This window comes from Ambystoma mexicanum, chromosome 12, assembly GCF_040938575.1.
Source record: "Ambystoma mexicanum isolate Mex_15411 chromosome 12, UKY_AmexF1_1, whole genome shotgun sequence".
In the NCBI taxonomy this organism is placed as follows: domain Eukaryota; kingdom Metazoa; phylum Chordata; class Amphibia; order Caudata; family Ambystomatidae; genus Ambystoma; species Ambystoma mexicanum.
In genome coordinates this window covers 1,133,006,489-1,133,294,846 of record NC_090936.1, presented here as the reverse complement: position 1 = coordinate 1,133,294,846, position 288,358 = coordinate 1,133,006,489, and the positions used below count along the sequence as shown (strand labels likewise).

The following is a 288,358-nucleotide window of genomic DNA, read 5'->3' as shown; positions in this document are numbered from 1 at the left end:
AGAGGTAAGGTCTACAGTCCTGATTAATTTACAGAGAGATAGAGTGGAATCGAGGTAAAAGCCTAGAGTTTTTACCTCAGTAGCCACCTTGATTGTGTTACCATCTATGTTGAAGTTGCGATAGTTGGGACTCAGTTTTTTTAGGTTGGAGTCGGAACCCAAGATCAATATCTCAGTTTTTTCGTCATTTAGGCAGAGGCCGTGGGAGGCCATCCATGCCTGAATGAGGAGGTAAATTGTGTTTACTAAAGCTGTGTCTTTGACAAAGTTGCCTGATAGTGGTATGAGAATCTGCGTATCGTCCGCATAATTCGTATAGGTTACCCCTAATTTGTCAAGTTTGTCAAAGAGAGGCTTAGTAAAGATATTATACATTGTCGGGGAGACACATGAGCCTTGTGGGACACCGCTACAGGGGAGAACACTCTCATCGTACGGTTAGCTAGGAAGGATTGTACCCATGCTATAGCTTCACTTGAGAAGTGAGCGGCAGACGCTAAGTGGTTGCATAATACTGCATGATCCACCAGGTCAAAGGCCGCTGATAAGTCAAGGAGGAGGAGCATAGCTGTAGTACCTTTATCCTTCAACTTGTCGATTTGTGTCTTGAGGTCAATGAGGGCCGTTTCAGTACCGTGCAATGGTCTGAAGCCAGATTGCCGAGAACCTAATAGTTGGTGTATGCCAGTATAAACACCATTTTCATGCTTGCTGTGCCTATAAATGTTCATGCAGACCGCACCAATATCTGTGAGTATTGCCATATAAGACCACAGTCCTGTTGACTTTGCCAGTAAAATGTGACATGCAACGGTAAGAAACATGCCCAGATTGATTACATCAAGTATGCCAGTCTCAAAACACAATAACACTCATCATGCTGGCTTTACCTTGAACCCAGTCAAAAACGTCATGCCACACTAAGAAAATATATCCAGACTGGCTGCGCCAATATAGGCCATACTAGCCTTGAATAATTCCTTGTCATGTTGGCCCTACCCTTAACACCTTAAGTGCTAAGGACAAGTATGCTTGTACTTTTTGCATAGACTTGATTAAAGCTCAGCAGTTTGGCCAGTAAAAAAGAAACCGTGTCCTGGCTGCTGCTGCACAAATGACCCCTCTCCCCCCACCACACACATAACTAAGAATAATCATCAAGCTCCAAAACATAGTGGGCTACTCATGGGGTACTCATTAACATATGCCATGGCAAGTGACGCCATAGGAAGTGAACATATGCTGAACTGAAATATGCAAATTAAATTGTATTCTCAATGGAAGAAAGTGCACAAGACAAATAGGCATTTGCCTCTCTGATTATCCATCATACACACCCAAAAATAATACCCCAAGGAGCATTTATTGTAATGTTTCTGGCAAAGAATTGGTAGGCCGCCACGTGCACGGCAATGACATAATAAACCCAGGTGCTTCTTCCCTTTGTCACCGGCTGGAAAATGTCTATCCCATTCCTACACACAAGCCAAAACCTTTGGTTTTGCCAATGTATGTTTTATTGCCCATGACCTCAAAACTACCATACATTGTTTTGTTCAAGTACTGCTACTGTTGAAGGTCCTGCCCGATGATTCAGTGCACTAACACATTAAATATCTGCTATTGGACTTGTTTTGAAACAACAGACTAATTGATATTTCTGAAAAGGTTTTAAAAATAGTACTGGTTTTTAGTAACATGATTCGATTGCAGTGAACCGACGTAATCTGTAGGCAGATCACCTGCTGGGGAGACCAGAACATTAAAGAAAAATCGTATGTTGCAATTTCTTAAAATGTGAGGCATGAGAGGTTTCTTTAAGGTTTGTCAGGTGGTATAGAACTCTATTCATGTTTTGTGGAGTTGCTGCCATTCTTTCTTTCTACCTTAAGCCATGCCAATAGTTTCACTAGACAAGAATGATGAATTGCTTTTCATTTTATAAATCATGTTGCACTAATAGCATGTTATTTCAGAGACTGATAAGTATGCTTATTATTCTTTGTACAAAGCTCCAGGACAGAACAGGACCCATACAAAGGAAAGCAGAGATCCAGGCTGCAGGCTGACCCCAAGGTTTACTTATAATGAGCACTTTGGCTGATGTAAACTGCAGATAAGGGTGGCTGTGTGGGAACATGTCTGTCTTCCACTGTACATATTTGGAGGGAGTCAGGATGGTACTAAACAAGTTAGCCCTTTCTCCCTGATCTGTCATTGCTCCCATCTCTGTTCCCCAGCATTTTTCGATTTCATAATTCTTTTGCTCACTTTTGCAACCTTTTGATGGTCTACCCCTTGTATTTCTTCACTTGTCTCTCATGTACCTGCGGACCCTATAACCTTCTCTCTTGCTCAACTCCCCTATCTCTTCTGAGAGGCTCTTTTTTCGTCTATTTCTTTCTCACACCTTGCTTCCAAAATCAACTATCTAATTCCCCTCTCTTCGCTGTCCCCCGTGGCTGAGCTCTATATTCCACTCAGACTGCAATGGCCTTAAACATCATAGGCGTTCATGTGCGCAGGCAAAATGCTACTGTGAGCATGCATCTGAAAGGATGTGAAAGGCTGAGTGTGCACATGTGCATTTGTGGTGTGCATGCATGTGAAAGGCTACAGTTTGTGTGCCTGAAAAGCTATGCTGCATATGAAAGACTAGGTGTGCACATGTAAGGCTGAGCCCTGTGTGCATGCAGAAGTCTGCATTGCTCATGCAAAGCTGTGGTGCCATGGTATTTGTTGCTGTGGTCATTGTACATGTTACCAGATTTGGACAACATCTTAATTCAATGACTGCACCAAAAGCTAAGATTATGGTTAACCCATCTATTACCAGGTTTGACAGTCCAAACCAAGAATGCAAAGTGTGTGCAAGTCTTTTTGAATTAATGCACATGCATTGTGATGGGAACTTGATATGTGTGCTGGCATTCGACTTTCATGACAAATGTGAACTTAGCTTTCCATTGAAACTTGCCAGGTTTATAATTTGCATTGTTCTGCAAGACATGAAGCCTCCCCTAATTTGCATATGTATTGACAACAATGGAAGCGATACCACAGAAAATAAGCTCATAAGTAGCCTTAGATACTCAATGGGATGATGGTAAGATACATTCAAAAATGTATTTTTTAATTAAGGCAAGAGACAAATAACTTTGCTTAGCAGATTAACAAGTGGCATTATCATTATTATATATGAAGCAGTACCTTCAATGAGCTTTTTTTGTGTAGCTACACATGTCAACTGAATGGCTTGTGGGCACTTCTAATTCTGGCAGATAACACAGAATGAGATCAAATGATTTACCAAGGATCACACACTTGAGTTAATTGTGAAGCTGGGATTTGAGACCAGTCTGCAACATAAGGCCCTTAACCAAATATATTTCCAGCTTTAGTTGGTAGAAATAGAACTTTGGTTTTAAAGAACACTCTATTTTGTAGAAATGTTTTGAAACTTACAAAAACTGCTCATCCAAGCTGAGAACGATATAACTCCATGTTGAGAACAAACACTATGGTGATAGCTTTATTTACTAATTCTTGAATGGAAAACTACAAGAACACAAAGTAATGTGAAGCTAAGAAACATCGTATGAGCTTGGGAAATGTAAGTTTAAGACACACATAAAAGGTATTGTATGATAAGTTCACCTTCTTGTAGTCATTGTTTGAAAGAATCATGCTTGCTACCACATATCATGTGAAGGGAAAGTGAGCACTTGTCAGAAACAATGGTTCTACAATGAACCACCACTAATAAGGAGCTTGCCATTTAAATGTTCTGCCAATAGAAAACCATGTGGTGACTATTTGCAAGGCACTAGTGGGAAGCCCTGTTGCATTTGCAGGGGTAGCAGTGTCAGGTCACAAAAGGTATACTCATTATAGCATCACTGGCAAAACAATCCCGCAAGGTCCCTAGGTCCTCTGCTGCCACACAGGGGACACATGTCTTGCATTGGCCCTGATTGCATTGGCCCTGATTGAAAGTAAGAATATACCAATTTGCTAATCATATACGTTGAATTGCTCATCAAAATATTTTTATTTGGCAGTCTCGACTGATCAATTTTACAAGACTAATTTATGCCTTGCAAGTGGTTCTAGGAACTTTACCTTCAAGCCCTAACACTCAGCATTTCTCTTTTCAGCCGGGGACTCAGTTGGATCTAGGAACTCTGCCTGAAAGGGGTACTGTCATCATGTTGTGTTTTTCATTTGAAACCATTGCAGGGATTACCAGCAGTATATTTGAAAATATTAACAGACTTGAAAAAAAAGTTAAATCATTGCACAGTTGAGTCTCGGGGGCTGCCATCTTTTCGACTGCCTCATATGGTGCCTGGTATCTGTTTCAAAATATCAATAATAGACTCAACTAATCACTTCAGATCGTTCCTTTAAAACTGACAGTCAGTGTCTGCTGTTACTATGTAGTTAGCTTGACTAAGAAATTGACTTGACTATCGAAACATTTCTCAACTCTGCAGTGCAATGCTAAGATTCTCAAATTGACTAATACACAGGTAGGATGTAAATAATGGTATTTTGCAGTGAAATACTGACCCTTTTGACACCTGTCTTTACTTCTTTCTATCCTCCTTCATATTTCTTCTCTTTCCTCTTTTTCTTTTTTTTCCTTCTTTCTTCATCAGGATTCTGTTCACTGTTCTTCTTTTCATATCTTTTCTGGGTTTCTTCTTTCTTGCCTTATTTATTTTCCATCTATCTGCCTAAGCTTCCTTTCTTTGTTTTTTCTTTCAATCTCTTTTTTCTCTCATTCCTTTTTCTTCCTTTTCACTTTTTCATTCATTCTTTCTTTCTTTAATGTCTTTTTTCCCTTTCTTTCATTCCTTTTTGTCTATTTCTTTCTTTTCACACCAATCTACTTTTCCCAGGCTACATCGCATTCAAAACGGATTTAGCAGCAGAACAATATTTAAATTAAATCTATCCTGTCTACAATAGAGTGTTATATCTCAAATTCAGATTGAACGTGTTTCCAACCGCTGATTTTAATCACAATTGGCCACCAATAGGTGACAAGCAGTGCCCGTTCTGCAACAGAATTGATGAAACAACTACTAATTTCTTACTTGAATACCCAAAATATTCTACCTGAGATGTAGGTGGCTCTTTCCTATAATACACAAATAGGTGACTTCACTTCATGATGCCCTTACTATATGCAAACTGACCACTCGTGATGAAGTTGTGCTTGCAGTATCTAATTCTTTAGCTAAAGCTAGGCGGATAAGATCAAGTTTAACCATGCACCAACTGCTTTATATCTGAACTTTTAGCCTGTTTTAACATCTGCTTTTTATGTGCCTTATCAATTTTTAACTAATGCTTTTTCTGATATAGTGTGATGAAATGTTTCATATACCTTTTATTGTACACCTTTTTGGGCATGCCCCCAAAAATAACAGTTGATGATGACATCTTTCCTTTCTCATTTCTGTCTGTTTCATTTAAATCTTCTTTACTGCTTTCAATCCTTGATTTGGGATTTCTTTCTTTACTTCATTCCATCTGTTCTTCTGTCTTTCGTTCTTCATTTCATTCCTTTGTTCATTCCATCTATCCATTTCTTTCTTAAACTTTTTTCCATCTGTATCCATCATTCTTGCCTGCATTCCACATTTCCATTGTTACTTCTTTCTTTCATTCAACATTTCCTTTTTTTATTGAATGTTTTAGTTTATTACAAATTTTTCCACTCACATTGTTATACTAATAAATGGATAAAAGCAGATTGATTTGTTTAATTTACCAATTAACATTTCCATTTCCATATTTCATAATTTTGGCATAAATTCCAAATTCCTTGATTATTGAGTTCCAAAATAGAATGACTCTAAAAGTTAACAGTTTTTATTTCCCCTCAGTATTGGTTTGATTCATGTTGGATTCTTGGGTGGGGAAATATTTCACTGAACACGTTTCTTTTATCATCTAAGGCAGTACATTGCATGATGATATTATATAAAGTCTCTACCTGATTAAGAGATTCGTGCAACTGTTTTGTATTTGTCAAGATCTCTCTGGTCGGAAGTATGTTAAGACGCAGTCTCAGAAAAGTGTCCCTTATAGCTCGTTCTGGGAATTGCTGCAAATACAGTGGAAGTTGGTTCAGCGCTCGAACCTCAATTTCATGTGTTATTGAAAGTTTATATTGGGCGTTCTGTTGGATCATTCGAATCCAGTCATTTCTAAGCAATTTTATTTTAATTTTCTCTTTCTGTGGCCAATTTAGTAACATGTCCAAGGAGATGTCCTCACGTTCCAGTATTTTAGCACAAGCATCCTTCCATAGGTTCAGAACCGCTGGTTTTCTTGTTATTACCTTCTCACATAATATATCGATCGATCGCATATGATCTTTTTAGAGAGTCTTTCTGTATAGGGTTAAGGATTTCCAGGTTTTCTCTGCTTCCAAAGATTGCAATGCCAATTCACGACATATGCATGGTGCAGGGTATGTTGGTGGCAAGAACAAGATTTTCCTCCATATTATCCCCTCTAGGCTCATCTACATGTCCTGTGGTGCATTCAGCATGTTTTCTGAGCCATATGTTGGGATGGCCATGATTTTCTGCCTGTAGAATGTTATTGACGGCATTAAAGAGTAGACTCCATATTTACGATGCAATATCGTTCCTTGCCGAGCCAGAGATAAGGCCATTCTTTCAAGTTATCAACCCATTGTTTTTCAATTTCTGACTGGTTTATCGTTACACCTAAGTATTTCATTAAGGTTACTGTTTCCAGTTTTTTTCCTTCAAGGAATATTATTAGACTTTTTGCTTCAAATTCAGGTTATGAACCAGAGTCATGACTCAGGATTATTTTGCATTTATTTTTTGTTCTTTTGCATCGATGTATGAAGCTAATTAGTTGATTCTCTTTTGGAGTCCCACTTGCGTTTTATCAGCGTATTATATGTGTGTTATTTGGGTATTGTTGAGTTTGGGAGGGTTGGCATTGATGTTCTTTTGGTTGCCCATGATGTCTGATATGTAGAGACTGAAGAGAGTTGCTACAAGGGGGCAACCCTGCTTCAAACCATTTGATGTTAAAATTTCTGTAGACAAGTGTTCGACTTGTGATAATCTTATCTTAACTGACATGTTGGTGTAAAGGGCTTTTATAGGTTGTAATATATTGTTAGGGCACTTCCAGTTTTCCAGTTTCTCCCATAGTTTATTTCTACTGATGGCATCAAATGCGAGCTCAAGATCGATGTAGGCTGCGTGGGTCAAAGATCTGTCTTTGAGTGCTTCCAGATTCAGGAGATTTAAGAGGAGCAGATTCATATTTGTTCCCACATTTCTGACAAAATCTGTTTGTCTCGGGTCAAATCTTCCAGCGGATTTTGCCCACGTTACCAGTTTCTGTAAAAGTAGAGAAGCAAAACCCTTGCCCAAAGGGTCCAACAGCGCTGTTGGGCTGTAATTCCTGGGATTCCCCCTATCTCCTTGTATGAAAATTGGTATAAGGACAGCTGTTTTCCAGGTTAGGGGGATGGTGTTGGTGATGTTAATTACTCTGAACATTTCAATACATATATCTTCCCATGCTTTGGGGCTTTTCTTAATTTGTTCATTACTCAGTCTGTCAGGGCCAGGGTCGATGCATTAAATTTTTGGATGTGTTTCAGAATATTTGTCAGATCCCAGGATATGCTCCATTTAGTACTTTTAGTAACTTGTTCAGTTCGCTTTTTGTATATTGTTGAAAAGTGGTCAATCCATGATATCTCTGGGACGTTCTGGATCAGTTTTTCGTGCCGACTTGTATTTTCGTTGAGCAAAGTCCACAGGTTTCTAGTATTTTGGTTCCGCAGTGCTTTTAGCATTGCTTCTGTGTCATTTTGCATTGTGTTTGCATTAAAGCATTTAAGCCAATTGTGATATTGCTGCTTTCGTTTTTTAACAGTTGTTAAGGAGTGTAGCCCATCAGTTTTTTGGGATTGCCTTAATTTCTTACGTAAATCACTTTTCTTTAAGGCAATTAGGGTGTTATATGCATGTTTATGATCTTTCCATGTTTTCTTATTCTTTTTGATAGGGTGTATAAACAGTTTTAGCATCCATTCATGTTCTAGTTTGTCTTTTTCATGTCATAGTGACGTTTTGAATATTTCTGGTAGACTGGCTATTTGTTTTGCGCAGATTCTAAGGCGGGACATGCCTTTATTAAAGTCCAAATTTGGTAGTTGAATTTTCTGTGGATGGGCTATTGTCGGCCGCCATTCAATTGATATTTTATTATGGTCGCTGTGTACTCTGTAGGAGTTTGTGAATTTTACAATGATCTCTGCAATGCCCTCAGATGTATAGATATAGTCCAATATTGCGGAAGAGGATCGTCCTCTCCATCTTGATTTCATTTCGGAGGTTGGTGTCCCGTAAAGTCTTCATTGATCAGCATGAGTTGTCTTTTAGCCATCTCTATGGACCAGATTCGAGCCCGGGAAGTTTTTTTTGTCGTCTTAAGTTCCCCGTCATCCTGTGCATACAGTTGGATATTCAAATCTCTGCAAATGATTATTTCTATTTTGTTGTATTTGAATTGCATATCATCTACAGTGGACAATACAATGTCGGTAAAGGTGGTGGAACATATTGCTATGGGATTCCAGTAGAGGTTAAATATTCTTAACTTTCGCGATCCCATCATCTCTGCTTGACTGTGTGTTTTGTATTGGAGAATGGTAAGTTGAGTCCAGTGGTTAGGGTTTATTGATTGAATGATTTCGAAGGTGCCATCTAATTTGATCAGAGTCAACAGTCCTGAAGTGGGGTGATCTTTTGATTGTGTTATTGCAGGGTTCATGTATACTTCATACCCTTCACAGATTGGGGCAATGGAAAGCCACGTTTCTTGTAAACAGATAATTTGGTGCTCCTGTAGATCATGATGTTCACTGTGTAGCATGTGTCCTGATCCCCTGGTGTTCCAACTGCAAAGGGATATATTTGAGTTTCCCTTATTGTTTAGTTGTTATTCTGAGTTTTCGTAACTAGAGGATTCATGGTTTGGCAAATCATCTATATTCACATCTGATTAGGTGGTAAGTAGGACTTAGATTCCTTCATCTGTTTGGTGACCTGTTTTCATTATTAGGTCTTCGGCCATGCACACCCTCATATGACGAGCTCTCTTCTGTTGTTTTTACAGGCGCTTTAATTTCTCTTTTATTGACAATGGTACATCTAAAGCCCAACTTCGCCAGTCGGTCTGTGTTATTCATCACCTTTGTTAGAAGTTGAGGTGTCATAAGATATATTAGGGATTGGTCAGTTTTTTCAGCATGTGAGAATTCAACCAGATTAATATCCGGTGAGTGTATCAGGATTGCTTGAAATAGTCTTATCATATTAGTTCTATTCAACACAAGTCCATCTTCCTTTGGTGTTATCCGTTCTATGGAAATCACGTTCTTTTGTAGACTAGTTCTGGGATCTAGAAAATTCGGTAATTGAATCCAAGTATCCGTGGATCTTTGTGAGTCGTTTACTGAACTTCAAGGTTTCCATTCTTTGTTTCATGCATTGATTCATTTGAGAAAGATTCATCTGTGATGTTACTGTAATCTTGGTCGTGTATACTCATTTTTATCTTCTGAACTGGTTTTGCACAAGAGATTTTGGGTTTGATTGAATTGACTACCAGTTTCTTCGTATTCTTCAATAATAATTAAGGACATGACCTCTTCGATTTCGTCGCTCTTTGTTGTGGATTATGGTATATCGTCTATATAGACATGTCTGTCTAGCATTTGATCACCATTTCCTCTAGAGGCTGGTATATCTTCTAAATAGAAAGACATATCCAGCATTCGATCACGATCAGCACATGCTTCTGCTGTTAAGATGGTCATCTGGTCTTTTATATTTGAGGTGATTCATTGATATCTGTAAGGATACATATATGGGGATTTTACTGCAAGTATGCAATATGCAGTATGAAAATGTAGCCAGGCCCAGATTTTCAAACTGCAGGCATTATTTATAAAAGCAATTAGTGTATGGGCAGTCAATATGTAAATGCAGCCATTTCAAAATAGATGCACAATAGGTGCACAGCAGTTTTCAGTAACAGCCAGCAGGCAATATTTTCAGAGCATTAAAAAAAATACGTTTTAGCACAGTGTGGTGTCATTTTAAAATGAAGAGGTGCACATTTTTATAAATTGGATGTCTTCATAGGTGTTAGAAATACATAACTAATTAACCTTGTATTAACTGCCTTACAAATATATTAATTTCGATTCCCTACATTAATGCAGCTTTTGTGCACAATGAAATGCATTCTATGTTTTTACATGCACAGTCTGAAATTCACTTGATTTTCCATGAAGAAATACAGACTCAGTTCATGTGAGTGTTTTTTCTTTTTTGGAGAGCAGAAATATGCACCAGCAGGAAAGGAAAATGAACCAGCTATTTTGCGGGGCTGAAATCTTCATTGTTTTAAACAGGCAAAGAAATAATGCAGCACATTCTTTTATTCTGATTGGTAGGGTTTGTAGGTGGATGATGCACGTCAATAGTGGGCTGACCTAGGGGTGATTGGCAGGAGGATTTATCTTAAGGAATAACCAGGGGCAAGAGTTCAGATCATGCTGGGACAGAGAGACAGACAGTGCTACATAATAAAGGCTGCTGGATTCCATGTGGGTTTGAGCGCTAGCTGGCAGCTCCCACACATGCGAAGGAGTTCTTGGCACAGGGTCTGCAAAACGGCAATGTCGTACGGAGAAAATCCTGATAACGAGAGTTTTGGACTTCACTGGCCTGGGTGAGTTAGTGCCAAGTGAGGAAAAAGAATGAATGGGATGACATAATTTATTGGTAATGCAGGGAGCTAAGAAAAAAAAAGAATACTGCATGTTCATATTCCTCTATATTTAAAATGATGAACACCAAATTTGTTTATTTGCAATGTCCCTGTTTGTTTCTGTTCTTTTTTTATATTTGGTAGGTGATGCTGTGATATCATGTGGTAAGATGTATTTATGTTTATAATTGTTATAATAATACAGAGTGTAAAAAAAAAAAACGAAGGCTAGGATTTTGGTATCATTCATGCGTCTGTAAATCATTTCTTTACAGGGGAATCACAAGGGTTTCATGTTTATACCAGAGCGGTAAAGCATTTGCTAATTTACCACTGTAGCTAAAATAGCATGCAAGGAAAAGTGGATAAATACCTGTAAGGTAGGAAGGTGTGTGTAAGTGTTGTGAGTGATTCCTTCTTTGCATGCTGAAAAGAAGGCAGTGTCAGATGAGACACATAGATTACTGGATGTACATAAGCCAGTAATACCAGCCACAAACCATAGGTGGCGTTCTGAATAAACTCATTGGGTTCTCTGAAGTGTGATAGGTTTGGGGGTTCTCTACAGGCGACCAAAAGACATTCTAATAGAGAGGAAAGGTTTGTTTTTATGATGGGGTAGTAGTATAAAAAACCATGCTCACCACTATACCACAAAATAAGGTAATTCTGAACATACCACAAAATAAGATACAACTAAAATTACCACCAACACAAGCTAATATTATATTATCACCAAAATAGAGTAATACTAAACTATCTCTAAATGTAAGGCCAGTTTACCACCAAAATATCACGGTAAGAAAATACTGCCAAATCCCGAATTTACCCCAATAAGACAAAACCTCCTACAATTCCCCTCGAGCTTTATGTACTGAATGGATGTTGAATGGAATTTGGTTTGCCTGGCATTGTTAGATTTCTTAAGCAGGCTTGTAAGCCACTTTTCCCATTTCTTTTCTTTTTCCCTTGAGGAGGTGCCTTTTTTGGTTTACTGTCAGTGGGTGCCGGTTTTGATTTTTGATCATTTTTCTGCCGTTCAAATATTGAGAATGTTTATTTCTGTTTCAAAGTATTCTCTTTAGGCATTGAGTCTTCTTGGACTCCAAGCCCCCCTGGGTGTGCTGGATTCCCTACTGGGCCCTGCATGTTATCTCTGTCAGTATTGATGGATGGCATAATAAGTGCATCCGAGTTCCCTTGTGCACTCTGGATTGTGTCACCAGTCTCACTGATTGCTATGGCTGTAGTTCCATTATTCTTATTGTAATGAGCACCTTTAGATTGCTGTCGTGAGGTTTGCATATGAGTTGCCGTGTCCCTCTCGCGAGTTGATGCATTTTTCCTCTGTTTGTCTGCTAGAATTTCCAACATTGTTGCCGTGATTTGGGCCTTATCCGCTCTATCGCTTCTAATGATATCAGACAGCATCATCTGCCATTGGCTGGAGGTTGCTGCCTCTGTATCGAGTCTTGTTTAGATTTTGGTTATGAGACCTTCAACTGGGATTAGTTTAGTATGCATCTTCACCAAGAGCGTCGTTTGGTCTCTAATGGTATCTGCCAATGTTATAGTTTTAAGAATGGAATCAGGGCGTGAGTTGATGTGGCTGTCATTATATTTTGAAATTCAACCATTGAGGTTGGGATCGTTTCAAGAGGCTGATCGCTGAAGTGTTGGCAATTACATTTCGCATTTGAGGAAGGTCGATGGTTGATCCTTTTTTCTTGTTTCTGTTTTTGTTGAGTTTCTGGTTGTGATCGCTCCTCATCCTTACATTCATTGTGTACCACTGGTGTCCTTTTTGCTGGGTTTTTAAGCACTCTAGAGAATTCTAATTCATTAGAGTCAGGTGTCTGTAGTAGAGTGCATTGTTCCGTGTTTATAAGGACTTTTGTTACGTCAGGTTGAATTCCCAAAAGTTCAGGTTGTTTCACATTTCCATGCCATGAGAGGACAAACCCTTGAAGACATTAATCTCTTTGTTTTCTTAGTAGTTGTAGAAATGACTTTGGGTCCTCTTTCCTTGCTCTTATTTGCTATAGGGTTTTTGTGCCAAAACCCTCTTTTCCTCCTCTGCACCTCATAAAAGTATCGACACCACTCCTTGTGGTTTTCAAAATAATATTTTCAAACATTTCCTCTATTTGGGTGTGCACTCACTTCTCCACTATACCTTGTTGTAGAAATGATAACCATTATTAATGATAATTGTTTATGTCGCCCATGTGAAATTCTTTGTTATTCCAGGGGGTTCATGGGACAAGTCCAAATATTTTCAACCTAACATCCAACTACTCTTTGTAATGCAGGATTACGCAGATTGGTTTGTTGAGTTCATTTTTTGTTCTGGAAGTGGTGTCAGGTCTATCCGTGATATCCATGGAATCTCACTTCTTACAACCGATATGTCAGTGCAGTCTTAGGTCTGGGTCTATTTGACCTAAAACATTTGACCTAATCACATTTGATGACATTTATTTGACCTTTTTTCGGTCTAAAATGTGGGGGGAGATCCCTCGCAAATCCCCCCCACTTCCCCTCAACCTAATCTATACCCTTACCCACCCTATATATATATATTCAATTAAATTTGACTGAAAAAAAGGTCAAACAAATTCGATCAATTGTTTTAGGTCAAATGTCAATTATGCTAATACCCAGTCTTATTAACACACGCACATGGTTTGCCCCAAAGAGTTAGGTCAGGGCGGTCTTTGATGCACTGGTTCCCGGTGTCAGCCTTCCTCAGGGCGATCAAAGAAGCAGCTTCCTGGGTTGGGTCCAACATAGTTGTTGTGGAGATAACAAGACCAGATGAGAACACCAACCCTGTCATGACTGAGTCACCTCCCAGAGATGATATTAATAAGACATTCAAATGGTGTTGCTGTATAATTGTGTGAGGCCAGCTGCCATCATACCATAAGCAGACATGGCTTATATTTACATTTTAACGTGTCCACAGGCTGACAAGGGTACACAGTTATTATATTTTGAACCCGAGGTGCAGACAATTAAAAAGTCACTTCTGCATGTTTGAACTTTGTGTTCCTGCAGTAATCAGAAATGCTCATATGACCTTTGACCCTACCCTCCTGCCACTATAGGGCAGTTGCTGCAGATGCTAGGGGACGGTCACCGCAAAGGCTCATGAGTGCGCTATTTATTTTATTTATTTGGTTATTTATAACACGCTTAATACCCAGAGGTTTCTATACGCGGATCATGAATTTGGATTAGATCATGAGATTTTGATTTACAGTCTGCTTTTTGTCAGAAACAAAATAATAAAGGTGGTGATGTCTCTTTAAAGAACTCAATTGTGGCCCAGTGCCTCATGTACAAACGATTTATTCCAAAGGCACCCACATGCCACCCCCACCATGGAGGATCATTACATACCCACTCTCATATATCAGAATAGGAGAGCCACCTGAAAGTACAGCTCATGCGAAGAATAGAAAGAGGCAATAGAGATCATGGGGAAACACTGAGAAAAGCGTTGATGCACACCATTGGAGGATCCTTCTCTTGTGGCCCAAACATAGGAGAGTGAGTTGGTCTGTCAAACATGTTGCTCTGATGCACTCCAGACTCACAGTGCATGCATGCAAATCAAGTCCAAGATGGTTGTGGGAGTTTTCAACAGCTTGCATAACAGAGCCATGCAAAGTGTGTGGGGGGGGCTGAGCACAGAGAATTCCACAGAGAAACACACCCAAAGCACTTTAGACGTGGGGAGGTGGGGTCAGGTTCATATGGATTGGGAAGGGTATGAAAAATAAAATGTGGGTGTTAGGAGAAACAATTGAACTCCCTGAAGGCTGGAGGACAGAGCAGATGGTGTGAGAATGTGATACCAGAAGTTGGCTAGAGTAACCTGAGGGGAAGAGGGGGTATAACACTCCAGACTCACAGTGCATGCATGCAAATCAAGTCCAAGATGGTTGTGGGAGTTTTCAACAGCTTGCATAACAGAGCCATGCAAAGTGTGTGGGGGGGGCTGAGCACAGAGAATTCCACAGAGAAACACACCCAAAGCACTTTAGACGTGGGGAGGTGGGGTCAGATTCATATGGACAGAGCAGATGGTGTGAGAATGTGATACCAGAAGTTGGCTAGAGTAACCTGAGGGGAAGAGGGGGTATAACAGTAGTTGGTAACAGGAAGAGGAGGGTGACATGAGGAGAGGAGGATTAGCAGGAGCTACAGATAGGAGGAGAGTAAGAGGAAAGGTCCGGAGTAAGAATATCAACGGAGGAGAGGAGCAATACCAGGAGAGCAGAGGAAGAGAATAACATTGGAGATCAGGAGTAGAGGAGGAACAACAGGAGGAGAGTAATAGCTGTGGAAATCAGGGGAGAGACATCATGGGAGAAAGGAGGAGAGTGAAAACAGAGGAGAGGAAGAAAGGATGAACACCAAGAGATGGGAGGGGGAGAAGAAATCTGTCTGTGGAGGGAGGAGATTGACAGGAATGGCAGAGAAGAGAGGAGAAAGGCTATCAGTGAGAGAGAGAGAGAGAGAGAGAGAGAGAGGGAGAGAGGTACAATCACATGGTGAGATGTCAAGTAAGAGAGTGAGAGTTGGTTATTTTAAAGTGGAAAGTTGGGCTGGGATCCTGTGAGATGGAAGTGGTGAGAGGGCTATAGATAATTCAGTTGAAACAAAAACTAGACTGTCTATGTACTTGAGAATATGGGCCCTTGAGAACGTCAGGCTCAATCCTAACAACCTAGTAATTACCACTGTGGAACTGAAATCATGTGGGAATGTCTCCTTGTTGCATTCAAGTGGCAAAATAACATGCTAGAAAGCAGGAAGTCCAAGTGACTGCGAGTGACTTGTTTTGTTCTGCTGTGCTAAGCATCCAGAAGAGGCAATGACTTGTGCTTGAGGAGAATTGGAAGACTTATTATTCAAATATATTATTTTGCAAGATATATTTACATAGTCAGCCATCTAGGAGAGGAACCTGGGAGAGTGAGCCTAATTTACTGAAGAAGTATTATAAAGGACCCTTAGTTTACTTTCCTTTGATCCCCAAGTGATTAGTTTGACGCTCCACCCCCCTACTTACTGTTAATCCCCACTTACATTTGTGTTCGAAAAGATCTTAGTGCCTAGCATATGGTTGATCCAGGTCCTCTTTGTGAAATAAGGAGTCAGCCTAGGATCTATTGGCATGGATACAGTGGATCAGGCCATTTAAGTTCAGTTTGAGGACCAAGGAGAGAACAAGACAAGAACTCACTCCATACCTTCTACTTAGTAGCATCCGTACTTTTACAGTTAATTTACACCCCAGTATTCTTTCATCCTATTTGAAGACTGAGTCCACTGTCTTTCCATAGAGACAAAAGGGGAACTTGAGCCGGTGACATATTTGAAGACCTGAGGAAAAGAAGAGTCATCCATTTGTGGAATCCCTTGTATGCCACATGATCCCAATCCCAGACTGGAAATTGGAGATTCCGGGGATGCAGAGGCAACTCCTTGTAATAGCTTCATAGCCAAGATCCAGCCAATCCAAGAACCTCAAATAATTTGGAGATCTCAAGAGGTTACCTCTCAGAGAGTCCTCAAACTCAGATGGATTCTGAAAATCACAAGAATAGTTTGTTCCAAGTGTAGTAGATGGAACAGGTAACGTAACCAATAATGGAACAAGCTATAACTCCAAGCCTTCACCAGAAAGCTCCTGCCACTTCGGAGAGTTTCCTCTAACATTCGTTTACTGGCAATTTGCTGTGCTAGTCTAAGTAATTCAGCCTACTGATGTGCTGTTTGCCAGTCTGTTTGCTTCTGAATTTTGTGCCTGGAAAGGACTCTGAAGTGTTCATCCTGAACTTTGAGCAAATCGCCTAGGTTGCCAAATGGGGCAAGACATCCCCCCCTCATTACATTGCTCCACAGCTTACTAGCGACCACAAGCCACCCATCAAAACCAACAACAAGTGGCATACCGGATCTGGTTTATCCTGGGGAAATGGCAAGGTAATCTAACACTGGAGGAAATAAAAGACCATAATGGAGCAATTCTGGAACTGCCTTCTGCCCCTCTTAAAGTGGTCTATTAGACAACTCTGCGAGTAATCCCCTGAAACAGAAATTCGGACAGTAACTTGCTTCCAGCAAGCCCAGAAATGGAAATGGATCATGACTGAGGCTAGTCCTCTGAAGCTTATGCAAGCTTATGCCAGCCCAACCAAAGCGGGAACCATCTGGAAACATGTTGACTCCAACACTGACCTTTGACGCCCTACAATAGGAGGAAGCCATCCCACCCCACTACTCCTAGGCTCAGTAGTCCCTGAGGCTAAGTACCAAGGCCCCTGTTAACTGAGAACCTGCTCATTAGGTTTTGCCCCGGATACCAATTTTTGTGCCCAAAGAGAAACAAACCCAGGACAGATGATCCGTGTTTGGTAATAGAATATCAGGAAAAGACAGACAGGAAGTGTGAAACTAAATATACTATACTGAGGAAAACAGAAAAAAGAAGATCACGGCAGACACAGAGTTTGGATATTTAAAATAGAAAGCATCTTTATTTATGCGTGGCAATACATTAAAAGCAATCAGCACTCCCTAGCAATGAGTGCTTTAGCAAAACCCCAACCCTCCCAGCTACTCTCTAGCAATGCTCTACTGAACACCATAGCACTGAGCACTCTCAGTACTCAGCACTGCCCCAGCACTGAGCCAGCTCTACTCTACTCTCAGCCAGCGCTCTAGCTCTGAGCCTCTCAGCCAGCTCTGAGACTGAACTGCAAACCACTTTTATAGTTATACATAATAGCGTTTGATGTACATTTTGCAATTGCATGCATAGAAAGCATTCTATGGCAACCAGCATTCTATGGCTCAAAATAACTGTGTACTAGTTCACAATGACATGTTCTTCTATATTCTATTCTAAGAAAAGCAAAGCATATCGTGCAACATTCCTGTCTCTTCGCATCGAGACAGTCTAACTGCAGGAACGAAAACATTCATGCTATCTCTGCCACCCAACCAAGGTTGTTTCTCTGTGCTGGGAATAGCTGACAGTCAGCCAAGAGTGTCTGCCAAAAGACACTCTCTTCTAAATAACATCTTTTCGCTCTGTTCAGCTGCGTGAACATTTTCGCATTGGCACACAAACATTTGTAGCACTTTGAAACTGGAATGTGCTATACAAAATAACAAGTGTACATAATTCTTCATGGCTCTCAGCAAATGTCGATCTATGAGAGCTCAAAACAAACTATAATGCTAAACATAGCTTATACTAAATGGATGCATGAATGAATGGATAAATGGATGAATGAATGGATTAGCCCACGCTAATTTAACCATAGAAAAATGCGGATTAACAGGAAGAGAGGGAGAAGCTCACCCAAGAGTGAACAGGACATAGCTATTTTATTGCCACTAAGCTTGAAGTTCAACTGGTGATTGCTTTAATTGACTGCAAGAGCCAGCAGACAGCAGTTGGTTTCACACCTGGTATACCTCGACAAACTAATACTGAACCAGTTGGTGTGGATAAAATGTGTACATGGGCACCCATAAATTTACCCCAAAGCAGACCTACACTTCTTCACTGACAGACAGCCATTTCAGGCAGAAGTACCAGTTCTGCAAGGACTCCCAGAAGAGGTAATTATTGGAACAGATCTGGAAAACTTTTGCACCTAGTTTCAATGAAACCAAGAGAAGACTTCATATGGTCAGGTGGAAATGTGCACACAGCAAAGAAGATACAGAGAAGTAGGAGGTAGTTGGCACAGGAGACCACATGGAGGATTTGAAGGATCTCCCATTGAAACTCTGAGAAGCACCCAAGAATGAATGGGGGGCATATGCAATGAAGTCAACTACCTGTCCACTGGGGTAATGGTTGGGGTGGTTCAAGGTACCTGAGTGCTGCTGCATGGATTGTAATGCTGGGACCATAGGTGGAGTGGGGCAAATGCCCCAGCCAACCTCACTATGGCCAGAATATGAAGCAGGGGCTCACCACAGCAGACCACAAGGTGTGCTGTTGCTTTAATAGATTTATTTATAGCAAGTCCCTCATGTATGCATTATCTCACTCAGAGGCATCCACATGCCAACCACACCAGAGAGGACTTTTACATAATGACTCCTATCCATCACAAAAGGGGAGCAACATAGACTATAAAGATGCAATACAGACCAGGCAGGCGACACTGACAAAACTGTGAATACTTGTGCTTGGATGTTCACCCAGAGAGAGTGAGGGGTCGACAAACACCATTGCTCTAATGTATTTCCCACTCACAGTAGATGCACGCAAACCAAAACCAAGAGGCCACTGCAGGGCTTTATCAGCAACCGCAACTGAACCATATGAAGTGGGGGTGGAGCTCACGGAGACAAAGGTAGGTTGCACAGCCAACGAATTACAATGCAAGCTTCATGGAGAAACATACCTGAAGCCAATAAGATTAGGGGCGGTCAGATCAGACTGATATGTTCAAGGGGAAGTATTATGCAAGAGAGTGTTGGTTTTTGGTGAAGGAGTGAATCTAGAGGAGTCTGGAGAAGATCGTGGATGGAGTAAGAACAGCATACCAAGAGATGGGAGGAGGAAAGGAAGAATACCTGCAGTTGGAAAGGGGAACATTATTGTGAGAGGAGAGGAAAGGAGGGAGGAGGAGGAGGATGAAAGCAGAAGACAGGAGGAACGCCAGGAGGATGGCAGAAGAAAGTGAAAGTGAAGGAGAGGAGGAACTTCAAGGGAAGAGAGGAGGAAAGTGAATGCAGAGGAGAAGAGCACCAGGAGAAGGAACATGTGAAGAGGGGAGGAGAAGAGCTGAGACATGTAATTGGCGAAGGGGGATAGTGGGCAGAACCGTAGAGAGGAGACATGAATGGCTCTCAGGGACACAGAGGAGGTGGTTGTTAAAAAGAGCATATCATGCCAAGAGAGAATCAAGGTGTTAGTGTGGAAAAGAGGGTAGCCTCCCACTATGAAGGATGAGCCTGGAACGGGTGGAGGAACAAACACATGGCCAAGTGTTGATCTGGTTCAAGTGAAGCATGAGGACAGAGACAAGGTGAAAGAAGGAATTAGGAATGATCTCTTAAATAGAAACATGTGGTGAGACTTTGAGGGGGAGAGGGAAAGTGTGACTCGTGGGAAGCAGAGCCAGTGCCCTTAGGGAAAGAGGTGGCGAGAGGCCTACAGAAAAGGCAGTAGAACCCTGAAAGGGACCATACTGTTTGTTTGAGTTCAGGGCACTTGTGAAAGGCGGTCTCAAGTCTAACACCCTACACAGCCCAGGAGGTAATTAGCACTCCAGTATTTACATTATGCGGGAAAGTCGCCCCACTGTACTGAAGTAACACATGAAACACCCTAGAAAACAGGAAGATCCAAAAAAATGCTTTACCCAGAGATTGTTCTGTTGTACTGAGCAGCAGGGAGGTGCCGTGGCCTCTTTTGCAGAACGCATTGATGTGGTCAGCAACACAGGAGAGTAGCCTGGGTGGGATAGACAACCTGACTTGGAGCTATCCTGAGCAATCTTAATTTTCTATTCCTTTGGCATCCACACCCTTAGTTTTCCCTTTCCTGTGTTCATCTTCAAATAAGTGTATTGGAGAGTATCTGTCCTTTGACTGGTCCATATCCGCTTCATTACGGGAGACACCAGAGTTCTTTCTTTACCCCTATGTTTTGACTTTGGGTTCAAGGTTTCTATGGGCTCCTTGCCTCTGCATCAAGTGGAATCAGGAACTTTGGCTTCAAATTCCAGTATGCAGCCTTTCAGTTTGCAATGTTCAATTAGTTTTGAATTTGTATCGGGGCACTCTGAATATTTGTATTCCATGTTTGCATAATTTCTCTTTTCAATCTGCTTTAAAAGTGTCTTGAGCAACTTTGCCTTCCAGTTGAGTTGCAGTCTTTCTCTGTTGGCTTATGGTCTTCAGGTAATGGCATGCAGTATTTTCCTTCTCAGTCAGTTTTTTAAGCTGCTCTATGAATTCTCCCTCCTGGTTCCAGCCAACAGTCTTCCTCCTTTCAATCCAGCACTTCACCTCTTTCCTCATATGGCTCTAGGAACATGGCCTTCAATCACCAGCTTGCAGTGTATCTCCTTAAGTACGTTTCTTTATGAGCTCTAATTACATTCCCTCCTGGTTACAGAAGGTAGCCTCTCACCTTATGTTCACATTCCCTCACGTCTTTGCACGCTTTTGCCTCTAACATCCTCTCTCAGTTTTCCCTCAGAGTAATGATGGGTGCACATGAATCTTTATCAACCATGGGCTCCTCTTGCCTCTGTCTCACCATCTCTTGGGGGAGTAGTGATTACTTACGTAGACTTCCCAAGTGGGATGTTCTCCAGTGGTTTCATGTTGACATAGTGTATTGGGTTCCATCTGTATCTCTGACTCTCAATCCATCTCATACTCACTGCTTCTGATCTGCTGCGCATCGACCATCCACATAATATCTGCTTTTGAGTGTGCCTCACGGCGCTCTACACAGCCTTCCACACTTCTGCTTCACAGCTCCATAAGGACATCTTTTTTGCTGCGGCCTACTCCCCTTCTCACTAGATACTCTAGACTTTTCAGACCTGTGGTTCCCCAGGCTGCACAGTATGACTATGGACAGTGAGGAAAGACCTACAGGTTCTTACTCTTAATGTCAAGTATCCAATTACACAGGTGGCACAGCTTCCTCCAGTAGGCCTGTCAATGAGGTTCCTATTTGCCTTTTTGGAAACTCTTCACTGGGATCAGCATACCCAGGATGTCATGAAGTACAGGGCAAGACAAGGTGCACCAGTGAGAGCTTGGTGTACCTCATATGGGCTTCATTACATCACGGCAGTATTCTCTCATCATTGATGAATGCCTTCCCTTCCTTACCAGAATTCCAAGCATTCCAGGGTATGTCCATCCACGTCCTCGTGTTTTCTGCAGGCCTCACCTGGGGTGCTATATATTATATCAAACATGGAAGCGCTGGAAGTGGTCCTGGCCAAAAAAGCCTTTCTTCTTGCAGGAACTTGCCTTGATTGTTGCTCCCTGAATTTGTGCTTATGTACCTGATCGTCCCCTGCCTACCAGACTGCCTTTCCTTGCATCGCTGTATTTTGGCTGGTCACTTGTTTGACCTTGGTCTGCATTTTTTAATTCCATTGTTGTGCCACTTTGAGATTTATGTGACTGTTTAGAACTTCTTCTGTCCCTGGACAGCACATGTACCCCACCAGATAATGGGTTATACTTTTGTGTTCTAACAACTAATGCATATTCTCAAAATGTAGGTGTGAACCCAAAGACAGGCGGCAAATAATGTAAATTAAGAAGTTTTGGTCAATGGTCAACTGGAAAGAAGCTTCTTGCTTTATTTTCCATCGATATAAACATATTGAAAACATTGTATAAAACACCGAATTCCATCATCAGTGTCTTAAAGTGCCTTCCTGCGTTAACTACAGTGAAAAATGCCTTTCATGAATGCAACAGACAGACCAATACAATGCTGTGCCCTACAACTTACTAGACCAAACAACTAACTACTACTCTCATAAATGAACACCATCTGCCTTTGCAGCTGCTCATAGCTGACTCATAATTGGTCGACATCATCATGTTTCACCCCTCTCATTCTTGTAAGGGCATTCCTCAGGGGCTGTGTGTACATTCTATAAAAGAAGAGAGGGGAGAGCAAATCTTTGCATACTATTCCCTACAGAAGCTGCAACCCACCTTATTTGATGTAGGAAAATACACATAACTCACTAATATCTTCCCCCTACCACCAAACCCATAGTACAGCAATGCAGTGATGCGACGGTAACAGAATGACTGCCACTGTATAACCGTGGTGTTTGCCTGCACCGCCCTGCTTGTAAGGATACCCACTTAATTTACAGGCACCATTAGAACACCTTTGCTTTCCCATTTTAGAACCGTGGTTGTTTCTACTCGGATTGCAGTCATTGCAGTGTTTTCCTTATCCGATCGCTTTGCTGGACCCAAGGAGGTCTGCCAATCTCGTGTTGGAATAGCAGGAGAATCGCAGCCATTCTTATGCTCTTCATAATCCATCTTAGGCGCAATACTCCAGCAAGGGTGAGAAAGGGGACTGCAAGCCTACTTTCAGACCATGACCTGTAGCAGTGCCCACAGCTTGTTCGTGACGTTGCTGCCTGGCCACGTGCTGATCTCGGCGCCCGCTGTGGTCGCTGCTGATGGGAAGCCGGTTCAGGCGGGCACTTACCGGCTGTTTATTTGTTCCCTTTAGCATTTACACAGAGCTTTCGGTTTAGAACATCCCATTAAAAGAAACCAACCCTACACGCGTTTTAAGAGACTCTATCCTGGGCAAAGGACCCGCACATGAAACGACTGCAAAAACATAGGCCAAAACAATCAGTGGGCTGATGGCGAGGGGACCTGGTGACAATCTCGGGAGGAAAGCTCAGGGGCAACACGCTCGTCTTGGAAGCAAGATGATCCACAGCAACACAGGTTCGATCCCCGGGTCTGCGCTTAGAAACCTCTGGGTGCTAAGTGCATTATAAATAACCCATTACAATTACAGTTAGGAGGTCATGAGTATTGTCGTATCCTCCTTGTATGCATCAGTACACATCAAAAAACCACTTTATATTATATGGAATATTGTTTGGTTGTTCTTTGTATCTATTGCCAAAATTGTGGTTTTATTGGTATTTCGTTATACAGCAAAAGGACCATTTTTTCTTTTGTTTATACCTGAAATATCATGTAAAAGCTTTAGAACGTCTAGCAGAAATTGCTCAACTAATAAAGATTTGATTGATTGAACATTATCCGTGTGCTTGAAGAATTAGGTAGCCCTAATCTGGCCCATCTGCTCTCCTCCAGTGGCAGTCCTTCATCCAACCATCTCCACCCCAGTCAACTCTCACACCCTTAATTAACCTCACAAGTGTCTGCCCCAAGAGCCAAACCTGTTACTGATAGCAGGGGCCTGGGCGGTGCAGGCTCTGTGCGCTTAGATAGCACCTGCACCTCTGGCCTGGTATCAGATCTGTCCTTCCAAACGCTGCTTCAGAAACAAGTCTTGAGCCCGGGTTTGAATCTGAGACATCAGTCCCCCTGCAGACATCTGCCTTCAGCCGTGCTCCAGTCTCTGCCATCAGTCCCATTTCAGATCTCATCCATCAGTCGTGCTTCAGATCTCATCCTTCAGTCAGGCTTGCCATTCCTGCCCTCAGTCTTGCTTCTGTACATCTTTGATTGGTTATGCACATCTTTGTTTTTTATTTCCTTTCAAACAAACTTTCTTCTTCAAATAACCATATCCCTTTTGTCTCTCTTTGTTTTTTATTTCCTTTCAAACAAACTTTCTTCTTCAAATAACCATATCCCTTTTGTCTCTCAACATGTGTTTCTCCACGTTTAACGCACGTGGTTCATCAGGAGAGTTTTCTAATATAAAACAAGAAAAAACATTTTTTTGTTTAGCTATATCAAATCAAATACATTCTTGGTTTGTCCTTTAGTAGTTCAGTTCTAGGTACTTTTTCAGCTTTGTAGATAGCTTTGTCCACATCTTGATTTTTGTAACCTCTCTGGATAAATTTTTCTTTGAGCAATTTAACATGATTTTCGTATTTTTCATTTGAACTGTAGAACCAAGAATGGTGAAGAAAAGTGAAGAAAAGGTAGACTTCATAACGACTTTCAATAGTGAAGCTCACCTTTTGAAAAAATTCCTGACAAAACATTGGAACATTTTGCAAAGCGATGAAATGCTGAAACAGTATATAGAAGCTAAACCCAGGATAATTTATAGAAGGGCACCAACTTTAAAGCAAAAAATTAGCCCCAGCCATATGAAAGAAGAAAAAACCGAAGTGCTAAGTCAATTTTTACAAGTACCAGCACCAACAGGAACCCACAAGTGTGGGAGTTGTGGAATCTGTGACCAAATGGAAAATGGTGTAAAAGAGATAAGGTTACCAAATGGAAAAATTCACAAACTAAAGCAATTCATTAATTGTAACACTAAGTATGTGATTTATACAATTACATGTGTATGTAATAAGAAATACGTGGGAAGTACTATCAGAGTACTGAAAATCAGATTACAAGAACATATTAGAGCCATTAAAAATAAGGACACAAGATACCCTATGGCAATTCATTTTGATCAAGAACATAAAGCAACGGATATTAAGGGTATCAAGTTTCTGGGTATAGAAAAAATTGAAAGCATGGAGAGAGGAGGCAACAGAGAGCTACAATTAAGGAGAAGAGAAGCGAAATGGATCTGTATTTTGGATACTTGCAATACAGGGCTAAATTCAAACAATGAAATGAGTTATTGGTTGTAATGATTTGTTTTTTGAAATTCTGTTTGAAATTTAAAAATTGTTTGGGGGTTGTGAAAATGTTTAACTAAATTTAAAAGAATTGCTGATATAGTGAAAAGTAAAATCGGAGCTTACTTTTGGTAAAGTGCCATGATCTTGAATTAGTGTCTTTGAAATAAAGTAAAAAACATAGTTTATTCAAACACTAAGATGGTCGCCGACCGTGTAGGAAAAACGCGTGACATCATTACGCAACGTAACGCATGACGTCATTGCGTTGCGCGGTGTGATGAAGTCACACGTAGCGGGCACGCAAGTATAAATAAGAGGATTCAAAACACTTTCACAGTAGCATGGACTGAGAAGGATTGAAGGCAATCGTACCGGGATAAATAAGGTGAGGAGAGCCGACTAAGGGATACTGTATGTTACCAAAACCATAGGGATTATTTAAACTTAACCTAAGCTTAAAAACTTGGTTTATTTTACTTCTGGTTTTCACAGAAATCCCACATAATTTTTCTGGAAGATAAGAAAGGATAAATGTTTGCTATAAATGGGAAAAAAATAACTTTAACAAAAGGATTTAAAAATTGAGAATATTATCGAATTTGAAAAAATTGGTGAGTATGTTAAATGAATATTTAAATTGGTGGTTTGCCTCTACCACCTAATTTGTTGTATATAAACAATGTATTTGAGTTGATATAGCTAAGCAAAAAAATGTTTTTTCTTGTTTTATATTAGAAAACTCTCCTGATGAACCACGTGCGTTAAACGTGGAGAAACACGTGTTGAGAGACAAAAGGGATATGGTTATTTGAAGAAGAAAGTTTGTTTGATAGGAAATAAAAAACAAAGAGAGACAAAAGGGATATGGTTATTTGAAGAAGAAAGTTTGTTTGAAAGGAAATAAAAAACAAAGATGTGCATAACCAATCAAAGATGTATCTTTGTATGATTTAAAGTTCAGAAAAGGAATACCGGAAGCGCACTCCAAGGAAGTGTACAGTTAAAAAGAATTATATGTAATGGACATTCTCTCATGGTTACATGGTGTGCCGACTGACACACTTCCACCTGTGTAGAAGAGACTGTGGAGTCTCAGAGCCCCCCTGGTGACTCCAAAACAGGAGTTAAATTGTGGCGAGGAGGCCCGCTGGGTGCAACACTGCACATCCCTGTCACTAGCAGAGCTGAGAGGGGTCTTGTCCTGACACTACATGCGCTAAAAAACTGAAGAGCTGAGAGGGGGTCTAGGGCGGAGCAAGAGATGGAGGAGCTGTGTCATGAGGCTCTAGAGAAGACATACCGCTCGCACTGCACATTTGTGTCTACCTCTTGGAGAAACAGCCCACAGATATTGGCTGGGCCGCTCTTCTAAGGGAAATGCAATTTTGCAGCTTGCCTGCTTTCTGGAAATGCACGGTTTGGAGACCCTTCGCAATCAACCTTTCCAGCCCAATCCGTTGCTGTTCAGTCACCGTGCAGACCGCCTCATATCGAGGCCGGTCACTTAAATATATATAATATATATATAGCCGGTCACAGCGCGTAGAGCGCTCGCATTAACATCTGTGAAGAGCCTGCTGACGCAGGTTCGAATCCCAGCAGGGCCAAACTCTGTCTTTCATCCTTCTGAGATTGATAAATGAGCACCACACACCGTGGGTAACAAGCAGCGCTCAGATACCCGAGGGTTCGCAGCTATATAAATGCTAAATTATTAAATTATTAAAATAGCCTTCCTGTGAATGGGGCGGTGATGCAAGCCCCTTTCTAGCAGGCCTCTCACTCTTCCTCACTGGCGGCATATTTTGTAAAGGGCTTCACCATCTGCTGTACTGTCTTTTTGCCGCTGAAAAGTCACTGCGGAATTTATTACTGAACGTTTTTTTGACTGAATTGTTGCCACAAACTGCAGGGGGAGGTTTGGGAGAGGCAACATGGGATGCATAGCAGTTGGGTGTGGGTGGGAGTAGGTTGTGGTGGGTCTACCCTTGCATGGAGCTCTTGTCCTCACCGACACAAGCAGGCTTTATTTCTACTTAGAACAGACGGCTCCTTCATAAAAATGTCCTTCTCACATCCGCCAGTGAAAGACCCCTTAACCGCACCACCACCGTGGCAGTGCCAAGCAACCTGCCATCCGGTGGTCCTCACTTCACTTTCTGTCTCTTGTCGAGGAGCTCTCGGCACAGCACACCTCCCCCTTGCTCTGATGTGTGCTCTCTGGTGAACAGGGCACGTGCTCACTTGAGACCTCAAAAGAAACAGATTAAAATGATGTTGGATACATTCATATTTGATGGATAAATTAATATTTGTTGGAAAATCCAAACTTGTGGCTGGTTGTCATCCTACCCTTCTTCTCGGAAAATCATCAAAAACATTTTCATAAAGCGCTTTATGCTAAATTCCTCCTACTTCTAAGTGCTGCAAAAATATCTTATCATTTATTATCCAATTTAATGGCATTTAGTTTATCAGTTTAGTTGCACTTTAGTTTAGTTGCACTTATCAGACCTACCCTGTCTGCTGCCTTAAACCCAGCACTTGCCTCTTGCTGGCTGCACTACCACTGTTTGTTACCTTTATTATTTATTTGTTTATTATTATTTGTCTGTTTCTCATTTGTTCCGCACTTTCCACTTCTCCCTCTTCCATGCACTTTTCCCCTCCCCCTCTCCCATGCACTTGCACGTTCTCAATGTCACTGGGCCGAGTAAGATCGCTGTTTTGTTCTCCCCAGTTCTCCTCCCTTGCCTTGTCGCGCTCTGAAACACTTGTGTACGAGCGCGATAGAAATAAAATATCAAGATCAATATCAATATGAGAAAGTTTAAATGCTGAATCAGCTCTCTGTGGATTGGAACCTATGACCGCAGGTCGCACACAGATCTCCTAGGCAAGCTCTTGATTTTTTTAATCTTTCTTATGTTTTTACACTCTCCATAGTGTGTAGGATGTGTTTCTTTGGGAACAGAGCCCTGCTGTAAATTGGGACTTGAATGCAGAAGAAAGCTATCCTCACTGATGCCTCAGGAGGATAGCTCAGGGCCAATGCGCTCGCCTTGGAACACAGGTTTGATCCCCGGTTACACGCTTGGAACCCTCTGGGTATTAAGTGCTTATAAATAAGCAATTATAATGTAATATAATAAATAATACGCAGACAAAGGTACTCAATGGTGCAATTAGGAAGGTCTGACCGTGGGCCTCTCACATCAATAGAGCTTCACCTAGAACACAGCAGTGGCTCCACCAACAAATGACTCAATACAATTTCCCCGCACTAGCCTGTATCCACTGCCTCTAACCTTCTGTATCCCCTCTCGCAATGTACTTCCAAATGAACCACTGAGTTTGTCCTGCTAACTCTAGCCCTATGACTCTGATATGTAATGCAAACCGATGTTATATACTGCTCTTGTGATGTGTTTTTTTGGAATTAATATATGTGGCTCCGTGAGAAAACGGTGTGTGGTTAGTGGGATAGCGGCAGATGCGAAACCTGTGGTGTTGATGGGTGAAGGTTGGAAAGATCTGAGACCTGATTGCCGTTCTGCTTCCATGAGATTCGCAGAGATGTTTAGGATTCGCTTATCTGAAGCGGAAAGCAGATCTGATCGACTACAGAGCTTTGGGTCAAGCTGATGAAGGTGGCGGGAGTGTGCTAGAGCTACAGAGGAGAGCTTAGTTGTAGCTTGGTTAGTTTTGATGTGCTAACAGTACAGCCTGTTGATCTGGGCGTTTTCTATGAAGTGTAAGGTGGTAGTTAATTTTATGGTGAATTGGTTAGTCAGAGATAATGGGCAAACAAGGGGTACATATGTTGGGGGAAAGAAGCGTTGGGTGACATCCAGTAGTTATGAAATAGGTGGCATCTGGGAGAATAGTTGGCACGGGCTATTAGAAGTTTGTAGTGGAATTCATTCACTTCTATATCAGCTTTTTGGATTTGGTCCAGGTGAATTTGCTATACAATGGTCTTTTTCATCAGATTGTGTGTGGGTCCCTGGTATTTAGTTTGGTCAATTTAGGGGACTAGCACTGCTGTCTAAAGCTTGATCATGTACTGTGAAATATGTGTGATTTATGAGGATAGCTCTGTTGTTTAAAGCCTGACTATGCAAGGTACAGTATATGCATTGTATTCCCTTGTTGCACAGCATTCCATTGCTTTGCAGCTTTGCCCTATATAAAGGCCAGGACATACATATAAAAACATACTGGGATTGTGATTCCCTGCCGGTCCGGAAAGAACGGTGGCGGTAAAAACGCTGCCACTGTTCTTTATGGAGTGGCTGATTCAGAGTCCTGCAGGCGGGAGGTGTCACTCCCGCCAGGTCTGACCTGGCGGAAGTAACGCCACCCGCCTGCATGCACAAATGGAAACACTGGCTCCGTCATAGACAGAACCGGTGTTTCCATTGTCCCCATCCCCATGGAGATTGGACTCCATGGGAATGGGGACTTATAGAATTCACCCTCTGGAATTCCCGGGTCACCGGGTTCGTAATGCCCCGGTGATTCAGGGAATCACGGAGGCGGAATGGTAATACGGGTCCGGCGGTAGCCTGCTGGTTTTTCCGGCACGGTTACCGCCAGACTCGTAATGAGGCCCTATGTCCATTCTGATTTTTTTGTAGTTGGCACATGCACTAAACCTTTCATACATTAAGGGACCAATTCATGAAAAAGTGCATATAAATCCTGCAAAGCCTGCACGCCAAGAACGACTCTGCGTGAGTCTGCATGCTTATGTTTTTCTGCGCGCTCCACGTAATAATGAATTTTTTCCTGCAAAGTAACCCTATACGCAAGTCGCGACCGGAACGCCCGACATGCCCCCACACAAAGCAAATGCAGCCACGTACTCCTACCTTTGCGGGCTACCCAGGTGCGAAATCATGCATCCTGATAACACTGCGTGTGCTATTCAGCAACCAAGCCAGCACCTTAGCAACACTGCGTGGGGTCCCCCGCAACTGTTACTGGCACCCTGACAACATGCGTACCTTTTTCCATAACTCAGGTAAAATCCTCCCTGCACCCCGCTACACTGCGTATGCACTCCCCTAAGTTAAATCGGGACCCCGTCTGCGTGCACGCTCTGCTAAATCCAACATGCAATCCCACCTCTGCGCAGATATTCCTATGAGCAAGTGTCTGTATGCCTGCCTTCGGGTGGCAGATAGATGGATAGCTTTGCATGGGTATTTCCCTGACGAGATGTTGCGTGGTCAGATCCATGAATGCACTTGGATGTGCGCATGCAATTTACTGCCTGCAGGCCGTCCCTTGGAACTCCCACATGTTCCCTTGTTCTTCCTTATTTTGCGTGTTCCGCCCCCTACTCTGGTCTCTGGGCAGGCCATGCCCTTGCTCTGCATGGTGTCTCGCGCAAGGCACTCAGCCACTCGCAGAGACGTGTCAAGCCTGCATAAAGTCCCCGCAAAGTACGAAAAAGTCCCATGCAGTCGATTCCATGAATCAACAGAGGGGGTTTTGCGTACGGTTTGGCCCACAAAGTCCCCATTTACCAGGCAGAAAATTCCATGTATTGGGCCCCAAGCCTGTATATACTGGCGATCTTGAAGTAGGAGCACTGGGGTGTGAGAGTGGAGACATGGCATATACTGGAAGGGCTAACGTACTGTTGTTTAAAAGATGTAAACAGGAGAAAGCTTTAACACAATGGGCCTCATTCCGAGGTTGGAGGTAGTCATGACGCTATTAGCGCCATGACTACCTCCAATACCGGTACCGCGTCCGCCCTCGTTCAAAGGGGACTTACCGGTGTAGTCCGACCTTTGCGGTACTGGTAAATCCCCATTGAAAAATCCATTCCCATTTCAGCCCCCAGAGGGCTCAATTGGAAGAGGGAAGGCGCTAATAACGGTATGCAAATTGCGGTACCGTTATTAGCTCTGAAGTCCCTTAACGGGCCCCGTCCATAACGCCTGGTAAAACCAGGCGTTAGGAAGGGACCCGCTAAGGGATCTCGGAATATCGCGCAAAGGGATTACTGGCACCGATGTCCTTAAAGGTGCCCGGTATCCCTTTGCGCCCGCCTCGTAATGAGGCCCAATGTATCATTGTCCAAGTGTTATGTTCGGTTACTTGCAATGTGGTGTCACAACCTGTTAGTGAATGGGAGTATGTTCCTCCAGGCCAAGAGGACAGTGGACTGCGTAAAATGATGTAGGCCTGATAAGATAGCACAGCGAGTAAAGTGCTAGCCTCTTCTTAGTATCTGTAAATGTTCTCGCCTCAGACTTCCTGCTCCTTTCATTCTCTCCCTTGTTATACTTCCCTCCTCCCCAATTCCCTTTTCACCTCCACAGTATAAATAACTATTAAATGACATTGCATCTGAATTCTAACTTGCAGTCACAGGTTCAAAACGGGTGATAATATAATGATAATGCATTTGTCCAAAGCGCTTTACAGAGCACATATTACATGCAATATCACCCAACCAAAATTGGTACTCATTTATCGACCTCGGAAGGATGAAAGGCTGAGTGGCCTTGGTGGGATTCAAACCTGCGACCTGCAGATCACGCTCAGATCGCAGCAGCGAGCGCTCAACGCGCTGAGCTATCTTACCTATTTTCACATTGTATTGAAGGCTGGAGGCATGTAACATGAAACAATGTAGAAAGAAACTATATACGATTATTATGCACTGTAGGCTTCCAATAGTGCTATTACAAAGCTAATGTACATCACTGCAGTTGTAGTCCAAGGCATTGTGCAAGTGGTGCATGTTGGACAACAGTATTGCAATTACGCATGGGTTGCACGTCTGCCGCAAACTACAGTCTCTGCAACCTGCCATTCTCCAGATGTTTTGGACTACAACTCCCATGAGCCTTCACCGTTAACTGGAATGCTTAGGGCGGTGGTCAAAATACCGTCAGAGACAAAACTTGCAGATCACTTCCTTAGTTTCCACAAGAGCCACATATGTGTGCAAACTTTGCATTTGTTCTAAAATTGAATCAGTGGTCATTCAAATAATTCACTGCTTCATAAAAATATGAGTCATGGAAACATACTTGCCATATGATATCATAGGCGAATAATGTGAATGCGTGAATCAGAATTTCACCCTAATCAATTCACATTAAGGGGCACTTACTATACCTCCTTCACAGGGAGTGAGCGAGCCCAATGTATTCAGGGAGCATTACATCACCCTGTGAGCGTGGGCTCCATGTTAGCAGAAGGCATTCTATTTCAAGCGGGCAGGAGGTATGCAAACAGGCCTGATGTAATGAACGGCCATGATGTAGCAAGCTAGATTGATCGGGCGGATAGCTCAGGCGCAATGTGCTCGCCTTGGAAAATGGGGTTCGATCGCTGGGTCCGCGCTTAGAAACCTCTGGGTATTAAGCGTGTTATAAATAACCTATCATCTCATAACAAGGTAGTAGGGCACCACAAATGAGCTTGGCGTACAAAACCAGCTGGCTATAACAGTCGGGAAACGTAGCTTGCGCTAAACTACGTCATAATTGGGGTGCTAAAAGCAAAATACATAAATAAGTACTTTCCTGGAAATTCCAGCAAGTCAGCTGCAAACGATTTATACTGAATTCAGTTGCGAGAAATGTTTTTTTTTCTCATTGGACTGTATATGTCCTGCGAAAAAAAATAATCACATTAAATGTCTTATATTAAAATGAAAACTGAAACCAATAGGCACTGTTGGGGGATTATGGGTAAACTGGTGTTTTTACAAATAATGGGTTGTATTTGCAATATCTCCTGTTTTTACCGAACATACTGATTATGAGCACTGGCAATATTTACTTTGTGACTTACTTTTTAAATACTGCATGCAGAAAATACCACATGATTATGGGGTGGCATACCTTGTGAAAATCTGTAGTATAACTTTACCTTCGCCTTAAAGGTGGGGGTAAAAACATTTTAGGCGCTTTCTGTACAAAAGTTTAGTCCCGTGGGTGCTGGGATGCATTTCACAGTAATGTGCCACCAACGGGAAGTGTAAACAAAACAAAGAAAACCATTCCTATCCCTGTTTGAGGGACAGAAATGCAAAAGGGACAGCCGCAGTTCATGCTACAGCTGTTCCACTTATAAAAAATGCATGGCAGGGTCATGACTACCCCTCTTTTGCAATGCGCATCTCCCCAAGCCTGCTCCAAGCAGGCTGGTCATGCCCTTGTTGCATATTTTAAAGTGCATCCCAATTTGCGGATAGGGGGTGCACTTTGAAATTTGCAGAAAACCTCCTATTTGCTCAAACATTTCCAAAGGGGGAAAGAAGGCCTTGAATGTGCGCATAGGGTGAAACTTTTATTTGCGCAATTCAGGGGACACGCGCGCACATCTCATCACTTCCGTCAATACAACTTTTGAAAATCTGCCCCTAGTTGTAAGTTGATAACTGGTGTTTCGTTTATTTCAATTAAACTGAAAATGGCGGCTCTCGCTGCCCCTCGGTCTATTCAAGATGCATGACTCAGTTAGAGCAGGCCTGTTGAACTTGCACCGGGTGTTTGAGTTGCTGGCTGCATCAAAGGTGCACAGCTGAGGGTATTTAAGCGATGCACACGTCAGCGTTGCTGTGCAGATGAGATCACCGCAGAACCTCCGGCAGATAAAAGAGAGTGACCCACACGTATCCGATTCAAGTGGAAACTAGAGCACGTGGCTCCAGCCTTTTTCTCGTAAACACGTTTAGGCTTACAGTCTCCTGTTTCGCGTTGCATGATGGCCATTTCTGTTCTTTTTCTCGCACGCACGCACGCACACTTACTTTCCCCATAACTGCAAGGTGATGTTCATGTGATTTTAACGTGTTCAAGACTGGTAATGAAAAATCAAAAGCACGTGTTTACAGAGTAAACTTTTTCTCAATTTAAATGCAGGAGCATGCTTTCAGAATCATTGTAGGGCCTTATCTTGTTGGTTTTGTTTCTGTCTGTATCATACTTGTCAGACATATTGAACTGGAGACTTGCAGCCCTTTAAGACGAAGTAGCAATACCCTTGATATGAATGGGGATGCAGAAGTTACTCAAACATCAATAAATCGAATCGACACAGGTAGTTGGCAAAAGGATAACTGTTTAAATATCAATTATCTAAAATAGGGAGTACAACGGACATCAACGGACGTCTCAGCGTAAGATCTCTAAATGCATCTTAAAAAAACATTCTTTTATAGCAGAAAATCGTCATTGATGACGTTAACCTATGTATTACTAACGTCATCTGACGTGGCAAACTACAAAAACCTAGTGGCAATTGTGATAGGTCCTTAAGGAACCTCTAAGTATACGATCCTTACTAGTATAAGAGAGTGAAGAAAAGTGATAGGTTTCTTAAACCTATCACTACTAAGCCCTCCCCTTAATCAGGTCACTATGAACGTCACTAAATACACAACGTACCATTGGCTACACAAACTAAAGGACCCTTAATCACGCAGCCCCCTACCATTGGTTGGCACTCTAACCTCTGTCAGTACTTTTCCACCTACGCTAGCAGCACACAGGCTGAACTTCCAGGTGCTGGTGAGCTAGTCTCCAACCATAGCTTCCCACCAATTAGCATATTCATCTATCATCACCTCAGGGGTCTTCTGTCAATTAAGACTTTGAACTTGTCCTTGGGAGTGTTCTTAGGCTCTGGAGAATTCAGGGGAGTGTAGGCATGCTCTGCCCCCATGCGTAGGTGTGACCATCGTGTTCATCCAACTTCATCCTTCCACGTGACTGGAGACCACAAAATCGAGCTCTAGTATATTTAAAATACTATTTCCTAATAGACCTTTGACGTCTTCCTTGTTTTTGTCCAAGCCTCCTGAACACTAGTTTCGTTCTTTCAAACGATTTGTATCCAGTGTCTGCTCACCCCAGCCTGATACAGGCTTTGCTTCTTGGTTCATCCAGTCTCCCCTTTCTGAGATTTATTTTGTAATTCACTTGTTTTTTAACTGCGACACACTGGAAAAGAGGCCTTCTTTCCCTGGTCTAGCTCTGTTATAATACAAAGTGGAAACATCCATTCTTTACTCACTTTAATATATGTATATGTTGGTGGATGCCATTTTCATTCAAATGGCCATAACACTGTCTGGCATGCAGGTATGGTTTCCTATATGGGAACCTTGCTTCCAGGATTCTGTTTGGTATCGGTATTTTCACTGGTACTGTACGTGTCGCACACTCTGATTCCCAATATATAGGTAATATGGGCGAAGTGGTTGAGGTGGGGGTACTTGGCTCTTTCTCTACACTATGATAATGATTGGTTATTTATAACGTGCATAGTACACTGAGGTTTCTAAGTGCGGAACCGGGGTCTAACCTGTGTTGCTCGTATCGTCTTGCTTCCAAGGTAGAGCGTGTTGCCCTGAGCTATCCTCCCGAAGTTTAGTCTGCGGGGCAATATGCAGGGCCTTCGAATAGGATATGCCACATGTTAACCCTCATGCTCGTCCGACATTGCTTTTTAGTATTGGATGAAAGTTGGGAAAGTTACTTTGGCCTTAATATTACTACTGTCTAGCGTGGGCTTTCAGATACGTGCAACGGTACACAGTACTGATCTGTAGTGCATGACAGCACCAGGCAGACCTTGATTGCATGAACACTCCAGTCGTAGCACTGCCTGGTTCCTCGTCCCTTTCAAAACAATACTTGAAGTAAAATGCATGTTTCTAATAAGTAATCACTGTTAATACAATTATAACCAGAGATGAGTCTACTACATATGCTTGTTTTTGAAGCTGTAACTTTTGTAAAGAGAACATTGGCCCTGAAGGAGCTCTTTTTGAGTGAAACATGGGTTGCCCATCCTTTATGTATTATTTGTTGACTCAAAATGTTAGTTTAGATTGATGATCAAAAAGTACATTACATTTATCGATTAGTCATTCATTTTCCAAACATAAATCTTATCAGTTGAGCCAATGTAAAAACAGAATATTTAATTTCCAAATAAGATAGCTGTAAAGACCGGAGGGGGGGGGGTCTGCACCTCCGCTCTCTATATGGTAGAGGGGAGACACAGAGACCCCTGCCAAGAGTCTCTATTATTGGTACGTGGTCGAGCAATCAAGGCCTAGCTTCTCAGGAGGTGATGCGAGCTGGTTCTTAAGTACAGTGTAGTCCCCAAGCACCCACAAAGGAATGTTCACACACTGTATCGGTTAAAACACAGTCTTTATATAATTAATATTCAAGGTCATATACACGATTACGATAACTCACTCAACAATGGTAAATATGTACAATTCTAAAGTGGTACCACTAACGCTATTATATCTTATTGAAGTGCATAAGGTCAGAATGACACACAGATCAAAATAAAGAGGAAACCAGCAGTAGAGAGAGGAAGGAAAGCAAGATGGTTGAGCAATAGGCAGAATACTGGTAACTACCGTTAAACACAGCTTTGTGTGGAGATCCCCCCACATGGGCAACCTGTAGAATAAAGAAACAAGCCCAGTCCATATATTGTTCCCACTAGACTTTCCAATAGTTCAGCAACCCCAAAGTACCTTGGCGTTGTAGCGTTCCTCGTCGGGGAAATCGACAACCCTTTTTGAGTGTCCTCCCTTTCAGGCAGGAGTCACAGGTCGTCGAACATCCGACAGAGAACAGGTCGAGCTACGACAGTGAAGTGGCTGCGTCGTTCCTAGCAGTGCTCGTTGACGGGGAAGCGTAAACGTCCTGCAAGGAAGAGGCGTGCGGGGCATCTCAGTGTCGATAGTTCTGGACCGCAAAGAGTTGAAGAACTGTGGCCGAGCAAGGGCGTCGAGTCGTCGGCATCTCTGTGGTCTTTGGGTGGCGGGAAACCCACCGGTGGATGCTCCTCGGCACATCGACGGTCAGGCCTTCTCCAGCAGGATACAGCAGCGACGATGCGGACGAGAGCGTCCTTGTATCAATGAAGTTCTTAGGCAATGGGAGCATGGCGGCTCCAGTCGGCGACGGCGGTCGGCGACAGTGGCGGACAACAGTCCGGATGCTTCTCCTTGGAGTTCCACAGCATTCCCTGTATCGGGTCGGCAGCCTGTCGAAGGTCTTTCTACAAGGGAGCTTAGTCAAAGATCAGCTGTGCACGATGGTCCCTCGTAGCTCGGGAAGGGGGTGCTTTATCAGGTCCTCTCTGGGTCGGTTCTTGAGGCACAGCAGCTTTCAGATTGTGAAGGAGAGCAACAGCAATTCTTCTCATCCAGCAGGGCTCAAGGTTAAGCTTCAGTTACTCCAGTTACTCATCGTAGTGGACTTCAGCTTCCGAACACAATTCCTAGCAGTGAGAGGTCCCCAGATAATCGTAACGACCCTCACACTTAACCAGGAAGTCTTTTACAGCCTTCTTCACACTCCTCTATGTGACACGGATTCCTCGGCTCCTTTCCGCCGACTCCGGCACTAGAACGGGCTATCCAGCCACACTGACACCCTGACTCGGGAGGACCAGCCTTCATCTCTATCCAGAGCCCCATTTCTACTCAATTGGCCCTGAAAAAGACTTAGGTCGAAACGCACGTCGGCTGTGTGCACTCACCTATGTTGAACAACTGGTATTATCTGCCACTTTAATGTTTTCCAATTGCTCTGGTGTTTTGTTGAAAACAATAATAAAGCAACAGTTTACAAGCACCAACATGATTCTTCTGACCTGACCATGAACCTAAACCATAAGCAAATCGGCTAAATTCTTGGATTATTTAATCCCCCCAGCGCCCATCATCATCCACGGGTTTGCCGTCCCACCTACTCATTCAGCCAATTGGGAACCCCGGGCTGCGGGCTAACACACAATTGTTCATAAACAAGGTGCGCGGTGGACAGGGAGACCCGACCCAGATAACTCCAACCAACTGTAGTCCCCAGATATACTGTTGATCTCCCATGCATTCCGCTGGGTCATACTCAAGCATCCAATCACGACTACGGGCATTCATGCAGGCAGGCAGCCAATCAGGCAAACAAGGTTTTGAGGCCATTCACTTCTCTCCAGACACTCACATCAACCTATGTGCATTGGGACAAGTACCGAGCCATTCAACACTTCAAGCTGCAGTCATACCGGTTTCAGGCAGGGCTGTCTCAACCATTGTGTCAAACACCAGATACTAGACAACCACGTAGAATGTATATTTGTCACACACTCCATTCACCCAGGTCCCACCCACAGGCGTACCCACAACATACGGTTGTTGAGAAGGCTCCAGCCAGTCTGGTCGGCACTTCCCCACACTACCATATATGGAACTTCCACCCAACAGCCAGTCAGGGGGAAGGGACAGAGGCAGGGCTTCCCGGGACTTCGGGAAGATCAAGGTAACAGGTGATGGAAGGCAAGAGGCCATGGGGGCCATTTTGTCTCCATCAGGAATCTACCGATTCCAATGACAGGGCCTGGGCATCCCAAAATGGAGGACGCTCAGGGCACCAGTCATTTCAGCACGGAGCTGCCACCAGCCCATACCCTGCTCTGTGGGTCACACACAGGTGCCCAAAAACATACACTTGGGGCACAGGGTTGTACCCCTACCCATGGGTGCCATAAGGGTATCCCACGGGTCTGTTCACCAAACCAAAAGAGAGAGAGCTGCACCGCCAGGAGTCCCACATGAACTCCTGCGCGGAAAACATGACATAACACACGATAAAAAGCAGTAAAGGACAAGGATATGGAGGCCCTGTCCCTCTGATGCATTTCCAGCATCACAATAGCTAAGTGCACAAGAAACAAAAACCTTTAATTTTATTCTAATTGACCATTTTGCATTCCAGGATGGTGGCTGCCTATAATTGTAACAATAATTTGCATTTATGTAACCCAGTTTGTGGTGCTCATTATCGACCTTGGAAGAGTGAAATGGTGAGTTTGACCCTGTACAATTTTGCAATTTAATGTAGGTGCGCCTGCCGTATCATGATGTATACTCATGTCTGGGAACCAGAAGCATGACATTGTTTTATCGTGGGAAGTCTGGCATACATGGTGAGCACAGGCATCATGAGAGCGCTTTACAGAGTCAATATATATTGTGGGCGTTACATCATGAAAGTGTTTTACAGTGTGAGTGCTGGCCTATGTTGTAGGGGCAGGTATCACTGAAACTCTAAGGCGCTCCTGTGTTCTGTTGTTAACCTGGTGCCCACTGGATTATTTCACGTTTTAAACTACTGAGTCAATTGTACATTGTATAGCTGTTTATGCAATTTATCTCATAAATTGTGCTTCTGGAAATTAGAAAAATATTCTTGTGGGAATGACTTGGGGCCCCTTGCCTCTCCCTGTCTCTCTTGCTAATTCAAGTGACATATTAATGCCCCTCCACTATTACCAGCCACCACTAACCTTGAATCATTTAGAATGCTGATGCCTCCTCAGGATACATCAGACTCCCCCCCGCCCCGAATCAAGATCTCCCCCTGCCACTCTGTGTGTAGGACATGACATCCTGTGGCGGGGCTGCTGATAGAATGAGCAGAGGCAGCACACCCATCACTCTCCTTACACATTTAGACTGAGGAAAATGGAACACCAGACTGATGCTGAAAGACCTTCATGCGTCCTGCTACTTTCTGGGCCTTTGTGAAGTTATCGCTTGCCCAGTTACTGTGATGCCTTGCATATTTGGGCTTCCTTGCTGCTTGGGGCGCATGATGCAGCCTGGCTGCGGGCTTCACACGGCCGTGCTCACACTCACTGATTCACCTATCCTCATCTTCACATTCATTCCCTCCTCCGCACACTCATTTATCCATCCCTACATGCTTACTCAATATCCATTATCCCACATCACCCCTCTGCATTTATCTATCAATACACCATGCAACTATCATAAGCCCTTAACATTTAATAGTTTCATCCGTCTTCAAAGTCTTTCATTCATCGTTCCTGCACCACACCTGTGCATATTGATCTATCCTCCTAATCATTCATTCACACATTCCCCCTCAACCTCATTCATTCATCAATCCGGCCCTCTCTCTCCATGCTCTGTCTGCTTTGCCTTAACATAGCCCCCATCTGCCCGAGCGACTCTTTTTTGTTTTATTTTTTTAATTGGTTTATGCAAACCTTTAAAAACAGAAGAACATACATTTCTCACTATTTCCATCTCTTCATCATCTAAACAAGACTATCTCAACATAGAGGAAACATTTCAGATCTGTCCTGGAGAGGAGGATTCAAAACCAATGTGTTACATTGGAATAGAATCGTTCAAGGTTTTTCTGTGTCAGGTTTGTGCAATATGCGAAGTTGCGGTAGCGGATCCATTTTTATCATTTTTCTGAAAAGACTTAAAAGATTCCACGCAACTCGAGCTTGAATTGAAAGATAGCCCAGTTCGAATCTTATACAGGCCGTAGGAGTCCCCTTTGGCAGATGAAGAACTTGAGACCAAAAGATGTCTTCAAGAGAGTTCCACATATCATGTCCACAGCCAAAGGCATTTTCGCCACCATATATCAGTGCAGGCACCACTTTTTGTTGGAAGAAAGTGACGGTTGGTTTTAAAGAAAATTTACCAAATTTTCTATCAATCAAAGAAGCCTGGCCCGCCAGCTGTCGGCATTTGTTTTTAGTCGTCTCGACCCAGGGTGCATCATTTTTACTTGCACTGATTTTCATACCTAGATAGGTGCTGTTCTTCACTATCGTGATCGGATCTTTATGAAGGTACCAGGTGAATTTTTTCCTATGTCCATTGTTACCCAGCAGTTTTTTGAGGATCATAATTCCACATTTTTGTTTGTTTATCAGTAGACCGTTTGCTGTTAGGTAGTTTTCAAGGTTGGTGAGCTTCTGTTGGAGACCTATTGGCGTCAAGTCCATAAGGATGAGGTCATCCGCGTAAACAAGATAATCAATATGTGCATCATGAATTTTCGGTGGAAAGGTGACTAAATCATTAAAAATCTCCTTGATGTCCGATATAAACACATTGAAGATGCTGGCTGCTAAAGGGCAGCCCTGTTTGACCCCCATATATGTGTTAATAGGGGCTGATAGTGAGCCTTTGAGGTCTAATCTGATCTTAATTGAAGTATTTAAGTGTAGCTCACGAATTGCGGCCAGAAGGCTAGGGGGACAATTCCACACACTCAGTTTTTCCCATAGCAAGTCCCTATTTATGCTGTCAAAAGCGTGTGACAGATCTATTAGGGCCAGGTAAACTTTAGAGTTGGATCGGTGTGCTTCCATCTTCAGTAAGTTTATTAACAGGAGATTCACCCCGCACCCCACCCCCTTGACAAATCCTGCTTGTCTCGGGTCTACTCGGTTTGAATCAATAGACCATTTTAGAAGTTTCTGTTGCAAGAGGGCGGCATAGATTTTTCCCAGCGCATCCAACAAAGCAATTGGTCTGTAGTTTTTTGGGTTTCGTCTGTCAACTTTTTTAAAGATTGGAATGATCACAGCAGACTTCCATGAATTTGGTGTACTACAGCACTTAACAATTCTTTGAAACAGAGTTATACAGAAGTCTGTCCATTCATCCGGGTGACATTTGATGGAAAAATTTGTCAGACCGTCCAGGTCCGGCGCTCTGGAATCAAGCACGTTCTTAATTACTTGCAGGATATCTTCTCTGTGAAACACAATCTCCCAGTGGGACAAAATGGGACCTACCCATTCTTTAGTTGTTACATCTTTACAGAAGAGGTTGGTGTAAAAGGACATCCACTCAGCCTCTGAGACGTGATTTGCTTGGAGAGCATATTGTGGAGCTAAGTTATTATTTATCAGTCTTCAATAATCTGCATAGTTCTTACTTGCCATTTTAGATAACATAAGCTCAGCATCATTTTGTACCATGATGGCCTTATGGGACTTGAGCCAGTTTTTATATCCTTGCTTACGTGATCGTTTTTGGTCATGTACATTCGCATGAGTGTCTCTTTGTGCATTTTGTAAGGCGCGTCACAAAGTTCTTTTCCTTTGGAGAATTTCTAGGTCGAATTTATGTTTAGGTGCGAAGTCAACGTGTTTTAGTTTGTGATTCCGCTCCTCAAATTGTGACAGCAGATGATGGTATTCTAGTGTCTCTGGGTTCATTTTAAATTTGGAGGTGATGTTAGTTAAATCCTCAGTATCAAGATATAGACGTCTTCTGCATTCTCCAGTTCTCACCGCATGAGACCACTGCTCTTTGTCATGCTCGGTACAATTGTTGAAACTTACAGTCACCATGTCGTGGTCACTATGGATCATCTTAATAATCTCTAAGCGGGTAGTCCTCATATGTATGTTTCCGGAAACAAATATATAGTAAAGAGTCAAACTCTGGTCATATCTTCTCCGAGTAGGTTGGGCAGGGATGTCACCTGCTGTTTGATCATTTAGCATAGTCAGCCTGCGGAGGTCCATTTCTGTACACCATTAATTTGTTATTCCCGCTTGGTGGATGTTAGTTTTCTTTTTACTGCCGGGTAAGTTTTGTTGTGTGATGCAATCAATATTGAGGTCACCACAAATGATTAGGTCAATCGGATTATCCTTTTGTGTTAAATCGTCAATTATGGTTGTGACTTGGTTGACAAAGTAGTCTGTACCGGGGGCCGGGTGATTCCAGTACAAGTTGATAATATACAATTTGGGCACATGCACCCTTTCTTGCCTAGAGGAACTGATCACCACCACCTGAATGAACGGAGATGGATTAGAGGTGTTAATGATCCTAAGGCCAGACTCTCGCTTTAATGCCACTAAAAGCCCAGCCATGGTTCTGCCCTTAAGCTGCTTGATGGCTGGATTAAGCTCTATTTCGAACCCTTCAAGAATGGGGATTTCATTAAGCCACGTTTCCTGTAAACAAATACGATCTAAGTTAGTTGCACTCAGAGTTGTAAACAGTTGCGTGAAGCCCCTTGTGTTCCAAGATCCCATTGAGCAGGTTTGAGGTTTCCCTTGGTTCTGGCATTAATTGTGCAATTCGTTGTTTAGCGTGCCGGCAATCCATACCAATCATTTACTTTAACAGCCAAGTTAGTGGCTTCTTCTGCGTTTTCAAAGTTTGCTGTAGCAATATCAGTTCCTTGGATTGTTATCCTTATGAGATCGTTCATCGGAACTTTGGCCAAGGATTCAGAGTATATAGTACCAATTTGTGATGGAGCAATTTCAGGAGGAACAGCAATTGTTGGTTGTGGCACTTCTACATCTGACCATTTGATTCCACCAACGGGCGCTCTGCCAGAGCCAGGTTCTGTTGGCCTAAGCGCCAAACGGTTAGGTACTGCAGAGATATCAAACCCCAAAGACATTAGTACTGGACCTGCTTCTAGTAGAATGTCTACTATGAGTTTCGACTGCAGATGGAGTATTACCTCGTCATTTTTGGTTTCGTTGAAGAATTCAACAATTTTCAGGTCTCCAGATTCAATGGCTCGAAGACTTGGGACAAGATGGCATAACCATAGAACATTGTGGCTATTTAAGATTAAGTCATCCGAAGACTCTATGCGTTCCAGGAGCACTTGATGTGGAGCCGATGTTTTCAATGCAGCATTTCTTACTTGTTTATCCTTCAAGTATAGAGAGGAGTTTTTACTGTTTTCTGGAGTGATTTCCCTATGTTTTGTTGTGGCCCCAGAGGTCTGAAGCAGCTGCAAATCAGATTTACGCTCAGGTTGTCTGTCCTTCTGAACATAGGATGCCGAAGAGCAATTGGCTTGAGACTCATTGCAGCAGACAACTTTCTTTTGAGTGTCTAGCGCCCTCGGATAGCCATCCACCCTGTGAGGCAGGGCAGCCAATTTAATTTGTCTTTCATCCAGTGTCATGAAGGAAAGTTTGGATTTAGGGAGATCATCTTGAAGAGAGGGTAGCTGTTGGACTACTTGACAAATTCTTGGTGCTTTATTACGTAGGGAAAGAATTTTTCCTTCACCTAAAGCTTCTCTTCCTGTTGTTTCGGAGGCCATGGATACATTAGCTACAGCTGCAGTTGTGGCGAGCAATTGAGGCAAGTGGAATGGTTTAGGAGCTGTGTTCGAGTTCCACGCCTCTGAAACTTGTCCTTCGGTGACACCACAGGGCATCGGGGGAGCCGATTTGCATTCATCGTGCACGGCTGAAGCAAACTCACTCAGTTGTTGGTCATCTACGTCCTCATAAGTTAACATATTCATTAGGTCTTCTGAAGCATAACTGAGTCCTGAAGCCGACTCTGCAACCTCATCTGACACAGTTATTACTTCTTTTGGGCGAGACTTTGTATCACAACTTTTTTCTTTTACAATAGTTCTATTTACGGTTTTGATATTTTATAAGAACTTGCGTGAGTCATTTCGTCGCTTCATTTTCTTGAGAGGTTGATTTTTCGACTTTTTCTCGCTAACAACTTTTAGTTTATTTTGATCAATACATGGTCTTTGCATATTCATAGGGTTCTTGAAGGTTTCGTAAAGATCTGGAGGATTAGCATGGTTGTCAGAATTTGCCAATGTTGCTTCCTCACTGACCACTGCATATTCAGGGCCAAAATTAGAAGTAGATGCCGTTTGTAGATTAGAAGTAGATGCCTAGGAGCGCCAAGTTTCCTGGAGATTGAGTTTCAGTGAGAATGTTCACAAACTTCATAGACAACAGCTTCTCTTTGAGGTGCTTGGTGCTTGCTTGTAAAGGCACATTGGCTCTTATTTTGTTCTCAACACAGACGACAGCCGTCGCGTCCTGCAGTACATCTCCAGGAAGAGACTGCACAACTGACACAACTGTAGCCTCAGTCCCTAGGGTGACTTCTGATCACGTTGAATTCTTTGTTATTACTTCTTTAGGCACGGTGTTTACAGGTAAAGTGCCCAGTGCGGTCGAGTCATTTCCGATAGAAGTTGAGCATTTAGGGCTACTAAAAGGAGTCATTCAAGCATTCGGGGCTCCAGTCGTGCACCTTCCACAATTTTGTTTCGTCACAGCGCGTATTTCATTTCTTTGTTGAAAGAGATTTAGAGCTTCTTTCGCCACCTCTGCCAGGAGTTTCTTATCTAGATTGGCATTTTTAGTGCAAGCCACCAGGGAGTCCAGGGCCCACTCAGTCCTCTTTTGGGTCCCAGCCAATGTTTCTTTATATGCACCGTGTACATTTTCAATAGTCAAGATCTTAGTGTTCATAGAAGAGACCAGACTGGAGGGATCTTTCATGCTGTCATTCAGGTGCTCGTACATTTTGAGGAAGGGGGTAATTGTCCCACAGCATTGTCGTCACTGACTTCTTTCTGTACGCAGCACATTTGACAGTATGGAAGCCGTCTAATTTCTGGAAAAGGACGTTCCATTAGGGAAGATTTGGAAGAAGAGGAATCCGATACAGAGTCAGTTGACGAGGAGTGAGCCTCTAAAACCTCCCCGTTTACCGGTAGGACACCATTTGTAGAGTCCGACATGGTTTTTGGCATGATGTTTATCATTTTGGGTTTCTTCATCTGAGAGCATCTGACACTCGGTGATGTGCTCGAGTCAGCTCTCCTTCGTTTGGAAAGACTCTTGGTGCACACAACTTGACTCTTGTTTTTTTGAGCAGGAAGGGCTAGGACTAGCAAGAGGCACAAGGGGTGGCTCCAACCACTCAGGCATCGCGTTGCACGTCAAATTGGGCGTTCTTTCTTTATTTAGACGAGTAAGGTCTGTGAGGAGTTTGTTAACAATGTCCAATGAGTTTCTCCGGTTTTCATGCTGATTCAAATCATTTAGATCAGCTGTTATGTGGGACAGCTGAAATCGCGGCACAACATGTGTTTGCACCCCAGACGACTCTGTATCATCAAGGGATGGAAGGAAAACATTGTCTTCGTTGCCAGTAGTTAGGACCACTTCTGAGTTATGCAACGGTGAAGGGCCGAATTTCTCCAGAGTACTATAGAATCTGGGGTGGGGGGACGGTGAGCTAGTATCGCTGCTTCCAGTCATACGTCCATTAAGTCAACTTGTTTTTTCAGCGGTGACCACATCCACACATGCCAGAAACGTACTCGGACAAGCGTTATGTGCGTTATTTACAAGCGTTGGCGTGCACTCGTTCAACGTGCGCCACACCAGCTCCCGCAGAGGGACAACCACTCCAAGCGAAAGGCCAGCGACCACGGAAGCTCTGCCCGGGTCGTTGGCCCGAACCCCACCGCTCGTCACCCGCGCTGCAACCACGCGAGCCGCTCCAGGCACCCCAGGTAAGGACGCGCCCGCCAACTGGACGCTTGCCTCCACGGGTACGGCTCGCAAAGCATTTCTTTCATTTCTTTCATTGTTCAATAGACAGTCAGTAGGAATAACAGCTGCAAGGGCGTGTGAAGCGCTGGATACATTGTCACTTACTTGAGTCCAAGGGAACTGCAAATCCGTGAAAGCAAGCAATGCAGGGACGGCAGCTGGAGACACGGAAAGCTCATCCCGAAGACTGGGCATTGCAGATTCCAGCTTCCGTTGAGCGTGTGTCTTGGCAAACGAGATAGACTTCGTTGTGACGCGCATAGTTCCAACTGCAGGTCGCGGTAAAGGCGAGCTGAGGAGGAGGAGCCGGGGTTGGTCCAGGATTCCACAGACTTCCTCGGACACCTCAGACTCTGCCAGACTCCACGCCCGCTCCGTGGGTGAAAACAGGTTTTAAAGCTGGTCACTCCCACAGGTGTAAACACTGTAGAGCTACTGTCAGCAGCAGTAGCAGCAGGAAAGCAGACTCACTCCTTCCACTCCTCAGACTCTGCCAGACTCCACGCCCGCTCCCGAGGGAAAACAGGTTTTAAAGCTGGTCACTCCCACAGGTGTAAACACTGTAGAGCTACTGTCAGCAGCAGTAGCAGCAGGAAAGCAGATTCACTCCTTCCACTCCTCAGACTCTGCCAGACTCCGCGCCCGCTCCGCGGGGGAAAACAGGTTTTAAAGCTGGTCACTCCCATAGGTGTAAACACTGTAGAGCTACTGTCAGCAGCAGTAGCAGCAGGAAAGCAGACTCACTCCTTCCACTCCTCAGACTCTGCCAGACTCCGCGCCCGCTCCGTGGGTGAAAACAGGCTTTAAAGCTGGTCACTCCCACAGGTGTAAACACTGTAGAGCTACTGTCAGCAGCAGTAGCAGCAGGAAAGCAGACTCACTCCTTCCACTTCTCAGACTCTGCCAGACGCCGCGCCCGCTCCGCGGGTGAAAACAGGTTTTAAAGCTGGTCACCCCAACAGGTGTAAACACTGTAGAGCTACTGTCAGCAGCAGTAGCAGCAGGAAAGCAGACTCACTCTTTCCACTCCTCAGACTCTGCCAGACTCTGCCAGACTCCGCCTCTTTGTGCATGTATTCAGAAAATGTTTTAATCATACAACGGACAAGGCTACTGGCCTTGTCAATGCTTGTTTTTCTGATCTTGGCTATGGCTACATAGTGGTTACCTGCGTGACTGTGCCTACCATTGTGTGCAGCCAGGCTTGAATCCCATTGCACAGGTCAGCAGGTTTTACCCTTGCCAAAAGCTCATAGGGCACCACTCCAGTGCCACCTGCATGATTGTGGGTGACAGTATTTGCCTGCCTAATATCATTGGGGCCTCATCACGAGTTGGGTGATGTGGTAAAATTGTGGTGGTAATACTATTACCATCACATTACCACCCAGCTATGAGTTGGGTGGAAAGTTGGAGGATTCACCTCCAGCTCTGAGCTGGAGGTAAATACGCCAACTTTCCATTAATTTTCGGTGCAATTACCCCTGCAGAATTACACAGTAATTGCACCAAAAATGCCCCATTGAGTCCAATGGACTCCAAAACAATAGGGACTTACTCCGCGAACGACGACTTGTTATTCGGTGGTAATACCGCTGGACCAAGTGGCATTAACAGAAATTGCACTGGGTGGTAATATGGTGGATTTACCGCCAGGATACCACCCAACTCATAATAACCCTTGTTTCTTTTGAATACATAGTTCATTTTTAGTGCAGCTGGGTTCCATGTACCATACACTTTACTAAACAATAGTGAAGGATTTTACGTAACTAAACATTGCACCTTAAGTCTACCTATAATTAAGTCAGTAAAACATGTCAACGGTGCAGCACAATTTGCTGGAAGGGAGCGATTTGTGAAAAAGGAATATGAAATAGCTGCATTGCATGGGCCTCCTTCACTTTTGTAATGCAGCGTCTTAAACTGGTCTCCACAGGCGGTTTTGAGTCAGTGTATTTTTTTAATTTCATGCATTATAAAAGTTGCATTTTATTCCTTCAACGCCCTCTTCAGATCAGGCAGTGACTGTAAAGTTTCTTCCTGTGGCACCGCCTTGCTGGCGCCACTAATTTCAACACATCCCTGGAGCTGTGTGGCTGGAAGCAGGATATGTGCCAGTCCTTTCCTATTTTCCCTTAGGAGAGTTGTTTTACTGCCTACCTAACTTGGTTAGGAAAATTCTCCTGTTTTTAGGGAGTAAATGTGACTGGCTTGCTGCTTTTCTGTATGGTGAACCACTGGCCCGGCAACGTAGAATGAAGTATACAAGGTCCATTGATTGGTTCCTTGTGAGCCTGCCGGATATGAGCATGCAATGATGTCCTGACAGAAAACTCCAATCCTTTAAATTAGGAACAGGCAGATTCTCTGGAATTACTCCCCTCCCCACTGAAAATGAGAGTGCCCTGACCTACATTCCGGTGACCTACACTGCATTCCAACAGTCAAGAGTTGGAGCAGGAAAACGCTGTGTGTGCAACTACATGCCTGTTCAGTACAACATTCACAGAAGCGGAGTCTGAATAATGGGCCTCATTATAAGTCGTCCGGTCCGCTATTAAAGTGCCAGTGTTTAGTAATAACAGCCCTTTAGCGGACCGGCCGACTACAGATTCGCAGGTGGCGCACATGGGCAGGCGCCCTACCAGCAAAAATCACTGTTATTAACGGCACCAGTATTGCCGGTGCCTGTAATGACAGCAAATTTCCCCATGGAGTCCTATGAATGGGGATAAACACTGTCACTCTGGCAATCATAATCTGGCGATAATGCCGCTGGGCTGAGTGTTGGAAACGGTAATAACATTTGCCGGTATCCTGCAGATTTACAGCCAGGATACTGGCAACCTTATAATGAGGCCCAATGCACTGTCAACGTAAAAAGCATTGGTTGTTGGTGCAGTCTGACTTTGGCTGTCGCAGGTTCTGTTTGCGGCTGATGGTGCAGAATGCTAGTGCATGCGGTTTGGGTGCCACCAGAATTCGCACAAGGCTGGCTCTAGCTGAGGACCTTGCACGATTAAGGTCAACAGGGAGGGAGTATACACGGTTGCTTTGCTTTTGTTGCCACTAGCATTGACCTGCACCCAGGTTCTGGTGAACATTGTAATGCAGTTGGGAGAATGCTGGTGCAGGCTATTTGGGTGTAGCAAGAGCTGGTTGTTGTGAATTCATAGCAGCTGGGGAGACTGCTGATGCGGTTGGTCTGGGAGCCACCAGCGCCCGCCCACCCCCCTGCAGCATCATTGTGAGCGTGGTAGTGTGCGTTTGCACCCAATGGTGGGACATGTTGGTGTGTACCATCTGGGAGCTGACTCTGGAAGACTCCATCTCTTATGCAGGACCAGCATTCAACTCATTTCTTCACAACTGAGAAAGAAACAAGCTGCCCCTTTCATGGATTTTAACTGGTGAGAATGCATGACTCACGGCCTGGAACAACACAGGACCAAAAATCAGGTACTGTGGGAGCTCAACAATGTTTACTGATACACTGCCACTCTCAAGTATACACACAACTTTCTTTGGTGAAGGGATTACCCTTTAAGGAAGGGTAAGCACAGCTGCATTAAACAAACGGAAAATGAACTGTTCTATGCTAGCATTGTGGTCTCAGCACACTGCTCTCATGTCGACTTTATCTCATAACTATATACTGTCAGTGTCTTATCATATCTATCAGTGCAGCAGCACGTATGCGAATTCATCTCTGCAAAACATGTTTTGAGCTGTGTGAAAAATATCTTTGTAAAAGACATAATCAGATGTATCCTCAATATTTCAGCTATAATCACTGCCTCCACGTCTGAACCGGGGGACAATGGCCCAGAGGGGGGGACCAAGCTAATTTACCTGAGCACAGTCAGGGCCTTTTACGAGAGTTCCTGGGCCATTATGTCCTGGTAAAGCCCGGGGAGGCAGTAACAATCGCTGTTAGCACCCTGGGTTTACGTCCTGTGGTGCTGAAAGCCATATTTGTGTGGTTTATAGTCAAAAAGTCGAAATACAAAAAGTCGAAAGTCAAAGAAAAAAAAATTCGAATGTCTATTTTTTTGTTTTTTGTTCGAAATCGGGGTGTTCCCCCAACCCCCCTTTTTTTGTTTTACCCCCTTTTTTAATTAACGAAACCCAAAAAAACATATAAATAAAAAAATAAAACATTCAACTTTTTTTTCTCGACATTTTGTTTTCAACATTTTTGTTATTCGACTTTATTTTTTCGACTTTTTGACTTCCCATTTGTATTTGAAACAGCATGTCACGGGCGTGAGTGCGACCAGTTGCTTCTAACAAATACTAACCCTACATGGTCACCATGGAAATGGAAGCAGGACCCAAGTAGAGCCCCTCTTACATTTTCATGGTGGCCCATGGGCATGTGTGGCGCGACTCTCTGGTGCCGCCACCTCAAGAACTAAAGGTAAGTGGGAGCTGGGAATGTTAGGGGAAGGGTGGAACAGAGACAACAGAGAATGGACAATTTAGAGAATTTAAAGAAACAGGAGTATTCTAACAACTGCCTATTAGAAGACACTTCTAGAGTTCTAGAAAAACACCTGCAACCCTTTGTGCTTAGTCTTGACTCCTACATTAGAGGTGATTCAGATCTACTTAGTAAATTGCAAGATTTCAGATGGGAAGGACACTACATCATGGTTTCTTTATACGTTGTTTCTCTGTACACCATAGGTATACACGACAAGGGGACTGAGCCTTTTAAACATTGTTTTAAAAAATAAAATAGGTCCATAAGCTTCAAACAACAAAATGAAATGCTACTTGGTATGCTCCAATTCTGATTTGAACCCAATTGTATGCTTGATGGCAATTATTAAAGACACAAATGGGGCACCGCCATGGGTTCATGCATGGTGCCTACATATGGCAATCCTTACATGGGCTGGTGGGCGCTACACAGTTTGACTGATTTCTTGATGACATCTTAGTTTGGTTCCATTACATGGATGATGTATTTCTAATCTGGAATGGTTCAAGGGAACTACTAGTGGAATGTGTGACTCATTTCAATTGACCATGACAAGCAGTCCAGTGGAACTGCTATTCCTGGATGTTACTTTCCAGATAGTATATAACCAGTTTACTTGTACACTTTACAGGAAATCTACCACAGTTAATGCTGTATTACATGCTAAGAGTCATCACCCCAAACCTATAATTAACAGCATTCCCTTTGGAGAATGTTTGAGAGCGAAGAGGTATTGTTTGAGGGAGGTTGATTTTGAAAGTTAAGCCAGGAAGATAGGTGCCATACAGAAAGCACTGATTGTGTGCCCGTGCCCTTACAATTGATAATCATACATATTACTATGATTATGTGCCCTTACGGACTGTAGTCGACACGTGTTTCGACCTTTATGTCTTTCTCAAGACTGTCACTCTAATTTAGGAACTTTCCGGTAACATCTCATTTGACATCATGAACATATATATGTCCAAATACCATTCAATGATGTAAACGTAATTTGACATAGATAATTGACGCCATTCCACATTAAAAAAGAACACAAATAAAAAATCCAAAAAAGGGAGAAAACAAAGAGAAACATTAAACATGAACTAGTTTCTATTGATTTGATCCTTCATCACCTTGAACATAATCACCTCTCCTGTCGGATTATAACTCATGCTCCTCAGACCGCCTAATAGTCTTGTGCAGTAAAGCAAGGGCATCCCCCACCACACCATTTTGACATGCTCTAGGTCCCAATCACCATAGTGTGCCAATGGCTGATTACATTTATTCCATATCGGAACTAGTGAATCCCGTGCTCATATTTATAGCCCTTTAACATGCACTATTATTATTGAGCGCAGCCAGTTCACTGGACTCACCAACATTTCCAATCTGTTGGCCTATTTCTTATTTATTTCATGTGCAATTCTAAAGATCCATTGCAACTGAACTGTGTTATGAAAGAGACAGATTTGTCTGTCGTGTGTCGAGATGTCCAAAGTAACATATCCTGTGTCCGAAATCCTATCCTAGCCCCCACACTCTAGAAGTAACTATAAGGTCCGAAGGGTATTGTCTCTGGCCTTGAAAGTGCACAAATGTCCAAGCTCAAAGGAAAAGGTTAACTCCAAACAAAAAGGTTCCAAATGGATAATGTTCACAGTTTTCAGGTGATGACTCTTTTCCCCTGGTTTCTTTCCACAGCACAAACATTTTAAAACAATTCAGAATCTCGAGGGCATGTGTCTTCCAAGTAATTCCCTTTTCATAGTGTTACAACTTGGGTGCAGGTCCCAGATTTGCAGAACACCTGGTATACTCTCCTGCCAGGCTTCTTTTGCATTAAAAATACTTAAAGGTTCTAAGGGTATGGATCTTCCTTGTCATTCTCTTTCTATAATTGGCTGTGTCTAGTATACTCTCCTGCCAGGCCTTTCTTATGTAGTTCACTTCACAGACTTGCAGACTTGACTTTGCCTGGTATATTCTCTTGCCAGGCCTTTCTTATGTAATTTCACATTCACATTCACCGTGGCGGGGCAAGGGCGCAGTGTTTGGCTTCACTTTAGTTCCCAGCAAACACTCTCTGGTTCCTGTTCACCGAGGCCACACCCCACTGGACATATTAAGGCAGCTGTAGCCCTGCAGCGTTGAAACCTGCAGCGAGGCAAGGGCGTGGTATTTGGCGCCGCTTTTGGTCCCGCTAAACACTTGCTGGTTCATGCTCACCGAAGCTCCCCCTGTGGATATATCAAGGCAGCAGTAGCCCCGCAGCGGTGAAGACCACGGCAGGGCAGCGGTGAAGACCACGGTGGGGCAAGGGTGCAGTGTTTGACACAGCTTTGGGTCCCAGCAAACACTCTCTGATTCCTGCTCACTGAGGCCACACCCCCTGGATATAACAAGGCAGCAGTAGCCCCACCACGGTAAAGCCCACCGTGGGGCAAGGGCACAGTGTTTGGTGCTGTGGGGGTATTTGGCATAGTGGGTGCTCAAGGACTCGAACAAAGACCTGAGCTGAGAATAAGGTGGAGATTGGCTGAGATGAAGTCTGTTGCTGAAGAGTGTGGCGAGCCTCTGTTTGGTCAACACCCTGGAGCGTCAGGCCTTTGGGTCCCAGTTAGGGAGCATTTGCCTACCACTCCCTTCGCTCCGCTCCTTTTCTGCACCCAATTTGCTGCCCAAGATTATCCTGTACATAAATCCCAGCATAACATATTGGTCTTGAGGAGGCATTGGCAACAGGGGGGGATGCCCTCGGCTGCTACCACTGACTGTTTTCGGGGTGATAACTGGGGCACTTGTTAAAAATCCCACTGACTCTGTGGGGGAGGCCAACCTGCTAATAGAAGAGGCCCTTCATCTCCTGGGGACGGGGGGCAAAACACCATGGGTGCCCGAATAGCACCAATAGCAGCAGCTGATTGCAACCAAAGACTGATGTACAGTAACCTGGGTGGTTTGTTTGACATGCACTGCAGAGTAGGATGCATTGATAAGACCCAGGAAGACCTTGAAACCAATGAAAGTTTGTTTACCATCAGAGGAAATTCCACATGTATGGACACTGTTAGGTTCACTGCTAAAAACAAGGCTAATTGACCTCTCGGAACGAACGACTTTTCACCCTCAACTTTTGTTGGTACCTCCCTGTACTGTGACTTGCTTGACCCTATTCTGGTCCCTAATGTGTCTACTCGGCACTCGCCACCTAACAACATACTTTTTGGGGGAGCGAAGTTGCCATTACTGGCAAGGGAGACAGTCACCTTGGCTGCTGTTGTGTAAGAGGATTCAATCCAGCACTACAGCTAAGTCAATGCCTAGTCTGGGATGCTGAATGGAAACCCTTATTGATATATCTTTATGTCCAGTTCATGAGTTCTGGATGACTACCCCTATATAACACCCCTCTCTTGGAACCCCCCTGACCCCACTGAGCCAAGAAGTAGTTCTGTTTTGCAAGTTTAAATGGTTTATTTGAGAATGTAAACAATATATATATATCACACTTTATAATAAATTAATAATTAATATCACACTTCAGAACATGAGCAGTTAACAACAATGGGAAATGTTCTACTAATAAACTGATTTGATTACCCAGGAGTAGTATAAAGGATGAGGTAGCACGCTTGGGAATAGGAACAGAAGAATAAGGTGGCAGAGAATGCTTTATCTAGTTTCAGATGGATGCAATGTTGAATGAAAATGCAATATAGAAAATACTCAATATGATTTCAACAAAACAATGTAATCACTTTCCTCTGGCAATCCACTTCCCCCCCTTTATGCAATGCAAGGAAATGAAAGGGAAGCACACAGTTCTCAGAAATGCAATCAAATGTAATTCATTTCACCCCAGCAAGCTTAGACTACAGAAGTTTGAAACACAGGCCCAAAATGCTTTTATATGTGCTGGCAATGAAGTGAGGAATATGCTGAAAATGGTTTTAATTCCCTTTAGGAGGTTCAGGGTGAGTGAAATATACTTGGGATGAGTTCAGGCTCACTTTAGCAAGGATCTAGGAGTAACTAGCAGGTTAAACAAATTTTTGGCAAAGGAAAGCAAGGAAGCTGCTATTTTCACACGTGGCTGGATTTTTAACCAAATCGCGAATCGCGGCAAAACTCGCGAATGCGTGAATCACGATTATGGCAAAAGTATAAGGAGTTGAAAAGCTGAGATTCTAAGCTTTCAGAGGAAAGTTAAACCAAGTTCCTAGCCCAAACGGTTCCAGAGATACGAACGATTAAATAAAGGTAGTTTTTCGGATTTGAAATTTTAAAAGTTCAAAGCGCCAGGTTACAGCTTGCAGCTAGAAAATGACAGGTGACAGCTTTGCAAATGACAGGTGACAGTTAGGAGGCAGTTCTGGTTAGATTAAAATAGATTGAATTATATTATTTTAACTAAGAGATTGGTTCTGCACAGTTCTGCTAGGTACTCACAATATATTTTGAAATAGGCCTCCCCACGGATCTGGTCAGGTTTTGGACTGGACTCCGGTTCTGGTCTCGGCACTTCACAGTGATCTGGGTCAGCTCTCTGGATCTCTGGCCTCTGGTTCTGGATACTGCTCTGCTTTCTCTGGGTACAGCACTGCTTCTGTATCTTTCTGGCACAGGGTTCAGGCCAGAATCAACACCTGGGTCCGGCTGTGAATAGTCTGCAAATGATTTTTGGGCCTGCTGAAAAATACTTTTGCTTGCAGTGGGCCTTCTTGGTTCAAAGTTCTGTAGTCTCTGTTTAGCTTAGAAGTCTAAGTGTAGGATCTCTGGATGTGAAGTCGTCGGTCAGCATGCTCCGCAGTAAATGGAATTGAATGTCCCTACCTGTCCCAGCAGTCTCTTTTTATGTGTTTTGAAAGTGGGTGGAGAGGCTAGCTTTCTAGGCCCAACCGCTTCAGAGTTCTGATAGGTTGGAGAATTCTTTGCGTTCTCACTGGAGAGCAGGATTGTGTGTCAGAATGATGTCATTTAATGGCTTGCAGAAAGGACACTCCCCTGTCAAATTGCACACAAATCTATATTTGATCAAAATACACATTTCTCAAATACATAGTGGTTCGTCATTGCATGTACATATTACCTATCACATGAGGTATACTCTGTTCAAACTCTGCTCTTCCTGAGGGCTTGCATTCAAAAATGGCAACTTATTTTCAATTTTAGTGGGTTATGCAACCTTGGTTCTTCATTAAAAATTATACACATATACACGGCCTGTCCTTACATACTCCAGTAAATTCCCATGTCTCCAGCTTAAACACAGAGTCTGTAGTATCCATAAATAGCGGGGTTTTGCCCCAGAACATCACACAAATTCCCAACGCATCTTAAAACGTGCACAGAAAATTCACAAGAATTATGGTATCATTTAAATAATTTTGACAAGTCCGCACTGTGAGTTATACATCTTTCTTAGAATCATATTCTGGCCAACAGGGGTGTGTATTTCAGGTCACATGGTGTAGAAACCAGTTTATCCAGTTTCTGCCAAGCTCAGAGACCCTGCCCCTCCCAGCTTCTGCCAAGAGGAAGCTATTTTACGGTCCCCCTAATAAACCATCTACCTGGGCCCTGGAAGGCCCATTGTTCAAGAGGAAGCCATTTATGGCCTCCCCCCAATAAACCCTCTGCCTGGGTCCTTTGTTTAGTCTCTAGCAGTCCCTTGGTAATTCAATCAGAGAGGGGTAACCTCCCCTCAGAATGCAGGCAGGCCTGAGAACTGCTGTGGATCCAGTTTCACTCCAATTGGGGGGAAGTTGTCGGGCAGAATCCAGTTCCTTAAGCCAGGCAGGCCCCAGCTACTGTCACTTTTAGTTACCCAGTTTTCTGCATTCAAATAAAACTAACAATTTTTACACATGCAGCTGGAATGCTGATTCTAAGTTCAAAAATATGACATTTTAAAAGTGACAAACTATGTGGCAGTCACAAGTCTGTCCCTCAGTTTATTTACACATTTCGATTTTTGGTAATTTTAAATCCAGTTTCAGTTTAAGCCGCTGCAGACCTGCACAGCTCAGCCAGTCTTGTTATAAACCTTCAAGTCACTTCAGAATATAACTTTACATTGTATCCACCTCTTAGTAAGTCTTTCTTTGGCCTGCTTTGGGTTCATTTATTCAGTTTTACACAAATGTCTGGTGTTGTTTTAAAACGCCGGCTTTCTGATAGTGGTGAGTACTGGTAATGCAACCATTTTTGGGATTTAAGAAAATGAATTCCCCACAGTTCTAGGTTTCTTTTGGCAATCAGCATTGCCATTCCCTATGGTTTCAGGCTACTGTGTGGGTAGCCCATGGTGGTTTTAGGCAGTGCCCTTCTGTGCACATAACATCGGCAAAAATGGGTGGCAGCCTATTCTTCATGCATTTCCCTGTGCATTTTCTGGGAAGCTCTGGCCATCATGATGTTTTCAATGCCAGTAATGCACAGTTTTTTTTGGGTAGGGCTCGGATGCATGGGTAAAAACATCCCACAAGCCCCCCTCTTGCGATGGCCATTCTGTTTCACTGATGGAACTCGCAAGATCTGGGATGTTCTACTCATCTTCTTCCGGTAGATGGCACAGTTCAGCATCTTTTTCTCCATCCGGCCGGATCGATCGGTTCTCCTCGCCGGTCCTGATGGGAAGATTGGGCGGTACACGGGGCCCCTCGGATCGTCCTCCCAGTCTCCGGATCGTCCTCCTTGGCCAGTCTCCAGGTTTTCTTTCTCCTAGGACGACAAAGGAAGAGCGGCAATACCTATTCACGGACATTTCTCCTCCACCATTGATATAGTGGGGTGGCATATATATTTTAGAACTCAACAGATATGAACATGCACATTTTTTTAAATTAAGAGACAGGAACACATAAACTTGAGAAACACAGAATTTGATAGGCTATATGTAGGATCTTTTAGGGTTGGAATTGAATTACTCTGGAGCGGTACCCTCTGGGATTGCAGAGGACTCCTCCAGTTGCTGCAAAGTGTGCCTGGGATGGCAACACTTCAACTGGTTTATGTGGACCCACTTGTCTTCCCCCTCTGCCAAACCGCCTTTGGGGATGCGGATCTTGTAGGCCACAGGGGAGATCTTGTCTATAATCCCAAAGGGTCCCTTCCATGTAGGCAAGAATTTCCGCTGTTTTGCCTGGTTTCTTTGGAAGTTGTTTATATAGACCCAGTCCCTCACCTGATATTCCTTCCTGGAAGTTTTCAGGTCATAGTGGGTCTTCATACTCTCAGCTGATCTTTCTAGATTCCGCTGAGCATAGGCAAAAGCATGTTGAAGGTGTTTCCTTAAATTCTCCACATACTCATGAGTTGTGGAGGCATTTATTAGTGTCTGCTCTTGGGTCCTGTAGAGCAAATGCTGCGGAAGCACCATCTTGCGTCCAGTCATCAACTCGAATGGTGACATTTTGGTTGCAGATGAAGGGGTAGATCTGATGGCCATTAGGACCAGAGGTAATCGGATATCCCAACTTGGCCCAGAATCTTCCACAAACTTTTTTAATATGTTCACAATGGTTCGGTTGTATCTCTAAACTGCTCCAGAAGAAGCTGGCCTGTAAGCAATGTGTAGCTTCCTTTTAACCCCCAGTATCTCCCACATCTTTGTCATTACTTCACTGGTGAAGTGGCTACCCCTGTCTGACTCAATCCTTTGAGGTAGACCGAAACGGGAAAAGATGTGGTTAATCATCAGGGCCGCTGCAGTTTCTGCCTTGCAATTTGGGGCTGGGAGACATTCCACCCACTTGGTAAACAAGCATGTAACGGTCAACATGTACTTGTTTCCTCTAGTCGAGCGAATCACAGGGCCTACAAATTCGATTTGCAAATCTGACCATGGCAGTGTCATCCCCCTCTTTTGGAGAGGCGCACGGTGTGTGAGGGATGATGGCTGAAATTGTGCACACACAAGACACCCCTTCAAGTATTGGTCGAGGTCCTGCCCCATGTGTGGCCAGTAGGCAACCTCTCTTAAGATCTCAAGGGTTGTATGAAACCCCCTATGACCGGCGGTGGCCGCATCATGGGTGTGACTTAACATCAGGCTTCGGAATGAGGTAGGAACCACCCACTGATCATGGCCAGCTTGGGATTTCCTGACCAGCAAACCGTCTTGGATCCGGAACATTTTTGGACATTTCATCAACACTCTTAGGTCCTCTTTCCCAATGCAATCGGTATCCGTCAGGGGAAAGTTCTCAGGGTCTTCAAGGTGTTGGTAAAACTTACCAATAATTGGATCCCCCTTCTGAGCTGTAATCAAATCAGCATCAGGGGTCTCCTTGCTCCATTGGGCAGTTGAAAGATCACTGTGAGCATTTGTCTGGGACCTAGTGATAGCAGTGACCTGGATTTCCCCCAACAGAGACTCTATTTCTATTATATCCCCTTGGATGGCCCCGGTTTTGGCGAGCTGATCAGCTAAGTCATTTCCAGTTTTGTCTGGTCCCTCTACTTTGGAATGACCCTTGATCTTTTTCCAGTAGATGGTCATCCCATTCGATGTGACCAGATCATCAATGTTTTGGATCAACTTCCCATGTTTCAAGGGTTTGTTGTTAGCACATAACATGCCTCTGGTTTTCCAATTAACCAGGTGCTCCACGAACCCGTTCCGTACATAATCAGAATCTGTGATTATGACCAGTTCGTGGAGTTGATGCTGGACAGCAGTGAGGATGGCCTGATGCACAGCCATCAATTCTGCCACCTGACTACATCGGGGACCAATTTTGTATCCAGCGGAGGGTTCTGGGGACTCATTCACCCATGCATTCCCTACGCCGGCCACCAGTTCTTTCTCCCCGTTGTTGTCAACATGGTAAGAGCATCCATCCACATAGACAGTGGGCATTCCCTCACACTTGTCCTCTTCAAAGACTTTGTGTGGGGAATTAAGGTATGCCTCCATGTTGTCCTTGATTTTTAGACTTTCGTCCTCGAGACAGTTTTCTCTGGCACAATCATGCAAGCCAGCCAGACCTTGCGCGAGGGATCTCTTCTTGTTTTGGCCATATCGGACCTCCACAGGAAAGCCTTGCATTGACAGAATCCAGGAAGTAATTCGGGAATTACTCACATTTCCGGCCCGGATTCTGTCACTTTGGAGATATTGCAGAGGCTGGTGTGGAGTCTCCACTATGATGTGTTCCCCCTGGATAAACGGGCGGTAATTCTTCAATGCCCACACCGTTGCCAGGAGTGCCTTCTCACAATCGTTGAATTTTTCCTCCACAGAGGATAAAGTTTTGCTCGCATAGGAGATTACTTTATTGACCTTGTCATGCTTTTGGTATAATACTGCCATCAAGCACGTATTAGAGAACCCTGTCTCCAGGAAGAGCTCCTTGTTTCTGACAGGGTAAGCTAGGCAGGGCGCTTGTGAGAGGCTTCTTTTGAGTTGTCTTACTGCCTCGGCTTGTTCTGGACCCCATTCCCACTTGACCCCCCCCTTCAGGAGATGAATCAGGGGTCTGGTGATCTCTGCGTAGCCCTCAATGAACTTTCTGCCGTAATTAGTCAGTCCAAGGAGGCTCCTTAGTTCCCGCAGAGTTGTGGGGTCTTTCAGTTTCTGAAGTGCTTCCACTTTCTTTTCCTGGGGACAGAGACCCTGAGGAGTAATCTCATGCTCCAAGAAATTAACACGGGTTCTACACCACTGTGCTTTCTGAAAGGAAAGTTTTGCTCCGGCGGCCCTCAACTGGGTCAGAACATAACGGATCTCCGCTATGTGTTCCTCCACAGATGAACTTTTGATGAGGACATCATCTACATAAGCCAGGTTACCCCTTGCACCCAGGTCGGGCATGGCCTTGTGTAGGAAAATGTTGAATTCATTGCCGGAGTTGAGGTTTCCGAAGGGAGTCCGGGTCCATGTGTACTGCTGGCCCCCAAAGGTAAAAGCCAGCTTTTATTGGTCCTCCCTACTGACAGGCACGGTCCAGTATCCATTGGTCAGGTCTATTGCAGTGAATACCTGTGACCCCTGGATCTGGGCCAGCCCTTAGTCAATGTAGGGCAGAGGCCATCGGGAAGTATGGACCCGTTTGTTGAGCTCCCTGAGGTCGGCGCAGAGTCTCCATTGGCCGTTTGGCTTCAGTATTCCCAGCACCGGATTATTGAAGGTGCTGTGAACTGGACGGATTATTGCCCGGGACTCAAGGTTCTTAATTATTTCAATAAGGGACTCCATGGATGCGAGAGGCAAACGATATTGCTTCACAAACACTGGAGTCATGCCAGGGTCCGTGGGGATTGTTGTTGTGTGGATGTCGGTGCGGCCACAGTCATATGAGTCTACCGCAAAGAGATCTTGGAAATCCAAGAAAACTTGTTTCAACTTTTGCTTTTGTTCCAGAGTCACACAGGCATCAGCTAGGTTGACTCTCTCTTCCACCATCTCCCTGAAGCCTGGAAATACTTCTGGTTTGGCTATCTCAGCGGCCTCCTCCAGCTGGGTGGAGAAGTCCCTGGTCAGAGTGCTGATTTGGACTGGAGGCTTCAGGTGGGAAAGGCAACCCTCATGGACCTGGAAAATCACCTCATCCCTCCTGAAGTCACAAGTCACATCTTCCTTACCATAAGGGCAGGAAGTGTACACCAGGAAGTTCCCCCCATGCCGGGTAAAAATCCTGTCTGGTGTTGTATTGTCCACACTGTCACTGTCAAAACAGTCCTTGGGGATTGGTCCTAACAGTTCATTTCCTAGATCAATGGAAAAATGTTGGTCATCAACCGCCATTCCAATAATGGTGCCTGCGGCTAGAGTAATACTCTTTAAGTCGCTGTTATCCACCTCTATTGGAATGGTGTCATGTTCTATGTTGACTAATGGAGTTGGGTTTACCCCCAACCCTTGCTGTTGGAGAGAAGCATTTAGATGTATATAAGCATCAGGGTTTTGCAAATATTGTCCTCTTTTAACTTTCACTTCCAGGGAGAATTGTTGGGTCCTTTCTGGGATGGTGACTTCCTCTTTGATCTGAATTTCAACTGCATAAGGTAGCAATTGAGCTGACCTAAATGCTTTTTCTGGATCATCAAAGCCCATGGGATTATCCGCTAATTGGGACCAAGCTTTGAAGTTTATTAGGTCCAAACTAATGGCAAAGCGATTGAGAATGTCACTGCCTAAGTAAAAAGCGGCAGTGACGTCTCACACGACCCAACAATTGTGGACTATGCTCTTGTTGCCAATGGAGATTTTGAGCATACACCTGCTTGGCAGGAGATGTTTGGAATTAGGTGCTTCCAGTTCCATTTCCCATTTGTCTATCAGTTTGAATGTGGGAATGGCTGGATCTTTTGGGAGTTGGCGGAACATGGCTTCGCTAATGAAGCTCTTACCGTTGTTCACGCACACTCGAGTCCTTCCCATCATTTAACTGAACAGGGATGAACAACTTCTCTCCAATTTGCTGAATATCAGCCAGGCTCTGAGCTGATTTCACATCTTTCTGGACTATAGGAGTGGGAGTTTCTGATTGTGGATTAGTAAAGAATTTCAGGGTGTTTCCTTCCAATGTGGAATACCACTTTAAACTGGAAGGAAGGTTGATTTTCAGAAATAAAGAGGACCCCCCATCACCAGTCTGTTGTCCTACTGCTATTACTGTCACGTCTGGAATTTGGTTGTTCTGGAAGTGAAATTGTACTTGGTCAGATTTTTGTTCAACCATGTGGCAGGTGCCGTTTAAACTAACATGGTTGACATTCTGTTTTAATTTTATCGGTCGGCTAGTCTGGGTCCAGAGGACCTTGTTTACACAATCTATTAGGGGTGACAACCTTCTCAGGAGGTCATTCCCTAGTAAACAAGGGGTGCCCTCTGGAGTCACTACTATGACCGGGTGTCTCACCTTGTGTCGCCCAATTTTAATGTCCAAGTCTGCAGTCCCCTCAACGGGAATTTCCTTCCCTTCAAAGTTCTGCAGTTGTCCAGGAAGAGAGGTGAGAGGAATTCGGTAATTCTCCCCCCTTCCTGCATTTAGTTCCTCAAAGGCCCTTTTGGACAGAAGGGTAGCTTGGGATCCAGTGTCCACCAGTGCCAAAATTGTACCCTGCCCCTGTACTTGTACCGGGGCATAGTATCTTCCCTCCTTCTCCTCAAGGGGGCACAGATAATGCACATTTTTGGACAACTGGTGGGCTAACTTTCTGGTTTTGGACATGGCGAGAGAAGAGATTTGGGCAGAATTCTGTGGAGAGCCTTGGGAATCTGAAAGAAAAAGTTGGCAACTGGAGATCAGAGCCATTGTGGGTTCCCCTGGTTCCGGTTCTGGGCCACACCACCCTTTTTGGAGGCAGTCATCAGGATGGGTTTGAACCAGGGGATTTCGGTATTGTGGGTTCTGGGATGAGATGATGGGCGGCGGTAGCTAGGTCTCCATATCTCCCCAGTCTGAATTGACATCCCTTGGGACCCATTTTTCTTTGGGAGGAGTTCCCCCATCTCTGAAGGAGAAGATCCTTTTCCCAGGATCTTCTGAGGATCCCTCTCCCTCAAATTGGAAGACCTGAACCTCTTCCACAAAGTGGGTCTGTTTGGGTCCTTTGTTTCTCCTACCCCCCCTCTGCTCCTTGGGAGGTAGGCTTTCAGGGGCAGGAGATTTTGTTTCCAGTTCCTGGTTTTCCAGGGGCTGTTTACAAGTTGGGAAGGAAGCTTCCTCCAAGGCTTTACACCCCCCTTCCCCTTGTGCCTCCTCCCTGGGAACCGGTGTGTTATCGGGGTGCTGCCCCGTCATTGTTCTGGAGCACCAGGTCCAGAGTTTGGGGCATTCTGCGGTGGCATGCTCATCTGAGGGTTCTGTTGAGCCCTCAGTATGTGACCCAGATCTCGTGCCATATTTTGGACCTGGCGCTCAAGTTGTGAAACCCGCTCAGGCTGATACAGGGCTCTATTTTCTCCCCTGGGCTGATCCTGGGAAGGGTAGCTATCCATTCTCTGGTAGTACCCCTGGTTGGGAAGATTTTGGTACCCCTCCACCCTTGGCCTCCCCTCTCCCGGATTAGGTTGTCTGGGCTCAGGGAATTGGGGAAAGAAGGATGGATGATTTTGGGGCTGGAAATTGGGCGGATACCTGGGGAAAAAGTTCTGCCCAGGATCTGGAGAATTTCTGCCCTCCTGTGGGAAGTTGGGAGGGAAGTTCCCTGGGTTAGGTGCTTGGCCGGATCCCCCCCCTTGGGCTGGAGCAGTCCACACAGTACCCAGGATTGGTCGGTTTCCCTTATAGCGGGGACTTACATAGTCAGGGGAGCGGGGGACCCCATTTGTGGGACTACCTCCTCGACTCCCTGTCTGTGACTGGCCCGAGGGCCTTCTGGGCTGTGAATTATTAGGTGCAGGTAGGTTTTTAGGCCCCCCCCATCTCCAAATCCAAAACGGGGGTGACCTTTACCTCTGCCACCTTGGCAGCAGCAGGGGTGCTGTTGGTTTTGGGATTTTTCTGGGTATTGCTTTTATTTTCTATGGGCTTCTGCACCTCATATATCCGGGTAGCCTGTTCAATGACCCAGTCTAAAGATCTTTTCTCATGAAAATCTCTCACGAGCTGGGTCATTATATATTTGGGCAAGGCATGGAAAAATGTATTGACAAATTCTCTGCTGTCTGTGCGCACCCTTCTGGTGGTCTGTGCAAAAGCACGCTTTAATTCTTGCACAAACTCTTGTGGGGCCTGATCCTCCCCACACTGCAAACTGTAGGCTGCCTTGCGAGCCTCTTGGGGATTTATGTGAACAGAAAAATGTTTTAATATGGCCACCCTATAGGTGGACCACCTTGAATGATTTTGGTCCTATAGCCCCGCAAAGAAACTGGAGTACTCTGGGGAGAATGTCCACTTTACATATTGGATACAGCTTTGGCTGTCCTTCAAATGAAAAGTCTCCATCATTTGCTCATAGAGCTCCAAGTGTTCCCAAACAGAGTACTTGGCGTTCTTATGATAAGGCGTGATGACACTCCTGATTGCCCTAATCTGTTTCAATGGGTCCTTAAGCAAGGCCCTTTTTGCCTTAATGGTCTTTTTGGTTCGGGTAACCCTGGTCCATTCATCCTCTGACTCAGAGGCACTGATCCCAGGGGTTCCTGTCTGATCTTCCAGGTTTTCCCGGATTCTGCGAGCCTGGGAATGGCTGGCAGAATGTGGGGACTTGGTCTCCTGTGTCCTGCGCCGTTCAGAGGAGTCTTCAGATTCCTCCTTGCTGCCAGGATTTGATGGGTACCCCCCCCCCCCATTGACCTAACTGGGCAGAAGTTTTCAGGATGCCCTTAATGGGCCTATTCTCCTGGGGTTCCCCACTAAATTGCACTGTGCTTGGGTGCCCATACCCGGATGCCCGCCCATCCATTCCTCGGAGGTACTGGCCTATGAGCCCCATGCTTCTGGCTGGATAGTAATCTGCCATCCCTGTGGCCCGGTGCTCATGTGCGCCAGGGGACATGGGGGTGGCAGAGTCCAGGGACTGAGAGAGATAAAGGCCTCTGCTACTAGGGCTCCTGAGGTTATGCTCAGGAGTCTCCCTCTCCCAGCGAACCTGGTCTCTATCCGCCCCTGCTCCCTGTTGCAATGCAAGAGCCTGCGCTTTCAGTTCCTCAGTTAAGGCCTTACTCGACTCTATCAGTCTCTCCTGCATTGCTACCTGTTGCTGGAGCCTATCATTGTGCTGACAGAGAGCCTCATTTTCTCTCTGTGCCTCCTGATTGGTCCTGGAGTACTGGGCCAGTCTTTGCTGCAGGAGGGTTACCTCCTGAGTCCCTTCCCTACTGGCCTGCTCCTTTCTTGCCAGAGCCTCCTCCACCCTCCTGGTGTGCTCTAGCAAGTCCTGGTGTTCTTTTTGGAGGTCACCTAGTCCCTGGTGGGCCAGGTGATTTTCTTCCATTTTTCTTTTTAAGTGGCAGACTTCCTGGCCTAAGGTGTCCCTTTCCTGACTAAGAGTCTGCATCTGTGCCGTCAGGTCGTCCCTTTGCCTTTGGAAGGCACCAGCTTTCTGGCGCTCCTGATCAAACTCTGCCTGGGTATCCAGGTCTTTCAGGATCAGTTTATTGCTCTCCTCTTTCTCTCTGTCTAGTTGGATTTGCAGGGTGGCTACCTGCTCTGTGCATGCCCTGTTGAAATTGATCTGTTGCTCCAGCTTTTTCTGGCTCTGCAGTAGGGAGTCCAAACTGTCTTGGCGTTCCTTCTGCAAGGCCAGAATTCTGGTATCCTGGTCAGCCTTTTCCTGTTGCAGTATATCCATGTCCTCTTTTATTTTAATGATATACTGCCTACTATCATTTTCTGACTCCTGGCTCCTCTGCAGCCTCTGCTCAGAAGAGTCCAGATCAGATTGGGCCTTCTGTAATGCCAGCAGTTGCCTACTCGCCAGATCTTGGCCTTAAGCACATTTGTCCTGCATGGCTCCCATATGTAAGTATAAATATGCCGCTACCCTGGCAATCTTGTTGTGCTCATCCTTGGCCTTAGGGGACATATATAGTGCACTCAGGGCCACATGTAAGGGACCCTGGTCTCTCCATATATCTGACCCTGTTTCAGTGATCTGGGGTGCGATTGCATGCAACCAGACCGTCTGGTCGTGATGAGCCCACTCACCTCTCACAAATAGCTTATGTAAGAAGTGCTCTCTGGCTATTTTCATATCTACCAAGGTCGTCATTCTGGAATTTGAGTTCCTTCCTGACTTACAGAAGTTTATATTTTATTTTTGCAAAACAGACCTTTTCCTTAGAGCGTTCCTTTGAGGAGTGCTTTACAGCGTAACACAGCGTGGTGATCCGACCGGATATGTGTATCTGGTCAGCTGGCCCACTGTATTAATCTGCACAAGTGATAGATCTAACCCAAACGTCCGGCTCGAGCCCCCAATTTGTAAGAGGATTCAATCCAGCACTACAGCTAAGTCAATGCCTAGTCTGGGATACTGAATGGAAACCCTTATTGATATATTTTTATGTCCAGTTCATGAGTTCTGGATGACTACCCCTATATAACACCCCTCTCTTGGAACCCCCCTGACCCCACTGAGCCAAGAAGTAGTTCTGTTTTGCAAGTTTAAACGGTTTATTTGAGAATGTAAACAATATATATATATCACACTTTATAATAAATTAATAATTAATATCACACTTCAGAACATGAGCAGTTAACAACAATGGGTAATGTTCTACTAATAAACTGATTTGATTACCCAGGAGTAGTATAAAGGATGAGGTAGCAGGCTTGGGAATAGGAACAGAAGAATAAGGTGGTAGAGAATGCTTTATCTAGTTTCAGATGGATGCAATGTTGAATGAAAATGCAATACAGAAAATACTCAATATGATTTCAACAAAACAATGTAATCACTTTCCTCTGGCAATCCACTCCCCCCCTTTATGCAATGCAAGGAAATGGAAGGAAAGCGCACAGTTCTCAGAAATGCAATCAAATGTAATTTAGTTCACCCCAGCAAGCTTAGACTACAGAAGTTTGAAACACAGGCCCAAAATGCTTTTATATGTGCTGGCAATGAAGTGAGGAATATGCTGAAAACGGTTTTAATTCCCTTTAGGAGGTTCAGGGTGAGTGAAATATACTTGGGATGAGTTCAGGCTCACTTTAGCAAGGATCTAGGAGTAACTAGCAGGTTAAACGAATTTTTGGCAAAGGAAAGCAAGGAAGCTGCTGTTTTCACACGTAGCTGGATTTGTAACCAAATCGCGAATCGCGGCAAAATTCGCGAATGCGTGAATCACGATTACGGCAAAAGTATAAGGAGTTGAAAAGCTGAGATTCTAAGCTTTCAGAGGAAAGTTAAACCAAGTTCCTAGCCCAAACGGTCCCAGAGATACGGACGATTAAATAAAGGTAGTTTTTCGGATTTGAAATTTTAAAAGTTCAAAGCGACAGGTTACAGCTTGCAGCTAGAAATGACAGGTGACAGCTTTGCAAATGACAGGTGACAGTTAGGAGGCAGTTCTGGTTAGATTAAAATAGATTGAATTATATTATTTTAACTAAGAGATTGGTTCTGCACAGTTCTGCTAGGTACTCACAATATATTTTGAAATAGGCCTCCCCACGGATCTGGTCAGGTTTTGGACTGGACTCCGGTTCTGGTCTCGGCACTTCACAGTGATCTGGGTCAGCTCTCTGGATCTCTGGCCTCTGGTTCTGGATACTGCTCTGCTTTCTCTGGGTACAGCACTGCTTCTGGATCTTTCTGGCACAGGGTTTCAGGCCAGAATCAACACCTGGGTCCGGCTGTGAATAGTCTGCAAATGATTTTTGGGCCTGCTGACAAATACTTTTGCTTGCAGTGGGCCTTCTTGGTTCAAAGTTCTGTAGTCTCTGTTTAGCTTAGAAGTCTAAGTGTAGGATCTCTGGATGTGAAGTCGTCGGTCAGCATGCTCCGCAGCAAATGGAATTGAATGTCCCTACCTGTCCCAGCAGTCTCTTTTTATGTGTTTTGAAAGTGGGTGGAGAGGCTAGCTTTCTAGGCCCAACCCCTTCAGAGTTCTGATAGGTTGGAGAATTCATTGCGTTCTCACTGGAGAGCAGGATTGTGTGTCAGAATGATGTCATTTAATGGCTTGCAGAAAGGACACTCCCCTGTCAAATTGCACACAAATATATATTTGATCAAACTACACATTTCTCAAATACATAGTGGTTTGTCATTGCATGTACATATTACTTATCACATGAGGTATACTCTGTTCAAACTCTGCTCTTCCTGAGGGCTTGCATTCAAAAATGGCAACTTATTTTCGATTTTAGTGGGTTATGCAACCTTGGTTCTTCATTAAAAATTATACACATATACACGGCCTGTCCTTACATACTCCAGTAAATTCCCATGTCCCTAGCTTAAACACAGAGTCTGTAGTATCCATAAATAGCGGGGTTTTGCTCCAGAACATCACACAAATTCCCAACGCGTCTTAAAACGTGCACAGAAAATTCACAAGAATTATGGTATCATTTAAATAATTTTGACAAGTCCGCACTGTGAGTTATACATCTTTCTTAGAATCATATTCTGGCCAACAGGGGTGTGTCTTTTCAGGTCACATGGTGTAGAAACCAGTTTATCCAGTTTCTGCCAAGCTCAGAGACCCTGCCCCTCCCAGCTTCTGCCAAGAGGAAGCTATTTTACGGTCCCCCTAATAAACCATCTGCCTGGGCCCTGGAAGGCCCATTGTTCAAGAGGAAGCCATTTATGGCCTCCCCCCAATAAACCCTCTGCCTGGGTCCTTTGTTTAGTCTCTAGCAGTCCCTTGGTAATTCAATCAGAGAGGGGTAACCTCCCCTCAGAATGCAGCCAGGCCTGAGAACTGCTGTGGATCCAGTTTCACTCCAATTGGGGGGAAGTTGTCGGGCAGAATCCAGTTCCTTAAGCCAGGCCCCAGCTACTGTCACTTTTAGTTACCCAGTTTTCTGCATTCAAATAAAACTAACAATATTTACACATGCAGCTGGAAAGCTGATTCTAAGTTCAAAACTATGACATTTTAACAGTGACAAACTATGTGGCAGTCACAAGTCTGTCCCTCAGTTTATTTACACATTTCGATTTTTGGTAATTTTAAATCAAGTTTCAGTTTAAGCCGCTGCAGACCTGCAGAGCTCAGCCAGTCTTGTTATAAACCTTCAAGTCACTTCAGAATATAACTTTACTTTGTATCCACCTTGTCGGGGGGAAATTCTGCCGGGGTCGGCCGGGCCGTCCGCAGACCTCCGGGCAGGGAGGCCCCAACTCCTCCCGTGTATATCTCGGATCGAGACAGAGTATGAGGCACACACAAGGAGCAAGGTGACTTCTGCTGTTTATTATGCAAACGGCAGGGATGGGTCAAGGAGCGTACGCGTTCGTCCTGACACACACACAATCGTGGGGCTCGCAGGCCCTTTTACTGCATTATGACGCGCTACTTGCGTCACTTCAGAAAGTTAACAAAAAAACCTATCGCCACTCTTAATTGGTTGCTCGAGTGGTAGGGTTAGTATAGTACACATATAGAGAATGATATTAGTGGACAAGGTGTAGTCAGGTGGTATATCTGGGTTGTCCCTACGATTAGATACATAAGAATTGCTACATGAAGACTCCTGAGGATTGGCTAATGTTACTGACGTCTGAGATAAGGGCCCCATGTTCTGATTGGTGCACCCGTGAGCTTCCCAGCCTGGGACCACCGTTGTTCCCAGCTCTCGGTGTACCTGTGATTGCAACAATGTTTCAATATGGGTACGTGCAGACAATGTGAGGATTTATTCATAGGTGGAAGGCTGACCGCTCCCACTGTAGCAGATGTCCATTGAGCCTTTCAAGTGTATTGGCCTGTGTCTCGTAGCGAGGGACCCAGACGCCTTTTTCTCCTGGGCTTTGGCATCTTGTCAGGTTCGGCTTGGTCACATGGGGAGGGACCGTGAAAAAGGCAGAATTCTGCACAATTAATATTGCTTTTTCTACTGCGCGTCTGTTTTAATTTACCGGCGTGACTGTAACGTTGGTGCGCGGAGTGCGAGGTTGCAACATCGTGCCTTTGATGATTTGTTCTTGGAATGTGAGTTTGCAACATTACGACCTTGGCTGGTTGCTCCACTGGGTTCTTTCTGCAGGATCAGCAACCTGTCTCGTGTTTTGTTAATGTCCACAGGAGCTCTTGGTTGAGGCCTACTTGGGCCTGGTGCATAATTAGTCCGTTTGGTGCATAGGTGCTTTTAGGTTATAATAGCATATATTCCCATGACCAGTATCGTGTTTCCATTATACCTCTATGGTGGTAATGGGTTTCAAGAGAAGCGTGAGCAAGCGTTATAAATGAGCTCATGATGCGTCTTGCGTTTCTGCATTCTGAAAGCCTATGTAAAAATAATAAAGATGCACGTCCGTGAATATGCCTGTCGCCTACGTCAGAGCACTGAGTATGTTCTTCGTGTAGATTGGTGTGGAAATGTTCAGTGTGTATATTTGTACAGAAGTGCTTCCCGTTGTCTAGGTCGTCATGGCATCTCTAACGACGTGTGGATTTTAGTCTAGCTGATCCGAACCGCAGGTGTCGGCATGGCCAGTGCGGGCTGTTGGGCAGGCAGATGGACACATCCTTATGTTCCTATACCAGGGTACCTGGTCGTCTGGTAAATGGACAAACTCTTCTCGCGGCGGGTGTCTGGGCCGTGATCCTTTAGGCCAAGCGCGAGAGGTGAAGGACGGGAGCCTGGTTTTCCATTCTCCCACTTCAGTCCCCCCTCTGGTCGACTTGTCGACCACAAACATATCCTTCTCGTTATCTCCTCTTACCCTCCATATCTTAGTTATCCCTCCGAGATGTCCATAATGGTTTACATGATCTTCAAATGACCAATACATATATTCACATGTTCCTCCAGGAGTACAGTATACCCATCTTCCTATGTAGCTCCTGGGGTTCCTTGGGTTCTCGATCTTCACTGATGGTGGGTCTAGATGGTTGGTGATGATTTGGGTGCGCAACTTCTCCCTCTCGTGTATTATCACCCCTGTATGCTGGCCATCATCTGCTGGCATCAAGGGGTGCATTCCCACCATTTCCAGCAACTCGTCAGTCGTGCGTGCCTTCCGGGCCTTCCAAAATCTAATTATGATCAGAGTAGCTCCAGCCAAAATAGTACACCCCACTATTATTTTCAGTCCATCTGACAGCCAAGATGGCATCCATGACCATAATAGTGAAAACCAGCTCTTATCCTTGTCTACACCATTACTTTCATCCATCATTTTGGAGTGCATCTGGGCCAATTGTGATACTGCTTCTGTCAGTGTACCATTGTCAGCATCGTTGGCAGGTATGAACGTGCAGCAAGATTGTCCTATCTTTGCACAAACTCCTCCTTCCATTGCTGTGAGAAGGTCCAATACATATCTGTTCTGGAGTGCTACCATCCTTACAGCTCGCAGCTCCTCTTTAATTGCGTTGAACCCATTTACTGTTGAATTGATGGTCATCATTAGTTCCCATCTGGTTATTTGGAGCCATTTTGCGTTTGCGTATGCCTGCAGTCCTGGATATATTATTGAGGAGAAAAACATTGCTGCTCTGCTGAATAGTCTGTGTTCTGGCGGTATTGACGTTAGTTCCGTTTCCGACCTTCCCCACAGGTAATTTCCTGTCAGTGGCTCTCCTTGTCGTTTTCTCCTATTTAGGACAGTATCCTCGCTGTTGGTCTTGTTCTCTTGCTCCTTCTGAAGTGGTGCAGATCTCTTTCTTCTCTTATCCCCTTCATCCATTTTAGGAAATCTCGCCACATTGACATGCTTCTTAGGTACCACTAGTGATGGTACATTGACGTGTACCATTGTGCACACACCATTCCACAGGGGAGGCAATGTATGATATGCCTTTTCTCCACAGGCCCAATAATGGTCCATTATTACTGGTGTTCCCGCTCCCCCCTCAGGTAACTCCATCACGCTTGCACAATTGGTGTTATATCCTACGTCCACCTCTCCTTTATGCTGGTAGCATACTTTGGGCGCAGTCAATGGTAGTATTGTTATTGGGTCTTCATCTTCTTCTACCCACGTGAGCATTGGTACGTACTTGATCCATGTCGTCCAACATCGATGATTGTGTGTCTCGATGGTTGAGATAGTTTCTTTTGTTACCATGTTGCTGCCAATTACTCCTATCTCCCAGCTGTTGTCCAGATACACCTTTCCTGTTATCGTCAGTAACGGCCTCTCCCAGCATCCTTGTTTGCCCGGAACTTCAGTGGCGTACCAATCACATGGTAGATACTGCAGTGTTACCTTCTTTGTTTCTCCTTTTGCAGGACCACTTGTTATGTATTTGAATGCTTCAGCATGTAAACTGGTCTTGTGATAACTCAGATAGGTCTTGAGGAAGTTGTTTTCATATGGGTATGAGTCTCGTGTTTTCCATGTCATATGCACTACTGTTCCTTGAAATCTTCCTTTCGTTTGGAACAGGGCCAAATATATTATGCATTGTGCCGTCTTTTCATCTATTTCAGTGGCAACAAATGTTCGTGAAGCGCTCATGGCGTATGGTATTAATGAGCAAACGTAACAGCTGTCCTCAGTTGTCTGCTTACCAATGCGGGTCATGTGCTGGTACCATATGTTGTTTGTGACGTGTGCTGAATCTTGTACATAATTATCAATACCTTTATTGTCTGAGTATGTGCTGCGTTTCACTCTATTTTGCTTTGGTGCAATGTTACTATTACCACCTGACGTAACACCTGTTGCAGCAGGGAACGGGGGTATATTAGGTTTGGGTGCAGCAATAAAACTGATAGCATAGCTGTACTGCCAGACAGAGGCAGCCAAGAACCCGGTGATCATAAAAATCCCTATTATTTTTATTACATATGCTAACCTCACCGGCATTTTGCTCTTACCTTGCTGCAGTCCTGGCAGCGTATTCTTGTGACGTTAAAGTTGCCCGCCTAAAAATTCTCAAAAGTGCTCGTTATTAAATGTTAGTTTTGTTTCTTTAAGCTCTCCCTATCAAGTAGTCATTCAGTGCCCAGGTGAAGAGCTGCTCCCACGCTACTCTAAGTGATCGGTCTCTTAGGACCGGCAAGTATGGGCGGAGGTGGGGCATGTAATTTTCTATGGCCAGGAGGAAGGCTGTGTAGTAGACACGTACCCTTTTCCTTTTTAAGTATGTTGGCCTTTTTATTTCGTATACAAATTGGTGTGACAATTCTTCTGGGTAGTTATCGTCTGGCAGCACCATCTACGCCTGCACACTGAATTTGTTAATTAGCTTTTCTTAACAATACAATATTACGCAGTTCCTGTATGTGCGAGAGAAAAAAGAAAACATTCACATGTTTACATGTGTATTGGTGCAAGCAATGTCCTTCAGTTTTAGTTACAACTGTACTTAGCAGTCAATGGGGGGGGGTTTTTGCTCAGATGGCGGAAGTATTTTTACTCTTTGAGCGTGTGACCATAGGGTGGGCAGTATGGGGATCACCCCTTTCTTCGTCAGTTATCGTCTCCGAGGCAACAATTGGGTCGTTGTCTGTGATGGAACTTTCTTCCGCTGTCGGGGATGTTGTTACTGTCCTTCCAATGGACCTGTCGTTGGCGCTGGGGCGGGTCTGCAGTTTGTAGATCTTTACGTCATGTAGGTGGTTCCAGGCACGCTTATCCTTTAGTTTTACTGCTCTTGTTGATACGTCCTCCACCAGATGGGGGCCAGTGAACCTCTTCTCGTTCCACTTTCTATTGAAATTGCGAAGTAGTACGTGGTCACCTTTGGCAAGTTTGCACGAGTTCTCCTTTCCCAATTCTGTACTTTCGTCTTTTTCTTGATTGCTGGTAGACCCGCCCCGTGTGCGCTCGAGCTGTTGAGACACAAACACGACACTAGTAATCAAAGAAGACACATATTGATACATTTCATCACCTAACACATTCGCTGAACCTTCGTGGTCGGTGAATGCCCTTGACGTTGGTGTTAGGGGAAGGCGCATTTGACGTCCAGTAACCACTTCGTGAGGGGTGAGGTGGTGGTCGGACCCTGGCCTGTTTCTAAGTTCAAACAATGCTAACGGAAGGCAATACAACCAACTTTTCTTTGTTGTTTGTTGTATTTTAGCAATTGCCTCCTTCAATAAGCCATTCAGGCGTTCACATACACCATTAGCCTGTGGGTGGTATGCACATGCAAATTTGTGTTTAATGTTCAGCAGGGATGTGATATGCTGGAACATTTCATTTGCGAAATGGGGGCCGTTGTCTGATCTTAACACCTCGCACACTCCCCACCTGGGGAAGACCTCCCTTACTATGAATTTGGCTGCTCTAAACGCATCAGGGTGTGAACAGGGCCCTGCTTCAATCCACCTAGAAAATGGGCATACTACTACAATCATATACCTATTACCTTGACATGTGTTGATCATATCAACATAGTCAATGTGAAGGTGCCGAAAAGGTCCTTCTGGCCGGGGTATGGTACCTCTTATCACTTTTAAAGTATGACCGGCCGTAAACTGTTGACATGTGAGGCAATTGCTGATAAAATTTGACACATGAGATGTTAACTCGGGACAAAACCAATCTTCTCTAATTCGTGCTGCTATTATTTCCTTGCCTGTATGGGCAGGGTGATGTAATTGGCTCAGGGCGGTATTTAACAGTGCCAACGGTATTACAACTTTCCCAGTGCCACCCTGGCGCCATAGTGCGTCGGTTGGTGACATTGTGCATCCTCTTTTCACCCATACTTCTTTTTCGGCCATTGGTGCAGCCGCTTGTAGCTCCATAATCTGTGTGGCTGGGAGATGGGTGTACCCTTCTCTTATTAACATTTCCCTAGCTATTCCCCTCCCTCTCCCTCTCTGTGAGTCTGTGGGGTTCCATATCTCACCAAAATATGCAGCATATTTCGCATGTGCGTCTGCTGCTGCATTTCCTTTTGAGACGTAGTCTTCTCCATTGGTGTGTGCGGTGCATTTTACTAGGGCTAGTTCTTGGGGGTCGTTTATTACTTCAATTAGTTCAGCCAACAAGAGGGCATGTTGTACTGGAGTGCCATCAGCTCTCCTAAACCCTCTTCTTCTCCATTTTGATAGCCCTGAGTGGACAGTGGATGTAACATATGCACTGTCGGAATATATAGTTACTCTTTTATTAAAACTTTCCTTTAATGCCAATATTAGGGCAACGAGTTCCGCGGCTTGAGCAGAGTAATGCTGTGGTAATTGTACACACTTCATAGCCACACACACCGGCGCCTCCATCATTTTTACTACTGCTGCCCCAGTCCTTCGTATCCCATCTCCTTGATCAATAGTTGATGACCCATCAATAAACAAAAGCTCACCTCCCTCTAGTGCGTTTTCTTCAACTTTCCTAGTACATGAGTACATTTCAGTTACTTGGGTGCAGTCGTGGGCGTAATCTCCTTCTTCAATTACTTCTGCTAGAAACCTTGCAGGGTTAACCGTGCTACATCTAACAATTGCTAGTTCAGCTTTAGACAAAATAATCTCATAACCTGATGCCCTCTGTGTCGTTAGTGTGGACTTAGGTTTATTCAATATCGCAAATAGTGCATGTTCCACAAATAGTGTAGTTGGACACCCCATAGTTATCGCCGATGCTTTTTCTACTGCAAAAGCAGCTGCAGCAAGACCTTGTTCACAAGAGAAGTGGACTAACATTATAGGGTCTAAGTGACCGCTGTAAAATGCTACTGGTTTATAGCCCATGCTAGTTTTTTGGGCCAATACTGCTTTCATCACTGCTGAGTCGCAATGTGAAAATATAAAAAATCGCCGCTCATAGTCTGGGGATGCCAGTACTGGAGCAGTTGATATCGCGTCTTTTAATTCATCAAATGCCTCCCTCATTTCCATAGTCCACCCCAACTTTTTCTCCCCTTTATTTGCTTCCTTCAAACCCTCAAGCAGGGGTCCTATGTATGAGCTGTAATCAAATACCCATGCTCTACAGTAGTTGCACAGCCCCAGAAATTGCTGCAGTTCTCTCACAGTCTGTGGCACGGGAGTGCTTGAGATGGCCTGTGCTCTCTGTGGTGCAATCCTTCTTCCATGTTGGGATATCAGTTGGCCAATGTAAAGTACCTGTTCCTGACAGTATTGTATCTTTTCCATGTCTACCTTGTACCCCTTTTCAGCCAATATTGTCAACATTTTTAAGGAGTCCTCTCTACATTTACTTTCATTTGTACTGCAAATTATTATGTCATCCACATACTGTAACACTGTGCTTTCCACCTCAACGTTACCCAAATCCATCTGTATTACTCTATTGAAAATTGAGGGTGATTCACAATACCCCTGTGGTAATCTGGTATGTTTCCACTTTGTATTTCGGTAAGTGAAGCTTGTCAAATCTTGTGAGTCTGGGTGTAATGGTATTGAGAAAAAAGCATTTTTAAGGTCAATCACTGTAAATCGTGATGCTTCTGCTGGAATGCCACACAATATTGTGGCCGGGTTTGCTGTTACTGGATACTCTGCTTCTACTATGTTGTTCAAGGGTCTGAGGTCCTGTATGAAGCGCCAAGACCCCCCTTTAGCCTTGCGCACCGGGTACACAGCTGTGTTACATGGTGATTCTGAGGGGACCAATATGCCATTGTTTATAAGGGCCGTTATGGTTTCATATATGCCCTCATCTGCCTCTTTTGACAATGGGTACTGTTTCACTCTTGGTAGTATGGCACCCTTTTTCAATTTTATCCTTACACCCCCTATGCTTTTTATGCATCCCACGTCATAAGGGCTAATAGTCCATAATGATTTGGGCACCTTTGACATATCTTCCTTAAAAAATGGGACTGGGGTGCCTGCGGGTGCCTCAAGTGCCATTGCAATTTTCTGTGCTACTTGTTTGTGAGCCACTCTTAGCCATATTTCTACACTCATCATGAACACCATTTCATCTTCCTCCTTTTCTTCTGAAAACAGCTCTTCATCTGACACCTGGGTCAGCCTACATCCTTCTGCTAATGCTATCACTGCCCTCCATGCTCTCCCTTCTTTATCTTGGGCGTGCACAGCAACATAATCAGCTGTTGCAATAATGCTCTCAATGTCCATTACAAACACCTTCCCTTCCAGTTCATTAACTGGTGTTTCTGGTCGGAACAGATAGGCTGCTGGCCTCCTCCATATTTTCCCTCCTATCCCTGGCATCCATGCAAATGCCATGTCTGTGCCATACTGGAATAGCTCGCCATCTACTGGCTCCGCCCTAATCGCTATCTGTCCACAGTATGCTTGCAAAATCTGTCGTGCTGCGAGCATGTTAATCCCTGGAGTAGAGCAAATTATGCCATCCTCTGTAAAGGAGATCGTCATATTTAACCTGTTCATTATGTCTCTCCCCAGTATATTTACTGGTGAGGCACTATAATACAAAAGTGGTACTGACAGATCGTAATCTCCAATAGATAGTGGAACGTTATCAGTAAATGGAACCAACCCTTTAGCCCCAGAAAATCCTTGGGTGTTCATGGCTTCGCCTGACATCTTAAATTTACCTTCCCTTATGCAAGACCGGGTTGCCCCGGTGTCAACAAGGAATGATAATTTTTTGTCACCTATCGTTACCTCTATGCGTGGCTCCTCCGCACTATTAGGTGTTACTGACAGGATGGGACACACCAAGGCCGTCTGTGGGCTGACCTATTGGGGGTACAATGATTGGCCATTCCCTGTGTAAGGGTTGTGTCCCAACACCGTCACCCCACCCAATTGTGTTCGTTCAGTTTGGGGTGGTGATTGTATTAACGCCACTTGTTGTTGTGGCGGCGTCAGTTGCTGTGTTATTTGTTGTTGAGGCAGTGAATAGGTTTGTGGCTGTTGTGTTTGTTGTTGTTGATCACTCCCTTGTTGTGACATCTGCTGTTGTTGTATGCCCTGCTGTTCTTGTGAGGTCCTAGGTTGTGCTTGTTCATTCCATGCTGGTGTTCCTGGCCTGACCCTACATGTACGTGACATGTGTCCTAATAGTCCGCAGCTCCAACACACGGGTGGTTCCCTGTTTTGCCATGGGAAGCTCCCTGTGTTGTCCTGGTATACGGGTTGCCCTGTGGGGTAGTAATTTCTAAGTCCCCCCGCCTGTTGTTGGGTATTATATCCATATCCTCTCCCTCTCATAACCCCTCCTCTCCCTCTGTTATAACTATAATACCCAGTTCCTTGCATTGGGTACCCTCCTCCCATGTTTGGTGCGTGTAATTGCAGAGGCGGCACTTGCTGTATTACACCTTGTGGAGGCGCTATTTGAGCGGGATCTTGTGCAGCCACTACTTGCGTTGGGCTTTGGGCCATTGGTGTGGGCGTAGTTATTAGTGCCCCTTCCATTGTGTATTTAGTAAGTTTTTTCTGTACTAATTTGGCCTCTTCTGTTTTCCTGTCCTCCTCCTTTTGTTTCATTTTTCCTTGCCATGTCCTGCAGTGATGTACTATAGTCAGTTGTATTTCTGGCCATGGTTTTGCTTCCATCCCCACTACTTTCTTTAGTTGTCTCTGAACTCCTTCTGGGAGCCCTTGTACTAGTATATGATAAAATATGGCTGGTGTTTTGTCCCATTGTTCTCTAGTTTCCATGCGCCACTTCTCTTGAATATCCTGGATATAATCAACAGGATCCTCATTTTCACCCATCTTACGGGAAGTAATGGCTCCTATGTCTGATGTGTCTGGGTACTGCACTCTCAGTGCCTGCCATAGCGCATGTCTGCAGTTTGCAAATGGTGCCCCATCATGCGATGTGTTTGTTATTGTTACCCCATGGAATCCCGCTCTTTTCCAAATGTCATCCGCTCTATCCCCTAATATTGATATTAACAGGCCCTTCACATCTCCTACTGCTAGTTTCTGTCCTGCGGTGTGTTTTTCCATTTCATATATCCACTTACCCGCACCTCCACTTAGTGATGGGAGCCTACATTTTATATTTTCCTTATCCGTATGTTTCCAAGGTACATACTGTGGTCTAACCCCTCCTCTCTCCAGCAGTGGCATTAAATTCTGTCTTGTGTCACCCTTTACGCTCCATGATGTTGAGCCTTCACACCCCTCCTCTTCCCCCATTTCTTTTACTACTTCAAATTCTTCCTTACTACCTCTGCTCCTACCTCCCTCTTCTTCCTTTCCCCTTTTTTCATCATTTCCTGTGTTCAATATGGGTATGTTTGTTTGTCTGTCTTGCCTGCGACTAGGGAGGTCCCTAAGTCGACATGCATAAGGTGTAAGTTCGTTCATGAAGGGCGCGAGCTTTATTCTGTGCAGAGAGCGTGCGGTTGTTGAACATGTAGGGTGTGACGTGGGAGGGCGTGATGGGGATGTGGGTGGCGTGGTTTCATTGGTTTGTGTTTCCCCTATTCTTTTCACTTCCTCCTTACTTCTCTCCAGCTCCTCCCATCTTCTACTCATCCAGGGCGAATCTATGTTTGTTCTAGTGAGGTATAGTTTATCTAAGCTTTCCCTTTCACTCTTCCTTCCATCCTTCTCCACTCCTCCTTCCTCCTCACTGCAAAAATCATTCATAAATGGCACCCCCCACTCTCCCCTTTTTCCTTTTATTGTCACTGTTTTTAAGTCTATTAGGTCTCTTTCTCCCTTTCCGTTGTTACCAACTGTTCCCCTTAGTGCTGATGTTGTTGCTACCTCTCTACTTTTATATACATCTCCCCATCTTTCACTCTCCCTACCCCTCCCTTCTCTTCCTTCTTCACTTCTCTCCTCCATTTCCCTACTATTTTCCTCCCTTTTCCTTTTCAGTTCCTCCATTACTTCGTTGCTCATCTGTTCCAATATCCTTTCATCCTCTCTCTTCCTTTCCCATTTCACCCTTTCTCTTTCTACTATACTCTCTATTACCTTCCCCTCTTCATATTTTTTAGCTGTCTCGGATATTATCCTCCTCCTCCATATTTCCATTTCTTTTTCCTTTTCTTCTTCTTCCTTCTTCTTCTCTCTCAGCACTACTCTTGATACCCTATCTGCTGCTGCTTTTACCCTTTCAGCTTCTCTCTTTCGCTCCTCACTTCGTTCCCTTAATTTTTCCAATTCGTCCTTACCTTCTTTCCTTTTCCTCACTCTCTCTCTTTCCTCCCCCTCAAGTTGTTTGATCAGTTCATTCTGCTCATCCCTTAGTTTAGCTAATCTTTCCTCCAAAATCTCTTCCTTCTTCCGTAGTAGCTCCTCTCCCCTCATTTCACTCTCTCTTGCACTATCCTCGTTTGTTCTCTTTACCGCCTCCCTTTCTTCTCCAGTTAGTGAGCCTCGTAATTTCAACAATATCTGTGCAGCTACCCACTCATCGTTTCCTATCTCTACAGTCTGCTCTTCTCTAATCCTCCCGTCCCCCATTGGTATCTTCCCATGAGCCACATATGGTGGAGGGCTGTATGCCGGGTTTGAGTATCCTTCAGCCGCCCTTAACTGTCCTTCCATTTCTCCTAATTCTCTTAAAGGGTACAACCCTCCTCCCTCTGTTTTCACTCCCGGTGTTATGGGTATCTCATTGCTCGGTTCCTTTTTTATGTCGTCTGATTTATCAATCTTTTCTCCTCCCTGTCTTTCGTTCCCCGTATTCTTTGTGCTTTCGCACTCCTTTTCCCCATCCGTTCCTTCTTTCTTAATCTCCTTTTCTTCCGGTGTTTCCCCCATAGTGAACATTCCATTTGGTCCTGGTCGAGACCCCTGGAACATCCTCCATAAGTTAAACACCTCCACATGGTTTGCCAACTTCTTCCCCTTGTATGTATTGTGCAGATGGTTTAGTAGTGAATGTTGGGCATATGGATCGAAACTACCATTAGGCGGCCATGGTGTTAACATTTTGTTGTCCGTCCCCTGGGTCCACTCTATGCTGTACTTAATTAATTTCTCCCTATGTGGTGGCAGTGTGGTGCATATGTGTTGTAGTGGGGTAGTGAGGGTATTCCCCCACCCTCCCGACCCTCTCCCGTATGACATAGTGGCACTCCCCTTGTTACCCTTCCCTTTACTAGCAGTTTACAATATACAACCTTGTATTGCTTACCTTGCCCCGCAAGTGTGGGGACTTACGACAATCCTTTGACAAATTATGCAATAATAATAATAAAAAATAAAAAAATAGAAAATAATAATAATAAAAACAAATATATGTATGATGTTATATTATATTCCTTCCCCTACGGCCCCCTGCGGCCGAAGCGCACGCAGCCCCCCGCGGCTGCGTACCCCTTACGACGATCTTATACAGTCGTCCTGTTTCTCCGTTCTCCTCCCCCTTTTACACTTGCCGTGGCCGGCGTTCTCCGTGCGCAGCCACGCCCCTTTCCCCTTCTCCTCTTCGATCCACTCGTTTATCGTTTATCTCCGTATCCGCTCCTTTATCATGTTTCTCTTCCCCACCACTCTTAAACCCAAAGTTTCTTGTGTTCGCGATATCTTATTAAATCCCTACTGGTGACGTCACCGATTTCTTCGAGCTACTGGTATATTCTTGTTATGTTCTTTAAGTTCAAAATACACTTGCAATCTACCCCGCTAACCCTACAGCTGTCTTCCTGTCTCTCCTGGAACAAGGTAATCTCATCAATAATATAACCGGACTGCGCACGCTGCGTCGCCTCGCGTGTGATACGCCCCTCAACAGGAGGGCTTAACCAGCCAATTATCTTCCGTTTTGGGCAACTACGTAACTAGCTACCGCCCACAGGGAAACGTCATCTACCTATCGAGTTTCTTGCTCGAACAATAGGGAACCTCATCTACTCATTGATCAATAAATGTCAAATCGCAGGAAACCACACACACCCACCCTCACACGTAGTCGCGACTTAGGCCAATCAGTGTCTTACGAGCGGTCGCATGTGATGTTTTCGTGCTCCGCCCCCCTCTTTCTCGTGACGTAGCCGATTGCTCTCGCACTCGTTTCGCTACCATTCATTCCATTAGCAACACTAAGTTGGTTAAACCTTCGCCGCGCATCTGTACAACACCTCCCTCCTCCCTTATTTACTTCCTCCCCCTCCCTCACAATTTCGCATTGCTTGTTGTGCGTGTCATGCTCACCAAGTTCTCTCGATGCAGGGCCGCTCGACTGCGTGCACCCCTCCAAGCGGCTCGCCACCTCCCCTCGTCTGGACCACGTCTGGACACTCGCCGACCGCGGGCGGGATACTTCTCAACCGGCTCCCGAGGGCCAATATCCGGATTGCGCTGTCCGGTCCTCTCGCAGCTCCGCGATGGTCCTGTAGTCCTCAGAAGGGGGCAACGGCAGAGGGGGCCGCGCCGCCGGGCCTCCTCGCAACGGGAGTGCCTGGAAAAATTAAAAAAAGTCGATCTTAAACAGATCTCAGCAGTGCCTCCAACTTGTCGGGGGGAAATTCTGCCGGGGTCGGCCGGGCCGTCCGCAGACCTCCGGGCAGGGAGGCCCCAACTCCTCCCGTGTATATCTCGGATCGAGACAGAGTATGAGGCACACACAAGGAGCAAGGTGACTTCTGCTGTTTATTATGCAAACGGCAGGGATGGGTCAAGGAGCGTACGCGTTCGTCCTGACACACACACAATCGTGGGGCTCGCAGGCCCTTTTACTGCATTATGACGCGCTACTTGCGTCACTTCAGAAAGTTAACAAAAAAACCTATCGCCACTCTTAATTGGTTGCTCGAGTGGTAGGGTTAGTATAGTACACATATAGAGAATGATATTAGTGGACAAGGTGTAGTCAGGTGGTATATCTGGGTTGTCCCTACGATTAGATACATAAGAATTGCTACATGAAGACTCCTGAGGATTGGCTAATGTTACTGACGTCTGAGATAAGGGCCCCATGTTCTGATTGGTGCACCCGTGAGCTTCCCAGCCTGGGACCACCGTTGTTCCCAGCTCTCGGTGTACCTGTGATTGCAACAATGTTTCAATATGGGTACGTGCAGACAATGTGAGGATTTATTCATAGGTGGAAGGCTGACCGCTCCCACTGTAGCAGATGTCCATTGAGCCTTTCAAGTGTATTGGCCTGTGTCTCGTAGCGAGGGACCCAGACGCCTTTTTCTCCTGGGCTTTGGCATCTTGTCAGGTTCGGCTTGGTCACGTGGGGAGGGACCGTGAAAAAGGCAGAATTCTGCACAATAATATTGCTTTTTCTACTGCGCGTCTGTTTTAATTTGCCGGCGTGACTGTAACGTTGGTGCGCGGAGTGCGAGGTTGCAACATCGTGCCTTTGATGATTTGTTCTTGGAATGTGAGTTTGCAACATTACGACCTTGGCTGGTTGCTCCACTGGGTTCTTTCTGCAGGATCAGCAACCTGTCTCGTGTTTTGTTAATGTCCACAGGAGCTCTTGGTTGAGGCCTACTTGGGCCTGGTGCATAATTAGTCCGTTTGGTGCATAGGTGCTTTTAGGTTATAATAGCATATATTCCCATGACCAGTATCGTGTTTCCATTATACCTCTATGGTGGTAATGGGTTTCAAGAGAAGCGTGAGCAAGCGTTATAAATGAGCTCATGATGCGTCTTGCGTTTCTGCATTCTGAAAGCCTATGTAAAAATAATAAAGATGCACGTCCGTGAATATGCCTGTCGCCTACGTCAGAGCACTGAGTATGTTCTTCGTGTAGATTGGTGTGGAAATGTTCAGTGTGTATATTTGTACAGAAGTGCTTCCCGTTGTCTAGGTCGTCATGGCATCTCTAACGACGTGTGGATTTTAGTCTAGCTGATCCGAACCGCAGGTGTCGGCATGGCCAGTGCGGGCTGTTGGGCAGTCAGATGGACACATCCTTATGTTCCTATACCAGGGTACCTGGTCGTCTGGTAAATGGACAAACTCTTCTCGCGGCGGGTGTCTGGGCCGTGATCCTTTAGGCCAAGCGCGAGAGGTGAAGGACGGGAGCCTGGTTTTCCATTCTCCCACTTCAACCTCTTAGTAAGTCTTTCTTTGGCCTGCTTTGGGTTCATTTATTCAGTTTTACACAAATGTCTGGTGTTGTTTTAAAACGCCGGCTTTCTGATAGTGGTGAGTACTGGTAATGCAACCATTTTTGGGATTTAAGAAAATGAATTCCCCACAGTTCTAGGTTGCTTTTGGCAATCAGCATTGCCATTCCCTATGGTTTCAGGCTACTGTGTGGGTAGCCCATGGTGGTTTTAGGCAGTGCCCTTCTGTGCCCATAACATCGGCAAAAATGGGTGGCAGCCTATTCTTCATGCATTTCCCTGTGCATTTTCTGGGAAGCTCTGGCCATCATGATGTTTTCAATGCCAGTAATGCACAGTTTTTTTTTGGTAGGGCTCCGATGCATGGGTAAAAACATCCCACAGTTGATGGCCGTACCCTGTCATTAAGTCTTGCTGGGACTCCCAGCTTGGTTTCTGATTTTGCACCCACTACTGGCTTGCTCATTGTCCTCACCCCGTCCACCCCTCTGCCAACCTCCCTGGCTCTAGGGGACACAGCGATTCATGATGAATCTGGAAATAAACTCCCTTGCAGCTCCTACTGAAGCTCCTGGAGTGAGCAGCTGTCGCCCACGAGTTCTGGGGATACTTCTTTCCTCCGCATAACTCCTCTCCGGGCTTCTACGCCCCCTAAGCCCCTAAACCAAGTAACCAACCATAGCATCGATTTGATCAGCGATCCATCTCAGCCAAGTGCTTGTTGAACTGGCGGACATCAGAAAACGGCTGATTGATGCTCAGGGGAGGGGAGGAGGAAGACCGCAGGAGGAGCCCCTGCCCACCCCAACTGGTGACAAGGGGCTTAAGAACCTAACCCTGGAATGTCTAACAGAATGGGATTCCTTGTGCTCAGCAACCTCTGAAGGTAACACGACCTGCCAAAATCTGGCTCTTGGGAGATCATATACCATATATCCCCCTCATTAATCTAATGTTAAGACCAAGGAGATCAGCAGGGTCCTCAATCCCAGTGAAATGACTTACTGGGGTCCAGTCCTTAAGCAGTGTGGGCATATAAAGTTCCCGAAAGAAAGAGACTAGAGCACATAGCCAACACCAGAGAGGGAGAATGTCCAAGCACCCTGACCAAGGAGGGCATAGATGTGCCAAAGTACAGCTCCACGGGGTACCTAAACTGCCAGTATACAAGCTAGAGCCAAAGAACGCCCTCCTGAGCAAATGCTTACACTGGTTATGGACCGTTAGAGGTTGTGCCTTTCTAGGGAAACTATGGCGGGATGTCCCAGAATTCCAAGTAAGGGCAAGAATCCTTATGATACCATCAGGTTGGATTTCTGGGACCGTAGAGTGACGAATGGGGTTCTGGGAAGTAGTGGGTGGGTTGGTCAGATGGCCACGAGTGGGAATTCAATCATCTCGCACTCCCACCCTGAATCTGATGGCTCACTTGGAACCGCAACATCCAACACCCCCCTAACTGGTGCAAACCTCACACCTCTGCGACAATGTCAACTGGGGTCAAATGTGGTGGGGTTTATGGAGTTTTGGGTATTTTGAAGAGGGCTGCCTTTTCTTTACTGCTGTCCCTTTCCCTTTTTTGTATCTTGATGTGTTAAATTATGATTATGTTTATTAAGCATATTATTGTGATAGGATGTACTTTGATGGCCTGATGGCTGAATAAAGTTATGAAAGAAGAAGTAATTTCACATTTGGGTCGGGTTCCATGTTCGTAACCCTAATCTCATTACTTCCCTCTTCCAAACGGTTTCTCTTTTCCGCATATATTGTGCCCCAGACCCATTCTCACATTCATCAATTCTACACCTTCTCCCAGCATCTCAAATCCCTGTTGTGGGCTTGCTTTCACTTGCTTAGTGTTTTGCCTTCCCAAGCGGATGCTCCAAGCAAAGCACCCCAGTGTCCCAGCTCCCTGCTATGGGCTCACCGGCTTTGTTTGGCTGCTCCAGAGCTCCTTGCAGTCTTTGCACCTTTCTCTCTCTGGTTGTTGCGGGTAGCTGGCTTTTCTCCTTCTCTACGGTTCCATGTGGCATCAGCGGGGTGTCTTTTCTTGCCTTGCTCTCTATGCTTACACAGGGCTTCTCTCCCAGCAGGATTTCCACAAGCTCCATCTCCTCAAGCTGCGTCCTTCTCTGTGATCATCTGCTTCCTCCAGGCTCCCTGACCTGAGCAGGGAGTCGTGACTCTCTCTTTCCATTCTCCACGTACAATCCTTTTAAATGTCCTAGTGCTTGTTAGACACCTAAAACGGTTTATAGTTATATAATCGAAAACAAAACGGTCGAAAGTAAAATGGTCATAAAAAAAAGTTTGGAAAAAAAAAAGTTGAATTTTTTTTATGACGTTTTTTTTTCGAAATGGGGGGTTCCCTCCCCCCCTGGGGTAGTTCCCCCCACCCTCCCCCTCCCCTTTTTTTTTTTGTTTTACCCATTTTTTTTAAATTCCTGGACTCCAAAATAAATATATAATTAAGAGGAATTCAACTTTTCTTTTCGACATTTATTTTTCAACATTTTTGTCTTTCGACCTTTTATTTTCGATATGTTGACTGCACACCACCTACAACCACTAGAGCGCATCTCCAGTTTCTCGGTATCAGTGATCTCTATCGGTTTCATACCAGTCACCTTCCTCGTCTCAGTACTCCCACATACTTGGGAATAATAGCCAGTTCTTGACATGTTATCCATGCGATATAGATGCGGCTGGTATTGGATCTTTTGGAAGTAATCAGAACTATTCCTTGCCTCATCATCATCTAAGTTTTTGTCATGCTGATTTCCAGGTGGCAATAAGGAACACTGGCTATAGATTTATGATATTCTTTTGGAGCATTTGCATCTCCAAAATAGTGTCCTCTTTATCCTGTCTGGGCGCGTCTATGACTCCTTTTAATTGTTTCAGCTCCTGTTAACTCTCCCCAAACTGTCTCCTTCTCTGAGAGAACTGTTTATCTAATTCGCTGCACTTGGACTTGTGGGATGTATTTACCCATGCATCCGAGCCCTACCTCAAAACTGTGCAGTACTGCCATTGAAAACATCATAATGGCCAGAGCTCCCCAGAAAATGCACAGGAAAATCCCATTTTGCCTATATTGTTCAGAGGGGCAATGCTGGTTGCCAAAAGCAAACCCATAACTGTTGGGAATTCATTTTTCTTGAATGTCAAATATGGCAAAATCATGGGCACAGAATTACTTTACTGCAGAAACACACCAATGCCATGTCCTGAACATGGACAATATACTCCATGTAATATCACTTGCTGAAATGAATCAATCTAAAACAAATTCCAAGGAGGGATGCAGTAACCGCAAAATCCTGAGGGTGGCACTGGCGGTCTAAACTCTGACAGGAGAGCTGTCTTGCAAAACTGTCTAGTGCAAAGAAAGGGGTCTCATTTCATCAAAAGTTCAAAGGGGTTGCCTGTCCTGAGAACTCTTGACACTTCAGAACTCAACACAAGAAGCCAGGAAATCACAGGGTTCTGTTAATTAAATGCAAAGTGGCTCCCTGGCCTCCTGATGTCAGCTTCCCAGAGACCACACAATGGCCCCTCTCCTCTGAAAGGAATATGTTGATTTTTACTGTTTCCTGTCAACAAAGGCCTGCCTGCCCGGAGGACACATGTGACTGAACCACCCAAGTCTTGGAGGCGGACTCCAACACTCTGAGGACTGAATTGAAAGTAAAATATATATTTTACAAAAACACTGATAACTCTTTGTAATCAAATGACAGAAATGTATAACTTTGAGAGACTTAATTAAAAAAATGTACCTTTAATTCAAGCCCAAACTCCAAATTGTGGGATATTCTGGGACAAAACCCTGCTGTTTATTAATATTACAGACTCCCTGTTTCAGCTAGACAAACGAAAATGCATTGGTATGTGGGTAGATATGTGAGGAACAGTTGTATAAAATTTAATGAAGATCCAATGTTGTTTAGCACATTAAAAAGTGCTAAAAGTTGCCATTTTTGAATGCAAGCTCTTAGAAACAGCAGATTTGGGACAGAGTATACCTCATGTGATATGTGACATGGGTATGTAATTTCAAACAACTGTGTAACTGTGAAATATGTATTTTGATCATATATAGATTTGGGTGCACAGATGACAGGGGAGTTTTTTCAAGAGATCATAAATGGCTGACATCACTCTGACACAACTTAGCTCCCCCAATCAGGGGAGAAATGAAAGCTGGACCAATGACAAGTGAGAGGGGCAAGTTTAGTTATGACCAACACACACACCCACTTGCAGAACATATAAATGGACCACTGAAACTTAGGTAGAGAGATTAATTTCCATCTGCAGCGGGACGCTCTGCCGGAAAAATCCATACTTACCTCCATCAACCTTCAGAGAGCAGACATAGAGACTTCAAATCTATCAAATTTCCAGAACCAGAGAGAGAGCAGAGCTGACCCAGACCACTGTTAGCAGAACCAGAGAGAGCTGACCCAGATCACTGTGAAGTGCAGAGACCAGAGTCCAGTCTAAAACCTGACCAGATCCGTGGCGTGGCCCATTTAACTCAAGAATATAGTGTGAGTACCTAGAAAACTGTGCAGAACCAATCTCTTAGTTAAAATAATATAATCCAAGCTATTTTAATCTAAGTAGAACTGCCTCCTAACTGTCATCTGTCATTTGTAAAGCTGTCACTTGTCATTTTCTAGTTGCAAGCTGCACTTGTCTTTTTGAACTTTAAAATTTCAAATCTGAAAAACGACCTTCATTTAATCGCTCATATCTCCGTGACCGTTTGTGCTAGAGACTTGCAGTAACTTTCATCTGGAAGCTGAGATCCTAGGATTTCTTAGGACCCCAAAACGATAGTGATAGTCCTTGTAGTTCCTCTGTAATCTCGTTCGGCGCATTCGCGAATTTTGCCGCGATTTGCAAATTTCTTCACGTGTAAAAAAACTGCTGCTGCTTGCCTTCCATTTGCCAGAAATTCGTTTAACCTGCTAATTATCCCTGAATCATTGCAAGTGTGAGCCTGGACTAATATTAACTTGATTTCACTCACCCTGAACCTCCTAGAGGGAATTAAAAGCATTTTAACATATTTTCACTCCATTGCCAGCACATATAAAAGCATTTTGCCTGTGTTTTCAACTTCTGTAGTCTAAGTTGCTGGGTGAACTGAATTACATTTGAATTGCATTTCTGAGAATTGTGTGCCTTCCTTCCATTTCCCTGCATTGCATAAAAGGGGGGGTGAATTGTACAAGAAAGTGATTACATTGTTTTTGCTGAAATCCTATCAAGTTATTTTCTGTACTGCATTTCATTCCACATTGCATCCATTGGAAACCATAAAAGTATTGTTGCTATCTTATCCATTTCATGTCAACTCCTTAGTGATTATCAAGAAGTGTGCTAGTGCCAGATTCTCCGTTGTTAATCTTTATCATACCAGATTAAGTGTGATATCCAATTATTAATTTATTATAAAGCGTGATATAATATATATTGTTTAAGTTATCAAATAAACCTTTAAACTTGCAAAACAGAACTACTTCTTGGCTCAGTGGGGTCAGGGGGATTCCAAGGGAGGGGTGTTATATAGGGGTAGTCATCCAGAACGCATGAACTGGACATAAAGATATATCAATAAGGGTTTTCATTCAGTATTATAGACTAGGCGTTGACTTAGCTGTAGTGTTGAATTGAATCCTCTTACAAATTGGGGGCTCGTGCCGGACTTTTGGGTTAGATCTACCATTTGTGCAGATTAATACAGCGTGCCAGCCGACCAGATACACATATCCGGTCGGATCACCACGCTGTGTTACGCTGTAAAGCACTCCTCATAGGAACGCTCTTAGGAAAAGGTCTGTTTTGCAAAAATAAAATACAAACTTCTGTAAGTCAGGACAGAGACCAATCTCTAGAATGACGACCTTAGTAGACATGAAAATAGCCAGAGAGCACCTCTTACATAAACTATTTGTGAGAGGTGAATGGACTGAACAGGGCCAGGATGCCTGGTTGCAGGCCATCACGCGACAGGTCACTGAAACAGGGTCAGACCTATGGAGAGATCAGGGTCCATTACATGTGGCCCTGAGTGAACTATATATGGCTCCTAAAGCCAAAGATGAACACAATAAGATTGCCAGGTTAGCAGCATACCTGTACCTATATATGGGAGACATGCAGGATAAATGCACTGAAAGCCAAGATCTGGCAAATAGGCAACAGATGGCATTAGAGAAGGCCCGATCTGATCTGGCCTCTTCTGAGCAGAGGCTGCAGAGGAGCCAGGAGTCAGAAAATGATAGTAGGCAATATATCATTAAAATAAAAGAGGATATGGGCATCCTACAACAGGAAAAGACAGACCAGGATACCAGATTTCTGGCCCTGCAGAAGGAGCACCAAGACAGTTTGGACTCCTTACTGCAGAACCAGAAAAAGTTGGAGCAACAGATCAATTTCAACAGGGCATGCGCGGAGAAGGTAGTCACCCTGCAAAGCCAGCTAGATAGAGAGAAAGAGGAGAGCAATAAACTGATTCTGAAAGACCTGGATACCCAGGCAGAGTTTGATGAGGAGCGCCAAAAAGCTGGTGCCTTTCAACGACAGAGGGACGACCTGGCAGCACAGATGCAGGCTCTCAGTCAGGAAAGAGACACTTTAGGCCAGGAAGTCTGCCACTTAAAAAAGGAAATTGAAGAAAATCACCTGGCCCTCCAGGGGCTGGGTGACCTCCAAAAAGAAAACCGGAACTTGGTAGAGCACACCAGAAGGGTGGAAGATGCTCTGGCAAGAAAGGAGCAGGCCAGTAGGGATGGGACTCAGGAGGTAAACCTCCTGCAGCAAAGACTGGCCCAGTTCTCCAGGACCAACCAGGAAGCACAGAGGGAAAATGAGGCCCTTTGTCAACACAATGATAGGCTCCAGCAACAGGTAGCGATGCAGGAGAGACTGATAGAGTCTAGTAAGGCCTTAACTGAGGAACTGAAGGCACAAATGCAGGCTCTTGCATTGCAACAGGGAGCAGGGGCGGATAGAGATGAGGTTCGCTGGGAAAGGGAAGCTCCGGAGCATAACCTCAGGAGCCCTAGTACCAGAGGCCCTCATACCTCTCAGTCACTGGACTCTGCCACCCCCATATTCCCTGGCGCACATGAGCACCGGGCCACAGGGATGGCAGATTACTATCCAGACAAAAGTATGGGGCTCATAGGCCAGTACCACCCAGGTATGGAGGGGCGGGCATCCGGGTATGGGCACCCCAGCACAGTGCAATTTAATGGGGAACCCCAGGAGAGTAGGCCCATTAAGGGCATCCTGAAAACCTCTGCCCAGTTAGGTCAGTGGGGGGGGTACCCATCAAATCCTGGCAGCAAGGAGGAATCTGAAGACTCCTCTGAACTGCGCAGGACACAGGAGACCAGGTCCCCACATTCGGCCAGCCATTCCCAGGCTCGCAGAATCCGGGAAAACCTGGAAGAGCAGACAGGAACCTCTGGGAGCAGTGCCTCTGAGTCAGAGGATGAATGGACAAGGGTTACCCGAACCAAAAAGGCCAATAAGGCAAAAAGGGCCTTGCTTAAGGACCCCTTAAAGCAGATTAAGGCGATCAGGAGCGTCATCACGCCTTACCATAAGAACGCTAAGTATTCTGTTTGGGAGCACTTAGAGTTGTTTGAGCAAATGATGGAGACTTTCCATTTGAAGGACAGCCAAAGCTGTATTCAATATGTAAAGTGGACCTTCTCCCCGGAATACTCCAGTTTCTTTGCGGGGCTGGAGGACCAAAATCATTTAAGATGGTCCACCTATAAGGCGGCCATCTTGAAACATTTTTCTGTTCACAGAAATCCTCAAGAGGCTCGCAAGGCAGCCTACAATTTGCAATGTGGGGAGGATCAGGCCCCACAAGAATTTGTGCAAGAACTGTGTTAGGGAGAATTCTCTGTTTAGGCTGAATTTCCTAACCTAGTGAGTCCCCCAGCAGCTTTGCTGGATTTCTGGAGTTTGTTTTTTCCATCCTGCCAAGAGTGTGACCCTTTTCCTCTCACTCTTGGACATGTATGTGTGTAATTCCTTTGAGATATCAATGTGTTCGATGGGCTATGGGGTCTTTTACTCCATAGGGTCTCATAAGTTTTTCTATGTGTGTCACTCTGCACCCTACGTGTCGTGACACGGGGGCGCCCTAGCAGGTCCCCCCACCATAGACTCCATACCCGGGGACTGACTACTGTCTCCCCGGGCATGTAAAGTCACCATTGGCTTTACTAGACCTAAATTTGCTAACAGAACTAGTACCAACCATCTTATTATGGACGTGCTATTAGGGGTAATACGATTACTCCTGGGTCTGTTACTCGAGGGGGCACTGTCCCGTCCCTCCTCGTCGAGTTTTGGCTAGTGGCAGTGGAAACGACTTGTTATGTTCGGCCCCGAGCATAACCCTATGGGATCCGTCCCATTGTTGAAGATTGATACTGTTTTTCGTTAATCTCCAACGTACCACCGATCTACTTATCTTAAATAGGTTTATCGAGTGGTATTTTCTGCCAGAACTCGGGTTGTAAAATGGCGTCTGTGTTTTTCTCTGTAACTCCTAAACCAAAGGTTGAGCCCTTTGTTCCACTTTTGGCGGGCCTCTGGACAGAGACCCTCGAAGGTGGCGCCATTCTGTCTGGGTTACCTCAGGGGTGTGGGAGGGGGTTTAGACACCCTGGACCGAGTTGTCTTGCCAACTCAGGTCGCACTCTGAAGTGATTGGCCCAGGTGGTGAGCCTTCCCGCTCACCACTTAGCATGTGTTGATTGACAAGCTAGGCTGAATGAATGGGGGACGTCTGCATAAAAGCAGGGCCTTTGGGACTGGATCTTCAGGAAGTCGCCACTGGACCTAAAGAATCCGACGAGGGTAACGCTGAGTCGACCTGCACGACGACACCTCCGGTGGAGCCCTGCGGAATCGTCTCACAATCTCCCGACGACAGAAGAGATCTCCCTGCCGGAGAGGCTCTTTCCCTGGCTGGTCGGAACAACCAGTCTTCTTCTTCTTTGTGCTTTTTGGTCGCCCAGGACGCAGTGGTCGAATTGCCCGTGCAGAGCACCCGGCAACCGGATAGCCACTACTCCTGCACCGTGATCGAAAGGTGGTGCCTTGTGACGGAGCACTCCGCGGCTGGTTTCTTCCCTGGTGGTGCACCGGACATCTTCTCTTCGACGACGAGAGCAACTCTTCTCTTGGCCAAGACCCGTCGTGCATCCACCACCAGGAACAACTGCCCCCGTCGGAGCTGTCTTCCACAACAAGGTACCGTAACCGCCTGGCTTCCCTTTTCAATCGGTTCGTGTGAGGTATCTGATTCCTCTCCGTTCCGTTGGGTTGCCTCCAAGCTTTATTCACTCTTTGTTCTGAACTGGTTCAACCTGACGCTAACCAATTTGCTAAACAAGACTTGAATGCATCATCCGTAGAGACTTTCCAGGACATCGTGCCTTGCCTCTCACCGAGTGGGCCTGGCCGCCGAACTGTATGATCTAGTGTGATTAATGCCTTCTTGCCTTGCATTTTTACCCGCTTCAGTACGAACCGTGTTGACTTCATTACCTGCCTTTCTCTTCTCTCCCTTCCTCACTAAATATTCGAGTGTCATCTGGGTTGAGGTATACACCTCTGTCTGAAAATAAGTGGTGCCGTAGAACCTAGAGTTGTCGATATTGTGTTTCGGGGGATTGAGCTTTATTCCATTCTGCAGAGTAATTGTATTTTGAATTGTTTGCCGTGCTTCGCTTTAGTATTTTTCGTAGACGTTCTGTTATCAATAAATAACTTACTATCTTTATACTAAAGCCTGGTTGCGTGTTTACTCATTTTGCTGCGAAGAATTACCCTATATTGTATACTCCCTATACTGAACAACTTTTCTTGAGAGAAGTCTGACTGCTCAGCCACAGCTACCAATTGAATCTGTGTGGTACAGACTGCTACCAAGTGGGTTCATCGCAACACCTGTAGTCCTAAATCTTTTGCAGTGGTCCCAGAGGGAACTGCACAGGTTTCCGCCTAACAAACTGAAACGTGCTTTTGCGCAGACCACCAGAAGGGTGCGCACAGACAGTAGAGAATTCATTAATACATTTTTTCATGCCTTGCCCAAATACATAATGACCCAGCTCGTGAGGGATTTTCATGAGAAAAGATCTTTAGACTGGGTCATTGAACAGGCTACCCGGATCTATGAGGTGCAGAAACCGGTAGATAGCAAAAGTAATGCCCAGAAAAACCCCAAAGCCAACAGCACCCCTGCTGCTGCCAAGGTGGCAGAGGTAAAGGTCACCCCCGTTTTGGATTTGGAGATGGGGGGGCCTAAAAACCTACCTGCACCTAATAATGCTAGGCCCAGAAGGTCCTCGGGCCAGTCACAGACAGGGAGCCAGGGAGGCAGCCCCACAAATGGGGTCCCTCGCTCTCCTGATTATCTAAGTCCCCGCTACAAGGGAAATCGACCCATCCTGGGTTATGTGTGGACTCCCCCAGCCCAAGGGGGGGGATCCAACCGAGCACCGAACCCAGGGAACTTCCCTCCTAACTTCCCACCGGAGGGCAGAAATTCTCCAAATCCTGGGCAGAACTTTTTCCCCAGATATCCACCCAATTTCCAACCCCAAAATCATCCATCCTTCTTTCCCCAATTCCCTGAGCCCAGACAACCTAATCCGGGAGAGGGGAGGCCAAGGGTGGAGGGGTACCCAAAACTTCCCAATCCGGGATATTACCAGAGAAGGGACAGCTACCCTTCCCGGGATCAGCCCAGGGGAGAAAACAGGGCCCCGTATCAGCCTGAGCGGGTTTCCCAGTTAGAGCGCCAGGTTCAAAACATGGCGCGGGATCTGGGTCACATACTGAGGGCTCAGCAGAACCCTCAGAATGGCATGCCGGCGCAGAACGCACCCAACTCTGGACCTGGTGCTCCAGAACAATGACGGGGGCAGCACCCCGATAACTCACCGGTTCCCAGGGAGGAGGCACAAGGGGAAGGGGGGTGTAAAGCCTTGGAGGAAGCTTCCTTCCTCACTTGTAAACAGCCCCTGGAAACCCAGGAACCGGAAACAAAATCTCCTGCCCCTGAAAGTCTGCCTCCTAAGGAGCAGAGGGGTGGTAGGAGAAACAAAAGACCCAAACAGACACAGTTTGAGGAGGAGGTATAGATCTTCCAATTTGAGGGAGAGGGATCCTCAGAGGATCCTGGGAAAAGGATCTTCTCCTTCAGAGATGGGGGAACTCCTCCCAAAGAAAAATGGGTCCCTAGGGATGCAAATCCAGACTGGGGAGATGTGGAGACTGAGCTACCGCTGCCCACCATCTCATCCCAGAACCAACAGCAAGAAAATCCCCTGGTTCAAACCCATCCTGGTGACTGCCTCCAAAAAGGGGGGGCGGCCCAGAACCGGAGCCAGGGGAACCCACAATGGCTCTGATCTCCAGTTGCCAACTTTTTCTTTCAGATTCCCAAGGCTCTCCACAGAATTCTGCCCAAATTTCTTCGCTAGCGATGTCCAAAACCAGAAAATTAGCCCACCAGTTGTCCAAAAATGTACATTATCTGTGCCCCCTTGAGGAGAAGGAGGGAAGATATTATGCCCCGGTACAAGTACAGGGGCAGGGTACAATTTTGGCACTGGTGGACACTGGATCTCAAGCTACCCTTCTGTCCAGAAGGGCCTTTGACGAACTGAATGCAGGAAGGGGAGGGAATTACCAAATTCCTCTCACCTCTCTTCCTGGACAACTCCAGAACTTCGACGGGAAGGAAATTCCCGTTGAGGGGACGGTAGATTTGGACATAAAAATTGGGCGACATAAGTTGAAACACCCGGTCATAGTTGTGACCCCAGAGGGCACCCCTTGTTTACTAGGGAATGACCTCCTGAGAAGGTTGTCACCCCTAATAGATTGTGTAAACAAGGTCCTCTGGACCCAGACTAGCCGACCAATAAAATTAAAACAGAGTGTCAACCATGTTAGTTTAAACGGCACCTGCCACATGGTTGAACAAAAATCTGACCAAGTAGAATTTCACTTCCAGAATAGCCAAATTCCAGATGTGACAGTAATAGCAGTAGGACAACAGACTGGTGATGGAGGGTCCTCTCTATTTCTGAAAATCAATCTTCCTTCCAGTCTAAAGTGGTACTCCACGCTGGAAGGAAACACTCTGAGATTCTATACTAATCCACAATCAGAAACTCCCACTCCTATAGTCCAGAAAGATGTGAAATCAGCTCAGAGCCTGGCTGATATTCAGCAAATTGGAGAGCAGTTGTTCATCCCTGTCCAGTTAAATGATGGGAAGGACTCTGTTCTCGCCCGAGTGTGTGTGAGCAACGGTAAGAGCTTCATCAGCGAAGCCATGTTCCGCCAACTCCCAAAAGATCCAGCCATTCCCACATTCAAACTGATAGACAAATGGGAAATGGACCTGGAAGCACCTAACTCCAAACATCTCCTGCCAAGCAGGTGTATGCTCAAAATCTCCATTGGCAACAAGAGCATAGTCCACAATTGTTGGGTCGTGCGAGACGTCTCTGCCGCCTTTTACTTAGGCAGTGACATTCTCAATCGCTTTGCCATTAGTTTGGACCTAATAAACTTCAAAGCTTGGTCCCGATTAGCGGATAATCCCATGGGCTTTGATGATCCAGAAAAAGCATTTAGGTCAGCTCAATTGCTACCTTATGCAGTTGAAATTCAGATCAAAGAGGAAGTCACCATCCCAGAAAGGACCCGACAATTCTCCCTGGAAGTGAAAGTTAAAAGAGGACAACATTTGAAAAACCCTGATGCTTATATACATCTAAATGCTTCTCTCCAACAGCAAGGGTTGGGGGTAAACCCAACACCATTAGTCAACATAGAACATGACACCATTCTAATAGAGGTGGATAACAGCGACTTAAAGAGTATTACTCTAGCCGCAGGCACCATTATTGGAATGGCGGTTGATGACCGACATTTTTCCATCGACTTAGTAAATGAACTGTTAGGACCAATCCCCAAGGACTGTTTTGACAGTGACAGTGAGGACAAAACAACACCAGACAGGATTTTTACCCGGCATGGGGGGAACTTCCTGGTGTACACTTCCTGCCCCTATGGTAAGGAAGATGTGACTTGTGACTTCAGGAGGGATGAGGTGATTTTCCAGGTCCATGAGGGCTGCCTTTCCCACCTGAAGCCTCCAGTCCAAATCAGCACTCTGACCAGGGACTTCTCCACCCAGTTGGAGGAGGCCGCGGAGATAGCCAAACCAGAAGTCTTTCCAGGCTTCAGGCAGATGGTGGAAGAGAGAGTCAACCTAGCTGATGCCTGTGTGACTCTGGAACAAAAGCAAAAGTTGAAACAAGTTTTCTTGGATTTCCAAGATCTCTTTGCGGTAGACTCATATGACTGTGGTCGCACCGACATCCACACAACAACAATCCCCACGGACCCTGGCATGACTCCTGTGTTTGTGAAGCAATATCGCTTGCCTCTCGCATCCATGGAGTCCCTTACTGAAATAATTAAGAACCTCGAGTCCAGGGGAATAATCCGTCCAGTCCACAGCACCTTCAATAACCCGGTGCTGGGAATATTAAAGCCAAACGGCCAGTGGAGACTCTGTGCTGACCTCAGGGAGCTCAACAAACGGGTCCATACTTCCCGATGGCCTCTGCCCTACATTGACCAAGGGCTGGCCCAGATTCAGGGGTCACAGGTATTCACTGCAATAGACCTGACCAATGGATACTGGACCGTGCCGGTCAGTAGGGAGGACCAATACAAGCTGGCTTTTACCTTTGGGGGCCAGCAGTATACATGGACCCGGACTCCCTTCGGATACCTTAACTCCGGTAATGAGTTCAACATTTTCCTACATAAGGCCATGCCAGACCTGGGTGCAAGGGGTAACCTGGCTTATGTAGATGATGTCCTCATCAAAAGTTCATCTGTGGAGGAACACATAGCGGAGATCCGTTATGTTCTGACCCAGTTGAGGGCCGCCGGAGCAAAACTTTCCTTTCAGAAAGCACAGTGGTGTAGAACCAGTGTTAATTTCTTGGGGCATGAGATTACTCCTCAGGGTCTCTGTCCCCAGGAAAAGAAAGTGGAAGCACTTCAGAAACTGAAAGACCCCACAACTCTGCGGGAACTAAGGAGCCTCCTTGGACTGACTAATTACAGCAGAAAGTTCATTGAGGGCTACGCAGAGATGACCAGACCCCTGATTCATCTCCTGAAGGGGGGGGTCAAGTGGGAATGGGGTCCAGAACAAGCCGAGGCAGTAAAACAACTCAAAAGAAGCCTCTCACAAGCGCCTTGCCTAGTTTACCCTGTCAGAAACAAGGAGTTCTTCCTGGAGACAGGGTTCTCTAATACGTGCTTGACGGCAGTATTATACCAAAAGCATGACAAGGTCAATAAAGTAATCTCCTATGCGAGCAAAACTTTATCCTCAGTGGAGGAAAAATTCAACGATTGTGAGAAGGCACTCCTGGCAACGGTGTGGGCATTGAAGAATTACCGCCCGTTTATCCAGGGGGAACACATCATAGTGGAGACTCCACACCATCCTCTGCAATATCTCCAAAGTGACAGAATCCGGGCCGGAAATGTGAGTAATTCCCGAATTACTTCCTGGATTCTGTCAATGCAAGGCTTTCCTGTGGAGGTCAGATATGGCCAAAACAAGAAGAGTGACCTCGCGCAAGGTCTGGCTGACTTGCATGATTGTGCCAGAGAAAACTGTCTCGAGGATGAAAGTCTAAAAATCAAGGACAACACGGAGGCATACCTTAATTCCCCACACAAAGTCTTTGAAGAGGACAAGTGTGAGGGAATGCCCACTGTCTATGTGGATGGATGCTCTTACCATGTTGACAACAACGGGGAGAAAGAACTGGTGGCCGGCGTAGGAAATGCATGGGTGAATGAGTCCCCAGAACCCTCCGCTGGGTACAAAATTGGTCCCCGAAGTAGTCAGGTGGCAGAATTGATGGCTGTGCATCAGGCCATCCTCACTGCTGTCCAGCATCAACTCCATAACCAGTTGAAATGTTGCCATCCCAGGCACACTCTGCAACAACTGGAGGAATCCTCTGGAATCCTAGCGGGTACTGTCTCAGACTAATTCAGTTCCAATCATAAAACATACCACATCTAGTCTCTAAAATATTGTGATTTCCATGAAACTGTCTCTTAGTTATACTGTTTTTTATCAAAATAAGAATGTAATGTTTCGTTATGATGAAATGCATATGCTGCCCCACTATCTCAACAGTGGTGGAAAAACGTCTATGAGTAGGTATTGCCGCTCTTCCTTTGTCGTCCTAGGAGAAAGAAAACCTGGAGACGGGCCAAGGAGGATGATCCGGAGACCGGGAGCAGAGACGCAATGGGCCGGGGTACCGCCCAATATTCCCATCAGGACCGGCGAGGAGAACCGATCGATCCCCCGGATGGAGGAAAAGATGCTGAACTGTGCCATCTACCGGAAGAAGATGAGAAATACATCCCAGATCTTGCGGGTCCCACCAGTGAAGGATCAGATGGCCACCGCAAGAAGGGGTGCTTGTGGGATGTATTTACCCATGCATCCGAGCCCTACCTCAAAACTGTGCAGTACTGGCATTGAAAACATCATAATGGCCAGAGCTCCCCAGAAAATGCACAGGAAAATCCCATTTTGCCTATATTGTTCAGAGGGGCAATGCTGGTTGCCAAAAGCAAACCCATAACTGTTGGGAATTCATTTTTCTTGAATGTCAAATATGGCAAAATCATGGGCACAGAATTACTTTACTGCAGAAACACACCAATGCCATGTCCTGAACATGGACAATATACTCCATGTAATATCACTTGCTGAAATGAATCAATCTAAAAAAAATCCCAAGGAGGGATGCAGTAACCGCAAAATCCTGAGGGTGGCACTGGCGGTCTAAACTCTGACAGGAGAGCTGTCTTGCAAAACTGTCTAGTGCAAAGAAAGGGGTCTCATTTCATCAAAAGTTCAAAGGGGTTGCCTGTCCTGAGAACTCTTGACACTTCAGAACTCAACACAAGAAGCCAGGAAATCACAGGGTTCTGTTAATTAAATGCAAAGTGGCTCCCTGGCCTCCTGATGTCAGCTTCCCAGAGACCACACAATGGCCCCTCTCCTCTGAAAGGAATATGTTGATTTTTACTGTTTCCTGTCAACAAAGGCCTGCCTGCCCGGAGGACACATGTGACTGAACCACCCAAGTCTTGGAGGCGGACTCCAACACTCTGAGGACTGAATTGAAAGTAAAATATATATTTTACAAAAACACTGATAACTCTTTGTAATCAAATGACAGAAATGTATAACTTTGAGAGACTTAATTAAAAAAATGTACCTTTAATTCAAGCCCAAACTCCAAATTGTGGGATATTCTGGGACAAAACCCTGCTGTTTATTAATATTACAGACTCCCTGTTTCAGCTAGACAAACGAAAATGCATTGGTATGTGGGTAGATATGTGAGGAACAGTTGTATAAAATTTAATGAAGATCCAATGTTGTTTAGCACATTAAAAAGTGCTAAAAGTTGCCATTTTTGAATGCAAGCTCTTAGAAACAGCAGATTTGGGACAGAGTATACCTCATGTGATATGTGACATGGGTATGTAATTTCAAACAACTGTGTAACTGTGAAATATGTATTTTGATCATATATAGATTTGGGTGCACAGATGACAGGGGAGTTTTTTCAAGAGATCATAAATGGCTGACATCACTCTGACACAACTTAGCTCCCCCAATCAGGGGAGAAATGAAAGCTGGACCAATGACAAGTGAGAGGGGCAAGTTTAGTTATGACCAACACACACACCCACTTGCAGAACATATAAATGGACCACTGAAACTTAGGTAGAGAGATTCATTTCCATCTGCAGCGGGACGCTCTGCCGGAAAAATCCATACTTACCTCCATCAACCTTCAGAGAGCAGACATAGAGACTTCAAATCTATCAAATTTCCAGAACCAGAGAGAGAGCAGAGCTGACCCAGACCACTGTTAGCAGAACCAGAGAGAGCTGACCCAGATCACTGTGAAGTGCAGAGACCAGAGTCCAGTCTAAAACCTGACCAGATCCGTGTCGTGGCCCATTTAACTCAAGAATATAGTGTGAGTACCTAGAAAACTGTGCAGAACCAATCTCTTAGTTAAAATAATATAATCCAAGCTATTTTAATCTAAGTAGAACTGCCTCCTAACTGTCATCTGTCATTTGTAAAGCTGTCACTTGTCATTTTCTAGTTGCAAGCTGCACTTGTCTTTTTGAACTTTAAAATTTCAAATCTGAAAAACGACCCTCATTTAATCGCTCATATCTCCGTGACCGTTTGTGCTAGAGACTTGCAGTAACTTTCATCTGGAAGCTGAGATCCTAGGCTTTCTTAGGACCCCAAAACGATAGTGATAGTCCTTGTAGTTCCTCTGTAATCTCGTTCGGCGCATTCGCGAATTTTGCCGCGATTTGCAAATTTCTTCACGTGTAAAAAAACTGCTGCTGCTTGCCTTCCATTTGCCAGAAATTCGTTTAACCTGCTAATTATCCCTGAATCATTGCAAGTGTGAGCCTGGACTAATATTAACTTGATTTCACTCACCCTGAACCTCCTAGAGGGAATTAAAAGCATTTTAACATATTTTCACTCCATTGCCAGCACATATAAAAGCATTTTGCCTGTGTTTTCAACTTCTGTAGTCTAAGTTGCTGGGTGAACTGAATTACATTTGAATTGCATTTCTGAGAATTGTGTGCCTTCCTTCCATTTCCCTGCATTGCATAAAAGGGGGGGTGAATTGTACAAGAAAGTGATTACATTGTTTTTGCTGAAATCCTATCAAGTTATTTTCTGTACTGCATTTCATTCCACATTGCATCCATTGGAAACCATAAAAGTATTGTTGCTATCTTATCCATTTCATGTCAACTCCTTAGTGATTATCAAGAAGTGTGCTAGTGCCAGATTCTCCGTTGTTAATCTTTATCATACCAGATTAAGTGTGATATCCAATTATTAATTTATTATAAAGCGTGATATAATATATATTGTTTAAGTTATCAAATAAACCTTTAAACTTGCAAAACAGAACTACTTCTTGGCTCAGTGGGGTCAGGGGGATTCCAAGGGAGGGGTGTTATATAGGGGTAGTCATCCAGAACGCATGAACTGGACATAAAGATATATCAATAAGGGTTTTCATTCAGTATTATAGACTAGGCGTTGACTTAGCTGTAGTGTTGAATTGAATCCTCTTACAGACTGCATCTCTGTGTTACCTGATTCTAATTCCAATTTTAAACTTTTTGCTTGCTCACTTGCCTCATCCAAACTGTAATTTATTAATTACCTCAGCGTCATTACCCTGTAGTCTTAAAGACTGATTTAAGAGGAACCAAATCTTTGCGAATAGCCTCATTAAGCAATCTTTTTCAGCATTTTTGTCTGAAGCTCTAAAAAGTCTCAAAAGGCAGACTTGGATAATGCTGCCTTCTTCAAAAATGTCATTTAATGGATCTTTTTGCACCTCCCAACAAAGGCGATATTGCCAAAGGACAGCATTCTCTGATGACCATACCTCATGGGCAAATAGCTTTGCCTCAAGGTAATTCACCAACTCAGAAAATGTGGCCCCTATTTGGGACATGATGACACACTAACACCTCACAGAATTATTTCCCTTTTAAATGCACAAATGGCTGTGTTGAATACGCATGCCATTCCCAGTAACTGCCTCACAGTTTGTTCCCACAGGGCCTATGCACCAATATATGTTAGGGGCTTTGTCCGAGGGCTAGTATATCATTCGGGTGGTATTTAGCTTTGCAGTAAAATGGCAGTATGTTCGTGTTTTAGTATAATAGTGGTGAGCATAGCTGCCTTCCAAGCACTTGACCCGGGATCGATTCCCGGCCAACACACCAAAATATGTCAGGGGTTTTGTCTGAGGGCTATTACATCATTTGGGTGGTATTTAGACTCACGGTAAAATGGCAGTATTTTAGTGTTGTAATATAATAGTGGTGAGCATATTTATGATAATACCCTATATGATGAGACAAGTCTCTCCTCCCTTATATTTATATTTTTGTTTAGGGTTGACTGTAAGTGTAAACTAATGGACTTCAGATCTATAGGAACAGAGCAACATCAGCTGTTTTGCTATTTACGGAACCAGCCTACTGTTTTTAATGGATCTGCTCAACTGTCAGCATGCACAGCTGAGACACACACATGCATCATAGGTTTTCTAGCTTGCTAGCTGGTTCTCCAACCTTTACTTCCCAATTTACCACATGAGGTAAATATTGTACTGCCCTTTGGTACACTATAAAACTTTCTTATTCATTTCCCTTTTTTAAAAATAATTCACATAGACACAAGGATGGGATCCCACTAATTCATTTTTTGCAATTTCTATGTACGCGTTATAATGTAAAAAAAGGTTTTGCAATGCACATGTTAAAATGAGTAACAATGGATACATGTAATTTTGTTCCCAATGAACACATTTGTTTTTTTTCTTACCAAAACCTTGGAAATCAATGCTGTTACAGAGTGTACTTGTCTAAGAGAAAAGATATAATGCACAAAACACACAACATGTAAACATTTCCCTTCATTACACATGCGTGAGAAAAACAGCAAAGACTTTGTTAAAAATAACTATTTAAACCTGACTGCTGAACTGACGAGAAATGCAAAACACCAGTATTTGCACGCTGCGCAAAATTCCACCATGCTCACATCTAACGTGTAGAATTTCTGTGCTGAAAGAGCCCCTCTCTGGATCGTCTTATCTGCGAGCAGAATGTTGCAAATGTCACAGCTTTTGGCAGCCCAGTAAGAAGTTGGCGACCTCACCCGACCTCTTTCGGATTGCTGCCTGGTATCTTGCTCTCTCGTGTACAGCCTGCCTATGCCCACATACAAAGCCCTGCTGCAGACTTGATCTCTTCTCTCTGCAAAATGACAGCTGAATATCCACCCTGTCTTCTAACTAGATTTATACCATAGTCCTGTCAATCTTTACTTATCCTGCCTTTTTTTCTGATGTCTCCTGTCACGCCATCTCCATTCTAGAATCATGGCATTTCTCTCTCCCAACACCCAGCTTCTGAGCCTACTTGTATCAATGTCGCTTCATGCAGCACACAATGCCCTTCTGAATGGAAAAGACAGCACATTCATTTTGCACGCACATTTAAATTTCTACTAAAAAACGAACAGAATCTGAAATCTTAGACATTTGCACTGCAATGGTGAAAGTTACATTAATTAATTACTGGGGACATGTTATTTAATAGGGCATAGTTAGTTGATTAATCTGGCTTAGTTTATTCAATGCAAACTATACAGATGACAGATTCATTGCCATTTACTGTCTTTGTATTCATTTCACTGCCTCCATTGAAAGTAATGTAATGTCATGTACTACTCCACATAGGAGTTTTGTAATGTCATGTATCATTCCACATGACACAGAGAGGGGTATTCCAAAGATAACAGAGAGAAAAATCTTCCATGGATAAAGTGAGCATGCAAGAAAAAACGTGAGGGAACGAATGGAGTTTTCATTAGTCAGCTAGAAGTTTAAATGTGCATTTGTTCCATGTCACATGCAAATGTATTTCTAAAAGGTACAAGGGTTTGATATTAGTGTGGCTTATCTCAAATCCCAGGGGACAAGGTCGGGGAAACTGGTTACAGTTCATTATCAAATCAAATATTTTATTATCTGTTTATAACAATTAAGTTTTACATATTTTGTCAATTCATCACATAAATATATCTTTCTAAAATATACATCACTTAGATGTTTCTTTCTAAAATACACATCACATAATCATCATACATTTAATAGTATAAAATATCTTTCAACAGATCTTTTAAAATTGCTAAAATCATCACATAAAATTTCATCAAGTAGAAAATTAAATTCAAGTCATTACCTTCTACTAGCTTTGCCCACACGCTGCACATGTCACACGTATACATTGAATTATCGCACTTCATCAGAAATGGTCTCCGTATTGTGTCTAGGCTATCACACTTGCTTGTGATATGATATGCTGATTCCAGAACATTGATCCCGCAGAGGCGACAAAATCTGCTTTCACGAGGGATTCCTACTTGCGCACCTAGTATTTCTTAAACATTGCATATAATAAATTTGAAAAGCAAGTACCATCGAATGGTAGAGCAATTTGGGTATGACATCTGGTATTTAGGTTTAATCAGTCTTGCTGTAATGTATTCTACAAATACTCCACTGTTGGATTTGGTTGCTAGATTTACTAATCTTTGTTCTCTATCTATTTCCCAGATCAATTCTTTCAATATACATTTTATCTGGGCCATGGAGTATAACAACCAACAGTGGCTCTCATTTTTTATCAATTTGAGGTAGATTAATCTCCATCTATCTATAGTTTTGAAGTCAGTTTTAGTGTCTATAACCTCATATTGCTCCATCATTCGCACCATGAATGTATCGTTAGCAAGTCTTGTTAATTTCGCATAGAGTATGGCTGAGGATAACTGCACTTTACTTCTTATGCTGAGTATTTCACATTCTAGCATAATATATTCATAGGGCAATGTTTTTGGCATTCGCAGCAATATCTTGAGCATTTCTGCTTCAAATTTATCAAGATCATTGCCAAATTTGCTACTCCAAATTTCTGCTCCATAGGTCAAACATGTGGCAATCTTAGCTGAGTATAATTCGACAACTGTCGCCACTGAATAAGTACCCTGATTACTAATAAACTTACTAAGTGCCATGGTTGCAATCATACATTTCTTTTTAGTTTCAAACCAGTGCTTTTTCCATGTGAGCTCGTCATCTATAATAATTCCAAGGTATTTATATTCATGGACCACTTCAATTTGTTGTCGATTTAGTGTCCACCCTCCATTGTATCTTTTCTTATTGGTCAACTGGATTTCAAATTTCATAATTTTAGTTTTACCAATGTTAACAACAAGGTTATTGGCATTGGCAAACTTTTCAAGCTCATTAAGTTTTGCCTGTAGCCCTTTGGGTGTATAGTCTAGCAGTATGAGGTCATCTGCATATCCTAACCATCTTAGCATGAGGTTGCCTAGTTTAATGTCATTCATGTGTATACTATTGACATTTTTAAGGTTATCTGCAAGATATAAGTTAAACAGGGTAGCAGCTAGAGTACACCCCTGTTTTACACCTCATGAGGTTTGAATATTTTCTGATAATTGCCCTTCGGCATCTAACCGTATTCTAACTGAGGTATCTTTATACAGCAACTGGATCATATATAGTAACCCACCTGGTATCTTCCAATGGCTAGTTGCCATTATGGGCCATCTAGTTTGGCCCATAATTTGCTACGTGCTATCGTATCAAAGGCTGCAAAGAAGTCTATATAGGCTACATACGCTGGCAGCCTTAGCTTTTTCCAGGAATATTCAACTGCGTTAGTTAGGATAGCTATATTGTGGGCCGTAGATGACCCGCATCTAAAGCCGGATTGATACTCAGGTAAAATCTTGCATCTGGTTATCCACTGATTTAGTTCGCTCAATAGAACTTTACCAAAGATTTTTCCAGGGATGTCTAGCATTGCTAGCATCCTATAGTTGACAGGATCTTTTCGGTCTCCTTTTTTATAGATGGCAAGTATGATGCTCTCCTTCTACGTATTAGGAATCATCCCATATATACCTATCCATTGGAAGACACTGTATAGAACCTTAGCCCATTTTTCAGGGGATTTTTGTAATAACGCATTACAGGTACTATCAGGTCCAGCAGCTCTAGACTTAGGTAATTTTCTTATTATTTTAGTTAGTGAATCTACTGTGAAGTGACCTCTCCATTCAGTTTTTACAAATTTAAAGTCAATTTCATCTTCCGCTAGGGTACCGATTGTATTAGTGATATGGGTAATCCATCTGCTTTCTGATACACAGTTAACCGGGATATTCTTGTCTTTTTTCTCATTAATTATATCCCACATCATTTTGTTGTTCTTATTATTTGATGCTTGGGCTAACTGGCGCCACGTTTCTTCCTTTTTTCCTTTTAAATGGTATTTCAACCATCTTCTGTATTCAATCTTAACGCAGCATATCTTATTTGTTAAGCTCTGATCAATGCTAGATCTCTCTCAGCACACGCTCTAGACATAGCTGACCTCATTACCACTAGTGACCTTGATTTCATTGCCATATCTGAAACTTGGCTACATGCCGCATCTGGCCCCGCTCTATCCCTAGCCTTACCACCTGACTACGGCATCACACGTTGTGACCGCGCCTCTGCCCAATCCAGAGGCGGTGGCGTGGCCTTCATCCATAAAAACTCCCTTGACCTAAGAGTGGTCTCCAGTTCCAAACTCGAATCAGCTGAACTGCTGTCAATGAAACTACTACTAACGCCCAACCAAACGGCTACCCTTCACCTTATCTATAGGCCCCCTGGCCCGGCACCCACCTTTGTCAGTGAAATTTCTACTCTCCTCCTCGACAAAACGAAAAACAATACACAAACCATCATCCTAGGTGACCTCAATCTAGGTCGTGGTGACTCAAAAGATCTCGTGGCAACTGACTTGGAGAATGTTCTAACAGACCTTGGCCTCACCAAGAACCGACCCACATCAAAGGCAGGACCATTGATTGGTTAGCTGGCTCCAATTGCAATATCCAGGTCCTCAAGTATACCCCATGTTTATGGTCTGACCATCATATCATAACTTTCAATATCGAAGCTATCCCACGAGCCCCGACACCGATAGCCCCAGCACTCCCCACTCGTAGTAAAAAAAACATAACCAAGGAACAACTCCTCCCTCTGTTACTCCCTGCCCTCAACGCGGCTACCAACGCATGCTCTGACCCCACCTCCTTAGCAGACACTTATAACCAAACCATGCTCACGGCTATAGACACCATAGCACCCATCAAACTTAGGAAGGTCAAACCACGAGCACATCTTAACTCCTGGTTCACTCCACAGTTAAGAATCCTCCGCAAAGTTAAACGCTGTGCGGAAAACCGCTGGAAAAGCTACCCGTCTGATGAGCATAAAGATGACTTCCTTCTTGCCTTCCTTACCTACAAAGACGCCATCATCACTGCTAAAAAAGAGTCGCTCAACAATCGTATTTTGCAAGCTGACTCAAGCTCCAAGGAACTCTTCAGAATTCTAAAAGAGCTCGAAACTCCAGTCTCCCCTCCAGACACATGCACGAAAGATAGTAAATGGTGTGCTAACATTCAAGCAGCCTTACTAAACAAAATCTCCACGCTCCAATCCAAAATTAAAGACAAGCAGGACAGCCTGAAGTCGGACAACCGCTCACTCTCCCCTGCCAGGTCCCCCCCTTTAGACACTACCACCACCAAACCTTTCGCCTTCTCACCGCTCACCGTTACTGAGGTTGAAAATATCATCCGCAGAATTAAACCATCCAACTGCCAAGGTGACCCCTGCCCAGCTCCCATTATTAAGGACTCTGCCCATGATCTAGCCCCCTTCATTACGGCCTTCATCAACTCCTCCTTCAAAACAGGTACTGTCCCTGACAACCTCAAGGGCGCGTGGGTAATCCCGTTACTCAAAAAACCTTCCCTAGACCCAAGCATACCTACGAACTTCCGACCTATCACTACTGTACCGTTTCTGCTCAAGATTCTGGACCACGCAGCTTACTTTCAGATCCAAGACTATTTGGAATCTAACAATCTGCTAGGTCTACGACAATCCGGTTTCCGGCCCAGACACGGGACCGAAACTGCTCTAATAGACCTAAAAATCCAGATTGAAGTATTGAAGGACAACGGCAAACTAGCAATGCTATTGCTCCTTGACCTCTCCGCCGCATTTGATTTGTTCAACCACCAGATCCTTTGCAGGCACCTCCACTCTGCTGCAAACTTCTCATCTTCCGCTGCGGCATGGATCAAATCCTTCCTGAGCAACAGATCCATGAGGGTCTTTGCACCATCCGCAGCCGCGGCCCCCTCCCCTATTCACTGCGGCGTACCTCAGGGTTCCTGCGTGTCACCTACACTTTACAATATTTTTACAAAACCACTTTTTGATGTGCTTGACTATCTGGGTGTCTCCTACACTAACTATGCGGATGACACCCAGATACTCATCCCCATCTCAGGTGATTATCATGCTGACACCAAGGCCCTCAATGACATCTACCTGGTCATCCAAGCCTGGATGGCCCAACACCAGCTATGTCTAAATGACGATAAGACGGAGCTCCTTATCTTGGGTACCCCACAACACCTGAGCAAACTTGAGCCATCTTATCAGTCTTTCACTATAGACGGTAATGTCATCCTAGTCTCGAAAGACACCAAAACGCTAGGCTTTTACCTTGACGCCACCCTATCCTTATCGAGACAAATAAATGCTGTCAGGTCTGCTTCTGCTTACACGTGCAAACTTATTGCAGCCTGCAGACCATTTCTCACTACACCCAACAGTGTCACACTGGCCAGAACCCTCATTATGGCAAAAATTGATTACTGCAGTGCTCTTTACTTAGGTACCAGCCAAGAGAACATGAATAAACTCCAAACTACCCAGAATAATGCCATTCGAGCGGCCTTGAACATCCCCCGCAACCACCACATCTCAGAATCCAGAGCCAACCTAAAGTGGTTACCTGTCAAGCAGAGAATTTCCTTAAAAACACTGGCCCTTACACACAAATGCCTGGCTAACAAAGCCCCAATCTACCTCTGCAGTCGGCTATCCCGCCACTCCACATCCCGACCACTTAGAACTGCCCAGACTCATTGTCTATCGATCCCTAGGTTTAAGCTGCAAAAAGCGGGGGGCACCAGCTTCCCGGTCTTAGCCTCCAAACTATGGAACACCCTCCCCGCTACTATCAGAGCTGAAGACTCCTTCAACACCTTCAAGACCAAAACCAAATCCTGGCTCTTTGACCAGCACTAAGACATGCCTGACATTCTTTGACCTGCCTCTTCTGATTTTACCCTCTGCTAATACAGTGGCACTGTAACTTATGTGATATATGTAATTAGAAAGACGGTTAATATCTGTTACTGTAAATTTGCTAGTGTAATTTTCTGTGTAATTTTTTGTATGTACATTACTGCAACCTTGTACAAAGTGCGCCCTGATGCCTCCGGGCCTGTTGGTTTTGCGCGTTATAAATAAACAAATACAAATAAAAATTCTCTTTAATACAATTACGGATATCTTTCCATAGGATTTTGATTTTTAATTGTATTATTTTGTCATGTTTCTTATGATGTTCTAAGTTCCATCTTTCATTAGTTGTTTTATATGTACGTTTGCCACTAATGGATTCTCTTATCTGTTCTGTTAATTGTTCGAACATATTTAATATGCTGATTGTATCATGTGTTTCACTTAGTATCAGCTAATTCGATGAACTGTTCCAACAGTGGTTGCGCTGGGGCATTACCTTTCTCAATATTCTTTGGATTCCATTCTATTCTGTTTCCTGCTATATTTACTCCAATCTGTCCATTTTTTTGGTATTTGTCATTCTGAGCGGTTTTGCTAGTTAGAAGGAGATATAATGGGAGATGATCGCTTTCATCCCTACATCCTACAGCCATGTCATTTACCCATGAGTGTGCTCTTTTGTTCACTATCATGTAATCAATTGTGCTTATGGTCGTTCCAGATATCCGGGTCGCATTCATCTCCCTGTCGCCTGGGGTGGTTCCATTCAGGACTATCAGCTCAAATTTATTGAGCAACTTTATCCATTCTTTTGCATTTTTATCAGGGTTTTGAGATACAGGTTCAGATACGTTTTCCTCTATGGCCACCTCAGATTTATAGTTTAATCTTACATTAAGATCGCATACTATGATCAGTGGCAAAGTATTACCAACTTCATCTAGGATTTTAGTTAGTGTGGCAATATTTTCTTTACTATATTTTGCTTCTCGGGGGGTTATATATGTTAATCAGAACAAACGTATCAGTTGCTAGTGTCTTACATGTAACCAGAACAGCTACACCATCTTTGTAGATTCAGGATGTCTGGCTCCTTCCCAAGTTTAATAGAGATAAGAAGCCCGCCTTTTGGTCTACCTCGCAAGCCTTGCGTAGCAGTGCTTACATGATTGCTACATCCATCTATTTCACAGTCAGCGATCAGCCATGTTTCTTGAAGGGCTATAATTCTAAATGTTCTATATTTTCTAGCAGTCCCTCTTCACTATTATAGTGAGAATTTCCTCGAGTGTTCCAGGACCATATAATATCGGGAACATCAGGGATTCATTTCAAAGTGTGCTTTAAAGGCTGTAGGGAGCCACTGCCAATACCCATCTGTGATCTCTGGATTGGTAGGTTTCTCCGGTATATCACATTTAGATTTCTTATTCCTCATTGCGGTTTGATCTTTTGATTTGCATATATCTTTCTTGTTTGTATCTACTTCTTTCCTCATTTTTTGTTCGTATTTTTCTTTCGGCATGTATATTTCTTTACATGTATATCCAATAAGTTCAAACTGGTGTCTTTGACTAACAGTTCATTATAATTGAATGGTGTTTATTTCTGAAACTGATGTTTTTTGTAACTGCTGTTTCACATTCGCACTACCGAATATTGTCATGTAATGATTGCTGCATACCAGTGGTAAGTTGTCTACCAAGATAAACAAACTTTAAAAAAAAAGAACATTTTTGTGTATGAAACATTTTTTGTGATATTTGAGTCACTCTGTTTAAGCTGCTTATAACGGCAAGAGGGGAAAGGCTTTTATGAAAATTATACATTGTGGGCTGCAGTTAGAGAGAGTGTGAGTGCTATGTTTCGGCTGTGCATGCTTACAGCTGATCAAATCTGCCAAAGGCAGAAGTCCAGCCTCGTAAGGCTAGTACCTGACCTGCCTTTCTCAGAAATTGTAATTATATGCCTAAAGGTGCATCTCACTGCAACTTAATCTCTTAAAAAAATGTTTACTATCCTTTAAGAACCCTTTTTCCTGTACTCTTCTACCCTTAATTATGATCTTGTTTAATTGGATGATGAATGTCATTTAGCGAGGCCTGCTGCTATGTTAACATTTGATTGTGTCCACTGGTGGAATTCATCCCCTATTCTTGCAGTGTTTATGTTACTTTTTGTCTTGTCTTGTTTGCGCCATCACGCCTATGGGTCTATTGTGCATATTATAAATGTAATAAAGTAAAGTAAAGTAAAGTATATAAGTCGCTGGAGGGACAGTTAGCGCTGTCAAGTTTCCACGTGTACTAAGCCTATTATTCTGTATTTAGAGTTGAACCCAAATAGAACACAGGTAATAGAGGGAGGTCTTGTCACATCATAGAGCGCATCATCAGAATAACGCAATATCACTTTACCATCATAAGAAAATACCACGAGATTATGTAATAGCCCTTTAACAAAATCCCTAACAGTTCTTATATTGCCATTCTTCTGCTTTCCCATATATGACCTGCTGTTGAAAGTTGTTAAGGATGTGGAGATGGAGCATCAGGCTACATGGTAAAAAGAGGCTGGGGGAGGGGGAACATTAAGGTCTGTGCAAAAAGATGCACTATGTTGAAACATTAGGGTCTGAGTAAAATAGATGTTGGTGTGAAACCTGAAAGTCCACGGAGTAGAACCTCTGAGTCTTTGCGAATGAGATTCTGGGCATGGAACCAGAGTACATGGTGAAGAGATGGTGGGCAAGGAGCCTGGGAATCTACAGAGAAGATATGCTGGGCATGGAACCGGCGTACATTTTGAAGAGATGGTGGGCATGGAACCTGCGAATCAACAGAGAAGAGATTCTGGGCATGGAACCAGAGTACATGGTGAAGCGATGGTGGGCACGGAACCTAGGAATCTAGGGAGAAGAGATGCTGGGCATGGAACCGGAGTTCATGGTGAAGAGATGGTGAGCACGGAACCTGGGAATCTACAGAGAAGAGATGCTCGGCATGCTGCCAGAGTACATGGTAAAGAGATGGCGAGCATGGAACCTGGGGATCTTCAGAGAAGAGATGCTGGGTATGGAAACTGAAGTGCATGGTGAAGAGATGGTGTTCCCAGAACCTGTGAATCTACAGAGAAGAGATGCTGGGCATGGAACCAAAGTCCATGGTAAGAGATGGTGGACACGGAACCTGAGTATCTACAGAGAAGAGATGCTGAGCATGGAACCAGAGTACATCGGGAATAGATAGTGGGCACAGAACCTGTGAATCTACAGAGAAGCAATGCTGTGCATGGAACCGGAGTACATGGTGAAGAGATGGTGGGCACGGAACCTGGGAATCTACAGAGACGAGATGCTGGGCATGGAACCGGAGTACATGGTGAAGAGATGGTGGGCACGGAACCTGGGAATCTACAGAGAAGAGATGCTGGGCATGGAACCAGAGTACTTGGTGAATAGATGGTGGGCATGGATCCTGTTAATCTACAGAGATGAGATTCTGGGCATAGAACCGGAGTACATGGTGAAGAGATGGTGGGCGCAGAACCTGGGCATCTACAGAGAAGAGATGCTGGGCATGGAACTCGAGTATATGGTGATGAGATGGTGGGCACAGAACCTGAGAATCTACAGAGAAGAGATGCTGGGCATGGAACCAAAGTACATGGTGAAGAGATGGTGGGTACCGAACCTGTGAATCTACAGAGAAGAGATACTGGGCATTGAACCAGAGTGCATGGTGAAGACATGGTGGGCACAGAACCTGGGAATCTACAGAGAAGAGATACTGGGCATGGAACTGGAGTACATGGTGAAGAGATGGTGGGCATGGAACCTGGGAATCTATATAGAAGAGATGTTGGGCATGGAACCAGAGTAAATGGTGAAGAAATGGTGGGCATGGAACATGGGAATCTACAGACAAGAGATGCTTGGCCTGGAACCGGAGTACATGGTGAAGAGATGGTGGGCACGGAACCTGGGAATCTACAGAGAAGAGATGCTCGGCATGCAACCAGAGTACATGGTGAAGAGATGGTGGATATAGAGCCTCTGAATCTACAGAGAAGAGATGCTGGGCATGGAATCAGAGTACACGGTGAAGAGATGGTGGGTACAGACCCTGGGAATCTACAGAGAAGCGATGCTGGGTATGGAATCAGAGTACATGGTGAAGAGATGGTGGGCACAGAACCTGGGAATCTACAGAGAAGAGATACTGGGCATGGAACTGGAGTACATGGCGAAGAGATAGTGGGCACGGAACCTGTGAATCTACTGAGAAGAGATGCTGGGCATGGAATCGGAGTACATGGTGAAGGGATGGTGGGCACTGAAACTTGGAATCTACGGAGAAGAGATGCTGGGCATGGAACCGGAGTACATGGTGAAGGAATGGTGGGCATGGAACCTAGGAATCTACAGAAAAGAGATGCTGGGCATGGAACCAGAGTACATGGTGAAGAGATGGTGGGCACAGAACCTGGGAATCTACAGAGAAGAGATGCTTGGCTTAGAACTGGAGTACATGGTGAAGAGATGGTGGGCACAGAACCTGGGAATCTACAGAGAAGAGATGCTGGGCTTGGAACCGGAGTACATGGTGAAGAGATGGTGGGCACAGAACCTGTGAATCTACAGAGAAGAGACACAGCGCTTTCCTTGCTCCACTCTGCTGTATCAGACACTCTCGATGTTATTGCCTCGTCATGAGGATCCACCTGAAGCCGAAAGCCAAGTGCAACTCCTTGTACGACTCAGACCTTGTCACCCTTAAACGCAAGTGTAGGGTGGCTGAGAGGAAATGGCGTGCTTCATTTACATCCTCTGACAAACTGGCCTGCTGCTTGCTCCAAAGGCAATACCGGCTCTCTGTTCACACTAAGAAGAGAGCTCACATCCAATCGTGCGTCTCTGCAGCATCCAACAACTCAGCTGAACTCTTTAAAATCTGCAAGGAACTGGCCAATCCTGCCACAGTCTCTATCTCTCCTTTCCCTTCCCAGGCACACTGCACGGCACTGGCTTCTCATTTCATTTGTAAAACTCAGGACATCCTGTCCTCTCTCTCTCCCTCTCCCTCTTCACCCTCTATTCTCTTCTCTTCCTCTGGCCCTTCTTCAGCCACCTCTCCTCCCCCCTTTTCTGCCTTTCCCCTGTTCTCCTCAGATGAGGTTTCTAGACAAGTCCGATCTATGAAAGTCTTGTTAAAACAGGTTCTTCCCTGTTCCTCCAAAACCATCAAGGACCACATTGACTCCCTGGCTCCTGCCCTGGCTGATTTCTGCAACCACTCCTTCACCACTGGAGTTTTTCCCTCCCCCCTGAAGCACTCCCTTGTGCACCCTCTTCTTAAGAAATCCTCTGCCGACACTTCCTGCCCGGCTAACTATCACCCAATCTCCATCACTCCTTTACTGGGCAGACTCCTGAAAAAGCTGGCCATCTCCCAGCTTGATCTTCACACTGAATCTGTTGGTTGTCTCCATGACCATCAGTCTGGCTTCAGAGCTGCTAGAAGCATAGAAACTGCTCTCCTGAACATCCGTGAAGACCTTCTCTCCAACCTTGATTCCAACATCCCCTGTGCCCTCATCTTACTTTATCTCTCTTCTGCCTTTGACACGGTCAACCATGCCACCCTACTCAACTGTCTCCATGATAACCTGGGGATCACCGGTCAGGCCCTGGCATGGCTGACTGCTTTTCTCTCCGATCGACCCTCCCAGGTTCAACTCGGGTCCTTCCTCTCCTCTGTCTCTATCTCCACCTGTGGTGTTCCCCAGGGGTCTAATCTCTCTCCCTGGCTGTTTAACCAATACCTGCCACTTCTCACCCACCACATTGCCGCACTCTGCCCCAACTTCCAGTGCTATGCGGATGACACACCAGCTATTTTTCAGGCTACCCTCAGCCACCTCTTCTCCCTCTCTCGTCTCTGCCCGTCTGTCCGCCATCCAGGAGCGGTGTGCTGCCAATGATCTCTGCCTTAATGCCAGTAAGACCAAGATTCTCCTCATCACACCCACACCCTCCTTTCCTGTCACTCTCTGGCCGCCTCTCTTGGCCCTCTCCCTGCTCCCACCTGTGAGGCTAAAAACCTCAGGGTCATCTTTGACGCCACACTCTCCTTCTCTCCTCACATCTCTGATGTCTCTTACAAGTCACAATACCAGCTGCACCTCCTCAGAGGTATTCTTCCTTTCCTCTCTTTCCAACCAGAAGCTCACTGTCTCCAAAGCTCTGGTTATCTCTAGGCTGGACTATTGCAACAGCCTCTTTCTAAATCTGCCAGCTTCTACTGTCCATCCTCTGCAACTCATCCAGAACCAGACTGCAAGACTTGTCCTTGGCCTCAAGCCCAAGGATCGTATCTCTCCAGGGCTGAAATATTTGCACTGGCTCCCAGTGGCTTCGAGGATTTAGTTCAAAACCCGCCGCATTGTCCACAAGGCCTTCTGGGGCCATGGGCCTCAATACCTTTGAACTCTCTCTGCCTAAATATCTCATCTGCCTCCAACTCCCTCATGGTCAGTCGCTTCTCCAAGCAACAAGTTGGTGGTAGATCAATTTCTTTGGCTGGGGCCTCCCTCTGGAACAGCCTCCCTGCCCCCTGAAACTTGAGGAAAACCATCTCTGGTTCCTGAAGCACCTCAAAACCTTTCTCTTTGCTTATGCTTCTTCTCCTCTTTTCCCTGCTGATTTCCTGGCTGGTACTAAAAGTGCACTGGTTTACCTGGCCAGCCTCTGATCTAGGGCCCAGGTCCCCTCCTGCACCATTCGCACACCTGCACTGCCCTCCTGGCAACCCCCACACTTTTGTACTGTTTTCTGTATCCCTACAGTCCCACTAACAGCACTTGACACCTGAAGCCTGCACTTACCCTTTACCCTTGCACTTGTCACCTGCTGGCCATATTTTACTATTGCTATTTATACTATTATCCCATGTAATGCCACTGTCCCCTCACCCTTCCCCCCTTCACTTTCCCCTTCCCCCTTCCCCATGCACTTGCGTTTTCTGAATGAGACCTGCCCTAGTAGAATCGCCGTCTGTCTTCCCTCTGTTCCCCCTCCCTTGCCTCGTCGCGCCTTGAAACACTTGTGTGTAGGCGGGTTATAAATGCCATATCATATCATATCATATCATATCATGGAACCAGAGTACATGCTGAAGAGATGGTGGGCACAGAACCTGGGAATCAACAGAGAAGAGATGCTGGACATGGAACCGGAGTACATGGTGAAGAGATGGTCGGCTCGGATCCTGTCAATCTACAGAGAAGAGATGCTGGTCATGGAACCAGAGTACATGGTGAAGAAATGGATGGCATGGAACCTGGGACTATACAGAGAAGAGATGCTGGGCATGGAACTAGAGTACACGGTGAAGAGATGGTGGGCACAGAACCTGGGAATCTACAGAGAAGAGATGCTAGGCATGGAACCACAGTAAATGGTGAAGAAATGGTGGGCATGGAACATGGGAATCTACAGAGAAGAGATGCTGGGCATGGAACCAGAGTACACGGTGAAGAGATGGTGGGCACAGAACCTGGGAATCTACAGAGAAGAGATGCTAGGCATGGAACCAGAGTACATGGTGAAGAGATGGTGGGCACAGAACCTGGGACTCTACAGAGAAGAGATGCTGGGCATGGAACCGGAGTACATGGTGAAAAGATGGTGGGCATGGAAGCTGGGAATCTACAGAGAAGAGATGCTGGGCATGGAACCAGAGTACATGGTGAGGAAATTGTGGGCACAGAACCTGGGAATCTACAGAGAAGAGATGCTGGGCATGGAACCAGAGTACATGGTGAAGAAATGCTGGGCATGGAACCAGAGTACACGGTGAAGAGATGGTGGGCACACAATCTGGCAATCTACAGAGAAGAGATGCTGGGCATGGAACCAGAGTACACGGTGAAGAGATGGTGGGCATGGAACTGGAGTACACAGTGAAGAGATGGTGGGCACGGAACCTGGGAATCTACAGAGAAGAGATGCTGGGCATGGAACCAGAGTACATGGTGACGAGATGGTCGGCTTGGATCCTGGGAATCTACAGGGAAGAGATGCTGGGCATGGAACATGGTGAAGAGATGGCGGGCATGGAACCTTTGAATCTACAGAGAAGAGATGCTGGGCATGGAACCAGAGTACATGGTGAAGAAATGGTGGGCACAGAACCTGGGAATCTACAGGGAAGAGATGCTGGGCATGGAACCAGAGTACATGGTGAAGGGATGCTCGGCATGCAACCCGGAATGCAACATTGTGTATGTGAATGTAGAGTGCCTTTATCCAAAGTCTTCCATTCTTTAGCATAGAAGTGTGAAATGTATGCACCTTGGCAGGACAAGATATCATTACTGACAACCTTCTCGCGGCACATGCCCACAGAATTTAATGTTGTACACAGTTTCAGGTTAAAGGGTATCACTGCATGTGAGCATTAAAACAAAAAAAGTTATCTAACATGCGCATGTTCATGTGCACATGCACTCAGGCTGGAAGACCTGCAACATGCACATGCTGGAGAATTTGGGAAATCCACCTGCCTTGACGTGCATTCCCACCATCCAGGTGAAGACTGGATGCAGAGCGCAGTCATTGAGAATGCACTGAAGTCCCAGCGTACTGTGGGGTGGTAGTGCCTGCATGGAGGTCATAGTTCAGAGGTTGCAGAGAGTGAATAGTGTAGTGTCTTCAGAGTACAGGGGAAAGTGCCTACATACAGCGGTAAATCCGATACCACACAGTACTGCTGCAGTGGTTAGTGTACAGAATGCAGATTACTAAGGCATGACAGCGCCTGGCCACAGTGGGGAGTTTAGCACCCACAGAGTACTGAGTGGAAGCAGCGCCTCTGGACAGTGAGGTAGCGACTGCACACGAGGTGCTAGTGTAGTGTAGTAACTGTGGGTGATTTGGTAGTTTTTAGTGCCTGCAGGGTGGGATTACTTTTCTAAGGCTGTAAAGTACTTCTGGATGTAAGTGCTTGGAGACAGTGGGTAGTTCAGCAGCAGTAGAACACTAATGCTGACAGTGACTGGTGACCCCCCTCAGCACTTCTCTCCTCCCCTTTCCCCTGAACTTGCGCAATCTGAATGTCTCTAGGCCTAATAAGATCCTTATTTTTTGTCCTCCCTCTGTTTCCTCCCCCTTGCCTTCTCGCGCCTTGAAACACTTGCGTATGGGTGCGTTATAAATGCCATATCATATCATGGTTTGTGTCCCCGGTCACTTCAGAGTACTGGGGTAAGGGGGGCGATACCTGAGAGCAGTGGGTAGGTTAGCGACTGCAGATTACTGAGGGGAGACAACCCCAGATCATGTTCTTGTTGGAGTCTAATAGCGATCATACTATTGATGTCATCCTTAAACAAGCTGTAATAGACACATTTAAAAGTAAAATCAGCAAAAGACACAAGGCTTATCAAGTGCTGCATACCTGTCAACCAGCCCCCATCCTGCGTAGCCAGCAGCACTAGGCATGCTGCAGCATGTAAACCCGTGTTCCCACATTCAAAAGGTAAAGGGATACTAGGCATGCTGCAGCATGTAAACCCGTGTTCCCACATTCAAAAGGTAAAGGGATACTAGGCATGCTGTAGCATGTAAACCCGTGTTCCCACATTCAAAAGGTAAAGGGATACTCTAACTCCCAGAATCCCATGTGTTGTTGGATAAATTCCCGAACCTCTGGAGATAAGAGACCCTCATGACATGGGTCCAGTTATCACAGGAATGAGTTCTGTCCTCCAAGGCCGCTCAATGGACAACTCACCTCATCTTAACCACTGTCTGGGCATTTCTTCCCAGTGATCTGGGGTGAATTTCTTCCCAGTGATTCTGGAAAAATGTTGCTCTCAAAATATTCCCTGCAACCATCACCAACCATCACCAACCACGGCCTCCTCTCTCTTGAATGTTGTTCTGTGTCCAAGTCATGGAGTTGTATACTGCGGCTGCGCAGAACCGAAAACACTACAGCCCAGACACTAATCTCCAGAAATTGTGCAGACGAGGTATGTGTGCTACAGCACTATCTGCTTTCCCACCTTAATTGTTGAATAACGACCCTTCAGTTTGCTCTGTGGATGGTCCCATTTCACAGGTGCTGGAAGCTATGCAACCTTAACTACACCCCCTCGAGCTAATCCAGAATAGTGCGTAAAAACCTATCCTTGGGATCAAGCCCAGGGACCATATCCCTCCAGCCCTAAAAATTCTCTACTGGTTCCCAGTGGCTGCAAGAGTCAAATTGAAGTCCCTCTGCATCATCCACAAGACCTTCTGGGGCCTGGGAACACGCTATCGCCAGCCCTACCTCCCTAAATACTCCCCTGCTGGAGCCCTGCACTCCTCTAACTCCAACTCTTTGACTATCAAACTCTTCTCCAAGCAGAGAGGGGGGGCAGGTTTATCTCCTCGGCTGGCGCCTTCCATTGGAACAGCCCCTCTGCCCCTCTCAGACTTGAGCCAGACCTGCTTAAGTTCTGAATTTGCTGAAAACTCTGCTCTTCTCTACATCTTTCCCTCTCTCCCTTCCCTGCTAATCACCCCTCTGCCGCTGTGACTGATGGCCTGATCATCATGAATCTCACAGGATTCCAGGCTCTTCTTCCTAGTCAACATCAGCACCCTCCTCCAATGCACTGCCCACGTGGGCCCCTGAGTGGCGGCTCTGAATCCCAGCCTGGGAGTCACCTGCATTAGCATTGCCTGAGGATAATCTCCTTGGCTCCCGTTAGCACTTCCCTCCCAGGCCATCCACCAGCACTTGTCCTCTCCTCTGCTCCCCACATCCCTCCCTATCGCTTGCACTATTTTTGTGATTTTTATTTGCCTTGTTCCCTCCCCATTTAACCTTGTGGTGCTTTGAAAGACAATTCTGTTGAATAGGTGCCTAACAAATGCTCAATAAAATAAAAGGAATACAAAATGATGCCCCCATTGAGTTTTCCCAAGAAAACTGATGACATCACCAATGGCATGATGATATCATATGTGACATCACTTATGACAACATGCGTGACATCACTGTTAAAGCAGATGATGCATGCAAGAAAGAGAGATGCATCATTTAAAATACATTTTTCGCGCCTTGAAACACTTGAGTATAATCACGTTTTAAATGCCATATCATATCATATCTTGTTTCTGTACGGGCGGATTCAGGTGCAAAGCTTGGTTGGATTTTGTATTTACAAATAAAGGCCATTTACAACCATGGTATTCTTACACATCAGAGTTACTCTGTATTGACTGAGCATTGGCTATGATGAGATAGTCTACCCCATTTATCACTCAGTTCTAAAAACAGTGCCTATGCACAGAAGGCATCTTAGTACCCCAATAATGACTTTACCGCTGCCCACTGAAGAATAAAACATACATAATAAGGGGCCGTCTCAAGCCCCAAAGTTATCTCACTATATATTGGACCTTCATTTTGGTACTTTTGAAAAAATAGAACACTGGACGGATTAACACTAAATGAGCAAAAGCACACTTTAGGGACCAGACCAAAGATCCTCATGCAAGTCTGGTGCAAATCAATCCTGCAGCTCGGACAGTAGCTGCAAGAAAAATGTTGTCTGCATTCAAGTCTATAGAGATTTCGAAATTTTTTTAACCCTTTACAACTTTTCCCACCCTGGACGTAACTGCAAAAAAAATTCCAAGAACATTCAAAGTCAGGTCTATATTGTTTTTGCAAAGATTTGTGCAGATTTGTCGAACCAATCCAAAATAATATGCCGCCCAACAACTGCTCTACACTTACCTTAACCCCCTTACAACTTTGCACCCCCCTTGATGAAACCAAACCAAATGGAGCAATAATATTCAAGGTCAGGTCTATATTGTTGTCAAAATTGTTTGTGTGGATTTGATAAATGGCACCAAAGTAATAAACTCTTTGACATCTCTGTAATGTATGCATGTATTATATTCACTGAAAAAACGTTTACTATGAAAACAATTCCGATGAACAATACATTGCAACAAAACCTTTCAAATTCACTGAAATAACCTTAGTTAAATAGATGTTAGGGTGAAACTTTCACATAGCAAAACCCTTGAAATTCGGCAGACAATTCAGACAGAGCCACCTTAACTACTTGCCCCCTGTTGCACAATGTATGACCACAGTGATGACATCAGACATGACATCACTGATGACATCACTTGTGGTATCACTAATGACATAATATATAACATCATTGATTATGTATTGGTTATATATTGTGGAAATGGAAGTCTCAGTGTGTGGACCCCCAACATCCTTTACCTGTGTTTCACACATATGTCACTTGTTTACTGTAAGCTTTCTGTATTTTTCATTTTAGCAATATATTGCATGACTTTCATTTTTCCCAAATGTATTTTCCATCTTGCACTGTATGTGAAGGTATATTAAGTTTCCCTACCTATGAACCTACCCACTCACCCCTGACTGCAGTTTCTGTGCTGTTTATGCTCATGGTTTATTTCTGCCAAGTGCTTGCTGTCCTCCTGTGTTTGTATTTTGTCCTGTATTTGGTTATTCCATTGATGCTTCACTGTGCTTAGTTCCGGTATTGCCTACTCACTGCATTTATTACTTTTACATTATGATCTCTATAGTTGCTTGTTTTCTGGTACACTGGACTTTGACCACCATGTGCCCTTTGTTCCTGCAGTGTATTGATAGCAGACATTGTGTCTTTGGTGTTTGTGTGAGAGACCCTGCCATGCTATGCAGACCTGTGTTGAGTGCCTACAATTGTGGTTAGCCCACTCTGCATCATCCCCTGTACTGTGTAGTATGTGTGGGGAGGTTGTGAAACCCAACCCATGCTTCTGCCCCAGGACTTCATTCCCTCCAGGTACCAGTTCCCCCTGTTGCTAAACCTGTTCCCAGCCAGGACTTACCAGCTTTAACAGCTTTAGCCTGGAACTGGCCCCTTTCATCTCTTCTTGAGAATTTGTGCCCACCTGCCCTGCACCCCGTAATCTTCCCTACCTGTCACCAAGCCCTGGGACCAACACAGAAATTAGTTCTCCCTGTTATATTCAACCTGGGCGTGGGAGTGGGCGGATTCTGGATGGACACTTTTCCTATTCCTTGTAATTTCCCTCCGCTTTGTCCTGTCACCATGCTCAGACCTGCAAACAACCAGAAATGAGGTCCACCTCTTGTGTCCATCACGGGGTGTTTTGTGTGATGAATCTAGTGAGATCATCCCCAAGATCCCGACATGGGCCTCCTCTCATGTGACCAGAGAAAGGCAGCTGTAACCTGATCCTGACCCTGGGGGTGGTATTATGCAGGAGGATCACATGGGAGGGGATGCATGTAAAGGGGAGTAGGAGACCTTTCTAGATGATTCCCCTAATGTTCCTAAAGCCTTAATTGATTTTTGTAAACAAACAGATAATGTTGCCATAAAAACAACTAGGGACTTCAAGTCCCATAGTGCCTGTAGTACTGGGACGAGGAAGAGGGATTCAGGGTTGATAAAGTATCAGGAGCGGTCTGGTTGTTGTAATAGAAAGCCCCTTAGTGGGATCTTCAAATATATAAATGGGTTTCAGATGCAGGAGGCTAGAGAAGCTGATGGTCTAATAGTGGTTGCAGCAGGACGCTGTGCCGAAGACGCTGTAGATGCAGAGGAAGCGTGGTCATGCAGATAATGTGCAGGGGGAAGCAGTTCTGAAGAAATCAATGCCATGTGGGAGACAAGCTCCCAACTTGCTGTGAACTGCTCCATTAAAGAAGTCACAGCAGAGATCACACAGAGCTGTCTGAGATCCTCGAAAGGACTGTGTGGACCGTGGCAGTCGGACCGGAGCAGGCAGAAGTGTAGAAGGCCCTGAAGAGACCTGCAGCAACACCAGTGAGTCAAGAGATGCCAAGGCATACCGGTCAGTTGGCCTAAAGCAGCAAAGAGAACGCTAGGTGGAATTGATCATTTTGAATACCGGACAAATGTACTGAGGCAAACTGTGAGCAACTCTCCTAACAAGGGATACCAATTAGGGGACAATTGTAACCTGCAATGTCAAAGCCACAGAGGAGTGATATTAAGGCAAACTGGGAGCAACCCTCTTGAGAAGGGATACCACTTGGGGGGAGATTGTAACCTGCATTGCCAAAGCCGCAAAAGAGTGATTTCAAAGCAAACTGGGTGCTGTCATGTCTCTGCATCTCTGTCTCTGGGTGGCATTGTCTGCAGACCTGCAGGATGCTTTCTACCATCTTCAGAGAAGACCCTAAATCATTATTTAACATTTCCTTTCACAAATCTGTATATCCAAAAACATGGACTTCAATTCCCATAATTCCAGTTCTCATTCCCTGGTTATTTCTATACATCAGTCTTGGAACCACAATCTCCAGAAGCCCTTGAGATTAGTGCTGCTTTCACTTTCCCATTGACCAGAGAGGGAGGAGGCAGATTACCTTCAGGTGTGCTGCTCCAGGTGCTGCTAATGAGCCTGCTTCAGCACAGGGCATGACAGTATTTAAGCAGCTGCATGCAAGAGCACAGGGCTCTTGCACTGGGTTCGCTCCCAGCCCTTTGCACCTTGAGCCTCAGAATTCTTCTGTTTCCTGTTGCTGACAGAACCTGTTCCAGTGCCATATTCTCCCTGCCTTGCAGCCCTGCTCCTCTGCCTATTCTCCTTTGCCTTCTGCACTGCTCCTCTGTGCTTCCTGCACTTCAGCCCGTCTCCCCTGCTTGCAGTCTTCTGTTCCCTGCCTGCAGCCCATTGCTCTCTACCACCTATTATCTTGTTCCCTGCCTGCAGATCCTTGTTCTATGCCCATAGCCGTGTGTAAAGAATGTAATGTGCCTCGCGGCGGTCGCGCGTGCTCTCGAGCTTGTATGGAATGAGAGTCGCGTGACCGCAGCGAGGAACGGCAGTTATAGGAGATGAAAGGCGGCCTGAAGAAAGAGGGGCTACTGGCGAGCTCCGTGTTAAAATAAACAACTAAATGTTTATTCAGTGTGGCCTCCCTTCTTCAAGTGGCGACGAGGGGGCACACGGAGCTTGCCGAGGAGCCTAGCGACGTTCCTTTGAAGCGGAACGTGCTATTTATAGCTGGAAACAGGAGGAAGCCGGTGGAGAGGTGGGGGCCTGAAGAGCAGCTGTCTCCGCAGTGCCTCGGAGCATGGCGCTGCAGGGGGACGTTCTCCCCACTCTCACGTGAACGGCCACACAAGGAAAGGCTGTTTGTCCTGGTGGGTGCTGCCCAATCACCCTCTCATTGGACACGAAGGTGAGGAGCAGGGAGAGGGGGGGCTGGGGGCACACCCAGGGAGGAGGTGCAAGGAAGGAAAATTCTGAGTAGATGAAAAACACCATAAGAGGGGTGTGTTCAGAACAGGACATTAAAGATACAGCAGAGGTGAAACCCAGTGGCTGGTAGTGTGCACAGGAAGACTTCCTCCCAGAGGACAGTAAAGTAACGGCATAGTCTTAATTATATGGTGTGTCGAAGTAAGACTGTAATATTGTGAACAAATACTATTCATATATAAGAATCGCCTAAAGGGACAGCACAGGAGACTGGCAGAAAGTATTGGAGATAAAAGTAAAGTAACACCAAGGGCGAAAATTGGAAAGTAAGCCACTAAGTACAAGAAAATGGCTGCGGCAAGTATGGCACCTCCGCCACCGTTCCTGTCAGAACCTGGTGCTCCACCTATAAGTTGGGATAGGTGGAAGAAGCTTTTTGACACGTACCTGATTGCCATTGGAGGGGATAAGTTTGCAGCAGCAAGAAAGGAGGCAATCCTGCTGCACAATTTGGGAACCGAAGGCAGAAGTGTTTATGATGGATTATCGGATCCTCCACAAGAAGGCCAGGGAGAGATGGACCAGTATTCTATAGCAGAAAAGAAGTTGGAGGTCCATTTTGAGGCTAAGAAAAATATAACATTTGAGAGACACAAGTTCTTCCAAAGAATACAAGATCCACAAGAGCCGGTGGAAAACTTCATTGCAGCGTTGAGGTCTCTTAGTCATACGTGCGAATTTGGATCGCTCACAGACTCTCTTATAAGGGACCAATTAGTCCGTTGCACAAATAACATAAAGATACAAGAGAGGTTACTATCAAAGGATGCATCACTGGAGTTGGCCATAGAAATGGCAAGGAGTATGGAACAGACCCATAAATATATGACCACTATGAAGGGAGACAAGTCAGAGGGAGAAGTGGCTGCTGTAAAGGGATTTCGCAAGACTGGCTTCAACAAAGAAATCAAATGCTACAAGTGCGGTAGTAACCGTCATATTTCCACAAGCATGTTTTGTCCAGCCAGGAACATCTCGTGTTTAAAATGCAAAAAGAAAGGGCATTTCGCGAGAGTGTGTAGGGAATCAGGGACGGTGCAGAGTATTGAAGCACGAGGAAGAATGTCGGAACAAGGTGAAGATTTAGAAGTGGGAAGGAGCAACCAAACAAAGCATGTATTGGAAGTAACAGAAGTATCAAGCAAGGGAGGTGCACCCACCGATGTATTCATGGTTGATGGAAGAGTGGTGACAATGAAGGTGGACAGTTGCTCACCGTGGTCATTGATGTCCAAGGCGACATTCTTGAGTTGCATGCAAGGAGACGTGACAAAATTAAAGGAGCATAATATTGAGCCGTATGCATATGGAAATGTTAAAATTGGAATTATAGGGATGTTCCGAGCTTCCATCAAGTATAAAGGGAGGAGCTGTGAAGCAGAGATATACGTTACTCAAGAAGGTTCTTCACTTCTGGGATGGGAAGAACAGTGGAAATTGGGAATTAGGATACAGGCGAATGCGGAGAGACCAGTTGATGTGGCTGAATTGAAGGATAAATGGGAAAAAGAGTATCCCATGGTGTTTCAGGAGGAACTGGGATTGTTGAAAGGTTTTGAACATGAAATTCGATTAAAGGCAGGGGCCAGTCCGAGGGTGCACAAGGTGAGACCAGTACCTCACGGATTGAATGAGAAACTCAAAGAAGAAGTGGAGTCGTTACTCCAAAGAGGAATAATAGAGAAGAGTGAAAGCTCGGAATGGCTATCGCCGGTAGTAGTAGCAGCTAAGGCCAATGGAGACATTAGGTTATCCGTGGATTTGAGAGATCTGAACAGAAATATACTAGTGGATAGACATCCCTTACCAATAATAGGTGATCAGCTATCAGTACTGAGCAATGCCAAAGTGTTTTCAGTTATTGATCTTTCACAAGCTTATCATCAGATCCCGTTGAAGGAGGATTGTCAACACCTGACAGCATTTATTACAGTGTTTGGTTCATTTAGATACTGTAGGATGCCATTTGGGCTGGCGTCCGCAGCAGCCGTGTTCCAAAGGGTCATGGAGACGGTGTTGAGTGGAGTGAAAAACATTATTGTGTTCCAGGACGATGTGTTGATATATGCTAGTTCTACTGAAGAACATGATGTAGTGTTGAGACAAGTGTTAAGCAGATTGGGTGAGGCAGGGTTGACGGTGAAGAGGAGCAAGTGTAAGATTGCGGTACATAGGGTGGAGTATCTGGGACATGAGATAGATGAGCAAGGGGTGAGGCCAAAAAAGAACTTGGTGGAAGCAGTAAGGTGCGCACCTGTACCCAAAGACAAAGAGCAGGTTAAATCATTTCTCGGTTTGGCCGAATATTATCATAGATTTGTGAAGGATTTTGCCAAGGTATCAGTGCCTCTCAGAATGTTGCTAAAAAAAGGAGTGAGGTTTGAATGGTCTAAGGAATGTGATGTGGCTTTTGAGTGTATTAAGCAAGCAGTGGGTGAGGCGCCATCCATAGGTAGATTTGAACCCAAGGACAAAACGGTATTGGTAGTGGATGCGAGCATGTTAGGACTGGGTGCGACGTTAGTGCAGTACAATAAGGACAATACTGAGAGAGTGATAGCATTTGCGTCTAGGACGCTAAGAGGGGCAGAGAGCAAATATTCTGTCATTGAAAGAGAAACTTTGGCAATGTTTTGGGCAGTAAATCATTTTAAGTTCTTCTTGTGGGGAAGAGGATTTGTGGTCAGGTCGGACCACAAACCACTGGTTCAGATGTTTGAGAGTGGCAGGTGGGCCACTGGTTCTCCAAGAATAAGCAGGTGGGGTCTGGGACTCCAAAACTTTAACTTTGAAGTGAGCTATTTACCAGGGAAGCGGAATGTTGTGGCAGACTGCCTTTCCAGACTGCCTCTTAAGGGTGAACCTATAGAGGACAGAGTGACAGAGGAGGAGTTAGTGGTAGCAGAGGTAAAAAGTGCGGTCAGCAAGGAGGAATGGGCGAAGGAAGAGGACTCTGATAATGACCTCAAGTTAGTCAAAGGTTGGACGGTTACGGGGTGGCCAGAAAGGAAAAATTTGGATGGTAAATTCAATGCTTGGTGGGAAGTAAAAAATGAGTTAAACTTATGTGAGGATAGGTTAAGGAGGGGGAGGTGCATTGTTCCTCCTCATTACCTAAGGTCAGTACTAGTTGAACTGGCTCATCAGGGGCATCCTGGAGAAGCGGCTATGAAAAGGAAATTGAGGCAGAATTATTGGTGGCCGGGAATTGACAGGTGTGCAGAAAGGTGTGTCAAGGATTGTATAGTTTGCCAAACGAGTGACAAATGCAGAGTGGTGAGAGAGGCTCCAATAGTTCCAAATGTGGTACGGACCAGCCGTGGAGTAAGTTAGCAGTGGACATAATGGGTCCGGTGGCAGGTCTGGGAGATGGTTTAAAGTTCGTATTTGTTGTAGTGGATTTCCATTCCAAATGGTTTGAGTGGGAGGCTGTAAGGGAGGTCACAGCAAGGTAGTTAATTGGATTCTTAGAAAAAGTATTTCTTAAGGGAGGAGTCCCGGTGGAAATTGTGTCAGATAATGGGGTACAATTTGTGTCTGGGGCAATGAAAAAATTTCTTGCAGGATACAGTATAAAACACACAAGGACGGCTCTGTATAATCCTAAAGCAAATGGACTTGTTGAAAGAGTTAACAGGTACATAAAGGGGGGCCTGCAGATGGCCATGAATTCGAGGCAACCATGGAGGGAAGTATTAAGGATGCTGACATGGAATTATGTCACTACGCCTCATTCGGTGACGGGAGTATCCCCATTTGTTTCAATGAAGGGAAGGGAGCCTGGGACAAGGCTTTGTCCAGGATGGCTAGGAATGGCTAAAGTGGTTAATGTGGACCGAAATCAGATTATGAAACTTATTGCATTGAGTCAAGAAAGAAATAAGGAACTGTTTGATGACAGGATGAGAGTGAAGGAACGTGATTGGAAGGTGGGAGAAAAGGTGTATGTCAAAAATCCTAGACTAGTAAACAAGTGTGTGGAAAGTAGATTTCTGGGTCCTAAGAAAATATGTGCAGTAAAAAGTAATGTGGTAGTTCTGGAAGGTGGGGAAGTTTGGTCGAAAGGAAGATTGGCGAAGGCGGGTGATGAGAAAAGGAGTGAAGATGAGGAGCAGTTGAGGAAGGTGGAGAGGAATAACATTAAATGTAATGAAAAGGTGAGAGGAGAGGTGACGGATGAGAACAGGGAAAAGACAGGTGGGAAGGTCAGAGAAGATGATAGTCAAAGGTCAAAAGTCGAAGAGGATTCTTTACATAGAGCCAGGTCTAAGCCGGTATGGATGAGGGATTATGAGACTTGACATTATAGTGTTCAGGTCGTGTTTAAAGTATCTACAATGTAAATGTACACGGAGGATACTAGGTCATGTGCAAGTTGTACAAGTCTGTCGATTTTCTGTTATATTCTGGTCAAACAAATTTTCTGATTAATTTTAACTATAGTTGTTAAGTTTTACATTACAGTTATAAGTATTACATGATGTATATTTGCTCTGTTTGAGGGGGAAGATGTGTAAAGAATGTAATGTGCCTCGCGGCAGTCGCGCGCGCTCTCGAGCTTGTATGGAATGAGAGTCGCGTGACCGCAGCGAGGAACGGCAGTTATAGGAGATGAAAGGCGGCCTGAAGAAAGAGGGGCTACTGGCGAGCTCCGTGTTAAAATAAACAACTAAATGTTTATTCAGTGTGGCCTCCCTTCTTCACCGTGCTACCTGGCTTTAGCTTCCAAGTTTCTAGTCCTGGGTTTCCTTGTTATCTGTCTGCAGTCCTGACCTTGTTATTCCAGACCAGATTTACAGTTCATTGAATTCCATGTTACCACACTGCCTGCTGTTCAGTCCTTGTTGTCCTATTCCAGAGTTTCAGTCCTGAGTTTCCCTGTCTTCATACCAGCCAAACTGTCCAATCCTTGCTACTCTTCTGATTTGAGAGCTCTTCAAATATCTTACCCCAAAGAAATGCATTCATGGCAGAAGTCAAGAGGTTCAAGCAAAGAAAAGAAACTAAAACAAAAAGGATGAAAAAAGCAACATAAGCATCACCACCTGGAGCAGGAGATCCTGATAAGCATGTTGGTGAATGATGGTCAAATATCTTTGTTCTATCTTATTGTCAATCTCTGTAAGACCATTTTAATTGATTCAAATACTCTGGTTAGGAAGTTGACTAGTGCAATTATCAATGAGATCCTTTCCCTGTCATAAAATGTATCACCATACCGACAGTGTCAACATTGCTTTCTAATAGTTCTTAACACTATGCACTGGAGTATCACATGCTTGAGGGTTTCGTTTGTTGATTTTGAGTTGCAGAAGCTGTACCGAGTTATACTTGTTGGACAGCATTCTTGAACCCTGTATGTATCCTTGTTTATACAACTAAGCAACTTGTACCAAGTAATTCCTGTTGGGCCGCATTCTTGTAACCCTGAATCAAGCCTTCTTACGTTCCCTCATAGCGCCTCGAAGCCTGTGGGCTGTAGTGCACTCTATAAATCCAATAAATAATTAAATAATTAAAAATAAAGAATCTGAAACCGTTTTCTATTTCAGACGCTTTTCTCCTTACAGAGAGGAATTCCATCGTTGGGTATAGGTTAAAGCGGAATGTCATATAATGAGCTCTATGGAAGGTGTTTGGACATCTTATCAAGTATTTAGGCAAGATATTGAAAGCTCTATGGGGCAGGGTGCTGTGGGAGTATAGTTTAAATTTACTTGCTTGCTCCTGTTTTTTTATCCAGTCATATTTACTCAACTTGGTTTTCACCAACACCGGGTTAGCTAGCAGTTGCCCCTCCGAAGAGTCAAGCTCTTCCAAGAGTTGAATGCAATTTTTCTGCCACCCGCATAAACAGGAGGCAAGTCCACTGGAGAGTGCTCTTTTCACCAAAGCAACCCCTCTTTTTGGCATCTCCATTCTGCATTTCCTGGAAAATGACAGGGTTTTCCAATTAACCATAGCCAGGAGGAAAATCAGACGAAGTTCTTGGCGTATCACTTTCATTGGTATTCAAGACGGGAGGTGAAAGATCTTCTTCCAAAATATACTCTCCGGTCTCGGGTGGATAGCTAAGGGGTAACATGCTCGTATTGGAAGCAAGACAACACGGAGCACCACATGTTCGATCCCCGCGCCTGCGCTTAGAAACATCTGGGTATTAAGCAGGTTATAAATAACCTATCATATCATATCATTATTGGCCAATTCTCAGTTGCAAAAGAAGGAAGCTTCAGCCCAGTATGTTAGAATCGAGACACCTTCATTTTGTAAAAGGTGATCATCGGTAAAATAGATAATTTACAATACTTGCTGAGTAGAATTCCACCTTGTAATGCCAATGCTTTAGTTTTATTCCTCAACATGGTTTCTCTCAGTGTATCTCTCAAGGACGTGTTTCCTTAGTTCCCTAAGTATATACAAGAATTGACTCTCTCAAGTCTATCTTTGCCCCTGTGTCAAACTGGAGGGAGTATTGGCGCATACCTGAGTATGGAGTTCGTGGAGTAGAATCCGCCACAGTGTTCCTTGAAGGCTGAACCAGAACTGAAGAGAAGTAGCTTAAAACCATTGCCCTGCATCCACCTACCTGGACAATATAACAGGAGGCAGGAGACAGGACAATACTTCTTGCACCATGGAATGGATAGCCCACAGATTTGTACGTGGTACAAAAGCAGTGCAAGGCACTGAAACCGGGAATCCAGGAAAGTTGGTCAGGCAAGGCAGAGGCAAGACAAGGAGCAACCACAGGGCATCAATGAAGAAGAGAGCAACAGGACAGAGAGCAACAAGATTGAGAGCAACAAGGCAGAGAGCAACGAGGCCCAGAGCAAGGAGGCAGAGAGCAACAAGGCAGAGAGCAAGTAAACATCCAGAGGGGATGCACGGAGACCAAGAGGAAGGGAACAGCAGTGAGCAACAAGAGTGTTGAGACATGCTGAGCTGCGTCTACTTCCTGATTTTATAAGTGTAGGCATGGTTGCTAGGCAAGGATGTGCGGAACTCATGCACACGTTTGCCTGGCCTTGGCCATGATAGGGCAAGGACGGACAGGCAAACATGACCGCGGCCAGCTTCCTCGCATTTCATAGATCCGGACCCCTGCCAAGTCAGCAAAGAGCCGGGGAAGACCGCTGAAGAACGAGGGGGTGACAGACCACCAGGACCCATGTAGTGAATGCCCCACCAAGTGGGCAGGTATCACACGTGCCAGTGGTCATACAGCCACCAGGCTCCCGGGCCTCAATTTAGGAACCAGGAGTTTTGCAATGGCATAACACCATGAACCATGATGTCTTATTTGACTTGCTTCCTTTGGCAGGCTGCAGGATCATTATTTTTGATTTTTCAACATTTACCCTTAACCCCTTTTTCTGTACTTATGAATGTAGAGTATATAGTTGTCGTTGCAAACCAACTGGTGTTTGGTCAATTAGCACCAGATCATCAGCGTACAGTAAGTGGTCCAAAGGCACTCCTTCTAAGTTAGGAGGGAAACTTCTTGCATCTGACAAATATTCAGCCAAATTCAGGATAAAGAGATTAAAGAAAGCTGCAGCTAGAGGGCAACCTCCTTTCAACCCTCTTGATGTGCCAATGATTGATGATAGTTCCCCCTCCCTGGTCCAGCGCTTACTTTCATCACTGTTTCTGAATGAAGAGCTTCCACTGCTTACAAGATGTCACTTGGACACCCCCACATTTTCAGTTTAGCCCATAAGAGAGGTCTTTCTATGGAGACAAAGGCCTGGAACAGGTCAATGAAGGCCAAGTAGATTGTTTCCTTCTTGATTGCTCTTTTCGCCAGGAGGTTGATCTGGAAAACATTTAATGAGGTTTCCATTTATTTTATTAACCCGAATTACCATAGGTCAAAGTAGCCCATGTTCCTAGGCCATTCAAGACCAACTTTGTGAATATTTTGACCTGTCACCTTTCTTGAAAATTGGGACAATGATGGACGTTTTGCATGAGCTCAGGACTTTACTGATTTTCTTAATTTGCGAGAACAATAATGCCAGGAATTTCAACCATAGTTCTGGTTCTTCCTATAAAGTAGCATGGCAATCTGAATGTCTCTAGGCCTAATAAGATCGTTATTTTTTGTCCTCCCTCTGTTTCCTCCCCCTTGCCTTCTCGCGCCTTGAAACACTTGCGTATGGGCGTGTTATAAATGCCATATCATATCATGGTTTGTGTCCCCGGTCACTTCAGAGTACTGGGGTAAGGGGGGCGATACCTGAGAGCAGTGGGTAGGTTAGCGACTGCAGATTACTGAGGGGAGACAACCCCAGATCATGTTCTTGTTGGAGTCTAATAGCGATCATACTATTGATGTCATCCTTAAACAAGCTGTAATAGACACATTTAAAAGTAAAATCAGCAAAAGACACAAGGCTTATCAAGTGCTGCATACCTGTCAACCAGCCCCCATCCTACGTAGCCAGCAGCACTAGGCATGCTGCAGCATGTAAACCCGTGTTCCCACATTCAAAAGGTAAAGGGATACTAGGCATGCTGCAGCATGTAAACCCGTGTTCCCACATTCAAAAGGTAAAGGGATACTAGGCATGCTGTAGCATGTAAACCCGTGTTCCCACATTCAAAAGGTAAAGGGATACTCTAACTCCCAGAATCCCATGTGTTGTTGGATAAATTCCCGAACCTCTGGAGATAAGAGACCCTCATGACATGGGTCCAGTTATCACAGGAATGAGTTCTGTCCTCCAAGGCCGCTCAATGGACAACTCACCTCATCTTAACCACTGTCTGGGCATTTCTTCCCAGTGATCTGGGGTGAATTTCTTCCCAGTGATTCTGGAAAAACGTAGCTCTCAAAATATTCCCTGCAACCATCACCAACCATCACCAACCACGGCCTCCTCTCTCTTGAATGTTGTTCTGTGTCCAAGTCATGGAGTTGTATACTGCGGCTGCGCAGAACCGAAAACACTACAGCCCAGACACTAATCTCCAGAAATTGTGCAGACGAGGTATGTGTGCTACAGCACTATCTGCTTTCCCACCTTAATTGTTGAATAACGACCCTTCATTTTGCTCTGTGGATGGTCCCATTTCACAGGTGCTGGAAGCTATGCAACCTTAACTACACCCCCTCGAGCTAATCCAGAATAGTGCGTAAAAACCTATCCTTGGGATCAAGCCCAGGGACCATATCCTTCCAGCCCTAAAATTCTCTACTGGTTCCCGGTGGCTGCAAGGGTCAAATTGAAGTCCCTCTGCATCATCCACAAGACCTTCTGGGGCCTGGGAACACGCTATCGCCAGCCCTACCTCCCTAAATACTCCCCTGCTGGAGCCCTGCGCTCCTCTAACTCCAACTCTTTGACTATCAAACTCTTCTCCAAGCAGAGAGGGGGGGCAGGTTTATCTCCTCGGCTGGCGCCTTCCATTGGAACAGCCCCTCTGCCCCTCTCAGACTTGAGCCAGACCTGCTTAAGTTCTGAATTTGCTGAAAACTCTGCTCTTCTCTACATCTTTCCCTCTCTCCCTTCCCTGCTAATCACCCCTCTGCCGCTGTGACTGATGGCCTGATCCTCATGAATCTCACAGGATTCCAGGCTCTTCTTCCTAGTCAACATCAGCACCCTCCTCCAATGCACTGCCCACGTGGGCCCCTGCGTGGCGGCTCTGAATCTCAGCCTCGCAGTCACCTGCATTAGCATTGCCTGAGGATAATCTCCTTGGCTCCCGTTAGCACTTCCCTCCCAGGCTATCCACCAGCACTTGTCCTCTCCTCTGCTCCCCACATCCCTCCCTATCGCTTGCACTATTTTTGTGATTTTTATTTGCCTTGTTCCCTCCCCATTTAACCTTCTGGTGCTTTGAAACACAATTCTGTTGAATAGGTGCCTAACAAATGCTCAATAAAATAAAAGGAATACAAAATGATGCCCCCATTGAGTTTTCCCAAGCAAACTGATGACATCACCAATGGCATGATGATATCATATGTGACATCACTTATGACATCATGCGTGACATCACTGTTAAAGCAGATGATGCATGCAAGAAAGAGAGATGCATCATTTAAAATACATTTTTCGCGCCTTGAAACACTTGAGTATAATCACGTTTTAAATGCCATATCATATCATATCTTGTTTCTGTACGGGCGGATTCAGGTGCAAAGCTTGATTGGATTTTGTATTTACAAATACAGGCCATTTACAACCATGGTATTCTTACACATCAGAGTTACTCTGTATTGACTGAGCATTGGCTATGATGAGATAGTCTACCCCATTTATCACTCAGTTCTAAAAACAGTGCCTATGCACAGAAGGCATTTTAGTACCCCAATAATGACTTTACCGCTGCCCACTAAAGAATAAAACATACATAATAAGGGGCCGTCTCAAGCCCCAAAGTTATCCCACTATATATTGGACCTTCATTTTGGTACTTTTGAAAAAATAGAACACTGGACGGATTAACACTAAATGAGCAAAAGCACACTTTAGGGACCAGACCAAAGATCCTCATGCAAGTCTGGTGCAAATCAATCCTGCAGCTCGGACAGTAGCTGCAAGAAAAATGTTGTCTGCATTCAAGTCTATAAAGATTTCAAACATTTTTTAACCCTTTACAACTTTTCCCACCCTGGACGTAACTGCAAAAAAAATTCCAAGAACATTCAAAGTCAGGTCTATATTGTTTTTGCAAAGATTTGTGCAGATTTGTCGAACCAATGCAAAATAATATGCCGCCCAACAACTGCTCTACACTTACCCTACCCCCCTTACAACTTTGCACCCCCCTTGATGAAACCAAACCAAATGGAGCAATAATATTCAAGGTCAGGTCTATATTGTTGTCAAAATTGTTTGTGTGGATTTGATAAATGACACCAAAGTAATAAGCTCTTTGACATCTCTGTAATGTATGCATGTATTATATTCACTGAAAAAACGTTTACTATGAAAACAATTCCGATGAACAATACATTGCAACAAAACCTTTCAAATTCACTGAAATAACCTTAGTTAAATAGATGTTAGGGTGAAACTTTCACATAGCAAAACCCTAGAAATTCGGCAGACAATTCAGACAGAACCACCTTAACTACTTGCCCCCTGTTGCACAATGTATGACCACAGTGATGACATCAGACATGACATCACTGATGACATCACTTGTGGTATCACTAATGACATAATATATAACATCATTGATTATGTATTGGTTATATATTGTGGAAATGGAAGTCTCAGTGTGTGGACCCCCAACATCCTTTACCTGTGTTTCACACATATGTCACTTGTTTACTGTAAGCTTTCTGTATTTTTCATTTTAGCAATATATTGCATGACTTTCATTTTTCCCAAATGTATTTTCCATCTTGCACTGTATGTGAGGGTATATTAAGTTTCCCTACCTATGAACCTACCCACTCACCCCTGACTGCAGTTTCTGTGCTGTTTATGCTCATGGTTTATTTCTGCCAAGTGCTTGCTGTCCTCCTGTGTTTGTATTTTGTCCTGTATTTGGTTATTCCATTGATGCTTCAGTGTGCTTAGTTCCGGTATTGCCTACTCACTGCATTTATTACTTTTACATTATGATCTCTTTAGTTGCTTGTTTTCTGGTACACTGGACTTTGACCACCATGTGCCCTTTGTTCCTGCAGTGTATTGATAGCAGACATTGTGTCTTTGGTGTTTGTGTGAGAGACCCTGCCATGCTATGCAGACCTGTGTTGAGTGCCTACAATTGTGTTTAGCCCACTCTGCATCATCCCCTGTACTGTGTAGTATGTGTGGGGAGGTTGTGAAACCCAACCCATGCTTCTGCCCCAGGACTTCATTCCCTCCAGGTACCAGTTTCCCCTGTTGCTAAACCTGTTCCCAGCCAGGACTTACCAGCTTCAACAGCTTCAGCCTGGAACTGGCCCCTTTCATCTCTTCTTGAGAATTTGTGCCCACCTGCCCTGCACCCCGTAATCTTCCCTACCTGTCACCAAGCCCTGGGTCCAACACAGAAATTAGTTCTCCCTGTTATATTCAACCTGGGCGAGGGAGTGGGCGGATTCTGGAGGGACACTTTTCCTATTCCTTGTAATTTCCCTCCGCTTTGTCCTGTCACCATGCTCAGACCTGCAAACAACCAGAAATTAGGTCCACCTGTTGTGTCCATCACGGGGTGTTTTGTGTGATGAATCTAGTGAGATCATCCCCAAGATCCCGACATGGGCCTCCTCTCATGTGACCAGAGAAAGGCAGCTGTAACCTGATCCTGACCCTGGGGGTGGTATTATGCAGGAGGATCACATGGGAGGGGATGCATGTAAAGGGGAGTAGGAGACCTTTCTAGATGATTCCCCTAATGTTCCTAAAGCCTTCATTGATTTTTGTAAACAAACAGATAATGTTGCCATAAAAACAACTAGGGACTTCAAGTCCCATAGTGCCTGTAGTACTGGGACGAGGAAGAGGGATTCAGGGTTGATAAAGTATCAGGAGCGATCTGGTTGTTGTAATAGAAAGCCCCTTAGTGGGATCTTCAAATATATAAATGGGTTTCAGACGCAGGAGGATAGAGAAGCTGATGGTCTAATAGTGGTTGCAGCAGGACGCTGTGCCGGAGACGCTGTAGATGCAGAAGAAGCGTGGTCATGCAGATAATGTGCAGGGGGAAGCAGTTCTGAAGAAAGCTATGCCATGTGGGAGACAAGCTCCCAACTTGCTGTGAACTGCTCCATTAAAGAAGTCACAGCAGAGATCACACAGAGCTGTCTGAGATCCTCGAAAGGACTGTGTGGACCGTGGCAGTCTGACCGGAGCAGGCAGAAGTGTAGAAGGCCCCGAAGAGACCTGCAGCAACACCAGTGAGTCAAGAGATGCCAAGGCATACCGGTCAGTTGGCCTAAAGCAGCAAAGAGAACTACAGGTAGAATTGATCATTTTGAATACCGGACAAATGTACTGAGGCAAACTGTGAGCAACTCTCATAACAAGGGATACCAATTAGGGGACAATTGTAACCTGCAATGTCAAAGCCACAGAGGAGTGATATTAAGGCAAACTGGGAGCAACCCTTTTGAGAAGGAATACCACTTGGGGGGAGATTGTAACCTGCATTGCCAAAGCCTCAAAAGAGTGATTTCAAAGCAAACTGGGCGCTGTCATGTCTCTGCATCTCTGTCTCTGGGTGGCATTGTCTGCAGACCTGCAGGATGCTTTCTACCATCTTCAGAGAAGACCCTAAATCATTATTTAACATTTCCTTTCACAAATCTGTATATCCAAAAACATGGACTTCAATTCCCATAATGCCAGTTCTCATTCCCTGGTTATTTCTATACATCAGTCTTGGAACCACAATCTCCAGAAGCCCTTGAAATTAGTGCTGCTTTCACTTTCCCATTGACCAGAGAGGGAGGAGGCAGATTATCTTCAGGTGTGCTGCTCCAGGTGCTGCTAATGAGCCTGCTTCAGCACAGAGCATGACAGTATTTAAGCAGCTGCATGCAAGGGCACAGGGCTCTTGCACTGGGTTCGCTCCCAGCCCTTTGCACCTTGAGCCTCAGAATTCTTCTGTTTCCTGTTGCTCTGCCTATTCTCCTTTGCCTTCTGCACTGCTCCTCTGTGCTTCCTGCACTTCAGCCCGTCTCCCCTGCTTGCAGTCTTCTGTTCCCTGCCTGCAGCCCATTGCTCTCTACCACCTATTATCTTGTTCCCTGCCTGCAGATCCTTGTCCTATGCCCATAGCTGTGCTACCTGGCTTTAGCTTCCAAGTTTCTAGTCCTGGGTTTCCTTGTTATCTGTCTGCAGTCCTGACCTTGTTATTCCAGCCCAGATTTACAGTTCCTTGAATTCCATGTTACCACACTGCCTGCTGTTCAGTCCTTGTTGTCCTATTCCAGAGTTTCAGTCCTGAGTTTCCCTGTCTTCATACCAGCCAAACTGTCCAATCCTTGCTACTCTTCTGATTTGAGAGCTCTTCAAATATCTTACCCCAAAGAAATGCATTCATGGCAGAAGTCAAGAGGTTCAAGCAAAGAAAAGAAACTAAAACAAAAAGGATGAAAAAAGCAACATAAGCATCACCACCTGGAGCAGGAGATCCTGATAAGCATGTTGGTGAATGATGGTCAAATATCTTTGTTCTATCTTATTGTCAATCTCTGTAAGACCATTTTAATTGATTCAAATACTCTTGTTAGGAAGTTGACTAGTGCAATTATCAATAGATCCTTTCCCTGGCATAAAATGTATCCACCATACCGACAGTGTCAAAATTGCTTTCTAATAGTTCTTAACACTATGCACTGGAGTATCACATGCTTGAGGGTTTCGTTTTTAGATTTTGAGTTGCAGAAGCTGTACCGAGTTATACTTGTTGGACAGCATTCTTGGACCCTGTATGTATCCTTGTTTATACAACTAAGCAACTTGTACCAAGTAATTCCTGTTGGGCCGCATTCTTGTAGCCCTGAATCAAGCCTTCTTACGTTCCCTCATAGCGCCTCGAAGCCTGTGGGCTGTAGTGCACTCTATAAATCCAATAAATAATTAAATAATTAAAAATAAAGAATCTGAAACCGTTTTCTATTTCAGACGCTTTTCTCGTTACAGAGAGGAATTCCATCGTTGGGTATAGGTTAAAGCGGAATGTCATATAATGAGCTCTATGGAAGGTGTTTGGACATCTTATCAAGTATTTAGGCAAGATATTGAAAGCTCTATGGGGCAGGGTGCTGTGGGAGTATAGTTTAAATTTACTTGCTTGCTCCTGTTTTTTTATCCAGTCATGTTTACTCAACTTGGTTTTCACAAACACCGGGTTAGCTAGCAGTTGCCCCTCCGAAGAGTCAAGCTCTTCCAAGAGTTGAATGCAATTTTTCTGCCACCCGCATAAACAGGAGTCAAGTCCACTGGAGAGTGCTCTTTTCACCAAAGCAAACCCTCTTTTTGGCATCTCCATTCTGCATTTCCTGGAAAATGACAGGGTTTTCCAATTAACCATAGCCAGGAGGGAAATCAGACCAAGTTCTTGGCGTATCACTTTCATTGGTATTCAAGACGGGAGGTGAAAGATCTTCTTCCAAAATATACTGTCCAGTCTCGGGTGGATAGCTCAGGGGTAACATGCTCGCCTTGGAAGCAAGACAACACGGAGCACCACATGTTCGATCCCCGCGCCTGCGCTTAGAAACATCTGGGTATTAAGCAGGTTATAAATAACCTATCATATCATATCATTATTGGCCAATTCTCAGTTGCAAAAGAAGGAAGCTTCAGCCCAGTATGTTAGAATCGAGACCACCTTCATTTTGTAAAAGGTAATCATCGGTAAAATAGATAATTTACAATACTTGCTGAGTAGAATTCCACCTTGTAATGCCAATGCTTTAGTTTTATTCCTCAACATGGTTTCTCTCAGTGTATCTCTCAAGGACGTGTTTCCTTAGTTCCCTAAGTATATACAAGAATTGGCTCTCTCAAGTCTATCTTTGCCCCTGTGTCAAACTGGAGGGAGTATTGGCGCATACCTGAGTATGGAGTCCGAGGAGTAGAATCCGCCACAGTGTTCCTTGAAGGCTGAACCAGAACTGAAGAGAAGTAGCTTAAAACCATTGCCCTGTATCCGCCTACCTGGACAATATAACAGGAGGCAGGAGACAGGACAATACTTCTTGAACCATGGAATGGATAGCTCACAGATTTGTACGTGGTACAAAAGCAGTGCAAGGCACTGAAACCGGGAATCTAGGAAAGTTGGTCAGGCAAGGCAGAGGCAAGACAAGGAGCAACCACAGGGCATCAATGAAGAGGAGAGCAAAAGGACAGAGAGCAACAAGATTGAGAGCAACAAGGCAGAGAGCAACAAGGCCCAGAGCCAGGAGGCAGAGAGCAACAAGGCAGAGAGCAAGGAAACATCCAGAGGGGATGCACAGAGACCAAGAGGAAGGGAACAGCAGTGAGCAACAAGAGTGTTGAGACATGCTGAGCTGCGTCTACTTCCTGATTTTATAAGTGTAGGCATGGTTGCTAGGCAAGGATGTGCAGAACTCATGCACACGTTTGCCTGGCCTTGGCCATGATAGGGCAAGGACGGTCAGGCAAACATGAACGCGGCCAGCTTCCTCGCACTTCATAGATCCGGACCCCTGCCAAGTCAGCAAAGAGCCGGGGAAGACCGCTGAAGAACGAGGGGGTGACAGACCACCAGGACCCATGTAGTGAATGCCCCACCAAGTGGGCAGGTATCACACGTGCCAGTGGTCATACAGCCACCAGGCTCCAGGGCCTCAATTTAGGAACCAGGAGTTATGCAATGGCATAACACCATGAACCATGATGTCCTATTTGACTTGCTTCCTTTGGCAGGCTGCAGGATCATTATTTTTGATTTTTCAACATTTACCCTTAGCCCCTTTTTCTGTACGTATGAATGTAGAGTATTTAGTTGTCGTTGCAAACCAACTGGTGTTTGGTCAATTAGCACCAGATCATCAGCGTACAGTAAGTGGTCCAAAGGCATTCCTTCTAAGTTAGGAGGGAAACTTCTTGCATCTGACAAATATTCAGCCAAATCCAGGATAAAGAGATTAAAGAAAGCTGCAGCTAGAGGGCAACCTCCTTTCAACCCTCTTGATGTGCCAATGATTGATGATAGTTCCCCCTCCCTAGTCCAGCGCTTACTTTCATCACTGTTTCTGAATGAAGAGCTTCCACTGCTTACAAGATGTCACTTGGACACCCCCACATTTTCAGTTTAGCCCATAAGAGAGGTCTTTCTATGGAGACAAAGGCCTGGAACAGGTCAATGAAGGCCAAGTAGATTGTTTCCTTCTTGATTGCTCTTTTCGCCAGGAGGTTGATCTGGAAAACATTTCATGAGGTTTCCATTTATTTTATTAACCCGAATTACCATAGGTCAAAGTAGCCCATGTTCCTAGGCCATTCAAGACCAACTTTGTGAATATTTTGACCTGTCACCTTTCTTGAAAATTGGGACAATGATGGACGTTTTGCATGAGCTCAGGACTTTACTGATTTTCTTAATTTGCGAGAACAATAATGCCAGGAATTTCAACCATAGTTCTGGTTCTTCCTATAAAGTAGCATGGGTTAACCCAACAGGGCCAGGAGGCCTAGAGCTACCGGTTTTCTTTATCATGACATGGATATCCTCCTCTGTGGTCTGGAATGTCCAAGGGGCTCCTGCCGTTATTTCCCTTATCTGGTGAGCTGGTCTTATTGTTTGAAACAGGTTGGTAAAGTGCTCTCTCCATACTACTTCACACTACCTTGGCTTGGAGACCTGCCATTGGCATGTTGACTGCATTCAACAGTTTCCATATTTCTCCCATCTTTTTGCCTAGGGTTTTTTGGCGCATTAGCTCTGCATCTTCTTGTATGATTTCATGTTTACAAGCCCGGACACAGTTCTTGTAACTCTGTTTACTGAATATGGTTAGGGCCACGCATGATGCCTGGCCCTTTTGTGATATTATTTTTATGTCTCCTCTTAGTTGTCTTTTTTTGGGCCACTAGTTCTGCGTCGTAACAATGCTTGTGAGAGAAATGGGGCTTTGATCAAAACTTCCTCATTTCAATGAACATCATCAGTAATTTGGGATGCTCTACCTGTTCGCCCTCATTTTTTTCCTTTGTTCTAATGTGTTGTTTGAAACGGTGCGTCAGGATAGAGATTTATTCAGCATTCATCACCCACTGATTATGACCAGGTGTTACTTGCATGGGGGTTGAGTAAGTAGCCTTTGGCCGGGTGAACCTTGACATACAGGTACGTCTCACCAGTTTGTGATCACTGCCTACCGTCAACAGTACCTCCAACTTTTAGGCGCTGGGATGGAGGCTCTCTGAGACAAAGAAGTAGTCAAGAACTTTACTTGTCACCTTACATCCCCATGTAGGTTGAGCCGGGATGTCTGCTCTCGTGTGACCGTTTAGCTGATGCAAGCCACAAGATTTTGCTGAAATTTCCCATTGCAAGCCTTTTTTTTTAGAATTTTGTTTAAAATCATGTTTTCCTTGGCACAGGAGTTCACATTTTTCTCTTTGAAGTCACCACAAATGACGATCACTGGGTCTTCTAAGGATTCAATCCAAAATGTCAATCTGATCCATAACTTATTTAATGAAAACTGAATCTTCGATTGCTTTAGAGTTCCAGCATATATTGAACAGAATCAGCCAGTCCAAATAGCTCATCCTTAAACCCTTCATCCGGATTCGGAACACCTGTATGTAGGCGTATAGGTTCCATGTTTTTAGTATTTCCATTTTATACTAGCGTTGAAAGACCTGATACAGGTCTTCCCATGGTTCCTTTCACTGCTGGGTTTAAGTAAGCGGTGAATCTGTCTGAGAACGGTGTGGTTCTCAGCCAAGTTTCTTGCAGGCAAATCACATGGTAATCGTCCCATCTAGTCGCCTCCTTTGAGAGGAGGTGTGCAAATCCTCTTGTGTTCCAACTGCTTATCACCCAGGTGTTTAGGGCCTGTTTAGCATGTAGTTATAATGATTTTCTTTCAAGGATAAGAGCTTTTGATAGCCACGACCAAGAGTCGTTCCTGTCATCGGTTCCTTTTGATCTTGCTTCACAGCCTTTTACAACCGCAACTTCTCTATTTAGGGCTTTTAGGTTTTCCCTGGTGATACAGAGGATGGGTTTAACCTCCTCCCTGGAGTTGCCTCTCTTTGCTGATCTTGTCATTTCTTGAACCCTTTTAGGTGCCACCGCATCTCTTATCTCTTTGTTCATGTGTTCCTTCTTTGTGTCCAGATCTCTACCACAGAGCTCTTTCCTTATTTGCGTTTCTGACAAGGCAAACCCTAAAGGAGAGAAGTGACTGGTTTTCTCCAAGATGGTCTATTTGATACGTTTATTTTGTAGATGTACAACCACTTTGTCCAAACGATCTTCACTTGGGAATTCAATCCGGGAGATGTCTCTAGTTGTAATTTTTCTCAATTTGGGACTATGGTTCAATAGTCTAAATATGTTTCTTCTGTTCAAGATTAGACCATCATCTATGAACAGGGTCCTTTCTACTGCAATTGTGAGGTCTTCGATGCTGACCCTCTTGTAGTCATTTTCCCATCTCACACTTTTGTCGGTATGGTTGCGATTTTGTGAACTGGAAGCCTTGATATCTGTTATTTTAAAATAAGAGAATTTTAATGTTGAGTGTTTTTAGTCGCTGACTGGGGAACCTGCTCGATTGATCACTCTCTTTGTAGAGCCAAACGTTGTCTTCTAGGTTTTTAAATTCAAAAGTAGGAATCTCGTTGGTTTCTTCATGTGGCTCCTTCTCCTTATTTTTTCACACCAGTCTCACGTCCTCAACATCTTCTGTATTTTCTATATGGCTCCGAACTTCTTGATCGTTGATTGTTTCTTATTCGAATGAATAGGTTGAAAGTCTCATGAGATGTTCCATCATGCCCTCATCCGAGATACGTTCATCAGCTGAACAAATGACAGGATTTGCTTGGTTATCACTGCCACGATTTTCCAGACCTCCTTAGGTTTTGTTACTTTGATGGCTCCAATCTCTCTGGGCGGTGTGGTGATGTTTTTAAAAACATTTTAAAATTATTTGATTTTACTTTTGATTTTGAGGGCTTTTGTGCTCCCACCCTACAGGCCTTCTCTGACGTTGTTGATGCGTTGTTGATGCCTTGTTTTACGTCCCTCTGGGAGGTGTTTTACAAACATTGGTTATACTTTCTCCATTTCCTCAACTGTAGGGCTCAGAAAAATGCAGTCCTCTTCAATTTGATTCACCGTTGGGGCGTTTCCCCTTTCCTGGTTGATTGGTGCTGTTGTCTCTATGCAAGTATCCTGGCCAGGAAACGGACTACTTTCTGAAGGCCCTGTTCCTGTCAAAGAACTAGGACTTCTATTAAGAATGTGTAAGGTGTCTGCGTGGAAAGATCTCTTGTGTTCAATGACTGAAAGCATATGGCCTTGTTGGAGTTGTGGGGTGGTTATTACTTGCACCAGAGTTTGTCTCTGTGAGCACTGACTCTCAAATACGTCACTACTTGAGTCCCTTCTTGCCATTGACTGTCTTTTTGATTTATTTTCCTCTATGATCGGGTCCAAGATACTGTGCAATATATTGTTAATCTCTTCTCTGTTTTCATCTGGTTTATCCCGTACAGCAGTAGCAAAGCCTTTGATGAAGACCATTTTTGAGAACAGCATTGCAGACAATGTGGATTGGTCTCTGAGTTGGTAATTCATTGACTCGTATAATTTTGTCAATGGGGCCATGGTTAGGGCCATGGCCGCTATTGTGTTTGCATCAATGCCTGGACCCCCATCTTCTGTTGTATAATTTGTCCTCCAAGAACTAGAGTTGCCCTTAAAACTACAAAGGGCAGGTCATGGTTCTTTTAAAGGTGTCATTACTGGCAAGTACTTGGTAGTGGGGGAATCCTCATTCCCGCTTCTTCAGTTCTTCTCCTCTTTAAGTGAACGTGTGTCTGCTCTGTAATGCTATTTACATTTTCCGTTGTTGCACTGATTGTAGATTCTTTTATTAAGTTTGATGTAATCAGAATCTCAGCGGTTTCCAACGGTGCAAGCCTTCTTGATTGCGACTGGGCTGTGTAGTCCGGGGCTCACCCCAGGGATTTAGTACTTGATGAGGGTTCGCAGTCTTTTATTTCAAGATACTTCCCATTAAGTGCTGGTTTCCCTTTTGGTGGGGGGTTGCTGCAAGGGTCTTGTGAGTTTTGGGGGCTAGCCAGCGAAAGCATTTTGGAACAAGTGCCCCTCCCCCGCACTGTGTTCCAACAAGTTACAATTTTCGAGGAGGACGGCATCCACTAGTTCACCCCCTTTGTCCCCCAACGCAGCGTCAGTTGTGGAGCTGTCCCTCACCACAAATAGGACAGAAAAAAGTTCCCTATTTGGGAACTCCCGTCCCCTGCACTCTATCTATGGCTAGATAAGCCCAGTAATTTTGAAATTGTAAAAATGAATATTTCAGTTGGGATTAGGGCATCAATTTTGCATTCTATATAGGTCAAAGAATGCTCTGCAAAGTTATAATTTCATATTTAAGGAAAGAACATAAATGCAAAATTCACAAAAGTTTTTTTCAATTTTTCACATGAAGATTTATTCCAAACATATATGCCCAACGCGTTTCGAGATTAATTCTCTTCATCAGGGGCTGTTAATTTCATTCTATTTCACAAATCTAAAAATTCAAGAAAGAAATATATAAATCAGTAAATTAAAGTAATATAAACCCCAAAATGTGCAAATTTAACATCTCAATCAACATCTGTACATATAATGGCAAGTTATAGTACATTCTTATTCACCTAGTCTTTTTCTAAATGAAAAAGCTTATGTAACACCATGGTTCTGACATAAATCGGGCATCAAGTGGATATTTTTACATATTCAGTCAATTGTGAACTGTAGGAGCAGCATTAAAGTTTTGAAAAATGTCAACAAACATATCACATTTGTTTAAACTTTTCTTAAGAAGTAGAAAACAAAGAAAGCGGATCATGTGCTCACAATGTGGTCTATCGGTGTTCAAAATTAGATCAGTCCCAGTTTTGGAAATGGTCAGAATTCAGAAACTGTTACAAGTATCCACAACACCTAAAGACAATGTGAATATTGTTCATGTAATTGAAATCCAACATATGTTGGACTGGTGACATGACTCGAAATATGGAAGAAAGTCAAGTACTTACTACTATGGGATGTAATGCACTTAGAGTCCTGGATGTTCTACTGTGTTTTCGTAGAGAGCAGCAGATATGATGTGGCAAAGTTCAGTCGAAAATGGTCAGTCCATAAGATGAACTATAGTCAGTCCATAAGGTGCGCCTACAGAAAAAGCAGCGTAAAAAAATAGCTAAAGTTACAAGGGAACTGGATAAATGTGATATCTCTCACAGGGGGAGTAAAGAAGAGAGAGCAGCAGAGCTGGTAAGTGGGGAGACTTACAACAAAAGAAGCAGATCCAATGTTGTGCCGTTCGAATCACATAAATACACCTTTACTACATGGATAACTAACACCACTTGCTACTAAAATAGTATAATCTTACATACTAGGTGTGCATGGTGTCTAAATTTGATTGGTTGTTTAGACCTCACCACAATAGGCACATGGTTTCAATAATGCAATCTTTGGTATCTGTTTTTGTCAACAATACCCAGACCCATCGGTTTCAAGAGTTTTGGATGACCAGTGAGGAGGTCGCCATGTGTAGCCTGCCGGACTCCACCCCAAGCATTTGGTCTTTCCTAGGGAGGCTCCATGAACGTTCCCACCATATCCCTGTTGGGGGAGAGGCACTGGGATGTTTCACCATGGACAGGGGCCAAAATTACTGTTGAGGCTACTCCGATTTTTATGTCCATATCTGCCCCATGTTGCTCCATTGAAATGAAACATTCCTCAGGAGTCTGTTCAATCCGTGGCTCCTCGCAAGAGGGAACGGGGCCGAGCCCAGTCTTCTCGACCGGGGCTCCCTCGCACCTCTCTGGGGGAGCTCCAGACTTGTTTCCCTGCGACACGGCACCTAGTGGCGACATTGAGGTCCTCCTTTCATGTTTCCATGATTCTGCAGATTCTCCGATGCAACCTGAAACTCTAAGTCCCTTCGAACCCGACCTTCAACAATGGGAAGGCAACCCATGGAGGCAGCCCAGGGGAGCAATGTTGGGAATGTCGTAGGGGGCAGTGATATCAGTGGGCCATGTTTTTCGATGTAGGCTGTGGTAAATGCAGTCACCAGGGCCTCCACCTCCTGTGACGGCATGTATGTGGACTCGATATCAAGGGTGTTCAAAGTTGGTAAGTCAGCACCCTCGTAGGAGCCATCATTTGGACTTTTGGTCAATGTCAAAATGTTTGGTACTGCACTTTTTGAACTCACCTCTGGATTTTCGTGGTTTCCCCTCAACGCAGTACTTTATTCATCAGCAGTTCAAAACCAAATCCATCAACGTGGGGGAGGGGTGAATGTTCATGAGAAAAAAAGAAAAGAAAAAAGGGAAACGAGCGAAGCAGCAGCCACAGCAACCACTGCTAACTGCAGCCAACTGCTTTCACTCTGCTTGTAGTCCGCTTTCCTGCGGTTGCACTGAGTTTTTGTACGCACCTCCTCCCAGTAGAAAAGCAGAAGGGAGACTCAGGAATCAAACATTACATTTCCAACCTCCAGCCACCAGCCTACTGCTTTCACAGTGCTAGCACTCCGCTTCACGGGTGCACAGTTTGTGTATTCTTCTCCCAGTAGAAAAACAGAAGGCAGACTCAGAAATCAAACAGTACATTTCCGGCCACCAGCAAACTGCTTCCACAGTGCTAGCACTCCGCTTCTCGGGTGCACAGTTTGTGTATGCTTCTCCCAGTAGAAAAATAGAAAGGCAGACTCAGAAATCAAACAGTACATTTCCGACCTCCAGCCCCCAGCGAACTGCGTTCACTCTCCTTGCACTCAAATATCATTTTTACACTATTGAATCTGCTTGGTGATTAATAAACTGGCCACGCTTTTTTCTATGATCAAGCCTTTTACCAATCCTCCATGTATCTCTCAAAAACCTGAGCCCTCAGACAACAAGCCAATGAATTTAATGAATTCTTTCTTGATAACATTCACAAGATGCCAACATTTCTCACCCTTCCCATGAACCCAAGTAAGCCTCACAATCAAAATGTTGCTTACTTTTAAGGAAGTCCCAAATATCGTAGTATCTTCCTAAGCAAGCCTAAATCCACCTGCCCACGTGTGGATGTTTTACCTTCTCTGGGTGTGCAAACTCACACCTCAGCCTTGATAAACCATATCACTAAGTGAATGTATTACTTACTCAGCGGATTGTTCCCCAAATCCTCATCGGACCCATTTATGCTGGGAAACTATTGGCCCATACCTGGATTCTTGGGGAGGTAGTGATAAAACAGCTAATGGATTTTGTCAAGAATGATCATATTCTGTACCCTCTTTAGTTTGGCGTCTGACACGGCATGGAAGCCAATTTGGTCTCTGTCTGGGATGATGTTTTATGCTATTCTGACATGGGCCACTTGTTCTTGCTGGTCATGTGACACCTGACGTCTGCCTTTGATACACTGGATCATTCTGTTCTCCTCTCTCATCTGTCAGATAAAGACATGACTTTCGGCCTTTCTTTAGAGTGGTTGTTGAGTTTTCTCTCAGGCAAATCACAGGCAGTGAAGATTTTGCACATTTATTTTAGCCTCTTCCCCAGTTATCCGTTGACTGGCTCAATGATCTTCTCTTTCACCTCTTTTCTTTAATATATATCTTCTCCCTCTGATGGCTACATCCACTTTCATTCTTATTCACATGATATGCAATTGTTCCTTAAGGTATCGGTCCCACAGAAGACTTTTGACTACCTTCAACCAGTGCCTCTATGAGATGAAATTACGTCAGACTAATAATAATCTCCAACAGAATCCACCTACAACCGAGCTTCTGCTTTTAAGACCCAATCATCTGCTTCATGATCCCTCGAAGCTTAATTTGTGACTTTTGCTGTTTGGTCTCACAGTAACCTTCTCAAAAATGGTAAATCATTTTGGGACCTATTGGGATCCTAAATTCAGGTTAACTGCACAAGTTAATGAGGGAGTAAATTCCACATTTTTTATTTCCAATTACTGTGATGCACTTTTCCTTTTCATCCAACTTCTGATTATGCCTCCATAATCAGCGCCAATGTTTTATAAGCAAGTCTTCCATAATATATTTCTATCGACTTCATATGACCCAAAATGTGCTTGTCAGACAAATCTTTCACCTGCCCAACTTTTTTTATTTCTGTTGCACAGTGTTCTCTTCTCTGACTACCTATTTGCCAACTTGTGGTTTTCAATAAACTGTGTTTAGTCTTCAATTGTGTTCATGGTATAGCACCCGTGATTCTTACACAGAGAATCCAATGATATCAACCAGCAGGCTTAGTCCACTCAGCACAACTACATTTGCTAAATATCCATCCATCTAGCATTGCTAAAAGACACATGTGATTCTCTGTGCTGGGCCCCCAGTTTTGGAATAATCTCCTGGTTCACCTTCGTTCTCTGAATTCTCTTTTAATTTTTGGAAGTACTCTGAAATCCTGTTTATTTGTTGAGTGCTGAGTTCTAGGTTTTCATACCCAGCTTTTCCTTACTTTGATCCGAACTGGGCCCAGATGCAGTGTAATGCTGCTTGGTACCCTACGTGGGCTATGCGATTTATACATTCTCTACAAATAAAACTAAACTAGATTTCAACCCCGGAGTGGGACTGGCAATACTCTACTGAACATTAACCCCTTAAGCGTTAAGGACAGGATCATCTTTATCCATTGCCCTCACCATAGATTGCTAAGGATGTGACAATTCATGTCCTTAACCCATTCATCAATGAACTCATCCAGCCTTTCAGCATTACTATTGTTAAATAAAAACATCTTACAAGAGACAGAGTACATACATAAGTGCTAATCCTACGAAAATTACTTCATCAGCCAGCCTAAGTCAAACCCTGTTTTTCTTCCACCACAGAGCCTATGTTACCCCTATCTTCCTCTTCAAACGTGGTCTCCTACCTAATGACCTTTGCTGGAGCTGCTCACAAGTCTCAGGCTCCTTTAAGCACATATTCGTAGAATATAAACATGTTAAGCCCTTCCGGATCTCTTTATGGCAAACAATCAAACTCATTTTTAAAACCCAACAAGATTTCTGCTTTGAGATTCGCATCCTCGGAAGCTCCCTCTTACAAACGGCAATTGCCAATGATCATACTAGATCGCTCTTTGATTCATGTCTCATGGTAGCACTCCAAACTATTACTACTAATTGGAAAAATGTACATCACATTCATTATAATTGTTGGTGAAATAATATTTGTAATATTAATAGGTTAGAAAATTGTATAGCTTCCTCCCCTGCTCTGCTATGCAAACATGCGCTGAAATGGCAACCCTTTCTTGACTTTTTATCTAATGCGGATTATCATTAATGCTATTACTATTTATCCCTCTACCCCTTCCCCTCCTAGCCCATTGTTTGTGTTACGTCCTGTCTGTCATGTTAGTTATATGTTTTGTTCGTTTGTGATCTGTCACCCACCTCCCCTTATTTTATAAAACTTCTCTGAAGCTAACTAAACCCATTCATTGATACATGTATGGCATGAATATAAGTTGTGGTCATTTTCTTGAACAATCCTGTTGATATTTTATGTACAATCTTTGGCATTTGTTATGTTTATCATTGATGACTTTTGAGTGTCATGCATGTTGATTGCTCACAATAAAAAAAAAATGAAACTTAAAAAAAATCCTATCTGACCTATCAGAGGGTGTTCATACCTTTAGTCACAGTTTGTTCATCACCACCTGCTGGCATATTTGTGACAGCATTAATGTGGCTTGCTTCCATCCTATGCACAATTACTAAATTGGACAGACTGCTTGCATGTGCACGATATGCATGACATGCTCCATGGTTATTATGGCTGACTGTAACATGGGGACAGCTTGGCGGTAGGTTTTGTGAAAGCATCATGAAGCCAGACACAGACAACAGAATCTAATTTCTTGAAAACAAAAGGCTTTAATGGTCCTAATTGTCAGGATGGAATAATGCCTAACTTGCCCTAAACTAAGGTGGGATTTCCCTACCTAAAGAAACTAAGGACAGTCTGTTTCATTAAGTTCAACTCAAAGGTCTGTCTGTGTCCAAAACCTATACTTGCCCTCACAACTAAAGGCATACAATGTGTAGGAATGTGAGAACTAAAACAAATAGTGTTCAAAATAAAGTTCTGAGCTTCTCCCAGCTCTGGTTTGGTTTCAGCTTCACCTTACTCAAAGTCAAAATGGTTCCAAAAGATCTCTCAGAATTCCCTTCCCCATGTTCAACGCAGTTCAAATATGTCTCAGGGTTTCCCTCCCCAAGTGCAACACACTTCATAAAGTCTTGGGGTTCCCTTCTGTTAGAAGCCTGAAGGTGTCTCTCTAGCTAGTCCCCGGGGATCTGTCCTCCAGGTGGCCAGGACACGGCCATCGCTATTGCATCCAGTCCCTGGGGGTGGACCAGTGAGGGAGGATCAACTGGATGGGGGGGTGGGTCCTTGGAGAGTGGGTGTGGGACACTGATGGGTGAGATGCAGTATCCCCCTTCTTTCAACAACATATCCCCATCCTATCATGTAGAATATTCCAAAACACTGCCCCCCACTTTCCGACACAAACACTTTTGCACAACATGAAAGACAACAGACTAACACCAGAACAGTTTACCTGACATGTGCCAATACAAGGGTCAGGCAAATTCAGGCAATTGACCAGAATCACACACACCTGACGGCCCGTTCCCTTCCCCACAGGGATACAATGTGGAGCATGAGAGCACAGGACGAGCAAGGCAGACTGCATGACGTGAGAGCTAACTCAGCACGACAGTTCAAAAGGAGGCGAAAGACGGTGCATCACGAGGAGGTGACCAGGAGAGAAGCGACCTTGCACATTCCGACCAAGGCTTGTGAAATCTATGCAGAGGGAAACCTAAGTCTGAGAACAATAGTCAGCGCGTATTGCAACAGATGACAACTGTACACAAGACCTTCCTCTGCTGATTACTAAGCTGGGAGAGATGCTTGTCTTGTAGGTACCAACCTTGACTCCAAAGAGAAGAAAGCCAATCGGTTCATCACAGCCGATGAGTTGAGGGGAGAGTCGATAAGAAACCAAACTGTGTTGAACAAAATGTAGCAAGCAGCTAATTTGAACTTTGAAAGGCTTAAAGGAGCTGGAACTATTGAGAAAAGAAGGGGAAAACCAGAGACAGAGGCGTCCGACACCACGTGGGTGCTCACGTAGGAAACTCTGGGCGAATACCCGATGGTAGAGACTACCATGACCAGAAGGCCTTGGGAAGAGGTGAAGAGAGGTCAAAGTGGTCATACAGAGGTCTTGTCAAATCCACTGTACCATCGAAAGTCTTTGACCGACAGATGATTGAGAAACCTAAGGGAAATGAATCCTGTGTGGTGAAAACTAGTACATGAATAGTGTGTTGACAGGAATGAACCCGACGGAAGGATGTCCACAGTGAATTGTTTTAAAATACATTAAGACTCATGAATGTAAGAAAAGCCATTGTGAAACCGAAGGAGGGAGGCTAGCGCTTGAAAAGGAGTCTGAACCTGAAGAGGGAGATACAGGGGTGGAAGGTCATCACCCAAAGTTCATTGAGAAAGGAACTGTTCAATTGATTGGTTGAATATGACTTGTGAGGGGTCTGCGCCTGGAAGAAGGGGACCCAGGAGTGAAGCCGTCACCCAAAGTATATATGGAACAGAACTTTGTGTTTGTTGAATACATCAGGCCCTCAAAGGCAAGAGAGATTTATTGAAAAGAGACTTAACCATTAAAGAACCTGTTAGCTGGAACAGAACTGTTGACTCAAGCTGGGAAGGCTCGAGTGTGTGCTGTGCTCAGGAGATCCAACTTTTCCAGTGCTCAAAACGTGGAGAAGGGAGACCACTGGCAATCACATCCTGACTTATTTTGTGAACACTTCTTTCCTTATTGAAAACATTATCCCACACTTCTTTTTATATTTAGAGTAAGAATTGGCAATAGGATTTTCTTAGTATAGGCCCTTTTATTTTGACAGAACGCCACAAGGACTGCCTTATTTTCGTTTGATGGTCGACTCTTGCTCCCATCTTAGATTAGGTTTAGGTCAGGCATTTATCCATCCTGCATTCACAGTTTAATAAACACCCTTGAACTGTGATCACTTGTGTCTGTCTTTACTGTTGCCACCATGAGTTCCTTGCACTTACCAAAGAGGGAAGCTAGTTCAACAGAACTGCTATAAGTCTCTTGATTTTAAGAATGCTTCCAGTTTAACTGTATAATCCTCTAGGACCTTTAATAGCTCAAATGTATATTTTCTTTCACTTCAGCACTTATTATGCAGCACAGCCTTTGTATCATTTGCATAAATTAGGGCAAAAGCCAGCCAATAGGACATTACATCCCTGCCACCAGTACTGTGTGCATGTGTGCTTTGTTGTGCTGAGCCTGGTAACGTCTAGTCCCCCACTATTCACCAAGATCAAATTGGTGATGTGGACGGTGAGAGCGCTACCCCGCTGACACGGTATTCACAGTGTCATGCACACTGGAGGCCCTCACTCGCAACTGCGGGCAGTGTAGACCCTGCTACTGCCGGTTTGCTGTGCTGGCCAGGAGTTGTACCGGGTGCAGTGACCGCTGGGGAGAACAGTGAGTGTTAGTCTCCCTCCTCGCTGCAATGCCACCAGCAGTGAGGAAAACTGTTGCACGGAACAATGCAGGCTGCTCCGCAGCACAGAGCCAAATAACTGACACAATCGTGTGTAGGCTCTGGAGCGCCGTTTGCTACACCCCCTAACCCCTGCAAAAGCCTGGGTAGGCTCTGTAGATGGCCGCAACCCACTGGAGGCTCGACTGGTGCCTAAACAAAGGGTCGGAGGCTCTCCAGGCTCATTACTGAACAAGAGAAAAAGTTTTTTTTAAATGTATAAAATGATAAACAGGGTCACAGGTAAACAAACGCAGCACTGGTACTTGACCCAGCATGAGAGAACAAAACAGCAGGAATGCAACAAAGCACACCCTGCACCGCCATTTTAAAGGGCACAGCTAAGTCCAAGGTTGAAACAACGTGAGCCCAGCCCAAGTAAGGCACATCTGTGATAGTAAAACAATAAAACACACAGTGCAGCAACACCAATCGCCTGACATCCTGGGAACAATCATAGCCAAAGATAACCGGGCATAGTGCTGACCAACACCATGAAATGAGGGAACACCAAGCTACCCTGCCACAGTTTGCACCAAGGCCCGCCAGCAGCCATCCACATCACTTGCAGGGCCAAGATAGTGCTGACCGGAAAATTCAAACCACAGCTCAGCCCAGATTTTGAAAGATTCAAGATGAGCCAAGCCCGGGAACAGCCGAATGAAAAAATGTAAGATTTCCACAGCCGCCTCCGAGAAATGGCGACAGGGTTCGACTTCCTGGATGGAGAGTTTGCTGTTCGCCAGCAAGTAATTCATGGCCCATCATCAGACAAACTATGCAGGGTGATATTGTCGGAAACAAACCTACCACTAGAATGAATACTCACCATGGGACATTAACGATAAAAAACAGACGCTCATGTGGCTGACATGGAGTCCATGATCAGCCGGCTACCCCTAGATGCAGAGAATCCAGAGTACAGCATAGCAGCCATAGACACCATCTGACAAGGTAGAGATAAGCCTGGCCAGAAACCAAAATGATCTGATCCATGAAATGGTGTGGTGGGCCCTGGCATAAAGATGAGTCACCTGCCACAAGTGCAGAAGTCTCAACCACTCTGCAGGAGTATTTCTGATCTCCAACCCCCGAGGCCAGAACGCCAACAGGACCACTGGACCGCCAGAGCACTGGCACAACGAACTCTGCCGGGGGATCAAGCATGTAAGCAACCTCAGCACCATGCACCCCAGCAAGCAACACCAGCGGAAGAGCAGAGGACGAGCATGTGCAGTGGGCATAGATGACGACGACAGCGACAGTGACGAGAGCGAGCACGCTGAAGGTGAATCCCAGCACTCTGAAGGTGAATCATCCCCGACTGGCTGTAACACCACTGAAAACAAAGGAGAGAAAGAGTGCATATGATTTCAGCCATGAAATTACACTACTGCAGAAAGACACAAGGAACAAACACTGATCCCACATGCATGACCTTGGCAGATGGCACTCCCACAAAAAAAATGATTAACATAGGAGTCTCAGTCAATGTAATACCATCAGCCCGATAGGAAAAACGTTGCTCATGCCCGACGTTGGTACAACTTTTCGTGTACAGGTGTAAGAAACCTTTACCAGTGAAAGATTCTTTCAAGAAGGAACTAGCATACGAAGGTGAGAAATGCCAATCACGCATCTATGTGGTTGACGTAAACATAGACACACTGCTTTGCTTTATAACAGCAGAAAAATGAACACTGAACCATTTTACGTTTGTAGTGCGCACCGGAGGAATCAAACATCTTGTTGAAAAATATGCCAAGCTGTTCCAGGGCATTGGGTGTTTGAAGAACCGCCCAGTTAAACTTGACATATACCCCACAGTTGAACCCAGGGCTGTCCGACACTAACGGGTCCCCTTCCACATGAGGGCTGCAGTGGAGGCAGAGCTCAAGAAACTCAAGGATCTCACCATCATAGAGAAAACTACCGCCCCAACACAGTGGGTATCACCCATGGTGGTAATAGCAAAGCACAAACAGTCCCAAGTTTTACGGATCTGCATAGATATGCAGCTGCTGAACTGTTGGGGAGAATTCTCATACATGTGCTAATTCCCTTCACCTTAGAGACCCCCAGCAACTTTGCCTGGAGAGAGTGTGAGCATTTTTTCCCACTCTCTCATGTATTTTGATGTGTGTTTTACTCTTGTGTTCTTGGTTTATGGAGTTTTAGACCACTCCATAGGCATCATCTTTCTATGTGTGTTACACAGCACCCTCAGTGCAGTAAACAGGAAAGCCTTTCTAGGCTATCCCAAGGTTTAAATACCTTCTCTGGGATAAACTACTGTTTCCCAGAGAATGTAAAGTTAAATTGACTTTACTAGTCTTTTTAAATTCCTAGACCCAGCACACACTCTCTTACAATAGAGTGCTGGAGGGGTTACCTAGTATCCCCGGTGTCTAGAAACTCATGTAGCAGTCAAATGCTACCCTTTCCTATTGAAATGGCTGGTGGCAGTGGTTTTAGAATGAACTACCATGATTTTTCCCGACTGCGAACACCGGTAGCGTTAATTCGCGGGAGCCATGTTTTTCAAGATGGCGCCTAAGCCTCCTTTGTTTAAACAGGTCCCGGTCTTCTTTTTTTGCCATTTCTTTTAGGAAAGGTCCTTCTAGAGTTTGTCTCTGTGCGCCAAACTAGGTTTGGTCCGTTTGTTTCTATGCCTTTGGCGGGCTTTAGGACTGAAGACCGCCTCTGGCGCCTGAGTGTCTGGGGTGGGTAGGAAGTGAGGGAGGTGCCCGAAACTCCCTGTGCTTAGTCTCCTAGGAGACCCAAATGCACTCTGTCCGGCAAAGACAGCCACCCTGCTGGGTGAGTGGCAGCTAGGCTGGAATGAATGGGAGAAAACTGTTTAAAAGGCAAGTCTTTTGGCTTGGAAGGCAGAGTCGACCACTGGAACGAAAGAACAAAAGACGAGCTGTAGAGGACGGCTGTTGTAACTACTGGACCATTGATTTGCCCGGTGGAGCCCTGCTGCAGGTCCGAATTGCCAAGTTCATCTCGATAGAGAAGCCCTTCAAGGACGACTTCTTCCTTTGAGTTTGTAGGACCAATCAACTCGTAAGCCACCGGGATACCATTCTCAGAGCTGGTTAGGATTGACCGGGGGGAAGGACACCAGCTTGTGTGCTTGAAGAACAGCAACCAGAATCAAAGATGTGCCTATTTGCCAGCTTTGTGACCCATCTCCGTGCAGTGCAGGAGTCCCCCGACATCCTCCCTCTTGTCTCCACGCCTGAGGATCAGGAACAGCGAGATCTGCAGGAACTGCCAGGAACAGAAGTCTTCAGCTGCATCTTTTGCTTCAAAATAAGGTACTGTGAAAACCTGACTGAGAGAACTTACATCTTGGCAACTTGCAAGCCTAGTCAGCTTGTGACCCGACATACAAACCTTTCTTCCGTGAACTACTTCTAAGAACCATGGCAAAGACTTTTCTGTTTTAAATACCAGAACCGTTTTTACTTATACAAGACTTGGCCTACCTATTGCATTGAACTCCTCTGGTGAACTCAGACTATTTGTACTGTTTTAGAGTAACTGTAATATTCGTTTTATTAATTTGTGCCTTTTTGCTCCTACTTCAATGCTATTTTGTTCATACTTCAAGGGAGCTCAACTGCTTAGTAATCAGTACTGTAGTATAGCTTTTGTGTGATATTGGATGCCTCATTTAGTGAATGCTTTATAAGTATTGTGTAATAAATAAATAAGTGTTTTTACCAAGAAACCTTGAGTATAAGTGTCTATCTGAATACTTGTGATTGTAGACCTTTGTGTAACACCTTTACAAGCTCACATTTACTCTTGAGATAAGCCTGGCTGCTCAGCTCGCTACCGAAAACTGTGTGGTACAGACTTATACCAAAGGTTGGTTTTGCTTACACCTGTAGTCCTAGTTGTGAGTAGTGGTCCCAAAGGGTACTGCATACAAACTCTGCCTAACATGAACATAGCAATTGGAAGAGAAAGACATATAGCCATGACCATAGATTAACTCATCGTAGATCTCACAGGGGCAACCACCTTCAGCAAAATGGATTTACGCACTGGATACCATCAGATCAAAAGAGTAAAGGTACATTACAACCTTCTTATCACACATTGCGAAGATATGGATGCCGCAACTTTGGGATTTCCTCTGCAGCCGAGGTGTTCTAACACCAGATCAGAAAAGTATTGTAAGTCCTCTCCGGGGTGACCAATATCAGTGATGACTTTCTCGTCTATGAGAAAACAGACAAGGAACATGACTCCCAACTCGCAGGGACATTCCAATGCCTAGAAGACTCAGGGCTGACACAATATGTGGAGAAGTGTGTTTGGGAAGAAGATGCTCAGCTTTTTGTTCAACGAAAAAGGGGTGTCTCCAGACTGAGGGAAGTGGCCAACATCAAGACCACCAAAGCACCCACTAACGCCACTGAGGTTCACAGCTTTCTCTGGATGGCCACTTACTGTGGGAGGTTAATTCCCGACCTAGCCACCACTGAGACGCCACTGTGGGAACTTACCAAAATAAATGTTGCCTGGCAGTGGGGAGGAGCACACAAAGCCATATTCCAAAGAATAAAAGACTGCTTGCTAGGTGATGCACCTATGGTGTTCTTCGATACTGCCTGAGAAGAGTACTTGTTGACACCAGCCTGGTGGGACTGGGCGCTCTCCTAACACAGAAAGATTGAGAGAGGACTATTCACCCCATAGCATTCACCCCATAGCATTTGCTAGCAGGGTCCTGACCCCCACTGAAAGGAATTACTCACATATCAAAAAAGAAGCAATAGCCATCCTATGGGGATGCAGGCACTTCCACGTATACATCATTGGCAACGCTGTCAAGGTCTCCACGGAATACAAGCCGCTGGTACCAAGAGTTGAAGGAGTTGCCACATACCCTCCAGCACAGATTGAGCGCTGAATGCTACAACTTTAACAATTCCACATAGACGTCCAGTACAGACCCAGAGCTGACAACCCTGCCGACTTCCCGTCATGATACCCCAGGCCAGTGACCGCAAGAGAGTGCAAAGCGGCACTGGATGCGGAAGAACACACCTTCCACGTTGTTGCGTGTGCTCGACCACCAAAAACGATGCAGTTGCAAGACATCATAGAAGAAATGGCTAACAACACATGTCTTCAAATCACCAAAGAAGCAATCTTAATGGGAGAATGGTGGAACTACCTGACGACCATCTCACACTGCACAGCCCAAGCTCAGAAGATGCTACAAAACTAATTTGGCATACAACACAAACTGTCTGTCTCTCCAGAAGGCTTGGTGATGAAGGGAAACTGAATTGTCATTCCAAAAAGCCTGGAGGAAAGGGTGCTATGCCTACACCACGAAGGACAACAACGGGTGGTCAAAACAAAAACCTTCCTGAAGTCAAGACTTTGGATGCCACAACTACAATCAAAGGTAATGGCGTTAGTAGAGGTGTGTGCATCATGTCAAGCCTCCTATCGCCTGGGGCCCGCAGAGCCGATTGCCAGCCCTTCCCGCAGCCAACAGAGGTGGAAAGCAGTCAGCATTGACTTCTGCACCATAGCCAATGAGACATATCTGCTAGTGGCAGTGGACAAATTCACCCGATACCCTGAAGTTGAGCCAGTAGCCTCCACTGACGCAACATCAGTGGCCACAGCACTGGAGAAGCTGTTTTCCGTCCATGGTATTCCATCCATCATCAAGAGCGACAACAGGCCTCCTTTCAAGTGTTAGGAGCTACAGCTATTCTTTGACAACCAGGGAATCTGGCACCATCGGATAACGCTATACTGGCCATAAGCCAATGGGGATGCTGAGAGGTTTATTGCATCAATAAACAAAGTGGTGCAAATTGCCAAAGACAAGATCAAACCATGGCTCCCTGAGCTATATCGTTTTCTTCACTCATACCGCCAGACCCCACACTCTTCGACACAGGTCAGACCGGCGGCAATCATGTTCGAAGTCCTGATCCAGGTAGGACTCCCTCTACACCACACATGGAGTCTGCCTCCGGTTGATGCAGAGAGCACAACAGGAATGAGAGGCAAGCACTGCAAGTCACACTGAGCACCCTCCGGATAGGAGACATGACGTTAGTGAAGAACCGAGCGCCACCAAGAAAACTAGCCCTCACATATGAATCACAACCATGGAAAATCGTGAAAAAGAGCCACAGCATGGTAACAGCGTACTATGGAAATGTAACAGTGAGCCGAAACTCCTCCCGTTTTCAGAAAGTACCGATAACCATGTGGCAAGAGATTGCAGGAACTACCACGGAACATAACAAACAGGCCCTGCCTGCAACAGAACAGCCCTGAGAAGATGCCAGAACACCCCGGGACACCGACCAAGAACTGCTGCCTGGAGACGGAGGAGAGCCAGTACTCCCCAGCACCAGCGCCACCCTGAGAGTGGAGAGCAACCACCGTTACCCCCTCCGGCGACAAGCACCATCCACTAGGGTTCGTGCTGCATGGGCTCTATCGGCGAACTGATACACCAGACAATGGTAAGACTGTGTAAAGTTTATTTAAGTTACTGATCTGAGTTCATGCTGGTAATCAATTTAGGGAGGATGTGATATTGTCATGTGATCCCGACAGACGGCATGACGAGGAGCGTCATGCCGTACGTGTAACGGCAAAGTAATTAATACGGGCAAAAGCCTGCAAAGGGAACATTACGTCTCTGCCACCATTACAGTGTTTATTGTGCTGGGCCTGGTAACATCCAGACTCCCCCATTCACCAACATCACACAGAGGCTTGGGCTAAAACGTCCTTGTGAAATGTCGCCTCAGTGTTTTGGGCCCCTCATGTGCAATTAATGCTTTCCACATGTGCCTTGCATGCAAGAAGCGCACATGTGCTGAATTCTTTTAAAAACAGAGCAAACTGATTTGTTGCAGCTTAGAGTGAGAGCTCATTATCCTTACCAAAGCTAAAGACTTACCGGAAATGATCTGCAGAAAGTGTCCTTTACACTTGGCATTAGGGTCTGCTCTCACAGATGTCTGTCATTCTCTGTTTTCCAGGCAGAGGCAGGAACCAGCTATCTGAATATGTTCTGTGCTACGAAATGAATTCAATTAAAAAAACAAGGCCAGATGTGTGAAAGCCCTCGAGTGATATTAGAATGGCACAGCGCTAAGCGGCTGTTGTTGCATGGCTGCTATTCAGCTTCACAATGAATTTGATGTTAAGGCATGTTGTAACATTTTTGTAGAATTTGTCTGAATAATGCAGTTGCCGTTGGACCGTACTGTCTGGTAATGCGCGGCCATCCCGAGATAATGGCCTGAGGAAATTAAGGGCATTATTAGGCATACCAGGCTGTTACCAGATTGTAGAGCATGTGCACAGGGGTATAATTTCCTTTAGCACCTGTGGCAGGTTCCAAAAAGGACAGTAACATCTGTAAAGTTTAATAAAAGCAAGAGGGCAGCTTGCACAAACCCTGCCTCTGCAGCGATGTATGTTATACAGGCAAGCGGCATCGCTGAAGAAAGGTATGGGTGAGAGGATGGGCAGGAGTGTGGGAGAAGGGAAATATGAAATGAAGGAAGAAAGAAATGAGCAAATAAATAAGGGAATACATGAGGAGAAATAGCCCTCAGTTATACTGCATTAGGTAACCCCCTTATGATATATTTTTCCTTTTAACGCACATTGCGATATACCCATGTTTTATTAAACGCGGCTTAGTCATGCTTGTTTCATAGTAGACTCACGAGCATGCATATAACGTAGGGCTGGGAAAGTGCTGGCTTGTAGAAACTCCAGTCATGGACCTATAGGCCTATATGACTGCATAAAGTGGCCAAGTCCGGTATGGACAAAGTATAGCTTAGAGACCGTAACAACACACTGGGAGGTGAGCAAACACCTCTCAGAGGGACACCTTCAAAGAGGACTTGTTATGTGGAGCAGTAACCGGATGTTGCTACTGAGAAATGACTATATTTGAATGTATTGTATTGGTGTGGCTCAGGATATTTCTTCGGAAAAGTCCTAATGTTTATTTCCAAAGTGTTCTGTGGTTTCGAGTCATTCAGGTGACCAGTGACCTATAAAGGTGAGGTGTCTGGAGAGTGTGTCAGGTCAAGTGGTAATTTCTCAATAGAGAGATGATGCTGGTTTTCTTGTCATATAAGACAACAATATATGTGTCTTTGTTTGCCATCAAATTGATGTGTGAGGTTTCCTCGACAGGTGGAAGCCTGGAACAACTGCTTTAATGAGATGTGCAGGACCAGAGGAAGAGTTCTGACCAAGAGGGCATATATTTGACCCATATTTCCGAGTCAGGGACCAGAAAAATAATGCCTGGGGGTCAAACACAAATTATGCAGGCTCTTCCCAGCAGGTAATGCTCACATTCACTCTGTCTGTATTGGTTGCTGAGCTAACACATGGTGCTATCCTACACAAAAAATGCAGAATTACGTACACCTATTAAGTAACATGCAGAAAAATAACAAACAATAATGATGAAATAATAAAACAAATTGAAAATCATAACTCATTGTCACGAAAATTGTCTCGATGCAATTTGCAATTTTTTTAAAGCAATTATAAACAGAATTTTTCAAATAGTGCTAAGAGACTAAGAGTTGTTTTGTGTAAAATTGGGCATCACATATATATATATTCAGTAAAAAAAACTTTGTTAAAGGGACGTTATGGTTAAGTTGTGCTACTAAATACCTATGAAATTCAGTGAAAAAACTTTGTTAAAGGGACGTTATGGTTCAAAGTAAAACCGAAAAACCCCTGAAATTCGGCAGTTATGGTAAGATAAGCAACCATAACTCGTGCCGCCACTGTGCACTGCTAACACTAACACCCAGGACATCAAAGATGACATCACAAATGTCATTGATGACATCACTGATGACATCACGTGGCTAGCTCTCCCTTTTTTTCCTTTCCTGACATATCTAGGCCACATGATTTTCTTCAGTAACAGTCAGGAACTAAAAATTGTAAATTACTATGTTCGTAGACTTATCTTTCAAGTATGTTCTTAGAATAATTCCCTTATGGTCCAGTCATATCATATGAAACATATACATAGGAGAAGTCACAACCTTGAAAGACAGCAATCCTTTTTGTGCATTAAAATTATCAGTAGATTTATCAGCACTTTCTGAAACTTTTGATGTTTTTTTATTACTGTACTTTCCCTGTATATGCTCATATTTTTATATGTTGTACTCACACTATTTTACTTAGGGTCCAGACACATCATGTGATATATATAGATAGGGTAAGTAACAGCTTTGAAACAGAGCAATGATTTCTCTCCATAAAGGTAATCAGTTAGGTTATGGACACTTTCTGCTACTATTGCTGTTTCTTTTTCCTACTTCAATTCCCTTGTATATATTCATATTTGTATGTGGTGCTGTCTCTTTGTGATTTGTGTATAATAATGCAATTATGTAGTAAATGGGTTTTATTACCTACTTATCACAAGTTTCACTGTACGCAAAACTCTAATATGAACACAGTTATCATTTCAATATTCAACATGGCAAGCTTATGAATATTGCACCTCCATCATGTATGCTGCACACAATGCCTATGTTTCTACATGAGTACCTTAGTATACTGGATTGAAGTTAATAATAGAATGCTATTTATATCAATGCATAGCTTAATGCACTGATTAGCACTTGATATTTATTCCCATAATCTTTGACACTTTTTTTATTAACATTACACTAAGAATCCCTTGTACAGACTTTTCATGAAAGGTAAATGCACATGTGATGTCATCAGTGATGTCATCAATGGCATTTGTGATGTCATCTTTGATGTCCTGGGTGTTAGAGTTAGCAGTGCACGGTGGCGGCGCGAGTTATGGTTGCTTATCTTACCATAACTGCAGAATTTCAGGGGTTTTTCGGTTTTACTTTGAACCATAACGTCCCTTTAACAAAGTTTTTTCACTGAATTTCATAGGTTTTTAGTAGCGCAACTTAACCATAACGTCCCTTTATCAAAGTTTTTTTTACTGAATTTCATAGGTTTTTAGTAGCGCAACTTAACCATAACGTCCCTTTAACAAAGTTTTTTCACTGAATTTCATAGGTTTTTGGTAGCACAACTTAACCATAATATCCCTGACTTCATATACATGTAACATAGAACATACTAACCCCCTTGTAGTGATTTTCATGTCCGCGGACTACCGCCATGTCCGCGGACACATCGAAAATCTGAGCGTGGTGAATGTAAATTTAAATAGTGTGCCCCATTTCCCCTTTGAAGTTGGCTCTGAAAAGAGCTGTTTTTTTTTTACAGATGCTTGACAGACACCTGTTATTTTGTATTTTATTTGTTGTTTTTTTTTCTTACTTTACTCCTAAAATCTTCACATAACCTTCTCCAAAGCAACCCTTACATTCCAAAATAGAAAGGCATTTCCCGTAAAAGATAAAGAAATGCCATCTTCTTTAAAATTAACAGGATTACTGGCATCAATATTCTCATTGTTACAGAAGAATATACCAGCTCTAAGCATGAAGGCACACATGCCTCGGTTGATGACACACCTAGCAATGTTTTTCTGAGGACAAAAAACAGAACTATTGTCCCATATTGCCCTAGGTATTAATCCAGAAAAAATTACTTTCGCATTTGGAAGGATCTTCATTACGGCTTGAACCAAGCGTTCCAAATCAGCCAACAAAGTAGGGGCACTGACGTTGCCCAAATGGAAACCACCATAGTGCAAAACTACTGTTCATCGTGGCCATATCCTCACAAACTTGTACAATTCCCTGTACATTGCAATCAGGCACAGTGCTCGACACCACCTCCACTCCTTTCACATCAAAGTTCTTTGCAACGTGCCTGCATTCAGCGTACTGCTGTAAACCATGCACAAACATATCTCCGAGCACCAATACCCTGACTTTCTCCACTTCTGCCATCTTCACCACACACAGTCTCTTTCAACACAAATCCACAACCTCGACATCTGATTGGCTGATCCGTACAGTCTTCTTTCCATGTTGGATTTCCTGGAAAAACCCAGATGTAGCACGCCCTGTCCACGAACAGCCGCGGTGTCCCCGGACGGCGTCCACTTTACTCTCTGTGCCATTCCCTCATTGCATACAGCTAAGCAATCACACAATACGAATAACGTCCTCAGAACACCCCCATTTTGTGAATTTTCGAACATTTCAGGACAATTATCATTTCATTATTCAACATATTGACATTGCAAATATTATACTTTCATGTTGTACTCTGCACACAATGCTATCTTTCTCCATTAGTAGCTCAGTATACTAGATAGAATCCCATAATACAATGCTATTTATATCAATGCATCATTCAAAGCACTAATAACGGTATGATATTTATTGCAATATCCTTGACACTTTTTTCGGAACATTATAATAAAAATCCCTAGTACACAAATTCCATGAAAAGTATATACACATGTGATGTCATCAGTGATTTCATCAATGACATTTGCAATGTCATCTTTGATGTCCTGGGTGTTAGTCTTAGCAGTGCACGGTGGTGGCGCAAGTTATTTTTCATAGCTTACCATAACTTGCTATTTTCAGGGGTCTTTCGGCTGTACTTAGAACCATAACGTCCTTTAAACAAACTTTTTTTAATATCACGCAAACAATATACAAACATGGCGTGCAAAAACCAACTTCTACAGATGGCTTTACACAGAATGTTGCAAAGTAAGAATTTATGCTCGTTCACAGTGAAGGTCAGCTGCTTCCATTGTTTTCTCGGGCCCCGCAGAGGCTCACGAAGCAGACTATAAGGTTGTATTGTGTTTTGACCTTGACAGACAGAGATTGTGATGAAAGACTTCTCTTGGAGTAGTGTTGCTAAAACGTAAGAGAAGATAAGTATGACATTTCTGAAACGAAACCACTTTTATATATTATATCACTATGCGAAAGATCGTTGGCACACGCGGAGTCGTACTTTGAGACTGCACCACTCGTAGAAAATGGAAATTGCAATTGTACTGTAAGTAACCCTTTAGATTATTTTATACCAAATATAATTACAATAGCGTAGCATTAAAGACCTCTCAAGTTGAGCTTGTTCGTTGTAAAAGGCATAATGTTTTCTACCGCGCACTATCACTGCCAAATTGATCCCCTGTTGTTTAGAGGGCTCTGAAAAAGGCAGACGACACAGGGTGGGTTAATATAAATAATTTAACCGGTCTATAGGCGGTCAAGCGCTCTACTCGCTGTGCCACTTCACTGTAGCCTGTCAAGTGGCACAGCGAGTACAACGCTCGCTTTGACATCCGTGCACAGCTTGCTAACGCAAGTTCGAATCCCGGCAAGGCCAAACTCAGCCTTTCATCCTTCCGTGGTCGATAAATGAGCACCACACACCGTGGTTAATAATAAGCACCGCTTAGATACCTCACGGTTCTTAGCGCTATTTGAATGGGAAAATATTATTATTTTATTGCTAGCATACTCCGTTGCACTATCTTCAATAGCAAATAGTTTCACGCCCTAATAAATAAAATGATGATTTTTAATGAAGATCGGCTGGTGAGAATAATTTATGTTTTTTAAAACAGGTATGTGGCCCCATTTTGCCTATGTCACGATTTACAGACTCCAGCGGATGGGGTCTTCAACTGCCAGGTGCAGGTCCAAATATGCAACTTCATGACCCTCATCATTTTATGGGACAATCGCCAAGGACCAATATGCCCTTACGCAGTACTAGCGGCTACAAACAACATACCAACTAATAGGGTGGTCTAATGGCTCGTTGTTGGAGCAACCTTCCGATTATCAGAGCGACCATTTACTGCTTTTATCATAAACCAACAGCCTATCTACCGCAAAGGAACAACGCGTGGCTCCAAATAAACTTTTACTGATCGACAGCAGAGACAATAGCAAATCGCTGAATATTCACTAAATTTCAATTTCATGTGAAATAAATGTACTTTACCAAATGTACAATCCTGCTGTTTACTTTTAAACCACAGTTTCATATTCCGAATTGTGGCGCACTGAGTTGTAAGCTGATCTAACACCCTCTGTACCGCAAAGGAACATTGCATGCCTCAACATGAACTTTTGCGGATCGACAACAGAGACAAATGCAAATTGCTGAATATTCTCTAAACATTTGATGTCAAATAAATGTACTTTACAAAATTTACAATCTTGCTGTTTGCTTTTAAATCACTGTTTCATATTCCGAATTGTGGCGCGCTGTGTTGTGACATAATATGTGTTGTCTTCCGGGTTCTGTGTAAAGTCAATTAGGACTGGAGAGGACTGGGCGCGTTTGATGACGCACTCTGTAACGTCACGGAGAGAGGCCGGGAATATGAATGCTTTGATAAAATCAGGCTTAGGGGCAGGAGATATGATTTAGTGTCGCAAAAGCAAGTCAGCCAGGTCAATAGCGCCAGTCATAGGATTATCACATAATGTCGGTGCACACCAGCCGGATTTATCGTTTCTTTAGTGGACAAAAAGTCGGTTGACGCCCATAGGAAATTGTACTATTAGCGGACAAAAGGAGTGGTATTAAAACACTTTCACCCTGACAACGAACAATACAAACAACGTTCTCAGAACACCCCCATTTTGTGTAATTGCAACCATTTCGGGACACTGCTCGTGTTCTTAGAACACATTCAACTAGACAGATTACAATACGGACAGTGTCCTGAGGATACCCCTAGTTTGTGTATTTACAAACAATTAAGTACACCGCGGGTGTTCATAGCTCATTTTTACCTTCCTTGCGAACAAAAATGACACATGCTCTGTCCTCCAAACACCCCACCATTTAGTTTATTTACAAAATGTCAGAACAGCCGTGTTCTACGCGGACAAATAGAACGCAACAAAAACATCTAGCACATAAAAAAACAAAACATTGAACATATCTCATACTCCCCCACCCTCCCCAAACACTCTTACACACCAACACAGGGCACTAAATACAATTTTTTATCCACGTTTCACCGCGCTGTACGCGGTCAACAGCGAATACAAGATGGCGGGCGCCACAGAAAATCTGACACGCTCCACGCCCCTCGCCGTCCAATCAGCGAACACGTCACATGTCCGCGGACATGACGCAAGGCCATGGGCCAATCGGGGTGCTGTCCGCGGAACGAACAGGGAAGTCCATCCGCGAAGCGAACACAGATATCACTAATTTTTTTGCCTTACATTTTGGTCATTTTTTTTAAAACTACTGGACGGATTTACACCAAATTTGCAAAAGCACGCTTTCGGGACCAGGCCGCCGCTACTGCCGCAAATTTGGTGTAGATCCGTCCAGCGGTTCGGGCTGTAGCCGTGCGCAAAGTTTTTACCATTCAGTCTATGGGGAAAAAAAAGTGTTGGGACCCCCCTATAACTTTTCCCCCCTGGACGAATCCTCACCAAACTTTGCAAAAAAATTCAGAGTGGGCCATATACTTTTCTTGCAAAGTTTGGTGTGGATTCGTCCAGGGGGAGCGAAGTTATAAGCCGCCCAAAAAGTGCTCTTCCTATGGAAACACCAACTTAACCATAACTACATGGCCACTACCGTGGCCATGTTATGTAATACATATATATATATATATATATATATATATATATATATATATATATATATATATATATATATATATATATATATATATATATATATATATATGTATATATATATATATGTGTATATATATATATATATATATGTATATATATATATATATATATATATATATATATATATATATATATATATATATATATATATATATATGTATATATATACATATATATATATACATCATTTCAAAAAATGGCATTCAACCAAATATTACCCTGTCATGCATGTACACGATCAATGACTCGGAAGTGAACATGGATTGCCGTGACACAGTATGCATAAGAAGGCAATCTGGGTGCACGCGTTTGCATGGTGTCAATGTAGTTGGGGGGGTGTTGCCTAAGTTTATTTGTCCATATGGACATGCCTAGAATACATGCATGTGAAATTAAGTGAATGTCAGTGTCCCGTACACAGCACATATTGAACATAGCACCAAGGACCCCCCTGTGTGTCAAACCACACCCATCCCTTGACACCGCAAAAAAATCACTACATTGCATCAGCCATTGACCAGCAGAACATATCATGTACAGAGTACACCACATCGGCAATGGCAGACAGGGACCCATTACTGATTCATAGAAATCCATAACATGACCAACACACAAACTTCATCAAATCGCATCAACGAGGGAGTGAATAAGGGAGAAGAACAGTACATTCCTACATGTCCTTCAAACAGTCCACAGTGTGATAATGAACTGGAAAAGCAAAGTACATATTACAATTGCTTGGACCAATAAGGGAGAGTCTAGGGAGGGAATGTTGGATGACATAACTAGCATCAACATTCCTATGCCTGACGGGAATAGTCGCAGTGCAGGAGTCACATAAGGAGGGGAGTGATGGAAAAGAAGGGAAGAGGTGAGGAGAGCAAAAAAACTAGTGACAAACTGTGGTAGGTCTACAAAGAATCAACATAGTGCTGCTGAGGTGGAGAAGAAAGACAGAAGAGAAAGGGGGAAGAGATGACCTGTAATCAGTGGTGGAGGGACTAATGATCAAATTAACTGTCAAAATAATACTTAAAATGACAAAGGTGGGGTGTGGAAGGACAGAGGCAGAAGGGCAAATGTCTGCAAAGAACAAGCACCTACGTATCACCATGGCCAATGGCAATTGGGGTAGTGGTTGAAAATGACAGCCAGAGTACAAGGAGGAGGCCAAAGGGTGGTGGAGAGGGAGAGGGAGGAGAGAAGGGAGGATGGGGCCAAGCTCAACATGACTAATGGGGAAGATGGTGAAAGAAAGCACACACAGGGGGCAGAGGGAAACCTGACGGTGCAGGAGAGTAGGGGATGTCATGATGAAGGGGGGAGACAGAGGGACACTGACAGGGGCAGGGGAGATATTCAATAGGCGGGTATTCAAGTGACTGAGAAGGCATGTGGACAGGTCTACACAGGGCCACCTTTGTGGGCTTTTGATAGTGGTGGCAGGCTCAAGCATCCTGGTTGTCTGGATTGTCACAAGGGCCAAGTGCAAACAGTGGGAGGGGGGAGCAGGTCCAGGACACAAACAGGAAATTTAAATCACAAACAATGTAGTCATAACTCAGATGTCACATCCAAACACCAGCCAGGGCTGAGAAATGTCCAAAGTGGTGCTAGCAAGGAATGGGTGGTTGTTGAAATGCGTGGTGACAGGGGTAACTCAGCGTGCAGCCTTCATGTGGCATATTAAAATCACTGTGGGAAAACTGTCCCAATTCAACATTCTCAGCACATGGACTCCTCCCATCATCAGTGTGTTTTATGCAGCCAAAGGGTGCATTGTACCAGCTACAGCAAGAAGTGCATCAACATAGACAGTCAATACATAACAAACATTTATTTATTTATTTATTACATTTGTGTAGCGCGCAGGCAGCCCAAGGGCATTGTGGTGCTGTTACTTGCAGACAACTTAGTTACATTATGCATAAATTACAGATTGGGTACATAGGCGTAACATATAATATGCATAGAGGCGTACACAGGTCAGGTATACATATGGCGGGTGTACATGAGAGACGGTAGAGAATCAAGCAAACAGGGTGGTTTTCAAGGTTTTGCAGAAGGTGGTCAGAGAAGGTTCAGCTCGCAGGGCAGTGGGGAGGGTATTCCAGTGTAGGGCCGCAAGGTAGGGGAAGCTGGCACCCCCTGCTCTTGCTTTTCTTACCCTGGGCACAGTGAGTAGGTTGGTGTAGGGGGTCCTGGTTGGTCTTGAGGACATGGCCGGGTGGATCCTTTGTGCCAACATCTCAAGCAACATGAAGAAATGCACAGTCAGCTTAATACTCACCAAAGTGAAGTGCAGACATGCATTGGAGAACCCATCTGGAATACCCACTAGGGGTGTACACACAAGTAGAACTGCAGGCTGGCCACAGATATGACGGAAGCCCAATGCCCATGTGTGATATGCTGTCACACCGAGCCATCCTTGCGAGCCCATGGAAAAGGGAAGCAGGAGTAGCATATGTGTCAGGACCCCAAGCAAAACACATACACAAGACAAGCCTGAATAGGCCCAGCAGGAACACACAGTGGATGCCTTCCGATGCCACAAAGCACCACACTGTCAAATATATGCACAATAGACAAAATAAAATAGAAAAAAAATGAATTCTAAAGAAAATACAAACTAAATAAAATAATCAATTGAAATGAAAAAAAGGAAAAGAGTTATGAAAGAAAGAAAAGCAAAATTAATCAAATTGAATAAAACCATAAAAAACATAAAAAATAAAAAGTAAAGTGAAATTATTGAAAAAGAAAAACAAAATAACGGAAACAAATTGAAAAATGAAAATAAAAAGATAACATACTTACCAAAACCATAAAATTTGGATGAAAAATCAAAAATATTTTCAGAAAAAAAACTGCTGGAAAAAAAATAATTGCAGGAAAAACAAAAAAACAAAAATGGCCATATATGACCTGGGGAGGCACCCAGGAGGGGGGAGGTACAGGGTGCACCTCAACACCCACATGTGTAGATGTCAAGGTAAAAAAAAAAACCCTCACTAGGCTCAGCGCCTGCACGGCGCGACCTATGTGGGAGATAGGTTGTCATTGTCGCCCTCTAGATCTGAATTAGAAGGTGGATGTGGTGCAGTTGACTCACCACACCTAACCGCGCCTTGCCCCTCAATGGCAGCAAGTATGCGGGTCTGGTAAGCCAGGTCCTGGCAGGAATGAGACTGAGGTCAGCATGCATTACCTCACGTGTCACACGTGTTTCCTCCTGCAGGGACTGCGTGTGAGACGGAGTTCTGCTTGCATGGCCTCACATGACAAACGGAGTGACTCCCGGCTTGCATGGAGTTCAGCCGAGATGGTTCTTTCAAGCTGTACCATCCTGTCTTCTGTCTGCCTACTCTCATCCATCATGAGGTCAGCTAGAGTAGATCGAGGGCTTGTTGTTCCATCCTCAGGGCCTCACGGTGTGCTTCTGCTTGAGCAGTAAGTGTTTCACAGAGAGCCACCATTTCAGCCCGGCGTGCCCTGTCATACACTGACATGCCCAGCCTGAGTGAGCGGCATGTGGACTGCGTAGCCCGCTGATGGAGCACCATTTGCCTTACAACGGGGAGGATGGAATGGGCCACACTTTCCATACATTGAGCAATCATCTCAACTGCTCGCCCCTGTTGCTACCACTCAGTTGACCCCAGTGGCACATGGCCACCGCTTTGCCGGATACCATACCTGCTGGGCCCAAGGAGCCGTGGTCCTTGCTGGGTTGGTGCTACTTGCGGCTGCAGGACTGCATCCCTCCGTCGACCTGATGCCCCAGGAACATGGCCAACTGGTGTCGAGTGTGACCGTGCACCCGTAACCACCACCCGCAGACATTCCAACCCTGCCTGGCCTCCTACTGCAGGTGTTGCAGACAGAAGACCATCCGGCACAGGATCACCTACCGGCGAAAACACGTCATGATGCAGATCAGGCTCAACATAATGGTCAGAGGATATATCAGAGCCTGACTCAGAGTCAGCTCTGGACACGATGGCCTGGAGCACCTGTGGATTCAAGTGGGCTGCCACCCCACGACCACCACTGGTGCCTGGTTGGTCATGTGAACTGACCACCGTGTCTGGGATGACATCTTCATCCTCTGCCACCAGTGCGTCATCGCCTGCAACATAAAGAAAAGAAAGAAGAACAAGCATGTCAGTAGCACATACCACACACATACAGTTCACAACATTGACAGCCAAATAATGAAACAGCCATGTCACAGGCAACTCAAACCCCAACATGCATCCAGTGGCATTTCAATGCAGGGCCATCCCAAAAGCAGTAAAGGATGTGTGCAAAATGTGAATACAACACATGTATTGCATGTTGCACATCACCTGCATCATACACAACCTCTAGAAGGCATACATCCAATGCCAAAATGAGAGATGGTAACAAATAGGCCGCAGCTAGCATCAGCATGTGTTAACACACAAATAGACACAGCTAGAAATGTAACCGAACATATCATGATACATGTAACATGCATGTTCATATGCAGCACTCAACTACAATCAACAATGCACAGTACACGTGTCATAGGCGGCACCTATGCTAGTGCATTTCCATACTGTGAGAGGAGGGACATGGGTACATACATGTCAGGTCAACATCACAGAACACCATCATGATTGCACGTTGAAGGGCTTAACTTGGCACAGGAGTGGGTGTGTTTGTTGCAGTGCATGTGTAGCCCCTCAACTTACAACATCAAGACGTATGTAGGGATGACAATATTCAAACATTATGACAGTGTAACGGCAATTGCAGCCATCATGTGCAAATGGCATGCACCAGGTAGCATGGTTTCCGTGAAACACCTGCCCTCTGGCCAATAACAGGGAGGCACTGTATGGCAATGACATGTTCCACACTGAACTGTGCATTGCCAGACAGTGTAGGTGTGCGTTTATTGCATTTCATCAGTCAAATGCCACTACAGCCGATGAGAAGTGGACATTATGGAGGCGAGGTGAGGAACCATCCATAGTACATCCATGCATGTAGAAGACAACACCAGTTGAAAAGTGGTCATGGGCCTGTAACTGGGGAAGCCATAGCCATGATACAGATGTGCACAGCATAAAGTCGTGCGTGATGACACACAGACCTACAGTGAGCATGACATGGCTGTCCAAATGAGATGACACTCAGATCATCCTGGACAAATACAAAAATGAGCAGGTTGTCAAGGACACCTAGGGGCATACATGGAAAGCACATGTAACATGATCCTGCACATATGTGCATGGGGAGCCACTGCCATCAGCACACTCAGAGTGAGCCACACTGCACCAAGGACAAAGGATGCATATGACATGATGTGACATCTCATCATGATTGCACTCGTACACAAGTGGCTCAGAGATCAAAAAAGCAAAGGGAGGGGAACAAGGGAGAAAAGGAATTCAAAACAACTATTATACTGGGCACAGTGACATACAGAACATACTAGTGCATGGAGAAGGGATAAAGGGTTGAAGACCCAGGAAGGGGGAGAAGGGGAACGTGCCAATCAGAGGAGACCAATGATAGAATGTTCATTCAAAAAGTGGATGTGCATCCAGCAAGTGGCAAGTGCAAGATGTTTTGGACAGGGCAAATCGGATGAGTGCAGACAAAGAGTGCTGGACTGTATGGGGTCACGCACTGGACCCATTGATGTGGGAGGCCTGTAGGCAGTGCAGCAAGGAGGCAGGGTGAGAAGGTACCCGATTCAATGGACAGAGTGTGTGCAGGGGCACAGTGCCAACATAGGAAACTGTTCAGCTGGGTAGAAGAGGGGCTAATGCAGGAGCCATTAGGAAGGTGTGGAGGTGCTTCCAGAAGCAGGTATTTCTCTCCTCCAGAATCAACGTGGCCAGTTGGCTGTTCAAAAGTGAGCTCCCAGCTGTACACACAGATCTGCTCCTACCTTATTTATTCAATTAACGACTGATCTTGAGGGAGTGTGGGGTAGAGGAGCAAAGGACTCAAGAGGAGAGGAATTGGTAGAGAGATTGTTGAAGGTATTTTCTACCCAGTCCCAGAAAAACCTTGTGCACAATACAGAGGGTCTGAAGTAACATCCTTGCATCCATTGGTAGCCAATGAAGGGGTCACAGAGCTGGAAAGATAGGATCCCAGGGCTTGAGGCCAAGGACAAGTCTTGCAGTCCTGTACTGGATTAGTGGTGGAGGGTGGAGGCAGGTCGGATATTGAAAGAGACAGTCACAGTACCCCAACCTTGAGTAAACCAGAGCTTGACAGACTGTGAGCATGTAGGAGATTGTTAGGAAAGGCACAGTAACCTTTAGGAGGCAGAGCAAGAAGTTAATCCATTCCAGGATACGTCACAAATGTGTGTGTAAAAGGGATGTGTTGAGTCAAAGGTGACACTGAGGTTCTTGGCCTTGCAGGTGGAGGCAGGAGGAGGGCCAAGTGGGGCTGGCCAGAGATTGATGGCAAAGGGGCATCGATGAGGAGGATGCCAGTCTTGCTGGCATTCAGACAGAGACCGTTGGTAGTGCACCAAAAGCAAATGGCAATGAGGCTATCAGAAATAAGGGAGGGACAAGAGGTGGCCAAAGTCAGCCAGGAAATGAGTTGGTTGTCATCAGCATAGCACCGGAACTTGTACAAAGAAATTATAATGCAGTAGTCAAGAGTTGCCACTTGCTCTCCATGAATTGAGGCTGAGAGGTCAGACCCCTGGTGAACAACACAGGTGGTGAGGGAGATTGAAGATAGGAAAGAGCCTACTTGTAGCTGGGCGGGTCACACATGCCAAACACACATGTCATTGAATTACACGCATCAATACTCACCAGATGATGCATCATAATCCATCCTCTCTCCCACTCCACGGATTTGTTCTTCCGGGATGAAATCTGAAACAATCTCCTCATGCTGAGTGAGTTCATCCTCCTCTGGTGGTGGCCCATCACCAGTCACCAGAGACATGGGGCCTCATTACACGGAAGGCGGTAACCATGGTGCTATTAGCGCCATGGTTGCCGCCGGTATTTTACTGAGTCCGCCATGGTGAATGGCGGAATTACCACCCCATTCCAAGGTGTGCGGGGGCAGTAATTCACCATGGCACTTCCCCATTCCCATTTTTGCCCCCATAGGGCTCAATGGGAATGGGGAAGGCAGTAATTATGGTACTGCAAATTTCGGTACCGTGATTGCCTCAAAGGTCCCTTTGCGGGTCCCGTCCTTAACGGCTGGTAAAACCAGCCGTTAAGGTAGGGACCCGCGAAGGGACCTCGTAGTATGGCAGTAAGGGATTACCAGTACCGGTACCCTTACCGGTACCGGTAATCCCTTACTGCCAATCATGTAATGAGGTCCATGGTGCAATTGGAGGTGCGCTTTTGCTTAACACTGCGTCTGAGGTCATTCCAGCACTGGTAGGAGTCCTGAGCTGTGCGCACCTGGAATCCCATGGATGTCACACCATCCGCAACATGCTTCCAGTGGACCCAACGCTGGTGATGCGTTGTGTGGCACTGTGGGCCCACAAGCATATCGTGTTGGTGTTCCAACACGTAGTCCACAAAGAAGTCCAGTTCCTGATTGCAGAAAGGCTTCTTCCTTGATGTGCCGGAGGCCGGAGCCGTGTTTGGGGTCCCAGCCTCTTGTGCAGGAGCAGGCTTCCTCCTTTTGGACAGTGGCACTGACCCTGAGGGGGCAATGTGGCCCTGATCAGTGGGGGCAGTGGCGCTGGTGGACTGGACAAAGGCAGTGGGTGTTGGTATGAGGACAGAAGGTCTGGCTTGGGTCTGAGTCACTGCCGGGGTAGCCTGCAGCTACCAGGTTGTGATGCAACAGCTGCATCACCAAGATCCACAGGGGATGGTGGCATGTCTGCACGTGGCTGGGCATCCTGTCCCGAAGGGGCACCCCTGCCTCTTCCACCCCTGTAGCCACCCTGGACACCCTGGATTCCCTGTCGTCCCTGGTCTCTGCGCCCACGTGCCCGACCACGTCCAGCCCTGGGTGGACGCCCAGGTTTGCCACCCTTAGCCTTTGGTGGCCTCCCAACCATGGCACCGATTGAAAATGGGCTATGGGAGGTTCACTCAACAATTGTCCTGGGCAATTGGCTAGAAGGGGGCAGGGTACTTGATGGAATAGGTACCCCAGTGCCCCTGCAATACTGTCTGTGACCCCTGGGGAGAAATGACGGGTCATGCAACGCTCGGGCACCCCCAAAAAGAAAAGAAAAAAAAAAAGAAAAAAGAACAAAAAAATGTAAGCCCAGGAAATTGAAATAAAAAGAAAACTGTGCACGCCACCCCGGTAGCCCACGTGTGTGAATATTACTACCAGCAGTACGGTGTGGCACCCAGGAACACAAAAAACACATACATGTGGAACACGCGGGTTAGTATGCCCTCTAAATGATAAGCATGCACAGGGGGAACCACAGTGGGAAAAAAGCACACGCGACTCACCGTCTGCTTTGCGTGGAAAAAAAAAAAAACACACGTGTTTCTGCGCGTAGGCAACACCCCACCAAAAGAAGAGGTACGGACTTCAGACGCTGTGAAGTAATCGCGTGTGATTCCAGGAGAATAAACACACGCGTCGGTCTCCATGAACAGCACGTGCAGTGTTTTGCTGGCCCGTGGTCACCTTTAACCCGTGCAGAAAGCAACACCCACGTGCGTAATGTCACTTACGCACTAAGGCCCTTTCCTCGAATTACACGCATCCACACACGGATGTGATTTTTTTGCACGTGCTGAATCACCATGCACCCGCGATGAGGGAAACGTCTGCGCGTATCATGTCACAAACGCGCTTAGCGCTAAGGGCCTTTCCTCGAATTACACGCTGACGTGTTGTTTTTTCACGTGCCAAATCCAAATCACTCTGTATCAAGTGGGCCACGCGACAACACACGGAAGACCACGCTCCTGCCCAGAGGCCATTTTCCTGCCTCCCAGAGCCCCGGGCAGACTCCCACCTGCCATCTGCTGCTGCCTGCCTGCCTGCTGGCCACCTGCCCTGCCATTTGGTGCCTGCACGTCAGCCATCTGCAGGGGTCCAGTTGCTGTGACCACCCCTGCTGGAACATAAGACTCCCGACTGAAGTTCCATCGCTCCACAGCCCCGCACCAGGACCCAGTTGCTCACCCACACCTGCCTCGCGGGTTACCATGTCAGGGGAAACAACATCAGACACCACTGGCAACCCCCAGCCAGAGAGGCAGAGGGCTACCAGCTTCAGTGCTGCAGAAGTTGGTATCCTGGTGGAGCAAGTCCTGGTGCATTATGATGCCCTCTTCGGAAAACCACGCGCCAACAATGAAGGACGGAAGAGGATCTGGAAGGACATTGTGGTTGCCATCAACATGGAGGGGTTGGCAGCCCGCGGCATAGCACACACCGGAAGCGCTGGAAGGACTTCAGGTCCAGGACCCTCAGCAAGGCCCAGTGCCTCTTGGAGGCAGCGGATGCAGAGGGGTGCCGGGTCCACCTTACCGACAACCAGATGAGGGTCCTGGAACATATACGCCCAGCGCTCCACCTCCAGATCCTTGAGAGGCAGACCCGTCTGGAGTCAAGCGGTAAGTGTCCATGTGTACTGATTGGACGCAGTGCATGTTGAGGTGTGCCAGGAGTGTGCAGCTTGGACATATGTCTGGAAATGCCCATGTATGGTTGTGTATGTGCAGGGACATGAGCCTGCCACATGTGAGTCCAGTCATGTGTGATGCACATCAATGGTGTATGTGTTAAAATGCATGATGCACGAATGCCACACTTAGATGGACTCCTCAACCTAACCTGCGTCACATCTAGATTGAATTGTGAATGTTATTATGTGCACACACAGAGGGAATTCCTAAGCTTAGCATGCGCCACATCTAGATAGAACTATGAATGTTAGCATGTGCACACACACAGGGAATTCCAAAGCTTAGCATGCGCCACATCTAGATAGAATTGTGAATATTAGCATATGCCGCATTAGATGGACTCCTCAACCTAGCCTGCGTCGCATCTAGATAGAATTGTGATTGTTGAAGGTGCACACTTAGAGGGAATTGCTAAGCTTAGCATGCGCCACATCTAGATAGAATTGTAAATGTTAGCATATGCCGCACTTAGATGGACTCCTCAACCTAGCCTGCGTCGCATCTAGATAGACATATAATTCAATGATTGTTATACGTCTCTCCTGCAAAGCCTGGACCAAGCGTGCAATCATGAATCAATAACCAACCCACTAACAATTTCACTCCTCTGCATACACCTCTCAAACTCAAACCAAACACAACCACAAGCCTAAAACGCAGCAAGCCGCACAAACTTCACTACACTGCAACAACAAAACAAACCGCACATAGACTTCCACAACAGCACACGACGACTTCCGACTGTGAAACACCCCAAGCTCAGCCGACGGACCCACCGGGCTGAGGCTGCCAACAGCACATCACTGCTATCTTGCACTTTTCCAGCTCATTCCCACTAACTCACCCCCCCTCCCTTTTCTTTTTCAGAGCCGCCACAGCGCCAGGGGACCACTCCGGTGGTGATAGTGTACAGTACAAATATCCTTTAACATTAACATTAACATGTTAGCATTTCTGTGTATGTACTGTGGCATGGTTGTGGTGTGACACATGCATGCTGCTTCCACCTTCATGTGCGTGCACGGCATACATGTGCGTGTGTGTGTTTGACATGTGTGCGAATGTGATACGCCATAGATGCATGTGACACAGACATGTGAGAACCCGATTGGCAGATGTGACATAGTTGCCGATGATTACACTGTGACAGGTGATGGAGATGTACAGATGCATGTTTGTCTGGTGGCCTGTGTGCATGTGTTCGGCACTCCCCGTGTTGCATGTGATGTCAGGCTAACCTTTGGATGTTCATGATGTTGTATGTGTATGGATGCTGCTGCCTGCTGCAATATTCCTGTTAATGTGCGCATGTGTGTGGGTTCAAATGATATGTGTGTTGGGGAGTGTGAAGCTTCACACTGCCACTCATGTGCAAATGACATGTGTGTATCAGACCATTCTACAGTGCCCTGATGCCTGTGTTCTGTTTCTCCCTGTCTGCAGCGTCAACTGATGAAGAGGGCAGAGACGGTGCTGAGGAGCACAGCGGCAGGGATCCCACCACCAGCTGGAGAAACAAGGCCCAGCTCCCCTCCCAGGTTGTCATCTCTTTGCGGAGTGGGGAGTCTGGTGCCGCGTCCGTGGCCGCAGCTGCCGAGGGAAGGTCCAAGAGGTGGAGGTCGGAGGTGGACTCGTCGGTAGCAGAAGGGGCAGCTGAGCCCCCACAGGGGGCTATGGAGGTAGACAGAGTCATCCAGGTTGGTGGGGGTTTCGTTTGAGGAGGAGGCCGTGGAAGGCTGATGCTAGTGGTGCAGTCCAGGGGCATGGACAGGAGGCAGCACAGGGCACCGCGGAGGTGCCTGTGTGTAATCCTGTCCCCGATCCTGTGACTGCATCATCCCACACCAGCAGGGATGCCTTCGTCCAGACCCGTTCTCAGGGAGGGGACGCGCGAACAACAACTGGCCTTCCTCTCCCTGCGGATGTGGCAATCCGTGACCGGGTTGAGCCTGTCCTAGCTGGGGAGGCATTTTGTCAACGTGGTATTTGGGATGACGTGCGGACTTCTCGTGAGGAGAATGCACGTCATTTTGAATACCTCATTGACCACGTCAACTTACTAGGATGGGTCACCGGCATTGGGTTCCTCCGTGTGCTGGATCTTCTACCGACCCCCTCCACAACTGCACCCCCTATGCGCCAGTCATCCTCTGTGCCATCTACCTGCCCAAGAATCACCTGGGCCGCCTGTGGAGCTGGCCCTGAGCCAGCGGCCAGGCTGGTGGAGGACACATCCCTGCCACAGTCGGGAGTCGGAGGTCCAGCAGGGGTGGCCACCCCAACAACTGGACCCCAGCAGGAGGTGGACGTGCAGGCATCGACAGGCAGGGCACATGCACGTCAGCAGCAGGCTCAAGGTGAGAGCGATGATGGCTCGGGACATCAACATCACATGGGCAGAATCAGCCGGAGGGCAGGAGGACCCTGGATTGGGAGTGTCTTCTTTGTGGCAGCAGTTGGGCCAGCAGATAGATGCGGAGCAGCGGTGGGCAGAGGAGGCACGGCTCACTTTGGTCAGGGCGGAGAACTCCATGCGCAGGGCATTGAGGTGGGCTGAGTGCCTCGAGGCAACTCGCAGGGAACTGGAACAGGCCATGACTGCATCCCTGCGAGACCTTGAGGCCAGGGAAGAGGCCCGCCTCCGGGACGTTGAAAAGGAGTTCGATGATGCCCTGGCCCGGAACATCAAACAGTGAGCCCTAGGACATGCCCGCCGCCTTTGTACATAGTTCATTAGTGTTGGATTTCCTTTGTTTTTTCTTTTTTTTTGGAGTTCATGGACATTGCTCTACTTCGTGTATATAGTTTTTTCTCCATAGAACTATTTTGTAGGTTTCCTTTTGTTTGTGGATCATGGACCATGTGGACTACCATTGTATATAGTTGCAGACTTGTACATACTTTCTTTTTCAATATTCCCATGGATCAATGGTTTTCTTTTATTTGGATTATGTTTTTCTTATTGACATTGGCAGTGGACCACTTTTTTATTCAACATGACGTATTCTTTTTTCTTTATTGGACTAACATTTTTTTGGGTAATATCTGTCATTGTACATTGATTTTCAAGTTTCATTTCCTCTATGTTAGTTCATTATGTTTTTAATACATTTTTTCTTACTTCAAGATTGGTGTTGTGTTCTATCATTGGGTTTGTGCATGTCTCAATGAACATTGCCCCAGTCATGTGTTGCCAATGTGTGGCTCCGTTGTGCATTGGTGGTTCATTTAAGACTGTCATGGCATGGGTAATTTGGGAGTGGGTTCTGTGGATGGTTGCATGCTTGTACTGGGGGGCAAGGGGGATTAGGGTTGGCATTAGGGACATGGGTCTGTTTTGTTAGGACATGTGGTTTGGTGGGCCATGTGTCGGGGCCTGCTGGCAGGTGCCCATCACTGCTGGGTGGGTGGGGGTGTAGGGGAACATGAGTCGGGGCCTGCTGGCAGGTGCTCGTCACTCTGGGTGAGGGTGCAGGGGACATGAGTCGGGGGCCTGCTGGCAGGTGCTCGTCACTGCTGGGTGGGTGGGGTGGCTTGGGGACATGAGTCAGGGCCTGCTGGCAGGTGCCCATCACTGCTCGGTGGGTGGGTGTGGGTGCAGGGGGACATGAGTCGGTGCCTGCTGGCAGGTGCCCATCACTGTTGGGTGGGTGGGTGTTTGGCGGTGCAGGGGGACATGAGTCGGGGCCTGCTGGCAGGTGCCCATCACTGCTGGGTGAGTGGATGGGTAGCTGGGGGACATGAATTTGGGCCTGCTGGCAGGTGCCCATCACTGCTGGGTGGGTGTGTGGGAGTGCAGGGGGACAAGAGTCGGGGCCTGCTGGCAGGTGCCCATCACTGCTGGGTGGGTGGCTGGGGGGCATGAGTCGGGGCCTGCTGGCAGGAGCCCGTCACTGCTGGGTGAGTGGGGTGGCTGGGGGACATGAGTGTTCTATCATTGGTTTTGTGCATGTCTCAATGAACATTGCCTCAGTCATGTGTTACCACTGTGTGGCTCCATTGTGCATTCCTGCATGGGCATGGTTGTTCATTTAAGACTGTCATGGCATGGGTAATTTGGGAGTGGGTTCTGTGGATGGTTGCATGCTTGTACTGGAGGGCAAGGGGGATTAGGGATGGCATTAGGGACATGGGTATGTTTTGTTAGGACATGTGGTTTGGTGGGCCATGTGTCGGGGCCTGCTGGCAGGTGCCCATCACTGCTGGGTGGGTGGGGGTGTAGGGGAACAATAGTTGGGGCCTGCTGGCAGGTGCTCGTCACTCTGGGTGGGGGTGCTGGGGACATGAGTTGGGGCCTGCTGACAGGTGCCCGTCTCTGCTGGGTGGGTCCTTGGGTGGGGGTGCAGGGGGACATGAGTCGGGGCCTGCTAGCAGGTGCCCGTCACTGCTGGGTGGGTAGGGGTGCAGGCGGACATGAGTCGGGCCTGCTGGCAGGTGCCCATCACTGCTGGGTTGTCTGGGAGACATGAGTCGGGCCTGCTGGCAGGTGCTCGTCACTGCTGGGTGGGTGGGGTGACTGGGGGACATGAGTTGGTGCCTGCTGGCAGGTGCCCAGCACTGCTGGGTGGGTGGGGGTGCAGGGGGACATGAGTCGGGGCCTGCTGGCAGGTGCCCATCACTGCTGGGTGGGTGGGTGCATGGGTGTTGGTGCAGGTGGACATGAGTCGGGGCCTGCTGGCAGGTGCCCATCACTGAATTGGCTGTGGGACATGAGTTGGGGCCTGCTGGCAGGTGCCCATCACTGCTGGGTGGGTGCGTGGGGGTGCAGGGGGACATGAGTCGGGGCCTGCTGGCAGGTGCCCATCACTGCTGGGTGGGTGGCTGGGAGACATGAGTCAGGGCCTGCTGGCAGGTGCCCGTCACTGCTGGGTGGGTGGGGTGGCTGGGGGACATAAGTCAGGGCCTGCTGGCACGTGCCCATCACTGCTGGGTTGGTGGGTGGGTGTGCAGGGGGACATGAGTTGGGGCCTGCTGGCAGATGCCCATCACTGCTGGGTGGGTGGGTGGTCTTTTGATGCAGGGGGACATGAGTCAGGGTCTGCTGGCAGGTGCCCATCACTGCTTTGGCTGGGGGACATGAGTCGGGGCCTGCTGGCAGGTGCCCGTCACTGCTGGGTGGGTGGAGGTGCAGGGGGACATGATTCAGGGCCTGCTGGCAGGTGCCAGCCACTGCTGGGTGGGTGGGGGTGCAGGGGGACATGAGTCGGGGCCTGATGACAGGTGCCGTCACTGCTTTGGGTGGCTGGGAGACATGAGTCGGGGCCTGCTGGCAGGTGCCCTTCACTGCTGGGTGGGTGGGGGACATGTGTCAGTGCTCACGAGTGCATGGTGCCATGTGGGCTGCCCGCGGGGCATGCCCAGGGGTGTAGGGTAGTCCCCTGTGGTGTAGGCTGCCTGTGAGGCATGGGGAGGGTGGATGGGCTGCCTGCGCATATTCCGGGGATGCGCATGGACTTTTACACGCGTTTTCGATAGCGCGAGTGGGGTACGTGTATTCTGGGGGTGCGCATGGACTTTTACACACGTTTTTCACTAGTGCAGGTGGGGTATGTGTATTCCGAGGGGTGCACGTGGACTTTTACACACGTTTTCTCTAGCGCGGGCGGGGTACATTTATTCTGGGGGTGTGCGTGGACTTTTACACACGTTTTCTCTAGCGCGGGCGGGGTACGTGTATTCTGGGGGTGCGTGTAGACTTTTACACACGTTTTCGCTAGTGCAGGCGGGGTACGTGTATTCTGGGCGTACGTGTGGCATTTTACACATGTTTTCGCTAGTGGGGGTGGGGTACGTGTATTCCAAGGGGTGTGCGGGGAGTTTTACATGTGCTTTAGATAGCGCGAGCAGGGGAAACGTGTATTCTGGGGTGCGCGTGGACTTTTACACGTGTTTTTTCTAGTGTGGGCGTGGTACGTGTATTCTGGGGGTGCGCGTGGACTTTTACATGTGTTTTCGCTAGTGCAGGCGGGGTTCGTGTATTCTGAGGGGTGCGCTGGGAGTTTTACATGCATTTTCACTAGTGCAGGCGGGGTATGTGTATTCCGAGGGGTGCACGTGGACTTTTACACACGTTTTCTCTAGCGCGGGCGGGGTACATTTATTCTGGGGGTGTGCGTGGACTTTTACACACGTTTTCTCTAGCACGGGCGGGGTACGTGTATTCTGGGGGTGCGCGGGGAGTTTTACACGCATTTTCGCTAGTGCTGCAGGGTATGTGTATTCCGAGGGGTGCGCAGGGAGTTTTACATGCGTTTTCGATAGTGCGAGTGGGGTACGTGTATTCTGGGGGTGTGCATGGACTTTTACATACATTTTCAATAGCGCGGGTGGGGTACGTGTATTCTGGGGGTGCGTGTGGACTTTTACACACGTTTTCGCTAGTGCAGGCGGGGTACGTGTATTCTGGGGGTACACGTCGACTTTTACACATGTTTTTGCTAGTGGGGGTGGGGTACGTGTATTACGAGGGGTGTGCGGGGAGTTTTACATGTGCTTTCGATAGCGCAAGCAGGGGGAACGTGTATTCTGGGGGTGCGTGTGGACTTTTACATGTGTTTTTTCTAGCGGGGGCATGGTACGTGTATTCTGGGGGTGCGCGTGGACTTTTACACGCTTTTTCGCTAGTGCAGGCGGGGTTCGTGTATTCTGAGGGGTGCGCTGGGAGTTTTACAGGCATTTTCACTAGTGCGGGCGGGGTACCTGTATTCTGGGGGTAAGCAGGGAGTTTTACAGGCGTTTTCGCTGGAGCGAGCAAGGTACGTGTATTCCGAGGGGTGCGCAGGGAATTTTCCACGTATTTTCCTGGTTGGGGAGCTGTATGCTGGTCCACTGGCCTTTGCGCCATGTAGGGGATTTGTGCGATGTTTTTGGCACACAGGGCGGGGTTGGGGGCGTTACTGGCGCTGATGCAGGGTCGCTGCGCCGCTCTACACCACGGCTGGTTATGGATGTTGAAATCCATGAATATGCTGTCTGCTAAAATGGGTTTTGGTGCACGCGGCTGGCGCAGACTGTCGCACACGCACTTTATGCGCCAGCCGCGTGTGCCACTTGTGCGCTAAATTCTATGAATTACCCACTTAAATGTTAGAGTGCGTGTTGTGAAAAAGTAAATCTGCTCTATGCAACCCTTTTATCACAGACATATTTGTCAAATATAAAGTTGTGTGGTCATTCCGATCCTCTCAAAACACTTTTTGGTTTTATGCAAAGCAACCAGGAAACGTCATTGGTTCAATCTGACCCCTTTCCCTTTCTCATAGGGGTATTTCTGAAGATTACAAGAAGAGTGTACATTACTGTCCATCTTGGAATGATGACCTTCTTTAGGAACATAATATATATGGTTATTCTAGGCTTTCATAACGTGCTTTGATCAGTAGGAATAATGGAATGATCTTTTTACAACTACATTGTTAGTACAATTAGGTCCCTTCCTTTTTTAAATAGCTTTATTTGCAGAGAGGACACACAATTTCAAAATATCCTTCTTTCTTTGCAAAGGTCACGCTCATATTAAAACAAATTATCTGTTTCTCCAATGAGCACAGAAATTCTGTATGCTGTCCGTTGATTGCACACCCACCAATAATTAACAAAAAATAAAAAAGAACAAGCACAATTGTCGTCCCTGCAGTCTGGTCCTCTGGACCTGTATTAGGGCTGTCAGACCCCCGGCACTGCTGGCATAGTCTATCCGTGTCCCTCTTAGATTTCTAATGAACAATGATATGTCCTCTATTTGTTGGCGACATTTGTGGAGTACACACGTGATGACAAGGTACAACTACCATATTGGCCCACACCGCTTCTCATTCTACTTTTAACCATCAAAGCTCACCAATTTGACCCCTCTCAGATCTCTGTGTTTTTTCCCCTGGTCACACTGCTGTCAGCAATGACTGGATTTGCCATAGCAAATGTGAACCTGACAACAGAACTCTATCCCAATGAGACAGAAGGACAGAGAGTGGACAGAGAGAAACAGAGAGAAAGAGAGTGTAGTGATATAGAAAGAGAGAGAGACTACTAGATCGCTTTGCAATATGCTGTGAACAGCTAACAAATCTTTAACAAGCGCATAAGAATTCCTATGGGGTTAACAGGTTTTTCAGGTATATGTCACACTTACATAGGGTTGTAGTGGGTAATTTATCTTTGGAATATGAGGTGCAACGATGCCCACAAGCTGCTTGTGCTCATATACCTCTGCGACAAAAGAGGGTCCAATGAGTGGCCCAGAGATTGATCCAGAAGCATTTCATTGGAGAATATCTCCACCCTTCGGTGCACTGTGTCTGCTGGAAGTGACACTCTAGTGTGACATCCAAGAATGTACTCCACACTGCCAGGTCTTCCCTTATATTGGAGATAAGCTATACCCAATGCTGTGCTTTCTCATCACCTGGAAGAGCCATTGGGGTTACAGAATGCCCGCTGGAAACTACCAGTTTACATGTTGGCTCAGAATCTGTGAACCTCTCAGTTTTTTGGATCCTTCTTCTTCCTTCCTTATTTATTTATTTATTTTTGCATTTGTTGCAATGCACAAAACCCTCGGGTATCTAGGTGCTAGTTACATTAGGGTACAAAGTTACATGTTACATTAGGAAAAAGAGGTACAAAGGTACAATGTTACATTAGGAAAAAGAGAGGAAGGGAAAGGGGTGGGGAGAAGCAGTGTGGGGATGCAATAGTCTAAGGAGCAATACAGTGGGCCTCATTACGACCCAGGCGGATTTCGCGGTGCTAAATGCACCGCGAAGCATGGCGGAAAGCCGCCGATAGCGCCATGGGGGTTGGCGGATTTACCGCCCCATTCCGACCTTGGCGGGGCGGTAAATCCCCAATCCCCATTCTGCCCTTCCCCATTCCCATTTTTGCCCCATAGGGTATAATGGGAGTGGGGAAGGAGTTAATTACGCCACCGTAAAATACGGTGGCGTAATTAACAACGAGGTCCCGTAGCGCCATGGTTTTCTCCGCCTGGTAAAACCAGCCGGAAAAGGCCGCCATGGCGCTACGGGAACTCGTAGTATGGCGGAGAGGTACGCCATGCACTACGCTGGCGTAAAACCCTCTCCGCCAGGGTCCTAATGAGGCCCAGTGAGTTGAACAGCCACATCTTTAAGTTTCTGCGGAAGGTCCAGCAGGCCTGTTCTTTTCTGAATGCTAGTGGAAGATTGTTCCAGAGTTTGGCAGCCATGACCAGGAAGCTCTTGCCCTCTACTGAGAGGCGGTTGAAGTTGGGGGTCTTCAGGAGGTGTGAGTTTGATGATCTTAAAGGATGGGCTGGGACGTATTTCTCTATGCATCGTGAGATGTAGGTCTGGGCAGTGTTGGAGAGACATCGGTGGACCAGGGACAATGTTTTGAATTTAATACTTTCCCGGATGGGCAACCAGTGTGCAGCTCTCCTTACTTCTGAGATATGGTCAAATTTGGAGAGGCCAATGGCCACTCGGAGTTCATTATTCTGGACCGTCTGGAGTTGTTCAGGTTGCGGTTCAGAGGTACCGGTGAATAAGTCGTTACAATACTCGACTTTAGCTCCAGTTATAGCTCTTGCTATTGTTAGATGGCTGGGAGTGGGGAGGAAGGGCCTGCTGGCATCAAGCAGTTTGGCTGTGTAAGCCGTCCCTGAGGCGATCCTGTTCACTTGACGTGAGAGATTGAGGTTGGCATACAGCTAGACCCCAAGAGTTTTGGCAGCGACAGAGGTGGTGATGCGGTTACCATCGATGAAGAATTCCTTGTAAACTGGATCAATGTTGCGAAGTGTGAAGTTTGAGCCTATGAGGAGAATTTAAGTTTTGTTGTCATTAAGTAGGTGGGAAGCTATCCAATTTTGTATTACCTCGTAAGCAGAGTTTATCATTGCAGAGTCCTGGGCATATGATCCAGAGAGGGGGATAAGGAGCTGCGTGTCGTCAGCATAGTTTGTGTATGAAATGCCTAGTTGGTCAAGGTAGTTGAAGAGAGGTTTTGTGTAAATGTTTTAGAGGGTGGGGGAGAGGCAGGAGAGTTGGGGGACTCCGCAAGTGACAGGAGTGGGTTCAGCGGAGAATTTGTTGATGAAGACACAAGAGGATCTGTCAGCTATGAAGGACCTCACTCAATTGGTGGCTGACAGAGAGAAGTTTGCTGTTGAGGCAAGTTGAGAGCAGAGGATTTGCTGTTCTACTAAATTGCATGCTGCAGAGAGGTCTTGCATCTTCAGGAGGTCAGGTTTGCCAGTGTCTTTGATTGCATCGATTTGTATTTTCAAATCTAGTAGGGCATTTTTGGTTCCGTGTTTGGGGTGGAATCCTGATTGGAGAGTGCCCAAGATGTTGTTTTCCTCAAGATATGTTGGACCTGGAGGTAGGCAACACAATCAGTATCTTCAGGAGGTAGTTAATCGTGGTAATAGGGTGATAGTTTGTTGGGGTGGATGGGTCAAGGGAGGGTTTCTCAAGGAGCGGTAGGACCCATGCTTCCTTCAAGGAAGTTGGCACAGAGTTGGTGGAGAAGGATGCACTGGTGGCTGTGAAGAGGGAAATGAGTGTCTCGGCACAGCCTTTGATGATTGAAGCTGCGCATTGTGGGATAAAAAGACAGCCACAGAGCGACAGAGATGGAGAGGCCATGCTAGGCCCCATTGTGAGAGTGAAGCTGGCTCTATGTGGAGTTCCACTGAAATATAAAAGCTAGTACAAAAGAGTGATTTCAATATGAGGCCTAGTGAATGAGTGAGAATGGGCCTCCCTCCATTTTGTTACAATATACAGGCACTCAGCAGAACAAAGGCCAACTTAGAAATGGAATATTGTTAACTGCGACAAATGGGTTCAAAAAGACATGGGGCAGATGCTGACTTTGTGTAAATGCCCACTTTGACAGATTCAAAACTGTAACAATGCACATGGAAAGAAAAGATACATTCGTAATACTGTGCAACTGGAAGCTAAAAAGGAGGAATGATGCCTTACATTGGGAAAGTAAAATCAAATGACAGACTGCGTTTCCGGAATAAAGAGACCCAATTTCAGCACATACAAATGACAACATTTATAAGGAAAGGCCAAATTAGTTTTTGCATAAATGAACACTGGTTTCTTATGCAACTGTGGCCTATCTGTGTGCATCATAGTACTAGTGAATGGACCTCTATTCTAATGTAGCAGAATAGAAATATGATATTGTGAATAACAGGCCCTGATGCAGTATTGAAAGTTACAATACAAAACTTCCCATTTATTCCCAGTGATTCCAATGTCAGAATTACAAAGCCTTACATCTCATTTGTATGTGTATTGCAAAGCAATATGTGAAGCAAATTTCCCATTTATTCCATTGTATCCCAAATCAAAATTACAAAGCATTGCATCTCAGCTGTATGTGTGTTACAAAACGACATTTTCCCTTTGGTCCCATTTTTATCTGACCCAAATCACAAAGCCCTGCCTTTCATTTCATGTGTGTTGCAAAGATGAATTTTACCACTATATTCCTTTCCCTAATATTGCATTTCTAGTAAGTAGCCAAAACAATTGTTCCGTTGTGCTCGCACTCCCTGCCCCCTACCTTTAAATCAAAGGGGTCATATTTAATTGACCTCTAATGTGGGGGTTGCTGGGAGAAAAATATGTTTTTCAAATTAAGCCATCTGGTTTATCTTGTATTATATTGTGAATGTTTTATATTGTTTCCTTTACCACAAAACCTGAATTTAATTCAGACTGCAAATCTCGAAGTTCTATCTGTGTGTTGTGGTAACAAAAAGCTATATGCTAGTAAATTGGTGGAGACAATTGCAATTTGTGATATTGTGTCGAGCAACGGCATTGGTGGCTGAGTTGTGATTGTCTTGTTATTCTTTGTCCAAACTTAAATAAATATGTATTCTGAATATACACAGGCCTGGTTCCTAGCTCATTGGTAGGGTGCGTGTCTGCCACATCGCTCAAGGGGAGAAGGATTTCCCTGAGTTGAGAGTGGCCATTCTAATAATCCGTAACAGAGCATTTCTCACTGTTTTTCCAATTATCCGCAGGAAAGCGGGATTCCATGGCCACTGAATGCAATTTGATCTCCAGAAAAGTCAACATCACTGATCGCCCTTTTGTTATTTCAGATGCCAGAGGAAGACCCAGGTCCTCAGCCAGCACCTGAGAATCCTGACATGACTGAGACGATTCCCCCTGCTTCTACTTCCTACCCATTGGCAAGAAGTCCTCATGGAGAACCTGATACAATCCCAACCACCCGGTAAAGCCCAATTCTAGAAAGGTTTTGAACGGCAAGGCCACACATGCCACCGAACACTGTATTGACATTGATAGGTCCATATAAAGGTGCTTACCAAATTTAATGTACGAGCAGCAGACTTTAATTCACATGTTTATATTCCTGGCATCTCACATAGATCCTCACCAAATCCATTGGTTTATGTAACTGAGCTCTACTCTGAAGGTATGTAAACATTCACAAGCTCATCCGTCTGACCAAGACAGATGTGGTGTCAACTGGAATGCCACTTTTGCTTTCATGGGCACTCTGCCCAGTGGGGAAATCATCAGGTCTTGTCACGGCATTTCCATAAATACCCAAACCATCCTACCTTGCTGCAACTCTTTCCATAATTTTCTGGCCACCATACCCACTTGTGTGGTAACTATACGTTCAGAGCCCTGATATGATATGATGGGTTATTTATAATGTGACCCGGGGATCGTCTTGCTTTCAAGGCCAACACGTTGCCCCTGAGCTATCCTCCCTTCCTTCCTTCCTTTCATTTGTTCAACTTATGTGATCTAAAACCTCCTCCGAAACCCTTCTTCTGGAATTAGCACCCACTTCCTTTCTGTATAGTAAACCAGGGACTCACACTATGTCCTGCTCAACCAGCGTAGCAGGCCTTTCCTGGCAACCCCCTACTGTTTCTCCCTTGTCCAAAACTCTAGACAAGTGTATGCTACTCTCCAGATGTTTTACATGTGCGCTCAAACCTACATACATAATAGGTTTTGATGCTTAAAACCCGAGCATGTTTAAAGCCCAGTGTACTCCTCCACTGTGGTATTAATTAACATCTTTCATCCCATGTTGGGTGAAATGTGTCTGAAAATACATGTGAGCAGCCAGCATGCCACTTACTGAGTGTAGTCCAGTTGCAGGCTGCATCCGTGCCATGCGTTGCAACCACAGCTCAGAGTCCAGCTCCCCCAAGCTGCTTACTGGTCATGCCTACTTCTTGACAGAATGTCCTCTTTATACTGGAGCCAAGCAAACCCTATTTTCACTTGTGTCTTCTTTATCACATTCACATATATCATTTACACCATATTCCGATCATGAGAAAGTGACAATAAATGGTAGCTTTTATGAGAAATGCTGATGCCTGGTTCTCAGTGATTGCAAGTACCTTTGATCTCTGTGCTAATGTCCTCTTCTCTTATTTAGAGACGTAGCAAGCGTTCATCTCCCTAGGGAGTAACAGAAAATCTCCATAATCATCTGAGACTCATATCAGGTGTGGCTGTGTACAAATGTGCTCCCAATGGGGGTTCTGTTCCCATGTATGGCAGCCTCAGGACCCTCTTCAATCTCTTTATTTTTCACCTAGCCTACCAACATTGCCAGGCACCCCTGAAACACCCTTTTCCTCCTACCCTTTACCCCTAAAACCATCCTGTCCTCCCCTAGAATTTCCATTCTTTGTTCCCTCCATCTTATCTTCCTAACGCGCACATCTTTTCCTACTTTCCTCGTCTGCTCCTTATCCACCTGCACCCCATGTTTTTTGGGCATCTTCCACACCGTTCCTGGTTCCTTCCTTGTTTGGTGAAGGTGCTCCAGTCACCACTTCCACCACTCTGCCCACCTGAACTCCATTCCATTCTGTTCTATGAACCGCTATGTGTCCAGGGATGCACTGTCTGCATCCTCTTTGCCGATGTTACCACTTTCTTTTACTACAAAAAGTGGGTATTCAGCCCCTGATCTTTTTTCTCCCCTCACCCCACCCTTCTATATATGTTGTCTAAACTTAACATCTATAGTTTTGCAGCAAAAAAGTGGTAAAATATGCAACAAAAAGAATTTTGCAAAATGTCATTTGGCAAAAGTGGATAATACCTACTGTCCAACCAGCCCTTATTCATTTTGACTGACATTCTTTTTCTTGCATTGCCACAAGGGGGGTACTTGCTAATGCCCACTGCTTCATCCGCTCTACCTTCATCCTGTATCCCTTTAAGTTGTCTTTTAGGGGTGGCTTTGTCTGTGTTCCACTCTTGAACACAAGCACTGGTTGACCCTTTCGGGTTTGAGTCATGAGTTGAACTCCCCAGACGGACACTCCCCATCCTAACTTTACCCCCAGTAGTCGTGCCCTACACCCCTCCTTTCATTCTGCACAAGCATAGCCCTTTTGGGAGAATAGCCTGCCATAACTATCAACTTTCTTCTTCTTCGCTCAGCTCTTGTCTGCTCTAAAACAAGATAACACAAACTACTTTCAATCTCTTAGTCAGTCACAAGCTAATTCTCCCAAATTGCTTTTGTTCTACTCTTTATGAAACCCATGCCCCATCTCCTTCGGACCCTTCTGCCATTTTTAATCTCCCTGCTGATGATTTTGTTAAATTCGTTTCTATCTTATCAGGCTTTGACTAATTAATACTGTTTGTGCTGATCCTGGATCTATGGATCTTTCCACTGACAGCCCTCCTATTTCCTCTGGTTCCTTTTCCTCCATTGCCCCCATTTCTAAGGATGATGCTATTCTTTTAATTTCTCGAACCCATCACACTGCTGCCCCTTCTGAACCTTTAAGAGCTTCCTTGATTACATCTATCTTTCCTGCACTGGCTCCTTTTCGTGTGTCTCTATTCAACCTTATTTTATCCTTGGGTTCTTTTCCCCTCTACTCTGAAAACTGCCACTGCTATTCCTTTGTTAAATCAATCTAAAAATTGTTTTAATTGAAATGAAATTGCGGGTAAAGGGATTATATAGTAAATGCATAAATGAATACATTTTCTCTTTTTTTATCTTTTGAATTGTTGAGAAATCATTGTAATTGTATTGCCTTAAAGTAATGTGCATGATGTTTGGTTTTAGTGTATAAGATTTTAATTAACCAATTTGCACTTTAAATGAATAATAATAAAAATAAATCTACTTTAGACCACTCTGATGCTGCTAATTTTCTCCCTATTTCCCTCCTACCCGACAGGCCTAAACTTTTAGAGAGGCTTGCTTAAACTCACAATTTGCTTCCCATTCACTAATCTGGCTTTCATTCTGGTTTCTTGACTGAAACTGCACGTCCATCCGTGTTTAACTCTATTGGTCACGTTCATCATCTTAAGCTGTCTTTTGCCCCTCATTCTGTTTGACCTAAGTGTAGCATTCGACACGTTCAACACGGTTGACCACCGCACTCTGATTTCTACTCATTCTTCTTTAGGTCGGTCTGGCCTTGTTCTCAGTTGGTTTTAGGTTTGTTGCTAGGTCTGGAAAAGATCCGGGGCTACACTCATATCGGGATTGTCGGCTATAGCCCCCTATGTCCCCCCCACCCCCTAGCAACGCTTCTGGTTGGGTTTCTTCCGATCTCTCTAATTGTTCTTCTACTGTGTCTTTGAAGGCTTCCTCTTCCAATTCCTATCCCTCCCCTAATGGGCTTCCTCAGCGATCAGTTCTCGGCCCACTGCTCTTCACTCTCTATACCTCATCTTTAGCTTCCCTCATATCTCACCTTTATGCCGATGACAGACAGTTCTTACTCTCCTTCCCGTCCTTTAATGACTGTATTCATCAGCACCTTTCTGAGTGTTTATCTGCTCTTAAATCTCGAATGGTCTCGGGTTCTCCGTCTTAATTCTAAAAAACTGAAACCCTTCTTTTTTGGCACATCTCCTACGATTCCCCCTCCTTCAGCTTTCTATTTCCCATCAGGCTCGTAATCTGGGTGCTATTTTGGATTCTTTCTTTTTTCTTCAGGCTCAATTTTCAACTGTGGTTAAATCTTTTCATTTTCATCTTTTTAATGTTAGGAAAATATGTCTTCCGCTTACTTTCTCCTCTAGTGAACCTTTGGTCTTATCTTGTCTTCGTTACTGTTGCTCGCTTCATGTTGGGCTTCCAAAGCAGGCCCCTCTTCCTTTCTGTGGCATTACACATTCCGCAGTTAGGAATCTTTTTTGCCTCTACCTTTCTGCCCAAGTCACTTCTTACCTTGCTCACCTCCACTGGTTGCCTATAATGCGACGTTTCGAATATCAGTTTCTTTGTCTTGTCTACATGTATTCCTGCTCTGTCACCTTCCTACCTTTGTTCTTCAATCCTTACATGTCATCCCTCTAGAAACCTTCATTCTGCATCACCATTTCTGTTTTGCGTCGTGACGTTTTCATTCCTTCCTACTGCTTGCACCGGGGAGCTGACATCTTTTCACCTTTGATATCCCTGCTTGCTCTTCTCTGGAACCATCATGTGAATTTAGATCTTGCTAGTGTTTGTTTTCTTTCATTTACTCACTTTATGTACTGTGATTATATTTTTGCAAAGCACTTTGGATAAAAGCACTCTATAAGCACCAACTAATAAATAAATACAATTAAAATAATAATACAAATGAAAGCAGCTGGCATTCCCGTGGATTCTCACCTCAATGCTGGCTTCATGGTATTCAACCCTTTTATGATCTCCTCACTTAAAAAATACTCTCCCAGTGGCTAGCAATAAAGAGATGGTATGCACAACCTTGTCTTCTGGTGGAGGAGCTCTGATGCCTGCTCCCATGTTATGGTATGGTACAGTACTTGTTAAGCGCAGACATTCACCTCGCAACGAGGATTCAAGGCCAAACCCAAAGCAAGACAGTTTAGAATAGGGACAGTGCCACCACCCTCCTGGCCTCCCGCCACCGGGGACCATCAGAAAAGTCCCTCGTTCTTGCATCCCTCCATCCCACTTTGGCAACCTCTCTCAGAAAGCCAGGCTATGATACCTTTAAGGCTATACCAGGAGACAGCCAATCAGCTGGTGGCAAGGCTCGATGTGTCAGCAGTCTTCTCGGATTCGGTCGAAATGACCAAGCCCAATTTACCTACCCCACCAAAAGACCTAAAATGCGTACTACCAAAAATTCGAACACCAAAAGTTCGAACCTTTTGTGGTATGTATGTTTTGGTGGGGTAGGTAAAAAAAAAAAAAAAAAAAACAAACAAAGGCTTGCAGCTGCCCGACAAAAATAAAAAATATAAAAAAGGCTGCGGGTGCTATAGGGCTGTCCCCCGCAACACCCCGCTCACCATACTATGCAGTATAGTGAGCGGGGGTTGCCGGAGACAAACCCACAGTTGCACGACAAAAAAAGAGAAAAGGACCCTGCGACACCAGTTCCCGATCACGGAAGTGAAAGGGAACAGGCGTCTCAGGGTCCAGCGAGACGGAAGGCAAGGTAACTAAGGTGTTGGGGGTGTGTTGGGGTGGGGGTAGGGGTGTGGGTGGGGTTTTGGGTAGGGGGTGGGCACATCGGGAATGTTCAGGGGAGAAATGACCAAAGATTATTTCGAGCAAATAATCTTTGGTAATTTCTCCCTCGAACATTTCCGTCACGGGAAAGAACACAGATTCGTCTTCCCTGTGCCACCCTCCCTGTGACGCCATGGGTAGGAAACGGATGCCTCCCTTTCCCAAATGGACCTTGTAGACACACTTTAGATTCTCCTACTGGCCTTGGGATGTTTTGCCTAAATCACATTCCTCTATTAGAAACCAATACCTTAAGTCCATGCCTGAAAATATTTTGATTCACTGAACTCTGAGGGAAGTCAAACCAGTGCTTATGGGTATGTGCCAACAAATGCCCCAGCTGCTAAACAATTCTAAGCACTACCCATAAACATAACAGACATGCTAGTCATGGTGGTCACGGGACATATGGCATCTCCCAAGGACATCCAACCATTAACTATCCTTAGAGCTAAGGCTCTGGACACCAAGAGAATGGGCCAAAGAAGAAGTTGAAACATGCTGGTTTTAAAAGGCACACCAGTTAATCCAACAAATGCAGGGGCCGATGAGGGTGCCGGGAAACTCCTAAGAGCCACGACAGAAGCTCCAAATATTTATGTTGAAAGTGACATTCTGCAATCAGTTTTCTTAGTGATACTGTTATATTATGTTATCTTGCATTTGTATAAGTGCCTCCTGCCAAACTTCATGGCTTCAAAGCGCTTTGCCTATCAGAGAGGCAAAGGAGGAGTATGATAGAACATTCAGTAGTGGGAGGGAGAAGTAAAGTGGGGTAGATAGTTGGGATGAGGGCGAGGGGTAAATACAATGGGACCAATTGTATTGTGGGACTCCACTGTAGTCTATGGGGCACAGCGCCAAGCGGAGAGATAGCTGGAGAGGAGGTGTTCTCTATGCAAAGTGGGATATGTCTGGAAATAATTTACTGCATGGTGAGCCTCGGCATATAGAAGCCATGCCTGAGAAAAACACATGGGGCAATGCCCTTGCACTTACTTGCCTAGGCCCTCAACAACATTTGCGAGGGGTTGTATGTCAGAAATCCAAATTTTCCAAATTTGCAAAAGCTCCCTGAAAAGTGAGGAAAATAAATTCTCACATTTCTAAGTTTCCTCATTTGTCATGGTTACCAAAACCCTAACCTTGAGCTCAAACTGCTTATGGCCACACTTTGAGCCTTCCACTTTGCCATGGTGAGCCAAGGCATGTAGAAAACCACGGCCAAGAAAACACACTGTGCAAAGGCGTTCTACTTCCTCCCCTAAGCCACAAATATATATGGAAAAGCTGGAAGGAAAATATTGGCACATTTAACTGAGGACATGATATAAGTCGTTTATAACGTGCCGGTACACAAGTGTTTCTAGGTGCGACAAGACAAGGGAGGGAAGACAAAGGAAGGACAAAACAAACGCTCTTACTGGGCCTTGTGTCATTCAGATCGTGAAGGTGCAATATGCAAAAGAGCAGGGGGGTGGGGGAATAGGGGAAGTGCCCGGGGGAGGGAAGGGGGAAGTGTAATCAGGGCAACAATGCTCTGAGTAAGTGCATACAGCCAGGGCAACACGTCTCAGGGTAAGTGCAAGGAGGCAGGGGACTGTAGTGTTCCAGATACAGCCCCTAAGCGCATGGTAGGCCTGGAGGCAGTGTCGGGGCTACTGATCAAGGGGGAGCATGGTTCCATTGAGACTCTGAGGTTAGCCAGGCAACCAGTCAGCGCAGCATACAGGTTGGTCAGCAGGGGAGAGAGAGAGAAAACAGATGCGAAAAGCTAGGTCTTGAGCTGCTTCCGGAACTTCAGGTGGTCCGGCTCAAGTTTGAGAGGGGCAGAGAGGCCATTCCAGAGGGAGGCACCTGCAGAGGAAAGAGATCTACCCCCCTCTCTGCCTGGTGAAGCATCTGACCCTCAGAGAGTTGGAGGTGGCTGAGCAAAGGGCTTGAGAAAGGTGTTTAGGAAGAGAGAGTTGGATGCAGTGTGGGCCCCGGCCCCAGAAAGCCTTGTGGACGATGCAGAAGATCTTGAACTTGATCCTTACAGCCACTGGGAGCCAGTGGAAAGATTCCAGGGCTGGAGATATACGGTCCCTGGGCTTGAGGCCAAGGACAAGTCTCACAGTCCTGTTCTGGATCAGTTGCGGAGGGCGGAGAGTAGAGGAAGGCAGATTGAGAAAATGGCTGTTTCAGTAGTACAGCCTACAGAGAACCTGGGCTCTGGAGGCAGTGAGCTTCTGGGGAAAAGTGAGGAATGGAAGAATACCTATGAGGAGGTGCAGCTGGTAGTGGGCTTTTTTGGCAAAGTCTGTGATGTGAAGAGAGAAGAGAGTGGTGTTGAAGATGACATCAAGGTTTTTAGCCTCACAGGTAGGTGAATGAAGAGGGCCCAAGGAGGGCGGCCAGAGTGAGAGAGGGAAAGCGGGAGCAGGGGTCCCAATGAGAAGGATCTTATTCTTACTGGCATTAAGGCAGAGATCATTGGAGATGCACCACTCCTGAATCGCGGATAGACAGTCAGGAATGAGCGAGAGAGGAGAGGAGGCTGAGGGTAGCCTGAAGCAGAGCTGTGTGTCATTTACATAACACTGAAAGTTAGAGGAGAAGGTAGAGATAAGGTCATCCAAAGGGTTCAAGAAGACATTGAAGAGCCAGTGTGAGAGGTTAGAGTCCTGGGGAACACCACATGTAGAGAGTAGGGTGGCAGAGAGAAAGGATCCAAGTTGGACCTGGGAGGATTGGTCCAGGAGGAAGGAGGTCAACTAAGCCAGGGGCTGATCCATGATGCCCATGTTCTAACGGAGATGATTGATCAGGATGGCATGATTGACCGTGTCAAAAGCAGAGGAAAGATCAAGGAGGTAGAGGACAGAAGGAAGGCTAGAATCGATATTAGTGAGCAGATCTTCACATGTGTTCAGGAGAGCAGCTTCTGTGCCTATGGCTGCTCTGAAGCCAGACTGATGGTCATGGAGACAACCAACAGATTCAGTGCAGAGACTAAACTGGGAGATGGCCAGCTTTTCCAGGAGCTTGCCCAGGAAGAGAGTGATAGAGATTGGGTGGTAGTTGCAAGACAGGAAGGATCGCCAGAAGGCTTTTTCAGGAGGGGGTGCACAAGGGAGTGCTTGAGGGGAGAGAGGAAAGTTCCAGTGGCAAAAGAGTGATTGCAGAAATTGACCAAGGCTGTAGTGAGGGTGTCAATGTGGTCCTTGATGGTTCTCCAGGAGCAGGTGAGCACCTGCTTGGATGACACTTACATAGATCGGAGATTGAGAGGAAGAGGAGAGAGAGGACAGGATGTCCTGAGTTTTATTGGTGAGGTGAGAGGCTAGAGCCGTGCAGAGGGTCTGGGTTTGAACAGTAGAGGTGGAGACTGCAGAGGGATTGACCAGCTCCTTGCAGATTTTAAAGAGTTTGGCCGTGTCGTTAGAGGCCGCGGAGATGCAGGCTTGGATGTGGATTCTCTTCTTGGTCAGGACAGAGAGTCTATATTGCATTTGGAGCAGGCAGCAGGTCAGTTGTCAGAGGATGCATCCGATTCCCTCTACTTCCTTTCTACCAACCTACATGTGTGTTTCAGGATTGAGAGATTGGAGTCATACCGAGAGTTGCGCTTGGAGGTAGGCTTCAGATGGATTCTCCTGACAGGGGCAAGGACATCCAGATTGTTGGAGATAGAAAGATGCAGGTTATAGAGGGCTGTGTCGGGGTGTGAGTCAGCCACAGGCATAGGAGGAGCAGAGAAAGTACAGGCAAAGGCCTCAACTGACACCTGTTGCATGGGCCGAATGACAGAGAAGGTAGGAGGCAGTGCTGGGGTCGGCTTTGCCTGTAGGACAGAGAGCTTCAGGTGAGAGGAGAGCAGAAAGCAAGAGAGGAGTGGTGAGAGGGTTTGAGAGGGTTTGAGAGAGGGATGTCTGAGGAGATGATAGCATCCAAGGTGTGTCCAGCAGAGTGTGTCGGACGAGAGGGAAGAATGGAAAGAGAGAGAGAGAGTCGCAGAGGTTGTGGAAGGGCCCCAAGGAGGGTTTAGAAGCATCCAGATGGATGTTGAGGTCTCAGAGAAGGAGAAATTGAGAGGTAGAGGCAAGGAGAGAAGAGGAGAGGTCAGTCCACTCTGAGAGGAAGAGGTCGACAGGTGGCCCATAGATGGTGGCCTGTAGATGGTGGCCACAGTCAGAGAGAGGCCAGGAGAGATAGAGAGCATGCAGACCAGGCATTCAAAGGAGGAGTAGACCTGCGTAGGAATGACAGAAGCAGGGACCCACTCCAGAAAGATCAGAGCTACTCTACCTCCGGGAAGGTTGGTTCTGGGTTTGGAGAGGATATTGTAGCCATCAAGGAGGAGAGTGTCAAAACCTGTGATAGAGCTGGCTGTCAAACATGTCTCATTGAGAGCAAGGACATCCAGGCCAAGTTCTTCAAGGAGGTGGCAGATGCCAGAGCAGTGTTTGACAACAGAGTGAGAGTTGAGAGTAGTGACGTGGAGCAGGTTGCCACAATTGAAAGAATTCCATAGAGGGGTACAAGCTTGAGGTACGCTCTGCAGAGGTGGTAGAGTAGCCCAAGAGTGGGCGGTGGTGGTAGAAGGAGAAGGAAAAGTAGCCAGAGAGAATGAAGAGCGTTAAAGAGAGGTGGAAGTGGAACGAGGTGGCCGAGGAGCATCAGAGGAGCTGATAGGATTAGCAGGAGAAGGAATAAAGTTGATAAGACGTGGGGGACGCCTATTGAAAAGGAGGAGATTTGGCTGAGGGCCCTGGAGCAAGTCAGGGCCATTCATATAGACATTAATGATGGTCTTGGAGGAGTGGAAGTTGGCCAAGAGGACCTCTCAGCATGTGCCACCATTAATGGGAGAGGATGAAAAAGGAGAGAGAGCAGAGACCATTTGAGGGGTCCATAGGTCTGGAAAGGGAACAACAAAGAGGATGCCAGTAAGAGTCTGTCTGGAGGAATCACTGATGTAGGTATCAGCGATAGGGAGGCCTGGGCTGGAGACAAGTCTGTCCCTCTTGAACTTCATAATTCCTGACTTAGTGAGAGGGATACGATAGTAGATAGAGTAGCAGTTAGAGAGGATAGGGGAGACAGAAGGCACAATACAGGGTGTGAGGAGGAAGTAGGAGGAGGAGGGAACAAAAGAGAGAGGATGCAGGATGCACAAAGTGGGGGGAGGGAGTCACGCAGTAGGGAACACACAGAAGGGGCAGACAGGTACACTCAACAGTACAAAGGGTACCCCCAGCGGGATGAGATCCTAGAGAGTGAGAGAGAGCCTAAAGGACACAGATCACAGTACAGCAATCAGCTCAGTTAGAGGGTGGAACATAGAGAGTGGGAGAGAGCCTAAAGGACAAACAAAGATCACAGTTAACAGTAACCACCATTTGGGGGGGCTAGAGAGTGGGAAAGAGCCTAGAGGACACAGATCTCAGTACATCAGTAACCAAAGTTGGGGGGGGGGACTTAGAGAGTGGGAGAGAGCCTAAAGGGACACAGATCAAAGTACAAAGTACAACAGTTTCCAGAGTTGGGGGGGGACCTAGAGAGTGGGAGAGAGCCTAAAGGAGACAGTTCACAGTACAATAGTAACCGCAAATGAGGGGACCTAGAGAACACAAAGTATGGTTATCTGCTGTAAGGGGAGAGCCTAGGATTGCGTAGTGACAGAGTACTTTAGGTCAGATGGTTAAGTGGAAGAACATGCAAAGGCCGGGATTTTAGTAGTGAGCACTAGTGGCTGCTCCCCCTCCCTGCACCTTTCCTACCTTTCGGGTGCTGATGGTCAACAGCTGCACCGCGCAATTACACTCTGCACCACTACCCCTTAGTCACCAAACACCTGCGTCGCACAACACTGCAGCCTTGTCCTCCGACAGCTTTGCTGCAGAGGGTCCAATCCTCTGTTCTTAAAGGTTTGGATGCATGGACGTAGGCACAACATATTACGTATCGACGGCAGTGTCTCCTTCACACCTGCGTCGCACAACAGTGCGGCCTTGTCTGGCAAGGGATTTCAATCATGGCTTCCTTGGGAGCTGAAGCCCAGTCCGGCCTTCCTGGAGGGTCCTGAGTCCTGATGGAGCCTTTTAAGCTAATGGTTATATTGGTGTGTGAGGCTTAAATCCTCTTACGCTGAGGCTGGACGCTTATGGGCGTTACTTTAAATAATCCAGCCTTTGACTAGCCTTACCACCCTCAGTTGCCGTTACTGTGTCCTATTAATAGAGGGCATCATGCGAATGTTAGTTCAAAATAGGGCTGCACAGTCTAGTTAACAGACTAGGTTTCCAGGTCTAGGGGGCGTGGCGTGGCACCAATAGAGGTGGACGCCTAGCGCGAGCGCTCCACTCCGGCAATTTTATATAGTACTAAATTTACATGTTAATCACCTTGGGTATGCAAACAAATGCCCCAATTTCCTTACCCGAATGTTTCTTTCGCTCGCTGAAGCTTAATGAAGATGTAACACGGCCGAATCCTTACATCTCCGCATGTCGGAAAGCTGGGTCTTTGAAGCTGCATCATCCCGTGAGTGGGCAGCCGACGTTCCAGTCAGCTGGTCGGCTGCCGTGATGTGAGTGGCTTGCATTACACTGGGAAGTGTATTCTTCAACAACAAAGGTCTTTTTCTACCGTTTCTTCATTATTCAAGCCTAAAAGATATTAATAGACTGCACACATTATATGTTAAGTGTTTTTCCAGCGCTTTTGTATCTTTTTTTCGCCACTTACTAAAATAACTCCATATTTTAAAGTGTTTTTGAGGAGAATTACCAAAAATATACCTTCTTCTTCCCCTCTTTTTTTGTGTCCCATATATAAGCACTGCTCTGCCTCAATAAGCCTGTTTTCTAACCAACTCATTATTAGGCCTGTATCTGAATAATTAACCACTGAGAGCCCTTTATATATATATCTCTGGCAAGCTCTGTGAGGAGGAAAAAGAAACATTACAGGAGCTTTTGGTGAAACAGGGGGGAGTGGGTGTGGATTTATCACAAATTTATACTGTTCATATATCCTTCCACACATACATTATGATCACCAAACAGGGACAGCTCAAAGAGGTCCCCGCATCGTCTTTTGCTGCATTAAAAAGACATAAAAGTGAGTTTCCAATGCCAAAAGAGGATGATGTAGATCCTGTCATGCAGACCATTTTGTTGGAAATAAGAGCCCTTAAACCCTTTACGGAGGACACTAATGCTAAACTATAGCAACTAGATAACAAATGGTCTGCTTTTGAGTCCCGGATGAATGAGGTGGAAAGGAGAGTTAGTGACGCAGAAGATTTTAGACACTATTTTAGAAACCACAATAGCCTCATTACAACAACAAGCGGAAAACCTTGAAAATAGAAACAGAAGACACAATCTTCGCATTGTTGGCCTTCCTGAAGGAATTGAAAAAGACAATCCTACTGCTTTCTTATATTTGTTTCTTCTTCAAATTCTTAACCTACCGGCATCTGTGCAGCTTAACATTCAAAGAGCACATTTTATTGGCCCTAATATACCATCTCTAAGCACCATACATACACCAAGAACCCTTATACTCGCCCTTTTAGACTTTAACCACATTACACTTATTATCGAAAAAGTCAGAGAACTCAAACAGCTAACATGGGAAGGTAGAAAATCTACATATCTCAAGATGTTTCCAAGATAACAGCGGCGAGAAGAAAATAATTTTTGGCTTTCAGACCTGCCCTTAGGCAGCTTAATGCCAGATATGGTATTATTCATCCATCAACCTTTAAAGTCACTTTAAATGGGCAATCTTCTACCTTCCAAAACACTGCGGATTTAAGACAATATATCCAGTCTCACAAAAGGAACGATATGGATACCTCTAACCCCATTACTTGAATTAATTTTTATGACATTGCATTTTTATTTTTGCATCATACATTTTGACCTCCTTTGCCGGAGCGGGATTTGGTAGTCCTCTTCTTCTTTTGGCTCCCACCCCCCCAGGTTACTACTTTTTGACATTAATTGATGTGGCTGGTTCCTGTTAGCCACTGTTCTTTTGACCCCTTTTGCATATTTTTCTCTTTTGCCAATTTTCATGTTTTTATTGTTTGTGGTCCCCTCTTCCTTTTGTATCGCTCCTTACATGTATCCCCCTGTTCTGCTGGTTACTTCCTCATATTCTATGTTAACCGATTTTACTGCCCTAATGAGAATACATTTTTTTTCTGTGTTCTTTTTTATTGACTGTTTGCATATTTTTATACCTATGAACCTACTCTCCAGTTTCGATGCATCTTAACAAAGATTCTTGGCATGTGAAAGGTTTACATAATCTGGTTAAAAAGCAAAGGTTCTCTCGCACCTCAATAGATTAATGCCCTGAATTTCTTGTATACAAGAGTCTCATCTTTCTGGAGAAGAAGCCTCCAAACTCAAACGCCACTCAGTGGGCCAGGTCTTTTCTAGTCTAGCAAATGGAGAAAGAAAATGGTGTAATCACTCTCAATAATAAAGCCCTTAAATGCAAAGTAATTTCTACAGAATATGATAATTTAGGAAGATGGGATATTATCAAGCTATTAGTCGACTCCACAACATATACGATTCTCTATATATATGGCCCAACATCTGCTGATCCCTCCTTTTGGAGGCATTTTAGAGAGCATGTGATTCGATGCAATCCTCAAAATCTGATTGCATGCAGCGACTTCAACCAAGTCATTGATCCCTTTATGGATACGAAATCTGATGTACAGTACACTAATACTACATCCCATAAGCAATTTATTAATTTCATATCTGAAGCCGGCCTTAGTGACGCATGGCATATCCTCCGTCCTACAGATTATGAATATACCTTTTATCCTACACCTCACAATTCCTTCTCTCGACTAGATTATATTTTAATTCCCAACTATATAGTTAGTCTCCTCCTTGTTGCCCAGGCAGAATCCATTAAAATTTCTGACCATGCACCAGTACATATTCAAATTGCTTCCCCAATTAGCTCTCCTTACTCTAACAGATGGAGATTCAATACTAATCTATGAAAGGACGATTCATTTACACAGCACATCATACAACAACATAATATTTTTTTTGCTGAAAACGACAATCAAGACACTTCTATTACCAATAATTGGGACTTCTTCAATGCGGTTCTTAGAGGTCATATTATTTCTTATGTTGCAAACAAAAAGAAACATCTTAAATTCCAATCAGAGACCATTCTCAGACAGCTTAAATCTCTGGAAACCCAATTCCCCCATATTAACTCTTCCTCTACTCTAAAAGAGATCCTACAACTAAGACTCCAGTATAACAAAATCATCGCGCAATATTCATCTACCAACATACTTAAATAGAATGCAAATATTGATCAATTTGCCAATAAAACTAGTAAATCGTTGTCCATTTACCTCAAACTTAAGAAAGAAAGAACAAAAATAATGGTTTTAAAAGATCACTTAGGTAATAGGACATTTTCCGATAGAGAGCTCGTTCTAACATTCAAAAAATGTTATTCCAATTTACATACCTCTGAAGGCCCGCCCAATAATCCCACTGTTAATTAATTTCTGCACAAACTATTCCGTAATTCCTATCCTCGCTCTAATCTTTTATCACTTAATGCACCTATAACTCCCCCTGAAATACATTTGGCCATCAAAACTCTGAAAAAAGGAAAAGCCCCTGTACCTGATAGTTTCCCTATAGATTGTATTGCCCATGTTTCTGATCTGTTAGTCCCAAAGCTTAATGAACTCTTTTCTCACTTTATTTCAAATAGTAAGGCCCAAGGTTCATTTCTAGGAGCTATGCTAATCGAACTCCCCAAACCTAATAAAGATCCTGAACTCCCCCAAAACTATCATCCTATTTCCCTTACCAACTCAGATTGCAAGATTCATGCAAAACATTCTAGCCAATATACTCCTCCCCTTTCTACCTAATCTTCTTAAACACGATCAAGTAGGGTATGTTAAAGGTTGAATAGCTTCTTCCAATATCTGGCTTTTTCTTAACATCATAGATATATTGCACAAATCAAAAGACCCGTATGCTGCAGTTGCGCTGGATGCAGAAAAAGTGTTTGATAGAGTTGAGTGGGAATTTATGTTTGAGACTCTTAGGTGGCATTGCTTTGGTCCCACATTTCAATCTATGATCAAAATCCTATATTCTAACCCCAAAACTGCAGTCTTTGTGAACGGTCAAATGTCCTCTTTCTTCCCCTTATCCAGAGGCACTCGCCAAGGCTGCCCTCTTTCCCCAATTCTTTTCATTCTAGTGCTAGACCCCTTCCTAGAAGCTGTTAGGCAAGATGATAACATTCAAGGAGTTTAATATGAACAATTACACATTAAAACGGCGGCTTGTGCCGATGACGTACTCCTCTTCCTAAAAAACCCACAGGAAAGTGCCCAACATCTACTACAAATAATCTCTAGGTTTTTTCGAAAGCTTCAGGCTATAAACTGTACATAGATGATGAGTCGGAAATTCTTCCCCTCAACATACATTGCACACCCAATCACACCCGTACACTAGGTATGAGATGGTGTTCCCAAGGTTTCAAATACTTAGGCATCCACATTTCAACCTCCATTAATAGTACTCGTAAATGCAATTCAGACATCTTATTAGCTAGAGTTAAAGAGTTACTATCCTCTTGGTCCCCTCTCTATCTATTGTGGTGGGGACGATTAGAATCTATCTGAATGATGATTTCCCCCATTATCCTCTTCTTTCTTTACATGTTACCAATCCCCCTTTCTCCATCCCTTTTAAGTTGCTTGATTCCTCTCTTACTAAATTCTTATGGGGTAAAAAGAAACATAGAATTTGGCTTAATAAACTTAAAAAGTCCCGATCTCAAGGCGGTGTTGGGTTCCCAGACTTTAGAAAATATCACATGGCCTTTGTCATTAATCAAACACAGTGGTGGTTTGCTCAAGAGGAAGCATTCTGCATCCCCCAATGGGTCGACCTGGAAAGAGCTATGGCGTCTCCAATATCCCTTGCTGAACTTATTTTATTAAAGGAAATCCACCTTCATATCCCCTTTCATTTGGCCTAACCCCTGATCATTGCTGTAATAGTAGAACATTTTGAATTACTGATGTATAGCTCTGCTATCCCCAATACACAAAGATTACTCTGCATGTTAAACTTACAAACTACAGCCTCAATTTTCTATAAAACTGTATGTTTGACCTCATTTGCTCCAGGAATTGACTGTCTTCACAATGATTGGAAATATGATTGTCCACTGTTAAATAATCAATTCTGCTGGACCCCTCAATGGCAATATATCTCTAAGATTACAGTATCTAACTCAGACCCTTTTCTTTTTTCATCATTGTGCCTTCACTACTCCAGTCTCCCTTTTCAAATGTGGCTTATTAGCCAATGATAATTGTTGGAGCTGCTTACATTCTCAAGATTCTTTTAAACACATGTTTAAAGAGTGTCAGTATGTTATACCATTTTGGGACTCTGTATGGAATACCATCAAACATATTTTTAAACTTCATTAAGATTTTTGTTTTGATTTTCTCATTTTAGGCAGTTACTTGTTGAATAATAATCTCAGTAATAAACGTGCATACTACCTGTTTGATTTATGCCTAATTTATGCAATTCAAACCATAACTACAAATTGGAAAAACCTAAGCCATATTCATTATACATTCAGGTGGAATTCAATGTGCAATATTCATAGGTTAGAAAGTTGTAATGCATCTCCCCCCTGTCTACTTAGTAAATATCAGCTGAACTGGCAATACTTCATTGACTTCCTATCTGATGCTAGTCCACACTAGCATACTGTAAGCTCCTAACCAGCACATGCTACATACTATAGTTGTACCTGCAACACCCCCTTCTGTCTTCCACCCCTCCTTCTGTACATGTCTAGTATTGTTCTTGTCTCTGTGTTCGTTTTGTTTCCCCTTATACTTTCAAAAACCTTCAATTTATGCACTGTATAATTTTACATAAGGATACTAGGTTTACAAATGCATTAAGTATCCATAACTTTTTGTATGTTATGCTCTATTTGCCATAAGTATTATCACTTGTTAATTATATCATTTGTTTTGTATATCTGTTGTTTATCAATAAAAATCTTTTAAACAAAAAAAAAGCTTTCCAGGTCTACTTTCTGTGTTTTTGTGTGCGTCCTTATGTTGCTGCTACGTGGTGTCTTATGGCTGCTTCAAAAGCGCTTGAAAATTAGACATTTAAGGCAAAACATTATAATTAAATCTCACCATAATATAACATGATGTACAATGCAAGCTAGACAAGATTGCAGTTAGAGTGACCGTCCACAGTGTCACTTTAGTCATGTATAATCAATGTCAAAGGTCATTGGAGATGGTGTGAGGATGATGCCCCAGAAGGGGAACACACATTCAAAGAAACTCATCACTTGACTAAAAAATATACTTCTAAATTGCAGTTTGACAGTAAAGAGATCAGGGGCTATCAGGGACTCATGGCTCCTGATTTGTTTATTGTCAAACTGCAATGAAGCCTACAAAGCATCCCATCCTTAATGGCTCAGACTAGAAAAGAGAAAATAAGGGCCTCAGGAAGTTGGGGTTCGACCCCTTGGATTGGTTTCCGCTCTGCTTCTCCACCAATGGCCCAAGCGTAGGGTGGAGGAAGAGCATTAACAACATTCCCCGCCCCACCTTCCCCAACATATTCATTGCCCCACCTTTCGCCTTTGGGATTGTGCTAAATAGCAGCCATATTGGTGTCTGGACAAAGTAAAGTGATTTGCCTGGGGGAGGGGATTATCAAAAGCTCACAGACGTTAACACCTTTTTGAAACCAAAATGCAAAGCTGCCAGAAATCATTGAGTTCCAGAAAGACCTCTGGAAGGGGCTGATGGTAGTTAAACCATCAGCAACACAGATGTACATGAGAATGTGGGAGAAGGTCTACGGCACAATGGGTTACAGTCCTTACTGTGCTCACTTAAATAAAGAGACTTTGGGAGGAGTTATGAGGAGATAGACTAATCTTTTTCCTGGAAGGGACTATGTGGCGCTTGAGGATGTCAGTCAGTCTCCCTCCTAGTGTGGGGGACCAAGTCCACACCAGCCTCTGACATGGCATCATAGCATGCTAGGGGGAGTGGATATGATATGATATGTTACTTATAACGTGCTTAATACCCAGAGGTTTTTAAGCGCGGACCCGGGGAATCGAACCTGTGTTGCTCCGTGCCGTCTTGCTTCCAAGGCGAGCACGTTGCCGATGAGCTATCTTCCCGATTATCCCGTCCGTTTAAGTCCCCTAAGAGTGCTACATCGCCTATGGCAGCAAACAAATGGGAGACATCTCTGTCTAACCATCCAAACAGGCTTGGGCACTGGCTTTCTTTTGCTTTGGTCATGTTGGAGGTTCTGTGCAATGCACGCCGCCCCCCCGTCCCCCAGGTCGTTAAGACGATAATGGTGAGAAAGTAGTTACACAGAAGTGGAGTGGGTGCACAGAGCTAAGAAGGCTATCGTACACAAACAGAACACCCATAATGCATTGGCGTCTTCTAACTGCCTCTCCTATGAGTGTTGGTTCCTGACTTGCAAAGGCTGGGTTGGTGTGTTCAGGGCAGTACTTGTTAATGGATCAAGGACCACTTTGAAAGATGTATGATGCCCCTGGCGTATCAACTGAGGGCAAACCACTGCTTGACAATATGTGTGAGGGAGATGAAGTCAGGTTTGGGCATTTGAGGCGCTATAACTTAATGTGAACGAACAGCAGCCACATGTGTTTGAACTGGCTTCTTTCAGGATCCATCATTTTTCATATATAGGACTAGATTATAGCATGTAGGACACGGGTTGCATAGCTCAGTGGCAACGCCCTCGTCTTAGAAGCAAGATCAGCAAAACAACACAGGTTCGAATAAAAAAAAAAACTATTTAAATAAAAAGTACAGCAGTGTTTTCTGCAGTGTTGTTGTATTCATGAATGGGCGGATTTTATCGTACATGTGACATGGTCAGCGATTCCCCCATATACGAGCTGAGATAAGAAGATTTGCATGGCTGGGCTCTGATTGGTCCATTGGAGTGGAGTCAAACATGTCAGGGAGGACAACACATTCATTTAGCAAGGGCCTCATTTGTGGGTGTCGGCAACCTCATGATATCCTTCACCCCCCAATGTACTGGCAGAGGGGGCAGATCCACACACAATCTCAGGGGTATCCCGTAGTGTCTGTGCGCAGAAGACAAGCTAATTATAAAGGGGTCTGTACTTGCCCCCTCGAAAGGGCGACCTAAATGTAATTTTGCTTGTGCCATAAAATGCACTGGGTGTGGAGCATGAACCCCTGAACAGGGTCAAACTGGGGCATAAAATTGTTTCGGGCACCAATGAAAAAGTGACAATTCATTCCTTTTGTAACAGACTGCTTGAAAGGTACCCAATGGGGAGTTTTTGTTTAATGAAATGTAATGCACAATGTGCAATGTAAATAATATTAATTCAGCAACAATGGTCAAAACCACTAGTTTCATAGTGAAGTAACTCATCAAACTGAAGCACACTGGCTAAAAAAGTGGGCCACTTTGACCCAAAAAACTGGCCAACGCCTGCATTTTACGCTTTTGGTTCACGCTTATTGCCCTGAAGGCCAGTCCGAGCCTGGCAGCATATGCCCATGGCTTGAAAGAAGGGGAATTTATAGAACAAAGGGACATAGGCTACCTGTCTGTCTGGGACTGGCCGGTAGTGTTTATAGCACAATATAACCGATCATAGCATTTGATCTGTACACAAATTTGAGAGCACTACATTTACATTTGCACATTTAACAAATGTTATTATCTAGTGTGGCATAAAAAGGCCTACTGAGGCCGTTATACATACATGATCATTTTCAACCCCATCTTTTATGGGAGTTTGTACAAATTATATCATATTAAATATTCATATAATATACAATTTGCAATTGATATTTTACACTGTGGGGGTTAGTACAGGTTGTGACTTAGAATGTGGTTGTTATAACCAAAACATCTGTCTAGTCGACACTTGTGGTGTTTCTGGCATGAAATGGATGATTTTGTATTCTAATGCCGTCTTCAGGACTGTAGAAGTGGACTGAGTGGTGTCACTGCTGTACCCCATTAGTGCAACATCTAAAAGTAAAGGAATAAAATCAGAACAGTGGTGTCTCTCAACAGGATTTTAGGTACTGGGGGTGTGTGCTATAAGGAGTCCTACCTGCGCCTTTGATGTCAGTGTCACAGGTGCTGAGAAGATATGCAGCGTTCTTCTCTAAAGGTGCCTTCTGTGCTCCTTTGGTTGTTTGATCCTGTGTGAATAGGGTCTGGTATCTGGCTGGTTCAGCTGCAAAAATAAATGAATTCTATCATCCTTGTGTTGTCTCAGTTACTATTAAACAAAAAACAAAAAAGACAAAATAGACCGGCTGTATCTATTGGCGTGCGGCCATTTTAGTGCACTAATGCTGGCATTCTCTAATTGTGTAGATGCTGGTTTGTGGCGTGTAACCATCTAGGGTGCTTCTAAAGATAGCCCTGAAGTTCCAGCTTGGTTAATTGTGGAACTTAATAGCTGAAGAATGGCCATCTAATTGGCAAAAGAAACCGCTACAGTGCAGTTCGGCCATTTTAGTGCTTTAATGCTGGCATTCTCTAATTGTGTGCATGCCGGTTTGTGGCGTGTAGCCATCTAGAGATAGCCCTGAAATTCCAGCTCGGTTACTTGGGGAACTTAATGGGTAAAATGTAGCCATCTCATTGGTAAAAGAAACCGCTACAGTGCTGTGCACTGTCTTACCTGCGTCAGCCTCCGAGGTTGGTGTGCTATGTCCACAGTAGTTTTTCGCGAGAAGCGCATGCGTGTATCCCTTATGTAGTCACGTTGTGTGTTGCTACGTGACCAAGGACCGCATTGCGCATGCTCAGAGTGCGAGTGCTCTGATCGAGAGAGTAGTGTATCTACGAGCCGTTTGGGTGGGCTATGTTTCAATGTGGTATGCGCGGGGTGCCTGCTGTGAAGAGGCATCGATATGTTTGGGTCGATGCTTTTCATACGGACCCCGTGTCCCACGGTGATAGAAGATTTCCAGAAAATGCTTTTACGCATGTATTACACACAAGGACCTTTTATAAGTGCCACTTGATATTGATGTCTAAAGTGGACACTGTATGGATAGAAGTACAGTGTCGGGGTAGTGTCTGTATGGGAAGTCAGGATGGCTTATGGCTGGATAAAGTCAGTCATGCAATAGTTGTAAGGCAGATAGATGCAGGTTTTTTTTTATAGACATGCAGTTTCATACATAGCTGGCATCTGATATTATGCCACATTACTCAATTTGTGTATTGTGTGAGGCCATTTAATAACTTAGGTGTTTAGAAGAACAAATTCCATTCTATACAAACATTTAACCCATTTCTCACTGTTTCTAGACGGTGTATCCATTTTTGCTCCAGTTTCCTTAGTTCTAAGTCCCTATTTCCCCCTCTGGCTTTGGCATTGATATTTTGGCTGATACACCACCTGGTTGTAGGTCAAATGATCGAAAATAAATGGTCGACAGGTCAAATGATCGACACCAAAGGGTCGACAGGTCAAATGATCGAATTTTTTATTTATTTTTTTTACATTTTTTTTTTATTTGAGGGGGTCAGGGGGGGTCCCTCCCAACCCCCTTTTCCCAACCCCCTTTTTATTGTTAAAAACAACATTTTTTCCTAAACGAAAACCTAAAAAAATATATATAACTAAAAAAAAATTGATCATTTGACCTGTCGACCAAATTGTGTCGACCTTTTGACTGTGAACCCTTTGTCTATCGATCATTTGACTAGACACCACACCATCTGAGTTCTGTGTGTTTGTGTTTTTCTTTCACGAAATGTGCCACTATTGGTTTGTCCTCAATCATGTTTCTGAGGCATGATCTATGCTCACAGATTCTTTGCCTCACTTCACGCTTACTTTTCCCTTTGTACAATAGGTTACATGGCCTTTTTATCATGTAGATGATCCATTTTGTAAGGCAGTTGGAGAAGGTTTTGTACTTCCAGATGGTTCCATTGAGAGTAACTTCTTTTTGATCTTGTGTAAGATGGCACACTGAACATTTTCCACAGCGGTAGTGTCCAACTACGGGTGGGAGGTGCCATAGTGTGGTTTGGTCTGGCCTTTTGGGTTTCTCGGTGGGGTAGGTATGTACCAGATGGTCTTTTAGGTTTTTGCTTCTTTTAAATGCGAATCTCGGTGTCTCTGATATAAAGTTATCTGTTTGTAACAGATTCCAGTGGGTTAGGATTGTTTTCCTAATGGCATTGCTGATTGGTGAAAATGTAGTTACACATGTCATTTTTTCTTTGTGTTCTTCTCTCACACGTTTCGTCAGGCAGTCCGTTCTATTGATATTTCTTGCTGTCTTGCGTGCCTTCCTGATGATTGCTGTCAGGTATCCTCTGACCTTGAGGCGGTTCTCTAAACCTTTACCATGGTGATCGTATTCTGGTAATGTGGTACAGAGTAGTTGTGATTCTACTGTTCTCTGCTCTGAGTATGTTCAAGTTCAAAAATGCTATGTTGGTGATATCATGATGCATCGTGAAGTTGATGCATGCGTCTACGCTGTTGAGCCATGTGTGAAAATCTTGCAGTTCTATGGTTGTTCCTCTCCAGATGGTGAAAATATCATTAATGTATCTTGCCCACCCAACTAGTTGGTTCTTGTAGATGTTATTATCATTGTATATGAAATTGTTTTCCAAATTGTCCATGTATAAGTTTGCGATGTCCGGTGCAAACGTTGACCCCATGCTTGTGCCTCTTGTTTGTTGGTAGAATTGCCCCTGGTATATAAAATATTTTTCTGTTAATGCGAGGCGGATACATTCTTGAACGAAGGAAGTGGGTGTGGACACATCTGATCTTCTGTCTAGATATTCTTTGAGTATGTCAATGCACTGGTTTTGTGGTATGCTTGTATAAAAGGCTTCCACATCGAAGGTGACCAGTATGTCTTGTTGAGATGTCTGGATGTTGTTGAGGTGGTGTATCATGGCTGTCGTGTCTTGGATAAAGGATTTCATTTTTCTGACACAGGATCGGAGGAAAACATCAGTGTATATGGATAGTGGCTCCAGTAGCGACCCAATAGCAGACACTATCAGTCATCCCAGTGGCTTGACTGCGTTTTTGTGGATCTTGGAGATGCAATAAAATGCTGGTATGACTGGATGTTCTTTAATGAGGAAGGCTTTCTCGTCTTCATCGATCCAACCTTGTGTGGTGGCGAAGAGCATAAGGCTTTTGCTTTCCTTTGAAATACGCATCCTAGGGTTGTAATCTAGTTTTTTGTAGAAACGAATGTCGCTGATCTGTTTGAGGATTGCTTCTTCGTAAAGATCTTTTGAAGGAAGGGGATGCAGGGAAAGGATACCCCTGTACCTTAGACCCCAGCTATTCAAGCAGAGCCCCTTCTACTCAAGGGGCAGTAAGCAGGGGAGAGTGAGTGGAAGTTCTTTGACTTGCAGATGCATCGAGCACCAGGAAAATGCAGTGATGCTTGCTATATTTACAGAATTAAACATGAGCTGGACATCAGAATGACACTGGGCCTCATTACGAGATTTGCGGTAAGCCATAAATAAAGGTGGTATGGTAATACCGGCATCGACTACCAGTCCACGCCATTACGAGTCGACCACCCGGCATTACCGCCACCGCCTGAACCGTGCCCCTCTGTACCGGCATGCGCATGTACACGCGCTGTTTGTGGTGGCAATACCGGGACGCCGCTAACAGGAGGACATCACAAGTCACACGGGCATGCACCTACCGGGATCCTGAAGGCAGTGAATAGGGTCTCCACGATGCCGGTATTACAGGCATCACGGATCACCCGTAAATAGCAATCTCCTGTTTTCCCAACTGCAAAAGGTGCAGACAATCACCACAGGTGCAGGCAATGGATTCTGTCCCAGCACAAAAGGAGCACACGCCACACCCCTTCCCACACCAAAATGATCCTATTTGCAGTTGCAATCTTGGGGCTGGAGGACATGCCTGCATTGCTACACCATCAACAAAAACAACAGGCACCACAGAGGAGATGCAGGAGGAGAAGGAGGGTGAGACAGGCACAGCCAGTTCCACCAGTGCAGCTAGTGGTACCACGTAGGCAGCCACCAATCCCTCGCAACAGACCCAGCGCATACAACCTAACCGCTGTGCAGATCCACACCCTGTACCGCCTGGACCGGGACACCATCACCGCCATTGTGGACATGATACACGACAACATTGTCAGCCTGATTGAAATCCGTACTGCCATCCCCCCTCTACTGAAGGTAGTGTCTGTGCTACACTTCCTGGCCACAGGCACCTACCAGCACACAGTAGGGCAGCTGCATGGCATATCACAACCTTTCTTTTCATGCATGCTGAACCAAGTGCTGGATGCTGTTTGTGCCCTCCCTGGCTTACATGTGTAAAATGAATAAAACAGACACTCCCTGGACAGGGAATAAGGCACAAAAGAGCAGACTGCGAGAGTTCAAGGAAAAGTTTATCTAGATCTCTGAGAACGCTCTGACCACATCAAGGTTACAACACATTATATAAGCACATTGACATATCTAACATATGATGCTATGTTACGTCTTAGGTGTGGGCATCATCTCTTCCTCCGGGTTGGTTGCTTGGTTGGCGGGATGATTGACGTCAGACATCTGTGCCCCGGATGGGTGAAAGTCAGGTCGCTGTGAAACACGGTGGTCATTGTCTAAGCTAAGAAAATACATTCTAAATAATGCATGCACTAAATAATGGTTGATCAAAAAGACACTCAGTAGTTTATCATGTCACTATACAAATCACACAGGTATCTATATCATCTGTAACATTTGGTTATACAGATCACAGGTTTACGGGTCTTGACCACTATAATACTCTCATTTAACTGTGGGGTTAGTCTCACAAGAATCTCAGGTATGTGGCATTTGTTAGTATTGGGCACGATATACTGCAGCAGGGGTCTAATGTTAGTTGGGGGTCTGTTGGGTGGGCTTCATAGCATGGTCAGCGGTCTGCACATGAAAGGAATATCTTGCAGGGACACAGGGTTAGAATTGCAATAAGTTTCAACTGGCGAGGGTAAGAGGGCAAGGACACTTTTGTGGAGATGGACGAGCTATGTGCTTGGCTCATGTTGGTTCACATGCAGGACAGTGATCTCAGGGGAAAAGAGATGTGTTACATTTATTATTTGTTGCAAGCATCTCCGTCTTCAGCGTGAGAATGGAGCTGCAGAGTTTTCCAGTCAGAGTGGGAACAACGGTGGGGGCCATGTGCTCTGAGCTGCTGCGACGGGGAAAGAGAGAGAGGCATTTTGTACTATCGCAGTGAGGCCTGGTCACCAAGATGGAGTCGAAAGGGGGTACAAAAAATGGATGCCCTGTGTCCTGCTCAGTGGTCCCATCTACGCGAATGTTACCCAAAGTTAACATCGCATAAGGGCGAGGGACGTACCCACTACTGGAGGCACTTGGTCTGAGTTTTGTACTGAGAAGTGATGGCAGAGAGGGGCCTGTTGGCCCCTAGCTCCCACACATTCCCCCCTTTTGTTACATCTAAAGTAACTAATATTTATATTTATTCTTTTCATTCTCCCTTCGGTAGTACTCCGCCTCCGCCACAGCCTTGTCCCACGCAGGGGTGCCTTTTATTGGCATCCACGCTCTGCATACACTTCTTAAGCTATTCCCTCTTCTGGCATATTCGTCTGGTGTACACATTAAGTAAATTCCTCCATCCCCTTCTAGATCCACCAATACTTCTCTGTACCATTGCAACTCCCTTGGTTCCTTTATCATTGTATGATGCAAATTATCAACTATATCCCCATATTGTCTGTAAATTGCTGTCATCCTGTATTGTGGTGTAGTGTACTCCCCTGTTTGTATTTATGCATCTATCATAGTACCTACCGTTGCCGGTCGGGCCATTGTTACCATCATCATAGCTGAGGTTGGCATACTTTTCTCACAACACCGGAGTCCCAGTAGGCACACACAGAAGAACAGGAGCACAAAGACGATGATGGGGACCAGTATTTTCATTGCCACATTTACCCATGATGGTATCCAACTGAACATATTGTCGAACGACGTGCTTTCCTCTGTGCCTCCTTCTGTTCTCATCCTCTCTCCTAGATTGTGTACTGCTGTTATCACATGTGAGAGTGTCCCATTATCAGCATCTTCAGTTGGCACGAATGTGCAACACGCCCCCCCAATTATTCGGCAAACACCACCGTCCATCGCCGTAAGGAGATCTAGGACATATCTGTTTTGCATTGTCATTAGGCGCAGTGTGCAGAGCTCTATTTTTATCACTTCTTCAGTGTCGTTAGCCAGTTGGATGAGCTCCCCGTGCACTATCTGCAACCATTTGGCATTTGTTCGTGCTTGCAGTCCCGGGACAAGAAGTGAGGTTAAAGATGTCTCTGCTGATGAAAAGAGCTTGTATTTCTGCAGTGCCTTTTCTCATGTCAGGTATGATTACTGTCTTGTTACATTTCCTTGTCTACCCCATGTTCATTCTTCCTTCCCCATGGAAACACAGTTCATGTGGCACTTCTTTCTGTATTTTGCTAGGTTTTTCTAATGCTGTGACCCACGTTAGCTTTGTCACATGCTGCAACCAGATGGGGTCACATACCTCCTTTGTCCATTGGAAAGTGTCATTGGATAGTCCTTGAAGTGCTTCTGCTTTGCATTCAATAATTTCTTCGTGCCACTTATTTTCCCCTTAATGACAAGAAATGGTTCCTTAAGGCAAATTACTCCTTGCGGTCTGCTTGTGCACGTTCTCTCATTTTCCAGTTTTTTCAATGTGACGGTGTGCGCTTGGAACGTGCTCTTTATTCTGCACAAAACCAGATGAATTAAACATTGGTCCTCCGACAAGGGCACTTCCTGCGGTACTAACATTTTCAGTGTTCCTGATGCATGGGGAATGAGTGAACAGACGTAGCAGCTTTCATTTGTTGCTTGCTTCGCCGTGGCACTCATCTCGGAATACCATTTATTTGATTGATCAGGGTGGTGGGAATCTTCTATTTCGTCTAACCCCAGGTCATGATAAATGTCGTTTCTTTTCCCTCCTGCCCCCATTTTTCTACTCCTTCTCCCTTCCTTGTTAAGGTCTTTCACCTTATTGTAATGTATTGGAAACATTCCAGCCCAAGTTGTATCATTGTTATTCAATATGACATGTGTATGTTCATCAGTAGCAGCAATGTCGCGTGAGGTAGGGTGTATGGTTGTCTGTGAATGTGTACTAGTGTTAGTTAAATCATTTGGCCGATAATAATCTCCATCGTATTCGTTATATTCATAAGCATCACTCATATTTATATTCAGACGTAACAATGACACACTTGTTGGTCCTACAGTGGCGTGTTCCGAAGGTTGCATCACATCTGTATCGTTAATGTTAATCTCATGTGATTCTTTCCACATAGTCTTTATCCCAGTCCATATCAAGTGCGACCCTTCTCGTGTCAGGTTAGCCCCGCTCCCCCCCTTTGCATGTCATTAACCAAAGATAGAAGGGTATAATACCAAGCCATAAAAAACAGTACAGTAGAGAGGGTAGAGAGGTATGGAGAGGATATCGAACAACCAAGAAAGGAAAAAAAAAGGAAAAATGGAAAAGAAGGAAGTAGGAAATAAGTCGTGCAGAACAAGATGCATATCATAACTTTTATCTCTGCAGGTTCTCTTTACCGACAATTTTTTTATCCCTTTTCAACCTCATTTGTGGTACCAGTGGCACCATCTTGCTCCTCCTGGGGGATTGTACTATCGCGTGCCCTCCTCACATCTGATAAGTGCACCCAATACTTCAATCCCTTCACCTTCACTGCAGTGGGTGTACTATAGATGACCTCGTAAGGGCCATGAAACCTAGGTGAATTCCACCTCCTTACAAAGCTGCGGATGTACACTTGTGCTCCTGGCATCAGTGGCCCGCTTGGACTGTCTGTGGCCGGTGTGGTAGTATCAGTCACCACATTTTCAGTAAAAGGCAGTGCTATTTGTTGCGCTATGCTGCGTACTGCGCGTGTCAACTGGGTTAGGTATTCCTTGAACTCTTCCCCCAGCACTGTGGCAGCCCTGTGCGCGCCCAATGCTCTTCTAATCAGGGGATACTGGAGTGTGTATTTGCCTTCCAGTTACAATTTCGTGGGAGCTCAGATGGTGGTCTTTACATGGTTTCATCCTGAATTGGAACAGTGCTAGGGTAAGCAATACACCCAGCTCTTCTTCAGTGTATTACACAACTTGGATAGCTTACTCTTCAGCAACCCGTTGATCATTTCTACCAGCCCATTCGCCATCGGATGATAAATTGAGCATAGCTTGTGTTTTACCCCCAGGAGTGACGTTACTTCCTTAAAGAGGCCATTTACGAAGTGCGTGCCGTTGTCTGATCTTATCACATCGCATATTCCCCATCGGGAGAACACTTCCCGAACAAGGAATTTCGCCGCACACTTCGCGTCTGGGTGGGGACATGGGCCCGCTTCCACCCATCTTGAAAAGGGACATACCACCACAATCAAATATCTTGCTCCATTACACCGCTCTACCATATCAGCATAGTCTATATGGAGCTCTCTAAATGGTCCTGTTGGTCGGGGCAGGGTTCTCAATGTCATCCCAGAATTATATGTTTGGCATGTTATGCATTCTACAATGAATTTTGACAGGTGCTCCTGTAAATTAGGGACAAACCAATGTTCCTGGATGTCTGCGGCAATGTGTTGTTTCGCTACATGGCCGGAGAAATGCAGCTGTTGGAATGCTATTTCTAGTAATTCTACGGGCATTACTACCTTTCCTGTTGTCTCCTGCCTCCAAATGAGGTCTGTGGCTGATTGTTTACATCCCCGTTTGTTCCACAATTCTTGTTCCTCCTGTGGTGCTCTTCTTTGTAACTCTATTATCTGCGCTATTGGTGTATTACTGCAGGCTTCTTCTAGTGGTTCTGTAATTGTTGCCTTTACAACGCATTCAAGTGTTGGTGTTACATTGAAATACGAGGCCTCCTTCGCCGCTGCGTCGGCTGCCGCGTTTCCCAATGAGATTGCATCTGTTTTGTTGGTATGGGCTTGGCATTTCACCATTGCCACTACCGATGGTACTGCTAATGCATCTATTAACTCATTCATCAATGTTGCATGCTGTACTGGAGAACCGTCTGCCTTCCTAAATCCCTGTCTACGCCACCGTGACAACCCTGAGTGGACTGTGGTAGTTGCATATGCTGAGTCTGCGTATATTGTCACTGCACATCCCTTAGCTGTGTGTAGTGCTTCGATCAGCGCAGTTAGTTCTGCTGCCTGTGCAGAGTAATGGGATGGGAGGCGGTTTTGCACAATCGTCTCATAGTCATCTTCCTCCATGCGCACTACCGCCATCCCTATGTGTTTTTCCCCTGTTTCGGGGTTTATTGATGCCGACCCATCTAAAAAATATATTTCTCCCTCCTTTAGGGCATTTTCACTTGCTTCTGGGATGTCATCACCTTCCCCCTCATATGTGGCACAATCGTGTTCCTGTATGTCCTCTGTCGTGCATGGCTCTGTGATGAATGTTGCTGGGTTTACTGTTTTGCACCTTACAACGTGTACGTTGGGGCTCAAAATTATTATTTCATATGCTGTTGCTCTCTGTTGTTAGTGTTGATTTTGATCGCTCAAGAATGGCGAACAGGGAATGCTCCGCATATAGCGTTACTCAACATCCCATGAGAATGATGGCGCTCTTTTCAATCGCAAAGGCTGCAGCTGCGAGAGCCTGTTCGCACGCGAAATGGCCTTGCATTACTGGGTCTAGTGTCCCACTGTAATAAGCCAATGGTTTGTGACCTAAAGATGTTTTTTGTGTCAGTACTGCCGTCATCAGTGTTCCATTACAATGTGAGAACAAGAAAAATTCCCTCTCATAATCTGGGTTCGTGAGGACTGGGGCATCAGCAATGAGGTCCTTTAGTTTAAAATACTGTGTCATCATTTCATGTGTCCATTTTATTGTGGCTCTATTTTTCTGTGCTTCTTTTAACGCTTGTAGTAAGGGACGTGTGTATGACGCGTACTCAAGGATCCAGACTCTGCAATAGTTACAAATGCCAAGAAACTTTTGCATGTCTTTTACAGTTTTTGGGATTCTTATGTTGCGTTAGCAGCTGCTCTGTCTGGGAGTATCCGCTTCCCATCTTTGGATATTAACTGTCCGAGGTATACAACCTCGGCAAGGCAATGCTGCAATTTTCCTTTGGCCACCTTGTACCCCTTGGTAGATAGCACATTCAGTAGTGCTATTGAGTCTTCTCTGCACTTTTCTTCTGTATGGCTGCAGACGAGTAAATCGTCTACGTATTTAATAATGGTGCTCTCTACATCTATGTTTCCAATGTCTTCACGTAGTACCCTGTTAAAAATGCTGGGGCTCTCGCAATACCTTTGTGGGAGTCTGCGATGTTCATACCTGTTGTTCTCTAATGTGAACGCTGTCAGGTATTGAGATCCTGGGTCGAGTGGCATGGAGAGGAAAGCATTCTTCAAATCAATTACAGCAAAACAGGTTGATTCTTTCGGTACGCTGCACAATATTGATGCCGGGTTAGGCACTAATGGGAACTCTTTTTGAATTACGTCATTGAGTGGGTGGAGATCTTGGATCATCCTCCACACCCCTCCTTTTGCTTTTTTGATCGGGAAAATTGCCGTATTACACGGGGAGTTTGATGGCACTATGATACCTTGTTTTAGGAGTGCATTTATGGTTTCCCTAATTCCCTCCTCTGCTTCTCTCGATATGGGATATTGTTTTACGCTCGGCGGTATTGCACCTGACTTGAGTTTTATTTTTATTGATGTTACCTCATGTAGTAACCCTACATCGTGGGGCCCTGTGGTCCAAATTTCAGGTGCTACCATTGCCATGTGTTCCTCAAATATAGTCGGTGGGGCATTAACGCTAGCCATGAGTGGGTTGTGTACCTCTCTGTACTGGATCATAATATCACATGGTATACTTATTTCCATTATTATTTCTCCGTCATCTTCACTATCAGTGAATAATTCCTCATCAGTTATATCTCTTAGCATTATGTTTCAGTCTATGCATAACACAGTTCTCCACTCGCACCCATGCGCGTCCAGTCCTATGACCACAATACGTTTGCCTGATACCTGAACTGCCTCGATGTCTATGGACATGATCGTGCCTGGCACGACATCTGTGTGTGCAATTGGGCGGAATATGAAATCTGATGGTGTTCTCCATTCTTTTCTCGTTATCTCTGGTACCACTCGTGCTAATACCTTGATGCCATAAATAAACCTGCCTATGTCAATGGGTATTCCTCGCACCACAACTTCATTCATCACTGTGCTGATCAACAACATGGCTCGTACTGGGCACACTCCTGGGGTTGAACATACTATTCCTCGTTCTGTAAACGAGATGGTCATATTTAATTTACTTAACAAATCTCTCCCCAGCAAATTGATTGGTGCGTCTTTGTGGTACAGTAAGGGTGCACACACGTTTTTTCCCCCCACCGTTATATCAAGATCTTTAGTGTAAGGAACTTTTAAAATAGCCCCACAGAACCCCTCTGTTTCCAAATTCCTCCCTGATAGCGGAAACCGCCCTTACATAAGACATGACTTCTCTGCTCCTGAGTCTACCATAAAGATAAACTGTTTATTTCCTATCTCTGCCCCCACTAGTGGTTCCTCTTCTGCACGTAGGGTGGTGGATAGGACTGGACACGCAAGTGTTCCCTGTGGGCTGTCCTAATCTGAATGTCTTTCTTGTCCTGGCACTGAAAAGACGTTGTCTCCTACCACTGTCACGCCACAGTATGGTGCAGGCGCACCGTTTGTAGCTGTTGCAAAACAATTATTGTTTGCGTTTTGTCAAGGGTTTTGACCCATGTTGAATCCTTAGACAGGGTAGATGTGGGGATGAGCTGTCGCCGCCCACATTCACGCCAGAATCCAGGAGAACTGCGCATTTGGCAGAAGACCACTCCAAAGATACAACCTTCTTGTGGGGGGGTTCCACATCACCACTCTACTGTAAGGATGCCATCAAAACAATGTTAAGCAAGGGTCCTATACTATCAAGCAAAAGACCACTCTATTGAAATGCAGTAATTCAAGACAGATCCCAAAAATGGATGCAATACCGGTACTCACCACTATCAGAAAGCCGGCGTTTTAAAACCACCAGACTTTTGTGTAAAACTGAACAGAGGAACCCAAACCAGGCCAAGGAAAGACTTGCTAAGAGGTGGATACAATGTAAAACTATGTTCTGAAATGACCTGAAGGAAGTAATTATTTAATGTATATGTAAAAATTGTAAGTTTTGATTTAAACTGGGAGCTAAAGTGACATTTAGCAGAATTCTGCCTGACAACAACCCCCGACAGGAGTTGAAACTTGATCAAACTGCATTCCCAGGCCTGGCTGCCTCCTGCTTCCCCACCAAAAGAAGATGACACCTCTCTGATTAGATTAGGGGAGGGGCACCTGCAGGAGGTTGAACAAAGCCTTGTCCTGGACTCAGGCAAATGTTATATTGGGGGGGCCGTAAAGTGGTTTCCTCTTGGGAGAAGTGGGAGGAGAAGTGCCTCTGGGAGCCACCCGAGCTGGAGGCGGGGACAGACAGAAGCTTCCCCCATGTGCTTTGGAACCTAAACCACACCCATCTGGGCCAGAGCATAATTTTAAAAAAGATGGATAATTCATAGTACGGACTTGTCAAAATTATATAAGTAATATCATTATTCTTGTGATTTTTCTGTGCACGTTTTAAAAGGTGTTAGGACCCTGTGGTCTATTCTGGGGGGTTGCTAGCGGAAAATAGGGTCTTACTCCAAATGTCTGCATGTTAAAAATCTGACACTTCATCAATTAATGTCCATACTCCTTGCGCACATGTGTGTAATTTTTGGTAAATGTCCGATATTGGTAAACCAGCCAAAAAGTGCAAAATGTTGTCATTTTTTAATGCAAGCCCCCAGGAAGATCAGAGGCGGGCAAGCATGGACCATAAGGAATATATCATGTCTACATGTAATTTCAACAAATTGTGTATCTGGGAAATATGTATTTGAATCAAATATAGATTTGTGGGCAAATTGACCAGGGGAGGATCCTCTGACCCATAAACAGACCTCATCATGATGACAATCCATTTCCTTCCCTCAATCATGGGAGAGGGGAGAATTGGGCCAATGACAAGTAGAGAGGGGCAGGCTCAGTTATGCCACGCACACACCCACTTCCAAAACACTTAAAAAGAGACTGCTGAGACAGGTAGAGACATTCATTTTCCATTTCTGTGGAGCATTTTGACGGCCGACATCCCATCCAGACAGAGGCCAGAACCAGGGACCCATAGACTACGGAACTTTGAACCTAGAAGGCCCACTGCAAGCAAAAGTATTCTCAGCAGGCCTTCAGAATCCAGCAAACCTAACCAAACTATTCAACAGCCAGGCGAGCTGTTTGAATTCTTTGCCAATAACTTTTGCCGGAACCGCAGACCAGACCCAGACCGCTGTGAGCAGAACCAGAGATCTGGATCGCTGTGAGCAGAACCGGTGCCTGATTGACCCGCCGAGCAGAGAGAACCGCCGCTGGACGTGTTGACCAGATCCGTGACAAGGCCCATTCATTTCAAAATTAGGAGTGAGTATCCGCCAGAACTGTGCAGAACCCAATCTCTTAATTAAAATAATCTAATCCAAACTATTTTAACCTAATTAGAACAGCCTCCTAGAAATCGTGTCATCTGTCATTTTTAAAGCTGCACAACTGTCACCTGTCAATTCTGCAGCTGAAAGCTGTCACCTGTCATTTTGAGCTTACTTTAAATCCGAAAAACTACCTTCACAAAATCGTCTGTAAGTCTGGAACCGTTTGTCCTAGGAAAGCTTAGAATCTAAGCTTTCCAACAAGCCTAGAACCGACTTCCTACTCCTTATACTTTTACCGCAATCGCGATTTACGCACTCGCAAAATTTAGCGCGATTTGCGATTTGGCCTGATTTCGTCATCTGTAAAAAGATAGCTGCTTTTGGCTGAACAGCTAAAATTTGTTTGCAACCTAATAACCATCCTTGAACCATTGTTAGGGCTGACCTGAAATGATTTAAAGTGTCTACCACTCACCCTGAACCTCCTATAGGGAATTAAGAGCAATTTTAGCATTTTTCACTTCCTTGCCACCACATTACAAAGCACTCTTGCCTGTGTTTTAAAACGCATACCTGTTGTCTAAGCTTGCTGGGTGGGGGGATCTGAATTCCGTATTGTATTTGATTGTATTCCTGAAGACTGTGTGTGTTACTTCCATCTCCTTGCATTGCATATAGGGGGGGGGGGTGAATTGCCACCAGGAGAAAAGTGAACATATTATCTCTTGTGAAACCATATCAGTTTATTTTCTGTACTGCATTTATTCCACCTTGCATTTCCTTGAAACCAGAAAGCATTTCAGCTACCTCATCCTCTATACTATTTCTAAGTAACCAAATCAGTTTACCAGTAGAACATTATCCATTGTTGATGACTGTCATATTTTAAGTGTGATATCCAATATTAATTTATAATAAAAGTGTGATAGATATATATTGTTATATTTCTCAAATACACCTTTTAAATTTGCAAAACAGACCTACTTCTTGGCTCAGTGGGATCAGGGGGATTCTAAGAGAGGGGTGTTATATAAGGGTTGTCATCCAGAGTACATGAACTGGACCTAAAAATATATCAGTAAGGGATTCCCTCAGCATCCCACACTAGGCATTGACTTAGCTGTAGTGTTGAAGTGAAGCCGCTTAACAGTTTCCTACCGCATTTCTTTTGCCATAGGTTGTGGCGATGGTTGCTGTCCTTGCTGCATTTGAGGTTCGTTGTAGTACTGGTCCTGCTGTCTCCCTCCTCCCATCTGTAGTCCATAGGGGCTACCTGGGTGTGGGCACCCCCAGCCTTGTTCGTTCTCTATGGCCTGTTGCCCCTGGAAATACCCTGAAGGCCGCATTCTACAATCTCTTGAATAGTGTCCCCATCTCCCACAATTCCAGCATGACCCTTGTGGTCCACCTCTCATTCCTTGACCACCAAATCCTCTATTCCCCATACCTCCAAACCCCCCTCTCTCGCCACGGTACCCACCTCTTCCTCTTGCTGGTCTTTCTTGCCACTGTTGTCCGCCGTATTGCTCTTCTCCGTTCCACAGTCCTTGTCCTCCTGTTGCCCGCAGTGCCACTATTGTGACTGGTCTGTTTCCCGCGCCTTCATCCCCCTCGTTTTCTCTATCTGTGGCTACGCTGGCGTTGATGGCGGCGACCTTCACTAATTTGTTCAGTACCAGCTTTGCCTCGTCTGCTAGCCTTGTTTGTACTATCTCCTTGTCTCTCTCTTTGATCCTCCTGCAGTGGTGCACAATTATACTCTGTATTTCAGGCCAACCCTTGGTTTCTATCCCAGCTATTTTATCCAAGGCCTTCTGTACCTCCTTTGGGAGCCCCTTTTTGATGATAAAATAGAACAAGGCGGTGGACTGGTTCCACGCCGTGCCAGTTTTGCTTCTCCACAAATCCTGCACCCGCAGTGTGAATTGCGTAGGATCCTCGTTCTCCTCCATTGTACACTGCATCACTAAATGTAAATCTGGAATATCTGGAAACGTGCGCTGCAATGCATCCCACACTTGTGCTCGAACGTTGTTGAACGTCGACCCATCGTGGCCGTCACAACTCATCATTACTCCGGGGAATCCGGCCTTTTCCCACACTGCGTCTGCTTGGTCACCAATTGCTGACACTAATAAACTTTTCACTTCCCCTATGGCTAGTGGCACTCCTGCGTATTTTTCTCAAAGGCGTGTATCCGTTTCTCAGCCCCTCCCGGTAGTGGGGGGAGGACCTTCAGCAAGTTGTTTTTATTCATTTGAGCCCATGGAATGTAGTGTGGCCTACCTGCTCCTTTATGTATCAATGACATTTGTAACTTGTGTTTCTTTCCTACCTTACTTACCGCACCTTTATTTATTTTACTTACCATCATATTCCCTCCTCGTTGTCTTAACCTACCCTGCCATAGTGGTGGCGATGGTGTATCTGGGTAACGGCGGTTTGGCAGTGGGGACCCGGCCTCGGCAGCTGCCTCTTCATATTCGTCTAAGTCACTCCATACCTCTTCTATTTCTGATTCTTGCTCATTGTTTTCTTCACGTCCTTCCCCTTTCTCTCTTTCTGGGGTGGGCGGGCGTATAATCCTCACGGGTTTGTCATTTAGATGAAACAGGAACACCCCTGACTGCCACTCTTTCTCTCGCCCTTGTGGTATGCGTGTTCCTTGTGATGATATTAATCGCGCTGGCTCTGAGATTGCTGGCGCCACTTCCCCTGCTGAGCCTAATGTTGCGTGAGATCTGCCATGGATAACGGTGGCACCTCTCCTCCCCCTGGCAGCATTTGGCCTCTATCGCACAGTGCCCTTAGCCGCGTTATTTCCATCTGTGCATGCGCTACCTGGCGGTTTAATTCTCCACTTAAGTGTGCCCAATTCTCGGGGGGTGCACTTGTCGGACCATACAAATCTCCTTTATCATAGGGCGGCGGTGCCGTGGGGACTGCTCCCGTTGAGGGTGTGGGGGTGGGACATGCTGGTGTGTACAGGGGCTCGCTGTATCCTACTGCTGGCGTTGACATTAAGGGATATATTTTCGTTGTATCGCCTTCAGCTGTAGTGGTTGTGCACTCGCACTTTGGCGTTCCGCTTACCTCTTCCTGCGTTTTCTGGTTTTCGTTCGTTCTTTCTTTACCTACCTCTGCTGTAGGCGTAACTTCTTCAAACATTCGCCACAGATATAGTACTTCTTTTCTATTCTGTAACTGTTTCCCCTTATACCTTGCCAACAAGTGTGTGGACACTAAATCTAACACCCTTTTATCAAATGACCCACCTTCTGGCCAAATTGGCGTCACACTGTCTCCTTTTGTCTCCGTCAACCACTGATCATGGTATTTTTGTATCTTCTCACTGTATAACTGAAGGTGCTGACAAATATGAGCTAGTGGTGTTATTCCCCCCATGACGATATTTTTCCCTTTGTATGTACTTGCCTTTCAGTCTCTCTTTCCCTCTAATCACTTCTCCATTTGCCTTTCTTTCCTTCTAGCTGGACAATATACCACAAATCTTCTCAATTACTTGTAGGTTGTATGCACATATACGTATCAAGATATATATAAATCAATTTTCAATGTTAACCTTATGATTGTTACATGTTCAAATTCAACAGTTCATTGTTGCATATTTTGCCACTTTACCCACAAATCAATCACAGTACTTGGATATCCTTGACAACAATTGACAGAACACAAAAGACATATAACACATATCATGCACATGCACTACCTGCGCGCTTTTTCTTTTCATTTTGTCCTTGTGTTCACCCCTTCCCTGTTTCGCCTACTCGTCTCATTCACTCCCCACGTCTTACACCCTCTTACTCTTTTCCAAGAATTGTTTCGTACCCAGAAAAAGAATGTTCTAAATAACTACTTCGAGTCTACACAATAAATGAGACTCCTACTATTTTCTCTGTATCTTCACGTATTTTATTCTGCACTGGACGAGACAATGCTACGCGGCGCCGCCTTCTAGCCCGTTCGGGCTAGGATACCACTTCTCTTTTTCTCTTCACTTCTCACAAAAACCTAATGGCCATATAAAGGACAGATCAGAAAAGCCTCATCATCACTCACACAGGCCCTACTCTTCCCTATAACCCATTACCACCTGTCCCTCCTATTTCCTCCTTACCTTTCCTTAGTAACCTTCACAACTGGCACTCATGTGTTCAGTCAGGTGACTCGAGGGTCACCGCTCGCAGTCCGACCCCAGTCAGGTCCGCACCCCAACCAAGCCATGGCCCACCTCGGCGAGCAGCTTTTCAGCTGGGTATTCGTCAACTGGGAACCCTTGACCCTTCTTCGTAGTGCGCACAGGCTGGTCGGCTGCGGAGGCGATGGTTTTGCTGGGGGGCGTCCCGGATCTCGCTGTACGGCGCCAGCCTCGAGGCACCTCTCCGATCACGTTGCAGGGGGTCACCAAATGTTTGTGCCCTCCCTGACTTACACGTGTAAAATGAATAAAACAGACACTCCCTGGACAGGGAATAAAGCACAAAAGAGCAGGCTGCGAGAGTTCAAGGAAAAGTTTATCTAGATCTCTGAGAACGCTCTGACCACATCAAGGTTACAACACATTATATAAGCACGTTGACATATCTAACATATGATGCTACGTTGGACCTGGATTGGTCAGCCAGGCTGGTGTCTTAGGTGTGGGCATCATCTCTTCCTCCGGGTTGGTTGCTTGGTTGGCGGGAGGATTGACGTCAGACATCTGTGCTCCGGATGGGTGAAGGTCAGGTTGCTGTGAAACACGGTGGTCACTGTCTAAGCTAAGAAAATACATTCTAAATAATGCATGCACTAAATAATGGTTGATCAAAAAGACACTCAGTAGTTTATCATGTCACTATACAAATCACACAGGTATCTATATCATCTGTAACATTTGGGTTATACAGATCACAGGTTTACAGGTCTTGACCACTATAATACTCTCATTGAACTGTGGGGTTAGTCTCACAAAAATCTCAGGTATGTGGCATTTGTTAGTATTGGGCACGATATACTGCAGCAGGGGTCTAATGTTAGTTGGGGGTCTGTTGGGTGGGCTTCATAGCATGGTCAGCGGTCTGGCACATGAAAGGAATATCTTGCAGGGACACAGGTTTAGAATGGCAATAAGTTTCAACTGGCGAGGGTAAGAGGGCAAGGACACTTTTGTGGAGATGGACGAGCTATGTGCTTGGCTCATGTTTGTTCACATGCAGGACAGTTATCTCAGAGGAAAAGAGATGTGTTACATTTATTATTTTGAGCAAGCATCTCCGGCTTCAGCGTGAGAATGGAGCTGCAGAGTTTTCCAGTCAGAGTGGGAACAAGGGTGGGGGCCATGTGCTCTGAGCTGCTGCAACGGGGAAAGGGAGAGGCATTTTGTACTATCGCAGTGAGGCCTGGTCACCAAGATGGAGTCGAAAGGAGGTACAAAAAATGGATGCCCTGTGTCCTGCTCAGTGGTCCCATCTACGCGAATGTAACCCAAAGTTAACATTGCATAAGGGTGAGGGGCATACCCACTACTGGAGGCACTTGGTCCGAGTTTTGTACTGAGAAGTGATACAGAGAGGGGCCTGTTGGCCCCTCGCTCCCACACAATGCCCTCCTGAAGCACTCAAGCAACTACATATCCCTACCACGGACTGCCCAGGAGCTCTTTGACACTAAAGCTGTCTCCCATGCACTGGCAGGCATGCCCAATTGCATCGGTGCCCTTGACTGCACCCATGTTGACTTGGTGGTCCCTCATGCCATGGAGGAGGTGTACCACATTCGTAAGCTATACCACTCCATCAATGTGCAGATGGTATGTGTCTCCAGCAAGATGATCACACATTGTTGTGCCCGATTTCCCGGATCTACTTATGATGCAATGGTGCTACGGAACTCCTCGCTACCCCGCTACATGGAGTGACATGCTGGACGACATGCCTGGCTGCTTGGTAAATCGCCTGGCAGGTCCATGGCAGTGTAATGGGGGGGGGTGCATACTCCACCTGGGTGAGATTGGGGGGATGCATACTCCACCTAGGTGAGATTGGGGAGGGATGCGTACTCCACCTGGGTGAGATTGGGGGGGATGCATACTCCACCTGGGTGAGATTGGGGGGGATGCATATTCCACCTGGGTGAGATTGGGGGGACAGGACAATGGCCATACAGCAAAACACTGTGGGCCAAAACATCCCAACCTGAACATGACACATCAATGTCATACAAAAGATCAATGCTGCACACCAATGCCAATATGCCAGACTTTCAAGCAGGCCACATCCCTCAACGCGTCAACTGCACATCATCTGAGCGTACACTATCCAGCAACATGCTGTGAGTATGGGTAACAAACATGACTGCAGCAAAGCACAACACAGGACATGCGCCCATGAGTGCCCACAAATTAATCCCACCAAGGGAATAGTGCCCCTGGCACCACCAGAAAGATTCTCAGGCGACCCACGGAAGTATGCGGCATTCATCAATCAGTGCTGCCTTCACTTTCTTTGTAGGCCTGGAGCATTTCCAAACGACCAAGCTCGGGTAGCTTTTGTGTTATCATACCTGAGTGGTAGTGCAGCAGATTGGTCAGTGCCGTTGGTAACCCATGACGATCCTCTATTACATGACTTTGGGGGGTTCCAGAGAGAAATCGAAAAATGTTTTGCTCACCATACCCAGGAACAAGGACTAGACAATGAACTCTTGTCCCTCCGACAGGGGAATCAGGACTTGTTAACGTACATTGCTACCTTCAACAGACTAGTTGCCGAAGCTAGGTGACCAGAAAACAAAAGAACCATGTTATTCCATTGAGGCTTACGAGGCGAATTAAAGGACGTCTTAGCCCAGGTGGTTGATCCACCCAGAGACTGTGCAGAATTCATAAATCTGGTCATGCAGCTAGACCACTGGTTGCAGGACCGAAAGGCAGACAGGTCTAAGACGGACCCTCGAACCGTGTATGTTCGAACAAGGGAAAACACACTCTGTGTACCTGAAAATGCTGTAGAACCCATGAAGATTGGAGGGATACGGCCTCCATTAACAAAACAGGAGCGGGACAAAAGAAGACAACAACAGCTTTGTTTGTATTGTGGGAAACCAGGACATTTCCTGAAGGACTGTCCAGTAAAACCCCCAAGAAGAACAGTCGGGGCCACAGAGAAGGATGAAGCTACATCGATAGCGGAGCAGTTGGAAATTATATTGATCAAGAACTGTCAGCAGAGATGGGGCTTCCTTTGTGTTCTAAGCCAACTATGGACAAGGTAACCACCGTGGATGGGACGGAAATCGCTTCTGGACCAGTAACCCAGTGCCCAGCCAGGGTAACCTTGCTGTGCCAGGACGGACATCGGGAGTCTATTTCATTCGATCTCATCAAGGCACCTCAGTTCAGGCTAATACTAGGGATGCCATGGTTGGTTGCTCACAACCCTTTGATAGACTGGCAGGCACGAAAATTAACCTTCCCCGGTGCCTGCTCCCCTGCCTGCTATTATCAAGAGGAGAAACCCAACGTCTGTATCCCCATGACTCCCAGAGCGACAGTATCAACCCTGTGAGCAACTAATACCTTGCCAAGTGAATTCCATGATTTCCAGGATGTTTTCCAAAAGGACCGAGCCAATACATTGCCACCGCACAGGCCCTATGACTGTCAGATTGACCTTGTTCCTGGTGCACAAATTACTGCAGGATCTACGCTCTCACAGAACCAGAAAACCTTATTTTGAAATCCTATTTAGACCAGTACCTTGCAAACAGATTTATCCATCCTTCGAAGTCCCCCGCAGCCAGTTCTTTGTTCTTCATACCGAAAAAGGAAGGAGACTTGAGAACCTGTATTGACTACCTCGCATTGAACCAGATCACCGTGAAGAACCGCTACCCCTTGCCACTTATCCCTGAGATGCTAGACCAAGTTAAAGATGCCCAGATTTATACCAAATTGGACCTTCGAGGAGCGTACCACCTGGTCCGAGTCAGAAAAGGAGATGAATGGAAAACCGCCTTCCGTACAAAGTACGGCTTGTTTGAATATCAAGCCATGCCCTTTGGGTTATTCAACGCTCCTGCGGCATTCCAATATTTCATGAATGACGTCTTAAGGGAGTTAATTGATGTGTGCACCTTAGTGTACATAGACGACATCTTAGTATACTCAGCTTCGGAACAAGATCATGTCAGGCCCGTTCGTTCAGTCCTCACCAAGCTCCGTCAACATCGCTTGTTTGCAAAGCTTGAAAAATGTTTTTTTCACGTCACCGAAGTAGAATTTCTTGGTTTTATCCTTACTCCAGGAGGCATCAGAATGGACGTGCACAAGGCAGATGCCATTCTGAAATGGCCTTCACTGACGTCTCTGAAATGGCCTTCTCTGAAAGGGGTACAAAGCATGCTGGGCTTTGCGAACTTCTACCGCCGGTTCATCCCAGACTTCTCTCAGGTTGTGCACCCAATCACAGTACTATTACGAAAAACAATAAAAAGTTTGCTTGGACCGAAGAAGCAGAAAAAGCCTTTCAGGAACTTAAACAAAGGTTTACCTCTGCTCCAATCCTGCGACATCCTCGTCCAGACCTCCCTTATGTCGTTGAAACTGATGCATCCAGTCTCACAATGGGGGCTGTCCTTTCACAGAGAGACCCGGAAACCGGCCAGCTACATCCTGTGGCCTTCTGTTCGAAAAAGTTCTCACCTCCAGAGATTAATTATGCCATCACGGACAAGGAACTCCTGGCTATCAAATCTGCCTTTAAAGCCTGGAGGCATACCTTCTGGGGGCCAGACACACCATTACAGTCATCACAGACCACCAAAACCTGCAATATCTCAAAACAGCCAAGGCCCAGTCCTCGCGCCAATTACAGTGGGCCCTTTTCTTCACCAAATCTGATTATGTAATCACATTTCGACCAGGAGTCAGAAACGGAAAGGCGGATGCCTTATCTCGCATGGGCATAGATGAAATAGTATATACAACTCCAGACGCAGTACCTATTATACCTGAAGACAAACTCTTGGGTATCACGACAGCCTTAACACAAGCAGAACTACCAAAAGAAATCCAACGGACAATGAATCCTGATGCCTACCTTGCATGGCAAACTCAAGGACAACAATATACCATCAAGGACCATCTACCCTTTTGTAGGGATCGCCTATATGTACCCAAGAAGGAATTACAACAGCATATTATTTCAAACTATTACGATTCACTGATCGTAGGGCATCCAAGGATCACCAAAACCCTAGCTAAGGTGAAAGAAAACTTTTGGTGGCCTACCTGGCGTAAGGACATCATTCAGTATATTCAGTCCTTTGGTGTCTGCGCACAAAATAAATCACAGAAACAAAAAACATTAGTCTCCTACAACCATTGGACATTCCTCCAGTTCCATGGCATACTCTTTCCCTTAACTTCATCACTGATCTACCTCCAAGCCAAGGGTTCAACACCATCCTTGTAGTTGTGGACTTATTCTCAAAGATGGCCCATTTTATTCCTCTCAAAGGCCTCCCAGACGCAGCCACTTTAGCAAAAGTGTTTCTGGAGGGCATGGTTAAGCTACATGGCTTCCCTTCGGTTCTGGTCTCTGATCGAGGCAGCCAGTTTGTTTCAAACTTCTGGAAAAAATGCTGTGCAATGGCGCAGATCGACGTTCGGCTATCTACCAGTCACCATCCCCAAACGGACGGCCAAACCGAGAGAACCAATCAGACACTCGAGCAATATTTACAGTGCATGCTGCACCACGAACAAAGGAATTGGAAAGACCTACTATGGATAGCCGAATATGCATATAACAATTCTTTGCATTGAAGCACGGGACAAACGCCCTTCTATACCCTTCATGGCAGACATCCACGCACCTCTGAACTAGACCTTCCAGCCAGCTTGGAAATGCCAGCAGTGAAGGCTCTAAACACAACCATTACTCAGGCTTTCAAAAGGGCAAAGGAACACCTTATTCATGCCAAAGAAAAACAAAAGAGATTCGCCAACCAACACTGGAAAAAGGCCCCTGATTATCAAGTAGGAGACAAAGTTTGGTTAGCTGCTAAATTCGTACCCATCAAGGGAACCCGGACCTTTCATCCCAGATTCTTAGAACCCTATACCATTAAAGCAATTATCAACCCAGCAGCCGTGAAACTGGATTTACCACCTAATCTACACATCCACCCGGTATTCCATGTGTCCCTGCTGAAACCAATGCAACTCGGCACACGGATTGGGACACCACCTAAGCCCATACTTGTTGACGGAGAACCAGAATTCAAAGTCAAAGATATTTTGGACTCTAAATACTCTAGGACCAAGCTATATTATCTCGTCGATTGAAAAGGATTTGAACCACAAGATAGATCCTGGGAGCGCAGTGAAAATATCCACGCACCACGTCTAATCAGGAAATTCCATCGGAACTTCCCAACCAAACCTGGGCCAGACAGAAGGAACACCATGGGAGGGGCCTTAGGGGGGGAGTGCTGTCACGACCCTCGCCCAAAACCCCCTCTGGCAAACCCATTGGACAGGTGGAGTCAGGACTCGGGCCTCTAGAGCCTGGCATCCTCTTTAAAAGCCCTCATGGGGACAGTCCTGGCCACTATGGTGCCATGCTCATACACCATGAACAACAATGTGCTTGGGAACTACTTTATTGTATTGTCAGCCAACATGGAGGGATCCACATAGCTTGGTTCCCTAAGAACCAAGCAATGCGGTCTAGTCTTTTGGGTGTGGCAGGCCTGGAACTACTTTCCCTGGTACTACTTTACCTGGGCTATATAAACCACACCCTGACTGCAGAACATGCTTCGTGTTACTTTGCAGCTTGCAACGTGATGCTCACCATGTCCAGCTATTCCCTCGAACCTCGGAGAAGCAGAACCTGCAAGGAGACAAAAGGAACATCATTAGCAGCAGCATCTTACCTGCAGTCTTCATCTTTAAACACTCGCAGCTACTGAGAACAGCTTCCTCGAATCTGCACGCCTCCCGGACAGAACGACCTGAAAGAGGAAGACAAAGGCAACATTAAAAAAAGCTGTACAGACATTTGCAAATTACGAACTGCTCAAAAGGCTTACCTGGCTGGTCGCCTCTCGGCTGGCACCACTCCGGACATTCCAATCGCGCTGAAGAACACTGCGACCTACAAGGAAGGAAAACACAGTTTAGCAAAGGCAAGACTACACAGCGCTGCACATATCGCTTACTTACCGCATCATAGCGCTCTTAATGCACCATCATTTACCAGCGGGGCTCAACCAAGCCAGTTCGCCGCGCTGAAGCTCCGCATACCTAAGGGAGAAAAACGTGACATTTTAAACAAAGAAATGCATGCAAGATAGCAACAAAACTAAAGAACAGCAATAAGACCTACCTGAACAATATCAAACGGGCTGGCATCAGTGAAGTAACTGGACCGCACTCACCCATGAAAGACAACGCGCCCCTGCAAAGAAGGCAGGACGGAGAGCACGCCTAATTCTACCACAAGGCAGAACCTTCCCTGTAGATCACATCAGGGCAAAGCTGAGAAGCATACCAGCGAGTAACCCAGCTGGGTGGCGTCCCTGTGGATACCAGGTGAGCGTAACAAATACAGTGATTGTCACTTGCCCTCCACCACAGTCGTGATGCATGCCACCATGGAAATACCAACCGATTAATGACAAAACATGATGAAACATGTGCCAATGCTGCTAGTAGGAATACATACAGAGTACTATAAATCACCTATTTGAGGTCAAATACAGTGGTAGGCATCCACAGTACATCTGCAACAGAATGCAAGTGAACACCCTGCATCATCTGGATAACGCAATCCACACCAGCAGACCATAGTACAGTATACATTGTGACAAATGAACATGTGTGCAGACATCCAGGGACATGTGCATGACAACACCACATAGCTTCAAGCATGAGAGTGATAAGTACAGGTGTCATGTCAGATATTGACTCACACATACCTCATTGTGCTCCCATGCAGGTGATGCTAGCTATCCCTTGAAGCCGTGGCTCCTTACCCCTGTTCAGAACCCGCAGAACAAGCACGAAGAGGACTACAATCGGGCTCATACCCGTACCTGTGTTGTGATCGAGCAGACCTTTGGCCTGTTGAAGGCACCATTCCGCTGCCTTAACATGTCTTGTGGAGCACTCCTTTACGGGCCTGAGAAGGTGGGAAAGATCACCATGGTCTGTGTCATGCTGCACAACATGTGCATCAGGAGAAACGTACCACTGTCACCTGACATTGACCTGCATGCACCAGGTGAGGATGAAGATGATGATGGAGGAGAAGCAGCACCCCTGCCAGTTCGCCATGCACAAGATGGCCGTGCTGTGCGCCAATCAGTGATTGACGATTTCTTCTGAAACACTGGGATGCTGGTGGTTCTGTGTTAGTACTACACTGGGCAATAGGCTTGTGTGCATATGGACACAGGGTGTGTGGGGAGTTGGGCACTGTGCACTGTCATGAATTAAATAAACAGACACAAAATGAACAATGTCCAGTCATGATATGATTTTGCACACAACGGGTGTATTGAAAATGTAACATCATAGTGGTTGAACCCTCCACCTCACACACACCCTCCCTCTTCCCCCTTACACCCTCAACACCCCATAGCCCCTCCCCCCAACACCCCCAACACCCCATACCCTATCCCTCCAACACCCCATACCCTTCCCCCAACACCCCCAACACCCCATACCCCCTCCCACATTTACATCCCACACACGATGTGCTATGCATGTTTCTCATCAAAATGCAGTCAGCACATGCAGGGTGGCCCTGCTAGTGGTGGCCTCTCTTATGTTCTGGGAGCTGCATATCTGTGGGGCGTGCGCTGCACCTGGTGAACCGGACAGGGCTGGTTTGAGCCGAGCTTGCCGGTGTGCTGGATGAAGTGGAGGTGCCTGCTTGTGCATCTGATGGTGCAGGATGCTGCTGCTGCAGGTGATCGGCAATCCTGCCCAGGACCAGCATCTTTGCTGCTGGACTCTCTTGTATCACCATCGTGTTATTGTTCATGGCCACAATGTGTGCAGCATTTGTCTCACGGATTTCCCTGCGGGTCAATTCACCCTTTGCAACGTACTGCCTGACCAGCTCAATCATCTGATCCTGGCGGGCCTCCATCCTGGTCATGCGGGCCTCCATGTCACTGGTGGCTGTGGAGGTGGGCGGGCCTCTTATGGGGTGGGCCAATGGAGGGGTGTGCTCTGATGGGGACCAAAGATGTGGACTCCCCAGTACTCCAGACTGGTGTTAATGGGTGCTGACTTGGGTGCCCAGTGTGGTGTGCTGGGGGTGGACTGGGGGCTCAGCGTATGTGCGCCATCTCCATGGAGGTTGCCGTCCATGTCTGGTTGGTCTTGTGGTCAAATACAGTGGTAGGCATCCACAGTACATCTGCAACAGCATGCAAGTGAACACCCTGCATCATCTGGATAACGCAATCCACACCAGCAGACCATAGTACAGTATACATTGTGACAAATGAACATGTGTGCAGACATCCAGGGACATGCCTCTGCATCGCTATGGGGGGCTGAGGCAGCTACCTCCCCGATTGAGCTGGTGGCAGCAGACTGTGTGCCATCCACCTCTGCTTCCACCACAGTGGACAACTCGAGAGTAGCTGTGTCTTCAGGTGGTGTCTCGGATGGTGTTTCCCTCTCCTGTGGCCTGCCCTGTATTGGTGGTGCTACTCTGTGTGGCAGTCTGGGCGTTGATATTGCCCGAGAGGTTGATGGTCTTGTGCCTTCTTGGCTGGGCCTGGATCCCTTGGCGGGTGTCATGGCCTGTGCGGCAGCCTCCTGGCCATCACTGTCAGCATCTGTGCCTGTGGGGGACCAAGAGAGGCAGGGCATCAGTGATGGTGGTACGTGCATGATGCATACATTGGTGTTGTTCAGTTGTTCCCATTTGATGCATTGCATACATGTAGGTGTGGTGGATAGGGTGCTTGCAATGGGGGGAGGCATATTGGCATACGTCGGGTACTCACATTTTAGCACTGGTGTGTGCTGTGTGGCCTACCGTTATATTGTGGTTTGCGTGATGTGTGACATGTAATGTTTTGCTGTATGTTGGGTGTCTATTGGTTATGGGATTGGCATGCAGCATGCATATCAATGTGCCAGTGTTTGGGCCACCATCTGGACATGGATATGTTAATGTGTGTATGATGGGCCATGCATTGCCTTACTTCACTATCACATTAGTTGTGCTACATCATGCTTTGGTTATCTGTGGTTTGTGGGGACACTCACCTCCATTTACCGATGATGGTACTCCCAACTCCACGTCTCCATAACCCTCAATCGACTCCATGCTATTGGTGCTGCTACAAGTCTCCTCCCACCTTATCAGTTTTGTGGGAGAGTGGTCGCCGCCGCCTGTTGCCAGGCCCTCCCTGCTTTGGCAGACATGGTGTTCCGGACGCAGAGATGTAGGTCGTCCCACCTTTTCTTCACGTCCTTCACAGTGCAGGTGGTGGTGCCAACCGCAGTGACCTTCCTCGCCACCTCCTCCCAGATTTCTTTTTTACGCAGTTGGGCTGGGTGCCTTAGGTCTGTTGTGAACACCTCATCAGCATGGCCAACCAACGTGTCAGCTAACATGTTTAACTCATCATCAGAGAACCTCTTCTTGCGCAGGCGGCGGGTGGATTTCCTGGTAGCTTTGGACATTTTTAGGTGATTCCGGCTGCTCTCGACTCAGTACCAGTGCTGTGTTCGGAGGATTGCGATGGATTGTGTTTTTTAAGATGGCCGACGGCGCATTTCCCGTTACTTCCGGGTCAGGTATTACGGACCCAGTATTAACATGATGGTATTGCCGGGTCCATTATTTAGGGGTTACTCATGGGCGGAGGCAGTATCAGCGGGTTTCGTGATACCGCTATCTTTAACGGTGCTGCCATTCCCGGCATGGAGGTACGCGCGTGCACGCGCTCTCGTGATCAGCCGTTATTTGCGGCGTCGAGGGTACACGGACGCGCTAGTAGCACCATGCGGGAAATGACAGTGTTTTTACCGGGAATCTCCCAATGAGGCCCACTGTGTGCTATATTTGGAAAATAAGACGTTCTCATCACACTGTTGAATGGGCCTCATTACAAGTTCAGTGATGAAGTACATTTTTGGCAATAATTCCATTATTGCCACCTTGTTGACAGTGATGGAATTACCAGCAATGGTACTGCACAACAGAATTCCGAGGTTACTATCAATAATCACCATATTTGGCACACTCACAGAAAATCCGCCCCAAATCCGCATTTAGCTATTAAACGCTATGGACTTCAAAATGGACCGCAAAAAAGGGCATTAACGCTGCATTACCACCACTTGAAATCCCACCGTAAACCTGCACGACTGACTGACGGTAACGGTAAACTAGTGTGGCTGTCATTGCAACAGAATTGCCACAATTACTACACTTACAAAGCCAGGCCCGAGCTAAGAAGTCTGCACACTCCTAGTCCTTCTTACTCACACTGCGCAGACACTTGAACAGAACTGATGCTTCTCCAAATTGCTTCCTAGCAATCCCAGCGCCGAACTCTTGCACATGTGCTCCACACGGCTGCACAGCCCAAACAACCCTTATGCTCTGAGTGTCTGGCAGCAATCTGTGAAGTCAAGTGCATCTGTGCGGCAGCCGGACCTCACGGGCTCTGAAGAGAAGCACAATACGGAGAGGAAGGGGAGAGATGTTTAAAAGGCGAGCAATCCCTTTCCACGGGCATCCTGCGAGGGAGTTCTGTGGCACCCCTCACAGGCGCATACTATAGCATGCAGTCCATCAGAATGCAAACCGTAATGGAGTTAAATGGACACACTGACAAATAACATCGCACATTGGCCCAGAGCGCACAGTGGAATTCAATTCAAGATAAAAGTGAAGGGGGATACTGCGCCAGAATAACCTTTGCCCCCTGTAGCCGCTGCCTAGGAACTTGCACTCCTTCTCAGCTCTGTCTGTCCGCCTGCTTCCATCTCTAGATGTCTGTCTGTCCAGCATTGTGTCTCATTCCACTCGTCCATTTCAGTGCTTGCCTTTAAGATTTACTGTCTGCATGCTTGCCCGATATTGCCTGCCTGTTTATGATCCTGCCTGTCCCTCTTTCCTCATCAATTTGTCTGTATATTACTGACCAGTCATTTTGCAGGTGTGCCCGCCTCTCTCTCTGCCTATGATTTGTACTTCCTGTCTTTCTGTCATTTTGTCTGTTTCACTATTTGCTGTTCTGTCAATTCCTCAGATCGCCTGCTGCACGGTTAGATGTTCACAGGCCTGTTCCTGGTTTCTGCGCCGCCCCGCCACCAGGCACGACTAAAACCAGACTAGAAGTGAAGCAGAGATACAAGTGAGCCAGAAGAAAATATTTATAGTCCCATCACAGGGTGGGCGGACCTTCTACCAGTCACCTTCTCCATGACTCGGTTAGGGATCACCCTCCACCAGACATGATTGGCACGCCAAGAAGGCCTTTTTATGCCATGCCAGGGAAGTGAGGTGTGGACTGCCACGCCACTGATCTTAGCATTGCCATGTAGGGATTTCTGATGTAGATTAGATCCAACATATGAGGGCATGAAAGCAGGCACAACCCATCTGGGTGACGCCATTTTGCTTTTATACAACTTAGATGTAACCAGGGGTGTTGCTGGGTCTGGAAAAGATCTGGAGATAATCTAACGTCAGGACTGTCCGGACTCGGGGCTAGGTAGCATTTTGGTTCTAGCCCCGAACTTCTATCCCTGTTTACAACCAAAAGACCTAGTGATATAGCCCCCTCAGAACCCCCTAACAACGCCTCTGAATTTAACCTTACATTTTGATGTGTATGTCAAGATTTTGGAATGCCTGTCTCTTTTTCCTATGGCAGATCTGTTCTGGGCTCGCCTTATGTGGGGGGATAACATGTCCCTTGTTTGCACACTTTATAAATTCTAGAAAGACATTTTTGATAAGCTTAAAAAAAGTTCTTAAATGTATAAATTGTTTTTGGTTTTATCTGTGACTGTTGATGAAACTCGTAATATTGTGATATATTTCTTTTATACTGTTTGTGAAAGGCTTGCTTAGTACTTCGTACAGTGTCAAGCTATAACACAAAAACAAATAAATAAAATAAAAGTTTCTTTTTCTGTGTATAATGCTGTATACCTTGTTACCATTTTGACTGCCTTTCTATTCTAGCAGGACATCTGTCTGAGTAGTAGCCGGTGTGTCAGTCTATTTAAAAGCTCCCCCGTCTGCCTGGCTTTCTGTCGCGGTTTGTCAGTATTTTTATTGGTGGGAGAGGAGGTCATTGGGAAAAATGCAGGATATGGAGCTAACTTGATAAAGAGAGCGGTGTTCTGTTTCCTCCTAAGCATGTGGCTGTCATATGTGTAAATTGGGTTAACCCCAGGAAACCCCTTACACATGCATAGGGGGTGAAAACCTCCTGAGCATGTAGGTGTCCTGTGTGCAGAATAGTCTCTCCACTTGTAGTGAATGGGTTATCCACCAGGAACCCCTTTCACATGCATACGGGGTGAAAACTTCCTGAGCATGTAGGTGTCCTGTGTGCAGAACAGTCTCTCCACTTGTAGCGAATGGGTTATCCACCAGGAACCCCTTACACATGCATACAGGGTGAAAACCTCCTGAGCATGTAGGTGTCCTGTGTGCAGAACAGTCTCTCCACTTGTAGTGAATGGGTTATCCCCAGGAACCCCTTACACATGCATACAGGGTGAAAACCTCCTGAGCATGTAGGTGTCCTGTGCGCAGAACAGTCTCTCCACTTGTAGCGAATGGGTTATCCACCAGGAACCCCTTACACATGCATACAGGGTGAAAACCTCCTGAGCATGTAGGTGTCCTGTGTGCAGAACAGTCTCTCCACTTGTAGTGAATGGGTTATCCACCAGGAACCCCTTACACATGCATACAGGGTGAAAACCTCCTGAGCATGTAGGTGTCCTGTGTGCAGAACAGTCTCTCCACTTGTAGCGAATGGGTTATCCCCAGGAACCCCTTACACATGCATACAGGGTGAAAACCTCCTGAGCATGTAGGTGTCCTGTGCGCAGAACAGTCTCTCCACTTGTAGCGAATGGGTTATCCACCAGGAACCCCTTACACATGCATACAGGGTGAAAACCTCCTGAGCATGTAGGTGTCCTGTGTGCAGAACAGTCTCTCCACTTGTAGCGAATGGGTTATCCACCAGGAACCCCTTACACATGCATACAGGGTGAAAACCTCCTGAGCATGTAGGTGTCCTGTGTGCAGAATAGTCTCTCCACTTGTAGCGAATGGGTTATCCCCAGGAACCCCTTACACATGCATACAGGGTGAAAACCTCCTGAGCATGTAGGTGTCCTGTGTGCAGAATAGTCTCTCCACTTGTAGTGAATGGGTTAACCCCCGGAAACCCTAACAGATACATGAGCCAGTAAGGCATGCAATTACACACACGGACAGATGACCTTTCACACTTATTTTAGTGGTCCGTCTATGGTATTCAGTCGGGCAAACAGAGGGCTCTCAGGTAGGCACAAACACACATATACCTATTTCAACCCAGACCTTCCAGGGAGAGTTTAGATGGTGGGCAGCTTCATTAGCCGTCCATTATCGGTGCCTAACAGTTGCAGCCTGTGTCTTGGCCCAAAACAATGTGCAGAGGCAGAGAAATGAGTAAATGTTGGCTGTTTTATGGGACTGGGTTACCTTGCTCCGCCATGCAGGAATCATGGGCTTTGATTCAATCAGTATCCGTAGAAAATATCGAAAATAAAAAAAAAACGAACGGGAGAAAATACTGAATTTGGCTTAGAAAAAAAAAAGCCAAAATTCCAAAAATAGGGAGCTGGGGTGTCCCCCGCTTCCCTTAGTAAAAATAAAGGGAATTTGGAGTGGCGGGGGTGACCCCCGCCTCCATAAAAAGTAAGGGGGACTAGGATAGATTTCATTTTTTTTAAATGGACCCTCCGGCGGAATTTTCACCCTCCAATGGGGAGGCAGAACTCGCATCACAGGGAAAGAACCGCAGAGAGGAACAGCAGGTAAGTGTACCACAGGAGGTACATTTTAAGGGTAGGGGGTGGAGGGATAGTAGGTGGGGGTGAAGTATGTGATTATTTCATTACAGGCATTTCGAATTTGTGATTTCCTGAGTCGAAATGTTCATCAATGTAATAATCATGTACATCCATTCAATCATTTGCTTCAGTGTGAGCAGTAAAAGGTGTCACCCAGTTGGTGCCCATTAGTAGAATCGTCTTCTTATTTCTGGTCTCTTATGATGCCTTCAAGTGCTCACAAGTCCAAGAGAGGATGATGGGCCCAGCAAGGGCTTCCCTTCTCTTACTGTCAATCTCTTGCTTGTTCAGCCACCTCCAATCCAGGGCTCACTGTCTTCCTGGTGGTATTACCCAAATTGACCTTTTACAAATGACCTTTTGTCCTGATTGACCTAATAATAGTGGTCCTAATTGACCTTCTGCACAATTGACCTTTACCGTTATTTTACTTTTTATATATATTTGTGGGGTGGGTTTGGGATAATAAATAATATAATGGGATTGGGTAGGGGTTTGGGGGAGGTTTTTGATTTAGTGGGGGCTTGCAGGGGTTGCCCCCTGCATATATGTCCTAATTGACTTCATTTCACGATCAATTGTGCAGAAGGTCAATTCTCCCGCGATCAATTGTGAAAAGGTCAACTAGTATACATCCTTCCAGCCACGGACAGCATTCTAAACATGGAATGGCTTCTTTATGCTCTGAAGTACCAGCAATCCAGAGTTAGTTTGGCTCTCAGCCGGGAGCAGGGGAGGAAGGATAGCTCAAGGGCAACGCCTCTCTACCCCTCTCAGGCTCATACAACGAAGACGCAAAGGCACTCCACACTATCTACTCCATCATCAAGGCATGGATGGCAATTAATGGCCTCTGCCTCAATGGTGACAAGACCGAAATCTTGATACTAGGTCAACAGAACACCTTAGACAAACTGTACACTAACTTCTCAATTGACAACTCCATCATCCCCGTGTCCACAGCCGTCAAGACACTGGGATTATACCTTGACTCTTCGCTATCTATGACTAGACAAGTCAGCGCTATCACTTCCGCATCCGCACACACCACCAAACTTATTAACGCCATCAAGCCTTACCTCTCTAAACCTAACTGCCTCTCCATAGCGAGGGCAACCATTGGAGCCAAATTGGACTACTGCAATGCTCTCCTAGCAGGCACATCAGCCAAAAATATAAATAGACTACAAATCACACAGAACAACGCTCTCCGGGCCGCTCTTAGTATCCCAAGAAGAGAGCATATCACCCAGGCCAGGCTCTCAGCCCAATGGCTCCCAGTCAAAGAACGGATCACCCTCAAAATCCTCACCCTCACTCACAAATGCCTCTCCTTCTCCGCCCCATCCTATCTTTCAGATACCATCCTCAAACCTTCCTCCACACGTCCCACCAGGACGCAATACGCTAACCTACTCTGCACCCCACGCATCAAAAAAGCCAAAGCCGGAGGTCTAGGTTTTCCCTACATTGCAGCACAGACATGGAACGCTCTCCCTTCAGACATCCGAACGGAAAACTCACTTCCCATCTTTCGCAGGAAACTGAAAACCTCGTTCCTTGCTAAATAACTAGCAAATTTCAGGATGCTATGTAAATATACTGCCTTGCTATTGTATATATTTCCTCTGTAATTTATGTATTGCTTGTAACTACGGTTTCCTTTGCAACTAAGATGTCTGTAACAAGCGCCACGATGCTTCTGGGCTGATGTGCGCTCAACAAATTTGAATAAATAAATAAATAAATAAACGCGTTTGTCTTGGAAGCAAGACAATGTGGCGCAACACAGGTTCGAATACAATGCCACACTTAGAAAACACGTTTTAAGTGCTTTATAAATTAACAATGAAATAAAATATGATAGGACACCAGAGGTCCAATAAAATGCACTGGCTGTGGGGTGTTGTTAAATAAAATAATACGCATATTTTGAATTTGCATATGTGATCAACACAGGAATAATGGCCATTTGAATCCCAGTGCAATGCCACATTGTTAGTGGCATACAGACCCTAAATCATACAGATTTATTTCATTATTGTACTCATAGCCTTTCAACAATAAAAACATGCTTATTTTCGTTTACTCAGAATATGATGAAAACCTGAAAAACAAAATTCCACCTTTAAATACTACAGTGAAATATGAACTATATGTCTTTATGTTTGAGACCAGTGGATTTGAATTGCTACTCCTAAAACTCTAATACAGTTTGAAAGGGCACGTCAAAATGTCAAACCATTGTTCTGAAAGCAAGATGGCTTAACAGAGAGGTATCTTCAGAAGACTATCTGAGATGCATGTGCAATGAGAAAATACAGAAAAGTAGTGGAATTGTTAAAAAATACATGGTCTCCAGAGTGGCAGGATTTTGTAAGCACATTTTTAAGTTGATGAATGATGGGTGAGCTGCTGTCAAAGCAATGGCTTTTAATAAATAAATGGCTCTTGTGTCCACAGTAACCATTGCCTTAGAAATCTTTTTTTTATTTTTTATTTTTTTTATTAAAAGTGTTTTACAGTTTACAAGAAACATTTACACTTAAGTAAATTAGAACAAATAAACAAAAATAAAACGATTACAACCAAATATACACAACGTTATATCAACTCGTTGAAAATTTGTAATGCAGTTAACCAAGTGTCTACGATATTGTGTGGTGAAATAGCCCTGATCGCCATAACTAAAGGCCGAAGTCAGTGGGGTGGACATTCCCCTCAGTTAAAGGCCTGTTTGAATTAACATGGAAATAAGGCCCTGCAATTTCAAAATGAAAAGCAGCGATATTAGGCAGAAAAACTTGGAGATGCCTAAAAATGTCCATTGCTTCACATAAGGGAAGGACACGAGAAAACATTTGGAAAATGTCTTGGGAACCTAAAGTCATTTTGGCAGAAATGGCAGTATATAGCATGCAAATGAAAGTACCAAGATTGTGTGCAAGCTTGCGCAGCAGAAATGTGCTTTTCACTGTGACAGAAATAATTACATGTAAACATCTTTTTTCCCTTTCAATTAAAGATATGCTCCTTAAAAATCTGTTCAAGAGGTGCAACAAATGAACTGGAGTTCTGTTCATAAGGAGCGCATCACAGAAGAATCCTTTACGTTACAAGAATCTACAAGGAAATGTGATATTGCAACAGAATGCAAGGTTTCACGACTGGAACTTTCCGCAGTAACATTGCAATTGTGCCTTTAAAATGAACACTTTAAGTGTTCAAAGATACAGCTAAAGTGTGGACATATATATATATATATATATATATATATATATATATATATATATATATATTTATGTTGCCCTTCTGTAATCACTGTTTGCAGGTCACCACTGTGCAAGGGTTTTACATATGGAAATTGTGCAATTTTAAGAGTTGATTTAAGAATAAAATGCTTGCAGTGGGGGTCAAAGTCTTGGTTTCATTTCCTTGCTGTGGACTTCTCAAGCGTGAAACTGTATTTCGAAGGCTCTGTTGTCAGGGGGACGAGATGAGGAATTCTCATGCTCCCCAAGTTTTATGACTAAAACCACATAGGCCATCATAAAGCTGGCCATCAGCCCTTGAAGGTATGGGCTAATCTAAATAAAAGCCTCCCTCTTGACAGCAGAGCTAAAACCAGATCTCTTCCATGGGTGGAGTCTAGAATTAAGGAGGAGTTTCACAACCATTGCACAGAATAGGAGATATGGTGTTTAGGGATAACTCTGGAAATATGAATCATACACTATTCATGTTCGGATTTCTGAAAAGCTGTCCAACAGCTGCATCTGGTGGGCCAAAAAATGATTTTTCTGACAGCAACATACCACAAGTTACGAGGAAAAACTTGGTTGTGATTTCCATATGAATGTGATAACCATGAAAATTAGAGGAAATTTGTCAAATGTTATCCGGCCCACTGAGCGCTGGATTTTTCATTATTATGGTTCTGGCGTAAATGAGAAAATACTATAGCTTCACACCAGTTGGTCTCACAGATATTAAACAAGGTTTATGTAATTCTGTGACGAATATAGTATTACCAAATGCTGGCATATGTGGCATAATATGATGAGAAAGGGCATTTGTCATACAGTGAGATTTCCATGTGCAAAAATCAGACCCAGCCCCCTGTCTCAGTTAGATGATGGATGGGTTATCCACCATTGGCTTCCCAGAACACTCCAACTTTATTTGGACCTATCATACTGCAGATGGGAGGGAACCCTTGAACATTGCCCTATCAATGTTGAGAGAATGATGACACATATGTGATGTCATTTGCTTATAAATAGGTCACTGCACCTCAAATGAGGGATCTCCCTACCAAACCTTGATGTGTGCAGCTGACCAAATTTGGAACCACCCTTGCAGAGTTGGGCCTACATCATGGAGAGAAGCCAGGAGTTGTAGTAGCTGGAGCAGGACTCTTTTGGAGGACAGAGAGAGGCCTTGACTGACCCCTTGAATGTCACTGCAGTGAGGCCCTGGTGCCCCCTTGATGTCCATCAAGCCCTCTCCTGTAAGTAAATACATCCCCAGCAATAGATTAAATAAGCCTTATATTCTTCAGCATTGCCATGGCAATTCCCCCAGGGAAAAGTATTTCACTTGTCTGTGCATTGTGGTAATTGTTCCCATGGAAAATCAGTTGTTTGCCCGTGCATTTCAGTCATTTGCCATTGAAAGAGTTTCAGTTGCTGGTGTAAATACCTGGTATATTTTTTCAGAAAATCGAATAATTTCCACATTAGGGATTGAGAGAGTTAGAATTTGAAACTAACTCTCTCTTCCCAGTGTCTTGTGAGTCATTATAGTCATAAAGTGCTTTCCCGAAGAATTAAATTAATTGTTTGTTTTGTTTTATTCACTTATAATGCGCACCAAATCCGCAGGTAGCCGGGCGCAACAGTACAGACAATGCAAGGCTTAAGTTACAAAGTTACAGACAATGTACAATGATGTGCATAAGTATACAGTTATGTCCAGGTTACATACAGGCTAAATACAAGATTAAGGCTAATATACAATGATGTGCAAAATGCACAGTTAGCTGCAAGCTAAAAACGAATGTGTTTGTGTGTTTAAATTTTGTTTGCCAAAGCAAATTTCTATTTGCATCTGTCAATTTAAACCCAAACCGTGTTTCCTATCATGAGTAATCCATTTGCCCAGAGCCTACCTGTTATGTGTCTCTGTCTTTTTCCCTGAAAACCGATTTTCCTATGTGAGTTTCCCATTGCCTAAAGCGTGTCTGTCATTTGAAGCCTTAGCACAAACAAGCGTCATTTGTATTTTTGTTTTCCTGGAAATTTCACTTAACTTTTTAAAACCAGTTTTTCTCAGTCTATCCCTCTTTCTCTACTATATTTTGATAACAGATTTACAATTGCATTCCCTTTTTATTTTTCATGTGTTGCATGTACTAAAATCGAGTTTCCTATTGTGTGTTAGCTAGTCTGTTCTGAAGCCCTATTTGTTTTCTAGTCTAAGCAGCAGTTGTCCTAACAAAGTGAAAATCCATTTTACCTGGTGCAGAAAAACAAATTGTCCCAATAATTGCTGGCTTCTTAGTGTTTCTGAAAACCCCATTCTAAATCCGATTTTAACCTGGTGTTCCCAGACCTTGCCACTGCCTTCCCTTGAAAGCTGACAAGCCTAGTGAAGGTCAGGGGGTCGGGGGGAGGTGAGGGTTGCTGGGACTCAAGAATCCTTTTGTGTGTGCATGCACTTTCCTGTGGGTTGCATTAATTTTCATGGTGTTTTACACTGTTGATAGTAGTGGTGAAATCAGTAGAGTAGATCTGTGTACCATCTTTGTTTGCGTTGTCTTAGTGTGCCACTTGACCAAGAATACTCCGAAGCTTGTGTTGCCACCCCCTGGTAGCTATTGTAACTGTTTATTACATCTTCCATTAAATCATAAATTAATAAAATATTAATTGACAACACACCAGCTTGGTTTCTGGTCTAATGATCACGGGGTGTTTGCTGAGGTTTGGGTGCGAGATGGATTGGAGGCCTCCTTACAAGAATCTGGTTGTAAAAATAAAAAGAGGGTTTATAGTGCGCACAGTCATTGCGGGGGAAAGAGATCCCTGACTTGCTTGTGCTGCATAATATATTGTGACAAAATGAATTTAGTCGTTAGGCATGCAATTAATCCCATATCTCCCTCCATACTGTTTCGACCTCGAAAATTCTGCTCTTCAAACCTTGGAGAATTTCTTCTATGAGTGTTGTCAACGCTATTACTAAGGCTTGATTAGAGGTAAGCATTAGCCTTAACCATAGGTTTTTGGTCAAGACCATGGTGGTCGAATGTAAAAAGACCCCCAAATGACTAATTCTCTGGTCCAGAAAGAAGGGGCACTCTAATATCAGATGGAACAATGATTCAAGTGAGACTACGCTGCAAAACCGGCACCCACACATATCTCTAGGTATACCCACATTCAGGCCTTTGGCTTCCAAGGTAGGTAAAGCATTGAGGCAAAATTTAAGGTAGACATCACAATGTCTTTTGGACGGGAACTTCTGCAAGTACGATCTCAAATTGCATAATGTTGTAACCAAATGGTGGTTATCTTTGAACAATACCAATCTGTTTAGATTATTGTGGTCATTGATTCTGTCTCAAGGGATGATCTTCCTCCTTTTTACATAATTGCTGTCTGAGGAATCCAGTGAGATCATACTGGCAAAATTCTCACATCTCTTGTGGAACCTAAGCAAGAATGAAGGGTGCGCCAACCTACCCTTTAGCAAATTTTTCATATAAGAGCAAAGGGAATTTCCATCAGCTGCCATCATTTTTGAGTGCAAGGACATGCATATTTTTATGTATCGGGCCCCCCAAGATGTGAAGCCAATTTCAATCCTAATGGCACTTATGGGTGTAGACCTTGGGAGGGTTAAAACGGTCTCCCAAACCTTCCCTTCCAGTCTATCCAAAAAGGTTCTTTAGAGAAAAGACATCAATACGCAACCATACTATGCGGTGGCACTGATTTTTTATTTGTACAATTCAATTAGCCGTAACAATGAGAAGGCACAAAGGTTACTCTGAAGGGCCTTCATAAGAGTCATACCGAACCCAAGTTTAATCGTCACTCTATCTCTTTGCAGCTGGAATCGTTTTTTTTCCCTAAACCAAAAACCCTAGGTAGATTATGGTGGGAGCTTGTACAATTTTGGACTGGTTTAGGTTCCAGGAGTAAGATTTAGGTTTATGCTTTAGAAATCATTATTCAGTATTAATGGAGATTTCATGTGTCTTCAAAAGCCACTCAGTGTTTGGGACAAGGCAAGAAAATGATATCCGTTAAGCAAGTGTTGTTTGAAGGTAATACGTTGTGAACATTAAATGGAAAATATTGTTTCTGCCACACCAGATGGCTTGCACAATATGATCTCTTAAATTCAACTCTCCAAACTAACATTTCAAAAACGATTGGAAATAATGACAGTAAATAATAGTTTTATTTTGAAGGTCCATTTAATGAGTAAAATATTCATGCAATCAGTTCTCACTGCAATGTAATCCCGTATCTGAAGAGGCCTGGTCTGCAAAATGTTCACAACTGTATTGCAGACCACCTTCTTGTGATTCACTGCAGAGGAGGGTGATAAGGGGCCCTCGTGTCTTGATTCTTTTTATTGTGTTTTAGCTCAAAGAAATTTTCCGACAAATTTTAAAATTACAAAAATAGATAATTTCCAATACATTTCATTCATATTAACGTAAAACCAATACCCTAAAACCGTTGGTTACAAAATATTAGTCAATTCAATAAAATCACAAATTCATAATTTCCGGCAGCATTTCAATAAACATAAAGCATCCTTATTATTCCCAGTGTTATTGCACAGCTCCAATTAACGGTTCAATAGTTTCTCAAAGATTATACAAGGCCCTGTTAAAATGGCTGTTACTAGCCATTAAACATTTAATCCAGAAAGGTCTAGTTTTGATCATATCCAGATCACTAACAAAAGCCCCCAGGTAGGATATATACAAATTTCCCTAAGTGCGACAGCTAGTTAGTACATGGCGAGGAGACTCAAGTTGGCTATCGTATTTGCGCAGTCTAAAACCTCATTCCTCCCAACTCTTCCCAAATTACACACAAAGTGGACAGCTGGTTAAAACAAATAAGTATTACAAATCTTCTGAATGCCGGGCAGTTTATCTCGTTGAATCTCATCAAATACGCTTCAGGCCTAAAATACGTAGTCTGACATTCAACATACTCTCTATAGAAACTTAGTCCAGCAAGGTGCAAATGATTCCAGCCCTAGTCCCAGGCCTTGGGTTCATCTGTAAACTCGTTCTTCAGGGTGATCTCATACTTCTCCCCCACACTGACGTCCACTCCACACACGGAAAGAGCTTCATACAGAAGTTCTTATATTTCATCATATCAACTGCCGATCATTTATCCCGAGAGTTCCCTATGATAGACAATAGAGGACACTTAGGCCGCTTTGCGGCCTTTATGAATAGTAGACCACGTTTCAGGTTACCCAGGCCCAGGATAGATGTGTTAGCCCCAGCTCTAGGCATATAGCCTGAATGGGGATGCACTGGGCCAATCCCAAAATGCACCTCCATATTTTAAACTCCACTCTATCAAGGCTTTCGAGCCTAAGCTGATGAAACACCTCCAGAAGATATGTGATTGTGGGTATAATACACTGCCCATAAATACTAGTGACCCCTTTCATACTGAAGCCCCATATGTTATGCAAATGATTTTGTTAATACCACTAGAGCCAAAAGCCTTGCTACACTTGGCCTGAAACTACATTTCTACATTCACCCTGTCATTTACCCTGTCACTAAGACAGAGACCGAGATATTTGTATTCAGCCACTCTTTCAATACAAGTGTTCTGCAACTGGACACCCCCGACCCTGTGCCCAAACACCCTATACTTTGACACTGCAAACCTCAATCGTTTTTGTTCAGCCCTGTGAGTCAAACCAACTTTAGTGTGGTCCAAACAGACCAAACCGTCTGCATACATGATATGTACCACCTGGTTTCCATCGATTTATGGAGGAAAATAATTTACCACGGCCAGATGCGTCAGAAAATGTGCTATGTATAGATTAAACAGCATGGATGCCAACACACAGCCTTGCTTTAGGCCTTTGATTGTTTTAATCTGTTCCGTGCAGGTGCCCATGCCTTACAATCTCTCCTGTACCTGGGTCCCAGTGTGGAAATCCTGTATAATACGCTGCAGATCTTCAGGGATCCCGTCCCCTCAAGTTTCCTGCACATTTGATCATGGTTCACAGTGTCAACTGCTGAATTATAATCAATAAACATTAAATGCAGTCGTGCATTGCCCTTCTCAAGAGCCCTCGTTCTTAAAGAGTTGAGCAGTAGCAGACTGTGAGTGGCGCAAGTTCCTGGCCTAAACCCAATCTGAAAAGGGCCCATCATTTGCTTTTCTTCAGCCCATTTCTTTCGCAAGTCAAGCACCAGAGACCCCCATAATGTCCATGTTGAGTCCAACATGGACAGTAATTGGGCATTCATCTATAATTAGATGGGTCTTTTTGGCCTTCGGTCTTGAAATAGAAGTAGATGAGGTCCAAACTATAATAGAGCTAAACCTTCTCTAGCCACAGGTGCAGATGGACTCTGAGCCCTATTTTAAAGAGCGACCCTGCCCTGTGGACTACAATCCTCACTAATCTATTGAAACAGATTATAGTGAGTAAACGATGCCAAAGTCATAGGCCAAGGAGGATATATCCCATCAATCAGTCTTTAAAAAGCAAGTGGGTTGCCGATTAAATGGGCATAGAGTGGCCTGACTACAAAAGCAGTGAGTAGCGAGTCATTGGATATATTGCAGGAAGTGTGTATTTATCTGCTGCATTTGATCTTGTGAACAGGGCCAGGTGATGACAAAAATTGTATTCTTGTGGCATGGACTCTGCCCGGGATAATCATCGCCCTTCACAAGGCCACTAGAGTCCTTGTGTAGCTGTCTGCATGTGGGGAAGTAAGAGCTCCTATTAGAACTCACAGAGGTTTGAGGCTCCCTGCCTCTTTAATCTCTACCTGTCGGATCTGGGATCAGCTTTTATTCAGCAAAGCTGCTTCCCGCCACCTATTGCCCAGGTACACATTCAGCATTTGATGTATGCTGATGACATCGGCATGTTTGATTGTACTCCTATTGGGCTACATAGCACTCTTAAGAATGTATATATTTGTTTCAAAATTCTCTATTTGTTTATACAGTAATACATTTAAATGAATCCATTTTGCAGTGATTTATGGTATTCAAATACACTGCTTTGATATCAGAACACATTTTGAAACAATATGTCATTTTGCACAAAATCCCATATTAACATTAATTATTTGAGTAATACATATTTCAACAAAGATTATTAACACCCCAGGCATGATGCAGATAGAATAGCTGTTAGAAACTCCTCTGATAGCATTCAGAACCTTGTGATTAAACGGAGCCAGGAGGGTGGGCTTTCCGGTTGTGCATTAGTGATATCATGCCAATCAGAGGGCCCATCCAAAAGATGACTGATACATCAGATTACATGGATGGTGGAGATGCAAGAGGAAGAACAAGCCCAAGCCCAAGGGGCTGAGGAGAGTGCTACTTTATTGCTGCGCGCTAACAGCACAGACTAATTGAATGAAGAAATCCAAGCCAAATTACAGACTTTGGGCTGAGACCTTTCATTTCTGAACCCATGAGGATTCCTCTATAGAGAATAAAGAGGGCAGCTCTTGGCATACCTTGGCATGTGGATCTAATGGCTAAAAAGGGGATTCCACTGGCTGGCCTGTTTTGTAGTCATTTGAAGCTCGAGTCAGGGCAAAAGATCAACAGCACTGTCCAGAGTATTTAGAGAGACTAATGCCTCATTTTGATTCCTGTCCAAAGGGATTTCTATTCAACAACTGAAACCGCAAGTGAGCAAATGTCCTATGTGTCCAGTCAGAAGTTATATTCCCTTGGAAATTGATTATTGGGAAGGGGGGGCATTTCCTTCTCTAGGTAAAATAAATAATTGAATTCACCTGTGTTTTTTTTAAATGTGCACGTCTACCTGAGTCTGTGGTAATAGGAAAGCCTGTTAGTGTTACATATTGACGTAGGAATGAAAAGACTCTGTGTACTGTAGCAGACATTGGGCCTCATTACGACCCTGGCGGAAAGGGGTTTGCGGCAGCGTTAGCTGCGCCAACCCCTTTCCGCCAATTACGAGTTCCCTTTCCGCCATGGCGGTTTTTACACCTGCTTTTAGCAGGTGTAAAAAACCATGGCGGTAAGGGAACTTGGTGTTAATTACGCCACCGTAATTTACGGTGGCGTAATTAACGCCTTCCCCACTCCCATTATGCCCTATGGGGCAAAAATGGGAATGGGGAAGGGTAAATGGGGATTGGGGATTTACTGCCCCGCCAAGGTCGGAATGGGGCGGTAAATCCCCTTACCGCCATGGCGTAAACGTAGTTTCCGCCATGGCGGTAAAGTCACGGCCCTGGCGGTAACTCACCGCCAGGGTCGTAATGAGGCCCATTGTCAATTAATATCTCAAATTAAACTCTGTTTCTATTATTCAAAACCTGGGGTGGTCGGGACTTTGTTAAGGAAATAAGATCCAAAAAGCAAGTGATTCAAATCTATTCCTCTTCTCACCTTCACTACTGAAACCAAAAGCATTTAGAAGTTTCATTTACTTGCACTTAGTTAAAAACAGATATCATTTTATCTTGTATAGCAAAGTTTTGGAAAAGCACATTTTCTGAAGGTCGTTTTATTTAATGTTGCTGAAATACATGAACCTTAAGCCCACAAATTCAAAATGTTCCAATTCACCATAAAAAGCGAATGTGCTGTAGAATAGTGAGGTATTCTTTCAAACAAATTTACTTATGTGATTATGATTCATATAAGAGAAAAATGACCTTGCTTCCTCCAAATTTCACTGAAAGGACAATCTGAATGTGTGATGCTTATCACTAAAGTGATTGAATAAAGTCGTCTTGTTTAGAATGATCATTCAATTATGAGACTACATTGATGGGATTGGGGTTCGAAGACTGTAGCTGAAATGTTCGCGTGAGAAAAGACCAAAAGTTATTTTTACGAAAAAACTTTCGGTCTTCTCTCCCCTGAACGTTTCAGACTTTGCCCTTGCACCCCCTACTTACCTGTGGGCGGCACCCCCACCATGTGCACCGCTGTCTCCAGCATCCCTCTGTGATGCTGGTTCCCTTCACTTTCATGCTTGGGAAAGTTTTCTTTCTTTTTTTTTATACATAGGGAGTGTCCCCAGGCGACACCCTCGAAAACCCTGAATCAGAAATTGCCGAACATGGGGAGCGGGGGACACCCCGCAACCCCGCTCCTCATGTTTTGTATTTTCATATCCGCGCGAAGGGAACAGGCCTTTTTCGGTCTTTTGTACCATTTGTACGAATGGATACAGTCTTTTTGGACAGTTCTGTATTGATGAATGTCTATTTGAAAGAGCTGTATTATACGTTTTATTTCCATCAGCAAGACTAATAATATGCAGATTGTATTATGATGACAGATTTGACAACCCCAGCCTATTTGCAGTATTTTGGTCCCTGCACCGTTGTGGAGTGGGCGCACGAATTCATTTATCCTTTAGAAATGGAAACAAAATATTGTAACTCAAAACTTTCTGTTTCTTGTCCATTATTATGGGGTTGAAGTTTCTTGCGACACCATTAAACTGGTGCTATTTTCATTCGTTAATGGGTCAGGAAAGTATTGGTTATATGCATTCGATTTCAGAGTGAATTGTTAAATTGCCATAGTGAAAGTGCCAGCCAAACGAAGTTATCTATATTCGATAGGTGTCCAGCGTGTCTCTGCTCCATCACACTCAAAGCCAGTTTATCTGATAGTTTGTCTCTTCCCAGAGTCCCCTGATGGACAATGATTGTCAGTTAAGGCCTTGGGCCAAGGCCAGTAGAGAGTAAAGGTGTCGGTCAGTTCTTTTTCTTGAGGCTTTGTCTCTGGGCCTAAGTGCAGGAAAGCTTGCCCTACACAGTCTTACATGAGGGCACCAAAAGAGAGATAGAGAGTCTCCTTTCAATTGTTTCTACTTAGCAGCTCAATCATGTGGGCCAGGGCAGTGTCCATGCTATTACGTTGCCATAGCAGAGTCTGCATTGCATGTCTTTCCCCTGCAAAAACACTAGTCTATTCCCAACCGTACCAATATATGTGATACCATACTTAATACATTTAACTTCAGGCATGTTTATTATGTGCCAGTGTCAACTATGGAGGGAGCTACCGAGGAAGAAACACAGCACTTTTTTAATTTATTTATTTTTGCAGTTTTAAAGCGCTCACACAGCCCGCGGGCATCGAGGCGCTGCTACAGGAATTTCTTTTTGTCTTAGTTGCATATTTATAACACGCTTAAATACCCAGAGGTTTCTAAGAGCTGACCCGTGATCGAACCTGTGTTGTTTGTGTCGTCTTGTTTCCAAGGCGAGCATGTTGCCGCTGAGCTATCCTCCCGGGACACTTGTGTTTATTAGTTCTTTTATTTAGCTTTCAGTCTCCCTGATACATTTGCATCTATCATCGACAATGGTCAGAAGCCACAGTGGCTTGAAGATGACGTTAATCTCACGTGCTGAGCCACTTGCACTTGCATCAGTCATATTAAGACATTCTGTTGTTGACTTTTGCACTCATTTTTAGTGCTGTTGCAACAATCATTTGTTTATGTTTATAGTCAGGTTCTAAGTCACAATTGGATGTTTACCGTTTAGTTTTTTGTGTATGTTTTTAGTATTTCTTTTTGTTTTTTGAACAATCATTCTTGCCAATTTGTTTCACATGTGCTATCATTGTAATATGGCGTTTGATATTCTTTACACTGTCTTGTTGTATTTAAATGCTGATGTTCGATATTTTAACTTATCAATTGCATTTTCGATTGCATTTAAACACTTAAATGATTTGACTTTAGATTGATTCCACCATACTTTCTTTTTCTGTACATTGTCATATTTTCCCCTAAGTCTGGGGTTTGAGGGATACCTGTTCTTCAGTTGTTGCTTTATTATTTCGTTAACATATGGTGTACCTTCCTCCCCAGGGTTCATCACTGGTGCCCTGAGTAACTACTTCCTGTGCCCCTTTGTGTAACAGGGATTACATGTATCTATGCATAGCGATTCACCGCTGCGTTATTACCTGTATCTTTCAGCGTATCCCTCAGTCTGACTGTACGCATATCAACTTAACTATCTATCTGTCTCCTTCTCCCTGTGTTCATCTGTGTGTGCCCTCCTGTAGCTGATATTTGGTGTCTGTTGGCCTCGCTCAATGCCTCTTGGTGCCCAACTTGTTTCACTGTAGCACTTTTCCACCTACTTCTGTAATTGGTACTTCCTCTAGAAGATTTCAGTGTGGTTGATCCCTCACTATTTTGTTCAATGGACAATATCATTATTGGCATCACTAATAAGTATGCATTAATGTAAGATGTATTAAGACTGTGGAAGAGGACTAAAAAAAAAGTATTTTATGATACAACCTGTTCAACATTCAGATTATGGGGGTCATTATGAGTTGGGCGATAAGGGGTTAGCGGCGCCGGTAAAGGTGCCAGAGCCATCAACCCCTTACCGCCGTATTACGAGGTCATCTCACGGGACCTGATAAGGCCGCCTGGTAAAACCAGGCATCCTTAGCGGGTCCCACGAGGAGACCAGCATGCTAAAACGGGCCGTTGTTAGCATGCTCCCCATTCCCATTGAGCCCTATGGGGGCTTGAATGGGAATGGGGATGTACCGGGTCCGGGTTCCTTGAATGAGGAATTACCGGGCCCTCCAAGGTTGGAATAGCCCGGTAATTCCTCATTTAAGGGACCCGGACCCGGTACCCAGTAAGGGGGTAGCCATGCCACTAATAGCAAAGAGCCCAAAATGCAAAACAATACAGGAAGCTTTCCAAACAAGCACCATCACAAATATCTATCCCTGGACATCTAAACATATTCCACTTCCATGAAACACCATTACTCCTATGACTTAAATACACAGAACACCTAAGCTCGCAGGCCAATTGAGCTTCGTGGAGACGTCAGCAAGTCTGGCTTTGCACTGACTGTCAACCCAGGTTGTCCGCATCCACGTGTTTCCGTCACTACATTGCATAGGTTCCATGTAATGATGTCCCCGTAAAAAAGTCACCTGACAAAAAAGTTGCAGTTTTTTTGCAGAGACAATATTACATTGAACATGCGGGGGACACGCGGGGGACATCCCTGCATCCCCCAATTCCCCATACATAATGTCACCATATATAATGTTGTAATGGCTTTTCCTGGCAACATTATGTATGGGGACATTATTACCATATGCTTTGTCCAAATGCACATGTACACCAATTGTAGCCCCTCGTTTATTGAGGTGTGGCTGCTCCTGCCTGCTATATACAATCTCACTTCATACTCCCCAAAGCGCTTCACGTTTTCCATACCTATACTGCAGTTGTCAGTTTTGTTTTATGGAACTATGAACTATGGATCTAGAGAACACAATTTGCTGGACAATCCACGGTCCCACTCAACTACTGGTCTTATAGCCTGTGTGCTATATTTGACCTAAACAAGTCTGTAATTAATGATTTTTTGACCTGGCAGCCTGTGAAACTACTTAGAGCTCATCTCATCCAACCTAATGCTGCTTTTTGCTGTAGATGGCCCTAATCCGTCATGCATGTTGCTTTCTGCTGGTCTGCTGTTATGCTTACCAGATGCAACCCAACTACCAAGTGGTGTGGCTTGGCCAGATCTTGCATTTACACTAATGTTGTCCCTCATACCTGATGTAGTTCCCCTCTCCTTACCATGAGGCATGGCTTTACCAGACTGTTCATCTACCTAGTTTGTCCGTCATGTATATGTATACCTGATGTAGCCCCCGTACCATGAGGTGTGGCTTGGCCAGATCTTGCATTTACACTAATATTATCCCTCATACCTGATGTAGCTCCCCTCCCCGTACCATGAGGTGTGGCTTGGCCAGATTTTGCATTTACACTAATATTGTCCCTCATACCTGATGTAGCTCCCCTCCCCGTACCATGAGGTGTGGCTTGGCCAGATCTTGCATTTACACTAATATTGTCCCTCATACCTGATGTAGCTCCCCTCCCCGTACCATGAGGTGTGGCTTGGCCAGATCTTGCATTTACACTAATATTGTCCCTCATACCTGATGTAGCTCCCCTCTCCGTACCATGAGCAGGGACGTCATTTAGGGGTCTCCATAGGTCGCAACTGCCACCTCTGAGATCTCCCTTGCGACCTCTAAAAAAAAGAAAGAAAACAAAGCTTTTTCTTTTCTTTTTTTTGTGTTTGTAATTTAACCTCTTGGGCTATGACCAGCACCATGTCGCTCGTGGCTGGCTTTCTTGTTCAGGCCCCTTAAAAAAAAAAGAAAAATAAGAACAGGAGTGGCATAAGTGTAACACTTTCAGCAGTGACCCTAAATAAGAAGAATAGGAATGCCAAATAATGTGTGTTTCTGGAATTCTATACAATAATTGCTAGACTCATTAAAGGTTTATTTCAGGCACACTTCAGGGGATGAGTCACTAATTTAGTCTATTCTTAAACGCCGCAACTCAGCATTTCATCCTTCTGAAGTTGATAAATGAGTACCAATACAAGTTAAGTGATATTGGGTGTATTTATTTTCTACATAAAGCGCTTAAGCGTAAGTGCTTTATAATAACACATCATTATCATTTGGTCATGGACATCTGCTTGCATTCACAGTAATTTGGTAATATGGGCCCACACACACTGATCTTAATGATACATATGGCGATCCATTCTTGTATGAAATATACATCACATTATAGTGATATCGTAACCATATTTTTCGTAGTTTACAATGCTAGGTGATGGCACTTCCTATTTTGTCAACCGGTGAATGGTCGTGTTCCATCGCTTCCCGCAATATTACTTTGGGGTGGGGTCAAATGACATCACTTCCTGTGATGTCATCAGGGGTCAAGGGTTGTGTGATGTCACTTCCACTGTGAAATGACGTCCCTGACCATGAGGCATGGCTTTACCAGACTGTTCATCTATCTTGTTTGTCCCTCATGTATATGTATACCTGATGTAGCCCCCGTACCATGAGGTGTGGCTTTGCCAGATTAAGCTTTAGAACAACCTGCATGTTGAATCTGCCTGCGTGGCTGGTACTTGAAGAATCTCACGTCGCACTTACCGTAACTAGCCCGCCACCCCTCATGCCTGAGGGTTTGGTGCACTGCTATAAATGCAAAAATAAATAAATAAATATGCCTTCTGTGTTCAGTATGGTCCATTTCATTCCATTTCATTTCATTCTCAAAGTTAATCCAAGATTGGGAAACAACAAAAAAAAACCCCTTCCTTTCAGCGTTTGGAACAAGAAAAAACATTAGAGAGCAAGAAAATAACATGCAACTCTCTCTCATGGGTCACTGGGCCTCATTACAACTCAGGCGGTAAGGGGTTTACGGCGCCGTAAACAGCGCCGACCCTTACCGCCTGAATACGAGGTCCCTTAGCGCCATGGAGATCTTAACGGCTGCTTTTTGCAGCCGTTAAGATCCATGGCGCTAAGGGACCATGGAGTTAATTATGCCACCGTAATTTACGGTGGCGTAATTAACGCCTTCCCCACTCCCATTATGCCCTATGGGGCAAAAATGGGAATGGGGAAGGGTAAATGGGGATTGGGGACTTACCGCCCCGCCAAACTCGGAATGGGGCGGTAAGTCCGCCAACCACCATGGCGTAAACGTAGTTTACGCCATGGTGGTAAAGTCACGGCCCAGGCGGTAACTTACCGCCTGGGTCGTAATGAGGCCCACTGTGTGCTTCGCAACTCCACACAACTGTATCTTTCTGGGGCTTATACCCACTTCTCTCTGGCCTTTTCTGTGGTTAGAAATGGTTGTCCTCCATCTTCTCACTAAGTCAACATCTCTTAGCCCCACCGAGTGGCTCAGCATGTCCCTGTGGCAATTGTGTCCTCCTTTGGCCCAGATACATGTTTGGATCTCGGGGCAAAGACCCTTTGGCCCGAGCCATTCTGGTTCTTCTTCACCTGGCTCTATAAGGCCATCTCTCCCTTTGTATGTCCTTGATATGACTGTCTGGATGAAGGCACACTCTCTTCCTTCCTCCCTCTCATACTACGGACTCATTACACTTATATAAATGCAAGCATTACATAGTCAAACGCCCCACAGTAAGGGGCAACTCAGAAGGCAGATTTCTCAGCAAAACTATTTCACTTGACATTTGAGATAGGTGAAAAATGTTCACTGCTTTCCCAGGTATGTATGGTAAGGCGTTCTCTTCAGCTGTCATACCTGGGAGAGTGTGGCATATACTGTTTTAACCAGATGATTACTAGTTCATTCAATTGTATCGAAGCCATGGAGGGTAGACTTCCTAAAAACGTTATGGCCATCACTCTCTCTTATAGTGGGTTGTGTTGAAGGTCTCAGGCAGACCGACCATATGTCCCTCGGTAGTGCTCTTTGGGCCTCCAACTCTTTCCCTGCACTCAATGACACAAATCATACCATCATTGATGCAGTCTTCTACATCTCTTTTGGTGACTGCAATACCATTTAATTTATCCAAAAACTCCCTACCAGATAGAGATTTTACAGTTAGTGGGGTGACATGTGGACTAGAGCTGGAAGAGCCCATGAACTTCGGGGTATGTCAGAGCTAGGGAGCATGGCCTGGATCCAGGGGCCAAGCACAAGCCGAGTCAAAAAATGGTCGTGACGCCAGAGGTCGGTGGGGGACATAAAGAGAGAATGATGGGATGGAGGTGCTGGGGGTTAAGGGTGTTTTGGAAGAGCACCCATGCGTTGTTTGCTTTGGGAGGGGTGGGGATTGTGGCTCTGGGGGAGAGGTTAGGGATAATGCCAGTGATTTATTTTTGATGTAGAAGCAGGCTGGGGCAGAGAACAAGAGAAAGGGAATGGTGGTACTGGGGGTGGGTGGCACAAAGGTGGCAGGGACAGCGCTGATATTTTTGGTATGGGGCAGGGAAAGTGTATGCTGGAGCTTTGAGGGATGGGAGGGAAAGCGCCAGTGTTTTTTAAATGGTGCCGGCAAGAGGGGTGTTAGGGGAGATGGTGAGGGGAGTGAGCACCTGAGGAGCACAAAGAAATGAGAGTAGGAGGGATTTGACTTACAATAAATTTGTAGCTGGCTACTGCATTGCTCCACCAAGAGGTGCTCCTGTCCCTGCCAATCAATGAGTGGCTAAGGCAGGACAGGAATTCAAGCAACGGGACCAGGAAGTCAGGTGATCGCACTCCTGTATGTGCCATTTTAATTTTTTTAACAACATTTCATTTGCTGGGTTAGGGAGCCTTTGGTGGGGCCCTTGGTTGCTTCCTGGTTTGGGCAGGTACTAACCCGAAATGTGGGTCAGGCTAGAGCCCCGCCGGCTTGCACAGCTCTAATCAGGGTTGTTGCTAGATCTGGAAAAGATCCGGACTATGCAAATTTTGGAATTGTCAGCACTCGGGGCTAGCTAGCATTTTGGTTTTAGCCCCTGAGATTCTATCCGGGGCTATAACCAAAAGACCCTGGGCTATAACCACCTCGCCTGCCCCAGCAATGCCTCTGGCTCTAATGTGCACATGCTATATAGAGCTGCAGTTCGTTAGAGATAAATTCAATCCGTTTCCAGAGGAGAAAATATAGTCTTCCTCTTCCTTTAGGCCATTTCATGATTTATTAACCGCACACACTGGACCAACAATAAGACATAGGGACATGTCTTGAGTCCTGGTATGCAATACAGTAGTCATTCAATCGCTTGATGTTAAATAATCTGTATTTAGGCCAATCTTCCTCGTGATACTTTCTCACTTGTTGGTTGGAGGTTTTAGACCTCCCATAGTCTATTCAACCAGGTCTGTCAGCTTGGTTCTGGTTTCTGCCCACTTTATATATCCCCACTTATGGATTTTCTCTTTATCACCACTTTCTGTAGTTGACAAATGTGTCTGTCCTCCTCTGTTACCAGACATTATGCCACAGTTTTTTACCTTTGCAGCTTGTTGCTCATATAATATTTTCCCTTTTATATTAGGTTCTGGTTTGGATTTCACATCCAGGATTATTCAAGACCCTCCTTCTCAGCTTGATACAGTTTCAATTACATCAGTTTATAGTAAGTAACTCTTCATGAGTATTGGGACAAATTCCTCTTATCGTCGTCCATTGCCCGGCGACCTGCCACTTCTTCCATTCTCACTATTATCCCTTTGCAGGCTGGGGAACAATGCAGGCTCTTGATCTTGGGTTTGCTTGGGTGCTCTTCTCTGGTACTGGGTTTCCCCTTCCTTCTCTTCGTCACACCCTTGTTTCCGGCTGTTCTTCTGCCATATGTGGAGTGGGCATTTGGAAAGCTGTTTGTGTGCCTAATGACTTTTTCGTTCTGCAAGCTTGTTGGTCTCCCGTTCTCGGCTTGCCTTATGCCGTACATGGCTTTACAGCTTGGAAGCTGGCCACGCTTTCAGTTACCTTCTCGGATGGTCTTGGCATGTTTGGTTGGGTGCCCTGCCCACCACGGTAGAGACATGGTCTGGCCACCACCTGCAGCAGGACTCTGCTTTCCTGCAGTACACGGTTCTCCCGTTGTTGGATACAACGGGTCTCCAGAGTCTCACTTGGGCATTCAGCCGTTCTTCTAAAGTCACAGGCTCCATGTCTAGTCCGCCCCCTCCACATATGCTCACATCAAGGAGCTTCCCGGGGTAGGATACTCTCTGCTTCTCCAACTTCCTCCACTCATCCCAGTTAAGTATGCATGACCTCTTGAAAATAGATATTCTCATTTCCTTCTTCATGCTGGAAGGTTCTAGCATTACCTTCAGCCAAACAGGTATATGGTACATTAGCCTTTGTAGTACCTATTCCCACGTGTGCCACCATTACACTATGGGCACCTTGCCTGAATGGGGGAGGTGAAGGGAAAGTGGAAAGGCTCTGATGATGGTGCTAAAAGAGGAAGTGACATCAGAGGAGAAGAGGAAGTGCAGTAGTCAGGTCCATTATGCTAGCAAAGAGGCAAAATAACTAGCTACATTCCTTTCACTTCACTCCAACAAGTTCACTTTGATACCCACATTCCCTACAACCAATCCAGATCCGCCCCCTCTTCTACCTACTAACAACTTGTCATGCTTTACCATTTCATACAATACCATCTCTTAAACTATACAGGAAGAATAGCAGACTATGTAACCAGATACACCTTAAACAACTTATTCGAAAGATAGTTCGGGCATGGAATTGCTGATTTTCATAATGGCCTCCTGAACAGTCTCCTGATTGAATTCCAATGGCAATTCCTCTGGACATCCCTTCATGCCTTTAACCGAGCAAACCATCGAATCGCCTTCACAAGAACATAATTCCTCAAAATGGGAAACCCAGTCAGCCTCGGCCACTGCATTTAACTGTTTACTAACTTGACAGGAATCAAGACAATGTATTTATTACTTCCCAAAAGCTAGAAATATTCCTGCTTTTCAAAATATGTAGCAAAAACTGTGCATCATTTTGCAACACAATTGCACAATGTTGCTCAATCCAGTTTTTATGCTTCTCCTTCACTTTGTTAATTAGCCCGATTTATGTGTCCAATTCTACCCTTGCCCTATTATCAGTCCTTATTTTAGAACGCAACTCCCTTTTAGCGTGAGCAATATTTTCATGAAAAGCGTGTTTATGAGCCTTAACCGTAATGAGGCCATTAGGTTGATTTTTATTTCCAGAATTTAAACCATTTATAATGGTCTCCATAGACTGTTCAAAATTATTTAAAATGAAGGTTGACATCTTCCATTCATATGTATTTGCACTCATCAGCACCGCCAGTTTCATGTTAAATCAAGTGATAACCCCTTGCTTCCACGAGATCCGGGTCTTTCCAGGATTTACTACTAAATCAGTCAAAACCCCAACTTCTACTTTCCCCACTTGAATTTCAAATTCTGAAAACAGCATGTGGCGATCGCTCCAATTCGTTCCCTCTACCAACATCTGCTTGTACTGCTGAAATAGAAACTGGTCATAAAAAAGAATCCAAGATAGATTCACTGTTCCCCCCATGCCATGTTAAGTGACAACGAATGTCCCCCACTATAGCCCCATTCAACATGTGCATTCCCATAGAAGTCAAGGAGGAGGACAATTTCATTCCATAATTACCTGTTCCATTCCTACCGTCTAAAGAGAGTACATGGCTCATTACTCCATGATCAACCCCCACCAGTGCGCACAGCGAATTAAGGTCCCCAGCAAGCAAAATAGAACCCTTGTCATTCGTGAACAACCATTCGGTAATAATCGCAGTCAGGTCCTCCAAAAATACACCTAAGCTGTGTACACCATTGTGCCAGTACATGTTAATTAGAAGAAGGTGTCTCAACTCGTATTTCTCTCCGAACATGACCTTAACCAACAGGGCCCCATGCAAAGAGGATATCACGACGCTATTTGTTTTTATTCCTCTGCTAGATTTTATTGCGATCAACAAACCACCTCCAGGACAACTGTGGCAAATCAACTTCCGGGGAACCAGTAGTCCAGGGATGAATATCGGTTTCCTGAACATCAATCACCCCCACACCTCTAGTACACCAGAAGAGATCTGCATAGATTGGAAACACAAGAACATTATAAACCTGTCCAATTTTGGTAACATGGATGTAACATCAGGCTTATCTACGAAAGGCTGTGGATCGTTGGTTAGTTACAACACAGCGAAAATGCAATTATTACCTAATGATAAAGGGACTGTTCAGTCATGGTTGTGTACAAATATCTTCTTTATTATTATCACAACAGACAGTGCTTGCACACTACAAAATATAACCCACCCTGTAAAGAAATACAGAGGACAGACAATTTCCAAGGAGGAAAAGGGATGCACTCTGGATACTGACAGGAGGGTAGTCGGTAAAGTAATTAATCACAATAGTTCCATGATACTTGGTGTCAACACAAAGGGAAAAATGGGTCGTGAAACGTCATTTGGGGCCTTTGGGAAAGGACCAGGGGGACAGAACCACAGTGTACATTGTGCTTTAGGAGTTCTTGGTGCTTGACAGGCTCAAATCGGTTTCAGGGCACTTTGCAGCTTCTGAGACAGAGTTCAAGATGGGCAACAGCTGCGGGTATCAAGCGGCAGGTAGTGCGGTGAGCGAAGCTGGATGGACGGCTGCAGGCTGGCCTACACTGTTGCTCGGAGTCAGGAATCTTTGTCTCAGTACTGGTGGGTGGTTCTGAAGCACTGGTCGAGGTGTTTTGGATGGCTTTAGCGACTGCAGCATAACAACATTCAACGATGCAGTCATTGCAGCTCGAGGGGCTTGACTGGCTCGAAAATGTACTTTAAGGTGACCATGGGTAGATGCTTGATGCTTGTTGATGCACTCCTTATAGCTCCTTCACTGGGCTTGTGTCGTCCTTTAAGGCAGACAGCCCAAAGCTGAGAAGTGTGTGCAGGCAGCTGGCTTGTCCATGGTTTGGTTCAGAGACTCTCTGGAACGTCCCACCTCGGAAGCTTGCTGGAGAGTCTAGCAGGGCATGCTGTGTGCTGGCTGGGTACAGGTTCTAGAGCTGCTGGAGGGTCCGCGGGATTCAGTATCGTGCTTCCCTCTTGGAGGTCCTGGCCTTCTTTCACTGGTGGACGATTTAAGACAGACCAGTCTTTCAGCCTGGGTCCAATGATGAGTGAATCCTCAGATAATGTGCCAAAAGAGGGGCTCCTCAGCCCTCTTTTAAAGCTAAATGGACCACAGGGATTTGTGTAGGCTAAGCCTACTTTAATGAACTAATCCTGGTTTTCCACCAACAATCTCCTGTATGCATACGGTCATAAGGGGTAAACACATGTAATAGTAAGTCCCACCCATCTTCCTGACTGTTGTAGATCAATGGGCCTCTCTGGTTGATGGAGCTCTCTGTGGTTCCTGATTAAAGTGGCAGGTCTCCCTTGAAGCTGCAGTGAGACAAGACTTTCTGGCTACATCAAACCACATACTCGTACATTCTGAATGGGTTCTCCCTGTGGGGATGACTACTGTAAACACGTGGGAGCTGGCATCAGGTTAACACAGTTGCATATGAAAGGGTGCTGGGGATTCCTGTCTCCTTTGTTTCCCTCTGCAGGCAGGCCCCATGAGGGCCTGTTTGAATTAAACTCTGATTCGTATGCAAATGCTGCCACCAGCTACATGGCTTAACAAAATGACAGCATGGATCCATGGAGCCTTTGTTAGTTAATTAGGCTGGCCATGGCAGGGGGGAGGTTTAGCTCTTCCCCTTCTGGAGATACATTGTGTACTCCACCTGTCATATCCCAACTAAATATGACGGGGGCTGCGCCTGTACGCTGTGTCCACCCAGAATACACAGGTCTTTGCGTGTGTCATGCGGTGAGCATAGGAAAATGTGTGCGGATTAGCCCCACACATTTTGTGGAGGTTGATCTAGCATTATTACATTTCATAAAAACATTTTTAAAAAGCAAAGGCGAGCACACGCCCACCGTGCCAATGGTTGAATTCCTCACAGTGACCCACCCATACTCTTGTGTGCTGGCTGAACACAAACGGAAAACCCATTAAGATCAGGACTCAGTAAGCCAAAGCTCCTGAAACATTATCACATCTTGTATTCTTACTTTACAAGCCACCTCAGGGTTTGTAAATCAATGAACATTCCAGCAAGTGTTCAAAGAAATGGCTCTTAGATTGTCAAATGGACTAACGGCTTGTCTGCGAACTAGGGATTGGCCTCTTTACAGTGCTACGGAGGTCCACAACCAGCCATGAACAATCCCTGTTATCGTAATTCATCAGATTTTCATTTTGGGAAAACAATACTTCTCTATTGCCATGCCCCCCATTTGTTTACTGAAATAACAATATCATTCCCTCCTTGCGCCGGAGTAACTTTATTCGTATGTGTATTTATTTCTTTATACTCTGATATATCAAACCCCAGTTGATGTAATGGCAAGCATTCTCCCAGGATGGTCTTGAAGACAATTCTGGAGGCGATATCAAGTCTTCCTGATCTGTTTTAATTCGATCTATGAAATCGACTTTATCAATGTCCCTAGTCGCAATAAGCCTTACATTGGGAACCTCAGCAAATAACACCAAAATATTAGTCGTATTCAGGCATAAACCCTCGTCCACCCGCAGGAGTGTAGTAAAATCTGACGGTCTCTTTCTAACATTACAAGAAGTGGGAGGCACACATGTATTTGTCATCCTGTCAGTTTCATGCAATACTTTTCCACCACTTTTAGGACACTGTAGGCAAGATCATTATTACCACCTCTGGGATGTCTCTCACTTGGTTCTACCCTCTCCATGGCCCCAATTGCAGCACTTAAAATATTATCACCCAAGCTTTATTGGAGAATCTCAGTTCCTTTACAAATCTAGATGACGTTTCACACATATGATAATCTAAGGCAGACTTCATGCCTTCAAAAGATACAGGACAGTGTATTTTCTACAGTCAGTGGAGTATGGCTGGCACGTCTACAGATTTGCAGATTACATCAGAGAATTGAACAGTCTTTTCATGTAGGTTGCCCCCCCTTGTAAGTCCTTAAATTAAAGGTCTGTTTCGGTTTGTACCTCCGTGCTCACCGACTGCTTCTCAATAATTATAATAGACCGGTGACACGCTGAGGTCTGCATCGTGGTCTATATTGCTTGCGTCAATTTCATCCTCTATCAGCGATGATTCGCTATTTTGCACAGTCCTGTTGCAGATAGGAGTCAGAAGTGGCCATAGTTATACTCGGTGTGGAGGCGCGGCTTGACGTGTTAGTTGATCCTTTCCTCTGAGTTTGCGTGGCGAGCAGAGAGTGACGACAGTTGCAAGAGAGGAGCGGAGACCCAGTGGTCGTGGTCCTGTGGTCCGTTTGTGGATCGGAGCATTTTGAGTCTGATTCCCGGGTAAAGCTGGTGAGTTGCAGGAGCATCCAGCATAAGACTGGAAGTTATCAGAACCACAAAGGTTGGGAAACATGGCTCACAGAAACCCTGACTCCGACCGGAGAACCAAGGCGGACCTTATGTTTCATCTTCTTAACATTTTTAGATTTCTTTGCTTGGCGCAGACTTTTTCAACTTCAAGGATCCCAGTTCACCAGAGGTGCCTTGCAGTGGGTCCATTTTCAGATCCAAGGTGCACCTAACTTTGGAAGTACAGTTTTCCCCTTGGAATATTTACTGTCTGCTGAACTCTGCTCCTCCTCCAATTTTATGTCAAATTGAGTAGCACGAGTAACATATTTAGTATGGGTGGGCCTTGGTGACCTTTCCTCCCGATTGTCCACCCCGCATAACCCAGCGTTTTCTAATATTGGGTTAAAGCAATGGTTGACAGATCATTCCTGAAACCATTTAGCACATAATTAAGTGCAGAAATTGATGGAGAGGATAGCCTGATCTGCTCATCCGCATCGCGAAGGGTATAATGTAACAATGCACTCTCCCCCCTGTTTGGCAAGTCAAGTGAGATATCATTATTGTGAGAGATTAGCTCTGTTAAAACAGTGGGAGTTCCAGGGCAGGACTCAACTTGAATGGGAGACACTGGAACTTCCATAAATTTGTCAAAGCCTTCTCTGGCTCCAATCCTGCCAGGAGTGAGCGCTGTGAGTGATACGTTTTCGGCAATTTCTACCATGGTCTAGTCATTAACGTGCGAATGTTCCACAGTTGCTATAGCACAGCACAGATTCAAGGATCTAACATCTGTGCTAGTGCCAGAATGTGGAAAATAATCTCTGATTTTTTACCCGCAATGAGAGTTATTGGCACAGAGTTCGGATGTAATGACTTATCAGGTACTTTCTTCCCTTCCCGTCTAGCAGCAGAGGCTTTGGCTCTTGTCGAGGATATGGATACACCAGTAATTGGTTCCCCCAAGTTCACTAGAAGTTCTGAGACTCCTCAGAAATGCCTTCTCCCAGAGTCCAGCCAGACTTAGCTCTATTAGTTAAGACAAGTGCCGCTCCGCTCGGGGGATTCGCCTCTGGAAGAACGTCACATTGACTATCCGCTGTGGGAGCAGTATGGCTACGGAGTAAGTAAGTAGGCTTCCCCACCATACTTAGCACTCAGTTGGCTCAATAAAAGCACAACCCACAGAGGCGGGAGAAGTAAATAAAAGTTATTCACAATGTCCAAAATAGATGTAGTTTGAATGATCTACAAGTTCCTCCTTCGCCTCCTTGCCAAACTGTCAAACTGCTCTGTGCACTTCAATGCACTTACTTCACGCGCGCTTCGCCCAGCAAGGGTTTTTAAAATTCTGCAGACTGAGGTAGCCCAGTACCGATCATACAGGCCAGAGTAGAGGAGTGCAGATCACCAGGTCCATCCACAGACACCTTCCTCAACAGCAGGTACTGCCAAATTGCTCTGAGCACTTCAACACACTTCCTTCTAAAATCTGTACAGCTCTATCTTTCCACATGACACCAAGCAGTGGCCCTGCACAGTAGAAGTACAATTACTGCTGATGGTGGTAATGGTACTGTTGCTGTTAGAAGCAATGGGGTGCCGCTGAACTGTTGGATAGGGGTGAGCCAGAGACGAGCCATGAAGCCTAGATTGGCTCTAAAAACCAAATGCGATCCGGGCGATAAAGATGCATACCTTGCCATCTGCCTCCAAACACCCTCAAACACAAATCCCACAACTGTCATCCTGCTTCCTCAACCCCTACAACAAAAACATAACACCTGGCATCTACCACTTTTCCCCCATACCACAAACCCATATGTGATGTCTTTCCTTGCTGTCCCCATAACAGGTAACCTATACCTAGTACCCCAATTGTGGAAGATATGGAACAGTGAAATTAAATGATTTGTCCAGGATCACACACTTTCCTAAATATTGGATTTGATCCCAGTCTGCATTTTGATGCTTGACCACATATCCTCCCATCTCTAGCTATATACATGTAATTTAATGTATTGTTTTAATGAGCTAAAATAATGCCCTGTGTCACAAGGATGGCTTAAAGGCACACACATCAAGAAATAAACCCCAGGGGATTGAAAAATATACACAACTTTATTTTAAGCAAAAAGAGTGATTATAACTTTATTTTCACCATTCGGAATGGAGCTTTTCATGCACCAGAATGCAAAGCAGTATTGACGTAAACAATCCCCTGCGGTTTGCAAAAGTACTTTCAAGACTTAGACATGCAACAACAAAACAGTGTGGAAAGGTAGTTCTTATTACACAGAGACTTAGAGATGATGGTTATAGCAAGCTGAAACTCTAGGAGAGCTAGTTTCAGTCTTTCAGCAGGTACAAGTGGGAGCAACAGGCAACACCTACATGTCCTAGATTATTAGGGGATCGAGGAGAAAAACTAAATGGCTGTGTCGTCTTGGGAGGATAGCTCACGGGCAATGCGCTCGCCTTGGAAGCAAGACGATGTGGAGCAACACAGGTTCGATCCATGGGTCAGCGCTTAGAAACCTATGGCTATTAAGCGTGTTATAAATAACCAATTACAATGTGACAGGTGGAATGCCTCATTTTTAAGCAAGCATCCCACTTCCCGAGGACTGGAGTGACCTCCCACTATCACATTCCAAAAACTGGGGAGTATGTGGAGACCCACTGCCCATAGCCCAGCTGTGAGTGATAGAAATTGGCCTGGCAAGCACAGTAAAGGAAAATGCCCCAGGCAAACCCTCTTGCCCACCAAAAGGTGTACTATATCATCTATTTCACGTCCCTAATGCAGCTCATGAATGACAGAGCAATGAGCAAGTCGTTGGATAGGTCTGCATGTGGTGTGCACATTAAATACTATCAATATGTGTATTATCTTTGGAGCAAACACTATTGTTAATAACAGTGTACTTTAGTGTGTGCTTGTGTGCAATGAACGTTAAAAACAACAACTTCTAAGTGATGCCAGTTGTGAAAGCCAAAGGGAATATGACCCATTTAAGTAGAGGGATTAGCCCAGGATTGCAAAGATTGTCCAAGTGTGAAAGCTAGGTTTTCTGATTGCAATTTAGCAGGTTTCAGAATGCTACCTATGCACCTTTAGTTTCAGAATAACATGTCATTCCTGGTAGGCAAGAGATAAAGAAAGTACTCTGAGCAGAAATGTCATGGAGTTCTTTTAGCTGTCACTGGGTGGAAGAGTCACCTTAATTTACTCTGTGAATGGTGATGCTTAACTCGGCCCCAGTTGGGCTTCTCTTTCATGAAAGCACTTGAGCCGGGTAAGAGCCAGGAATTTGGCTGTAACAAAGCTCAAGCCGGCTCTGGCTCCCCCACCTCCATATGGCAGCGTAGCTGCACTGTTACTAGTACTAATAGTAGCACTACTGGCATTACTTCTATCGGCTGATTAATAGGTAATTAAATATAGACAATGCCATCCTGTACTTTGGTGGCACTTTCCTGAATTACCAGGTCTACTGTCTGCAGTGCACTTCATCTACTCCTCTGATGTCACTTCCCATTTAAGGACTTGAAAGCAGCTCACAAAATGGAGAACAAACATGGCAAGACAAATGCTTACACGAATGTGAAAACTAAGATACAGGGGAAAGGAATTTTCACAGGAAAATAGGTGTTAACAGGAGAAACATATTTTATTTTTGTGAAAATGGTATGTTCTCAGATTGTCAATGTATTGAATCAAGCAATGATGCAACATGCTGTGTTCTTGGTCTTTCACAGTTTTAAATGCACCCTAAAGCCTCTGTTCTCTTCTATGTTTACACTATCACCTAAACCAAAGCCACACCACAGAAGAATCTCTGTGCTGTCAGCAAGTATCACATATAAGTGACACAGTTTGAAGATAATAAAGGACCTTATCTTAGAGGTTGAGTACATTTGATATGATTTAGTGCCTATCTAGCACATCGACCCAGGGTCATAAAGCATGCTTGGGCAACATGGTTTAGAATAAGAAAGTATTTAAAGATGTTACGAACTGGAGGAGGTTAGGGCAAGCACAAATATACCCTGGCAAAAAATTCCAAACAGTAGCGCCCTGCACTGCAGAGCTTTCTGCTTTTGATACTTTAAGTTTAAATCTAGGGGAAAGTAGCGAGAGCTCAGCAACTTAAGCAAAACGTTGTGAAGGTTCCTAGCAGGGACGTCATTTCACCAAAATGCCAGGGGTAGCGGAAGTGACATCCCACGACAAGTGACCCCTGATGACATAACAGGAAGTAATGTCATTTGACCCCATCCACAACCTTTCACCCCTTGACAAAACAGGAAGTGGCATCACATAACATTGTTCCAGTACACTAAGAAATACATGGTTACAATATCGGTAATATGATAAACATTTCATGCAAGAATGGATCACCATATGTAGCATTAATATCAGTGTGTATAGCACCAACAACCGAAAGGCAATAAAGCGCTGTAAACCGGCTGGTGACAAACTGTTGCTGGAACAGAAACCATTGCATGAACAAGCAATACAGTGAGAAACACTGGGATCAATAGCACCCCAGGGAAAGGTCACTTTACACACCAGGGCAAGCCCACCACGCATCCCAAGACCAGGCCACCTCTCACTCCAAGACAAGTCCACCTCGCACCCCAAGACAAGGCCACCTGGAACACCAAAACAAGCCCACTCCATGGCAACCTCATTTTGCACCCAAGGGCAAGCCCACCTCACACCCCAGGACAAACATACCAAATTCACCCATCTGAAGCCTCCATAATGCACCCAAGTGAAGCCTACCTCATGCATCCCAGTGAAGCCTACCTCATGCACCCAAGTGAAGCCTACCTCATGCATCCCAGTGAAGCCTACCTCATGCATCGCAGTGAAGCCTACCTCATGCACCTAAGTGAAGCCTACCTCATGGATCCCAGTGAAGCCTACCTCATGCACCCAAGTGAAGCCTACCTCATGCATCCCAGTGAAGCCTACCTCATGCATCCCAGTGAAGCCTACCTCATGCACCCAAGTGAAGACTACCTCATGCATCCCAGTGATGTCTACTTCATGCACCCAAGTGAAGCCTACCTCATGCATCCCAGTGAAGCCTACCTCATGCATCCCAGTGAAGCCTACCCAATATCACAGGACAAACCTACCAAGTACCTAAGGACAAGCCTACCGAATACCCTAGGGCAAGCCTCCCTAATAACCCAGGACAGAACTCGCATTTACATGAAAACGCTTCCTCACAAATGCTGGAAAAAGCCGTTATGCACTTCCCGCCGGCTGCTTCATACCTCCATCCACAGCCAAGTCGCACCGCCCACCACAGTGACCTCGCACTCCCAGGCAAATCACTCTTGCACCCCTCAAACAGTACCAGTGTATGCTGTAAGAAAAGCCCTTCATAAACTGTATGACAAAGCAATTCTTTCTTCCGAAAAAGCATGCGTCTAATACTGCAAGTAAAAGAAGAAGGCCAGGCATCCACGGTAAGGCATCTATGGAGCGGCAATAAACTCAGGCTGCAGGAGAAGAACATGTGGACGTCAACATCAGCAGTGGCATGATGCAACCACATGTCACCCCAGATATGATGACCTTCTAGTACCTCACAAAAGAACATAGCACACCTAAGAGCGAGCCCTCCTCTGAAAGGTCAGGCCATTTTAGACTCCCAAGATCAGCAGGAACACACAAGTAGCATTACACAATCACAGCTCAATCAGGCCCTAAAATGAACACGTACAAAAAACACACCATTGCCTTTTTATCTTGTCTTTTCCCACCTGTCACATGCAATGAAATAGTGAGTGTGGGGCACAACAATGAGACAATTGGCATTCGCATGAGTCCAATGTGCAGAGCAAAAAGCAAAGGCCTCTAACGGGGCAGGTGGGAAATTAACTCATAATAGAGCCCTGTCAAATATTCATTAAATTGTGCATGCATGGGCGTAATTTTAGGGGGGGGCAAGAGTGTTTGACCCCCACAACCTTCGCGGCACACCATTTTGTTCCTGTCATTTGGCAGGTGCCCCTTTCCTTTAGATGTCATTCCCCCCCCCCCAATATTAAGTTATTCTACTGTGTACATGCCCGGCAGGAGAAGCAGTAGCATGGTCATCCTACAGCAGCCTTCATTTTAAAACAAGCAAGTTCCTAACGAAGTACCACAGCTGACCTTGGACTGATGCATCCTAGCCCAACCGGCCTATCCGAGGAGCCACCCTTTCAAGAAATCTCATCTCCCCATTAACCACCTCCTTTGGCTTTTCATTTCATTGGATCCCCTCTTGAAGGAGCAAGGGGCTCAGCCTCCACCCATGCCCATCCAATCCTTGGCACCACCTTTAATTAAAAAAGGGCCATTATCGCTGATGCATTCTTGATCTTCAATCCCAGATGAGTGGCTTAACTTTCCCGGGCATGTGTTTGCAGTGTTGTTAAATCTTTAGGAAACGTGTATGGCAACAGCTGAATAGGGCTGTTTACGGGGCATAGAATGGTCTCCTCTGTGCAATATTATACTATGTGCACTGCATTAGGAGGTGCCCGGTATGGAGATGCTCCCCTTTGAGCACACACAACTGAACAGCCAAGTTTAATCAAACTCCAGAACAAGCCCAGGGGTGACAGCAGACCATAGAGCCCGACACCTTGCAGCAGGGAGGGTATGAGTCATACTGGGATAAGAGGAAGGGCTGGAACCCCGTTAATGTTGGTGCTTGATTTCAAGGTTTTCACTCATTGCAGTGGTGGGTTTTCACTCATTGCAGTGGTGCGTCCATCGTAGGCAAATGATGAGACTGAAAACTAGTTTGTACGTGTAGTGTTGATTTTAATGAGTAAGTGATTGCCACAGTCTTGAGAGCACTAATGGTGCCATTCACATGAGAAAAAAGCCAACACGTGTTTTGACTCACCGGTCCATCTTACAACCCTTGTGAGGTCTTCCTCCGCCACGGTTCCTGGGAATGCAAAGCTTGACACCGGTAGTAAGCCATGAGAAGAAGGCCAAGGACTGGGAAAAGCAGTCGTGAGTATCCTGCTTCACCGAGGAAGCTCTGCTGGGTGTGCGCGAGTCACATGAAGACCGCCAAGAGAAGAATGAGCGACCGCACAGAGAAATAGGAACCGTGGTGGAGGAATACCTCACGAGGGTCATAAGACGGACTGTTGAGTGAAACCAGGAAATGGGGAACATGGGGCTGGCCGTCGGTGATAAAATTAAAGCGAAGCAAGGCTTTTTGAATATTGAACGCAATTAAAGCACATTAAAGCAAAGCAAGGCATTTTAAAATATTGATCGCAATGAAAGCATCTTAAAGCAAAGCAAGGCAAACACAATGAAAGCAAAGCAAGAAACATTTTAAATATTTAAACAAGGCATCTTTTCAACGAAATGAAACCGTATTGGAAACACTCTGGCATATTGTGAGGAATGAAAGAGTGAGACTTCTAATAAGAAGAAAGTTGTGAACTGTAATGAAATAATGAACTGCATGAACTGAAACAAGCGCTAGCAAACAGAGTACAGAGAGTTGCATGCAGGAAATGGTAGATGCAGAGCCTTGAAAGTAAAAAAAATGTGTATCATAAGGAAACTAGCATTGGCAAGAAATACGTGAACATATGAAGGTGTAACCAGCGCAAGGTGGTTAAACAAGCTACTACACAGTGTCAGGAGAGTGTGACTCATATAACTGAGGCAAACCTCATTGCAGAGAAGAAGCAGCGGACTGGTGTTAAAGGGAAAGCAGAGAAGGAGGGTAGCGGTTGCGTGACCTGTAATGGGTGGACTGTGTGGTCCAACAACTGCGCCTAGACTGGTTGGCCCTGAATGGAGAAGCCTCTGAAAACACCAAAAAAGAAGCTTGTGCTGTGCCAAGACCTTGGTGTGATATGAAAGTCAAATGTTTGTTTGAAAGCTGGAAGATGTGAACACTTGTCTGAAAGATGGAAGATTTTAACTTATGGGACGGGATCCCCCTGCGTTTGATGAACTATTGTGAACTTGGGTAAGGGAACCCCTGTATCTGATGAACTGCTTTGACCTTGGGAACAGGAGCTCATTACCAGCCCAAGAGCTAGAAGAGGTTCTGAACTTTACTTTGAACACTATTTCTTTTTGATGCTGACATCCCTGCACATTATATGCAGTTAGATGTGAAGGCAAGTTGAGATTTTGAACTTACTTGTGAAGGCAAGTAGAGGTTTTGAACACAGACAGATGTGTTACTTTGGACTTCCTGACGCAGACTATCCTTAGTTTCCTTTAGGTCGGGAAATCCGGCATTATTCCACTCCACCATTTAAGTTAAAATAAGGTTTTGTTGAGAAAGCTTGAACCTTTTGTCTGTGTCTGACTCATGATGGCTTCACAAAACACAGAACCTGCAACAGTGCATTTAAATGAGACAGATGACAATAGACTGATGCATGTCCAATAAAGTGGACATGGCGGTTTTGGGTTCCTACATTTCAGCACTCTACTTCAGAGAATATGTGAAGTTCCAGGATGCCAATTGTTTGACACCATATCCAATGTTCTCCCATTGATTTAAAATGATGTTGAGATTAAAAAGATGCCAACTCAGATATACTGATGAAAAATGCTAAATTGACTTCTCAAGAAGGCAAGCTGAAAATGTACTGCCCATAATACCCTTCACTTGCACCATGGGGTTGCCTTGGATGGGGTGTGGGGGCCCCTCCTGTAAGCCTGCCTAAGCGATGAGAAACCTGGGCTTCCTCTATGACACAGACCTTACATTCAAAGCTCAAATTGAAGTATTGCCCAAATCTCATCATTACCATCACCACTGCGGCCTAGGGAAAATCCATCCATTCCTAGATTCCAGGCATGCAGGTTGTTACACTCTTGCTTCGATTCATGCGTACGCCTGTATTTGGGCTTGACTCCCTGAGACAGGTGCAACTAATCCCAAGTCAAACAGCCCCAAAGATCTTTGGCCTAAGAACACAAAAGCACATTGCACTGGTTCTAAAGATATACAGTGTCACACATCCGGCAAAGGGGAAGTGTCAACTTATTTTGCTACATATGTTCGAATTATTGGGGTCCTGTTGATATATGCTTCAAGCAAAGCCAAGTTGTGCCTCTGCATCAGGATTCTCAGGTCGACGACAGTGGGTCTATTCAGGACCTGCAAACCAAAGAAACGCAATGTGGCAGCGCAGTGATTGCCCACTTAGGCCTTAAAATGTAAGATATGGAATGCACCTATAGTTAGTCTCAGGATTTCACAAGGTCCCCAAATTCCTCCCTTTTCCAAAATGCCTACTCACCTTCACTGTTGACTTAGCTGGAGATCATAATCATGTACCTACCCGATAACCATCCTGTGGCCTCAGCTCTTTAAACTCACCAGGCTGCCACCCGCTGATCCGCTCCTACAGACCGCTCATCTGCACCGTGATGGTTAGGTGCATCACATTTCAGTGATATGGCACTTTACATTATGTTTTGTATTGCTTAGCACTTTCACGTTCATTTCTTTTGTCACCTGGAATGAGAGTTAAGTCCTCCTGCAAAATAAACCTTCCCGTCACAGGCGTTGCTCGAAGGTTTCTGGGGGGGGGGGTATAGCCCTGGGTCTTTTGGTTGTAGCCCCAGATAGAAGCTCAGGATCTACAACCAGGAGGCTAGCTAGCCCCGACAGTCCCGACATTAGCATAGCACCAGATCTTTTCCAGACCTAGCAATACCCCTGCTTTCCGCCCTTACTTCCCTCCTACCCCTACGGTTGGTCCTTCTCTGCCTCCCATTCTACTGTTAATCCTCATCTTCTGCCACACTCCTCCTCCATGCACTCTGAATTGGTATGTTCTCCATGTGGCATGATACAAAACATTCATTAACACATGAATAAAATGGTGACCTTAGGACCATTTTCAGAATCCACAACTGTCAATGTCCAGCACTCTACAATATTCACACTCACCCGGGACACCACTGAGCAAGTACTTGCAGTACTTGCAGTGGACCACTGAGCCCAGGAAGGCCAGGGATCACATATGTATGTAGTAACAGTGCATAAAGGGCCTGTCATTTCATGTGCAGTTTTCATAATTGCACCTTTGCTTGGGAGGTGGGGCAAACATAAATGAAGTCAAAGGTGTATACAACCAGCATGTAAAGAACGATGTTGAAATATGCAGCACACCACCAAATAATCCAATAGGGAGACAGGCTGCAAAGACAAAGACCAAGGTGTATTTCTTTATACAGCTGGATAGAAACAGGTTGGGAATCGAGCATAGCATGCCCGTCTGAAAATTGAGGTCCCTGAGTACAGAAACCTCAGGGTTTTTATATAGTTCTGCACAATGTGCTCCATAAAGAAGAATCAGCATGATACATTCAGCTCATTACTTGAAGAAAGGGCTTCCTAACTGTACACACTATCGCCATGGATATACAACATAATTATAATTGGTTATTTATAACGTGTTTAAGCACGGACCCCGGGATCGAACCTGTGTTGCTCTGCATCGTCTTGTTTCCAAGGCGATCGCATTTCCCGTAAACTATCCTCCCAACAAACATAATCCAAGCCCTGCAAAATTCTGCTCAGCCCGCCCATTAACTGCAAACTGAGCATTAGCGTCATACACGTTCTGGTCCTCAGGCCTCTACATTTTGTTTCATTACATAATACATGGCGAGTAGTCAGGTGTATCAACGTGGCTTAAACCATGCTCGAACAGCATTATGGGCACTCATGTGCTTGGCATACAATCATCTTTCGCTCCACACCACCTCTCTTAGCACGGCTGCGGATACCACGTCATTGACACAATGGGCCTCATTACGAGTCCGGTGGTAGCCGTGCCGGAAGAACTACCCCAGTGACCCGGTAATTCTGGAGGCGGAATTCTGTAAATCCCCATTCCCATGGAGTCCCATAAGACTCCATGTGGATGGGGACCATGGAAACACCGGTTCTGTCTATGACAGAGCCGGTGTTTCCATGTCCGCCTGCAGGCGGGTGCTGTTAATACCGCCAGGTCAGACCTGGCTGGAGTGACACCCCCCGCCTGCAGGACTCGGAATCAGCCGGTCCGGAAACAACGGTGGCGGCGGATTTACCACCACCGTTGTTTCCAGACCGGCTGACTTGCAATGAGGCCCAATATTTGTGATTGTGCCCGCTCCAAAGCTCATGTGCCGCCATGGACATGGAGTAAAATGTTTCTAGCTTTCATGATGACTTGTCTATTTTGGACACGCTGTTGCTGCCAGAGACCTCAAAAGAACCCTGGCAACATTGTTTGTTGATCAGTGCCTGCTCTGTAACAGGGGACGCCAGGCACAGTGGAATGTGTGCGTATATTGCACAATTGCAAGCACATCCCTTCGTGTATCAAGGATACTTTTGCAACTGTGTCAGTTCCTCACCCGCACACCCCTTATCCGCATTCTGTGGACACACCAGCTGACTGCAGTGAATGTACATGCTTAGCACAATCTGTGAACCACGGTGCCTGCAGAATTCAAGTTTCTGTGCCATTTCGGTGTGACCTTGGAGACAGTTTGTTAATCAGCTTCAAAATTTCCCATTCTACAATTAACGTGTGTAGACTGGGGGTTGTGTGCTTGGCTTATAACAACTGAGGTATTTGTTGTTAAGCATCAATTAGTTATAAAAGGGCAGAAAGGGGCTGGAAGCATGGGTTCCCAGCGGCATGGGAGTCATAGCGAAGCACTATTGCATTGGTGATTCAGTGGTAGAATTCTCGCCTGCCATAGTGAAACGCAATAACATGGACATGAAATGGACTAGATGTCAACAAACCTCATTTCACAATTCAGTGAATACACTGGGCAGATGGTGCACCTTTAAAGCAAGTCCAATAAACAGGTGTGGAACTTATCTGGCTCCTTCCAATTTTTGGATAAATTCTGTTTAAGTTAGTTTTATATTGTTTCAAAGAAGTGAGCTACCTTGCGGTAATGTACTTTGCTGAAATTACCTTATGAAATTATTTTTTATTTATTTTAATGGGGGTGGGGGGGTCCCCTAATTCTCTAACCCCTCCCACCCCCCTGTATCATCTCCCTTACCTCTTACCCCTCAACACATACATAATATTTTTACAGCTACAATGTAATTTCGGTGAATTAATCCAGCACAATGGAATGTACATTGACAAAACAAAAGTGCACTGTTCACATTCATCTTAGGTATTGTGAAAACCTGTTGGACTCATGCAATCGTCCTCGGCATGTGATCATAAGAAAGTTCTATAGCATCATTACTGTGCCTGCCCACCTGTCTCTCTTGGCGCGCCCGTCTCCCTGCGCATGCGCCTGCGGAGTGCTGCGCACCTGTGCTGTGGGCCTTCTCAGCTGAAACCTCCGTTGCCCAGAGGCAGTAACTTTTAATGGCCTCGTGACAGATTCACTGGGCTGTTTATTGCCAAACCTGTGCTAAAATCCCTTCGATATCCTCATTACCCAACCTGTAAATCTCCCAAATGTTATTCCTTCAGCAGAGTCATTTATTTGACTTTGGAGATTAAACGATTTCTCCTCGCAATACAAAATCCAGGCTTATTGTGACAATAGAGCTCTCTCCGCGAAATAGGTTCTGCTGGCCCTTCAATAATTCAGTTGCCGAACAGATATCCGATGGCAGCGCGTGTTCATCACGCGGGCAGCCGCGGAACAGACAGGAAGTGAACGTGTTTCATTTAAACCTGAATTATGCTCCACTGGGACGATAACCCCTTGGCTTTGGTTGTATTTGTACAAATAGAATGGATCATTATAAGGCTTCTCTTCTCCGTGGCTCTCTTTTATTATACATGTCCATTTCTGCCAAGGTGTGAGGCTCCAGGAGACCACCGTTTAAGGGCACGTCTCAGGGCAGACCCCGGGTATCCCACTATTACCCTGTCTTTCCGACAAAACTGCTTCTCGTATTTTGATCAAATCTGACCCTAATATGAAACCAGACACTTACACGTGCTTCCACGGCCTCTCTTCTCACAGTCCCTAAATTTAAAAGAAGCAAGGCCGGTGGACGCAGTTTCCCAGTAGTAGCGGCCAAAGAATGGAACATCCTACCGCTAGCCATCAGATGTGACCCTTCTCACACATCCTTCCGCAGGAAACTCAAAAACTGGCTTCTTACGTTCAAACGCTAGCACCTTAGATAGCAGAAGATACCTGTGTACGCTGTAAATATCTGCAATACCTGTACATTTTGTATATTGTAAATTATACTATTTGCTGCCTCATTTCTATGCAATTTTAAATAGGTATGCAAATGTATGTCCAGCGCCCAGATACCTAACGGTTAGGTGCACTTTACAAATGCCAAATAAATAAATAAATGAAATTGTCAATATTGGTAGTTCATTGTCCTTGACAATATGGCGGTCACTCTCGTCAACGTAGTCTGTAAAAAGCATGAGTAAAAGTCACCCGTAAAACATGTACGCCTCCCTCTTATGCACTGCATGATTTTTGTGGATTTGATTGATGGAGATGGGGCATGGGTTGTAATTCGTCGGTCTGACATTCCCATTCACTTTGCAATCCTATTCCTACGGCATCTCTGACCACATGCAGTTCTGATTCAGGGGAATGTTATGGAATTTGGCCGCCCTCCTGCGAGCCATGCTGTGGGGGCATCCCCTCCCAACTCGGCCCAAAAAAATCACGGGTCGCGCCACACTCTGGCCCGGCCTAGATTACCACGCTTGTGCAACACACACGGACGTGCTGCTGCAGGAGTACCCCACACACTGCACTTATGAAAGATGTAAATATGTGTTTTAATGCATTTTACAGCACACTTTCTGGGAACAATTGGCTAAAAGGCCAGAGTGTTTGCAATTGTTTTGTAGGGTTAACACCAATCAAAAAATCCTGTACATGCAAGTCTCCAACAGTGCACAGGAACATTTATGCTTTAATTAATATAATCTTTTGCTATTAAACATGCCATGCCACAATGAAAACATGTCCAACTGGTTGCACAATGTAGACCAGTTTAGACACATAATAACGTGTTATAGTAAAGCATGCCAGACCACATTTAAACATACGTAGACTGGTTGCACCAAAATGCCAGTCGAAGCAATAATACTTATCATGGTTATTTTATCATAGATGTCCAGAAAAATACACAATGCTGCAGCAAGAAACTGCTATACTGGCAGCACCCAAATGCCAGTCTAGACAGGTAATTACACTTAGTAGGACTGCTTTATCAGAGCTGCCCAGTTAAAAAAAAAGTCAAGCTAAACTAAGAAATGACTAGACTGGCTGCACCAAAATGCCTCTCTAGCCACTAATACCACATATCATGCTTGCTTAGCCTGGACATGGATGCCCATTACGATTTATCACACAATACCTGTCCCACCCCTCCCCACACATCCCCTCTCTTTCCCACCCCGTGCCCCAACCCCCAAAATCACTTTCTCAGCCCAGAATTACCTCAACGTCCCTTTTCCTTGTCCCAGTGCTTACGTATAAGGCCCCTTGCATCATAGGTAAGTACTGGGATGAGGAAGTGTGGGACTAGGAGTAATAAAGATTACAAGTTACTAAGCCAAGCATTACCCTTATGTCCCTCTATCTCATCCCACTACTTGTGTATGAGTAATAGTGCCTCATACACAAGTACTGGTACAAGGAAGAATAGGGCTATGAGTAATGAAGATTACCAATAAGTAACCAAGGGATTAAACACAAGTAGTGGTGCAACACCACTGAGCTGACTGGGCTTCAGCCCTCCCCCCACACACCTCCCCTGACATTTGGGCTATGTTGACCCAACCTGGCTGACATACAGAGCCGTTGACGGACAGAACCAGACACAGATGTTAAACGGCACCTGCATTTCAGTGTTAATAAATGCCCAGCAATTACAAAAGCAGAGCATTTCTCTGTTAGTACCTGCATTCAAATGCATAATTATTTAGGCAATTGAAATCTTGATGTGTGTTTAGTACTTGCATGCCAGGGAAGTGATTGGAAGGGTAGAGAGGGGACAGGAGACCGCGTGTTCTCACAGCAGTCCATAAGTGGGTGCTTTCAGACTTAAAAGAGAGTTAACTGCTTGTAACATTGAAGCTGCACTAGAATAGTCTCATTAGAATGCATAAAGAAGTTCGATGCCCCACACAAATAAGTTTGCCCCCCTCCCAACACCTGTGAAGTTAGCACTTCTCCCAACATTTGAAGGGCTGGCACCCGCCCCACTGAAATGTAGGTTTCGTTGCACCCCTGAAAACAAGCACACACACCATTTACCATACACACACACACGCACACCCAGCCACCCATACATTTAAGTGTGTACCCTTTCCCCCTACACGCACACCCAGGCAACCACCCATACATTTAATTGTGCACCATTTCACCATACAGGAACACCCAGGCAGCCATCCATACATTTAGATGTGCACCCTTTCACCATACAGGCACACACCCGCAGGTAGCCACCCATACATTTAAGTGTGCGCCATTTCACCATACAGGAACACCTAGGTAGCCACCCATAGATTTAAGTGTGCACCCTTTCACCATACACTTGACATGCACACCCAGCCACCCATACATTTAATTGTTCACCCTTTCACCATACACCATACACTCACACAGGCAGCCATCTATATATTTAAGTGTGTACCCTTTCACCATACACTCACACATGCACACGCCATGTGGATGAGCCCTATTACTTAGGAAATGGTTTCTTTTTGGAGTCACTCTGACTTCATAAAGAAATTATTTCCGTTAAGGACCAAACCATAATGAAAATTATTTCTTTATGAAGACATAGTGACTTCAAAAAGAAACTATTTATTTTTGAAGTCATAGAGCTCCCCACCCCATGACATGGAGGCCTTCATAAAGAAATAATGTATTTTACGTTGTAACAGAAATACTTTCTTTATATGGGGGCCCCGTTACACCAGTGATTCCTAGGGATCCCACTTGTCTTTTACACTGGTTGACAGCAGCCTGATTCTCTAGAAAGCATTCCAATACCACCTGCCATACGCAGAAATGACGGGCTGGGCAATTTTGCATTTTGAAAATCGTCTAGTTGAAACCCCGGTCCGCTCAAAATTCGTGTTTGAATTACACCACCTTTCAAAACAAATCCTTGCAAATAAATGGCCAATCCGAAATAAGCCCCACTATGTGTTTTTTTTAAATGCGACCACATTTATTGAAAATAAGCAGAAACCATCAGCATGAGCACAAATCACATTGGGGGCAAAGTGCAGACAAAATTACACTTCAATTGAGGTGACATTAATCCTGATAACAGCTCTGTCTTGGTTATTTGAAATCTGCCTATCCATCCTGTATTTGCAGTGTCATTTTGGTTTAACTGTGCATAACAAATCCCAGGTTCATTGATATTTAGACAGTGCAGTGACTATTGAATGATCAATGTGAACTGTGAAACACCAGAAACAAGGTTGCACCTTCAAAGAAATTAGAAGGCATCTTTGCATCATTTATCCTGAATTCCCCATAAGGAATCATTGTAAGCTGTGTCTAGCCCAGCACTTAAGTTTTTTTTAAACAGTAGGTGATTGCGCATGAGCGATCTTCCCAAATTGTTTATACCACGGCTCCATTACCATGATCATAGTGCCTCAGACATCTTCTGGTTCTAGCAAGCCGGAGATGCCCCCCTTCTGACCTTTAACCGCTTCTCTTGCTGTACACCAAATTGTTTTCTTCCACTCCCATTTTAAATGACTATATCCCCCACTAAACTCTACTCCCTGTCATGATCTGATGATATTTCTTGGCCATACCCTGCCCATCCACTGGATGCCATGCTGACATATATTCCCGGCGCAAATCCTTATCTCTGTGCTTATCCTCTTGTCCAAACAGGACGCCAACCCCTTTTGGTTTTAAACATAAGGTCCTTAATCAGTAACATGTCATGCATGGATGGGATGCAGAATAACACTTACACCAAATACTCAGACCGATTAAGGAAGTTGGCAAAAGTCTCATCCAACGGTTTTAATATCAATTGTCTAAAACATGGAGTTACAACAGACATCAACGAAGGTTTGCTCAAGCTCTCAATGCATTTCATAAAAGATTACACTTAAGTATTGAAAATTCATCATAAGTGATGTCATACTACGTGAAAAATAAGAGAAACCTACGAGGTGTTGTGGTTGGATTAAGGGGAACATCTAAGTATATTTTCTATATAGTATTGGGTCTCTACAGTCAGGTGGATAATTTATGCCCACCCCTAGTGCAAGCCATCTTCAACACTTATTAAGTACACAGAATACTGTTTTGGCTCTTGAAGTATAAGGCCCTTCATTATACGCCCTTCTATAACTGGTTGTCACACTCGTGTCATGTCTGGAACATTTGGCTCCTTAGCAGCACGGAAGCTCATACCAAGGTGCCGGGAGGTGGACA

At 45.0% G+C, this 288,358-nt stretch overlaps 1 long non-coding RNA gene across 1 annotated transcript; it reads left to right on the top strand.

Annotated features, from left to right (window-relative positions):
- Window positions 1–125,310: 125,310 nt before the first annotated feature.
- On the top strand, window positions 125,311–248,068 carry LOC138514297 (uncharacterized). Its single transcript, XR_011281908.1, has 3 exons — window positions 125,311–125,645; window positions 191,497–191,630; window positions 247,853–248,068. It is a non-coding gene; the product is annotated as an uncharacterized lncRNA (long non-coding RNA).
- Window positions 248,069–288,358: the final 40,290 nt, after the last annotated feature.